Source organism: Corapipo altera, unplaced genomic scaffold, assembly GCF_003945725.1.
Source record: "Corapipo altera isolate COAL_440 unplaced genomic scaffold, ASM394572v1 61411, whole genome shotgun sequence".
In the NCBI taxonomy this organism is placed as follows: Eukaryota; Metazoa; Chordata; class Aves; order Passeriformes; family Pipridae; genus Corapipo; species Corapipo altera.
In genome coordinates, this window is record NW_020884875.1 from 8,017,425 (window position 1) to 8,305,782 (window position 288,358).

Sequence of the window (288,358 nt, forward strand, 5' to 3'; positions counted from 1 at the left end):
TGTACCCTTAGGTGTAATCCATTTATTATTGTGACATAATTGTCACTTAGTTTAAAGAATCACATCCTATGTGTGGTGGTTTGGGCTAGGCCTTCCTTGGTGACCAGTTTGTAACCAAGGAAGGGTCCAGATTTACCCAGTATTTTTACATAAGCCAGAATATAAGAAGAAAGGAGGAGAGGCCTTCGCTCTTTTTCCTTCCGGTGGCTTGGAGGTGCAGGTTCCCTGCTGTTGAGTCTGCCGTGTTGGGGAGCGAGGCCTGGTAAGGCCTTGTCGACCTTGGGAGGCGGAGGTTGCCGGCGATCCTCCCGGAGCAACTCTCGGTTGTCCCAAGGAGAGTGGTAGGATATTTTCTTTGCTAACCCTTTAGTTACTAGGTCTCGGGCTACTGATTGGGAAATATATATATATATATATTTTATTTTGGCTTTGTTCTTTTTCCCTTCCCCCTTCCCCTTCCCTTGCGAAAATTGTATATATTTTAAATTGTAATATAAGTGTAAATATATTTATATATATCACTTTAGCTGTCTCTCTCGTTTCGGGTTTTCTTAGCTGGTTGTTTTTCTCCCTCTTCTCCCTGACGTTTGGGGGGTGGAGGGGGAACTTCTGGTGGTAAGGTTTGGAGACTTGGCAGGGAGCCAGCTTCAAACCATATCACTATGTTAAACAAATAAAACGTTTACTTAATCTATTATGCATTTTTATGCAACTTTGTTGGAAAAGTAGTGACTGGCCCTTGGCTGGTATTTGGTAAGTTGTGACAGCGACGTACAAATATGACTGCATTTTACACACACAGTGAATTTCCAAGTCTGTTTGTATTTTTATAAAACATATAAAAATAACATCCATTGGTGAATGGCATAGATTTTAGGTACTAGAGAGCATAAAGACCTTTAAAATAGACGGGATTCATACATAAAATGGGCAGGTTAGTCAGTGCTGGTTTGCATGGATTAAAAGTGAATACACCTTTCTGTTACAGTAATCATTTTATTTAACAAGATCCTCGTGACATCCCAAAAATGTAGACGTCCTGAGGGACTCTGTGAAAAAGCTAGCCTTGATACCAATCTTGGCCTCCAGCAAGGGAGCAGTTTAAGCACACTCCCTCTGTCTCAGTGAGGGTGACTATGAGCCAGGTTCACCGCTAAACCCTGGAGTAAAAGGGGTTTCTCTCTGGGGTACTCACCAAGGTGCTCTGCAGAGTGCCTGCCAGAAACACCACTGGCATGACCACCTGGCCCAGGAGGCTCCCTGCGCGGCATGAGCTGAAAACCTTACGTTGACTTTCTGAGGGAGGCAGGAAAAATGGGTGGCTGACACAGGATTCTAGCTGTCATTGTGGGGACAAGTCCCACAAAGACTGTTACAGCAATAATTAATTTCCAGGTACAAATAATTATGTTTTGTATACACATACAATTCTTGTAGAGAAGTAAACAAAACAAAGCCTGTGCAGCCCATTGTTAGGCAAAATACAAAGTGAAGAAAGGCATCTTTGCATGTACTTTTCATGGTATTTTTTTATTTTTTTTATTGTTTTTGATGTTTAGAGTTCCAAAATACTGCCAAAACTAGTACAATTACATTGCATGAAGCTACTGCAGATACAGATACATTCATTATTTCTGATTATCAAAGAGAACAACTTTAATCTCAAAACATGTACCAAGTGTTGAGGAAAAATCTAGGGCACAAGAGTAAGTTTAAGCTATGAGGAAATGACAGTTTCTTCTCTATCTATGAAAGAGGATTTCTTTTCATGTATCTAAGGTGATACCCTACTTTTCAGCTTTAAAACTCAACAGTTTTCTCTTATAAAAAAAGAATAAAACTCTCAAATATTTCTCTAAAATATTAACTAGTAAGTGGACTGTCTTAAGGTTCTCTGAATCATCTGTTGGGAGGTGCCATGTCTTACAAAATTACACTGCTTCCAGATATTTTTGCTAAATGAAAGGAGAACTAGCATCCACACTTAGGAGTGGCATTTTGTCAAAATTTATCACATCAGCGATAAATGTTATCACTTCGGTCAAGTGAACATATTGCAATTTAAACATTTTAAACTTTTAAAATATTAAAGATCAATAATTTTTGAAGACCCTGAATTTTTATTTATTTCCTTAGACTGCTTAGAAATACATTCTGTAAACTCTTTTTCTATGTCTCTCACTTGTTTATGCCTTTTATATTAGTCATCACTATATCACCTCTCTATTAAACAAAATTATTGCCATAGATTGTATAACAAGGGTCCTAATTCTGCTGTACTTGCTGTGAATTATTTTTGTTCCTCTTCCAGCCCCTGTCACCATCCTTCCATGATTTTTGTCTGTTAGTGACAGAAAAATGGTATGTAACACAGAGATAAACTGTCCTCAATGACTGTGATTTCAGATTTGATAGTATTCTGAAGTCAAATCTAAATATTTCTTTCCAGAAAGAAAAAAATTGATGCTTAAGGAATGTTTAATTATGAACATGTTACTGGTTTAAACTGGAGAATGGCAACAATTCATCCTTCATCCCTCCTTATGCATGGAATTCACTGTTGTTTTTAAACATGAAACTATTGGTATGAATTGAGGGTAACTCTATTCTGGAGTGAAAATATGCTATTCAGTTTGCCAAAATTCCTGTTTATTTTTATATTAAGAGATGTATGTTCTTTTTTTTTTTAATTCTGATAGTTGCTAGCTTTAATAGTTCTTAGAGGTTGCCTGCAAATACTATCAAATTCCTGAAAAGACGGAATTAGCACACTTCAAGGATTAAGTCTGAATTTAAATATTTAGCACTTCACATAAAAGTGACCCAGTTTCAAAAATATTATCAGGAAAATTCCACATATGGCAGCAATTCTTACACTGCTTTCTATGCATGCTTATTTATATTATGAGCATTTTCCAATCTAATTCAAGAGAATTCATGAGAAATACTAGAAATACATTTCTCCACATACATCTTTTAGGAACCAGTTTAAGGCATTTCAGAAATATGCAGTCATTCAGGAAACCCGTCTTGAAAAAGCTTATGAATTCTGATTGATCCTGGGAACTAGACAATTCATTCTGATTGCAAACTCCATTTTGAATGTGATACATGGCTGATGTACTCAGTGTCATCACCATGCATCACTAACCTGTTTAGTGGTTAACTAGGAAGACTCTCATTCCAAAAAAGCATATTTGATGGTGGTCTGGCTGAACATAATAAAAATAATTTTCGTTTTGAGTAGCCAGGTTTGAGATTGGAAAATTCTCAAATGACAGGAAATATAAAACATTGCTGTTATGTTTAAAAATGACATTATTGAAGAACATCACAACACTGGAAATTACTAAGAAAGTATTTATCACATTTACAATGGATTTTGACAAGCACTACTGCCAGGGTCCTCAAAGGGGCCTCTCTGGACAATGGCTGGAACCACATCACAAAAAATGCAACAGGTTGACATTTAGAGGGACCTAGACAAGCTCGAGAAGTGGACCCATATGAACTTCATGAAGTTCAATAAGGCAGAGTGCAAGGTGCTGCACCCGGGTCAGGGCAATCCTCAGTATCAATACAGGCAGGGGATGAAGGGATAGAGAGCAGTCTTGCCAAGAAAGACTTGGGGGTGCTTTTGGGTGAAAAGTTGGATGTGACTCAGCAATGTGCACTTGCAGCCCACAAAGCCAACTGAATCCTGGGCTGCAGGTCAATGGAGGGGATTTTGCTCCTCTCCTTTGGTGTGACCCCACTCGGAATGCTGCATCCAGATGTGGAATCCTCAGCATACAAAAGACTGTCGGAGTGAGTACAGCAAAGATGACCAGAAGGATAAAGCACTTTCCTATGATGAAAAGCTGAGAGCGCTGTGGTTGTTCAACCTGGAAAAGAGAAAATTGCCAGGAGACCCTGTTGCCCCAATACTTGAAGGGGGCTTATAAGACAGATGGAGACAGACTTTCTAGAAGAGTCTATTGCAATAAAAAAAGGGTTAATGGTTTTAAACTAAAAGAGGGTAGATTCAGATTAGATATATGGAAGAATTTTTTTACAATGCAGGTGGTGAAACACTGGAACAGGTTTCCCAGAGAAGTGGTAGATGCCCCATCCCTTGGGCAAGTTGGACAGGGCTCTGAGCAACCTGACCTAATTAAGATGTCCCTATTCATTTTAGGGGAGTTAGACTAAACGACCTTTAAATGTCCCTCCCAACCCAAATACTGTATAATTCTATGAAGACAGGAGAACAGACAATGCTGCAGGCCCGCCAGAACAAGCTTTATTGTGCACAGGTCCATTGTGGAAACAGGGAGCCAAAGCCACCTGGTAAGTGCTGGAAAGAGGAGCTCTGCTTCTGAAGTGGAAAATGCTGAGCTGGCCTACAACCAGTGCGCACACTATGCACACTAGTCACTCCAGTGGTGTTCCTGGACAAAGCATGTTTGAGTCTTTGTCAAGTCCCTGTATTTCCTTAATTAATGCAAAATTGTCCAGAGAGGATAATGATGTGGACAAATGGGGTGTTACTGAAAAGACAGGTTGCTGTTTCTCAGTCACAGTTTTTCAAGGAGGGAGAAGGCTCTAAATATATATGAAATAATTACAGAGTATAGGGAGTGAAAAATGAATAGCCTATGTTGTGCCTGGTGGGCTTCACAGAAAACGGTTGGTGTGACTTCTGGACAGGGCACTTCAGGATGTCAGGATGAGGGTGAGCCTGTTGCACTTCACACTGCAACAACCTTGTAAGGTCACAGACATGAAACTAAGAGTTGAGAAGTCATACATACTGAATTTCTGATCCTATGTTTTCATCTGTTAGATGCATATCACCAATCTCCATATTTTCCAGTTTTATTACTGTTATTCCATAAATAATTTGTTCTCCTATCCAAGTGGCTTCATAAGAGTTGATAAATGTTTATACCCGACCTTAGATACTTACGATTCTTTAAAAACACTAAATAGTAAGTACAAATCTAAAAGTAGGGGATCAACATCTAATAGAATAATAGAATATTCTGAGTTGTAAGGGATCATCAAGGATCATCAGAGTCCAACTCCTGCCCTGTCAGGGCAGCCCCAAGAATCACTCCATGTGCCTGAGAGTGTTGTTAAAACACCTGTTGAACTCTGTTAGGTTTGGTGCTGTGATCACTTTCCTGGGGAGCCTGTTCCAGTGCCCAACCACCCTCTGGGTGAGGAAAACCTTTTCCTAATATCCAGCCTGAATCTCCCCTGATACAGCTTCAGGCCATTCCCTTGGGTTCTGTAACTGGTCACTAGAGAGAAAAGATCAGCACCTGCCTCTCCACTTCCTCTTGTGAGGAATTGTCATATGCTATTTTAAAGTTAATTTTTGTTTAAATACATAAGTCCAGGAAATGAGCTTATAAGGAAAATCCTATGTATGATAGTCACAATTAAAATAAAGTCAAAAAGTTGATAGCCCTGAAGTTAATTTAGTTTTGAGCCTATTTCACAGAAAATATAAAGAAAGATGTAAAAAGAAAGCTAGTTTCTTAAGGACTGTTTTAGAATATTTCCTAGAAAAGGATACAGTTTGTTTTAGGAATAAACCAGGTGTACATATAAAGAGAGAATAGTGGCAAAGATACCATTCTGGTAAGTCACTTATTTTTCATTGGGAAAAAAAAATCAAGCTTGTGATTCTTTAATCTTCAGACGACAATAGCTCTTTCCATCATCTTCCCTGCAGTGCTTTTGCATAATTTCCTCAGTGATTTTGAAAAATCTGTTCCTGAGCCAGTTGTGCAGACAAGTTACTGTCCTCTTCAGGTCACCTGTTTTGTTACTAACTGAGTTTTGGGCTAAAGGAGCTATGGCTAAGCCCAGAGTTTCTTGGGAGGGAGAAATCCCATTATTTTTCTTTCTGGTAGAAATCTACATCTTCAGCAGAGAAGTGACATAATTTAAAAATGCATTCCTGTCAATGTACTCCACAAGTGGTGAGAAAAATGAAATCCACAAAGAAAAAGCTCAGATAAGGATCAAGCTGAAGATTTATATCCACGAAAACTGAGAAAGAACATCAGAAATCGCAATCTGACAGAAATACATTTTTTAGAGAAATCTTTGAAATGTTGACAGAATTTCATTAAAAGGAAGGATCTTATCTTACCTCAGTTATATAATATGGCAATACTCAGTACAAACTGCTGAACTTTGTAAATGGTATAAAGAAGAGATAAAAATGCAGAAAACCTCACAGGTAATATCACAGCCTTGGACCAACACAGGTACCATGTTTCTCCACTAGAATTAGTGAAATTCCTTACGAAAGCACTACACTATGATATATGAGTATTTTTCTCAGCAAACGGCACTGCACTGTACTATTTCTGTTATTGACTGAGCAACAATACTAGCTTATATGGTCATTAGGATCATCAGTCTTTAACACACAGCTTTATATGTAACAACAATTCCACACCAAAAGACATATCGACTGGTAGATGAATTTCTATGGTTGTTCAATGTCACAGGTTTGAAATGAGATGTTGGAATTTTTTTCCGGGATGGGGGTGGGGGCGGAGCGAAGCCGCACACGCTGGGCAGCGCGGGGAGGCCTGGCAGTCCTTTTTTTTTTTTGGGGAGGGGAGGGGTGGAGGGGGGGGGGTGGTGGTTGGGGTTTGGTCCGCGACTGGAAAAGCAAGAGCCTGGTTTCTGGCCGCCTCGTTCTCTTTTCCTGAGAGGAAGTTTTTTCCCCACGGGACACCTCGCGGAGGACGACTGAGAGAGAGAAACCGACTCATCTCAGAGTGAGGCATTCTGCTTTCAAGACTGCCTGTGGGAAAAGGACTTGTTTTGTTTTCATTGGTGGCTGCGAGCACACGTGGCTGTGAGCGGCTTTTGAACTGCCAAGGGCAGTCCTTCATTCCCTCCCGCCCCCTGGATTGCCGCGGGTTTCTCCCCCCAGCGTAGGGATTTGGGACTTTGTTTTGTTTCTTCTGAAAGTTTTGGATTGCACCATTTATTGCTTATTCAGATTTTGTTAATAAAAAGCTCTTTCTTTTCCACAGTTCCACCTGAAGCCTCTTAATGTTCAAGTTGTAATCTTGTTAAACTAAGACATTCAGTCCTCGGGACAACCCCCCATAGAATACAGAATATGTGAAACACTGGCCTTCTGCATGTACTTGTATTTTTTTCTTATTTGATGATTTAGATTGGAGAACTCCTTATGCCTCAGGTTTCATGGGATACAAGAATTAAATTTGAACCGCAGAAACAAATTCAATAATTTGTTTTGTTTTTCCAAATACTAATTTAGGCTAGAAAGGCAAGTTTTTTCTAGCAGAAATAGGGCAGCAGAGACAACACTAGTGTTAATGGTCTTGCATTTGTCTTCATGGAGGTCTGCTGAATGTTGATGGTTTAAGAGGGAACTCTGAACAGTCCTGATGTTCTAACACCACTGAGGGTGTCTAAGTAAAAATCAACTTTATAGAGGATATTTTAATACTGAGAATATCTTAATATCATATTTTAGCCATGCCTGGTGAACACACTGTTTCCACACAGCAATAATATTCAGGCTTATCTACCAGGCAGCTTCCGGGACATGGTGGTGCTGAGCCATCCTTTTGACAAAATTTTCTTCAATCTGTCATTTTGTTGCTTATTTAAAGTAAGCTTTTCCCATAGTCTTACATTGTCATTATCACAGTCTTCCTGTGATAATCATCACTGCATGTATTTTGCAGTGATGCAAGTTTTCTTTACAAATTATTCTAATGCGAGTACTTTACACTTGTGTGCACAGGGACAGTTCACTATAAATGATTATTACAACTAAAACAGATTTCTTTGAACACACTAAAACTTCATTCAAAAAAAGCTGTTCATTGTTTACCAGGGGTCTGCTAAGTGCCATGATCACAGAGTCATTCTTTTTGACTCTTGCTTGCTCAAAACTGGAACATCAAGGGAAGATGGCTTAATAAATATGTGACAATGTATCAGATATTAACACAATGAAGTTATGCTACCATCTTTTAACTCTGGGGCACACATATTGAATACACATTCTCAGAGTGACCACAGTTGCCCTCCTAAGCCACACAAAATTAAATTCTTCGAAGATATTTACTTAAGTAATCACAGCTGAGAACAAAAAAGTTACAATTCCTATAAGGTAGCTACTGGGAATTAAACATTCTCTAAAATGTGTGGCAGCTTCATGGGTTGAATGGTAGAATGGTAGAATGAAAACCTGAATGTCCTCCATTTCATTGTTTCTCAATGTGTTGGGTTATTTCACTAATTTATTTTACTCTGAGGATGAACAATTTGTGTAAAATTCACCTCTTTATGTAAACTTATTTTAGAAGGATGTTAATATAAAGAATTTGTTAAGTTATGAAGGCAGGAAAGTTACAGGATAGGGACCTTCTTTTCACTATAACTGGGTCCTGTTGCCTTTCTATTTGTTTTGGTTTTGATAATAGTTGACCTCTGAGCAACAGAAAACAACTTGTCAGGACAGTTTCTGATATAGGGATACATGTGCTGCATATCCTAGAATTGTCTGGGTTTGCCTGATTTTCTCTGTTGTTTCTCATTTTCTTAGATGAGGTTACAACCATAGAATTAGAAATGAAAAATGATAGTTACTGTAACAACCTCTAAGTAACTTAAGTTACTTAGTGCCCCTTAAGGGCACTTCAGTGGTTTTATACATAATTATTCAGAAAGAAAACCTCCACCTCATCTGCCAGCATATGGAAAGTCAGGGATTCTTTCTTCAGATTCCTTTGTACAGGCATGCCCATGTAACCAGGAAAATCATTTAGGTGGTGGTTGAATACACAGCATTAAACTCATTGCTAAAACAGACATGAAGTTCAAATGAAATCTGTTAATCCAGGTGGAGGAGAAGGTTTAAGCAGGCAAAAAACGATTTGTCATGATTACAACAGAAATGTAAGGTCAAGGATCTGAAAGAGGTCATCTAGCCCATCCTCCTGCTCGGAGACTGGGTGTACACCATCTCTAAGAGGTACTTAATCTCTTCTTGAATCACCTTCACTGGAGAATTATGACAAACACCCTATACAATCTGATCCAGGGCTTAACTATGCTTAAACAGAAAGGTCTCTCTTTTTTCTACAGTGTACTCCAGCCTCTAGTGTACTCCAGCCTGAACCAACTGCTGCTTCTGCAATAGCAGTTTGACACGGGTTGTCTTAAGCGTGGTTATTGTATAAATCAAAGCACTATTGATTTCTCATTTGTGGATTTAACATTTTCATTTTCACATTTAATCTTGTATATATAATAATTTTTGGGAATTGTAACTTTCTTCCACATGCCCACTATATCAACAGGCTGCTTGTGCTGGACCAGTGTGCCTGCCAGGCCACCTTACACCATCCATGTACCCTGTTTTCAGCTCGTGTAAGAAGTTGTGTTTGACAAAGCTGCTCTTTGAGGTTCCTTTTTTGAGTTCACCACAATACTAGCTACATTAGTATGACTCTCTGAATAATTTCCTCTTTTCTAACAGCATGTTAAGAAGAAGAAAAATGATTTCTTTTAAAATGAAACTTGGGAAAAAAATGTCTCTTGGGTGGGCTCTTTTGGGAACTCTACACAGTACCATTGTCAGCAAGTCCAAGGGGGAAAAAAATGAAACTTGCTTATCTTTCATATGCCTTTCTGCCATTTTCCTGAATTTTCATCAGTGCTGCACTAAAAAGGAGAAATTCAGTCATATTTTTGCCAGAGGAGATAAGAAAAATAAGAAATAGTCTTTCTTAGGGAAGATGCTGGGACTCAGATGATACTTTACAGCGCTCCACAGGTATAGATCCAGAAGTTTAGTAAGCAGAAATTAATATGAATACATTTCTTTAAGCTGGAAGAAGAGAACAGCTTCAAAACATTTCCTACCTACTTTAAGTGCAAAACATAAACCCCAGCTTTTTCCCCAATATACTTTCACTATCTGTGTAGTACTTAGTACAAGTATAAAAAGCTTAAATGTATTTAAATCTATTCCAGTAGGTGGATCCAAAATATTCTAAGTATTTCTTCCTTCATGATCTTGATCTATTGAGCTTGAAAACATTTGAATTCAATTATGAACATTCAAGTGAAAAAACTTTACACTAGATTCACAGTGTATTGAATCATGCTGGTATTTCCAAACAACTCCACTCCTTTGCTCCACAGCAGCTGTCTGTGACCGTAGCTATGCCATGCCTTTCAGCCTTATCTTCTTCAGAGGTGTCTGTCCACAACTCAGCATGACAGATTTTATGCCTCCAGTTCAGAGAGACTCAGAGTTCCTGCCACCTTCTCTGAACAGAAAAAGGCTTGCCCAATCACTGATGCCTGCCAGAGCCCTTCCACACCAAAGTGCAACCTCACCCCCTTTACACAGAGATGTCTATGCCACGGAATCTATCCCAGTACAGCTCATTTCTTAAAACTGTGAAGGATTTTTATCCACATCACTTGCCATAGAATGCCTGTGGTCTTTCAGTGACTTGCCCTCCTACACACTGAATGTAAAGGAATCCTTGCTTTCAAATAATATTAAAGTAGCAGTTCAGTTGAAACTGAACCAAGTTAACATCTTTGACTGGTAAGTTACTGCAGTAATTTCTTCCAAATGTAATACTTCATTATTGTTGCTTTGGGAAACTAAGAAGCAGTAAGACATTTTTCTAGGGACTGGAAGACAGTAGGGTTATTCAATTTTATGTTTCACCATTTCTGAAACCCAGGAAAGAGGAACATAGTTTGACTATAACCCTTTAATACTGGAAAATACCATAATGGCTGTTTTACAAAACAGGGGAATTAATAACTTTTAGCTTTTCTGGTTATTACAGTAAATGGTTATAATGTCTAATTTTTATTTTTTTTTTACTTATGGACAAAAAGTTATGTTTGCTATGCTTATAACTGATAAGAGTTTGCTAAACATAAATAGCCTTTGTTAAAATACCTTTTAAAATCTTCATTCTGATAAATACATGCAACTTAATTTGTCAAATGCACAACTGATCTGAATAGTCTGCATATATAATTTCTGTCTATTTCCAAGGTGAAAGAGTAGGAAATACAGTGAGATTTGCAAGCATATAAAAGTTGATAAATCTTTTCAAATTTATTTTTTTCTCTGACATTAATGAAGATAAAAACATACATGAATCCATTTGCACACAAATTTATTAATTTTTCCAATGAATCTGTCAAATTATTAGACAAAAAATGTGTTTTAAGAAAATAATTTTATTTAGCAGTGATTTTTTAATAAAGGATCTTTTACTTTATTAGATATCTAAATTGCTAAAAGAGATTTTTTTTTTCCTAATATTTGATGCAAGTTTGTTCTACGGAAAAACATAGAAATAAAATGAACCTGACTGCACCAAATTCTGTCTCGTAGGAGGGTAGGGATCAACAGAACAGTTTTAATTATTTTGATTAAAAAAAAAAAGTCGTCTCATGATTTTTAGTTCCAAAAAGTATTCATTGTTACAGTTACAAATGTGCTCCAGATGCACAATCAGAGTACTATCGGAAACATATCTACTGTCAGAAATCTGTGCTAGTCCTTAGAAGGAACCTTGGGATTGCTGTATCATCATACTCATTTCAGTGTTTTCTGCTTGCAGGATTTGTGCAACCAAATCCACTGCATGTCTTCCTTTAGAAGAAATATCCTTTTAGCTTGAATTCAAGTCCTGACTATCTCATGATTGAGGAACTGCAAGTAGCTCTTTTTGTACTTTTTTCACCTCTGTGTTGTATGTTGAGGAACAGGCTTATTCAGGACTGAGTTCCATATCCTCTGGGCATATTATCAAGCCCAGTGTCTGTTTGAGTGTTGCCATAGTATTATGGAATGCAGTTCCAGCTAGTTGTTCAAATGTTACACTGGACATATGAAAGGGGATTAAAAAGGGGTGAAACCACAAAACAAGCATGCTGACAATCAAATTTCAACATAAAAATGTTCTGAAGAACTGTGTATTTAGACAAAAATACTTCACATGTGAATACCTGGTTTTGCTAATACCGTGTTCTAGTAATGCAGACATCTACAGACAGCTATAGAATAACTTCTGTGTTCAAGTAAAGAAACCCTTCAGTTTTTACAAGGCAGAATAGGTCTACATGATTTGCTGCAGAAGCTTTAGTGGTGGTGCAAAAATTGGATGAAAATGTTAGATTAAGCTGTAAGGTAGATGCATTCATGCTAAAATTATTTTTACAGGTAATATGACACAGGATAGTTCCTTCTGTCAGAAAAGTTACATTAGATAGCAGAAGGATGTAGGAAATGTGTGTTTATCACTCAGTGAAATTGCCTGACCAGAATGCTGTTTTTCCACAATTCCTCTGAGATTTTCTTTGAAGACTTAGAGAGGAGTGAAAAGAGAGAACAGGAAGAAGGAAGATTAAATATCTTAAATATCTTAAAATTAAAGATTAAATATCTTTAAATATATTAAACAGGAGGATGAAGATTAAATATCCACAGTACAGTTGTTCTGGGCTTACCTGTACGCAGCAAGTGGATTGGACAGAGCCACTTGGACAAGCCAAGCCAATCCTCTTTTCCTCATGTTGTTTTATGAAGCAGTTTGCTATTTAGCAGGAATTCTACATGTGTTTAATATGATCAATAGGGAACCAAAATGAAATACAACCCCATAATGCCTTATGTGCCAGGGCCATAATGTCAACACCTCTGTCTACTGCAATGAGCATATCTAGCTTTCCTATTCTTCACTACTTCCTCTATTATTTTCAACTTTTGAACTAGTGTAGTTTTTTCTGGACTGTCATTTTAACTTTAAGGACATATTATAACTAATCCAGCTAAGGTGCACAAGTAGCTATGAACACAGGGAAAAGCAAAAGATGTTACCACCACTACTACAGATGCAGAGCTGGAGTGAAGGACATGGTAAGAGATGGAGGTGTGTTTTTCCCAAAAGCACTTTGTTTCTCTCATGTCACCTGCTTTGAAAAGATTGGAATACATTCACAATCTTCTCCACTTTTTGTTTCAGATTTTCAGGAGTGCAGCTCAAACTGGAATAATGATGCAGTAAGCAAAATAACAATTTTATTTGCATAGTTGCTTTTGCCTTAGGGACAACTTTGCTCAGTAATTGCTTTTCTCCACACTTTAGGCTGAATATTCAAACCAGTCGAAGTGTACCAAAACTGGCCTATGTGGAGTGATGGTTTTCTAAGTTATCAAGGAGGTAAAGTCATATTAATAACTCAATTTTTACATTGAAATACAGTAAATTAAAATTTTTAATTAATATGATTGTGTCTGTTTGAAATACAAGCAGATGACAGTGTTTGTTGAAGACTGAAGAATCCCTTATAACAGCTGAAACATAACTGGTGCACAATAATTTTCCACTATTTTGGATTACTAATCCAACAGCAGTCAAAGTTTTGAACTGAATGCCAAAGCTTCAGTAATTGTATTATTTCTCTGTATTGCCAAAATCAGCATGTATGGACACATAAAAAGTAGACACATACCACTCTGAGAACTTTGTAAACATTATTTTAGAAGTCATGAATATGCTTTCTAAAAATGATCAGAGAAAGTCTGTGTTGGGGGCCAGTAAAACGGAATAGTCTATATAATAATATTTTCCTGTACTTCAGTTAAAAATGTGTAACTAAATTTGGGAACTCAAAGCTTTCAATCTTCTATTTAAATGCTGGATTGAATATATTTTATTAACAGAAATTGTGAAGAGACATGTATTTAGAATAATAGGTCAGAAAGACCTGGTACTCAGGAGTGCAGTTTTGGAAGCTTCTACTTATAAAAAAAAAAGCAACATATGCTTAAAAAAACCCAACCAATTAGGGATCTTTATTCCATAAGAAAGCTTCCTACAACGCTGTGTCGTATTTTAAAAATATTTTGGATTTATTTACTATTAACACTGTTCATTTTCCAGGCACACACAAGCAGTTTTCTGGACATCACTGATGTGCTCTATGAAAGCTTCCACATGTACTTTATGATAATAACAAAAAATCTCAGTTATCAAAGAGCATACAGCAAACCAATTATATATTATGAGTCTTATTTTTGTAAGTCAGCTTAAAATTTGTGTTTAAAGTTTAGGACATTCTAAAATGATTTGCTGCACTAAGGCCAAAGTGTTTCAAAGATTTCAGGGTTAACTCCAGATTTATGTGTACTTAAGACCTATTTTATTTTAGAGTAGAATCTTATTTTGTAAACACTTATGGTTGTGTATATGTTTCTAAGAGACACCTTTGTTAGCTCAGTAGAATGATTTAATAATTTCCATTAATAATATATATAAAAGTAGTCATCTATTTCTGCAGTGACGGGAGTCAAATAATTTTCCAGAAAATTATACATAATTTACCTCTCAAATTTTTCAGTTTAACATTTATGGAATACACAGAGCAAATAACATGAAAAACAATTTATTGTTTCTTATTTAACTATTTCAAATGAGGTGCTTTTCAAGTACTCTGCATTTAACCTGAGTATCTGAAAGTTTTTGTTTTTACATTACATAAAAACATCAGGGAAGGTTTAATAAAACTGATAATAAATAAGACAGTCCAGAAGAGCTCAAAGGGCCACCGTGTATAGGGTTGCAAGAGAGTGGGCTTTAGTCATAGCAATTTTCCATCCTGGCCAAAATTCAGGCCTGTAACTTTCTCTGAAAGTTCAATAACAAAAATGTTGTTCCACTTGGGTTGTTACTCAGCAAGAAAAAAAAGTTTCCATGACCACTCGTTAAAAACCAGAAGCTCATTAGACAACATAAGTTCCTGACAACAGACAGTGTTTCGGATAAGCTCAAGAGCAGCTTAGCACAATTTCTGTTTGTCAAGGCCTAACAAGCATTTCTGAGATCACAGTGTGGCCCAGGGTGGAAGTTGTACCACCACAGCTATATGTATAAAGGCTGTAGGAATTGGGAGGGCTGATTTCTTGACTCTGACTTTCCAGGTGTCATACTGATTTCAATATGAAACTGACAGTGGGGAGGCAGGGAGAAGAGGTGACACAAGTACAGTGACAGGCTGGCTGGAAGGGCATAGCTCTCAGGGAGGTGGCACTGTGTCAACTGTCATTCCAGATTACCCGCTGATGTGTGGATTGGGGGATTATTTTTACTAGACTAGTTTTTGCTGGGCAGGTATTTAGGGAGTTTGTTGTGATGCTGCTCAAGGTCACCAGAAGCTGTGCAGGAAGGACAATTTTAAACCAGGCAGCTTCATCATGCCAGGAACTGTCCTTGGAGGAGAAACCCAAGGGGTGATGTGTAATGAGGTCTGAGGTACAGGAGTCAAGATAGTGAAATGTGGAACACGAAGTGTGGTTTATTTTTATTTGAGCTGTATAAAGGCATGGGGCAGCGATGAGGCAAAGGTCATAGTATTACAGAATGTTAAGGGGTTGGAATGGACCTTAAAGATCATCTAGTCCCAATCCATCCTGCCATGGCAGGGACACCTCCCACTAGGCCAGGTTGCTCAAGGCCTTATCCAGCCAGCTTTGAAGACCGTAAGGTTTGCGGCATCATCCGCAACCTCCCTAGGCAACCTGTTCCAGTGTCTCATCACTCTCACAAAGAATTTCTTTCTATTATTTAATCTGTATTTCCCCTCTTTCAATTTGCACGCATTACTCCTTGTCCTATCACTACAGGTCCTGATCAAGAGTCCCTCTCCATCTTCCCCATAGGCTCCCTAGATGGATGGATGCTGTTGATGGGGTGGCCTTCACAGAATCACAAAACATTCTGAGTTGAAATGGTCCCACAAGAATCATCAAGTCCAACATTTAGCCCTGCACAGGACACCCCCAAGAGTCACACCACGTGCCTTTCTTGGACCCAAGCGCTGCTGGCGGGTTGGGGAGCAGGAACACTGCTCCTAAGCCGTTCTACCCGGCACATGGGCGGCGCATGATCAGACAGCAGGTAGATAAAGCTATTATATTAACAGCTGTGTGCGTGTGTCTCTAAGCTGCAGGGACAAGTCCCGGAAGTGGAGGCTGGCACAGCGGCCAGCGGCTAGGCCGCGCAGGGCGGGCGGGAACGGCGCTTCCCGGGGCTGGGGTTGGTGCGGGGTGTGCCGCGGGTGAGGAGTTGAGGAAGGAGGCCGCACAGCTCCCCCGCCCCCTCCCGCGGGCCGGAGCCGTCGTGACGCGGCGACGGCCGCGCAGGCGCAACAGCGGCCGCAGCGCCTGTTGTATCCGGCCGGCGCCTTTTCTCTCCTCCCGCCTCCTCCTCCCGCCCGCCCGTCCCACCCGCCCAGAGCCGCCGCCGCCCCTGCCCTGCGCGGCCTCTCCTCCCTCCCTTCCCTTCCCTCCCCTCCGTGTGCCCGGCCGGCAGCGCCTCTCATCTCCCCTCTTACGCCCCATGAAGCGATGGCAGCGGCCAACTTCGGCAAGATCCAGATAGGAATCTACGTGGAGATCAAGCGCAGCGATGGTGAGCGGGGCCGGGGCGGGGGTGGCGGCGGCCGCGGACCCCCCCTATCCCCTCCCCCCCCCCCCTCCAACCCCCCCATCCCGTCCGGGCGGGGCCGCGCTCGGGGGCGCGCGGGGCGGGCGCGGCCGCGCGCGCTGGGGCCCATTGTGTACGCGGGGCTGGGGCGGGGCCGCGCTCGGCGCGCGCTGCGGTTGTCAAGGGAGCGCGGGCGGGGTTGGGGGGACACGAGGACGTGCGGGGGGCCGGGGGTGGGTGTGGGTGGTGGGGGGGGGGGGGCGTTCGGGACGTGGGTGGGTGAGAGGAGAGCCGAGGAGCTTTTGGCAGGGAGGTGGGAGGGCCTTCGGGGAAGGGATGAGGTGATGGAGGGAAGGAGGAAGGGAGGAAAGGCCTTGGGTGTGAAGAGGTAATTTCTTGTCTGCTCCCCGTGCTGTGAAAAATGACACAACGGTGATGCCCTGGCAGGAATGCCTTTGGACACTTTCATCACTTGGCAGGAAGCATGATGTTATTATTTCAGATGTTCTTTGCGATTAAAATGTAAGAAGAGTGCTTGCTATTTACGCTGGTGAGTTGTCTCCGTTGGGGACCCAGTGTTCCCCATCTTGCCCAGCATCTCCTGGCAGGAGGATGTGTGGTGCTGTCTGGAAAGACACATGAATCAAGGAGGTGTGTGTGGCGGGTTTAGGGTGCTCAGTCTTCATATTTTTCTCTGGAGAGATTCAAAACCCACCTGCACGCATTCCTGTGTCACCTGCTCTCACTGGCCCTGACTTGGCAGCAGGGTTGGACATCTCCAGAGGTCCCTTCCAACCCTAACAATTCTGTGATTCTGTGTGGTAGGAGAACTGAAATGGGTGGCTGAGTCAACAGCAGGTCACTCATGACTTCAGCTCTTGGATTTGAGTGGGAATATGTCATCTATTCTCAGCCTCTGTGAGGTCTGTGAAGCCTGCTAAACTGGGGTGGGGTTCTGCTGGGATTTTCTGTAAGATTTCACCCCCCCCTCGGGTCCAGGAGGTTGCTAAAGAATAAGCAGATGTTTCTAAGGGAAGAAAGATCTGAAGGTCAAAGGCCTTGAAGTTAGTATGGCTTTGTCACGAGGCAGGAAAAAAGCAGCCAACAAGCTTTATACAGCTTGTCTTTCTTGTGTCCCATGCTGCAGTTCAACCCTACGATGAAATAATGGTTGGTGTTGGCTGGACACTGTATTATACCCAACCCCTCAATTTCTGCCTCATGGCTTGTCTGTCACGTGAAGAATCTGATCAGTCTGGCAGTTGTTTGCATAACTCCTGAGGATCTCAGTTTTTGTTTTCACAAAACCTCACAGTAGCAACTCATAAAACTGTTTTTGTGAGGTCTGTGTGAACTTCTAAGAAATGTTACTGTTTGGTTAGTATGCCTTTGGAAAATAAGGCATGAAAATGCTTTGCTGCTCTTGTTTTTTCCCCTCTATGGGGTGCACATTTTTTAATGTCAGAAGTGAATTTGGTAACTCTCGAATATAACAATACTTATTTTCATCACTCTTGGTGGTTTACATATTTTGCCGCATCACTTACACATGTGATGCAGCTCATTAAGTATATTACACATCAGTAGTATATACTAGGGGGATGCTCTCATGCCAGTTGCTCAAACTGTAGGGTTTTGAGCATTTGTGTTAAGTTGGTCCTTGTGTGAGCAAGACTGCAGATGATGGGTTCTGGTTACTGAGAGGTGTCCTTGTTTTTTGCTGGGGCTGGAGGAGATGCCCTATTCTGGCTTAGGCTACTGCAGCTATGTGTCATCCTCTTCCCATTAAACTGTAGGAGAAACTGTCCTAGGTATGTGGAAGGGAGTATTTTGCAAAAGATATGGAAAGACAGCCAGCACTAGATTGCATTGCCTTTCAGAGGGTAGTTTTCTAACCTCAGCTGTGGTTGCATAGGCGATTGAAATTGATCTTGCTGCTGCTAAACAAGAGGAGGGTCTTGCTGCCTGTGCCTCTGCCAGCTGTAGTGTTCCTGCAGACTCTCCCCTATCCAATGTGGCTAATGATTTTTTTCTGATGATGATATAATACATTGATTGATTATTTGATTCACTAAACACAGTGGAAAACTTTTGGATGTGCTAGTTTTCTGCACAATTAGTGTGTCCTAATAGCTCACAGAGAGGTCTGTGACCACAACAGTACTAGTACGTAGAAAAGGCATGGCCAGGATGACATAGAAGTCTTCACATATGATCTTCTGATTCAGTTACAGTGAGCCTTCTGTATCTACTCTATCCAGAACTGTATCCTAGGTAGAATCAGGGCTGTCTGTCATACCAGCTACCCTTGGCTGAGAAAGCACAATTAAAAAGGTTTAAGAAACTTTTGGAAAGAGGGATGTGTTTGTATGGGCTTTTGTTTTACATGTTGTCTTATCTATAGGGAATCCTTTTTGAAAACTAAATATTATTTTGAGAGGTAGGTATAGTATTCTTTAAATTTTCTTTATTTACTTATTTGCTACATCCAGAGAAGAATAAAGTTTTACTCTGTTAGTGGAGTCAATGAAAAAGTATGCATTTTTTCTATCTACCAGTTGTGTTAAACACTTTTCTGAATACAGAGTTTTATTGATTCCAGATAACTGTTCTTCTTTAAGTAAAAAGGACAGCTTAAAGAAACACACACTTTTGGTGAAACGTGAATGTTACAAGTAAGACCAGAACATTCTGGAAAGAAAAGTCATTCTGTCATTTTGACAAGTTCTAATTAGCTTTAAGTGTTTCATGAGAGATTTATTCTAGGACTGAACAGAAAATATTGTTGTACAAAAGAAAGGCATTGTTAGAAGTCATGGTCAAAAACACATGAAAACCAGTGTTTGGATAAAACCCAACATTTTCAAGCACTGACGCTGCAGAGCTGCTTGCCGTGTATGTGTGTTTTTTCTCAGTGGGTAAACATTGATATAAATGTTACCTAGAGTTGCTGATAATATTTCCACTTATAATTGGAATAACTATTTATGTTCATGTATTGTAAGAGTGTATTGAGTGGTCAGCTAGTTTGGTTTTTTTTAATAACTTCTGATACTTAAATCTCAGTAGGTTGCTTGAAATATACGTTGGTAGTCTGTCTTGAAACCGCAAAGAGCTTCTTCAGCTTAGGTTGCAAATTGCTAAGAATGGACTGCATTTCCACGTTTTAAAAATGTATTTTATCACATGGAAGCTAGGGAGGTGGGAGGGAAGCCAGAAGGCACCCACCAGACCCACTGTAATGATCCTGTCCAGAAAATGCTCCTTGTTGAAGTCTAAATATGGGCATTTGTTGACAAATTCCCTTCACTCAAATAATAATACCCTGCCGGTTTGTGTGTGAACTTAGACCTGTATCTACACCTCTTGTGCTTTATCCCATTAATGATTAATGATGACAAAGGCCTATGTAATTACTTGGAGAAAAAGTCTTTCACATTTTTTTACTCGTAAATTCAGTCTTTTGCTGAAATAAGATAAATCCCTTCTGCCCTACAGGCCTTCAGCAGGCTGATTAATGTTTTGTCTTTACTTTTTCAGTCCTGCTTTGTTCTGTCCATTGCCTCCTCAGACTGTTCCTATTCTGTCTGTCTTTGCATATCTGAAATACTACTTAGAAAGACAGAAAATGAATTATATATTTGCTCATTTTGAAAGTGGGATGGGGGGAGAGAGGAGCAAATACAGTTCTGGTCTCACTGTTTCAGAAATAATTGGAAGAGTGACTGAAGATTTAACTGAACTTTAAAGATAAAGGAAAAATGCTGTATTTTCAAGGATTAACTATCTAATGGTGTAACAAAGAAGTATCATGACTTTGTGCCCATGTTTTTCATAATACAAGAACAGGAGAGCTGTCAGTGTCTGAAAAGGAAATCTAAATCTTAAAATTGTTAAAGGAGAAGAGATTAAGTATTATCCCATGGAGCTTGTCACCAGAGGAGATTGAATCTAGAAGCATAACAGAATTTTAAGAAGAATGGTGGGAATATCGAGTTTTGCACTAAAAGCTAGGAAAGTATACACCAGCAACTGTAAACAATAATATCTGTTCTTCCCGAGTCTGTAGTTTAAATAACTTCTAACTGATGTGAGATAGGAAGAAATCTTGCCCGTGGCTGTGTTATTTTTAATTGCCTGCTTAAGAATTTTCTTCATCTGTCTCTGAAGCAGCTGGAACTGGTCACAGTCAAGGATAATCCATCCAGTTCAAAAACCTACTGGCAGCTTCTCTCTCCTTCATCTTGTCAAAACATCATGGTAGCTGTTTTCACCTTCAAGCACCAATGAGACTACATTTTTGCAACAGTCAGAGCTGTAATTTCTTCTTTAAAATCCGACTACTGTGGAACTTATGTTTCTCAGAGTTGAGAGGTCCACAGCATCCTCTCTCTTCTGGATAATCCTGTATGATGTGATCTTCAGGTACAACTCCCAATAGCAAGAACAATTTTATAGCAGGATAGAAGGTGTAATGATGCTATAAAAATTCTGTTCATATTTGGGTAATCACCCTATTTTACAAGCTCATGGGGAGAGATTTAAATGGTAATGTGCTTTTACTCTTTCCTTTGGTGACATACATCTCTTTGTTCCCTGTAATTAATACTTTTCCATTACCGCATTTAAATCATTTAAGTCAATTGCCTAATCCCTATGTTAGCCATATAGACACAATGTGTCTTTGTGCTTCCATAGTAGCCAGAACACACCCAAGGTTTGAAGTCTGCTGTTCCTGGTCCAGCATTTAGGCTTATCTGGTGTAGGTTCTGATTGTTACATCCAGAGTTTCTGGAGATTGTTCCCTCAGAAGAATTAACCAGGAGGATGTGTTAAATTTTCTGTGTCATATTTGAAATCACTTTTTAGCATTCAGCTTTTATTAAGCAGTAAGTGAATTTTCACTGTAACTCACAGATTCTCAGATATTTATGTAGGCCTTCTGTATTTTGTATAAATAGTTTTTTTGAATGACAAGAGTTGAGTCCTAATCTTCAGAGAATCTTCTCATTTTTGTTTCATAAATATGTTTAATACAGCATTACATACAGAGCTGTATGTGGCAACTGGAATCACACAGCTTGTATTGCCTGTTTTTCCCCCACGCTAATCATGTTGTGGGGGAATCTATCCTTTGTTTCCATTTAAAAGGTAAAATAATTGTTCTTTTCGCCCAATCTCTGTAATGACCTGTTGCGTTGAATTCTGTAGTAAGTGTTTAGCCATAAGATGGTGCTGACTGTGTCCGATAACCTGGAAGTGTACTTTGTTCATATCCTCAGAAGATACCATGATAAACAGTCAGTTGTGGCTTAGAACATCCATAAACCATTGATTTACTAGAAGTCAGTGAATTCATCTGCCATGTTAAATGCTCTTCTGAAGTGGAGCCCCCTTTGGAGGTAGAACAGAGGACCTGATATTTGTCTCTTGTGCCACTCTTCACCTTTCCTGGTAATTTTTCCTGGGAAACGGTGCAGCCACAAGTAGTAGTTCTCAGGGAGAGTGTTACAAAGATGATATTGCCATTGTTAAAAAGTGTTCTGCGGAGCTAATATTGCTGTATTTGTATTTGGTCATTGCTAAATATGTTCAACTTAGATTTTACATCTGTTAGACAAAAGGCAATAAAGCTGTGTGAAAAATGACATGAGATTTGCCTTTCTTGGAAAAGAGAATGAATTTTTTAAGCTATGCTTAGTTTTTTTTTTTAATGTGTGTAGTGCACTGCATCATTTACGTGAGCAGTACATGCATAAAAGACTTCTGATAACTCTACTATTACTGCCTAAATTCAGTTGTTTCATGTTGCTAGAAACCAAAGTGAATTTTAGAATTGCTTAGTTTAAAGGAGTAGGTAGGAGTTCTTGAAGACAACTCTGTATTGTGTGTCTAACCAAGACTTTTGATGACCTTTTTCAAAAATGTGAGTTAGCAGTTAGATTTAGTAATTAAGCCACTTGATCAGTTTTTTCTTTTTTTTTTTTTTTTTAATTGGGTCTTGTTTGACAACATTGAGTCTGATACTCTATTTTGACTCTTGAAAGATGAATGAGGAACTTTGTTGCTTAAAGGCTTCACTGTGGTAGTAGAGTTTTTTATTTTGCTTTAGTCATATAAATATGCTTTCAGAGTAGCGTATTGTTTTTACTAGGAGCAGGTCCTGTTGCATCAGGCATAAGTGGTTTTTGGGTTTCCCAGGCTTGTAAAGGGAACTGTTGCATGCCCTGCTGCTGGTGTAACTGACACCCTGAAAAGCTAATTGATCAATCCCAGTCAGTAAGAAAGTGACTTGCAGGTAACTTGCAGATAACAGAAATAGTCTTTTACTTTGTTTTCATTTTTATGAGTGTGGTAATGCTTTTCAGATGGGGGAATGTTACTTGCTTTCAAGTTATCAGTAATCCGATTGAAGCTTTACCAAGTGCAAGTTTGATGTTCTCATGACTCCCATCAGGCACTCACAGCTCTTGTGTAATTCCAGATATCAGAAATGTGAGTATTATCAGTTGCTTCTGTTAATTACAGGATTGTTCTGAGAGTTGCCTTCAATGGATGAACACACTGTGTGAGTGGAGAGGGATGAAGGGTGGTCTTTTTTTAAAACTTAATCTTTAGAAGCAACGTATGTAGTGTACTTGTGCCCTTGCAGAGTTTGGCTTTGGAAATTTTGTTGCACAGGGCTGCACATTTTGCAGTCACTGAAAAGTGTTACTTTTCTTGGATGACTGAACTGCAGTTCAGTTTGAGGAGTATTTCCGACTGATCTATAAAAGTGTTTGCTAGAGATGCAGGCATTGCATAGTGATGTGCTGATGAGGATCTTTGGCTCCAGGAAGATGGCACTAGAAATAAATTCAGTTTGAAAAGCACATGCACACTTAGATTTTTGAATATTCAAAATTTCTGATCCCAGTTTTGGTTGTGTTTGCTTGTACTTCTGTATTTTTATTATTTGAACTTCACAGTCGATTTTGACATTTTAGTATGACAGGAATTCAGGTGATGATGAGCGAGGTGAATATTAATCACAGTCAGGTGACTTTTAAGTTACAATTAGCTTTCATCAAACACAGAAGAATTAAAACATTGCTTAAAGTTTCCTTGTTCATTTGAACTTTTAGAACTTCGTTAAGCTAAAGTACAAGCTTTAAATTTGCACGAGAATAAAGTTGTCTCAGTTTTGACCAGGAGCAACAGTTGGCAGCTCTGTAATGAATTGAGTTATGGTAAATGTTCTCACTAAATATAATATTTAAAAAAAAGGGGGGGAAAAAAGCCTCAGCAAACAACAAACCATTATATGACATGTGGGTCATGAAAGGCAAATGGTAAAAGCATGAAATATCCCTGTGGCCAATTTGGGTCAGCTCTCCTGGCTATTCTTCTTCCCAGAACACAGAAAACTGAAAAGTCCTTGATTTAGGGTAAGCACAGATTAGCAACAACCAAAACATCAGTGTGTTATCAAAATTATTCTCTTACTAAATCCAAAACACAGCAGTGTACTGGCTACTTGGAAGAAAAATAACTATCCCAACCAAAACCATACAAGAAGATACTTGGATTGAATCTAATTTTGCTCCTAAACATCATAAATGTATTAAAATTTATACCAAACTCAGAGGGCCTGGATCTGCAAAAATATTTAACAAAGTATTCTGGAGAGTAACTTTGAGAAGCAGTTTTAAAGATTTACAGAAGCTGCCTGCATAATTGTCCTAAAGAACTCCAAGGAACTGCAAAAAGATGTCAAATTATATTTTGTTTTACAAAACTCTAAAAAAATTTATACAAGACATTGAAGTATTCCTAAAATTAATTTACAAGTTGTGAACTCATGGGACAGTGGGAATGTCATTACCAGGAACTGAATGAAAACCTTCACTTATGCCAGTAAAAGAAAAATGTGATAGAGGACAGAAAATACAGTCGTGTTATACATTAATGTCTTGTTCCCATTTGAATAAAGTTTGCATCTCTCATCGCTTAATCTTTCTTAAATATGAGAACTGGAGGGGGTTCATGTGGGCTGTGGAAGGGACCAGCGGGCATTGGAAAACCTTGCAGGAATTTTGAAAATGGGTAGATTATTGTTGTTTTCGTTTGGGCTTTTTTTTTTTACACTATGGAAGGGATATTGCTATGTGAATAGATGGCAAAATTAAGATTACTTTTTGAAAAGTGAATGAAAACTTTTTCCTTCTCTCCTTATAAGGTTTCTACTGAAGTTGAAGAACCTCATGGTTTTATAAACTTTGTGAAGTGTTTTTGTCTTTTTGGAGGTTCCTCCATCTCCTTACTTATAGTACTTACAAATAAGCTCACCACTACTGTAAGAACTAGTAGTGGATCAGATGGATGGTTCATCTAACGCAACAGCTGTTGAAGAGACTATTTAGGGAAAGCAGGTCAGCCTTGCCACTGTCCAGTCTTTGTCTTCCTACAGTATTCAAAATTATATCTAGGATATTATAAGTACAACTCTGTCTAGTCCTATTAAATAACCATTTATAGACCTATTGTATGTGAATTTATTGAATACCTTTGTTACCAAACTTAAACTGTCTCTTGCAGAAACAAGATTGAGAGGTTCTTCACTGCTTGCTACATAGAAAAGTACATTACCACTTTTATCTGTGCCTTAAGAGACTTCTCCCAGCTTTAGTGTTGCAGGATGAGGTGAATAGCTGTTGTCCCTTGTGGTTGTTAAGTGCAACCAATTCCACCCCCATTTTTTCCCTCAAAAGTGAGCAGTTACTTGCCTTAATATTGTAATTCTCTTTGTCTTCTTATTTGTCCTTCTCTTAGTTTCCTTTAATTTCACTGCATGTTTTTTGTGGTGTGAAGACTAGTGTCACAGTACTTGAGATGTGGGTGTACCTAAGATTTATTTATACTTTGAAAATAATACTTGCCTTTAAGTTTTACCAGCTTTTTTTTGTCGTTACAGCTGCATGTTTAGTCAACGATGTTTTCAGAGAACTGTGTCAACTTAAGGAGCTCTTGAGTTGTAACTTCTAGTTCCAGTTTCAGCGTCATGTACCCATAATTTAGATTTGTTTTCTCTCCGTGTGTTACCTTGTCTCTGTCTGTGTTGAAGCTCATCTGCCATCTTTTTCTGTACTCCCTTATTTTTGGGAGGGCCTTTTCAAATCATGTCATCTGACTACCCAAAAAGCTGTCTTGCCAAAGGATTAGATGGCAGATTTAGTGTAATTCAGAGTGTAACTAAACACCAAGCTGGAAGATGATGTGTAAGTTTGTAGCTAAAGTTTTAAAAGGCTTATATAATAAAAGAAAACAGTGCTTCGTTTTCCCAATGCCTCCTTTATTAGTACTTGTTTGCACGTAATCTTCTTGTATAGAGGATTAAAGTATTTTATGATTTGCGCTGTTCTGATCGTGAATTTATCTTGCACCTCATTTTAGTGTAGTGTCCTGGTAGCATGATCATTCTCAGTCCACATGTGCTAGTTCACTTCCAGACTCACATCTGAGTGAACCAGATGACCTGTCTCCTACCAGTAGCCTGAACTTCTTTGACTAGTTCTCAAGAATAGACCTGAACTGCACCATTTGTCTATCACTATTTGAACAATCCTTCTGTATTTTAGTAAGCATCATACTTTTATATTCTTGTGCCTGTCCCTGGGCTTGCAGAACATGCTCCTATTCATGCTCCTAAAAGCATCATAGTGGGAGGCTGGAATGCAGTTTTATCAATTTTGTGTAGGTCAAGGCAAATTAAGAGCTCTTGGTGCTCTAGGCATGCCATTTGGGACCACAGGGTTGCACCTGTAACAGAGATTTCAGTTGATGCCTTAAGCCCCTAATGGTTTTTTTATTTTTCTAGTATTTGTAAGACTTGTAAGTTTTATAAGTAGTGGAAGTAGGTTTTAAAAGCAGAAGCCCTTCCCTTCTTTGTCCCTTGTCCCTTTCCCTTTCCCTGTAGCACCCTTGTTTACACATTCCTTAACCCTCTTACCCCATTCTATCCTCCCTATATCACTCATAGCCCCCAATCTAATAGAAACGTTTAGTCTTTTGTCAAGGCAAGGCCTAGACAGTTGACAGAACAGCATATCTGGGCCTAAACCACAGAATACGGTCAAGAATTAGGTAACTATGTACCCTTTGTGCTCTGATGATGATGAAGGTGATGAAGTAGGTGGTCCCGAAATGCACCCCAGACCCATTTTAAGGGGGTGGACCCTGGGGCGGTCCAGAGTAAAGGCCACAGGGTGGACACATCTGGGATTGGATGGATGGTATTATAAAATGTAACCTCTCGGGCACAGGCACGCGCGTCTTGTAACATCTTAGCCTTGGCAAATAAACCCTTTTCTTATCTCACCCCTAATTAACTGCTCTGGAGATTTTTTTCAGCACCTAAATCCCACGGCAACACAGTTCATATGAAAAATGGGCTTTGGACATGTATTTTCTGATCATCTCTTACTTCCTTGTGCTATTCTTTAGTTCACTGTGAAAGTAGCCATGGAGCACACCAAATTCCTTTTGTATGAAATGTAGCTGGAGGGTACACTCAAGATGTGTATATGATGTCCGCTGAAAAAGGATGTTCACACTGTGGTGCTAGACCCTCCCAGTCCCCTCCAAAACACATGTTATGAATATCTGATCCCCAGCACCACCTGCTTTTCTGTGCTCCTGTTGCAGCACTGTGCTACTCATTGCCATAGGCAGAGCTGGGGAGCCTGGGCTGAGCACTAAAGCGCTGCACAATCAATGTACCATGAATGGTGCTGTCCGAGGGAAGTTGTGGGCGTGAAGCAACCCCATACCAGTTCTCTTAGGGTTTCTGTCCATAGTGTGGTCTGAAAAAAAGGCACAGAGGTGATCTCCAGGACTTTCTGTTACAACCTCATACTGCCTGCTGCTTGATAATGAGGAGGTTGTTCATGGATTATGCCATGGCTGAGTAAGAGTGTGGCACAGTCTACCTTGACAGCAAGTCCTAGATCCTTGTAGGAGTTTCTTCCCTTCCCCATCACAAAGAGAAAGACCATTGTGGTACTCCAACAACAAAGCCAACAGAACTGAATAAAAAGATTTTGTATCATGTCCATTTTGTGTCATGTCCATCACATCGACATCCATTTCAGAAGTGATTACAGCTCATTCTGTTTTATTTTGCTCTAAAGCAAATGGAAAAATTACAAATCTAATCAAATCATTCTAGGAACGTACAAACGTTCTAGGAACGTGCCTTGACAAAAAGAAGTAGCAAACAGTGGAGGACAAATGCTAAAGTGCTTCTAGTCTCTGTGTCCCAAACTAGCGTGCTAGAGATGGAGTAGGTAAACATGATGTTGAATTCTGGAGCTGAGTATGGGGTGACATGACCAAAGCTTGGCACTGCCAGGGCCAGTATGGGAGGGGCTTTGTGCAGCATTGTATCTCTGAATTTCAACAAACTGTTTAGTAGAGTATGAAAAATTATTTAGGTGAAGCTTAACATGAGAAAGGTAACATGTTTAAGACAGGGGACGATAACATATCTAGTAATTTTTAACTAACAGCATGGGATCAGTTTTGGGACTGTCTACCTGGTTTTTTCCATCTGTTAAAGTTATTAATTCCTGAGAAAGTAACACTGTTTTTGGGAAACTTCATTACCATGTTAGTGTGTGATTATCACCTCTGTGGAGATGTATGTCTTGAAGGAAGATGAGGAAGTACGGAATGAAACAACTGTGGTAAAAAGTGGCACAAAGTGAATGTGCTTTTGCTGTAGATTAGGACATCATAAACTGTAAATGACAGGTGTAAAACTTTGATATTCTAGCTAATCACAAAGTAGATGTGGACTACAGGGTGCAGTGCCAAGAGGAAAAGTGAGTGCCATTTCAGAATTATTGTAATTTGTCAGTGAGTGCTCCTGTGGAAAGTGATCTGGAACTTTTCCAGGATATTACACCTCCTCCTTAACAGTTTTGGAAAAGCAGATACTTCTAAAAGACTGAAACAGGTAGAGTTAGTTCTTGTATAGGTTTCTTTGTACAAGCCATAAAGAAAAGCACAGAGTACTAAATGACTGCGAACACATGCAGTCTGTAAAAATATTTGTGTATATTGACAGCCAGGTGCTAGTGCAGCTTTTTGGGTGAATAACAGAGGCACTACTTAATAACGTTAAAGTGAAATGTATTCAGTTTATTGAAAGTTTTCTAGGGGACTTATGGTTTGTGTTAGATATGACCAGACAGGTGCTTCCTTCCAAATACCTTTTTCTGTGAGTGAGTTAGTAAGTAAGTAGAGAACTTAAAAATGATAGGATGACTGGCTTGGTACAGCTGAGATAACTTGCTGGTAAATATCCACATATCAGTGCATCTGTTGGCCATCGTGGTGTGACACTTAGTTATGAATTCAGCTGCTTTAGAAACACGTCTCCTCTCTCTGACACTGACACCTCCAGAGGCAATATGCAAGTGTAACTTCTGAATGCTACAGTGGTGAGGTGCTATTGAAAACTCTTCGGGAAGCTGGTGGAATGAGTACCATTGATTTAACTGGCAATTGAAGCTTCTGAAAGCAAAGAAAGGGAAGATGTTTTACAAGGAGCTCATTAATGTAAAATAATGCCCTTTGAAATGTGCTTAAAAGAGTATTAGGTCCCCACCCTTAAAAAAACCTGGACCTACCCTGAAGGGAAGTAAAAACCAAAGTGTTCCATTGAATGGGGAAACCACAGGAAACTTGTTTTGAATATAAAGGGAAATTTTAGAGATCAGCTTGCTAAATGAAACACTAGCAGAAAAAGCCAACAAATCCCAGCATGAAAAGATTGAAGATTTGGCAATTATTAGAGAAGCAAAAACCCATGGCAGCAACATGGGGATGCAGCTCTTGATAATTTCAGAGAAACTACTTCAGTATGGACATCTAACAAGTTCAGCTAGGCTGAGCATGGTGAATTTTAGTTCAGTGATTCAGAGTGGAGAGGCTTAAATGCAGAGGGAGAGAAAAAGTTGCTTATGTCCTGTTTGCTGTATGGGGGACATTAGGTGTACTGTATTTTCAGTCTAAATATCATACACAGTTAGTTCAGTGACATGTCTGTGTGTTGCTTATTTCTTCTCTCGTCTTTCTTAGTGGACTGTCAGTAAGATCTGTGAACTTGATTTTTCTAAAACACTGGTGTTTGACTGGTACTTGTACATAAATTACATACATATCTCAGCTTGGGATATTTCTGAGTTTGGTAGCTTTCTATGCAGAGTCAAGAGTAGATTAAGTTGGATTTTAATTCAAAGCTGAAATGTATAGGCAGAAGTGGGAAACTTGATTTGGGTAATACTGCTTTATGTTATGTTCTCAAAATCCCTGTCACTTTTTATAGGTTTACAGAGATGATAAAATGTGTTTGTAACATGCATGTCATAGGAAGGTCTTGTGTATTCCTGTGATAATTTAGATAATACAGTAAAACAAGTTGGTAGCAGCTAAGGATCATTCAGAAAAATTAATATTAAAATATGTATTTAACTAGAAGTATATTTTTTATTATTTAAGAACTCACTTTAGAAATATTGTAGATATTATGCGTATCTAATGGTTCATTTGACAGTGTGATAACACTGTAACTATGGTAACAGACAAGACAATAAGGAAGGCTGGAAAACCCAAAATAAATCCCTATGATTAAAACAAAACTGGTGTAACTGTGGTAAATACAAAGAAAATAAAAGGCTACTTGTTTGTGGATAAATGAAACTTTGAAATAAAATAAAATCAAATACCTTTAGTGTTGTAGAGAAAGTAACATCAGTCAGAAGTAACTGATGGTTTTTCCTTGGGGGATTAGCAGCAGGACTCTCTGTGCAGTGCAGGGAAGACCATGACAAGTGCTGATTGTCTGAATAGGGACATCCCCACAGTTGACACTGCTGGAGACAGCAAGCCTGAAATTCTCTTTTTCTTTTGTATTTTTACATTAAGGTTTGCTAAAGGCATTATTTGGTGAGTAGAGGATTTTTTTTCACCTCTCTGAGCTCTATGAGAGCAGGAAAGCCCTTCCACCATAGTTACAAGGAATGCAACCTGTAGCACAGAAGACAATTTTCTGAACCACAGTAATTCTGGTGAGTGCTGGTTCTGGATTTGCAGCCTCATGTTTCTCATAAATGTTTTTTTTTTAATATGTAACTTGGGACTTATATTGCTTTTAATAGAGACTGAAGAAAATTGTACTTTTCACAATTTTAATTTTTGACTATCAAGTGACAGAGGGTGAAGGTCAGTCATGTCCAGGTGTTTCTAGATGAAGTAACATTCATATTAGTCCCTCATGAACTAGAATAGGAAAATCATGGCTATTTCATGAATGTGTATTATACTGTTTTAAGGGATGAATACCTTCTCTTGCAGTGGTCATCCTCAGCAAGACTATAGCAGATATGAAGTTTTAGTATATTTTTACATTCACCAACATGTACTGCTGATGCACTTAGAAAAGCTAAGTCTGATAGTCTGCTGCCTGAGCTAGTAGAACACATTTGTGCTCCTGAAGATGTGGCAAGTACAGGATTTCCTTTACTGAAGGTCTGTTAATGTTGCCATAATCTGGTTCTGCTAAAAATAGTTGCCTGAGTTTGAGCTGACAAGGCTTAAACAACTGTATGATAATCATAACGTAATGCTGCTGGGTAGGGTCCTGCTACTGGTTTTGGGGGTGGAATGAGATGGTCATAGTGGAAATTATGAACCTCTCTTCTCCATAACCCAATCCAGACCCTGAGTGTAAATTTTTAATTATTATGACTCAAAGGTATTTTTAAGACTTCACAAAACTTTTGCATGTAATGTGTGAGTACAGTGCCTTTTGCGGCGGGCAGACTTCAATTATGTGGGAGCTTTATTTCTTGATTACTTGAGAGAGCAAAAAGGTTTCAGTCACATGTCAGCCAGTGCTGTAGCCCAGACTGTAACTTGGAAAACACCAACCCGTATTTCACACTGGTAACTTATGTTTCTGAGAGGTAGTGGGAAGATGAAAAGGCTGTGCTTTTAGTATTGTTGTTGATTGCTGCCTCAAAATTTTGGTGGTTTGGAGAAGTTTTGCCGGCAGAAAATGTTCAGTTTGCTTAGAGGTAAGGATTTATGTACAACTTGCTATTTGCAATCAGTTGGCACTGCTCCCTAGGTTGGGGGTTAGTTAAAATGTTTGATTTTAACTGCCCTGGTAATTTGCTTTTGCTGCTCATCCTGAACATTTTTGTGCACCACTAACTGCCTTAATAGCTCTTACAGAAGCGGATATTTATCTGATATGTCAGCATGTCAAATCAGTATGCTTTCTGCCTTCTGTTTGTCAAATGTTCATCAGAATGACTAGGAAGAAAGCGAAGGAAGAGTTATTTTTCACTTCTGTTGATTAGAGTGAGAATATTGTATGTGTATTTAAGGTAATTTTAAAGTGTTGGCTTCGCACAGTTCTGTGTTGTATTGCTGTGTTGGCAGCAGTATTTTCTGCATGCTCTAGTTAGCAGGAGATAAGCCAGATGTCACATACTGTATGACAGAACATATTTACACAAATATTCTTTTTCAAATAACTTCTCCGTTAGTTGTGAGCCCTATAGAATATGCTGAGTTGGAAGTGACCCATCAGGATCATCGAGTCCAACTCCTGGCCCTGCACAGGACACCCAAAGAATCACACCATGTGCCTGAAAGCATTGTCCAAATGCTTCTTGGACTCAGACAGGCTTGGTGCTGTGACCAGTTCTCTAGGGATCCCTATAGCAATGGAACAACTTCCCAGAAAAAAAATTGCTTGTGATGTGAATTCTAATCATGTGAGGAGAGGCACTAGAAATTAATGGAATGCCGAGGGAATAGTTGTTGAATCAGCTTTATTTTCTTCTTTTGTTTCTGATGTGTGTAGGAAGATAAACTTCTTTGAATCACTGGTTACTTTTTCAGTGTGTCATCATGCATGTTCATTTTTACGTGGACATGCTTACATGTCACATTTTGTACCAGCTCTAGGAAGCGCACCAGAAATTAGGGACATTGCGTTGAACCACTCTGTGCAGATTGATTTGGCTCTTTTTTTGTAGCTTGGTCTTACTTTATATGCTGGACGAGATTTATGCCAGCCTAATTGGTTGCTGGCATTCCTGAATTTCCAGCTGCTGTATTCGGCTGTGTACTAGAAAAATATAATGGAATACTGTTTGCAGAGAGCAAGAAGCAATTGTAAAGATGTAAATGTGCTATCTGGCACTTCCATAACATGTAAAATTTTAGTAACACAAAGAATTTTTAGGAACAAATTGTGTGAGTACACTGCCAATTTAAACATTGTAGTGAATATTTTCTGTTTAAGATGAGAATATTTGGAAAATGGACATTTTCTTTTTTTTTGTCAGTGTTGGGGTTTTTCGTGGTTTTTATTCAGTCCTGACTTTGTTGGCCAGGCAACCGGTGAAATCTGGCACAGAGATGGAAGATTTGTTGTGATTTTTTTGTTATGACATACTGGCTTACTGTGCTTTTGAGAGAGTGGGGTATTTTCTGTTCATTCAACAGTCTGCTTTGATCTCTTTTCACTTGTTATGGCAAAAATTAAACCTTTTTTAATTATTAATTGTTCCCTATCAAAAGTAACGGCACAGAAGCAGGTAGTAGGACTTAATGTGATGGCTCTGTGACTAATACAGTGTCACAGGTTTCAGCTGTGACTAGTAATTTTCTTCAAAATTTATAAAATTTAGTAACACTGAATATTATTGTAATATTGTATAGATTGTGTTTTGGCAAACTTATATTTTTCATATATTGTTTTTCTCTTGATTCTGGATTGATAGCTGGGACAAACCTTAAAACAGCAGCAGCATATTATTCCAATGTAAGCTTGAGTTTCCACTTCCCAGAGTTTGTGTGTCCTCGTGGTCTGGTTGCAGCACGCTCCGCAGAAGAGGCAGAAGTGGCATTGCTACAGGAAGACAGCAGCTTCTGTTGCTGCTTTGCTGAAGGACCAGATAGCTCATTGAAACAGTTCTACAACAGTGTTCTTGCACAAAATTAAGTCCCTAGGGGTTATTAAATGCTGAAATACTAAGGGAGAGGTGTATTGAGGATGGCAAGAACGGTGCTCAGGGAGCACAAATGGAGGGGTTTGTTCAGACAAAGTATGGCTCAGGGAAATAAGAAGTGAATGCCAGAGGACAGGAACCAAGTGAAGCAAAAGGGGAGGCTTTTCTCTTTTAATGTTAAAAACTGCTTAACCTTCTTCGGTAGTGGAGCGAATGTTCTGCTTTGGACAAGGAGAAGCATGGAGGTTTTAAATGCATATATGATGTATGTTGCTGTTGAGGTGAATGCCACAGATATGAAGGCGGTGGTACCCAGGGCTGCCAGTTGCTCTGTGAGTTCCCTGAGTGCTGTGCTTCGCCTGGATTGCTGTCAATCTCTTCCTGCACACATTGTGTTAGATTACAGGGATTTGCTCTTACCTTCCATGATGCTTCCCCTTATTCTCTCTTCTTGCTAAATCTTAACTAGATGTGAATGTTTAAGCAGCCTTTGTAATAAAAAAAAATTAATGGAATATATTTGTTACTTGCACTGTTAGGTGAGATAATTTGGGATATCACTCAAGGTTTTTCTTTCTTTCTGTCCGTAAGTGGGCCCTAGAAGGCTTAGACTGTATAAAAACATTAATCTTTATGTTTTTGGAAAACTGTTAAATTGTGACTGAAGTGGCTAAACCAAAAGTTTGAAACAATCAGTGGAGGAGGAAACTGTGAACACACTGGAGCAGATGTGTATGGACTGTGCTATGTTTCACCCCAAGCAAGTGCCCAGCAGCGGCAGCAGCAACAGTATATGCACAACTGGTCCAGTCAGTCACTCATGCTTGGAGAGCTACCCCAGCCTTAGGGGGTGAAATGAGGAATTGCTTCTTCATACTCTACCTCATTAAAGGAGGGTGTGAGAGCAGCCATTGCATTGGACTTGTGTTCTTTAGAAACCTCAGTTCTTGGTACTCTTAGGGCAAAGCATGGATGCGAAATCAATGTGACACCTTGATCCTTTTGTGTCAGTGCATGGCTGTTCTGCTCTTCCAATTGCTTTTCTCTACTGTGCATAGGAAATAGGACGTAAAAAAATAGCAGTGCACTATATATTTTAGAAGACAAATTCTTATTCCTACTGAAAATTTGCTGGGTTTTTTGTACTTTATGGGGGCTCACTACCTTTGTGTCTTTCATGGGAGAAGTCAAAGCAAAAGCACCTTAACTCAAGCTCAGTAGCCTGTGTAAGTAGCTCTTTCTAAAATGATAGTTTGCATTATTGTTCCAGGCAGTTTAATTTTAGTTGGACTACCAACTGATTGGATGCCCATAAAAAAGGGATATCACAATACAATTTCAAAGGGCTTCAGTTCTGTGTTGAGATGTGTAATCTTGAAGCCTAGAAGGGGGACAAACCAGCCTTTGGAGAGTGCACCTCAGAGGACTTTAGCACCTGTGGGAGTCCTGTAGTATTCGACTTTTCTTCTCCAAGGAAAGAGAGTCTAAGTGGCATGGCTTTCATGTGGTGTTCTGCTTACATACCACTCAGTTTTCTGTTCATCGCCCTTTTCACTTGAGTGCTGACTGTCCCATTACAGCCTCCACTGGTGGATTAGCTCTGAGCCATTTCACAATGTGTGGCCTGGAATCACCTAATTGATCACCTAACTTTTTTCAGCCCTCTTCTTCCTACCTCTTTCTGCATGTCTCAGTGCAGGGATGAAAATAAGTTCTTGAAATTTTTTCCGCTAGTCAGTAAATGATCATCTGTGTTTGCTTTCTAGGCCGAATTCACCAAGCTATGGTAACATCCCTAAATGAAGATAATGAAAGTGTAACTGTAGAATGGATTGAAAATGGAGATACTAAAGGGAAAGAAGTAAGCTTAATTATTTAGAGCTTTTCTCTTTTAAAAAAATGTGTAATCTACATGAATATTACTTTGAATCTGTGCTGGATACAAAAATGATACATAAATCTTAATTTACTTGATGATTCTTTGGGGTTTTTTTGCACAGGAAGTGCTGAGCAAATTCTGGTTTCTCTTGTAGTAAATTTTACTTCCTGAGTTCAATGTCATAGCCTTTAAGTTGTTCTTTTCATCTATTGATTTAGAACCAGATCAGAAAGAGTGACCTTGTTATCCTCTTTTTACAAACAGAAAAATCAAATTTTTAAGAGGAAGAATGACACAGTAATACTAGCTACTTCTGTTTTAGTTTAATCACTTTATGAAATTACAACTATGTATTGGTCATTTTTAAGTCCCTTTTCTGACTGATGTGCTTTCAAATAATACGAAGACCAAAGCTTAGTCTGATTTAGCAAACAAAAACCAAGATAATTCAGATCTTAGAATTAAAAAATTGTGGGCTAAAACCACTAAATATATTTACTGTTTATTGTCAAATATAACAGGAGAAATAGAGAAATGTTTTAAGTCTAATAGACATGTTTTATGTTCTTTTACACAGATTGATTTAGAGAGCATATTTTCACTTAACCCAGATCTTGGACCTGATGAAGATATTGAACCTGGTCCAGAGACACTACCACCACCTGCTGCATCATCCAAAGTAAACAAAATCGTGAAGGTTTGTAATATCTATGCAACATGTTCATGATAGCCATACAGTAATTCTATATATGATGTCATGCTGAAATTTTTAACTTCTGTTTCTGTTGTGCTATTTGATAAGAGTGTTCCTTTCTTTTTCTTATGGTGAATAGGGATTTCTAAAATTTTTTAAGAACAGGTTTGGCAAAGGGACAGTTGGAAACTAATATTTATATAAATATATCCCAATGAAAAATATAGAAAAAGTTTTGGAGGTTGTTTTGAAACCATACATATAGTTCAATCAATCTTCACTCCTTCACTTTTCAGGGAGGGATTTGGCAGCAATCACATCTGTATTGCTCATGTCATGTTATTTTCCTTAACTGGAAAAAGTCAGATTAAATAAGAGAGATTTCTTTCTTTATAGACTCGACGAACTGTGTTCCCTTCTAAGAATGACCCTCCTACCAGAGATAATAGAGGTAAATGTTATCTCTTTCCATTTCAAGGAAGTAAAAAATATGGGAACATTTTAACCTCCTGTTCATCTAGTATTCTGTAATAGTTTTACATTTCTCATTTGGTGTGTGTGCTTGTGACGTGTAAAAGACGTGGTACATAATTCTTGGAATTATTCCTCTGTACGTCTAGGAGTTCATACTATACAAATAACATTTATATACAAGTTTAAGCAATACAGCATTATGAAAGTTAAGCCGAATGAACTGAAGGTGCAAAAATTTGAAGATAATTAATTATGCAACAGTAAATGAGGTGTGGACTTTTCATGTGAGGACTAAGCATCCTCAGCTTATTTGAATGTTTCAATACACACTAAGTAGTGCCCTTAAAATTCTTATACTTTCAATTTTTTTACTTGGTTTTGTAGCAGCCTTTGTGTGAACAGTCAAACAAAGAATACTTAGGCCCTACAGGTTTTTTTCTCACTCTACAATTAATAGCGAAAAATCACTTTTGTACTCTTCTGGCAGACTCTGTTAGAAGTGTGTAAAGGAAATGGGCCAGCTGAAGCAACTATTTATAAAACAATTTAAAGCATTCAGCTCTATCAAAGAGACTTGCATGCTCATCACTCCCACTGCATTCGCTGGGAGCAGACATCACAACATCTTCAGAAACTGGCATCTTTAGCACGTTTAGAATCAAGTTTACACATATTGAATATATCTGTATCCCTTCTGGTATAGAGTCAAAAGGGTTTGTTTCTTCCACTCACAGGTTGAGCTGCACTTTGCTGGCTTTCATTTCTATTGCTTTGCTCCTCCAGATATCATAGGCTCAGTGGGGTTGGAGCATTTTGTAACATCTAGAGAATGTGAAACAGTGGGGCTTTTTTTCTTACTAGTTTTTGTGCGTATAATCACAATATAAATGAAATTGCAACACTTTAAGCTTCAGGGCTGCATATCTCCCAGTACTCTCTTCATTGTGTGCACATAGTAAGTTGTACTAATTCTGCAGTATTAAAAAATATGCATGTGCAGCATTGGTACTTAATAATTATGTTGTGTTGGTGTATAGTGCTAGGATAAAAAAGTCTACATACCAGATGTCTTTATTAAGAGACTTTCTATGAGTGTGGCTCCTCCTAACCCCAGTAAATTGTTATGTCTGGAAAGGGGCCACATTTTATCTCATCATAACAAAGCATTTCAGAAGCAGGTGGAACTGTTACTGTTGCTCTTCCATGTCCAGATGAGCTTAGTGCTTTTTCTTTGCAGTGGTTGGTTCTGCACGTGCGCGACCTACTCAGCTTCCCGAGCAGTCTTCCTCCTCTCAACAGAATGGTACTGTTTCAGATATATCTCCAGTTCAAGCTGCAAAAAAGGAATTTGGACCCCCTTGTATGTAAACCGTGTATCAAGGACTCATTCATTCTGGGCATTAAATATACATTTTCTTGGATTATGTTGTTGTCCATAAATGATAAGTAGTCTATATGCTCAGTTGGTGGTGAGCTTCCTTGAGAAGCTTTTTCAGAGAGCTGTGGCTAAACACGTTCATTTTTGTCGTAATTGCACTACTATTTGGAATTTGTTTTTTCTTTATCTTCTTTTGACCATGGTGGTGTTGTTTTGCCTTTTTTTTCATTTGATTTGTCTGGGCTTTCTTTTGATTCAAACGAAGAGATCACATGTGTCCGTCCAAATATTTTTTGAGGGTCGTTATCCATATATTTTTGATTGTGTAATTATTTTCCATTCCCATGTCTTTTTTCTAAAAAATTTTATGAATTTTAGAAGCTATAATGCCACAATTATTCTTTATTAATAGTGATTTACTTGAAAATATAGTTGTAATTATTGATAAATTAATGTAATTGAAATGTACACTGTAAATACTAAATTCATACTTTTTCTTTAAGCACGTAGAAAATCTAACTGTGTAAAAGAGGTTGAAAAATTGCAAGAGAAGCGTGAAAAAAGAAGGTTGCAGCAGCAGGAACTTAGAGAAAAAAGGGCTCAGGTTAGTACTTTTAGCTCAGATAGGAAACATATGTCATCAAGAGAAGTTTACGAAATCGTTATGCTTTTTTCAGTCTTTAATAATTTTTATGAACTGTGATAATCTTGAAATATATTGTCATCCTGTATACAAGTTTTATAAATGTTTTGGTGTTTGGTAGCATTACTCTCATAACTACTACTTTAGATAGTTTTCCCCCTCTTTTTCTTCCTACAGAAATAATTGCTTTCAATCGCTGTCTTGCTGCATATTCTTCAAAGAGTGACTACTGATGGTAGCTATTTCTTAGGGAAAATGTATTGTTGAAAATAATCAACCTTTTGACTTTTAGAAAGGTCTGTTATTCTACAGGAGGTAATCCAACCTTATGATAAATTGTTCTTTATGATCTTTGATACTTTATAAATCTATTTGAGGCTCAGGTATGAACAGTGACTTTTCTTAAACTTTCTTTAAACTAGTCTATGCTTTTACAATTTCATCATGCAAGCAGCTTGGCAGCAAGTTGTTAAAAACTTGCGTGAAAGAAGTGAAGTTGCTAATCCTTTGTGTGTGAGGAACAACCATTTTTGGCTTTATATATTAAAATACTTTGAGGTGGTGTTACTTCTGAAATTTTCTTTTTATTGCTTCTATTTGCATCTGAGTCTTAAAATTCTGTATGAGGAAGTTGTTGTGAATGCAGCAGTAATTGACTAAGCACTGACTTCTAATGTGCAAGACCTTAAAACAGGGCTTGCAGAATATTAGGCAAATGCTTTTTCCACAATAAGCAATACTTCTTTCTGAATGTTAAAAGGAAACATTTCAGCAGGAATACGTTTTGCGAGGATTTATTGTCAGCAGTTTTTAGTTCACTGTAATCAGAGTGGATGACATCAAAGTACATTCAGCTTCTGATTACCAGGACACAGTTTTGTCTTAGGTGAGGACTGGCTGTGTCACAGGTGCAAAGAATGAGCTGGCTCCCTTTCAGCTTAGTAACTCCTATGCAGTGCTTTCTGAAAGTGCCTACACTATATCCACAAACAGCTGATTCAGAAGGAGTTTTATATCATGTGGGGGTAGCCATCAAAAACTTAGTGAGGTCTGAGCACAAACCTGGCTATGTATGGCATGAGCAGCATGTCTCAAAGCGGTGTAAAACAGGTAGTTGCAGGGAGAAGTGACAGGAAGATTGTTTAATCAGTTCTGCAGAGAACCAGCTCATCTCACAGTAGGCTGAGGCTTAGCAAGGCTTGGTGGTGCTCCTTGCATAGCCTCTTAATGTGTCCATTCATTCTGGTACTGATGGCTCCAAGTTTAAGGAAGGGAGGTCTGAGCCTGTGTCATGGTTCAGCTGTCCTGGCTGTGTTGGCCTCTTTGCTGATGGGGTGGGGTGGGGTGAGGGACAGAAAAGGCCTTTGCTGTGTAAGCACTGCTCAGCAATAAGTAAAACATCTGAGTATTATCAACCTTGTTTCGAGCACAAATCCAAAACAGAGCTGCATACCACATTCTTCTGTGGAGAAAATGAACTCTATCCTGGCCAGAATCAGCACAGCCTGAATGTAGCCTGCTGTGTATTCTTGGGATTGCATCTGTCTTTTTGGGGGTTTGGGACCATCAGAAGTGTTTTTAATGCATCCAAGTAGGAATTAACACAGGACCAGTACTAGGACCAAGCTCCTGTAACGGACTTGGATCCAACAGGGTTGTATTTAGAGCAGTTGGGTTGCCTGCGCTGTCTTCTGTGATGTGTGTTCTACCTGTGTAGTGGAATGTATATGTGCATCTGTCAAAGTGCCATATCTCAGATAAGGAAATGTTGACTGTATGTTTCTTTCGTGTGAAGGTTCTGACATAGGTGGGAGTAATTCTCTTGAGAAATGAGTCCTCAATTAAAAAGTGTTTTCTATTGCATGCCAACTAAAAACGTAGGAAGCATGTAATTCCTTTGCTTTACGGTCAGTAAATTAGCTACACCAGAACAGAAAAAGGCATTAAACGTGCATTAAACTTGCTAGAGACATTTCTGGCATTTTGGAGAAAAAAATATTGTTTCAGTTAATGTGTATTTTTCTGATAGATAAATATAGAAGATACTGAACTTAGTCCATTTTAGAAAACAGAGTATAATAGAAATTCTGTTCCTTACTTTTCCCTAGGATGTTGATGCTACAAACCCAAATTATGAAATTATGTGTATGATAAGAGATTTCAGGGGAAGCTTGGATTATAGACCACTGACAACTGCAGATCCTGTAAGTACACCAGAAACATGGAAATATTTTACCCTTCTTTGGCTTTGCTCTGTTTTTTTTTTTTATTTTATTTTTTATTTATACTTCTGTCTGTAAATTTGAAAAATAGATAATTTAATATATAATAGTATTCAATGTAACGTGGGTTTATTTTTTCAGTAATTTGATGATATTGCAAATAGTAGGCTGAGAGTTCTAGGTTACTAAATTATTGTTAATTATGTTAGTTAAGTATCTTTTTGCTATTAAATAATACCAATATGTACTAAGTAGTCAGTCAGCCTTTGTATTGTAAATTTTCCTGAGATGCTAGAGAATGTGCACACAAACCCATTAAACTTATCTGAAAAACCCTGTTTAGCATAAAGATAAATATTTGATCTTTGAATGTGATATCACCTTTGGTTTGCAGAGAAATCAGAGGAGCAGAATCCTTAAATGATGAAGATTGTCAGATGTCTGTGGAAATCAGAGATTGTGACAATTTCTGTCAATAGCATGTATACCCCGCTAAAGCTAGATTCGCTTGCAATAGTCCAAGATGTATCTGGTACTCTGTAGGGTTAGATCACTGTCTACAGGGAGTTTTGTTAATGCATAGTTCTCCTTTTTGGGTTCTTGGCTATTGTGCAGACACAAGGGGCTTTTACATGTTCAGGTGACTCACTGTCTTGGAAATTTCTCTTTAAATGATTGGCTAATTAATTCAAGAATAGAAGTAAAATATCTTAAAAATGGAGTAGTTGTATAGTTCACTGAAAAAGTTTCCTTTGCAGATCGATGAGCACAGGATTTGTGTTTGTGTACGAAAACGACCACTCAATAAAAAAGGTATGATTACTGAAGATTCTGCTGACTTATTTATCTGAAAAGCTGCTTCTGATAGTGATATTATTTGTGTTAAAGAGCTCTAGAAATACTGATCAAAGGCGAAACTGTTATACTAGACAGTATGGGTGATAGACCTAGGAAGTTCATAGAGGTGTCATAACCTGGATAGAGATGGGAAGAAAAGTAGTTTGACTATCACAGTTTTATGAATTGGGAGCTGAGGCACAGAGAGACTGCAGTTTTTTTCCGGGGACATCTAGAATGTATTTAGTTGATCTGGAAATTAGTTCTACTGTAAATTTTTCTGTATTCTTACAACTTGTTAGGATCATTGTCATTTTAATGTATCCTTCAAGTGATGTGAGTAGAGAGTTACACAGTGAAAACTTTCATACATGTTTTTGTACATGTATTTTTATACTTTCAAGTGGTCTTGAATCAGACATCAAGAGAGCTATTCAAATACTGGTGTCTTATGAATGGTAGGTGCCCAAACATGTCCCAGACATCCTCACAAGGCTAGTGGATTACAGACAACAGGAGACTTGTATACCCTGTACCTGCTGCTCAGGGCTGGGCAAACATACCTTAGAGCGTATCAAATACCACTAAAGAGAAGCTATTAGGTGCTAAAATAACTCCCTAGTGGCCATTTTTTTGATGCATAATGAGTAGTACAACTATTTGTCTTACTGCTTGCTTATCATACTGGAGTCTGTGTTCCAAAAAAACCCCAATAATCTGCTCAGGTTTCAACTCCAGTTAAATCTCAGTCTTCCTAGGAAGTTCTTTACTGTCAGTGGGAATTAAAGAACTCAAATGCTTCTGAATTGCAGCCTGTTGGAATCCAGTGCTGAAAGATGTTTCTTTCCTTCTCTGTCTCTTGTATTCTGTTTAGCTGAAGGACTCAAAAGAGCATCGCTCTGATGCTGAAACAACATGGGATGCATTTACTATTTTTGTACTGTCAGAACTATGAAAAAAATGGGAGAATTGTTTTTCCTTTCTCATAACATAAGTTGATACTCGTATATAGTTAGGTTTTGTCTTACTTTTACCCTTCACATTGCTGCTTCTATTTTTTTTTCCATTTTTACTTTTACTTTTTTCTTGTACATTTGGGACAAATGTCACCTTCTACCTGTGCTAAAGGTACAAAGGGGTACAGTAAATGAGAACAAGTTGTCTTTAGATGAGTTGGGATTCAGAAGTAGGATTTGATTTTGGGATAGTTGCATTTCTTAGGTATTAGTGATTTGGAGCTATTAAAAAAGTAGATCAGAGGTGTTTGTAGAGAATGTCTAAGTGAAAATGAGGTTGGCATGAAAGCCATTTTGCATTTCTAAGAATTAACTATGGTAAAAAATGTGTTAATTAAATAATCAATATGCAGAGGATGATAGTCTAGTACTCACATGATACAATCTTCTGAAAACACTTCATAAGAAACAGGATTTCTCATAGAATTGTAGAAAAGTGTGAAATAAGTAAAGATACTAGACTGTCATCTTATGAATAGAAAAAATAAAATAATTTGTTTTGTGAACTCAGAATTATCACCAAAAACTTTAGGTGTTCTCAGCACCAATTGTTCTGTGGATTGACTTTTCAGGAAGTAGGTGTTCAGAGTGACATTTCAAGATTTTATATCAGTGACATATATTTATAATTGTGAAGTGTATGGTGGGTTTCAGAGACACTATTTCTAATTTTCTTCAACAAGGAGTACAGGTTCTCATACCAAATAGCTGGAAGCAGGTAACTGTCCTATTCCAAACAATTGTTTAAGAAAAATTCATCTTTTGACTGGTTAAACTATAAAGTTTTTGCTGCAAAGAATTGTCCATCATAGATTTTTTTCATCACTGTTCCTTATTTTTCTCTTTTGTGATTGCTGCAGAAGAATTACATTTTACTTTATTGAAATGCAGTTGAAAGATTGTTTGTACAGTGACTGGAATGGATGTTTCTGTTGGTGTGTAGTGTAATGCAATGGTAACCATTTTACTGTTTGATTAGGATGTTAACCCATGAAAGGGTTTCTATCTGATTGTATAAAGTCACATCAAATTCTTGAACTGGATACCTTAAGAAATATTACATAGAAATGCAAATAGGACACATTATTGAATTCTGATGGTACACACAAATATTCTTTATTTTTGTGCACATTATGGATCACTAGGTTCTCTGTTTTGCTGACTCATACAACAATTAGCATTAAATTGTAGTGCTGTATAGTAATTATAACCTTGGATGTCACTGTTGAAGTCACAGTGATAGGATCATTAGCATTTACAGCTTTTTCTGCTTACAAGGTAATTTTTATAAAGGATTTTAATTTTAGAGAAATTATATATCAAAGGTGTGTGCTGTAGGTTCCAGAATGCACAAATTGTTTGTGCGTTCTGGACACAAACTGTCTGTGAGGAATGAAAGCAAAATTTTTCTTTTTGAAAGCTATGAACATATGACTGTAAGTTTCAGGATTTAGAGAAATTATAAAGATAATATTTTAAAGTAAAACAGATCATAAGGGTATTAATTTCTTTGTGTTTCCAAGTTTGACCATCTGAGCAGTATAGGACTTTCGGCATCTAGTTTCTCCACTGGGAATGTACTTGTAAAAAGTCAAAGAGTATGGCAGTAAGCTGTAAAAGAGTATAAAATCTCTGAGGAAAAAGATCTCAAATCCATTAAAAGTGTTATAGAATACATAACAAGCTACAATGATAATGCCATAATTAACGATATAGTTTTTCTAATCAGTGTTGTACAACTTCTCTTTCATTTCTAGCAACTGGTAGACTAGATATAGACTAGATGATGACTAGGCTTCCAGAATGAAATCTCTTACTTAGCAGATAACTATCAGGGCATCAGAAGCCCAAATCCATTGCAGTGTTGCTTCTTGGAGGAGCTGTGTTATCTGAGATAGGAGTGTAAACAATGGAAAAATGTAAAAAATAATGACGTGTTGTTAGTTAAATATATATTTCACTTATTTTATAGAAACTTTAATGAAAGACCTTGATGTAATAACAATTCCTAGTAAAGATGTTGTGATGGTACATGAACCAAAACAAAAGGTGGATTTAACAAGGTACCTAGAAAACCAAACTTTTCGTTTTGATTATGCCTTTGATGACACGGCTCCTAATGAAATGGTTTACAGGTATGTGTATATGCTTTTTTTTGTGTGAATCTTTTTTCTCATGTTTTTTCCATGTTAATAATTGTTGCACTTACCTTGGTCATAGACTTTATTCTTATTCTCTGTGTTACCAGAGCGTTATATTGCTACTTCCATTATTTTGCCTGTTTACTTTTGTTTTAACTCTTTATCCCTAATTCTTCACCTGCAATGTCATCTCCACTTATGTTGTCCTCATTCCTGCTCCTATTCCTCCTCCAAGCCCTGCTGGTTTCCAGGCTCTGGAAGTATTGCCTTCCTCCTCAGCTGCTGATTACTTGAGCCATGAAATGAGCTCTCCATTTGCCTCAGGGTTGTTGTCCTATGATTAGTATGTGTGCAGCACCTGAGGAACCTGAGTCACAGCTTTCAGTCTTCAGGAAACCTCGAAGAAAAGGACAACCCTAGCACCAAAGAGTTTGCAGTTTGAATATAGGATAATTAAGATATGCAAACAAAATCAGTAGAGGGTGGGGAAAGAGTACAAATAAAGTGAGAGAGTTTGTATTGGTGTATTGCCTGATACCTGAGCTAGCTTGTCTGCTGGAAGCAATCTGGCTTATGTAACATGGAAATGTGTAAGTTGCCTTGCTCAAAATGCCAAATGTTTCTGATTTAGAGAACAATGGCAACAAAGACACACATCCCCTTTCTGGTCTAAGGTAGTTGAATCTTTATTTTTTTCTTTACTCTTCTGTTGCACTTCCACTCCTGATACAGAATAATTTACCTTGTATAAGTCACTAAATGGAGTAGGTACAGTAGCAGGCAAGGTTAGACACCAGAACAGGTCATAATCTTGGTACAAAGTCTAAATACTGCGAAGCATTTTGTAGGGAATATTGATATTAAAAAGGAATTTGGTGAAGATATTTTTCCTTGTGCTTAGAAAGTGCTTCCCATAGCCTTAAAGAGTATTGACAGATGAATGTCTTAATTCCTGTTTTTAATCCACAACTAGGAAGTGAAAATTAGGATCATGATCTGATTGACAGTGTTATCCTGTCAGTGGATAACAGAAAATTCATAATAAAAGAATTCTTAAAAAGCTGTGAAAATGAAAACTTCTCTCTTATGCTTGATATAATTAGAGAAGGATGGCGAAAGGAAAATCTCATAGTCTGTTAGTTTACACTAACAAAAGACTTCTAAACAGCAAAGCTGTGTCCTTGGAGATTTCTGTCTCTGCTGGCTGAGTATTGGTAGCATCTTTCCTTTCCTTGGTGCTGAAGAGCTGTGGAAGAGCCAGCTGGCTGGTGATGTGTGAAATAATTCTCCTCCTTGACAATCCATTCTTATAATCTCCCTCCTTGCTGTTCTTTATCTGTATGAACAAAGTGTTTAAATGTGAGGGGTGGTTTCAGTATACAATGTTGTTGTATTTTTGTACTGAATTTTCTCCAGACAGTTTTTATTAGTTATGTAATACATTAATGGCAATAGAGGAAAATATTTTAAGATTATTTTATTCGTATTGAAACAGTAAATCTTTAATCTTTCTCCTTCTCCTTCGTATGGCACAATAATGATCATTACTTGAAGGGCAATCTGCTTCAAGGTCTCCTCTAATAACAGAAATAAGAGCAAGATAGGTATCATCATCTGCTCTCACCAGAACTTCAGAGTCACAGTGAGGAAAATAACATTGTGTGAAGTTGTGCCAGTTCTCTCCAATATGCTAATATTACTCTATGTCTATACTGAAAAAATGTTCTCCAGTTTGAGAACATTATTATTATTAATGTTATTATTACCACCATTATTACAATTTTCACCATTATTACTATTATTACTTTGCTTAATTTGTATTTTAAATATTTTTTAATCCACAAACTGCAACACTGAGTTGCAAGTTTTTGTTAATATTAGAAAATACTCACCAGTTTGAATGTTTTAAAGGAGAAACACTTTACATTTCTGAAAGAACAAGATTGCAAGTAAAAGTTCTAGTAAAATTAAAGATGGACTGTTTTGACATAGTAGAATTTGGAGGTTTATGATGCTTTGTAAAAACTTTTCTAAATATGTTTGTGTTTTGCCTTACTTTAAAACCGATATAATTAAGTCCCTTTTTTTATAAATAAGGAAAATAAATAATCTCAAACTCAATCAAACAGAAGTAATGGAGTATGCGTCTAAGGTGGATAGGCTTTGTGGAATTTTTTATTTTACATATAAAGACAACAAATGTCAAAATATGGGAATATCCTCTTGATAACACAGGAAGTAAATATTTAGAAGAAGCAAAACCAAAAGACTAAGGCTGATCAGGAATCATCTGGTATATTTTTGATGAAAATTCATGAGTCTGTTAGACACAGATTTTTTGCATAACCCTTGGTTACTGAATGGCTCAGTCTTGTCCATATTATTTTTGTAAGTGATCTTGTGTTTGAAAGCAAAATGAAAAAAGGATGTAACACCTCCTTGTTTCTGTAATCCGTTTTTCCTTTTTCAGTCACTTATAGGTAATTTACATGTAAACAACTGGAAAAAGTTTAAAGAGAGAGACTGTTGCAGAGAGACTCTTATCTCCATTTGTAACCCTCCATTAGTTTACTCTTTGCTTTTGGAACTTTTAATGCAATAATGGTGATAAGCAGCTGAAGTAGGAACAATAACTCCATTTTTCTTAAAGTAAAACTTAAATTCTCTAAAATAAGAAATGATAATTCAGATAATATTTTTGACACAGCAGAAAGTACCTCAGGAATTACTAGATTTTTTTCATTCAATTTGGCTATCCATTTTCATGAGCCTTTTCTCAATGTATGCATGTTCTCAAAATACTAAGATGTGCAATGTTGTGGCCACTTGTATTTCAAATTTAATCTTGGAAGTTGATTTGGGGAGAAAAAAAGCCCCTTCCGCTGAATTTTAGTATTGACAAAATTCATATCTGCTGCACTGTCCTATTTCAATGTCTTCTTATTCTGTCATCTTTAGGGAGTGCAAGACTCCATGAAGTAAATTGTGGTGTTTTGGATCATTAAACCAGGGAACTCTTTTTCCTTGGGGTTTAAAGGATGATAATATTGTTGCGATATAAATGAGAGAGACCTTGTAACTTTTCATTGTTTGGGAAATTTTAATGCCTTAGGGCTGGTAGTCTTTTAGTTCAGAAATTAATGTATAAATGTCCTTTGACTTTTCAAACTACACGACCAATTTCTGTCACTTCTGGTCTTAACGTTTTTATTATACTTTTGGTAGTGGCGTCTTAAAGTACTCCAGTTTGTTAAATACTGTTGTGTTTTGTGTTTAAGGTTTACTGCTCGACCTTTAGTGGAGACCATATTTGAAAGGGGAATGGCCACTTGTTTTGCATATGGACAAACAGGCAGTGGAAAAACTCATGTAAGTATTTCTTCTCCCTGTCAGCAATACAGTTCTTTTTACATATGGCAGACTTAGTTGAGTTCTAATAAGTAAGAAATATGTAAGTTACGGTTCTGTGATTTTTATGTGCTTTTTTATTTATTTTTAATTTAGACTATGGGTGGTGACTTTGCGGGGAAGAACCAAGATTGTTCTAAAGGCATATATGCTCTTGCAGGTAAGACTTTATTGATCAGTTGACTTTTGGCAGATTAGTTGGGATCAATACATTTTCTGCTCCCTGTCATACAAACATAACAGTTTACATATTTTGCATTACAGTGGAGCTTTGGTAACATCAAAGGTATTTCCTAGATGTGGAGCCTTTATGCAGTAGTGTAAATATAGACTACTTCAAAAAATATAATAACAGAGGATTTAAGTTTATGATTTTGGGGTCTTCTGCATCTTCCAGTGTAATGTGGTAGTTTAAACTGCATTGTTTTAGACCTAGTTACTGACCCTTTCTGTTATTCTTGCAAAATATGAGAGAAGCTGTAAAATAGACCGTTACGCATGAATGAGTGTTCACTAAAAAAAATAGATGACAAGATTTCTTTTTATTCTGGAAATGTATTCACAGCTCGTGATGTCTTTTTAATGCTAAAGAAGCCAAACTATAAGAAGTTAGAACTCCAAGTATATGCAACATTTTTTGAGATCTACAGTGGTAAGGTAAGTACCTGGTCTTTCTCTAAGGAAGGAAGAATTTCTTATTCACAAACAAGATTTTGAGCTTGTCACATAAAATATTTTTTTCCTCTTTGTACTATCAGCTATATTTAAAATAGTTCTTTACTCTTCTCTTGCAATTATGTTTTTCCATGGAATAATTTGTGTATTTTGATGCAGAATGTGAAACAGTAATGTCTTTTAAAGCTCCTCTTTGACTGTTCTGTTTTCCGCCTTCTGTAAGGTTTTTGACTTGTTGAACAGGAAGACAAAATTAAGAGTGTTAGAAGATGGTAAACAGCAAGTCCAGGTGGTGGGATTGCAGGAGCGGGAAGTCAAATGCGTTGAAGATGTTCTTAAGCTTATTGAAGTAGGCAACAGCTGCAGGTATCTTTGATATCTTACACCAGTTTTTCACTGTACATTAAAAAATCAGAACAAGATTTTTTTGGGATCTCTTCATAGTGATGCCTGCAAGTAAGGAATCTGTCTACCTTTTAAATAAAGATATTTAGAGATTCTCTGTCTCCTAAAAAGAAAAAACTGCTTTTTCAATGGATTGTGAATTGTATGCATTATGTAAGCAGCTTACTGACTTAAATTCACATGATTTAAAATCTGGAATGCTGCCAGATTCTTCATCTGTAAAAGGCCTTGATGCGTTCTGGCAGAGGTTAAGTGCGATATTTTTTCTTTTTTTTTTTAAGACTTGAGCTTCATTGTTTTTAAAATTAGCCTTGTGCATGGACTACTGCATGATCAGATAGAAGTGCCGTCAGCATTTTATGTCTAAACTCTCCGATAATCTGAAATATTTGAAGATCTGATTATTCTTGCTTTTAAAAGGGAGGTAAAATGCTACTAATCTTCCATTTCTGATTGAAGAGATGAAAAAAGAGGTATAATTGCCCTATGTATATCCAATTATTAGTGTTCTATGTCTAGTGTTCACAGGAGTGTTAAACATGCTGTCAACATGAAAACACAGGAATCTACCCTGGGAAAACTAGCATTGTGAGATTAGTGTTTAACCTGTGTGGTCCTTTGCCTATTCATATATCCTTCTCTTTTCTTCCCTCGTTTAAAGGACATCTGGCCAGACATCTGCAAATGCACACTCATCTCGAAGCCATGCAGTATTTCAGATTATTCTCAGAAGGAAAGGAAAATTGCATGGTAAATTTTCTCTGATTGATTTGGCTGGCAATGAAAGAGGAGCAGATACTTCTAGTGCAGACAGACAGACCCGACTGGAAGGTGCAGAAATTAACAAGAGCCTTTTAGCACTCAAGGTAACTTAAATGTTTCCATTGCCTTTGAGTAAGTGGAAGCCTACATATAATAGCAATAACTATTAAAATTAATGGTTTCTCAGGCTTCACTTGTCTATATTTTCTACTGATTTGACAGGTAAAGTAATATATTGGTTTTTCCTCTAAATGCCTGAAGGAACACTTTATAATTCCCAAGTAGAAACAGTGCAGAAACACTGGCCTACCAAATTGCATCTAGTTTTTGTAAACGAAGGAAACCAACAAAAACCCAACCAAAAAACCCATCTTGAACAGAAAGTCCCCAGTAGTTGAATTTTCAGACATGTCTGATATATATTTAAAATGGGAAAGCAAGTGACTTACTTTGATACTCAGGATATGAAATACTAATTGGAAATATGCTTACTGATCTGAGTATTTATTTCTTTATTTTTAATAAAAAATAAAATTACATTGACAATGTATTTATTTACTGCTGTTAATATATTCACTAGAGCAAAACAACAGCAACATGTCCAGACAGAACGAACAAATGCATTAAAATAAGTCTTGGAAGTTGAAATCCACAGCAAATTGTCTGATACTGTCACTACAGATTTTCATACATCAATCCAGGATGCATCAACAGAGCTATGAAATACCATGCACCAGCGCTGTGGTTTTGTCTAAAAAATGTGAACCCCTAAATTACTGTGCTTACTTTTTTATTCCCGTTATATATTTAGGAGAAGACTGGTATCTAACTAAAGAGAGCTCACAAAACACCACAAAATTTTGATGTATAGTATGTCATTACAAAATTGTGTGGCGTGTTGAAAAATTGGAAGCAGCAGTTCCAAAAGTGTAGCCCATTCTGATTTAGCATCAAACTAAACAATGCAGGGAACATGTTGCTGTTACTGTTCTTTCAAATGTGATTGAATGAAGCTGTTTTATTTTGTTGTGTTTTGGGTTTTGTTGTTTTTGTTGTTTTGTTGTTTTTGGCAGGGGGGTGTTGTTTTTTTTTCAGTTTACTTGTTGATTTTGTGCTGGCTAGTGCTCAGACAACATATTTTGTTAGTTTTCCTACAAGTTGTCTTTTTTATTATAGCAAAAGGTTCTGCTGCTGCTGTACTAGTGATTTTGATCAAAATTATGTGGGGAAGAGGAAATAAAAATAAATTGGGGTTTTGCAGAGATCTAGAAGTTGGTATAAGACAATAGAAGTTTCTCAATTTTATGTTAGTTTTCCATTTTCCATCTCTCCCCAAAAACATTACTCAGCTTTTTCTACTTGTATTCAGGACCCATGAAGTTATTGTCAAGTTCAAATTAAACTAGTATGTTCTGAGAAATGGTCTTTGATGCTAATCCAGTGATGTTTGTATCTGGGTATCAGTCCTGTCTTAACCTGTTCAGATTTTTAGTATGGGAAGTTGTTTGTGTAATATCTCTACATGGAAGTAATGTTGTAATTTTGTTACCTGGTTTTCTGAGCTGTCGTGAAAAGCAAAAAGCAGTTAAAAGCTCCATTAATTTAGAAGCTGGAGGTATCCTTCTGTAATCTTTTACTAATAAGGAGATAGCCCAATTCTATCAGGAGTAAGCAAACTAAAAATCATTGTAGTAAATTAAAATATCTTAATTAAACTTGTTGATTGCCTTATCAGTAATTCAACATGCACATTTGTAACTTTTTACTTTGCAATGTCACTTGTTGAAAATCTGTTACTCCTCTTCCTGTCTTACAAGCTTTTACCTTTATGCAAGTTTAATATTAATGTATAAATTAAAAATATTCAAGGAATGCATAGCCTTGCTTACCTATAAGTACTGAGTCCTATTTTAGCACTTGTATGTGAAATTTGCATGCAACAAGCTTCAGACTTTCTGTTTATCTGAGCTGTGTCCATTATGAATTGTAAAATTCAGCTGGTCATTTTTTTCAATAATCACTTTAGTTAAAGCCAATTTGCCCTTGTGTTTGTTTCATCCTGTATAATGGAACTTCTATTCCAAGCCCATTTTTAGTTCTGTTTTATGATGTTTCACAACTGCAATGCTTTCTCAGATTATCATCCAACAGTTTCTAGCCTGGCTTTTGGAAGAAGCTGTTTCTAGGAAATTTCTAAAGACCACAAGGATATATCTTCATCTGAAGGATTAGTTGAACTTCTGTAGGACTATTCATGTAACACAAAAGCCATTCCATCTCCTAGTGCAGCTAAAAGCAAAGCTCTAATTTAAAAAGCAGTTGAAGTATGGTTGTTTATAGAAATTCTGTGTGTACATGTCTTAAAAGTGCACCAAGGAAACTTTGCATCTGAAGAGGTGTCTGTAGGCAAAGTGTTAAGGCAAAGGCACAATCTGAATTAATGGTCAAAATATGATGACAAAACCACAGAAATTTAAAATGAAACTTTCTTTGCCTAGGAAGTAACTTATGATGTTAGAGCACTGAGTGGATACAAGTGATGTTTAGAGTAATACTGTCTTGGTTTGCACTGTTGTGCTTAGTTGCTGCTGTAACTTCTCTAGTAATTTCATAATATTTACATCTGTAGAGTATTGTTCACTGGAACCCAACCAATTGCAAATATTGGTGTAGCTCCATGCCCCTGCAAATAAAAGGGGAGACCTTATCTCTGTTTTTTTCACTTAAATAGTGTTTTAAAACAGAGAATGACTTCACATTTTTGAGTGTCTTCCAATGTTGAGTACATCAGTAAAAAGCCATGCATACTAGGTTTATGGCCTGTGGAAGCTTTCAGAGAGTTTGCTTTCTTTTGAGCTCTAAAGAAAGGCAGTGGTAAATTCAGAATCAAAGCTACTGCTTTTAATTGGTATAGCTAACACATGTCCCTGTCCCTGCTGCTGCTGCTGGCAGATGATGTGGGTCATTCAGGCTTTTGTAGCTGATAATCAGGAATAATTGTTAGCCTGAACATTTAACATCAACAGTGTTTTGTTTTGTTGTTGGATACAATAGATGTAAACATTTTGGATGACACTCAGTTTTTAAGCTTCTAAGTCCTTTTTAAGTTCCTTCCTCCCTGCTGAGCTTAAAGAGAGCTGGAAGCCTAACACTTACTGAATCCAAGCTTTAATGGTAAATTTTAATGATATTTTGGGGGAGAGCAACAAAATAAACATCTGTTTTCTGATTCTGAATTACATTTTTGTTATATGTACTTAACACATATTAAAGAACCTCTTTGTTCTTTCAGGAGTGCATTAGAGCCTTAGGCCGAAATAAACCTCATACACCCTTCAGAGCAAGTAAACTTACTCAGGTGCTAAGAGATTCATTCATTGGAGAAAACTCACGTACCTGTATGGTAAGTTAGTTTGGTTAACTTTTCTAACAATAACAAAGAGAAAAGGCACTGTGAATTTAGGCTTTTATGTTTAAAATTGGTCGCTTGCTACTAGCAGTGTGTTGGACTTAAATTTCTCCACTAACTGACACTGTATGTGGAGGGGGATTTCAACAGAGACATTTCTGAATGGTTGAGATAGAACATTAGGAGAAATTTCTTCATCAAAGGAGTTGTCAAGCATTGAAACAGCCTGCCCAGGAAAGTGGTCAAGTCACCATCCGTAGAAGTATCTAAAAGATATGTAGATGTATCACTTAAGGACATGGTGGTGGGCTTGGTTGGGTAAATGGTTGGATTCAATGATTTTAGAGGTCTTTTCCAACCCAAATGATTCTGTGATTTCAGATAACTTGCTCCTGTCTCACTTTTTATTGACCTTTCTTATGTCTTCCTTTAGTTTTCTAGCTAGGCAGGCAGCTAGAAACACTTCAAGCTAGAATTTTGTGTGTTTGTTTTTAATAATGTCTTAGTTATAGAAGAGTCTTTTTTGTTGATGCAGAATTTTGGAAAAGTGGTGTAGACTGGAAATACTAAGATGAGTTGTGATCTTTAAATGAGAAAGATTAAAAGTTGGTACCAAGGGCATCAGCATGTGCTTCAGGCTGTTGAGGGGGAAGTTACTGGGATAGATAGAATGAATAGCTGTAAATAAATATGTAAAAAATATATATGTGTATAATATATAAAATAAAATATAAATCAAAATTATTGAAAATATTAATTATTATTAGCTATTATAGATATATAAATACATGATTATATATACATATATAAGTAGTTGTTGAATTGTTGTAAATGTGCATTTCCATCAGTCTGAAAAACAGAATTATTCTGGCAGATGGAGGAAAGAACAGATAAAAGCACTGACATCAAGTTGTCTTATTATTCTTAATATTTCTCCTTATGAGAAAGCAAACTCTCTGCAGTGCACGCCGATTACTAGGCTTGTTTGGTTACTTTTCACTGACTCCTTGGAATTACTTAGTCTGGAAGCCAAAAAGGTCTGCAGACCACAACGTTAAAGCTGTGGTGTTAGGGCAGCCTAGTCTTCCCTTTAGCTGTTAGGTATGGCTCTAATGTGAAAATGGTGATAAGATAGCATTTATTAACCTACCTTTCTGCAGTTTTCTGGTGAAAAGACAAGATTGTTTTCTTTCCCACTGAAACATACCTAGCTGAAGGTGCCCCTGCTTACTGCAGAGGGGTTGAACTAAATGACCTTGAAGAGCATTTTCCGAACCAAATCATTCTATTATTCTATAACTTTGTAAATCCTATCCAGGATCAGAAAGCTAAATTGTGCATCTCCAGTGAGTGTATCCACACTGCTGAAGGAAGTTCAAAAAGTTAGCCTGTTGGAAGTTACCCTCTGCACTTTGAATAACTAGCATTTTTGAATATTTCATGGAAGATCTGCTTCCTTCAAAAGAAATCCAGAGACATATAGTGTCGCTGGGTACCTGTTGAAAGGCCTTGGTCTGAAGGGGGGAAGAACGACACACAAGACACATGAGGATGGTGAGACAAAGAGATGTCTGCCTGCTCAGCGCAGCTGGCAGCCTTTTATTAGGTTCTCCCACTTCTACTTTCCCACACACACAACACAAACATATTTCCACCAAAACACTGAGGAATGCTGCACCTGCACTTCAGCCACACAGCTCAAGGCTGTGTCCATGGGAACTATCTAATTAGCTCCTCTGCTCCCATGGAAAACGGCCCAACACTCTGCAACATTCCAAACCCCTCAAACTTCAGTTGTGGGGCTGTGACTTCACCCCACAATTATATAGTCAGCATAAATAAGTTTTTTTGAACTTTATTAGTCATTGCAGTTTTACTGTTCTTGTCCTTAAATTGTTTGAGAAACCATTTAGTAGGATAATTTATCGCCATTTGAAAGTTGGAATGTGACTACATAGAATAGTCTCATTTTTTAACCAGTCCTGCTCCTTGACATGCTGCGTCCTTGATGTGCTGCAGTCATTGCTGAAGTGCCAGACCCATCAACCCTCCAGGGAGGGAGTAGGAGCCTGCAGACTTCAGTGTCCCAGCAGAGCCATTGATCCCACTGTGATGGCTTATAAGCAATGTAGACACATGCGAAGCAGAAAGAATGGTAATTTCAGGTCTTAAAGATACTCCTGTTTGTAAGTACTGCAGCTTTTTCCATCCCCATTTGGAAGTCAAAATGAGGAAGTGAGTGACAAAGAGGTCAGAGTCCTCCTGTCCTACCTGGACTGGGCTTGTTGGGACATGAAGAGATGTCATATACCAAGAGTTGTGCCCTGAAAGGGGTATCCACATGGCTGACAGCACCTACAGAGGCACATCTCTATGTGCATTTAAGTATATGTACTATAGCAGCTGTACTGCTCTTTATGCTCTTTATACTCTTTAAAATGTTGAAGCAGTCTCCTAGTATTGTAGCAATTTTGTAAATAGGTAAAGCAAAAGACACGCACACAAGCAGAGGAAAACCCAGAATTCATTCACTTCCCATTGTCAGGCAGGTTCAGCTGTGCCCAGGAAAGCGGGGCTGTATCACATGTAATGATGCTTTGGGAAGACAAACACTATCACCTTAAACGTCCCTGTCTCTGGCATGCTCTGAACATTGAGCTGATGGAAGAGATGCATACATCTTTCACATTATATAAGTCAGAAAGGGTTTTAGGAATGGCTAAGTTTTTGTTAATTAGAACTCAGAACAAGAGATGAGCAATTGTGTGATCTTCTTAAATCTATGCTTGTTGTTTTCATTGGTAACTGATGTGTGTTTTCATTAGTAACTGATATGTAAACTTAGATGTTTAAACTTAAGTCTGTATGGTAGCAGGCTCTTTAGGCTTTCTAACCTGCTTCCACCACATATTTTTCCTTTCTCCCCAGAAGTTCCTCTTGGGGTGACAACTTCTGCTTTTGTACAGGAGTGTCAGCAGCAGGATGTAAGAGAAGGTTGGGATTATCTAATTCCCATCAATTTCAGTCTCCTGAGGCACTAAGAGGCATCATTCTTGTGATGCTGTGACAAATGTTATTGTGTAGAATCATGGAGGTGTTTGTCATGGGTAGAGCCTTTACTGCTCTCTTGAAAAGAGCACAGGTGGAAAAATTGGACTACTGAGAGAAACTAGGACAAATAATGTTGCCACTGTTGCCCAATCACAGTTTTTATTTTTGCTGAGTTCTGGAAAGAAGGTACTATCTTCAGAGTATCTTATTTAACTGGAAAAGGAACTCCCTTTAGATTCCAAATATATCCGATAAAAAGTTTGCTGTCAGATATTGTTTACAGATAACTTCTGATTGAGGAAGAAGTATCATAGAATCATACCATAGAACCATAGAATCAGCTGGGTTGGAAAAGACCTCAGAGATCGTCAAGTCCAACCCTTGATCCAAGACCCGTGGTTACTACACCATGGCACTAAGTGCCACATCCAGTCTCATCTTGAAAACCTCCAGGGACAGTGAATCCACCACCTCCCTGGGCAGCCCATTCCAGTGTCTGATAACTCTCTCTGTAAAAAATTTTTTCCTAATATTCAACCTAAACCTCCCCTGGCACAGCTTAAGACCATGCCCTCTTGTCCTACTGCTGGTTACCTGGGAGAAGAGACCAACGTCCACCTGGTTACAACCTCCTTTCAGGGAGTTGTAGAGAGTGATGAGGTCTCCCCTGAACCTCCTCTTCTCCAGCCTCAACAACCCCAGCTCCCTCAGCCTCTCCTCACAGGACATGTGCTCAAGTCCCTTCACCAGCCTCTTTGCTCTTCTCTGGACCTGCTCCAGCACCTCAATATCCTTCCTGAACTGAGGGGCCCAGAACTGGACACAGTACTCCAGGTGTGGCCTCACCAGCGCTGAATACAGGGGATGAATCACTTCCTTGGACCTGCTGACCACACTGTTCCTGATCCTGGCCAGAATACCATTGGCCTTCTTGGCCACCTGGGCACACTGCTGGCTCATGTTCAGCTTCCTGTCAATCCAAACTCCCAGCTCCCTCTCTGCCTGGCTGCTCTCCAGCCACTCTGTCCCCAGCCTGTAGCGCTGCATGGGGTTGTTGTGGCCAAAGTGCAGGACCCGGCACTTGGCCTTGCTGAACCTCATCCCACTGGAATCAGACCATCTCTCCAGCTTGTCCAGGTCCCTCTGAAGAGCCCTCTTACCTTCCCAGCAGATCAACATGCCCCCCCAATTTGGTGTCATCTGCAAATTTGCTGATGGTGGACTCAATCCCCTCATCCAGATCATCAGTAAAGATATTAAACAGAAATGGGCCCAACACTGATCCCTGGGGGACACCACTAGTGACCGGCTGCCAACTGGATGCAGCCCCGTTCACCACCACTCTCTGGGCCTGGCCATCCAGCCAGTTCTTAACCCATCAGAGAGTGCACCTGTCCAACCTGTATATGTCTTTACTTAGGAAAATAGTTAAATAAACTCATCTTTAATACTGTTAAGTATGATTTTTGACTATGGCCAAAATCATCATAGAGTCTCCTTGAACAGAGAACAGCCTACAGAGATATATGAAAAATAATCTAGTAACTGTTTGGAGGATATATAGTTTTACACTCTGTTGAGTTGCATATTTCCCATTTTGAGGAGTCTTTTATTTTTTAGTTAGAGTTTTGCATTTACATATTATGTTGCCAAGGTGGTGAAGTTGGAGAAATTGACTGAATTTCTGTGAATTCTTGATGTTCCTTTTATGGTTAAAGGGAATTGAAGCTTTGACTGGACATCTGTGTCCCCGAGATGCTACAGTATAAGGACAACTGTACATAGCAGACATTTTTTGTAGAAGATCACAAATGAAACTGGAGATTAAAAAAATATGCAAATTTAATTTGAGTTCATCTACCCTTTCATGTGTACAAAGTGATTTATTAACATGTGGCTTGTTTTCTCCAGATTGCTACAATTTCTCCGGGGATGGCATCATGTGAAAACACTCTAAATACATTGAGATATGCAAACAGGTATAAAAAATATTATTTCTTATAGCTATACCAACTGTTGATGACTGACTTTTGAAATAGTTGTTCCATGATGTATAATTATTGTATAATTATTTTAGCTACTTGAATAATTTGATCGTAGTTGTATTTCTTAATAAGATCCAAATTACTTATCCAGGCTCACATTTAATTTGTCACTATAGAAATTGCATTTACACCATTATCCAGAAATGCAGAGGTGGATGATGTGGATTGCAAGATACGTGGCAGATGTCACTATTAGTTTTACCCCTGCTCTGGAGGAACCATCTCCTGCATTAGTGTTTGTGATGATTCCCTGGGACGTTAGCTACAAGTTCTGTGATGTTATTTTTTTTTTTCATCCCCATGGTGGAATTGTGTACAGTTACCAGTCTCTATCATGTGTTCACATGAAATTTCATGCTTCCCAAATACAGGCAAATATCTGAGACCCCTAAACAAAAAGGCAGTAAATCCGACAGACTTTTTGATCACTGTGGAGAAATTAGCACCTCCAGAGGCAGATGCTGATGCTCTGATACCTGTACTGCTCTAAGAAAGTGTTCAGCTCTCCCCAGTGAGTTTGAAAGAAGCCCTCACCTGCTGCAGTTCTCCCATATTTAATAGAAGTGGGGTGATCAGGTCCTGTGTGTCCCTGCAGTCAGACCTTGACCCAGAGACTCCCCATGTTTTGCTGCAAAGCACAAAGGCTGCAGACAGGGGCCATCAGGTACCCTGGTTTTGCCATTTTTTACCATGTGGTGGCCTGCTTGCCCCAGTGAAAGATGGCAGATTCACGACAGCTCCTGCTTGGCTGGGCACCACAGCCAGTTGCTAGCTGGGCACAAAGGCCTGCCAGGAATGCTTACCACCAGCTCCTCTTGATATCCAAATGTCCCTGTGTCTGAGTCAAGGGAGCCAGTAGTAAACCTGCCTGGCTTGGACCAGTCTGTGTGATTTCCTTCCTGGAGAGAAGGAGGCTTCTCCTCACCTCCTTACAGTAACATAACAAAGGACTGTCCACATTCAAGACTCGTTGGAACTTTTACCCCCTTACAGAACTTGTGTTGCTGAAGTGACTCTACAAAGAGTCACTACAAAACTAATTAAACAGCTGTTTCTAGTGTACTAATTAGTTGTGCTGAAACTGTTTCCTCCCCTTGGTGTTAAAATTGTATGTTGTTACAGAGTACCTGTCCCTGTAATGTTCCTTCATGTGTTTGTATAGTTTTTTATTTTTTTCTAACAATACGTCATTTTCACAGTTTTTAGGTGCTGGGCACTACTGTGTGTGCAGTGAAGAAAGGAGGCAGAATAGAATTTGAAGTTTTGTAGCTGTAGTGGTTTGATATTTTAAAAGGAACCATTTAGTGGAATATTGAATGTAGACCAAATCTTATTAACTATACAAATGCAAATCTGGAACTACTCTTCTGAAAACACTGCTATTATGGTCCCCTGCAAATTAGCAGCACTGGTTTTGTTCAATTTTGTTAGTAATCTGAACTGTTTGCAGAAAGTTTAAATATGTTGACACACGTGTTTTAGTATAAAAATAATTTTGTAGTTAAATATTAAAGAAGTATGCTAAACAAAGAGTTGTCATTTTAACTGTGTTTATGAGAACATTTTCTTTTCATTTGCCACTGTATTTTGCTGCTGCAGAGTAAAGGAGTTTGGAATTAGTCCTTCGGACATTCCCTTCTCACAGGGTAGTGGCAGTCGCTCTGATCTCTCTCCTTCCTATGAGTATGACGACTTTTCTCCTTCAAACACCAGGTCTACTTCATTCTATACATGGAATCTTTAAGTTTTCTTTTTGGCTATGTAATTTTACAGATCAACCTTTCATTAGTCACCTTGCCATGAGTCACACATATGTTGTTTTTATTTTGGTTTGGCAGGTGATGGTTCTGCATGATATGCAATCATCTTCCCAGTATTTTGTTTATGCTCCTTAAACATCCACATTCTGTATCCAGACTTGCTAGTTTCTTTCATACATTAAAAAAAAAAAATGGTGATGTCACCTTCATATATTTAGTGGACCGAATCTAACAATTCTGTGTTTAGGGTAACTTAAATATCTCTGAAAAGTTTTGTAAATAATTATGTTATTAAAACTTTTCATCGCCCTGAAGTTAAATGAAAAATATTTTCCGTTGTAGTAAGCAAGTGCTAGTTGAAAAAAACATTTTTCCCATTAAAGAAATGAAGAATATGTTCTAAAATTTGCTATACTTTCAGACTTTTATCCATCTTTCATAAACTTGCTTTTAAATGGGATTTTTTTGACAGAAGCATTACTAATCTTTGAGCTACTTTCATGCTGCAAGAGCCTAACATTTTATTAAAATATTTTCAACATTGAAATGAATTAAAGGATCTATTTATTCTCTGAAATACTTGGTTGCAAGTTATTATTTTCTTCAGAATTTCTTGGCTGTTTTGCTTATAACAGCTAATGGGGTGCTGATCAGCTAACTCTTTTAAAGCACAATTGTGTTCACAGAAAAAGAAAAGTGGTCAGGTTTAGGGTTCTGAATGAACTTTCCTTTCAAATATCACTCCTTGTTAAGGAGTTACTGTTGACGGGTTTGAGATTTTTGCCCTCCTGTTAAGTAGTAGTAAGATTTTAATCAGGAAATGCCTCTTGCTAGAACACTGGTTGTAATCCACATGCAAGTAGTAAAACTGCGATGGTCCATCATTTTTACAAATCAGACTAACACCTTTTTGTCACTGAAAGTACATTAAATTTGTGAAGCTGACATCATCATCTTCCTTATTAAATGAATTAATTATGCATAAACATATAGAGCTTTATTTTTGGTTGTGACTCTTTTGCACAGGAGGTTACTAATTTACAACTGGAACATTTTCTCTTTGTAGGGTGAAGGAGCTGACAGTCGATCCTAGTACCTCAGGGGACATCCGTTCCATTATACACCATGCTCCCAATCAGATGGATGACTTGGAGACACAGTGGGGTGTGGGAAGCTCTCCTCAGAGAGATGATCTCAAACTGCTTTGTGAACAAAACGTGAGTAGTTTACAGTATTACATGGAAAGAGATAATGAAATACAGTGGCAGAACAAATCCAGATTAACGTGTATTTGTAGCCTGTTAGCAAGATCTTCAGGTAAATAGATCATGCCTCTTCACTTTTTCGCTTTTTTGTTCATTTGCATACAAAAGAAAAATCAAACCCAAAACCATTTCTTAAACTTTTTTTTTTAATCTTCCTTTCTGATTAGGGATTTTAATATCTTGGCAGGGTCTGCTCTAGGCTCTGGCAATCTGTATATGTGCATTTTTTTCCAGTATAGCTTCACATTTTTTTCAGCACTTAGAAGTATCTGGGACATTTGTCTTTTTTATTTAACACTCTTTGTGGTCTTGACCATTATTTTCCCTGCATGCAAACCCCATTTCAAGTGAGTTTGCCTTTCTCTGCATGTAGAAATCTGGCTACCCATCATTCTTCCTCCTGGCATCCTGATTTTCCTGGGGTGAAACCCCAGTGCACTGTTTGGGAAGAGAACTACGTGATGGTCCCAATACGTCTTCCTGTGCTGCAGGAGTGGGGAGCTGAGTGGCATCTTCCAAAGGGCATTTTCCCTCCTTGCTGATTATCAGCTCTAGTCACGGTTCCTTAATTATTCAGTAGGGATTAAAACTCGATTTGTGAAAATGCTGATGAAAAACAGAAAAGTCCTTAGTATCCTAACTTTTTTCACAAAACTCCGTTTCTCAGAGTTTTTCTCTTCACCACTTCTTTGTGGTGTCTGCAGTATTTCTCACTTCGATAACTAGCTTTTCTTCCAGTACTCTGTTTTATAAGAACATGCTAGTGATTCCTATAGCTTTCCACCAGACAGTCCTTCCAACCAGATATCCTTTCATATCACACTTGTTCATTACTCATGTGGAATGAAATCAAGCTTTAAAAAATATTTCAAAAGCACTGTATAATGAACTGTGCTGTCTTGCTAAAACATTAATTAAAGCCTACCTAGCACTTTCTTCTTTTATTGTTAACGATTCATTTCTAAAGAAGCCCTGTTTGCCCCAGTTTGTACATCCATGAGTGCATTCTTCTAATGTATGAATCACTATGTACATTTTAGATTTCTCACTTCACATTTAACTTTTTTTTCCGAAGGAATTATTTAATTTTGATTTCTGAAATGTATTGAATGTAATTGCTGTTCTCTTTTTTTGAAAACTGTTGCCTGTCTGTTGCAGCATGCACAACAAAAAGTCCTGACAGAAAACCAGAGTTTTTTGTAGGTATTAAAACCTACTAGAAATTATAATTCTTCCCTTGTGGTTTCTTCTTCCCATTCTTTCAACTTGTTATTTTTATGTGGAATACCCGATTTTCCAATATTTGCTAAGATTAGTGACTGAAAATTTTAGTGAATATTAACTAAATTGAAATCTGTAAATATTTTAAATATGTTTTGAATTTATTGCCCCTTTGCTCATTTGTGGAGATTTTCTTGTTAGAAGTATCAAATTCTATTTTTGACAGGTTTTGCCTTCTGCGTATTTCTTTCCATGTTCAGTGATGAAATGGATCACATTCAGTATGTTTCTGAAGCCACAGTTCTTTCTAGACTAACAAGACTAACTATTGTTTTTAGGAAGAGGAAGTTTCTCCACAGTTGTTTACTTTCCATGAAGCTGTGTCACAAATGGTAGAAATGGAAGAGCAAGTAGTAGAAGACCACAGGACTGTCTTCCAGGTAAAAGATGGAGCTCTACTTTTTTTTATCCTAATCTAGGAATTCAGTTTTTCCCAAAGAAAGTGCATACTCTTGAAGATGTAGGATGTCATCTGGCTGTTCTGATCTGTCAAAGATTTCTAAATTGATCTGTTATTGTAAGCCTACAGATTCCATAACCACTAACCTTTGTCCTCATGATGAAAGAGAAGCGTATCATCCCAGAAATTTAGTAAAATTTTCCTTTGCCAGGGCTGGCAATTAATAGTAACGTCTCTATCAGCTGCATTTCTGTTTGGTTGTCTCCCTCTAAGATACTGCAATACTCCGTCCAAGTATTGTATCTGAGTACCCTTTTGTGACACATCTTCCTCTGAGATCCAGATGAGACACATACATTTCAAACTGTTTGCTTCCATTTTACAGCTATGTAAAGGTTTTCATTCGCTATTTGTCAGGGTTTGTGAAAGGAATACTGCCCACGCAGTGTAGTGCTGGTCAGTGTTACAGAGTCTTTTACACTCACAAAATGAATTGTGGCAATGAGTTACTAGTTTTGAGAAGGAAATGGGAGTTGCTTCTGTTCATAACCTGAAGGGCCTTTAGGCAAGCTGGCTGTTTGCCAGAGAACAGCAGACCATTAAACCTGTATTAAACCTGTATTAAACCTCAATTTATGTATCTAGCTTAGCAGAATGTTGATGAGTGTTCATAGCATAGTAGAAAGCTGAATAACACATTTTACAACAGATGCAGAGATTGTTATTGTGAAACATTAGCCCTGAAGTAAAACATACAGAAGTGTGAAAGTCATACGCCATATGCTGTGGCTGTGTCCTAATGCTTGTGACTTCTGGAGAGACAAACTGCATTAGTTAAAGATGATATTGCCTCTGTGTGACCATCTGGCCTCCTGCTCTAGACTACTGCTCCTTCCAGTGGTCAGTGGAAGGAAACATGTCTCAGCCTCAGGTTCCTTTGTTCGCAGCATGGCTTGTTAGTTTATGCTGTGCGAGTGGCTGGGCTGCCCTGATACACAATCTACCAGCTGTACCAGTCATCTTCTGTCAGCTTTTTCCTGGAACCAACTGATACAAAACATCCTTTCCTAATAAAAATGGTTAAACTATACCAACACAAGGAAACGTGCTCTAAAGGTTTTGGGTTTTCTCTGTTTTGGATGTACAAGATTATGTTAGATGAGATGAGTCTTACCCCAATGCAAGCTCCTTCTGTCCTGAAAGCCAAAAAACAATTTTCAATTTTGCTTAGGTTGCTGAGCACAGAAGGAAAGACTTTATTTTAGTGTGTCAGGCCCACCATGCCTAGAACTGTCAGCTGCTTTCTTTTTTTAAATCAAAGCATTTCTGATGGGATCAGTTCTGATCACAGCTCTGCATAGTTCTGTAAGATTTAAGCTTCTCTTTCAATTCTTCTTTGCTGCAATCCTTTTTTCTTCCTCTTTTCTTTTTGATGATATTCAGAGTGCAAAGATGCCTGAGAAAGAGCCTTTACTGCAGTCCTGTGAGTGGAGTTAGATCATTCAATTACTGAGTTTAAAATAGATCTTCTTCTAAACAGCTTTTCTCAAAACTGGGCAAAATTATCTTGGCTTCTTGTCTGTAGTCATGACTCTAGGACTATAGTCAGTGGTAACCAGCTGATACTTAAAATTGAAGCTTGACTTCAAAGTTTGAAACTTGCCTAAGGGGACACAACCATGACATAAAGTTCTGCTTTTTCTTAGCTTTACAACCACCTAATGTTTTGAATTTGAAGAGTAATGGCGTAGCTGGGGTTTACCTGTTGCTGGTATGACCACTGGAATTAAAAAATAAGGTAGAAGAGATACAGTTTTGCTGAATTAGGAATAAGATTTCATTTTAGTATTTAAATCTGTTATATTGAGGTGACTAGACAGTAAACGTATGGTAATTTTGATAAAAAGTTGTGGTGGCTCTTTGTCTTGAACACTTGTCTTGAAACTTTGCTGATGTATTTTTTTTGATTTTTTTAAACTTTTATCTAGGAGTCTATTAGATGGTTGGAAGTTGAAAAACTACTTCTTGACATGACAGAAGAAGTTGACTATGATGTGGATTCTTATGCTACCCAACTTGAAGCAATTCTAGAGCAAAAAATTGATATTCTGACTGAACTTAGAGGTAAATTGCTTTTAATCACTTTTCTGTACATTATTAGCATATGCCATGGAGACTTGCAGTAATAATGGGGAGGAAAAAAAAGAGTGTAAATATATTCAACGGTCTTTTTTACCCACTTGTGCTGCTCTGCAGTGTCCTTTGGAAGGAACATTTATTCTGCTGCCTGAGAACAGGTTCACATCTGTGCTCAGATCATCCTAACATAAAGGAAGAGTTTGTGCTTTACCTCCAGGAAGTATAAACTCAATCCTGCAATTTTTTTTTTTCCTTTTTTTCCAAAACACTGAAGGAAGGTAAGAAAATCTAAACCAACTGTATGAAAAAACCCAGAAGGCAATGCAATGAGGAAAAAGTAGTAGGAACTCCCAGTTCCGGCTCTGTTGCATTCTGTAGTGTAGCAGGGAGCCTGCTGTCATTTTTTTAAGACTGTGCTTACGAGTGGCATCAAGCTCTTGAGTATCTTGGTTGGTAGTTTACCTTTTTTTTTCAACAGTCTTTCTGCCAGAATTTTGTCAGCTTATCTTTGTTGAAAGAAAAATTGCAGATTTATTACTTTACTTGGTGCCCAAAATTTACTCTTCCACATATCTTCTAAAATCAGCTTGTCATCTTGGTACCTCATGGAGATGAGTTTTTCGTTTCCATTTTTTGTTAACTGTTTGGACTCTAGGAGAAATGCTATACTGGTAAAAGCTTAAGGGTGGGGTTTGGGGCTGAGGGGAGGGTTTTTTGATGTGGTAGAAAACTGTAAGTTAAAATCTTACTTTTTATTCAGTCTATCTGCTGTAAATTAGAAAAGTGCATCAAGCAAATCAGATGTGACCTGTTTGCCTCGTAAGCATGCCAGTTATGCTTTAGCTAGGAATTGGGGGTTCCTTTTCTTTTTATGGATGATGGCTTCCTTTTCAGAAGACAGTTTGAGACACCAGCAGTGAAAAAACACAGTTTAGGTGACTTCCTGTTCTTCAAAAACTTACTAGATATTGTTTTTGAAACAAGGTACTGGAGGTAAAATGCTATCTAAGAGATCCTTGCATCTTTACAGGAAGCATGATGTATGTGTAGTTTTACAGGAAGGAACACCTGTTAAGTCAAAAATTCTGTCTTGGCATCTTCTGTGTTCTGCTCATGGCGCATAATGATCACTGAATTGTTTGGCTTTTACTTCTGTCACTGTGGGACTGACATCTTTATGTTGTCCTTCTTCCCACTCTTGGGCTTATTACTGGAGAATGGAAGGGAACAGGAACAGAAGTATGAGGATGCCACACTTCCTTTCTCAGGTTTCTCCCATTCTTATTAGTTATGATGAAATAAATGAATTATGCATTTAACTGTTTACAGTTGAATAAGTTCCAAAATTTATTCACAAATGCTTTTCACATTCATAGGAAAACAGGGGGACTAGAAATTAAATGTACAGAAGAGGCTGATTGTACGCTGAATAAGATTTTGTATGCCTCCAAGGTTAGTTTGGAAGGTGCTGGGAAGGAAAAGTAAACATGTAGTATCTCCCTACATTCTGTAAGATAGAAGGAGGATGTAAGTGTGAACAGTTTGCATTCTGGGCATGCAGTTGTGCAGTTTACAAACCTATCCTGCCTAAAGACAGGGGTAGCATCCAAGAAGGGACTAAGTTGCTAAGCAACTTGTTTGTCTGGTGAGTATTGAATTTAAGTTTGTAATTCGTAGCATCAGCTATTTTCGTAAAGGAATGTTCTTTGTTGTGCACGAGGGCTGGGATGTGGAGGATGAGGGTTTAGTTTCCAGATCTGTTCGGCACAGGCACATCAGTATTCATTCTCTTCTGTTTTCATTAAAGACAAAGTGAAATCGTTCCGGGCAGCTCTTCAAGAGGAGGAACAGGCCAGTAAACAGATCAACCCGAAAAGACCACGTGCCCTTTGAAATGGGCCTTTGCTGCTAGAGGAATCCATGAACCTGTACTGCTGTAGCACACATTTGTTACGAAACCCAGTGGCCAGGGGGAACTCAACTACTTGAAAGTGTAAAAGCGTTAGAAATGTCTGTGGAAATGTCCTGTTTCTTATTCACCTGAATGACATTTTCAGTTTTATGTGAAATGCTCCTATGATGTCTACAAAATGCTTCTAGACCAGACAGCACATCCATGCAGGGTTCAGATCTGTGAAGCACTTTGTTTTTAATATTTCATTTATTCAAATAGTGAAATTTGTTTGGAGATACTTGCCATGTTTTTCATAATGAAGTAAAACTGTGGCCATTAAAGTCACAGCACTTCCTTCTGACCATGTTGTCTTATTACAAAGTCTAGCTGTGCAGTTCTAAAATTGTGGCATGCATGCACACACTAGTGGTTTTATATAACTTCTCTTCTACAGACAGCTGTGCTTACCTCCTCCCATTCTGTGCCTTGATGAAGGCTACTTAACCCTGGACATCCTTTCTGAAGCACAGCCTTAAAAAACTACATTCCTTATTCGTCAATATAAATTACTTCAGTGTGTGTACATTTTTGATGTTTTAATACTTATTTTTTGGTGGCTAGTTTCATTTCACAGGATGTGCCATATCATTTGAACAGGAACTGCAAGCTGTTAGGAGTGGACAAACATCTGGACATTCCATTTTCCTTGTACAAATCTGGAATCTTGATTTATAAGAATACCATAAAGAATGGTTATATAATTCTAACATTTTATCTGTAATAATAAAAAAAAAACCAAACAAAAAAACCAACAAACCAACAAAACCCCACAAAAATATAAATTAGTTGATGTGTAATAAAGGCTAATGTTTAAGTACTAAGGAGAGTTGTACCTTAGGATAATGCAGATATATGGTATGTGGTGATAATGCTGTGTATGGATAGTTTAACTGTCAAACTTTGGGGATAAATACATCCATACTGGCCTTTCACATACTGTTTTAAAAACTTGGCTTTTGATGCATGACAAACTTACATGTACATTAACCGTAGTCTGCAGGTAGTTTGAGTAGTTCTGTTGCTTTAAGAAGTAGCTAATACCTATTTTTCCCTTTGTACAGTGCCAGCAGCTGAAAAGTGGGGTGAAATTGCATCATTTGATGATTTTGCACAATACCTCTACCTAGCGCTAATAGAAATCCTGCAAGTACCTGAATTCTCACAAATGGCGCCATGTATATCAGCACTTTTTAGATGGTGGCACTCCAGTTATTTTTGCAAGTCAGTATCCAAAAAACATTGACCTTTCATGTAAGAACTTGTCAAATGAAGAACTGTAGATCTCTCTAGGAGTTCTCCCTGTTTCCAAGAGTTCCTATCAGCAGACTTTCCCTTGGAACTGTTTAAGAATTACTTTTGGAATACAAGCCTGTTTGTTTGTGCCAGGCGTGGGGGGAAATAAAGGGAAGGCAATGAAAAGAGAGTTAAATGAGCCAGAATTTCTTGTAGTGTTTAATGTTTGTATCTCCCATAGAAAGGTAGGCTATGGGGAAGCTCTTGTTGCATCATGGTTAAAAATAAAAAGTTCTCCTGTGTGTAAACATTAAAACTGAAACAATGTAGATTTTACATAATGTGTTTAATAAATTAAGCTATTAAATGAATTACATCTGATAATTTTTGTTATTGTTTCAGAAGGGTTTAAATTTGTCAGCACATTGGTTACATTTTTGAAAAGAATACTTACTCTGAATTCAGAGTGAGTATTTACTTCCGCAGCCAACTCTTCTTCACAGGTTTGTCATATAGGAGGAAGTTCCCCAGAGCACTATCCTAACTTTAGTTTTGCATCAGGTCTTAAAAGAAGCATCGCACCTTTCTCAACATTTAAGAATGTCGTTCATCACAGTTAAAAGAAACCACGAAAAGGCAGGCAGTAGCTTTTGTTAGCAGGCAGATTATTGCATAATACCAGAGGGTTCCTTTGAAACTGCTCCTACAGAATTCTAGAAAGCCTCTGAAAATTGAGACATCCTACATGAGTAACAGTGGCTTCCATACTATTCGTCCATAGAGCCACAACCAGGCTGTGGCTTCCTGCTGGTACCAAAGGGGACAGGAAGGACAGAATTCACTTTCAGCAGCTTTTTACTAAGCTGCGTAATTACATGTGTCCTGTCAGGCAGCACATGCAAGCAGAAACTGTGTCTACAGCCAGTCTTTGTGCCAGAGCCTTATGCGTGATCTATACAGATACTGAAGCATTGAGAATTGAGGTAACCTGATATGGCTGGCTGGGCACCTGACTTCCTGTAGCCCATAGTCACGATGGACTGGAATTACTTTTAAAAGCACTTAAGCAAGCTTATCCTCAATTCCTGTCCTGTAAAATGAAAGCATTTATGAAGTGTGACACAAGCCTCCAGCATTTGTTCCTTCTGTATTAGTCTGAGCATATTCCTTGTGGCTACTTACCCGACTCACAATTTGGTTCTGCATGCAGTGAAGCAGCATGAGAATTTTAATTTATTTAATTTTATTTAATAATTAACTGTGAAATAAATGAGCAACTCAGTCTTTAAGGTCAACAGCTCAGGATGCCTGAAAATTCAAGTCTATTTCTGAATCAGTGACTTCTAAAGAACTGAGAGGGGATGTCAATGGTGGAGCTAGTTGGACTCAAGAGATCTTTTCTATCCCTAAAGATTCAGTGATGTGTATAAATGAAGTTTATCTTACAGGTTTTGCTAATTCGCCTCTTTTCCATTTAAGTGTTGTCTTATGGAAAGATATACTACACTATACCTGAAAAAAATAACATGGTATTTAATACACAGGGTGATGCTTTCACCCCTGCATCCTGCTACAGTTAATAGTTGATGTTTTTGACAGCTGTGCTGCAGAGTTTATGCAAACTTCCTTGGAAGAGCTCTGCCTTGTCCTTAACAACTCATGTATATATATAACTCAAACTATATTAAAGACACTTCAGTACCTTTTTGTGAGGACACAGGGATGCATTGGTCTAAGTCTCACTGAAAGCTCTGATCTGTGCTAAAACTCCTCCTTGCCTTGAAGGGTGAAATAGTTATCTTACAAAAATAACTACTTGAATTTACACTTGGCCAAAAAAACCCTTTTTCTATGCTTATGAGATGTGGCCTTTCTGTAGTTTTCTTCTAGTTACTGCAGTGGGGTAAGAGAGGGTAAAGGTGTTTACACTGGTGGTTTCAGGTACCTCAATAATGTTTCTTTAAGTGATACCAAGTCCACAAGATAAATGCTCTTGTTCCTGAGAAACAGTTACTGGGATTTCTCAAAGAGAGGCAGATTACTAACAGACTTGGAATATGGGTATTTACCAGAGGACAACTGGAAGAGACAGGCATTTCAAATCAAGAGTTTAAATACACTTTAAAACAAACAAACAAACAAAGGGAATGATCACAACTCCACTTTTGTTGTCCAGACGAGGGTTGTACTGTCGAGTATTATGCAAGAATATACTGAGATGAAGTCCACAATCAGAGAACATAGATTTCAATTGTGGCAGCCTCGATCCAGTTTTGGGTATATTTAGAAATGCACTGTCACGAGGAAGTCCAGCACCTTGCTTCAGTTGTGAAAGAATGCACTGCTTTTAAAATACAGGCAGCACAGCTTGCCTGCTGTCTGTGATAAAATCGCATCTAACATTTTAATAAGAGTCCAAGCGTAAGAGCTTGTCCCACTGCAGTCGCTCTGGTTTAGGTAAGACTTTGGTGACAAAAAGCAACACCTGCCATTCTTCTAGTAGAATCTATGAGAAATGGATGCCTTCTGAATTGAAGCCATGCAGCAATCTGAAAGAGTGAAACACTTATGTTACATAGCTACAAATTTATACTTCAGCTTAAGGCATTTTTAAGATGTGCTGGCTGACAAAGAAAACAGTATGAAAGCAGCCATCACTGGTCAACTGGAATAAAAAATTGCTACTAACTACAGTTATGTTAGATCATACCAGGTTTACTATGATTCTTTAAAAGCAGTAGCGGTCTTAATTATTACACTGAGAAACAGCTATGAATTTTTACCTCTAATTAGGAGAGGAGTCATGGTGCCACTTAAATTAACTGTCCAGAAGTAAAAGCAGCAGTTAATTATTCATATTTCAAATTATGCTATAGACTATGGCCTAATCCTCAAGGCAAAAACAGGCTGTGTAAGACTCCAGGAAAATTCTAATAATAGTTACATTACTAAAGCCATTTTTAAAGGAGCTATGGAAGGGTCTAGTACACAAACACCAGAAATCAGGTTCTTCAGCTAACTGCTTCTCAATGTTGTAACCGGCATTTAAAATACATATAGGGTTTAAGTGTTCATATTCAGGACTGGAAGCCAGGACCGTCTGGTACTGAGGGGGAAACTACTGTTCCTGTGCAACTCAACACTGATTTGAGCTACACAGGTACAGGTGCAGATAGAATTTAAAGCAGCCTAAAAGCAAAGTATAAAGAGAAAAAAAAAGATACCGAATGAAATCATCTATATCCATTGAACGGGCTCGTTTTTCAGAGTAACCTGTATCTTTTAGGACTGTCTGTATTTTCTCTGCAATTTTGAAGTTTTCAGGTATTTCCTGTCAATGGAAAATAGGATAAAAATTATATTCTACTCGTAGCTCAAAAAAGGTTCATTTAAATTACTATGTTTTCCTGCTCTTAGAATAGTTCTTATTTCAAGTGATAAAAAGTTGTACTTTTTCTTGTATGAATTATTGTATTATTCTGTTGTATCTGAATTTTTATATCTCAGCTCATTCACTATAAATGAATCACAACAGTACTGCAAGACACAAAAAGTTTTATTAGATTAGTAAAAGACCTTGAGACATAAACAGAAAATATTTTAATGGCATACTCGATTTTAAGTTTTTTCACTATAAATTAGTGACCCTTTTAGATTTTTCACTAAGAAAAGAGGCAAGTTCCTTCCTCCCTCAAACTCTCTTGGAAAAACCTTTAACATGTTACACTTTTCAATATTAATTTTTTACTCTTCTAAAAGACAGTATGTAGGTCACAGTACACAGAAATAGAATATATTAAAAAGGAACTTACTGTATTATGTAAGGAACAATGAATTCGGTAATTATGATCCAGCAACTGCTCTACAGCACTTGACCTAAAAGAAATACAAGTTTAGAATGGAAACTAAACTATAACTACATTTTTTATATAAATGTATAATTTTTTACTATAAAAAATTGTAACAACTATACAGAGCTGTTCTTTTTAAACAGCTGCCTAGAAATGGTTAACTGGATGGGCTCTCAAATTTTGAAAAGATTTGATAGAAGTTACTTACTTAAAAGCTGCAGAAAGTGTCTTGTTTTTCCTAACAAAGGCTATCCTTACCAGACCATCCCACTCCTGAAATTAAAAATTTCAGAATTTACAGAAAGGAACATATAGCTACTACCAACAAGAATAGTCACTACTGACAACTTCAAAACCATACTGAAAATCTTTCATGAAAATGAATTTCTAAGCAATACAAAACCATTCCTGTCTTGGACAAAGCAATACAAACGGAGGAGAAAATACTTCACCCACAAAAACCTCTGAACTGTACTCTTTTGTGCCTAGGTACTATTAGTCAGATCCTATGTGCTGAGAAAGCAGATATTTGAAGAAAATCTGGCTAACCTTGGGCAAGGCTGAAGTGGCCTTTAAGTGTTTTAAAAATTAAGAATGCTATCCCGTAACATCTGTCTTCTGAGATTATACACACTTGTCTGAATATAAGACTTCTCACAGATACTCCTTTGACCAAAACCTACAAAGTCATCAGCTGTAAGGGTCTCTGGGAGATATTATCTATGATGAAAGGGACATTATCTGCAGTACTCCAACTGATCTTGATTTTACCAGAATTACTGTACACAAAGCTGTACCCAAACTGATGGTTGCACGTTGTTAATGTGCTAACACAAGCCTAAACAACAGACTATGTATTTTAGAAACTCCAGTAAACAGCTGGTATTTCATAGTAAAATCAGCACATAGAACTGAGTAGTATTATCTCTAATATGTTATGTTGAGTATACAATGGTCACCTGGAAGTTGATAGGTGGTGGTGGGTTCTTTGGCTCTATTCTTACAACACTGGATTCAACTTTGGGAGGAGGCCTGAAGTTGTTCTTTCCAACCTGTTGGTCAAGAGCAGTGAGGCAGCTGTGTGAATAAGCAGCAAATCCTCACATCCCTTGAAACACCATTCTGTCTTTGACAGCTCTGTTACCTAATGCAGAATGACATACCTTCATCAGGTGGTCCACTCGAGCTAATAACTGAGTATTAATGGAGAGTCTGCAGTACAGTTTAGTTCCTGGTTTTGCAACCAAACGAAGTGCAAATTCCCTTTGAAACATAAGTATTGCACACCTGAGAATAACAGGTTATCAGAAAATTAATTCTAAATAATTAATTTTTTTGTCAAAAGACAACTAACACACTTAAAAAACACACAGTTTGCCTCAGCACTTACAAGTAGTAAAAGTTTATCATAAACAAACTCTGCTCTAATTTGTCAAAGTGCTCTGAAAAACCCCAAGTCATCAGAAAACTTGGTGAAGGCATCTAAGTCTCCTCAAAGATGTAGCAGAATTTAATATTAACAGTGCTAAATGGATCAGGATCAAAGACATAGGCTGGTCTCAGAGTTGCTTGCCTGTAACAAATCATTTTGAATAACTCCTTGGTTATTCAAACTCTCCAAAAATTGACCAGTAATGTCACCAACATTAGTGCTTCAGTGACTGAAATCAAGAACTGCAGACATACTGAATAACACACAGAAATACCTGGGCAATTAGACTTTTAGACCAGACAATAGGCAGTAACTTCGATTTGATCCAACCCTTTCCACACTATCTTTTTTAGATAGGAAGGCATTTGAAATGCTACGATGCCCTACTTATCCCTGGAATGATAACTAGGTATAATATTAAAGAGATGTAATTTCTGTTTTCATCAAGCTGGACTAGACGCCAAGACTAAATCTCCTTATCTTAATATATCGACATAAACTAATTTCCAGGCACTAACAGGTTTATATTACAGAAGAATTTTGGTGTGGCTCTGATCCATCAAACTGCTATTTTAAGAACGAAAAAAAATTTGATCTGGAAATATTTTTAAAACTATTTTGTTTTCCTAAGAGGCAATACAGAGCTCCACTCTTCCACATACCTGAAAAAAGGTCTATGAAGCAATAACTTGAAAACAAAAGGTGAAGAAATCTGAGGAAAAGAGTAATAGAGTTAGTATAATTTCTGGGAAATTATCATTTAAAAAGAAAAAAAGTTCTACCATATTGTTTAGCCCATACCTGGTAAGGCAAGTTAGCCACACACGCATTAAAGAATGGTAAGTCTGTTTTCAAGACATCTCCAACCTTGATTTCAAGTTTGTTTGCCAGACACCTGTGGGAAAAAATACATTGTAATTATCCTCAGAGAAGCATGTTGCTAAGGTTTTGTCAAAGCAGCTCCACTGCTTCAAGTGCTCACTATTTCCACAGTTGATACTTACGTGCCCTGGACTCTCTTCTGAAGTTCACCAACAAGTCTAGGGTCAATTTCACATGCAATAACCTGAAAAAAGCATATATTTGCAACTTTATGCAACATCTCCTAACTAGGATTAAAATTTTAATCATAAAAAACCCCAACCCTGTATCTATTGCCGTAGGTTTAAATAATTCTTAAAAATTCCCTATTACCCTATGCACCTTCCTCCCTCTCCGAATATGAGCAAACTTTGTGGCATAAATGGATAACAGCAATGTAGTTTGATAAAACAACAAAAGATTTACACAGACAACTAAAACCTCATTGGGATTATGCAAATGTTAAGAAAAATATCCACGGAGCGATTCTACTAATTTGAATCCAGTGTATAAAGACCACAGTCTAAGCCACAATGTGGTCAGTGGTAAGAGGCGTGCGTGGGGGGGGAATTCCCACTTACTTTTTTTACTTTCTCCAACATCTTTACTGTCAGGTTGCCAGTTCCCGGGCCCACTTCCAGAACGACATCCGTGCGGCGCAGAGCAGCCTAAGGACAAACAGCATTTCGGGTGCTTGCCTAGAACGGATTCCTTGCAACCATTTGACTTCAGAACAAAAGATTAAGTGTTTTTACGTAGCAAAAAGCTTAAACTGGGTATCAGGAGAGCGTGAGAGTCGTTTAAAAAAGAAGGAGCGGAAATTAGGGAGAACAGGAATGTCCCAACGCTGACTTATGTTGGCCAGGCTCAGAAAAGCCAGCAAGCAGCCACGTTAAAAAAAAAAAAAATCACACAGAAAAAGAGGTAGCGTGATGGCAACAATCGCGGTTCAGGGGTAATAATCGCGGATCAGCGGAGCCCGGGAAGGGCCGGAGCCAGGACCGCGCGTTCCCGGAGATCCTGGCCAGGCCCGGCTCTCGGGACAGCCGCCGCCTCCCACCTTCTCGATGATGCTGTTGACGACGAGGGGGTTCTTCAGGATGTGCTGCCCGGCCCCGGTATTGAAGAGGATACCTAGGGCAGAGACCGCCGTGTTACCGCGGGTGCTCGGCCTCCCCGCTCCCGGCATCCCTCCGGCCCGGCCCGCACTCACCGCCGGCGCGGCCCTCCTGGCGGTCCGAGCGCTTCCCGGCCCGCGCCTTGGGCATGTCGGCAGGTCCACCGGGATCCCTCGGGAAGCGCCAGGCTCGGCTCCGACCGTCCCGGGACCGCGCTCCACGTGCCGCCGCCGCCCCCGACTGGCCTCGCGTGCACCCGCCGCGCCGGACAGCGCCCCCTGGCGGCCCGGCGGCCCCCCCCCTCCATCCTCCCGCGAAAAGGGGCTCCTGCCACGTGTGATGTCCCCACCCTTAAGGGGGAAGGGAGCACCCCAAATTCGTAAATGCTCGTGGTGAGAGGGAAAAGTCAGAACGTTCGCAAAAGCTTGCTAAGTTTTGTAAGTGAACTACACACCGCATGGAAATCAGTGTGTTAAGTCCCTTACTATCTAAGCACACTAGAGTGGGATTTGGATAAAGGGGTAGGATGAAAAAGGAAGAAAGAAAAGATGAATTAAAGAGGGGCAGGGAGAGAGAGAGGAAGGGAGGAGGAAGGGAAGGGAAGGGAAGGGAAGGGAAGGGAAGGGAAGGGAAGGGAAGGGAAGGGAAGGGAAGGGAAGGGAAGGGAAGGGAAGGGAAGCACAGTCCGTTCTTTCAGACTTTTTTGGAAAGGGGTCAGAGGGATTCGAGGGGATGGTCTTGTCCCCCCTACTAGATCGACCTTTGGGCGATAGTGCATGGCCGCTTCTGTGCTGGTGCTTTTGTTTGTTGTGTCTCCGTGGACTAGACCAAGGATGTTTGTCCCAGAAAAGTGCTGCTGCTCTACCCCTGCATGGCGCCTTCTCCAGCCAGAGCTTGTTCTTTCTCAAGGCATGTTATTACCAACAGCCCTTGATTGGCTCCACAGCCACCCCGTCTATCGGTTTTTGGGACAAACACATTAGCCCCATATCCTCCTGGATCCTACACCCCAGCGGGAGGCAGGGCCCGTGCACAGGACAGACCCAGCCGGGGCAGCTCCTGGGGAAAGGCCCAGTGTGACACGAAATGGTATGTGTGTTGGATGAATGCCCGGTTTCTCGGCAGTCCTGCCTGGCATGGCTGGACTGCCGAGAGTGAAGGGACGAGGGAAAGGGAGGTAATCAAGGAGAGACATGCTGCGGGCAGCTGTGGGTGCGCAGAGGGCAGGGAAGGCTGCGGGAGGACAGAGAGTAAAGGGAACCCCCAGAACGAAACACTGTTTTCCAGAGAGTATCTCCAGCAGCATTACGTTGTTCTGTAGGAACAGCTGGAATGGTTCCTTCTGTCACCATCCAGCACGTGCTGTCTAGTGCAAACCTTGGGAAAGATTTTGCAGGGCGACCCTTGCCGATTTCTGCCGACAAGACAACGGGGCACTTCAACCCCCGGCCTTTGCGTGGCACAAAGCGCCTGTGCGGCGCTGCAGTGGTTTGAAGCCACTGGAACACCAGGAGCACGGACGGGACAGTGGCTGTGGTACCAGGGCGGGCCGGCTTAGGGCTTGCTGCTCCCCGAAGCAAACAAAAATCGAGTCACTTCAAGTTAAACCCGCTAGCAAGAAATACACTTTATTTTTCATATTTTTTAATATTTTTAAATGTCTTATACATATTTTTGTAGCACTATGCATTGGCATTAATATCATGCATTTCCGCCCTCACGCCCTTCCCCGCGCCGCTGCAGCCGCCCAAGAACGCCCACAAAGCACGTCTGCGAAGCGATTCTAAGCTCCCGGTATCCCTCGGTTTATCCAGCTGCGCGTCCAACCCCCGGAAAGCGCTCGCGACCCAGGAACGCTCCTGGGCGAATGACGCCTCCTCCGCATGAGGCCTCACCCCGCCCCTCCCGCCGTGTGACGGCGCAGTGCGGGAAGGGCCTGCCCCGCGTCGCCGGGTAGTGACGTCAGGGCGGCGCGCCGGGGCGAGGGTTGGTGGCGCCGCCGTGGAGGTTCTCGGTTCGTGCGAGGCCGGGAAGGGACCAGTAGAGAGGGAAAAGCGGTTCGGCTTCCAGCATGGAGCCGCGGCTGTTTCGCGGCGGGCGGTACTGCTCCTCCGCACCAGCCCCGGCTTTTGCTCCCTCGGCCTCCCGTTGGCGCTGCCCGAGCCGCTGCGGCTCCGGCGCAGAGTGTCCGCCGCGGTGCCCGCTCCACTGCACTGCCCCCGGGGATGGGCAGCGCGGCCTTCCTTACCATCTGTGCTGGCACTGGCAAAGGGTCTGCTCGGAGCTGGGAAGAAATAACTGTTACCTAATTCCAGGGAACTCTTTCCCGCTTTCTGCTTGAAACAGTTTTCGGTCGTGGTAGAATTAACGAGAAGGCATCGAAGGGATATGAGCATTAAACTGCGTGATTTACTGTCAAAACTTGTTTTTTTTCGGGAAAGAGCGTGTACTGGCCTTTATTAAAAGTGGTTGTTTTCCTGTTGCAGGCTAAAAAACAGCAGGTTTTGTGCAGAGCAGAGTCTTCTCTTAATCAGACGCAGGCTGAGTTCAGCAGTGGTGAGTTGTTTCTCCAGTTTGTTACCTTAGGAGACAACAGTGTGTGTAAAATATTTGAACGTGGCCCTAAATGCAGTACTGATGCTGCTTCCCACTTATGCTTCTGTTAGCTTTGCTTCCCATGTCTCAGATAAAGTCAAGTCTATAATGTGTCTGACGTGGCTTTCAAATTAGCATCCATAATGTATTAGAACTACTCAAGTTTTTACAAATAGCATGTTCCCTCTGGATTTTGGTTTCCTGAAACTTCATTGCAACAATTTTTTCATTGCTCTCTGTTTTTCTTGTCTCATTCTTTCCTTGTACTGTTCTACAGAGGAGCATTTACTATCATATGCATAAATGACATAGTAAAGGTTTTCGCCACCCATGCTTTATGTATAAAATTTTGCAACTGTATCATCAGAAGTAGAATTTAACTGTAGTTAAACTGGAGTGTCTTAAACCCGTTCCAGAGCATGAGGCAGACTGAAACTTGTATTTCCATCTCAGTTGTTGTGCACTAGTTTGTTCTATGTGTTCTGCAGTGTCTTTTTGAAAGTCTGTTAAAATGAGGTGAATTAGGAAGAAGTCAACAGAATGAGATTGACCTTGTTATATTGGTCATCCTATAAACTTACTATTAAAAATATTCCTCCGTTGTCTCTATATCCATTTGGCTTTTTCTGTGTCATCAATACTGAACCCTGTGACAGTCTCTTCTGATTTAGTCCTTGAAATTATCCCACTCATTTGTTTACTGCCTGGTTTTTCTGTTGGGTATTTTTGGTCGCTTTGGTGACTGTTTAACCTGAAAGGCCATTCTTCTCCTCAGAATTTTTAATATGAACTGACTTACTTCCCTTAACATTATTGTCAGCCTTGCTCACTGCTGTCCTTTATTCCTGTGTTCCTTGTTGTTCTTTTATTTTTTGTGTCTTCTGCATGCTTTTTCAGGCTTAGGTTTTAATTTCAGTGTTAAATTTCTGTAAAAATGAAGTTTTGGAAGTTCTATTCCTCTATTTCTGTCAGTAGCAGTATGGGAAAAAAAGACCTCTAACTCTTTCCTGCTGAGACATTTTTAATTTGTTTTCTTTGCTGTGATTTAAATTGGGCAAATTAAAGGTAGCCTTGTTAATTTACATAAAGAAAAATCAATATGTTGGTTTTGGAAAATCATGGTAATGCCTAACATTAGTCATTGTGGTGATTTTGGTGATTATTGTAGTTGTTAGTGGCTTTAAGTAGTACCTTTAATAATCAAGATACTACTAGTTCTTTTGGGTTCACTGTTCAGTAGAAGTATAACATGGCATGATTGATACAGGTACTGCAATGTTAGAAAAGAGATTCATGGAAGAGTTGGTAGAAGGCTGGAGAGATCAGTGTAACTGCCAGCTTTTCCTGAAGCTGTCAGTATTCTAGCTAATGTGTTGTATCAGTATCATTGTGAACTCCAGCATTCCTATTACTTGTTTCAGAAGGTGTTCTTGTGGCTTTTCAGCACAAGAACTTTGTTTTTCCTGTTTTTCTTAAAACAAATGTGCTGTAAAAGACAGTAGTAAGTTTCTAATTGAACCTTCCAAGCTACAGTATGTAGCTTTATTGTTGTTTATTAGTTGTGTAATCTACTGACAAGAAGCAGAAAGTCATCTCGGTAAGTGCCTTTCTAGTTTTAAGTGTCTATGAAGTCTTCCCTTAGCTTCCACTTCATTAAAAAAGTCCTCAACCTCTCCTCATAGTTAATTGGCTTTAGATCCCAGACAGTAGTTGCTCTGGCCTTTCCCTGGTTTCTTCCTATTCGAACTGACGAAAGGGAGAACTGTGAGAAACCGACTGGAGACTGTTCTAGAAGCAGTCTCAGACACTGACTAAAAGAGGATAACAACATCTCTAGAATCACTTGTGCTCTTAAAGCATCCCAGAAAATGTTTGTACTATGATCGGTGAGAACACGCTGTGTTTTATGTGATACATGTGCTGCTTTGTCTCCTTCTGATTTCATAAAATCATAACTGAATACATTCTTGTGCCTTATTACAGTGTGAGAGACTTGATTAAATTCCTAACAAATGAGAACAAGAAGTACACAGAATTAGTTGTTTGGTTATGAGTGAGTTGTTATACTGCATTCTCTGAAGTCCAAAAAAAGTGAAGTAGGGAGGTATTTAATGATTAAATTCTTCATTTTGTTCCTTTACAGATGTATAACAGTCCTTGATTTCTTTTCACAAATGATGTAATTTTAAAATTAGGATGTGTTTTAGTGTGATGGGAAAAGTACCTGGATACTCTTTTGCCTGTATCAAAAGCATTGACTGCTCAGGAAAAAACAGTAAACTAGCCTAGCTAGTATAAAACTAGAACATTTAAGAGACTTGGAATATTCTTGAAAGCAAGGTACATTTGCAGATACTTCCTTAGAACGGGAATCAAAGAATGAAGAGTAGAACAGAAGTATGTCTTGGATTTTTGCCAGTAAAAGGAATTGTAGTTTAGAAGTAAGAATGGAAGTGTGGGTGGTAAGGATGAGGAACTGGTATTGGTACCTGTGGTTTCTGAAGACACTAGCTCATTGTGCCGAGGGGTGGCATTTGATGTGTCTTGCTTATGTTCTAGATGTAACTGAGTTTGGTTTTCTTCCTGTTAACTGAGTCTTGAGAGTATGCTGTTGTCTAGTTCAGTATCACCATATTCAGTGGGATCTTGGAGAGCTGCTTTTTCTTATTGTGTGTGATTAGTCTCTTTTTCCTCAGACAAGAACAAATTCTAACATGGCAATAGAGTCATGCTTGGTTTGCAGGTGACATTACTGGACACTTTCTAGTGGAAGGGGTTTCCTTTCCTTCCACCCCAACCCTATATGTGCAATTGGGTTGTCGTAGCAATGGGTGTGAACCACAGAAGAGCAGCAGAAAGCAATCTACATTCCTGAAACTGCTCCATGTTTATTGTGAAGACATGGTCTGACATTAGTAAGTAAAGATGGGAGGCGCTACCCTTACCCTGGAATTCTGGGTGTTGTGGCACGAAGTGCAGATCCTGCCTACCTTCTGAGAATGTGTTCCTTATAAGATTGGCAGACTCTGCCAGCATTTCTATGCATACCTCATGGCTCTGAAGGCATCCAAAAGATAATGGCTATTTAATACTCACCTCTTCAGTTTCATCTCTAGGGCAGTCTTGTAGAAACAGCTCAACAGTGAGTGAAGTTGTAGAATTCCCCAGCAAGCTGTGGAGAAAGTCCATGTCCCTGTGAATTAACCGGTCTGTGGTGTACCCCATGTCCCTTTGCCTTTTCTGTGCAATAGCGAAGTCTGATTTGTAAGAGGTGAAGATTATCTCTATCCCATAATACTAAAGGCAGTATTCATGGGCCTTTGCCATTCTGTGGGGTCTGAGAGCATCTGTATGTCCTCTGTATAAATTATGATCTGGAGAGACCCTGATGCATCAGTTAAAAAAAAAGAGGGTCACAACAAATTAAGCTTGGAGAGATCTGGGTTTAATCTCCTGAAGCACATCTGCGTCTCTCTGCAGAAAAAGATTTCACACATGTATCTGTACACAGCTGTAATTAGAACTGTGTTTTGAGAGGATCCCATTAACACGAGGTGTGAGCTGATGCCCTCATTGAGTCAATAATTTTTGCAGAGGGCATGCAGATAATAAGTTTCCAATAGAAATCCTACTATTGGGAAGCTAAAGCAAGGAGGGACTTTGTCAGAGTTGAAATTGCATGCTGGGACCTGACCCTGTAATGGCTTGACATTGTTGGAAGTTCCGTACTCCTCCCTCCTCCTGTAATGTCCTCCTCCCTCCTCCTCCCTCCTCTGGTAATGTCCTCTGGTGTTTGTTTGTGGAACACTCTGCTCAGATGTCTTAACTTCTTGGCTTGTTTGGGTTTTTTTGTTGTGTGTGCCCCTCTGCCTTTTGTGGGTAATTATGGCTCAGTCATAATGTGTAAGTTTGCTTTAAGTTTAATTCACTTAGGAGAAGGAGAGTGAAATAAAAGCTATGTATATCTGTTCTGCCCGCTTTCTTATACCTAACACATTAGCCTGTCAGGCAATGTGGTGTGAAAATGATAGGATCATTTTGCTTGACCCAAACCAAAACTGCATTTTTTCACTCCTTCCAGCTTCAGGTACTTAAGGGGTGCAGGAAGAAGCAGAGTCATACTATTTATTTTGGTGACCATACTTCTTTGTATTAGCATAACTTTGTAGCTAGCTTAAACAGCAAATTTGAGTTTGATAAGTAAAGTTAAGTTCAGTAAGGATTGATTCAAAATAGGTTTTTTTAGATTTTTTTTTTTTTAAAGAAAATAATTGTACAAATAAGACTAGTGACTTACTAGAAGAAAACAAACTGTTTAGGGGAATCTTTGAGGTGTAAAGGCCGTGGACAGCTCTTTGTTCTGACTATAGGTTTGCAATCAACTTTGGAAAATCCCAGCTCTAGTGAATCATTGTTGCCATTTGTGCATCTTGCCTTTTGTATTTTTTACGTATTCATTCATGTTTTTCCAGTTAATTTTTTGCCATCCAAATCATACAGAATATATCACTTCCTTAAATATTTTACAGTATTTATAAACCTTATCTAAAAGATCCCCCATCTTTAGGGGGTTCTTCTTTTTTTAATTTGATTTTGCATGTGACACCCTCATCCAATGTTGTATGAGGGCTGTTGTTTGTATGGCCAAAGAGCATCTGGGCAAATTCATGGAAGCCTAATCTCTTGAGTGCTAATAAATTGTCTGCCTCTTACTAGGAAATCCTTGAACCAAGGTTTTCTGGATGATGAGAAAGCATTAGGTAGAAATGTCCTGACCTGGGTATCTCCTATGGTTTTGACAGAGAAAGAACATGGGGTTGGTTAATGGAATTTTCGTTCTGACCCACTAAACTTATCTTGTTTTTTCTTTAGTTTTTTTTTTGAGCAGCAATAGGTGCTCTGGTTTTTACATGCAGATACAAACCTTTTCAAGAATGAGAAGCATTAATAAAAAAAGAAGCTTTGCGAATATTTCTCTTTGATTTTTGTTGTTGTTGTTTGTTATTTACAACTACCAGCTAAGCATTTTGAAATAAGAAAATGGAAAAAAGCCTCCTGTTTTTTGTGTTCGCACTTTACTAATTTCAACTGTCTTCTGGTGAGAACTGTTCTAGATGAAGTTTATAAATTTTTAGTAGAAGCAAAAGCCTTTAAGTTTTTCTTCCCCCTTCTTAAATATATTATCCCAGAGGTGCTACCACTATTGCTGATGGGCTCGGTCTTGGCCAGCTCCATCTTGGAGCCAGCTGGCGTTGGCTCTGTGAGGCATGGGGGAAGCTTCTTGCAGCTTCTCACAGAAGCCACCCCTGTAGCCTCCCCCCCCCCCACTACCAAAACCTGGCCACAAGTGGTTAAAGCAGAAAGATTAAAAGACTCATCGTATGCAAAGTAGAAAGCAGAGAGGGAGTCACTTGTTCTTTTCAATTATTGCTGTAGAGAGAGATGTGATTTTGTGGTTCATTGGTTGGAAAGTATACTTTCTTTAACCTTAGGACCCTCAATTTTTAGCCAGTTTTTGTTGAGCATGATTGGAGACTTACATATTGAGAGTTCTTAAGGTTTTTTAGGTTTTTTTAATTGTACAAGACTGTTGATGGTATAAAAGGCCTTTAATATTGTTGCTAGTTTTTGTTAAGATGATTTTCTCAAAGGATGAAAGTTTTAAACCAGTATCAGAATAAAATTTGATTTCTCGAACTTTTTTACTGTTGCTGTAACAATTTTAATCTCTTTTTCCTGAAGATGGAAAAATGAACTTTTTTTCACATTAAACAAAAGCCAGTTAGAGAGCCATTAAGGCTGGAAAAGACCTCAAAGATTGAGTCCAACCTTTGACTGATCACCACCTTGTCAACTAGATCATAGCGAGTGCCACATCCAGTTGTTTCTTGAACAGCTCCTGGGATGGTGACTCCTCCACTTCCCTAAGCAGCCCATTCCAATGCTTAACAACCCTTTCTGTGAAAAATTCTTCCCAATGTCCAACCTGAACCTCCTCTGGCACAACTTGAGGCCATTTCCTCTTGTCCTGTTTGAAGAGAAACTGTTCTTGGTTGTTGATTTAGAAAGCTTAAGTATATGAATGTTGCCTAAAATTTACTCTTAAAAGAAACCTCTGAGACTCAATTTGTGAGTTTTAGCAGCCAGACATTCTTTAATGCGGTCACAGCATGCTGTGTGCCCTGGGAATCAGCTCCCAAAATGCGCACAGGAGTATCTGCACTACAGCTCATATGTCCACATTACATGATTATTCACTTTTCGTAAATAATTATGTATTCATGACATTTCCCAACACTTATTAGCATATATACATATCCTTATAAGATCTCTGAGAGGCTTCACTGAGGGTCTCTAGTGGTTGTCTGTGTCTGGAACCCCCCCAAAGTTCTAAGGGACTGCCTATGAACTTCTTTAAGACAATACACCTGGTTATAGAGTAACTTGGTTTTGCTTGGCTGGCTGCCTCAGTTCCCTTCTTCATTGTTTCTTTGCTTTGCTTGGTTAGTCCTTTTAAATCACTTGGCTCAGCTACATGTAGTTTCTGGGATACATTCTACTACCAAAACCATTAGTTCTTGGTATATCTGAAAACTCAGATAGCATGAATATTTAGCATGTATGTGTGTTACAAAAGTTTGGGTAGGTTGTAAGCAGATTTTTTTTATGGACACAAAACAAGTTTTATTTGGCAGAGTTCATAGTTAATATGTTAGTTAAATATGCGTCTTTTTCTTCTAATGTTGTTTCTGTGGTCATTATAAATGTAATCTCTGTCATTTGGAGAACACTGTTTTGCTTTGTCTTCATAGAGTACAAAGATGTATGAGGATGTATTTATATTGGAAGTTAGGCAATAGGCATTCATAGTTCAGCTGATTAGCATTTTTATGCTAAATACATAAGGAAGTCAAATATATCAAGAAAAATTCAGTTTCATTTACGACTAATTGTGAAGCTTAATTCTTTATTTTTTAATTGATAGGAATGGTTTTGATGAATTTGAGTTATCATAGTATTTATCTGAAGTGGATCATTTTATCTCCTGAAGGAAAAAGAAAATACAGAAGTGTTAATAATCTGCATCTTTTCCTCTTTCAGACAGCCCCATGGTTTACTCTGCCTACAGCTGAAGTCATCTCTAGTTGTGGTTTTGCTCTCCGTTGCTGTGCTTCACAGGAGAGGTAACTGTTTTAAAATCAAAATATTTCCTGTAATTCCTCAAATCTAGTAAATGTGCTTGTAATGATAGATTTAATGCTTGCTTTTTCTGCTGAGAGATTTTTGAAAGGAAAATAGTTTAATCACTGTACCTTGAAACTGCCTCTGAGTGGGTGTAATGCTATCTTTACACAGTGTAGTCTAACGAAAAGTTAGTGTGGGGTGTTCAGAAAATATGAATGGAAGACACCTGTCTATATTTGGCTGTCTTTTTTTCCTTAAGTGTTTTTCCTCTCTTTTTGAACATTCTCAGATTTTCATGGATCTCAACAGTGCTAGCACTGTTGTTTTACGAGTCTTGACCCAAGCTACTAGCCAAGATACTGCAGTGTTGAAGCCAGCTGAGGAACAACTGAAGCAGTGGGAGACACAGCCAGGTTTTTATTCAGTCTTGTTGGTAAGATACAGTGGAAAAGTGCTATTAAGTAAACTTTAAATAACGACAATAATGGAGAAGTCGCCTGAAGGCTGGGTTCTGACTAGAATAAGAAATTACCTTGTATTCTGCAGTGCAACAGACTTCTGAGAGCTGTGTCATTAAAGAGTATAATAATTGTCTGATTCTGTTTATTACTACTCTTTTATTCCCTGCTCAACCAGACAAGATTAGCAGCACATTTGCCTTGCATGTTGTTTGTTTAATAAATTAAGTACTAGGGCAAGTGATAAACATATTTTTAATCTCTAAATATTAATGTTTAAAACAGCATTTCACTTACCTGTCTAATGCATTTCGTTTATGTACACCCATACATATAGAGATATGTATACTTATATATGTACCAGAGCATTTGTTGATACAGTTTCTGTCCTGTTTGTGGTGTGTTGTGCAGTTTTTAACTTAATTTTTTTTTAACAGAATATCTTTACAAATCATAGCTTGGATGTGAATGTAAGGTGGTTAGCTGTGCTGTACTTTAAAAATGGAATTGATCGCTATTGGAGACGGGTGGCACCACAGTAAGTTCTGTGTTTCTCCTTTTAACCTTCTACAGCTGGCTTTGTAATGGTTGCTAAACTGGAAAACAGCAGATCCTTAGTTCATAGAAATTACTTTAGAATTTACAGTGAAACTGATAAGATGCTTCAACTTTAGGACTTGCTAATAAACCATTTTGTCTTTATATTGCTTCTTATGATTGTTCATGACTTACTTTTGAAAACTGAGTTATAAGGCTGTTTCATAGATACCAGGTTTGAAGTGATGCATTGTGTTACGTTAACACCTGACTTTCTGATGGTAGATAATATGAAACATAGTAAATCTCTTGGAGAATGACAGAGACATTTTGTTTCATTTAAGCTGATTCATACTGCAGATGTCCATGGGAAAGAAGCAGTAGCTGTGATGCTAGCAATTTCTGGTCTTCATGTTTTTTTTTTCTGATATGTGGGTTCTGATAAAGCATGATGAAAAATTCTCCAGAGAAGATCAGAAATACAAGCAGTATTCATGAGCACCACATCATTTACTTAAAAATTACAAAAAGTGCCATTTTAATATGTAATACCTACAGAATTAGGTACTTCTCAGTGTTTTGTCTATACTTCTTTTTTTCTTTTAAAAATAAGTATAATTTCAAGAAGAGTTTCAATTCCAGAACTCATAAAGACCTGCAGGTGTTCACTCTCTGAAGTGTTCAGTATCTCTTAAATGCTGGTAATATAGATGGGACATCACTGTCAGGTTCAGGGTATTGAATTGGAATTATCTGTCCTGTTTTTATAGATTGTGAATTTAAGCTAGTGCACAAAGTGTGGCACAAAGCATAATTTTCAGTTCTTTGCTTGAAATAGTTTAATGTATTTTGTAAGCTCTTCCAAAGATCTACCGAAAGAGAGAGAAGTTATAAAATGCTGTATCCACAGCATACTTTAAATAGTGTAGTACTCCTTCATTATTATGTAAAACACTAGAGTATTTCTATGCGTGGATTAGTATACAATTGAAAATCACCTACAAGCATTTGGATTCTCTTTTATGTGAAAGGAAAATACCATCTTTTTCGTGGAAGATGGCATGTATCTTTGACGTTTCTGGCTAATGAGATGCTGGTTACAGTACTGGTACTTAGTAAGCATTATCCCAAGAAAATAATTATTGTTTCAATTTGTTAATATTTTTAGATACTAGTAGCATTTCTGGTGAAAAAAATCATGATTTATTTCCTGCAGAAGTAGTGACTACAATTTTACTGTTTGAACTGAGGTAAAAATTAAGTAACAGTCTTTCAATGTAGTTTCCCTGCAGCTTTAAGTTAAATGTTATTTAAAAAATAAAAAAAATTACTGTCTATTATTAAAGATTCCATGTGGTGAATCTATATTGAATTTACAATACAATTCTATTTTATCCCTGTTTCTAATTTTTCTGCCACTTTTTTGCATTTTTTATATGCAATTAAAGTATAAAAAAAATTCAAAAAATTATTGGCTGCTGTTAAAGATTCCATGAGGTAAATACATACTGAGTTTTCACTCTGTCGAACGGTTTCTTCATTTCCAATTTTCTTTTTAAATTTCTTTTATGTGACATCCTGTCAGCACTCACCCAGATGACTTTTCTCATAGCAGAGTATGTTGAGGGTATTTTGAGAAATACCAGTTTAAGCTGTAACTTCTCAGTTGATTGTTTTGTGATCAAATCATATTTTGGATGTCATGAAGGATTCATTGCATTCTTGTTCTTGCAAATTCATGTCTTTCATCTTGTGTCTCTCATCAGCAGCTGTGCCCTCTCCATCGATAGTAGTACATCAAAGCATGTTTTGATCTACAGATCAGACTTAAAACAGCATTTTCCAGTGGGAGTGATTTTGGAGATGAGCTTGTGAACTTTCTCCCTCCTGTTTTTTCAGGCAGCTTTACAGATAACCATGAGCCTAGGCTTATCATTAGCCTCTTTTCAGGCACAGTTTGGCCTTTTTTTTGAAACTTATCGTCAACCTCCTCAAAAGGTTGTGTCACTTGATGATTTTGTATGTGTTTTTATTTTCTTCAGAAATGGCTTTTCTTGAATTCAAATGTTGAACACGTTTTCGATATTACAGATAATTGCTTTTAAATCCTGTTTCTTGTGGACCTTGTTCTTTTATTTGAGTACCACGTTAACAACTTTAATAATACTTTTCAAATTCATTTTTTTATTTGAGTGGTAACTATAAATAACTCCTCATAAGCCAGAAATCCAAAATAACTTTTTAAATATTTGGATACCTGTTTGCCCATACCGAAAACACAGAAGAACATCAGTGAAACTTTGAAATTGCAGACTGTGAAGGACTGTGGCATAAATACTTAGAAGTTCATGTCTAGATGAACTTGTTTTAATTTTTGGGCTGGTGTAATTCAGTGTTGAAGGGAAATAACTCTCTTAGGGATACACATTCCTCCTAACTGCTCGCCTGCCGAAAACTTTTATGTATGGAATTGTGGGACTGTCTTGCAATGGGAAGATGAGGACAGTGGTGCCAGTGGCGATGACTGTGATTCCTGCAGGGGCTGAGGATGCCACTGGGGCGATTGGGAGTGTCCCTGTTCTCCGGCAGGTGTCACTGTTGTATTTAGGCAGTAAATTCCTCCAGCCACGGTCCGAGAACCCTTAGAGATCCCGTCACACAGTGCCGTGTACCACTTGCATCAGCACCTAATTTCTAAAATTTTTTTTTCATTACTGTTTTCCAACTTTAATTCTCACAAGTGTCTGTATTTGAGGCATTCATCCTCATTAATCTGTTTATTTTCCTGCCTTTGTTTTGTTTGCCATGGCAAAAGCCTAATTACAGCATTTTTATTTACAGTAAATAGTGAACTGAATTCTGCTGCTCTTAGACTATGCATATGATAAGTTCAATGTAATTATAATTATGAAAAAGTAATTAAGGCAAGGGGTCTCATGAGCTCACAAAGAAGGTATCTGAAATAATGCAGTAGAACAGGGTTTTTTTTTCTTTACAAACCAGGTTCTATTGTTTCTGAAAGGGAGGTATTGTACAAGCTACATTTAATTGAGAATAGAATTCTTAATTATATTAGTAAGAGATTTAAGTTTTAGAAAGGACTTAGAGTATGTCTGTATGTGTGGAAATTATATACTGCACTTTCATATTATAAAAAAGGACCACAAAAATTTATTTTCATGAAATGTAATCTAGTGGGTTTAGATTAATAAATTGAAGAGTTACCTACAGAAAAACTTATTGTTGCAGAAATCCTTGTAAATTTTACCCAAAATATTTTTAGGCATAACTTAATTTTATTGAGAAAAATCTTAAAAACCTAAGTCTTGATTAAAAAAAAATTAAATTTAAATGTGGTTCCTGAATGCTGTAAATTACGTGTGACAATAAGACTTAATGTACAGTTCTGAGTCACCAGTGAAACAATGACTTCCCCCCCTTGTCTACTGTACTTTGAATGATAAGTCTTTGATCTAGGAAATAGAGAGTACTTGTGTTATGTGCAGGGCCTGGGGCAGGAAGAGAATACTGTAATATTTCTGCAAACATTTGACCCCATGATAAATCCTACTTCTGGTTTTTTTTATTATTTTGAGATTAATATCTAGTATTTGTCTAGATTAGTGTAAAAGCTATGCTTTAGGGAGCTTTAGGCATCATTTTATATCTCAGTATGTAAAACTAGTAGGTTTGTATTTGTGCCTGAGGTCAGAAAACAGGAAGTGGTTGTGTTGGTATGTTTAATCTTCTTAATTTTCAGCCATTAGTCTTCACTGAGATGTGATGTTTGCATTCATGCTTCTGAATCATTGCAATATTAGATGGAACTGTTTCATTTAAACAAGCTTGGGTGATAGCTTAAAGGCTTTTTATGAAGAAGAAACAGCACTATAGATGCTATCACTGAATTAAAACATGTTGGGGTTTTCTTGTTCTTTTTTTTTTCCTGCTAGTATAATCTATAAATACTAGTAAAGCATTTTCAAAACCACTGTGTTGTGTTTTCTACCTAGAAATTATAAGAAAATTGCATGAGTCATGAAGTCTGAATTAGTAGAGGAATGATATGATAATGTAACTTGTAGTCTTAAACTGAAAGAAGTCTCTAAAAATGAAGTATTAAGATGCCACAAAGTTGCACTTGAATGCAAATTAACCTTTACAGCTTAGAATTTGTCTTTCTTCCTGTTTTCCCCTGCATTTTTTGGAGAATGTGTCAACATACTTTTCACCCAAAGCTATAGTTTTCAAAGGGTCCATACTTTTAAGTATAAATATATAACTTGTTTGTAATAGAAAAGAACTATTGCTTTTGCAAGAAGAGCTTTCATCTGATAAGGTGATTGCCTTATTCTGGGCATTTCTTGGTTATGGGCAAATTCATGTTCAAATTATCAGTCCTGGCAGTAATAAGTGTATAATAATTGTCAAATAGCAATCAGTTTGTAATTTGTACAGTTTTATGTTTTTCCGTTATATGTCTGTGTATCTTACTCTGTCAGCTCTCTCTTTTGCCATCTGTCTTTACAAAGGTTACCTCAGGTCTCAAAACCTGAGGTTAAAAGGTATCATAAGTATTTGTTTCACTGTTCCCTCTCTTTTAAAGATAGTTGAGATAGTGGAAAAACAATGAATGTTCTTTTGATAGTTTTGATACTATTTTCAGTAGTTACATATGAATTAATAGTAGTTTTTAATATCAGTAATATTCTGATAAATATATCCTGACAGTGCTCTCTCTGAAGAAGAAAAAACTACATTGCGTGCTGGACTTATCACCAACTTTAATGAGCCAGTGAATCAGGTTAGTGGTGAATGTTTACTACTCCCCCAGCAAATGGTTTTATTGGTATATGGCTTGGTTTTTTCCTTTATGAAGTGTTTAATTATAATAATAAATTTGCAGTTTTCATATTGTCTTTCAAACAGATCTTTATGTTGAAGTGATATCTTTTTCCATATGTCATAATTCATAAAATTGTAGAATTACTTTGGTTGGAAACATGTTTTGTCTTTTTGGTGGTTTTTTTTGTTGTTGCAGCGACAGTTTATGTTGTCTCTTACCTAAACAGCAAGGTTTATGCAACTGTTTTGATGAAATGGTTCTAGGAATGGATGTAGCTCAAAAATAACCTTTCCTTGAATGGTTTTTCGTTTTTTTCAGCTGTATCTGTTCTCTGACCTGGCTTCCAGTATGGCCATACAAGGAAGTGTGGTGGTTGTGGTGGTGTAGCAGGAATGAGCTGTTGAGATTGCTGCAGGATAAACCCACCTAAGCAGTATTGCTGTTACATGTCTAGTTACAGCATTAATGCATTGAAATAAGCATAATAAAGTTTCAGTATGGTAGTTTCTTGTCTAAAGTGACTAATTATAAGCTTCTATTTTGATTAGAATAAGAATTTATTATTATATTGAGTCTAGAACTCATGTTAGGGACTCAGAATATGCCTATACTAGATGAATCAATCTTCCTTCTGCTAACTTTTTCTTTATCATGTAAGTATGAGATTCTACAAGGAAGTATTTGCTAGTATTTTGAGCTAGATCTTAAAGAACTTTTTCAAGAAAATACAGAAATGATTGGCATAAGCTAAAGGTTAAAAAGAACATAAACTTCTGCTCTGCAGGTGGTTCAGTTTTAACGTTTCAGGATTCCTTGATGAGATTAATGTAATTTCTAGGATTAGAGCAATTTATCAAAATTAGGGTAATTTAGACTTTGTAGAAGACCCTTGTGCAATGATAATTTTGACTAGAATTAAAAGTTTTAATAGCAAATGTGTTTTTTTAAAAAAGAAGGTATATAGAAAGTATTTTAAAATTTGTAGTCCAGGTATAGTTTCAATGTAAAAAGTATGACTGAATATTATTTGTTTCTTTATTTCAACCAAAAAGAACTATGAAACATGTCAAGTCAGACCATAGAGTGTGTATTTATGCTTCTACTAAGTAGTATATAACTTAACAAATGTTTCATTTTTAAGAGTTTACATGTCTTTTACAGATGTGAATAGGTAAATTAGGTATAAAAAAGTAGTATTAACTATGTTGTTCATAAAATAATTCAAACTTTGTATCACTTTTTCCATACCTTTATTAATCTTTAATCAGTTTACCTGCTAAGACAACAGGATATTTTGTAGTTATAAATTCCACTGCTGCTGAGCAGTTCTGCAGTTCTGAGACTATAGTTGCAGCTAAGATTAGAACCTTTTTAAATGACATTTTAAAGACTAGTGGCTTCATGTTTTTGTTTGTGTGTTCTTTATGATATTTTTTGAGATGTCATTCTTTAAGGTGTGGAGGATTTTGTTTTATGCCAGCAGCCTAAATAATTACCCAAACAATGTGTGGAATATTACAGAGTCCATCTCCCCTTCTTTCTTCTAGTTCCCCAATCTATAGATATCCTGGGGTTTCCTTTCAGATGAACCTTTCATTTAGTCCCCGGCCTGCTTGATATCTCTGAGTTTTGATATCCTGTGTTCTTGATGAGTGCTCTTTTCCAGCTGCAGATAGTTCATAGCATGGTTGCTCTCTGCTTGTGCTTTTTGCATCACTGAAGACAGAGAAATTATGACTCTTGCATCTATACAGAGAAGAACAAGACAAAAATGTGAGAAATAGACATAGTATTGAGATGTGATGATACAAGTTGACTTCCAGGAGAGGTGGAGAAGAAAAAGAGAACATACCATATGTTGAGAGCCTAATTTCCATGCTCTCTGAATATATTTGCCATATGGAGACAACAGAGGAGCAAAATAGTCCTTCAAATGTACAACAGCAGAATCTTTTTTTTTCTTTTTTTTTTTTTTTTAACTTAAAAAGCCAATCCTCAAGGAAAAAGTACTCTTGGCCTCCCTGGAGAGGTTGCTTCTTGTATGACATACTGAGAGGAGTTTATTTGCTCCCCACTCCCAATTGAAATAATTTGTTCTGATAATCAGTAAGACTCCCAGCTCTTCCTTGTGAGTGTTGATGTCATTTTCCTTAAGCAATTCTCTGTAAGCAGGTTGGTAGGAGCGAATATAGTAGAAAGCTTTGTGAGGTGATGAGGCTCTGGATTAAACAGATGAGGAAGCAGTAGAGGAGGGCACAGCTATTTCCCCTTAGACCTGCAAATTGCTTGGATTCCTTCTGGTAGCTGGAAGTGTGATGGTATAGTAATGGTGTGTTGAAGGTGAGAGCATCTGCTTCACTAGTACAGTCAAGGATCCTTTCAGTAGAAATGGGATAAGAATAGGGAAAACAAGTTTGTGAAATTTCTGAATATTTGAGATGGGGTTTTGAGGAACCATACAAAATTTAGTGAGGAGTGTTTAGGGGAAGGGAGTTGCAAAATCAGCAAAATGTGGAATAGACAAAAAGAGGGCATAAGATGGGCTAGTCGGGTGTAAACCATGGATGGTCTTTATCTGTGTCTGAACAAACCCTGTGCCTAATCCTCAACTGCCTGTCCTGTCTTCTGATTGCATCCACTACCTGTCTCGCTGTGTAATCTCAGTGTGTTCATCACATATGTGGACTGCAAGGATGAGGTGCCAGCTACTGGCAGAACTCATGAGAATACGATTTTGGGCCAGCAACCAAAGTCAGATGGTGGGAGTGGTGCAGGTGCCCCTGGCGTGTGATGTGAGGATCTGGAGCAAGAGAATCTCAGCTTCAACTAGTGGGATGGGACCATGGCTTACCATGCCTGGCAGTGGGAATGACTCTGTCTAAAATCTAAACTCAGGCAGAGCAGAATTAGGGGTAATGTGTATTTAGCAGTCTGTGTTCACAGAAAGTGATAGAAAAGATTGCTAAGTAAAAAGTGGTTCCCAAATATCTGTTTCTTCGTTTATGTGATTTCTAGAACAAATAAATTTACTGATCTTTATATAAAATTTAAACAAGATATCAAGTTTAGCATTTTATGTAAATAAAATAAAATACTTTTAGTCCACATTTATTTGCATTCATCAAACTTAAAAATAGATTGAGAAAAGCACATAAAAATCCATGCTACTTTTTTGATTCAGGTTTTAATTTTCTGTTAATTTCTGCATTGTACATTTCCTAAATGCTCTTTGACTTTGTGTTATCTGTTTTTTTGTTTTGCTTTTTTGCAGATAGCTACTCAGATCTCTGTACTGATTGCTAAAGTTGCCAGGGTGGACTGCCCAAGGCAATGGCCGGAACTTATACCCACTCTTGTAGAATCTGTGAAGGTGCAGGATGATCTTCAACAGCACAGAGCACTGCTTACCTTTTATCATGTTACGAAGACCCTGTCATCCAAGCGGCTTGCTGCAGATAGAAAACTTTTCTATGATGTAAATAATCCTTGCCTCCTCCTGGGCTTAGCTGACAGGGCATTAATGGCATGTCAGTGGGCTTGAATGCCTGCCCTTGAAACAGAAATGCTGGTTGTATTATGAAATAATTGAAAGTTAGTTTCTAGGTGAAATGTTTTTGGAATATTTATTAATTTTTCATGCAGGTGGAGTGTTCTTATCTTGATTTGTGTAAAGAAGCAGAGTTTCATCTACAGAACAATATCTGCATATCAACCTTATCATGCCATACAGCAGATCTTACTTTATGTGAATTTATGGTGTTTTTTGGAAGTGTGCTCTGGATTTATAATTCATTATAGTCTTTAAAAAATACTGGGTTGTAGACTTCCATACTACTGTGTTTTTGGTTTTGTCATCAGTGGGAATATGTTTGCGGTTTTTCCAGACCAACTCTCTGGGTTAATGAAAAGGCAAGATGGCAATGCAAATGCCAAATCCTGTCTCATGCAGCTTACATTCTCCCTTGTAAGAATCCAGTGATTAAAACACAGATTTAACTTCTGTTGTAGGCTATGCATTTCCAAACATTTGGAGTTAGGTAACAATGTAGTACAGTTAACTGAATGTAGTGAGTTAAACATCTTTTCCAAAGATGTTACATTTGCATTTTCAAAATTTTATTTTATTCCTCCATTTTAAAGAGTTTCTAAAGCAAAAAAATTAAGACTATTTATGGAGGTTTACCTATTTATCCATGTAGAAAAAAGTTCTGTCTGTGTAATCATGAAGGTGAAATTTTAATTACCAGGAGTCCAAGGCATTGAGGACTGACTCCTGTAAATAGGACCTTTACTAACTTTTACTCAAGGCAAAAGAATCAAATAAACAGGTCATGTGCTTTTTATTCCATTGATGGGATATAGCAGACTGAGTGCGAACTTTCTTAATTATGAAGCTGTCAAGTGCTACCATAACTGAGAAATTCTTTATCTTCTGTTTATAATTCCGATATCTTTATCAGGCAAGCACTGTTTAGGAACTGTAACATAAATTAAGTTTGAGATTTATTTTCAACAAAATAAAGTTAGTTTTGTTGTAGGCATTGTTCAAGACTGTTTTTATTAGAGAGGGGTGTGTAACTGCTATGTCCCAGAGTAAACTGATTCAGATATTAACTATGCTGTAAGACAGACAGTTTAAGTCTTATGGGAGAAGAGCTGAGGAGGAAAGCGGCTCGTTTTTTGAACTTTCATACCGTATTATACACCAGCAGTTGTATTTAATGAAAACCAGGTAAGAAAGTAGCCTTAAATAGTTATCTTTAACGTTAGAGTCATAGACCCAAGTACTCAGGGAAACCACTGGGTCTTTCAAAACATCTTGAAATTAGGACAAGGTATTTTTCTGGAAAACATTTTTGGATCAGTACAACTCAGTAAACAAAGCAGCAAATTAAACATTGTGGCCTGTGATATAGAAGAAGATGGATTAAATAATTTAATGGTAGGCATTGGCCTTTAAAATTTAGAGATTTATTTTGCTATGACAAAATTCAGGAAATACATTCTTGATCTTTCTTCCTTTTGCAGCTTACATCAAGTATTTATAGCTTTGCATGTTCCTTGTGGAATCATCATACAGATACATTCCTACAGCAGATTTGTGTGGGGAATGAAGCTGCAGCTGCAAATTCACTAGAAAGGACCTTGTTGTCATTGAAAGGTAATAATATAGAATGATATTATATATAGAGAATCAAATAACTTTCTTCACAGTGAATGAGTAGGAGTTCTTTCTTTGGTCAATAGTTCACATTCTCTAACAAAGCCAAGCCCACTGGGAAAAACAGTAATCTTGGTTTATTTTACCTGTACCTTTAGCAAGGCAGAAGGAGGATTTCTCATATGGAAGGGGGAGACACTAGTCTTACATGCACCACTTCTCAGTATGCACCCTTCCAATGTGCTTGTTGTAAGAAGTCAAAGTCTAGGAGGTGAGAAAGTGGAGGGTGTAACAGGATGCTTTTTTACGTGTGTTGTAATTTGGGCTTGCATGTCTTTAAGCACTTACTTGGTGAAACTAAGCTACGAGTTTAATTCCATTAAGTTCACCTTGTGTCCAGTGAAGAGCTAACCTTAGAAGTTTATCTTTAGTTTGATGCTCAGATGCCTATCTGTGGAGTAAATACATATCCTGACTGTACTTTTGTGGCTTTGAAGAATTGAGATGTCCATGTGCCTTGCTTGCAATGTAGACAATACTTGTCTTGAATTGTTTCACAAAGTGCAGCATGCAGCTTTTCTATATTGCTGACAATACAGAACTGAGAGAATTATAAGATGGCTTGCTTGACTGTACTTGGCCCTTTTTCTACTGTAGAATCATTCAGAGATTGAATACTTATAGTTTTTACAGAATTCTTCTTGATTCAGTAATTCTTGGAGTTCTCTTCATTGTTTTACACAATATACTGAATTTTAAAGTAATTTCAACAAGGTTAAGTTAGATATGGATGAGGCACCCAGGGACCTAAAATTAAGTGTAATTTTTAAAATGTAGACTTGGAAGAAAGTCACAGCAACTGGAATTGTAATTGTGGTCTGTTAAAACAAGAGCTGATAAATAGCTATGAAAGTAATTTTTTTTTTTTCCTAGTGCTTCGGAAACTAACAGTTCATGGCTTTGTAGAACCTCATTGGAATGCAGAGGTGATGGTAAGTGACATGTATATATTTCTAGTTCTAGATTAGAAATCTTTTGTGATGATTTCAGATGTTAGAGCTATGTTTGAAAATTGTTGAAAGACACACATTTTTGTCGTGTAAAGGAAGATCAAGCAATGTGCTCTCAAAGTTGTCCTTAGTCAAAGCTGTCAGATCTTAGGTAGATCCTAAACACTGTGACACTAATGGCATGATGTTTAAAAGAAAAAAGGTACCCCTTCCAATTTACACATCACATGATGGTGACACCGCTGTTTCTCACTGGAAGATGTTTTACATATACTCTCCCCCCCACCTCATGTAGAAGCATGTTTTCGTTTGGTGGTGAATGTGATGCCATATTTGTTCTATCGCATCCATCTATTGATGGAATTTTTTTGATTGAGATAAAAGCCTGTGGTATGCAGCCCATGGAGAGGGGAGGGTCAGAGAAAGAAACTCAGGCACCTTCCTTAACCCTGTTCAGCTGGATGAATTGAGTACCTGCGTCCTATGTCCTAAGCTAGGAGGCTGAGAACAGGATAGGACTGGATAAGCATATTTTAAAGCATATGTCTACAGTTACCTATCCCTTCTTCTACTAGAGATGCTGTTTGTGTAGTATTTATAAGGTCAGTTTGGATCATCTATGAAGTCTGCTTCCTATCTAATTATTAATTTCACGAGGAAATTGTTTGTCCAGAATAATGAAATAGGTTAAAAGTGATGAGGTTGAGTCTGAGCTGGTACCATATCTGAACTTAATTCAGTTTGACACAACTTTGTTTTTATAATACAGGGCAAACCAAGCTTCATCCTTAAAAGACATGTATACTTTCATTTTTCAGGGTTTTCTACATGCTGTATTTGAACGGCTGAAACAGTTTCTGGAGTGTAGTAAGTATCTGGATATTTTTTGTTGTATTTGTTGTTAAACATTGGAAGCTGGATGAAAACAATGCAGTTTAGAGCACTATCAATAGAGCATTTAGGTGCAAGATACGTTTTTATAAGTGCAAAGCTGTTACTTTAAATCTTGCTGAAACTATCAAAGAAGAATTCGGTAAAAGTGTCTTTTGTTATAAGCAGACTAAAATCCCACCAAAATTATGTTTGGTGTCATAATGCTAATTGGAGAAAAATCTTAAGTCATGGATTGACAAGGTATCTATATTAAAATATGGAGCTGCTACTAAAACCCAAATCATCTTGAGTTTTCCTCTTTGGAAGAGTTCTATGTTGTTTCTTTTTCCAGTACTTATATATTTTGGTATATGTCAAATGGGAAATAAAAACCATATTCAAATCTTAGTTGTTTGTAACTGAAAAAGTAGTACTTTGAGATGGGCAACCACAGGTTAACACAGTTGACAGAATCAGAAGCGTAATTGGCAGGTGTTAGTGCTTTTGCAGGGAAGTTACCTGAAGCAAGCAAAAAGGAGATGTTTGACAGTGTTACATCTGAACTCTCTCCACCTTCCTTGTCCATACACTTGTAATAGATCTGATGTGAACCGTTCAGTCCTTTGAAGCCTGCCAAACCATTATTTTAGGATTGAACAACACTTTTTCCAAGAACAGATGTCTAAACTGAGTAGAAAGAATTTTTTTGATATAAGTTATGTATAATTTTAATATTTTCAATTTTGATGAGGTTCCTTGGCTTAGGAGCCTGTACTTAGGTAAGGAGGGGCTGATCTGGACTTAGAGCCTATTTCTAGAAGAGATGGAAACAACCACTGTTTGCCCCTTTTGCTATACTGTAATCAGGTTCTTTCTGGCCCTTCCTTCATTTTTTACAAGATAGGTGCCTAGTTTTAGTCGACTGAATTGAAGACAATCCCATCCTGAAGTTCGGTGGTTATTGTAGTCTCCTAGAATATGAGGATCCATGGGGTTTGAGTGTTCTAAGGCAAGAACTGAACTGAACCTTCCCATTTCCACTTTGCTAAGCATTAGGTTGTTTTGCAAAAGCAGGTACAACTACCTTACAGGATTAGTGTTTACATGTATTATGCCATGGGTTTTGCCTGTATGACTTCATTATGGCACTTTCTGTTTTTTTCTTTTTTTTCCCCCTAAAATCTCTATCTATTTTTTTTTTTTGTTTTGTTCCTTTTTTGTCTTTTAATTTAGAGTGTTTTCTAGTGTCCATAATAAATTATTCTTTAAAGTGGAGTTTTTACAAAAATGCATAATGTTATGCAATAAGGATACAGAATAGGTTTATTAAAAGGACGTTTTCATATTTTTAGTACTGATTTACTTTTTTCTTGTACTAGCATTTGCTTCATTGCATTCATTGCTATCATTAAATATTCTGTAATGATGTCCCAATTGTTGTAGCCTGATCAAGTACAGTGAATTTCACTGCAGCTGAGAGAAATGGTTAAAGTTTATTTTTTTTTTCCTGGTGCTCATTACCTTGAATTTGACTTTGAATATATTCTGCCATAGAACTTTTTTCTGGCTGACATAATGCATGAACTACAGTAAAAATAAGTTCTTTTCCAGTGTTAATTTTCTAAAACTTAGCTACCCAGAAAGAAAAGGAAAGTCTGAAAAATGATAGTTGTTAAATGTCTGATTTACCAGGTAGAAGTATAAGAGCAGAAAACATATGCAGGGATCGTCTAGAAAAGACTATAATTCTGTTCACTAAAGTGGTAAGTAAATTCTCCTTTCAGTTACTGAATATTTTATAGTTCTGGAGGGGCAGTCCCCATTGAGATATATATGTGCCTTGAAGTGAATACATTTCAGATCTTTTAAAGAAATGGAAGGTACTGCAACTTAAAACTTCTTTGTTATGAAATGTATTTTTGAAGAAAAGGGTGTCTGTTTACTCATGCTGATGTAGATTGCAACCATGGAAGAATACGTTTCCTTAGCTCAAACAAAATGAAGTGCATTCCATAAGTAAATTATTTAGCTAGGATTTTGCTCAAAGAAGCATTCTGGAAGTTTTGCTAAAACAATGGTAAGGTTACTGAGGAATAAAGAAGAGAAACTTTTCTTTCTGTGTTTTGTAAGTAGTTAGATCGTTACTTCTACAACCCTGTTAGTTCTGTAGAATTACTGACCACTCTTAATTTTATCAAAAGAAACTTAACAAAAAACTCTCTTACCCCTCTGCGACTTTTGTATTGCATAATACATTTGGAGTTGTCAGCTAACTCTGTGTTCATTAAATGCATATATTATTGGAAGGTAATTTTAGCATTGTCACTTGCTCTGTTTTTTGTTTTGAAGTTAAAAACCTACAGGGTTCCCATTGTTTTCAGATTCTATTTAGGGGCCATGGATGTATTTTAAATATTCAGTCTAATTATCAGAAGGGGAAGGCACCCATCAGCTTCACCAAAATTGATCTGAAGATGCTATGACCCAATATTTTTGGTCTTTGTCATACTACTTACATTGCAAAAGTGCATCTTTTTTTGCAGATCTGAAGAGAAAATACACTTGATTAATAGATACTCTACCGCGTAGAAATTTGGATGCAAGAATTTTTGCAATAGTAAAAGAGATTAAAGCAATCCACCAGTGCATTTTAAATGGGGAGTTGGAAAAGCTAAGTTGAGAAAGCTTATACTGCAGTGAAGAAGGAGGAAAAAAAAAGTCTTATTCCACATGCCTCTTTCTACTTAAAACAGTTCTAATAAGGATGAATTATCTGCTGAAATGTTCACCATTTCAAGTATGCCTAATGTATTTTATTTACTTCTAGCAATCTGGTCTAGTTGAAAATGAGTTTGTTCCTCAGACTTAAGAAAGAAGTGATTTTGAATTGAAGTCAAGAATCTTGGTGTTAAATAATGCTTCATTAACCATTGGTACTGATCTCTTTCTAATCTCCTGTCTGTGTTCAGTTTTCTATAATTTTACATAAGTTGACACTTGTTTTTGATAACTAGTTTACTAAAGCATTTAATAAGACTTACACAGAAAGTGTTTTGATTTCTCTTTCTTGCTTTTCTACTTCTTTTTTTAGCTTTTGGACTTCCTAGATCAACATCCTTTTTCGTTCACTGCTTTGATTCAGAGATCATTGGAGTTCTCTGTGAGCTATGTTTTCACAGAAGCTGGTGAAGGAATTGTATTTGAGCAGTTTATTGTACAATGCATGAATCTCATTAAGATGATTGTAAAAAATTATGCATATAAGCCATCCAAAAATATTGAAGGTACTGCTGCTATTTACTAAAACCACTTTTTGTGTCTTGAGAAACATTTTGCTAGCTATTCCCAACAGTATAATTCCTTTATGAATATCTTAATAATTAGTAAGGCTTCGGTCTCTTTTAAAGTATTAATTTATATAGATGGTGACTTGCCAAAGAAAATTTAAATACAAAAGGATCATGAATATCTTTTCTTTTTTGATTGTTTTAGTTTTCATTGAACTAATTTTAAAAAGTATCGTGGTATAGAATTTGGTTTATTTTCATCAACTGGTTTGTTGCATCTTTCCTTTGGGATATGTTTGATAAAATTATGCATTTGCTGTAGTTAACTAATACCAGCACTCTGAAATACAGAAACACAGTGGATTTGAGATGCAGTTGAATATAAAACAGTTTATATATTCTGTTTTGTAGGACTGTGTTTCATTTTGAAAATTCATACACTGCTGAATGTACAAATTAAGAAACCACCACAATCTTCCACATGAACTTGACATGTCGCAATGACTTGATAAAAATTAGCATTCTCTTTCTAAATCTGAAAAAAAAAGGTTCCAGGAGCGTGTCAGAAAAGATTACACAAATCCAGTGTTTAAAATTCTTCAAAATATTGATGTATTTCAGAGTTACTCCATAATTTTACAGTACCCTAAGTCTATTGATTATTAACAGTAATTTTTGCTTGCAAAAGTACATAGTGAACTTTGAGTTTCAAAATGTAGTCACTTGAAACAAGAGGAATATAGCAAATTTTAGTGAAAATTTGACTTTTTGAGAATGGTGTGATTACAAAAAAATGTAAACCAGAAAATTTATTTTTCTTAATTTGACTGACATATAGTGTTTGTGTTGGTTGTACAGCATGCAGTATTTGTCTTTATTGCTGGTTTCTTTAACCAATACTAACTCCTAAAAGTCCCAGGTGATTTCTAAGATTGTATTTGGATAAACTTTCTGAATAGGTATAAATGGAACTTTCTTAGAGTTCTGTGTGCTTTTAAATTCAGTAATGCTAAAAAAAAATGTAAGTGCCCAAGGCAGGAGGTAAACAGTTTTTCTTCTCATCTACCTAATAACTGAAAAACATAAATACCGTATGAAGTCCTGACAACCCTTCAGTCTAATTGTGCTGTCAGAGAACTCTCTTAAAAGTAGATTAATTTGGGAGTTCAACTTGATTCTAAAAAAGTACCACCTGAAAGTGTGTTAAAGTCTGTCATGAAAATAATTTTTTTTCTCAGAGGATAAAAATGTTTTATTTACTGATTTCTTTCTAGTTTTACTAGACTAGTGTTTGATCATTAAACCACTTAATTGTAATTTGGAGTTTTCTGTTTTATTTCAGACAGCAGTCCTGAAACTCTTGAAGCGCATAAGATAAAGACAGCTTTTTTCACATACCCAACACTAATGGAAATATGTAGGAGATTAGTCACTCACTATTTCTTGCTGACAAAGGAAGAATTGACTATGTGGGAAGAGGATCCAGAAAGCTTCAGTAAGACATATGGTGTATTGTTGGTTGCAGTTTTATTAGATATTGGTATAAATGTTTCATATCAGCATTGTCTCTACAAGTTGCCTACTGCAAATATTGAGCATTTTATTCCTGCAGTCTTCTTATATGGGCAAACATTCCCTCTAGAGATTTCTTTCATAACAACAGATTTATCAGTACTCTATGATACCCTCATATACAAACACCAAACTTTATTTGAACCATAGTTGAAATAATACCTTTTTCTTTCTTTGTGAAATAATAGCTGTAGAAGAGACAGGAGGAGATTCTTGGAAGTACAGTCTCAGAGTAAGTGTTTCAATTTGAAAGAAAACCATTAAACATTCCTGAATGCATTTCTTGATAGTCTTGTAACCAAGAGAGGTGATACCTGCTCAAAAGATGGTGGTTTTTAAAAAGAATCTTAAGGAAATTTCTTTAGAATTAGTAAAAATTAACTTTACTCCTTTATCACTGTTCAAACATGCTGAAACACACTGGGAACTATGCACTTGATATTTTAGGAGGGAGAGAAAAGGAGTTGGCTTCAGCATTTGTATTATGTAGTATCTGATGGTGATTAAAGCCAGTAGACATTGTCTCTTCTTTGAACTGATGTTATCAGTTATCAGTCACTTATGACTTTATTAATACACATGATGAATGAAGACAGTTTCAGACGATATATATATTTAAATATATTTAAGTATATTTAATTAGTTATTAGTTATTATTAATTAGTTATTAGTTAATTTAGTTCAGATCAGAAGTATGTTGTTATAATGAATCTCCCAGTTATCAATGCTGTGATTTGCTTTGCAGAGTGATCTCAAAGTTTATTTGCTGGATTACTTTAATTTTAAAACTGAAACCCCCAACCTTGTGCATATAGTGTGTTCCAGCTGTAAATGGGTATTTAGTCCATATCACTCAGCTAGAGTGACATACCGACAATATGATCACTGGCTACTCAACACCAGCTGTTTCACTCCACAGATTCGTTGTTCTTCTGCTACAGAATTGACTTTAACTCTGTTTCATAGAGTTAAACATAATGTATAGTAGGAAGAATGGTGTTTTGTATAATGCTAATTTTGTTACAGTATATCATGTTTTAAATTATGACCTTTAGTGCGAGATATTCAGTACTTGAAATTTTAGCATAAAATGTTTTTGCGTTGCCTTTAATAGATTCTAAACCACATGTTTTAATTTTTCAGCCATGCACAGAAGTTCTTTTTATTGATATTTTCCATGAATATAATCAGATCCTTACCCCAGTGCTTTTAGAAATGGTTCACAGTCTACAAGGTAAGTTCTTTAAAAAATAAAGGAACTGTAAAATGTAGAATTCTTTACATTTACTTTTGTGAACAGTTAAACAATTTTACCTTGTAATATCTAATTTTATATAGTGCGTTCAATCTGTATTTTTGAAAGGACATGTTAATATTTTAGAATTATTTCTAAACCTACAATAAGGAAAATGCAGTGTGTGTCTAGGAGGAGGAAATCCTAAGGACTTTTTACTTTTCATCATAACTGTTTTAGATGACTGACAAAGATTGGGACGTTTCTGCTTTCGTGAGGTTCCAGGCTTTCTTGAGAGTGGTCCATGAGCTTAATGAATTGTGTAGGTTGTTTTTTGTCAGGAACTTCCTGTTCAGATGTTGCAAGGCAGTTCATGCCGTGTCTCTGCCAAAATCCTGGGGGAAAAAGAAACTTTTAAAGAAAAAGTTTATGCTGTTATTTTGGAGAGTCTAGAGGACTTTCCAAATCTGAATAATCTGCTTTAGGTATTTGTTTTCTGTATGAAGACTGAAGTATTCATAGCTGAGGAACGTTTCACATTTTCTTTCTGTTTTACTGTTTGCCCCCAAATTAAGTTTTATAATGGCTAGGAAAGATAATAAGTGGGAATAGCTTTTTTTTTTCCCCTGTAATTTCAGCTTAGGTTATTTCCCCAGGTTGTATCTTAGCTGACTTACAATATTTTATATTTAATCTGACCAGGATGGATCATTACATTCTATTTAAATAAATAGCCATTTTCCGAGGATGGTTTCTGACTTCACAAAATCTCTTCATAAAATACTTTGTATACATAGGTTTTGAGATGGCTTGCTGTGCTGTGATACTGGGAATAGTAAAAAGTTCCTTACAACAGAGTTGACAGTTAATGTGTTTTCCAAAAATTACAGGCATATCAATAGTATTAATACTACCATGCTAAAAGGTACACCTCTTTTTTTTTCTCTTCTGAGGCCCCTATAAACCACTTCTGCATGTTTTCAACTTGAGATTAGCCGTTGAAGTACTAGATGATAAGTATTCATTAATTCTTAAAATTTTGGAAAATCTTAACTTACATGCTGTACATTTACATGCACACATATATACACATATATACACACATATATATATATATATTGACATATATATATAAATACACACACACACAGATATATATAAAGTACATGGAACTGCATCTAGGACCCTGTTGGAAATATTACTATGTAGTTGACAGTCATCTGCAATTTGCAGGTGTTGAATCTGTTTGTTTTAAATACATGCTTCTGACTTAAATGTATGTTGGTACTAGAAAGGTTAATCTCCAAAGTAGTAAGTCAAAAATAGGGTGTCAAAGCAGAGATTTGATTCTAGTATATTAACTAAAGCAAACATCAAAACTGAAATGACTGAAATTGTAAATGAAAGAAAAGCAGCAAAACAGTCTTAATTCATGGCTTACTTACATAGAGCATATAAGTGCAAAGTTGCTTGCCTTCCTTGTTTTAGTGACTTTTTTCTTTATTTTAACTTTGGCTTGTAGGATCTACCAACATAGAAGATACCAATGCTATACTGATCAAAGATGCTGGTAAATTTTTCTTTACCTTTGAAGTAACAGAGCCACTTTTGTGTATATGTTTGAGTTCTTAAAAATTGCATGAAGAATTTAAAGATTTTTTAAAAACATTTGGAAAGTGGGACATAAATCCTGATTCTCCTTTCAGCTGATGTCAGTCTACACTTTTCAAAATGCTTATGCAAAGATATGGTGCTCTTTGGCTTTTTTGTGGAAAAAACACTTAGACAATCTCTTTACTGTCCTGTCCTTTCTACTCTGCAACTAAATAACCTTCAGTGCCTCCATGGAGATACTCTGTTCATTTTACAAGTAAGGAGATTTTATGGCAAAAGAACAAAATTGTTTCTGATGGAATCTAACATCCTTGGTGTTAGAATAAGATCCTCATTGTTCTTTCAGCTTCTGACTATTTTCAAAACTCTGAACTTTCTTCTGTAATGTCTTTCTTGTACTGAAATTTCCTCCAGAGTTCCCTTCACTGTGGTCTGATAAAGCTTTCTAAAGAAAAATATGCTTTAGTTTGGGGTTTTTTATTATGCTCGGGTTATCAAAAATGCAGTTTGATTCTCAAATTATTAGTATTAAAAAATGAACATTTAAGCAAACAATAAGCATAACTATTGTTTTTCCCCAGTGTATAATGCGGTTGGACTCGCTGCTTATGAACTATTTGATAGTGTCGATTTTGATCAGTGGTTTAAAAATCAACTATTAGCAGAACTACAAGTTTCTCATGACAGGTAAACATCTTGGGTTTTTATGCCTTAATCATTTAAATACGAACTTTTGATACAAATCTGATAATATATAATGTCTAATAATTGCAGAGTTGAAAAATATTCAACCTTTAAACATATCCACTAAATGAGCAGAGGTGTGAAAATACATACAGATAACTGTTACAGTAATTGAAGTGACATAGTTCTTAACACTTTATGTTTAAATTACTATATGGTGGATACTTCCAGGCTCTGGAAAAGTACATTAAGTCTGTCCTCTTGCATATATTTGACTTGACTAAACCTTCTCAGGACAACCACTTGCTCATTTAAAGAAAGATATTTAGGCCTCTGGAGAGTTCTTCAGTCAACAAAGTCCAACTGAAATCTGTGGAAATAATCTCTGTAAAACTATAGTTTAGCCAAAATAGTGATTTTTTTCTTCTGTTATTTTAAATACAAGCCTTCTGTAACTCGCTTCAGTTAATTTTGCCAACAATAAAGAGGGGAAGTAAGGATTTGGGTTATGTTGTGAAGTATGAATAATTACAGGCTGGTTCTACATGAAGATTTTTATACAGTCCATCTGCTGTGGTTTTTCTTTCTAACCAGGGTCCCCTTCACTTGGATGGCCTTCACATGAGTACTTTTTTAGTTTAGTGGATGTCACAGGGTATTTTGAAAGATCAGTGTTAGCATCTCAGTACAGGCTGAGCTGGCCCTCTTTAAAACTGTCTAGAAGACAGAGTTCCTCCTGTTCCTCAAACTGTCACTCTTTCTCCAGGGGAGAGGACAGTGACCACTACTGTTCAGTGCTGATTCGCCCTTTGAATAAGTATGCCCTGTTTGTCTTAACAGAGTCATTAACAGTGACCCTAACGTCCTTTGAAGACTGTTGCTATGTTTTCTTCTACATTTACGATTCATCTTACCAGACGTAATTTTTATCTGAAACATCAACTAATTTGTTTTCTTATACACTTAGGAGCTACTATAAATTGTAAATGATTTCTACAGTGAGTTGTTAGTCAACTTTTTTATTTCCAAATGCCAGTTATAAAAACTTTATTTACAGATAGAGTTCAGTTTCATGTAAAATGGAAGATCTTGTTAAATTTACAGATATTAAAATGCTTTTCATAACAATATACTTTAAAAAAAATTAACTGCTTACTTATGCCTGTGTCACAGAATAATTGCCACAGTTGTGTACCTTCTGTCTCCTAATGTTTTTATTCTTTTTCTCATTAGACTATTTTTTTAACTAAGATTTTAACCTCACCTGGCTGTCTCCAATTGGTCAAGTACTCTAATGTTTTGGCTAAATGTCAGAAGAGCAGGAAAAAATGAGAGATCTTTTGTATAAGATTGATCATTTGCTGCTATGCCCCACCATTAGCAATCTCCAAATAAAACTACCATGCTATTTGCAATACATGCTGGCTTTGGCATTTTTATGTTATTCACTCATATAGCATAAGTAAAACTGACCAAAGTGTTCTGTTGTTGATACAATTGTATTGCAGTCAGGAAGACACCCATTTGGTTGGCATTTGTTGTATCCCAGGATGAAATTCCTGTGGAGACAGAAGCTTGCAGTAGAAATTGTCCAGAAGTTTGAAGCCTTGTTTACTTGAACTGCTTCTATTGCTTTCAACGTTGGAGACCACCATGACAATAAGGGAGACAGTGTTAGTGGTTTGAATGGAGTTCTACTTTAATAACCGCTTCAGGAATACATGTGCAGTTCAGATAAAGTGAGTTGGAGGGTATGATCTAATCTCCCTCAGGGTTTAGCATGGTTGCTCACAAATTGGTTGATGTTTGGGAACAAAAATTTTTGTGTTGTCAGCATTGAGCATGGAGTGTGTGGTGTTTTGTTTTCATTGAATTTTCCATTATCTGTTGATAGTAAACCTGCCAACCATGACCATATCAGTAGAAGAAATATGGGATGAATATAAAAGTATTCTTAAGGATTTTTAGAAACATTGCATTGCCAAATTTGTCACTTGCCACGATACTTAGTTTTGTACTGATTGAAGAGAAACTTTTCCATAGTATGAAAGTAGTTTGCTGCATACAATTTTTTTTGCAACAATTCACTTGTAAAACAAAATCTCCTACTGAGAGAGAAAGTATCGATGTGACACTTAGTAATTTAGTATCAAGCAAAATACTTTTGACTTGAATATCTGATGCTGTCCAGACTCCTTAAAGATACTGTTCTATGGCTATTGCAACAGAAGCTGCCTCATTTTGGAATATGATCACTTTTCTCATGTGAGCTTTAGGTCCACCAGGCTCAGTAGCGGACCTATGCTTAGCCAGCGTATGTGCTCTTCTTCTAAAAACTAATGTTCTAAGAGGTGAGCTTTTCCCAGAAGTGGTGTACGTAGAAAAATTGAGCATGTATGAGCAGAAGAATTTTTAGGAACTTCAGTAATTACAAAAACCCAAACTCCAAAAGAATCCACAAAAAAGTAAACCAAACCAAAAATCCCAAACCAAATAAAACCAAAACCCACCCACCCCCCCAAAAAATAAAAAGCATACTGTCTTTACTAGGGAGAGAGAGAGAAAGAATATAGAGATGCAAGTAGGGTGTATGAACTTAACAATAGATAACACCAGAGCTGAAAATCCTTGCTGGCAGCAGACAGTTACGTACTTACATCATTAAAAAATTTTTTTTATATGATTGTGTTTTCAAAACCATCCAACTCGAATCTCAAGAAAATTACTTAGGGTTTTTTTAATCTTCTGATTTTTACAAGGTTAAGTGTAAAAAGTGCCATTCTAAAAGTAGCAAAAATTGTATCATCAGATTCTTGAACAAATAGAAGGTGTTAGTAAGGCAGTGTCTTGTGTAAGTTATGCTTCAGCATGCATTATTCATTGCCACTCAGTAAATATCAAGCAGCACTGGACTGTTACTCCTCATTAGTTCTGTGTTCCTGTCTAATGAACTGCTATGTACATTCTGCTTCCATAACTTTCAGTTTCTCTGAAGACGGTCTTTGTTTATAATCTCGTGGTTATGGGAATTTTTAATAAAACACATTTATTAAATGTAGAGAAGCTTCAGTAACTCCCAGTTTAAACTGCTTCTTGATGGCTTACAAGGTAGAAGGTCATCAAATGAAAAATACATTTATGATAACAATAATTTGTTAGTTAAAATCCTCTGAATAGGGTTCATCTTCCTTAACTTTATACATCTGCAAGTTAAACGTATAAATCTGAGTTACGTGATCACCAGAGAAAAATAGCAGCTCTGTAAAATGCTTTTCTCAATCACTGTTGTTCTGATTTGTTCTCACCATTGACTCTAAAGCTGTTTGATTTGCGCCCTTGTTGTGACAGTAGTGCAAGATTAGGTAATGTCAGTTCTTAGAATAGTTTTAGTCTGGTGACACGAACTACTTTGACAGTTGCTGTAATGCAGTCCTTAAGTTTGCATTTTTAAATTGCATTGACCTATAATTTTTGAGCACAGAAAGAATACCAAAGAAATTGCTGGAAGCTATGGTCAAAGCAGTAGATGCCATGATGGCAGTAATAAATGTAACTTTTTTTTTCTTTTTTTTTTTTTGACTGGTGTACTATGTGCAGAATAAACTGTGTCTCTAGTGAGACATTCAAGATTCAGTCATTTAGGATGAAAATTAACCTTTTCAGGCTAAGCTGGTGTCTCCTGTGCCTCCTTCTGAAGAATTTTGCTGAAAAAGATTTCTGTACTAACAGGTCTTGACAAACTGAATCTCTTAATTGTTTTGGATAATAACATTTTCATCATAATCTTTGGATTTCTTTTTCATCAAAGTATTCTGTAACATCAAATGTAATGAGGTAACAAATGTGATTTTTTTTCTCCTACTTTTAAAGGTATAAACCAATACGCCGACGAGTAATATGGCTGATTGGACAGTGGATTTCTGTAAAATTCAAATCAGACTTGAGACCTGTTTTATATGAAGCAATTCGTAACTTACTTCAAGACCGTGACTTAGTGGTAAGTATAAATAACTGTTTTGGATTAAACATTTGTTTTGTAAAACATAAATACCATACCTTGTGTAAACTTGATTGAAAATTTCATAATATCATGTTAAAGTCTGTTGTGTCTTTCAAAAGCTAAACCATTGGGAAGATTTGGTGATGTTTAATTGTGGAGATGTTGAACAGTAATGTCAAAAACATTAAACAAGTACTGAAGATGTTCATTAAGTGATGACTTTGGTGGGAAAATGAACTGCAAGAGCAGCAGTCTCTTTAAAAAGAAAGTTGTGAAATGTCCTTTTATAATTTATAAACAAATGGAGACTTTGTGTAGATAAACCAGGGTTATTCTATGACTAGTCCTTGCAGTATACAGTACTGATTGAGTGCACCCTCAGCAAGTTCACAGATGACACCAAGGTGGGCAGGCCTGTTGGCCACCTGGAGGGTAGGAAGGCTCTGCAGAGGATCTGGACAGGCTAGATCAATGGACTGAGGCCAGTGGTATGAGGTTCAAGGAGACCAAGTGCTGAGTTCTGCATTTGGGTCACAATAACCCCAAGCAGCGCTACAGGCTGGGGGAGGAGTGGCTGGAAAGCTGCCCAGTGGAAAAGGACCTGGGGATACCAGTCAACAACAGCTGAATGTGAGCGAGCAGTGAGCCTAGTGGCCAAGAAGGCCAGTGGCCTCTTGGCTTGGATCAAAAATACTGTGGCCAGCAGGACCAGGGCAATGACTGTCTCTCTGTACTGGGCACTGGTGAGGCTGCACCTTGAGTCCTGTGTCGAGTTCTGGGCCCCTTACTACAACAAAGACATTGAAGTGCTGAAGCATGTCCAGAGAAGGGCAAGGAAGCTGGTGAAGGATGTAGAGAGTAAGTCATCTGAGAAGTGGCTGAGGGAGCTGGGGTTGTTTGTCTGGGAAAAAATGAGGCTCAGGGGAGACTTTATCAGATAGTTCTTTACAACTATGTGAAAGGAGGTTGTAACCAGGTGGGGGTTGACCTCTTCTCCCAGGCAACTAGTAGTGTCAGGAGAAGAGAAAATATGCCTCAAGCTGCAGCAGGGGAGGTTCGGGAATTTCTTCACAGAAAGGGTTGTCAGGCATTGGAACAGGTGGAGTCACCATGCCTGGAAATGTTCAAGTGATGTGTGGATATGGCAGTTAGGGACATGGTTTAATGATAGTGGTGCTAGTTTGACGATTGGACTAGATGATCTTGGAGGTCTTTTTCATACGTAATGATTCTGTGATTCTGTGATTCTATGGATATTTAAGCATTAAAGTTATCTGCTAGCAAGGTATGATAAATGCAATTGGTTGCTATCCTGCTTGAGTACAAATCTTTTGGTTTAAGCTACAACTTCAGTTTACTGGCAGGGGAGATTGAGTTGAGAAGCTTGTTTTGCTATTGTTTATTTTTTTATTTTTAAACAAACAGAGCTAGCAGCTCACAAAAAAAACCCCCAAATAATCTTAGCTAGTTTAGTAGATACATATCAGTTGGTAATTGGCAGTCATAACAGTTATTTCTGTGATTCCAGATAGCTTTAGCAGAGCAGGATGTGTTTCTGTGTCAACTGTTTTTAGTTAATGCATTTTAAGATCTACCAGGAAGAACAATCTAACTTGTTGAGTTTATTTGATTCTGTGCTTCTTTATTTACAACAAACCATGAGATAATTCCAAGTTAAACTCCGCCTCTGTTACTAGAGTTTTTATTACAGGCCGGATAGAATTAAACAAGAACATATCTTACTTGTCCTTAATGAACGTTTTGCCTGAGTGGTTTCTCCAATTTCTACCACTTTAGCAATGCCAAATACAATGTAAAGTATACTAAAATGAAAGCAAAAGAAAATGAATTTAACTAACTGCATTTCTTAGAGGATGACAGAACACAGAGAATTATTCAAATGCCAAAACATCAACGGATTTGATATTATCAGGTATTAGGTTGATAATCAAAATGTTTAATGGACATATGCATTGTGCTTTTGACTTTTGCCTTTCAGGTCCGTATTGAGACAGCGACAACACTGAAGTTAAATATCCTTTTATTTGCAAAGATGTTTGATTATTTCTTAATTCAGAGTTACTAGAAAATAAGCAATTTTAAACTTATTACCAAATTCGTCACATTATAATTTTTGTGTATCCATGAAATACTTGCTTATTTGAGTTTTGTATCCATCTGCAATCTGTATTATTTTTCCTTAATGATTGTTCACCTGTAGATGACTTTGAGTTCAGAACTGACCAGTTCTTACCGGTAAGAGCATTTATATATTCTGGAGAGTAGATAAATCCATAGAGAAAAGCAGGAAAAAATATATCCCAATTTCATTTTAAACTACATTATTTAGTAACTGGGAGTGTGTGTGTGTGGGGTGTATATGTATGTATTATTTTTTCAGTCTTCATAGACCAAAATTTTAACTTATACTACTGCTGTTAAGGTTGCTAATGTGCTATACAATGACATACAATTCAGAACATTTTAATATTACAGCAATCGCAACTTCATAGCAGTGTGTTTAATACTGTATATACTATGTGTTAACGGACAGTAAGTTTCTTTTTGCTAAGACAGTATTAATACTGTGTCTCCACACGAATGTGGCTTTCCTGTGTGCCTGTTTCACACTACTTTCCAACCTGCTATTTCATAAAAATACTAATTACAAATGTTTGCTTAAAATAGTGCCCAAAAAGCACAGACTTTCTCATTCTCCTATATTTGGTCATTACTGTTGTCATGAAATAAATAATTATAAATACAGCAAAGATTTACTTTGATCACTCAAATTTAGAAGGTGTTTCTCATTTGATTATGATTTCCATGTAGATTTTGACTCTCTTGAGAACAAATAAAACAAAAATGCAGAGTGCATTTAGACTGTAAATATTGGAATTGTTTTAAGATGTCTTTTTCAACTCAATATTTCAATTTATCTACTGACCCAAAGCTTTGCTTTGACACTAACAAAGTGCTCCTGGAGAGACAGCCTATTTTACCTGTGAAGTCATGTTTACACTTACCAAAGTGTGAAAATGGTGTATAGTCAAACTGATCATGTTTGAACTGTTATGTAAGAGTATATCTGAATTTTTTTACCTTGCTTAGGCAATGATTGCCTAATGTGCATTTTTCAAAATGAAAGAGTAACATTTTGCACATATTCAAAGTGTTTTTCAAAGTTTATGGATGTCTTAGAGTTGTAAGCATACATTGGAAAATTATCAATTCATGTCACTAATTGTATTTTTGATGGTCTAATCTGTAGTTCTTTATTTTTCTTTTAGTATCTGGAATCCATGTTTACACTGCTCTTTCAGCTACTACAGGAAGTAACACAATGTGACACAAAAATGCATGTTCTTCATGTTCTGTCTTGCGTGATTGAAAGAGTCAATATGCAGGTATTTCTTTTTATATACTTCAGTGTTAGCTTTGTCGTAAGAACACAGGGGAAGACTTGGTGTGAAAGAAAATGGAAAAAAAAAGTTAATAGACTTGTTATTGTTGTCATAGCTGCCTGCATTGTCTGCATTCCTCTTTTCTCTTTTCAATTCTCATTTACCTTTTGGGTAAAATGTTCTGCTCAGTTACTACTTTTCTTTAGTTACTATGTATTTTTTGTACTGACTCATCTTTTTTAGTACAGAAGGGTTTTAACAGCTTGTCTTATGGTCTTTCTTGCAATTTTTGTTTTTTATTTGTGATTTAGTCTTAATTGTCTCATCATAGATCTGTATTTGTGATTTATTCCAGTTGTCTCATCATAGATCTGAACTAATATTTTATTTAATCTTATGTGTTAAAGGAGACATTTGGGGAACAAAATGCTTTGCACTCCTAGGCATGGTGCAGTTAAATTTGTAGTTTCTCATTGGTGCTGATAATGGGTCACAGTTGCCTGTACACCACTCTCCTTAACTTCCTGAAAAGTTTCAAATTCAAATTATGTTAATGTTAAAGTATGTTCTTCAGTTTATACGTAAAGAAATCGAAGATGGTTTTGCAGAATTAAAGAATCAATAGTTGATTCACCAATATTAAGGAGAGAGATAATGTGTGTTTTTGAGCTTATCTCCTCTTTCTACAAATAGTCCTATCTGAGAGCCAAATGAAGCTTTCGTAATTGTCCCTTGTAGAGGAAGTCAACATGACAGTAGGTTTCCCAGATTTCTCTGCATTTCAGATCAGCTAGAGATGCAGCATTAAAAAGAAGTTGAGAAAGAACCCTTGAATCTGTTTAGGTTAATTTATAATTAAATACTTTAGAAGACAAATAGATTAACTCTTTAGTATTGAAGAGCATAGTAGAAAAAAATAGAAATAATAGAAAATAACAGAAAAAATGTACGTTAGGACAGATCTCTGGAAGTTATGAAGTCTAACCCCTGCTCAAAGGACAGATGACTTCAGAGGTTATTCAGCTTTTTTTTTGGGACTGTTCCTGTTCTTAGAAAATTCTAAGGAATTTTGTTTAGGAATCTGTCTCAGAGAAGAATATATTACTTTGAAAATATCACTGCTTATCAAATTGTAAGTATTTTTTGTGTTCCATTTACTACTTAAACCTGGTTACTGTGCACAAATATCACTGTAAGAAATTTGTTCTTTTTGAACTACTCTGCAGTCAGAAGTTAGTTCAGTCACAGAGTAAAAAATATGGTGTTGTAGAAAGAGGAAAGAGGAGTAAATTAGAGCAAACTCGGTATTTTTACTCTGACAAAAGCAGCTGTTATATTTTTTGAGAAACTATTTATGAGGATAGATTAATAGACTCATTTACACATTAAGAAACCAATTTGTGTTCTGAACTTCAGATACGACCATATGTAGGATGTTTGGTTCAGTATTTACCACTCCTTTGGAAGCAGAGTGAGGAGCACAACATGCTACGATGTGCCATTCTAACCACCCTAATCCATCTCATCCAGGTAAGGAATCAGTCATGTCAATGTTGTCAGTGTCTCCTACAGTTCTTTCTTAATAATAAAACAATACATGGTTACTGCAAAATCCATGCTGTTAACTAGTTCTTTAACACAGACTGTATGCCATCCTGTCTTCTCCAACCCTTCCTGCATCTCAAGAAAGTTATAGTAGGACTAGCAAAGATCAAGAGAAGTGCTCTGAGGATGTAGGACAGTGTCTGTACAGGAATGGAATTAATATGCAGGCAGTCTTGAACTTGGGGAAATGCATGATTAAGAGGATGGTATCATACAGGTTAACAGTGGCGAGAAAGTGGAAAGGGAATGACTAAATGTTACAGTGAAAGGAGAAATAAGGGTTTCTTTAAAAGCGGAGTAAGTTTAAAAAAGAGGAAATATATTTTTACCATAAACAAATTGTGAAAATTCTTAGGTTTGGCCTCTGTGGAGCCTAAAAATATAGGTATTTTTGTATAAAAAAGGTATTTCTCTTTGTATTAGGCAAATTTATGGAAGGTTCTGTTAAGGTAAATTTGTTTAAATAAGTAAATGGAGAAAGAAACCTTAACTTAGAAACATCAAATAATTTTGAATTAACCATTTTCAAAATATAGGAATTATGCAAATTCAACATTCCACTAGCCTCAGTTCTTCTTAAGTAGTAATATTACAATGTATTGTTATGCTGTTCAATAATTGGCAGTTCCCAGTTTAAGAATTCTGTTCCTTTTAGGATCAGTTCTAATTTATTATTAGTTTGACAGTAGTTCTATTTAGCTTATTTTTTAAAATTGGGTTTTCTTTATAAGTGATTGCTAAGAAATTCTTTACTCTGCATTCTTGGGAAGAAATCTTTACATATGACTCATGGATCATTTAAAAAATAAATTACTGTCATTGATCTGTGAATCTTTGTGTAGCTGAGAAAACAAACCCTTCTCTTGATTCTTAGAATATGTCAAATGATTTCATGTGCGGTAAGGGCAAAGAGTAGTTCTTGTCTTGATCTGTAAAACATTCAGCATTTAGTCATGTAGTATTTGTTAGACTTGTGACTCTTCCAAGAAAGAGAATGACCAGTGAATGTTTTAGGAATGTGTATTGTTTCTCTTAGAGTCAAACAGTATGCAAATTATTGATAAGAGAATTGTTTTCAAACAGCATATAATTTTCTCAAAACATGTTGAGAGAAAGCTTACGAGTATCAGAGTATTTTGTTGTTTGTTGTATGAAATGAATGCAAGTTCAACCTTTGATTTCTTGAATGCACGTTTACTTGTGAACATAACAGCATTGCAGATCTTTTCCAGTGCTATTCTTTATGCTTGGTTTGAGGTTTTTGACATATTTTACATTTCTTATTTATTTTCATAGGGACTGGGAGCAGACAGCAAAAATCTCTATCCTTTTCTACTTCCAGTTATTCAGCTAAGTACAGATGTTTCTCAGCCTCCACACGTCTATCTTCTGGAAGATGGTTTAGAGCTGTGGTAAGAATTTTTTCTATCAGTTTGTAATTTTAAACCAATTATTTTTGTATCCACAGAAGAAAAAATTGTAAAAAACTTTGAATATTAAAATTTATATGCTCTTGTTACCTTACCTTGACTTCATTTATGTTATACTTTTTCTCAGAAGACATGAGAGTAGGAAGTTAATAAAAGAAACACAGTTAAATAGCTGAGTACGTAATTAATTTTCAGACATTTGATAGTGAAGATACAGTTCTGTAATGATAATGAACAGGAAAACAAAAAGTCTAGACTCACTGCAATGTGCATGCTAAACTAACAATTTGATATGCTTGACTTCAGGAGAACAGTGACCCAGTGGTTCTCAAAGGTGGTTGCAGGAAGAGATGTCAAGTTTACAAGGATAAAGTGTGGAAGTTACCTTTTAGATCTCAGGCTGTTTAGTGACTGAACATAAAACAAGAAGTGATGTTCTGATCAGTTTACTGTGAGCCTGATTTATTTGTTTCTGGTGCAGCTGACGCTATAGGAGGAGGAAACTCTTACCCGGACTGAATTCAGCACCTATTTCTCCTGAAGAATAGGAATACATAGTTTATCTTAAAATAGTAAGGGATTCCTTTGATCTAAATTGTTGATGAACATTTGAATTATAAATACTTAAGCTACAGGTGATCTGTTCTATGTGCAGCAAAACTGAGATTTTTAGTGCTGGTGGCAACAAGTCAAAGTGCAAGAGCTTCTCAAAATTTAGGACAGAGGGGTTTTTAGTGTATGAGTTCAGAACTTTTATATCTTCTTATTAATACTGATCTTGAGGTTACTATTCTGATGTCCGTGCAGAAGAATGATATTTTAAGATGTCCTAGAGCATCAGAGGAATTTGGGTGGTGCTGGCAGAGACAGCTGGGACTCTAATGGCTTCTTGAATAAAGAGAAGGAGAACAGCTAAGATATTTTACCTAATCACACATGTTATTTAAATACAGTAATCCCACGCCTAAGATCTAGGAACAAAATAGAATTTGTTTCTGTGGCTTTAAATGCAAGTTTAATTTGTTGCTACCATTTTCAAACCTCAGGAGTTTTAAACAACCACCACAGCTTCTTCTTTGATGTGTAGAGCACTACACATGTTGTCCTTGCGCTGTAGATATTCCTCTCTACCCACCTTCTCTGAGTTCCCAGGCTGGATACTGAGACATTCTCGCTGCTGCATTTCAGACCTTATATTGTCATTGTAAAAAGACAGTAACATGTTTTTCTTTGTTTTCCTATCTTGGCAAGAACCATGCCTATACTGATGGTTGTGTTGTAAGCACTATTGCTGTGCTTGAAGTATGCTTCCAGTAATTGTTACATGTTGTTGATTGTATAGATGGTTACTGGAAGTTAGTGTGTGTACATCTGTCAAAATGATTGCTCAATGTTTTTCATAAATAATCTAAAATATTTTGCTTAATCTATTCGTAGGTTAGTGACACTGGAGAATAGTCCATGTCTTACACCGGAGCTCCTGAGAATATTTCAGAACATGTCTTCCCTCCTTGGTAAGTCTTTTACTAATAGAATTTTCAGGGGTTTTTTTGCTATTGCTTGTTTGTGTATTAAGTAATGCTGATGTGGCTGCAAGTACTAAGGGAACTTGCAAAATTGTAATTATCAAAAATTGAGAAACAGGTTTTATTATCCGACTTTGTCATCTTTGGTACTTATTGTCTCTTTACTCTGTTTCTCTATTTTTAGTAAATTAAAGGTACTTGTACCCAAAAGATAAGACAAATTTCGGTTTATAATTTTAGTTTATAATTTCAGAGATTATTCTAAGAAGTTCGTGAAATTTAACACCGAATGTGCTGAGTTTTATTGATATTAACTATATTGAACACTTGCCTGTTCTACCTACAACCAGAATGCAATTACTAGCTTTCCATAATTCAGTTAATAACAATGTGGGATGTTTTCAAACTCTTAATATGTCTGTAAGCATTTTGGTCAAGCAGTACTGAAATTAAAAACAGTAATTTTGCCTGACTTGTTAACAAACTGTAAACTTAGTAATGAGAATTAAGACTCTGTGCTTAGGAAATACTGATATTTCAGGTGCTTTTGCTTCATAATTAAAGGGAGTATAAAAATTTTGTTCTTTAATTTTATTGTGTTAATAGGTTTGTGTTTAATTAATCTTTAGCTGTGCTTTTATAGGTTGTGTAGCTAATATAGCAAATGAATTAATTTCTTCAGAGCAATGTGTTCACAGAATTACAAAAGTTATCTTTTTGATAGTTGTTTTCAGCTTATACTTTATTCTAACTAAAGGTTAATAGACTGTGATAGGTAGGTGTAAGATGATGTCTTCTGTTATTTCTCTTTGTATACAAGATCTCTAATGATAAAACTGCTCTGTTTAGTAGTGGTTTTAGTATTTAACTCCAGAGCTACCTGTTAGAATCTGTAGCGGCGATACTTTCCAGGGCAGAGATAAGTAGGAATGGAAACCTTGGCATACTCTTCTCACAAAAGGGGGAGGCATTTGGGAATATTCTATGCTTGTAATTATTTTCTTATTTCATGAATGAATCCTGGAGAAAAGTGATGCTTTCTTTTGAAAAAAATACATCCTCAAGAAAATGTTACTTGTTTTGAAAACTGAAAGCTGTTGTATGATGCTAGTAGAGCAAGTAGTAGTTAAGCTAGGTAGGATTTCATTAGGGTGATGCTTCAAACGTTCTTATGTCAGACATTCTTTTTTCTTCAGGGATGAGGATGAGTGGCAAAAATACACCAGCTGATGTGTAATTATAGAAGGATGTTTATGGATTTCATCATATAGACTTCTAGTACTAATTTAGTACCTGAGCATTTTTCTGAGAAACTTGTTTTCTGAGTGTTGTGTTTGTCAAAAATTTTGATTGCTGTTAGCCAAAATGATGCACATTTTGCAAGAAATTGGAAACCATTCTGGTTTCCAATTTCTCTTAGCCTGCATATTCTATATGTTTACATCAGGAGAATCTGACTGGACAGCCTTGACAGAACACAGCCATAGTATTGTGATGCTTTAAATAGAGCTGGAGTTTTGGATTAGTACTAACCTTGCTTTAAAACACGGTAGTTACAAAAACAGTACAGTACTGCTGTCCACTACCCCGCAAGCAGCTACTTTATTCATTCATTACACTTGAAAACGAGGTTCTTCACTTATATCAAGTGCAACAGCACAGTTAAAAGTGCAGCATCTTGCAAAAGAAAATGTACTGATCAATGATGGTCAACTGTGCTAGTAATTTAAATAAGTGTTCAGTCTTAGTTCTGTAGCAGAGTTTCTCCAGCATACAAGTAGCACAGTTCACCTGAAACTTCCAGCACTTAGGGTCTGGCTCTTCCTGTCCTTCTTAGCACGATGATGTGGCTGTCAGGACAAAGTGTTTCAACTGGGAAGTCAAAATTACCAAGTCTTGTGTGCCTTAACTGTCTGAGATAAGGCAAAAAAGATAAACTGGTTCTCAATTCAGTCTGCAGTTACCCAAGTGAGAGCCGAAGGACAGGTAAGGTGAAGGGAATTTCTGAACAGATAACTGCCTTGCTTATGTCTAGGGCAGGGTGGAGAACTAGCAAAGTGCTCCAGAAAATCATTTTCTTGAAATTACAGTGTAAGGAATATGAACCTCCTGACCTTTAGTTTCTGAAATTATTTTTACTGAATGGAGTTACTCTAACATACAGGTAATGTAACTGTTTTTCTGGTATGTTTGCCTGCTACATCAGCATGTAAGTAATTTAGAAAAGGTGTCAGATGTCAACATGGTTGAACTAGAAAAATCTGGAAGTCAGGGAGAGAAGTAGTTCCTACATGAGATTTTTGAACTGAAAGAGGAAAAATATAGAACTGTTTTTAATTTTACTTTTTTAACTAGTCTGAAAATAATAGGTAGTTGTTCCATTCAAGATACAATTGTCCTTCTGAAAAGAACTTTTCACACCCATTTCAGGATACTACTGCTGTTGGAACTGAACGTCAGAGGAATTATACAAGTCAGTTAGATTTGCCTTCAGGAGTAGAACGTTGCATTTCCATGAAGGCTTGATTTCACTTAACCTTCAAAGATTATGATGCTATCACTGATATACAAGGATAGTTCACAGCATAATTGTCATATTTGGTTTTCATATCAGCAGTACTGCTACTGTTTAAATTCTATTGAAATATAATTGCTCTAAAGAGGAGTTGCAGAGGCTCTTTAGTCCATGTCTTGCAATGAATTGCATGATGTGGAATGGAAAAATACATTAGTTCTCTGAGGATTGGATGCATTTCTACACTGAGGATGCTTAAAATGAATCTGATACAATTTCAGGTTGAAAATATGGTCAAAGTCTAGACATACCTGTTTCAAGAAGCATCAGGTTTAATGTGCCTGTGCTGTATTTGTAAAGGTAGTGGCAAAAAGCGGATTACTGGACCTTGACGAAGTCCTCTGATCCCTAACAAAACCCAAAGGAGCACATTAATTAAGAAAAATATGTGTTTAATTCAGGAAAACTTGGCAAGAGAATTGATGCGCAATTAGCTTTTAAATATAGACAGTTGAACATGATATTTTCTAGAAAAATGCTTTTACTAAACATTGAGCTTTATGCACAGATGAATGGCTGAAATTCTGTCATTTCCATTACGTGAGTCTTACCTGGTTTTGCCCTCTGATCTGAAATATGATTTTTGCTACACATACTTTCTACCTTTATATCAGTTATCAAAGAATCGCAGAATGGAAAGTTATGGAAAACTTAATAGCACTTCATGTTTATGTGTCCATTTACTTAGAATTTGAATATTTGGATCAGTGTCTGAAACTTTAAATGTCTAGTAAGAAAAAAAACCACAAACAGCAGACCTCTAAGGAGGTCTGCCATGTATAATGCTAATAATTTGATACTAGAGCTAATTCATAGATATGTTGGAATATTTTGATGAGGATAGTGGATGGATAGATGAAAAATTAAACCTTTTCAAGTCAAGATAGGTAAATATTCAAAATAAGTGATAACAAGACATACCCTATCCATGCACTGACATATGAAATTAGTCACAAATGCAAAGCTGTCCCATGGCCATGACAAATAGAGGAACATTAATATTCTATTTAATGGATGGAAAAAAAAGAAAAACTGCTGAAACTCCCTAGAACTTTACAGATGGTTTTAAGACAATTTAGCAAGCCCTTTGAGGTGTTTTTGGTCTTTTGTCTTGTTTTTAGATGATGATGGCCATGGACTTTCTGCACTGGTATCAACGTCCATGTGAAACTTTGAAACCTTTTGTTTTGCCATGAGTTCTGCACATAGATGTTCTGGTGTGATTTTTTTTTTTTTGAAAACAGTCATAAAGATAGTGCCTGAAGACATGTCTTTTTTCTCTCTTCAAACTGCTGCTCTGTATCTTCTCTTCTGTGTATCTGTCTCTTAAATGGGTATGATTTCCTTACTGAAAGGTGTGCCTTACACTCAAGATGTGCCCTAAAGGTCAGTAGGTTTCAGCTCAGTGCCGTTTGACATGGCATCTGGCTCAGAAGAGCAGAACTGCAATCTTTGTTTCATTGCTTCTGCTCAGCATTTACTGACTCAAATGTGAGAGAGATTATTTACCAGTAATTGTAGGTCTCTTAAATATGTGTTTCATTTGTGCTCTCTTTAATGTCTTCTTAACCCACTATCACATCCAAAACTTGACCTTTTCTTTATAATTTGTTTTTATTAATAGTGGCTTTTGAGGTCACAGGATTTCTTTTGCTTCCATTTGAGTACATGAGAGCTGTTGTCATCCCACTTCTATATTGTCTCTGGTGGGGAGAGAGAACCTTATTGGTACTGGATCTAAGATAACTTTTTTCTGCTTGTTGAAGTCTGGCACTGTAAGCTGTGAGAAGAAAGAGACTTTTAGAAGCCAATCATTTTGGTTGTACTTCAGTTTGGTGATCAGGTTGTGAATTGTGATTTCTATTTTTTCCAGAGCTGAGTTCCGAAAACCTCAAAAATTGCTTTAAGATCATCAATGCTTATATTTTCTTATCATCATCTGAATTTTTACAGGTATGTTATCATTATGTAAAAATTCATATTGTCTTCTCAGTTCCCTACTGACAAACTGTTTTTTCTCTCATCTTGGAAAATATCATACACACGTTTATACTCTTACTCATGTATATACAAACATACTACTGTTCTATTGTTAGGTCTTTATGGTGCATGGTGGACACTCAAATCAGATTTGAGAAAGAAGATTATTTAGAATTAGTGCTTTATGGATTGATTTAGTGCTTTGGTATCTGAAAAGTGAGGTAGTAACAGTTACTCTAATTATCCTACTAGATTAAAATTATGGTAATGAATTCTAACAAGAGTTGAACTAGAAATATTATGCCTTGTTCTCATACTTTCTTCGTTAGAAAATTCTTTGAGATTTAAAAAATCCTGCAATGTTAAAAACCCAACAAAATACTTAGATTAGATTTTAATTAGTTCAGGAATGATGAGCATTTTAGCAGATGGGATCTTTGAAGAGAAGCTGAGTCTTCATAAAACGTGTTTGCATAATACCTTCTTTTTCATTTTATTTCAGATGTATGCTACTGACTTATGCCGGTCATTTTGTGAACTTCTGAAGGACATAACTACTGAAGGTCAAGTTCAAGTTTTAAAGGTGCAGTATAATAAAAATAATACCCCGATACTCAGCTCTGTACATGTAATGTTTTCAAGTAGGATGAATGTAGAATATGTAGGAGAAAACAACATATTTAGCAAACTTTGATACTGGAGTCACTGGTGTTTTAAACTACTTATTTAAAGTCTGTGCATGTGTAATAGGTCTTAGAGCAAGCTTTCCTGTCTATATTGAATGTTGTATGTATGTGATCTCAGTGAAATTCCTTTGTATAGCATACTTGCATATGTACCATGACATAGTGTTCAAACAGTCTTTGCCTTTGACATGAGTGGCAATTGTAATGGTCAGAATTGAGTTGCTAGAGTTTTTTCAAAGTACTAAAAAATCCCTTATATTCACACAAACTTCAAATGGTATCATGAAAGAAATGCGGAATTTATAAACTTTACAAATATTAAGAATGATACTTTGAATGTGTCTTTTGAAGAATTTCAGGAAGTAAATTTGGAATATGGAGTGAAAGATAGTTTCACTGAAAGATTAGTAGCAGTAATGTATTACTACTTCTGTTTCCAGTGGGTGCATGACAGGGGGCTCTGTGTTGCTTATAAAAACTTGGACTTAAATTCAGATAACTGTAAATGCAATGGAGGGAATAAATTGGATCCCATCTGCCTCTTTCGTGGGTCATACAACAGCTTGCAGGGTCCTAGGACAGAAAATAACAGAAGTTGATAGACCTCCCTGTTTGTATTTTCTGCTATGAGGAGCTTAAGGACTTTAGTTCTGAAATTTAAAATGTCACGTTCAGTCTATCAGTAATATTTAGAGTCTATAGGTGGGCAAATGTTTTATGCAGGAGCTTTTAGTCAGATCTCTAAAATGGAATGATGGAATCATTTATTCACTTGAGTCCCAGAATGGCATTGCATTATCTGCAAAGTTTGTGTAGTATACTTGGAACATCTTCCTACTATGCCGTGTTGATTCCAGAGGGATAACTGAGCTATACTCCTTGCAAATATTTTTACAAAAAGTAGAACATTTTATCAGGCTTCACTATGCTGACTTGTTACGTAAAAAACCTCTAAGATAAATATTGGGAACAGAAGCACCCAGGGCTATTCTCTGAAATAGTTTCCTACAAGCAGCTTTGGCTGGATTGAAAAGAGACTTTAGAAATATAAATCAATAAGGTTGAAAAATACTAATTTGGACTGATAAGACAATTTATTGCAAGATTACGGAGGCTTGATGTGACTTGGTTTTTTTAATTATCTGAGATGGACAGTATAAAGTTTGAAAAGATTGTGCAAGGAACATGACTTAGCCAAAACTTCCAGTACCCAGAAAGATGAGTGATGGAAAAGTTACGTTTGCCTCTGTATATAATATACCTCTTTTATACTTTAGTATATTAAAGGTCTGCAAAATTGAGAGCCACTGTAAAAGGTCAGATGCTTAATATCTCTCTCAAGGCAAGAAATAGAGGGTATTAAATGAAGCTAGTAGGAACAAAGTTCAAAAAGCAGAAACAATATTTAGGGGGGATTGGACAAGAGCACTTGTGGAAGTTCCTCTGAGATGGAAGTAAGTGGAGACTAAGAGTGTTTGAGGGAGGTACCTTTACTGTACCTTTATATGCTTTATACACATAAAGTGTGTGTATATATGTGTGTGGTCTCTGTCTTTATTAGAAGTGGATGTGAGCAGCTATCAGCCCCTTATTTTCACAACCTCTTCCCTTCTTCATCTTACTACAAGGGGAGAACCCAAACATCTGGGCAAAATTAAAACTGAAGAACACAAGATTAAAAATTACTTTAGGGAACAGCTCAGTGGGCGGTGGAGGTGGAAGTTAGAGTACCCGGGGTACCCAGAATAGCACCTCTGAGAGCACATCTGCAAAGAGATGGTAGGTCCTTATCAGTGGTTCTTGAAAAAAGCGATGAGACAAATGTATGGAAATGAGCCTTCGATCTGCTGCTTTTCCTGGAACCTTAACAAGGTCCTTCCTTCCAACCACCTCATCAGCTTTGCCAGGGCCGTGGGGAGGCTCACAAGATACTTAGAAGGGTGGATTTCATTGGCATCTCAATTTTCATCAGGTCCATTTATGCAGATTCAGGTTTGCAGAGTACTTTACTAGAATATACCTTCAGCAGTCCTGGAGTTAGCTGGTATTTATTGAAAAACATCCTGCAAGCACTTTATATAGGTACACCAGTATACGTGGCACTAAAGCTTCAGTTAAGATTTATGAATGTACTTTACTAATTGTCTAATTTGCTTTTTTCCTTAAGGTTGTAGAAAATGTCCTAAAAGTAAACCCTGTATTGGGTCCCCAAATGTTTCAACCCCTTCTGCCATCAGTATTCAGGGGGATTATAGATGGGGAGGTAAGAATTACTTTAACTACTCTCTACTTTTCCTTTTTGAACATGAAAGGCCGTTATCTGGGTCAGTTTTTTCATATTGATGTTGTATTTTCTCTTGTTTTAAGAGCATATGATAGATTTTTGACAACTATATTAAAAGTCTGTAAAAGTAACGTAGTAGCACAAGATATAAACCAACATATCCATCACTTGTTTTGTCATGTAGTGTTTATTTTAATAAAATAGAACAAATTTTATTCTGTGGTTCGACTGTTCCTTCACTATTAACACTTAAAAGCTGCTGTAACCTATACCTAGTTTAATCCCTTGAAGATGTTGGAGTTTTTGTTGGGGTCTTTTTTTAAAGACACACACTACTCCTTCTTAAATGTGCCTGAACCAGAGAAAAACAAACTGGACAAGGAGAAGATTGAGTTGACCTTCTTTTTCTAATTGACATATCTAATATGAAGAGCTGAAGAATGTGTAAGACAGAAGATTTTTTTAAGATTTCATTGGCTTAGGTGTCTTTATTTCTCCATTTTCTCTCTTTGTCTTCAACAAACTGCCATGTTGGATGAAAAAGAGAAAAATCCAATATGCTTTAACTGTGTTGAATTTGCAGTAGTAGCAGGAGAAAAATTGAAGTATTTTAATCAGCAGAATCAGTGGGTGGAATTCTTCATGCTTTTTGACTTTTTTAGTCAAAACCTTTGCTTTTTTCCAGAATTGAAGACTTTCAAATATCAGTATTTGGCTCCCATTATTATTGAGTTAAATAAGATTTCCAGATTTAAGCCAAGTAATACTATGTAGCAGTGTACTTTTTGCTGTACCAAGCACAAAGATAGAGAGTGGATTATTAAAATGTCTTCTGATTTAAGAGTAATAAATTCATTGTACCCTATTGAAAATATATTAATCTGGGTTAGCTGTTATATTGTTACAGTTATGTAACAATACAGTTATATTGTTACAGGCTGAATTTAGTACAAAACTCTGTAGCTTCTTTTAAAAGTAATAACAAAAGATAATTAATGAACTTATTAATTTATCCAGTTAATTTTGAAACACCTGCAAATTATAGGCAAATGTATTATAGCTTCTCTCTGAAATAAGTAACAACTTCAGAAATACTAAGCATTTCCTAATGTTACTGAAATTGTAAGCAGTAATTTTGAACCCTAATCAACTTCAAAAGTAATTTTTTAGCAGTATAATATACTGTTTGTTCCTTAAGATACAGGTTTTTAAATTTAAAGTAAAATCACTTTGCAAGCTGACTCAGCTGTTTGGAATTGAGAAATCCTGGTAAAGATTGTTTACCGAGTCTTCTGAGGGGCTCTTAAATTACAATTTATAATTTAAAATTTAATAAAAGATATAAGGGATGCATGCAAATATATTCCATGTATTGCTGCTTTGTGTCAAATATTTTTCTTTTAGTTAAAGTAAGCACCCTTTATTTTGGTTTATTTTTGTTACAGAGATACCCAGTGGTGATGTCTACTTATCTGGGGATCATGGGTAGAGTTCTACTACAAAATGCAAGGTTTTTTTCATTACTTCTGAGCCAGATGGCATGTGAATTGGGTCAGGAGGTGAGGTTTATTGTCCTTTTGGGGTTTTTGTGTCTTGGTATTTGAGCTGTATTGTATTGGGAAGCCTTGCTTTCTTTTGATTGAAAGGAGCTTTTCCTTCTGTCTTCCGTGGTTGTTCCTCCACACTTTACCTTGAAAAGGGGCCCTTGCCCCTTCTTTGGTCCTTTCCCTGAACATCCTGAAACAATTTTTACATATTCCCACAATTACCTTAAAGCATCCCACACTTTTCCATGTAAACCCCTTTAGTGTGCATGCTCTTGGAGGGCAAGAGTTTCTCCTTGTGCTGTCTTGATGGGTCTTGCACCGTGGATAATGGTTTAATCATTCTCCCCTGAGTTTTTGGGTTGTCAGGTTCAATGTGCTACAGTTTCACTGATGAGATTACTGAGGTTCTTTTGCTATGAGTGTTCTGTGTCTTTAAGTGGAATTTTAGTAATTTTCTTATCCTTGAGTGTAATACGGTTTTCAAAAGGTAAAAGCAAGTATTTTTTTTTTTTTTAAATTTTATCGCCACTGTAGGTAAAACAGAGTAAGTTCACATGCTTTGTATGTATTAAACTGTTAGGGGAAAACTGTTTGAGTAATTTACTACTCTGAATCAGTGCCCTGTCCGTGAATTAAGTGCATTTCTAACTCGTAGGTTACAATTAATGTATGGGGGTTCAGGGCCTGGAAGCACTGTCATAGAAAATTTAAAAAATAACTGTTGTTTGCTATTTCTGTAAGCTATATATAGCTGTGTGGTGTATTATGTATACATAACTTTATTCCAAGACTGAACAATGTATTCAGTTGGTAGAAAAATTACAAGGAAATATTTTCTGAATAGGCTGACACACTCCATAAATAAAAACAAATGTTCGGTTTCCCATTGCAGTTGGACCATATTCTTGGTAACATGATTGAAATGTGGGTTGATCGGATGGATAACATCACTCAACCAGAAAGAAGAAAACTTTCTGCTTTGGCATTGCTTTCTCTTCTGCCGTCATTGAATGGGTAAGCAAATATATAGTGTGTTAAATAAGAATGCTTCAAAGGCCCTTGAGATAGTTTTTAAACTATTTCAAAATTCTACAGCTATATATTCCAATATAAGGAGTTTTATTTACTCTTTTTTTCCCAAGAGAAACTTAAAAAGAATTTCCATGCTACATTATGTTACCCTTTTATTTGACTTCATAGCATTATAGTAACCTTTCTTCTATTTCATAGAAAGTGTGCTTTAGTAAAAGGGAGAAACCAGCACTGCAGATTTTATTGTCCATTCTCATATTAACATTAAACTATCTACTTCTCTCCTCTATGGTTAAGTAGTTGATTTAGTTGGCATGTTAGTATTTGGGTGTCCCTTACAGAGAACAATAGTCAGTTTTCTTTCCTGTTGTAGGTGACCTGAGCTTTCATCCTGGTTTTCCCCTTTTTAACATTTAATGGAAGAGTTGCTGTGAAAGACTGTGAAATAGTTTTTGCGCTATAGATTTCTATAGCAAGAAGCTTTTACGATTGTCCTTTCAGTACCCATCGTCATTGCTGAATATACATACAAAATGAAAGTTTTAAATGAAAATGCTGAATAGTGTTACACTGATTCCTAACTTGTCACTACTAGAATTCATGTATAACATGTTTAGGTGAGAGTTCAGTCCACAGTTACCTTCAGATTACTCTTATCTGTTTGACACTCAGGAAGACAAGACTGCATGAGTTTACGTTTAGTCTGCTGGATTTCCTGAAAAGTCTCAAGTATTGTCCATTGGGAATTTAGATGTTGCTCACAAATCCTAAAGCTATGTTAATATCTATAAAGCTGTATAATATGTAGTCTCTACCTAAAAAAAATCAGGGAACTCTTAATGTGTAAAACTTAAAAACTTCATTGTTTTTAATATGTACAGACGCTTCCCTTTTTTGTCCTAGATCAGCAGGATAACCATGTAGCTGAAGCTGAATCAAGCAGCTGCTTTATAAGAAAGGGGCTTTTTTCCCATTAAATGTGACAATGTTATGTTGCTTATGAGTATATTGGAAATGTCTTTAAAGAGGTTTTAGCTAAAATTTAAGATGCTGAACTACGTCTGTCTTCCTGTGAAGTTTCTTTTAAAGGGAGGAAGGAAAAAAGGAATTTCTTTAGATAACCATGTTATTTTGAACTACTTTCAAGTGCTCCAGATTTCCTGCTGTAAAAGCCAATTGTTTCTGACAGTCCTTAACATAATAAAACTTTTTGCACATGACAGCTTTATTTTTCAGATACTCAAATCATTTAAGTAAGCTGCTTCTCAAATAAAAAGCCTCTCTTTAGTGGACATGTTTATGTCAAAACTATGAAAATTTCACTTATGCAGTTGATAGACTGCTAAACATACCTTCAGACAATGTGTGAAACTGATTCTGTCAAGTGATTGTTTCTTTTACTAGAATAGTGTGAGTCACTCTGGTTTTGCCACATCACAGAGATTATATTACACATGCTTGCTGCATCCTACATCTGAAACTTCTGTTAAAAGCAAGTTTTGAAAAGCAAGCTTCTTCTGTAAGTCCATTTGCAGAGTTAAAGCAAAAACGTTCTAAATATAATATAGTGTTTAAACAAAATGTTTTGTTTAATATAAACAATGTTTTCAAAAAAACTAAAGCAATTTTTTCCTTTTGGAATGCCTCAGTAACCAGATTCCTGATTAGATATTGCTTTGGATAGCCAAAGTAATTTCAAGATTTCTTAACTGCAGAGACAGAACAGAACTTTGCCTTCTGAGAATGGCTGATAGGCTGTCTCGGAAGGCCAAGGTGAGGGTGAGATTCTTGCTTCATCTTGCTGCTGTATGATGGTCAGGGTTGGTACCAGTAGTAAGCTCAGATTTTCAAGATTCTACTGTAAGGGAAACAGGCATCTGTGCTGTGTCTAGCACTGTTTGAGGATTTTTTTCCTTTTGCCAGTTGCTTCCTCTAACTTACAGGCGAAGCATCAGTTTATTTTAGAGAGGAATGGGAGGGAGTAGACAAAAGTACTGGGGAAAAATGAAGATAGCACGTATTGTCATCCTTCCATCTGAGTTGTTTTATGGATAAAATGTTGTGGAAAGTATTAAACAGCGACCTTTTTTATTCTCCCTCTAAACTCTATAGTATTACTTCATTGCTTTTAGGCACTTCTCTAATTAGTGATCATGTTTATAATTATACATATGTGGACCTCGAACTTTCTGCATTTTAGGGGAAGATAAAACTTTCGTCTTTATTCACTTAAAACCAGTATGCCAAATAATTTCCTGTTTCAAACACAGCACCTTTGACAGTATCGTGAGTGGAGGATTTTAGAGCAGATAAGACGGGATTCACTGCACAGCAGTTGTTCACAGTGGTTCTTGGGCCATTTAGTTGGACTAAGCAGGTGACAATTTATTAGCCATACTGTAACTTTCTTGTCTAGGTGATATAATCCGGTGATACAGAGATACATGTTTTTGTTATCAACAGTGTTTCATTTTAGTCTGGTGTGTATATAGTCCTTCCATCTAGCATCCTGTTTATCTTCCTACAGCTGCACATCATGTTAGTGTTTAGAAGTTCATATTAAAAAAAGAACAATGCTGCTTTCCTGATTAGTTCTTGCAGCACCTTTTCACATAGCAGTAATTTCCTGGTATTACTTAGGGATTTTGCATAAATTTAAACACTATATAATTATCTGCATTTGCTATCCAAGTCTACTCAATCAATGTTAGCAATTTTTGTGTCTTATAGATACATGCATCAGCATTATTTTCTGTGCTTTGTCTTCTTGCTTCCTGTCACTCATATCTGTCCACATGCATTTTAATTCATTTATTAAAAGCTCTTCATAAAATAAGTTTAAGACCTTTGTCTTTAACCTGCTGTATATAGCAGTAGGGTCCAGTAACAAGATTTAGGCAGTAAGGACTTAGGATGCACTTGTGGAGTTGCAGTGTCTCTCAAGTTCAGTTTTATGGAGGACAGTTGTATCTGAGCTACAGTGTGAGACGTGAGAGATGACAGCAACCCGGGTGAGTAAAATAACAAATGTTGTGATTTCCTGTCTAGTTCAGTCCTATTCCAGCTTGTCTACAGTCTGAATGGCTTGTTTGTGAACCTACAGCTTCAAGAGTACTCTTCAAGATGTAGTTGAGTTTTATTAGATATTCCTGTGATTCCTAAAGTAGTGCCCACTGAACATAATCAGGAGTAGTAGTGTACTTCTTATTTAGTGGAAAAGGTGTGGACCCCCACCACTATGTAGGGTTCTACATTTTGACATACACATCTTCAACATTCTTTGAATTTCCTGAGACCAAACTGGCTAAAATTGTACCGTGTCCCTTTCTCGTACAGATAGATACATATGGAAGTAATCGGTTTGCTTGCTGCATTTCTGTCACTTTGTATAATGTCAACATTACAGTGTTTTGGAATGTCATTCCTTGTGCTATTGAAAGCTTTTAATGATTTATTTAGCAAAGTAGTTTTCTTTTTTATTCCTATAATTGTTCTCTGTGTATTTTAGTAGAACATGAACCATACTGAAAGATGCTTAAGAGTGATAGGAATATTTATTCTCTAGTATGGAAGTGGAAAACAGAATATGGGAAGATTATAATGTCAGTGATTAGCAGAGTTTGGCGTGGTACCTAACCATAACACAGGTAGCATTTGACACTATCTTGAAAGCTAAGCACTCTCCTTTTGCAAGTGAATGTTATTTGTGCTATGTCTGTCATTCTTGAATGGGAGGCTGCCAAGTTTGCTTTTACTCCAAGTAAGTGCTTTCCAAAACAGTCCACTAATTTTGGTCCTTGAGGACAGGCTCATTTTTGGTGGTCTTACCACTGTAGAGTGGAACCTCTAGTGGAGCCACTCTACAGTAGAGGAGACTTTGCTGAACTTGAAATATGAAGTATTTTAATTTCTCTTCTTTCTTCATTTTGATTTGTAGTACATGAGTAGTGGCAGTTTTAATTTTGCCCCCCTAAGTCAAATATGCTTATCTATTGTGAGGAAAGGGTTAAGAGGTTTTCCAGGTTTCTCTGCTCATTTCTAATCATTGTGTAAATGAATGTCTGCTTTTTCTCACTGTACGTCAAGTCTGAAATGTCAGCCAGAATGAGTTCTGTCAATTAGATAATTGGCATTTTGTGAGTATAAGTACTTACAGTATGTAATTATAAATCTTCATTAGGTTATTATAGAAGTTTTGCTTCTGTCATTTGTTAAAATTACTTAGAAATTTTAATTTTCCTCTCAAGAAGTCGTCTATATGTAATGTTAGGAAATGACAAGAAAGTGCCTAATAAAATGTCTTGTTCTCCTCAGGGTAGTTATGCCCTCATTTATAAAGTCAGAATTCCTTACGTAACTACTTGTACATCCTCCTTTCTTTATAGAAATGATACTCAGGAGCCATTTCCCTGTTTTCCCCTCCATTTTTTTAATCCCTCTAGTCAAAGGTGTGCTCACCCACACCTTTAATAGACTATTAGCATTTAAAGGAGCTCTTTAAATTATGATTTTGCAGTTGTCATCAGTGTTTGGCCTTGGATTTGTTTAGCTTGCCTGACAGGTAACAGTGCAGTTTTAATGATAAGTGTGAAAAATGTGACTTTGGTCGTAGTTTAACTATCAGAGACTGCATAATTCCGAAGGTTACATGGAGTACTGCCACTTCCTTAATTGCATGTCCCGTTACAGCATTGGCAAAAGGATGCACTCATTAAACTTTTCTTGTTCTCAATATCTGTAATTTTCCTCCTGCACCTGATTGGTAGTATGGACTGGTCCCGTACATATTATCTTTTCCCCTAAGACCCATAAACCTTGATTTCAAGGAAAAATATACCAAGTGACGGCAAGGAATTATGTCACTAATTGAGCTGAACTGCTGCAGAGAACAAACTGAAGTCATAAGGGTTCGGTTGCTGCTGCTATCTTGTTTTGTTTGTGACCTGTATAAAGAATTTCAGAAATCTTTCCTAAAACTCTTCTAAATACAGCTTACCTTAAAATTGACCATTTTCATTATATAAAAGACAGTAGTAGTTGATAACAGACTGACTAGCTTTCTTCAAACTCTTTGTAATGTGAGCTTTACATGTTTGCAAATTGGTTATTGAATAAGTAGTGACTGAAGTATAGCATGTTATTAAAAATGTATAAAAATCACAGGATTTTAACAAAGTTTAAAAAAAAGAGATTTGCAGCTGGTTTTGCAGCTGAACTTGTTTTGAGCTGTTTTGGTACATCTGCTTATCTTTCTGCCCTATACTCTGTGAAATTTGAGACTGCCGTAGAGTAGCTGAGATTTTTGTGACTTCTTTTAGCAGAACCAGACTATTATGGTAAGATACCAAAAGTGATGAATACCACAACTCATGTCACTACAAGAGCTTCTGCACATAAGTAGTGTCTTGAAAAATAATGTTTAATGTTCATACAATTTAGTGAGAAAGTAAAAGTTTAAAACAGAACATCAGGTTTTGATATTACAAAAAGTGCCTAAGTGTAAAGAATGTTTGTATTTTTAAAGCAAAGCTTTTGTATTTTGTGTGTGAGTATTATCTGTAGTAGTTCTTAGGAACTGTTGAAATTTTCTCTTTTTGTTAAATATTTGGAAGCTACCAGCTGCTAATGCCAAGTGTATGCCCATCCTGTCTCCTAAACTAGCAGGCTGAGTATTGCTTTGCAATTGGATTTAGTTTTGAATCAATTTCTAGAAAGTGAATTATTTATTCTACTTGAAATTTGGGAAAGTGCTTTGTGTTCTTCAAGCCTTTTGGTTTGAATTAAATTCATATTGAGTACATTTCTTATTGCTTTGATAGTTTGAACAGAGTTTACAAAATATTGCAGTGAATAGCAAAGGCTAAAGTGATAACTGTAGTTATTGCCGGCATATCACATCTGTGGATTTCATTGATGGCCAATGTTTTTATATTACTGTTTTGTTCATTTACCTACTGGTTGCTCCATAGAAGACTTTATTTTCTGAATGAAGAAATTCATTCGAACACTTTCTCAAAGTCAGCTCTTAGTTTCACAAAACCTTTCTGTCATATTATTTTACTAGAGTCTAAAGTCAAATAAGAATTATGGAATGGAAACTTGTTTCCTTTTCCTCAGTGGGAAAAATAATTCTGTATTTTTCACTCTGTGGAACAGAGAAATTTTCAGTAACTAAAGCAGCAAATCAAGATTTTTACTTAAATAAATATAATGTACTAGAGGGAATCTGCAATATTTGAGACAATCAGAATTGTTTAGATGAACTAGATGATAAATAGAAAAAAAAGAATTTTGGGATCTGAGAAGTTAGTAACAGCCTAGTTACTGGCTGTTAGTTAAATGTTGATGTGTATGCTACCCAAGCAGTAGGTTAGGACCTGAATTACTTTGATTTTTGGTCATATCTGGAGACAATGTGGGCAGAAGGAAGTAGGTATTTGAAAACAAAACAAGAAATTTTATAATAGCACACCTGTGGAGAATAAAGGTAGAAGGAAGGAAGACCTACAAGGAGGTACTTGCTAAATTACACAGTGGGAGAGCAACAGATAGTTTCACTGTTAAAAGCTTAAAGGAGTAATTACAGTGCTAAAAATTGATTGTCCTTGTTTGTGAACTTTAACATAATTTTCTAGTGCTTATGAGAATGAAAGCACTCTTCAGAAGTTGACTTTAGACTCTGTTTTTGAACTTGTTGCATGTTTTCTGCTATACATAAAAGGGATTCACATGACTGTTTTATGGTAGCTTATATGCTAACATAAATTACATTAACTTTAATCTAACATTTGGAAAGACTGAACTGGGTACAGTGCTTGTATTTTCTTTCAATTACTTCGACCTGTTGTTTTATGCACAGTTTGACAAATTGCTGTTACTCAGACTTCGTGCTTGTAGTGACAAGGGGTCCTTGTTGAACTAGGTTTTAATGTTAAAAAGCAATGACATTAGTAACTTTATCAATGTTAGCATGTTAAGTTAAAATTCACTTGAGGATTCAAAAATAATTTTCTATCACATAAAGCTGTATTCAGGTACAAACTTAGTATGTCTCTCACTAGAGAACAAAATTTGCAATGAATAAAATATATCACTATGAGAGCTGCCTGAATTTGTTGGAAATAAATGCTTGGGGCTTCCTACTTTATTTCTTTAGTTTTCAATTAGTAATGAATTTTACTGTTTAAGTACAAGGCAGTTTGAGAAACATTGATCCAAATTACCTATGTATCCCAGTCTTTTTTATGGTTTTGCCCAAAATGGTGTAATTTATCTGGCCACTACTCTACTAGTTTCTCTAAATTTTTATGCTATCTGATACCCTGTAGAGCTTCATCAGTTCCCTTAGTTTTCAACATATGTTGCTTCTGACATTTTGCAAAAAGTGAGATCTATTAAGTTTTGCCTTGTAAAACTTTTTTTTTAAAATTTGGCTTACTTCCCTGAGCCTTAAGGGGTTGTTTCACATAGCACATCTTGGAAGAAATATTTTTATTCTAAAATATAAATATCAACATAAATAAACTATAGGTAGTGAAGCCTCCCTACCTGTCTTAGGTAGAAGATAATTTGCTCTTTGAAGTCACTTTTCATTTTTGGTCAATCTGTGACTTTCCCCTCATGTGGCTGTATTTGGTCTGGTTAATCTTTTTCAATTACTCGTAGTGTTCTGTCCTCCATATCCAGGATAATTCACCAGTCTTCCTGTGAACAGTCAAAACTATGTAGTGCTTTCCCTTTAAGCAGATGACATGCCATTTTATTTTACTTTAAATCATCATGGCTGGGCTTTGCGAACGAAGATTTGGGATTTCAGCAGGGTCAGCTTGGAGAGTCTTTAAATCAACAATCATGTTAAATATGTGAAAAAATTAAAGTGTGAAAGTAAATAGTTAAATCTAAAGAACAGTTAGTTTCCTATTTATTTATTGGTCTCAGGGAAAAAAGAGCCAAATGCAGATCTAATTCTGTGTTGTAACTGATACAGGCTTTGCCTAAAATGGCCCATGGACCGATTTTACTGGTCGTACTGGTTTCTTATTTTAGATAAGATATTTGGAAGAAAACTTCTTCAAAAGCATGTTCTTGTGTGTTCAGTTTCCTTTTCTCATGTGTTTCATGCATTTCAGCTTGGATTATATAGCCAAAGACATTTGGGTTATATTTCACCCTTTAGGTCTACTCATGATTCCTGTGTGAGATCATTGTAGCTGAACTGACTTTATTCTCCTGCTGTTGTACCTCTTCCTAGGCTATGGCTACTAATGGGCTTTGTCCTCTTTGTTTTGCTGAACAGAAGATCTTGTTGCAGTAAATTCGTGGATTTAGTTACATTGCTATTTGTGGACTTAATCTCTGCTTTCCTGCTTTGATGATGTGACTGGATTTCACAAGTATTTTGATGCCGTGATGGATAAACTGAGGATGTAATCTCCAGTCCTCAGGCAAGGGGGATATTTATGGCCCATGTTTGCACTAGGTGTTTATCTGCACAAGGGACACTGCAGGAAACAAAAGTTGTGGACCAAAGGTGTGGCTCTCAGAACCATAGTCCTTTGTGGATAAATTGCTTTAAAAATGGTGACCCAAAATGAGATTTAACAAAGTGCTTGGGTCAAGTCTGAAATACATAGCAGTTTTTAGCACCACATCATGTGGTTCCCATCTCTAAGATTTCCTGGTTTCCTGGAATTGCTGGCAGGCTGTGCCTTGCCAGAGTAGGGGGGCACTGGGGCTGTTCCCTCCAGACTGTCGACTTCTCCCTCTTGGCTGGGCCACTGGAATGTGTGTGCATGTGCGTGATGGATGTAATTTGGCTCTGTAGAGAGATAGAGAACAGTGGAACAGTGTAAGTGTTGCTGTTGATTTAAAAAAAAAATTCAGATTTTGGCTAAAAGATAAAAAAGTTACAGGTAATGCAATAGTGCTGTTAACAAATAATTATGCTTTATTCTGAAAGTTATACCTGACTAAGATAAAACTCTTTTGAGCTCTCCTAGTTAAATCAGTAAATTAAAAATTAGTACAAAACAAAAAGCAGCAGTTACATACTAAGATAGTTCTTGGTTTTCTAGAAAAAAAATCATTAAGATTTCCTTTCCAACAATACTTCTGAAGCACAGATAAAATGGCTTCCTGTCCCATGGTTTCCTGTATCCATGACAACCTGACTTTAAGCACTTCTTTCTTAGTTTCCTGAGCAAACTGTTGCAAGTCCTGGGTCAAAATGTGAGTGATACAGTATGCAGCAATAACGCCTTTACAAAGGTTTCACAGATGAGTACAGTCAATCAGCTTATACTACAATGAACTGCAAACGGCAAAATAATGGAAATAATGAATTTCAGATTTGGGGTAAGGAATTGTTTATATCTGTTTTGACTGTAACTGAGCTTTATAAAGACAAAATTTAAATTATAAATGAGCTACTAGTGAAAGGAAACTTGTTTACAGTCAGCATTTCTATTTGAATGCTTTTAAAACATTTCTTAGTCATTTCTGATTATAAAAAGTAGTTAATAAATAGTATTTTTAATTTAATAGAAGCTCTTATTTTGGCAGCCTAGATGCTTTTATGCTGCAATCAATTAAATGTTTTCTGGCTAGGTTGGCAGTACATTTATTTAATTGTTCATTTACTTTGAAATTTTTTTCAGTGTAGTGAAATTTTTTTCAGACTTAGTAAGTTTAAGTTTTAAACTCCTTGTTTGTCATGAAAGGACAATGTGTAAAATACCAGTCTTGAGACTGGTAATATTTTAAAGACTGTACACATAGATTTAATTACTTAATAATAATTAATATTTATACAGTTAATATATTTGAATTAATGATATTCATGTACTTTTTTTTATCTCTACTAGCGAAGTCAGAGATGAGTAAGAAGGCCAATGACAGGGATATGTGTGTTCTGCAAAGTTCTCCACCCTGCCCAGGAGCATTCCTGTATATACTTAACTGGGTTTTTTTGTTGCTGCTTCAGAAGGAGGCTTTTGGCTGTCCATCTGCTTGTCAGCTCTGCACAGGGAGACAAGTTAGCTGTTGTAATGCAGGGCTTTCGAGCATCCCTTGGAACTTACCAAAAACGACAATTCTTGTGTACCTCAGTGGAAATAATATATCACGTGTGACTCCGAATGAACTAAGAGGGTTTCAGAAGCTTGCTGCACTCCACATGGATAACTCCAGTATTCTGTATGTACACCCAAAAGCTTTTGTGGAGCTCCCCAAACTGTGCCACTTGCATCTCAATAACAATAATATTAAACGCCTGGATCCAGGAATCTTTGAAGGCCTTTCCAATCTTCATTGTTTATACCTTCAGAATAATCAAATAGCTTTTCTTCCCAGAGGATTATTTAGTGATCTTTTTTCTGTTAGATATTTATCACTTCAAAGAAATCGTCTCAGTGTCCTTGGAAGTGGGACTTTCTTGGGTATGATGAGTCTCCAAACACTAAACCTAGCCAATAATAAGATTTCATGGATATCAGATTCAGCATTTCATCATCTTGAAAACCTTGCGTATTTGTTTCTTGAAGGTAACAGCTTAAAACTTGTGCCATCGAATGCTATTGGAAAGCTCAAAAATCTTGAAAGACTTTCATTGTCTCACAATCCTATTGGATCAATACAGTCTTTTGCATTTAAAGGACTTAATAAGCTTAGATATCTGTCTTTGAAAAATGTCAGGCTAAAATGTATTGCTGTAAATGGATTTTTTGGATTAAACAACCTTAGCCAGTTAATCTTAAGTTATAATGATTTAGAAAATATAAATTCCAGCACTTTTACTGTATTAAACAATTTAATGTATCTGCAGCTAGACAGAAATAAAATAGCCAGTATTGGTGATGGTACCTTTGAAAAAATGGGACAGTCACTTAAAATACTCAGTTTAGCATTTAATAATATTACAGAGTTACAACCTGAAGTGCTCAAGCCTTTAGTATCTCTAACTCACCTACAGGTAAATTCTAATCCTTGGAACTGCAGCTGCAAAATGCTTCGGTTACTTAATTGGCTGGCATTGTCTCCCATTTCTGTAAGAATTCATTGTCAGAATCCGCAGAGTATGCGTGGTAGACCTTTGCATTACATTAAGGGGACTTGGTTTTCAAACTGCATTAGCCCTACTGCCAGCCCAGAGACTGCTTGGAGTCTGGGATCTGTGGGTGTCCATCACAGCGCTACCATGTTGCTGATGGCGTGGCAAAAAGGAAAGAGTCAGAAACTTGAGCAGTTTGTCAATGCAGAAACTAAATATGTTGCTTTCTGGGAAGGAACTACAGCTACATTAGCTACCCCTTTGCCCTATGAAGGAAATGCTGTTGAAATTCCATCACAGGCAACTACAGTATTATCAACATTACCAGTGCAAATTCCCACACAGATTATATCTACTAACAGAACTGTAGAAGAACAAGATTTATTTCCGAAAGATGTTGCTCCTGTGTCATTAAAAACATCCCTGATTTGTGCACAAAAGGTTGAAAAGCTGAATCAGGCTTTTGACATTTTATTAGCCTTTTTCATTCTGGCTTGTGCTGTAATCCTGTTCTTAACTTGTAAAATTATTCAGTTTAGGCAGAAACTAAAGGTGCTGGAAAATTCAGGGGAAAAGAGAATAGAATATTATGGCTTTTATCAGCCTGGCAGATATAACATAACTGACCCAGTGCAGTCTCTAACTCAGAAATCAGTGGTACATTCAGAACTGGACCAAATTAGGCTACTCAAACGAACAGCATCAGAAAGTCAGGCACAGGTAATACTGTTTGAACATTCAGCATTGTAATTTATCTCAGTTTATTTGGTGTTAACTTTACTGTGATATGAAAGGTCAAGAAATCAAGAACTCAATTTTTTAAAAATACCTTCACTGATTAAAAGCAACTGCTTGATATGATTGTGGAAAATGGCACAATTTGAGTTCTGCATTTTTTTTTGCTTCCTGAATGTTTTGAAATTTATTATTTTATTATGTGTCATTTTAATCTGACACATAAGTTTATAATCCTCTGTCCCTGTTTTTAGGAATCTTTTACCTAAAGGTGAAGTATACATGCAGTATAAAGTACATTTTTATTTAATTTAATTTGCAATACTTAGTATGTTCCTACAGAAATTCCATAGCTAACTTCAAGCTTGAAGCAAGCAAAACATCAGTTCTTAGTAGGATCACAAAGCTAAAGAGTCTTGGGGAATGAGAAAATAAATAGTGCTTTATGTATGTAATGCAGTTTTTACCCTGCCTCCTATTAATAAGCACAGTGGGAAAAAAAGTGAGCATATTTACTACTGGAATGTTCCAACTCTCGAGGAAGAGAATAATTTAAAACTAGACAAATTTTATTAATACCTATAACATATTTTAACATACAAAATTGTGTATTCAGTCTGTGTAATAAATATATTAAAGTGACTTTTTTGTTAGTGTGTATCTGTATTATTTTACTAAATACCCCAAACTGGAGTTAAGGGAACCCAAGTTTCTCTTGAATTGAAAAATTGAACAAGTTTATTATGTCTAAGGTTATAGAACTGGTTAATTACTTTCAATAAAAGATACTTTGTCATCTATGTAGTAATAGTTTGAGGGACTTTTTGGCTAGATAAGAGGTACAAATTGAAGAAATACGCTACACTGTAAATACATGATGCTAAATTAATTGCTAATTTATTTACATTTTTGGAAGTGTCAGGTCAAAATACATGGTCCTAGTGAAGGCTTCATCTTAAAAATACGTATATTTTCCTATTTAATTTTCACTGATTTTAACACTTTTTTTCTATTTCAAATATTGATGTTCTGATATTATCAGGTTATGTCTACTGTACGGTAGCTTTATTTTCAACTAATAGGACTTTTGTAGATACTGTTTGTCTTCTACAGGCCTATGCTTTAGAGAGTCCAACTATGTGGCTTTTAAGTTACACAGTTTACAGTTAAATCACTTCATTCAAGGAAAAGTGGGGAACAATGCTTTGATAGTCTCTCCTCCATGGTGTCGATATAAACTGTGTAGAGGTATGTTACTCTTCCAGGCTCCAGCCTGGAGACTCTGGCATTCTAGATGAGCTAGAGCTGCCCTGAGGGTTCTTCTTCTATCCCGCCTGCTTCCTGCTGGTGTAACTCATGTGCTTGGCTGGGTTGTGCAGCTTCCTGTTATTGTGTTTGTCCGTCTGCAGTTCTTTTCCAGGAGTGAAAATACAGAAAGTATATAAACCTTGACTGCACTGAGAGGGTGTGAATGTGCAGATGTGTCTTCACTGTTGCTTGTTATGTGTCTCAATTGAATGTAATGAAATACCAGGTTAATATATTGTAATACTGTATTTTACTGTAATTTACTGTATCAAATCAAGTTTACTGTAATAGATCAAATACTTATAAGGAACACTCAATTCAACTACTTGAACAAAAGTTTAAACTGTTTTGGGTTGCTTAAGTAGAGAAAATAATTTTCTACTTGTAGATCAGATGTTAGGTGTAATGGACAAACGCTTTTAAGCAGGGAAAACACTGGCTGTAATTTATATTGGGTTTTTTTTCAGGGACTAATCCACTTCAGTCCCTTCCTTTTTAATCCGTTTTTGTTACGTTCTGTCTCTCCTACATAATTCCTTGTGATAAATATTAAATTTGTTTTCATTTAGGAACAGCTGCACAACTGGTGAGTAGTAGGTTCACAGTTGCACAGTCGTAAATTCAGCAGTTTTGTGTCCTGTATTTCTAAATTTTCAGTTTTATATAGATGTCTTCAGAAATAATGGACTTGAAATTTGGTGGAAACTAGTTAGGTTTTCCTTGCTAGAAATGCTTCCATGCCTTGGTTACAGAGGAGTTTTGGGAGTGGGAAAAGATTGAGACTGATCATACCTAATTCTCAAGGAAATCTGGCAGGGAGCAGCGCTGTTATTTTAGACTCTGTTGTCCACAGCTGCTCTCTGCAGAAAACCACCAGAGATTGCCTCTGAAGGTGCATCCTTTTCACTGACAAGCTGCTTTAGGAGTTGTTTGCCAGATATGAGTCTCACCATCTGTAGCGATGGAGTATGAAAGGAAACCAGTGCTGTCACAGCTGTTTGTGCAAGCAGGGAGTTGGAGCAGTTGGAAGCCAGCCTTTCTAGTGGAGAAATCCTCTAAAATCCAGTTTGGCAACACAGGGATTAGACTAACAAGGAACTAAGAAATTCATTATGCAATTGTGAGGGAAATGCCTTTCTTTTGCAGTTAGTATCTTTTGTATTTAAATGTTCACACCAGGAAACAGATCCTTTCATGTACACATGTGGTTCATATGTCTGTTAAAATCATTAGAGAATACATTAGAAGACTTAGTTGAGCTATATTAGGTGAATCTGCACCCATGAAACAAAATGGTGTTTCATGGAGATCATGTTCGTGAGTCATAGGGCTCCCCTGGAAATGTTGTCTTAGCTGCTACTTTATTGCTGTTGGAGCTCCTAGTACTGTGCAGCTCCTAAGGGGGGGTGTGGTGTACTAATAATTTATGTTGCTCACAGTATGTGCAAAGTAATCTCCGTTCGTCCCTCTCTACTTCTTTCCTTAGCTAATGAGGTAGGAATAAAGAATTAATTAATCTTTCTCAAATCCGTACACTAGTAAAGATATGAAATTAAACTGTTTATTGCTTCCCCTGGTGAATATAGAAAAGCAGAAATTATGTTGTTTTTCTTTTAATCTCTAAAAAAGTATGTTTTCCCATACAGAATTTTTTTTTCCTTTCTGAGGGAGATGCATAGGAGACATGGGGTCCATTTTATTTAAACACCACTAAATTCCATCATGACATATGTTTTAAGCTGATGATAAAGCTTTATCTACAGTATTTGTCTGTGTAATTGAAATAAAAATTGTGAATTTTTACATAAAACCTCAGAATAATAAAAAAGTTGAATACAGAGCTGAGTGTATTAGAAATTATAAACAGAATGAGAAAAAATGAAAACTTTTTTCCAGAACAGATGTGGTCTGGTTTTTCCTTTGCAAAGCTTTTATTCTTTTATCTAAAAAATTATGCAAACTTTGAAATAAAAGGTTTGAGATTATTCAGGTAGACACTGCCCTAAATGGTAAATTTTATTTTCATTATAGGCAAGGTGCATTATATTAACAGGCAGCATAAAATATCCTTTCTGTAATTAAAAAAATAATGTATTCATTATATCTCTGAAACTGGGTTCTGGAGTGCTTTAAGTCCTGATTGTGGGCCATTTATTTTTGCTGCATACCAAATGAGGTTTTGTCCTAATTACTTAGGAAGACTAGGTTGATATAAAACCAGGTATAACTTGATGATGATGTTTGTTTCATTGATGATCTCAATTATATGCAATTCAAGGGGGAAACTGCTTAAACGGTTCCATCCTTAAGGTATAAGATTTTAGTATGGACAGTATTAACTGCTCTGTTTTGAAATTTCATCTAAAAACAGTGTCTCTGTCTTTTCTGTATCTACTCGTATGACTTTTTAATGTGTTTCTTGAAACAAGCAGGCTAATTTTAGTCTCTTTGAAAAGGTACTACACTGAGTTGCTTGGCTTGCTTTGTCATCTATGAAAATAAGGCCTGATGCATTTTATATTGCTGCTGAACTTTAACTGAGGTTTGTTTTTTTAAAGCATTAGTCTTTGCTATCTTTATTTTTCACCAGCATGTATCTTGTATTCTAAAAATAGTTCCATTGTTTAATGGTTTCATACTAGGTAAACATCTCAGTGAGTCTTTGGTAGAAAGAAAATGCATGCCCCATGTAAAGGAAAAAAAGAAGGAAGGGAAGAAAAGAGAAGGTGTTATCTTTACTTATAGTAAAGATAAGGCAAATTACCTTATTTTGAAAGGTCTTGTACATTCTTTAGCTTTGTTTTTCTCAAAAAAGAAAAATTCTCATGAACCTTTACTAAAATAAGAAGTAAAGTATAATTTCTCATGTGTGCCATTTCTTTACTTTCCAAGTAAAGAAATTAGTGATTTCTTTATGTCCTTTCAAGGCCAATTATCAAAGACAGTCTTTTGGGTCTTCAACCACTATACTCTATTTATTCTGGAACTTTCATAGATCCTTGGGAACACAGTTTACTGAAATGGGCTTCCCTGTGTGCTCCTTCTGCCAATCTGCAAGCATGGAAAAAACTCATGGAGTTAATGACCACTATGCCTACAGTATTTATTTACATGTTGGATAATTAAAGTAACCTCCCTGAATATGTTGACCATAATTAGCCCTGCAGCTGATCAAAAGACTGTGCCTTCATTGAGTTAAAAACCTTTTTTTTCTTCTCCCAGTATAAAATTTTCTTGGCAGCTAGGGATTCTTCATCAAGTTGGTTGAAGAAGGATTGAGAGTAGCCCTGCAGAGAAGGACTTGGGGGTAAAGGTTGATGAAAAACTCAACATGAGCAGGAAGTGTGTGCTTGCAGCACAGAAAACCAACAAAATCGTGGCCTGCATCAAAAGCAGTGTGGTCAGCAGGTCAAGGGAGGTGATTCTCCCTCTACTCTGATCTCATGAGACCCCACGCAAACATAATAAGGATATGGAACTGTTGGAGCAAGTCCAGAGCAGGGCCATGAAGTTGGTAAGAAAACTGGAGCAGCTTCCCTACGAAGACGGGCTGAGAAAGCTGGGGCTGTTCAGCCTGGAGAAGGTTGCATGGACACCTCATAGCAACCTTTCAGTATCTGAAGGGGGCCTACAGGGAAACCAGAGAGGGACTCTTCATTAGGAACTGTACTAACAGAACAAAGGAGAATGGTTTCAAACTGAGAGTCGGTTTAGATTAGATGTTAGGAAGAAATTCTTTACTGTGAGAGTGGGGAGACACAGGCACAGGTTGCTCAGAGCAGTTGTGGATGCCCCATCCCTGGAATTGTTCAAGACCATGTTGGATGGGGCTTTGAGCAACTTGGTCTAGTGGAAGGTGAGTTGGAACTAGATGATCTTTAAGGTCCCTTCCAACCCAAACCATTCTATGATTCATGAAGCTTGGAAGGAAGAAGTAATACAGGTAGTGTACAGCAACCTGTATTATAATTTAAATAGTGTGTATGAACAGGGCATAGTTTACTTTTCCAGGGTGCAAAGTGTTCACAGTTGTCCTCACTTGAATGCCCTTTGTCCTCTATTGTCATAAATCTGAGGATAGCCGTTACCCTTTTTGTGTTGGAAAATGTTAATCACATAAATGGCATTTTCCTAGAGATGCGTTTCAAACAAAAGGATGAGGCAGAAGAGTTTTAATGGGAGGTGTGTAGGTAGGAAGGAACCTTTTACTCTGTGAGGAAATCTGCTCTGTCTCTGAGGGCTTGTTATGCAGGCTGCTGAGTAGGCAGCGTTCACTTTATCAGTAGTGCTGTGAGGTGGGTAGGCTGTTTGTTTGCTGTTTGCTTGCTGTCTGCAGAACTTCACAGAGAATTCTCACGTGTAGTGCTTTGCTGTTCTGAATGTGATGGGGAAGCTTTTGGGCAAGGGAGAAAGTATCTTTTTAAAATACATAGCTGACAAATAATGAAAATTGTGTCAGTTTTCATTTTGTGGAATTCAGGAGTTTCAAGTTTGATTATACAAAATACAGTTCAGATCCTGGCATTTGGCAGTAGCTGAATAAAAAAAAGCGAACAAAAATAATTCATTGGAAACAAAATGATCGTGAGTTGAATCGTAATTTTATCAAAATAAATATAAAAGAGATATTTTCTGTGCTTAGTATTCTAACTTGATAAACTTTTTTTCAAAGCATCTATTGCTGTATAAACTCAGTCATATATGTAAAATTTTGTTGTATGTCTGATAAGAAGTTTTTCAAATGCAGTAACTATTGTACAAGGGGCTACAGTTTATCTGTGTCTTCAGTTTTCATCCCAAATAAGAAAAGGAAATGAAAAAATATTAAGAAATAGATTCATCTGTGATCAGCTACAATCAAACTACAATACATGAACTTAGTATTCAGTGCTCATAAATAAATGGAATGTGTCTGCTTCTGCCTATTGGGTGGTGGCGGCAGCAACATCTTTTGGGGATAATTAAGGCTGAAATTGCAAACAGGAAGCAATAAAGTGCTTCAGTCAATGGCAGTCCCAGGAAGAGAGTTATAGTTTACCATAACCAGTTAGGCCCTTTCTCTTTTTTTGCTGTATGTAGGTGGAAGTTTTTCCGTTTTCCCAGGATGAACATCTTTTCACTTGCAGTGTTTCTCAACTCCGTCACAGAGTAGGAATCCAGGCACCAAGCTCCCCCAATCCCACATCTCTGACATTAGATCCACAGTAGCAGTAAATTGAGTGAAAGCAGAAGTTAGCTACTTTCCATTAACTAGGAGTTGGTGGCACCTGCTTTATCCATCCTGGGAAGATCATGTTTTGATGCCCCTGCCCTACAGACAAATCAATTCTCAAGGCAGGGGCAAGTGTAGACGTGTTTAGTGTAATTTTGGGCATTATGGGAGTATCTAATCTGGCCTTCAGGTCACACTGGGTAAAGGTGCTCAAGTCCTGAGTAATATCTACCAACCCTTTGCATTTGTGTTAATAGCCTGGTATTTCAAATGGCAGGAAGCGCCCATGTTCAGGCAGAGAAATCCTACCACACCTTTCTCTACAGTCAGGGAAGTGACATTCGCACAGAACTGGCTGCAGGGATTTTACACCCTTTCTGGGGAGTCAGCTGCCTAGTAGGGTGAAGAAACACACGTAAGTAAGGGAATATACCATTTTTACAAGCTGCCACTGCTCAAGGATTTGTGTGTAGGTTTATGCATTGAATAGTGATGCCAGAAATGGTGTTGGGAGTAGAAGCCAGTACTCCTGATCTTCCTGATAGCAGGGGCATGCCCTTCTCACTCAGTTCTTGACTCCTATGCTAATGTGTATTTTCTTTTATTAATTTACAATTATTTCTAAGTTTTCAACAGTGGCACATCAGGTTTTATTATATTTAAGAATGTTTCTTACATATTTTGAAGCCATTTTGTAATTAAAAAAATACTGAATTAATTGTGTGATAGCATGCTCAGCTAAGCAGTAAGCAGAGAAAATACCTCTTGGTAAATGTGTTCTACAGTTATTGAGCAAATTTCACGTGTAGTTCCTTTAGCTAAGTAATTTTCCTGTTCTTTTCCAATGTTATCCAAGATAAATTTTGGTCTTTTACAGTGTTATCCAAGATAAATTTTGGTCTTTAACAGTGTTATCCAAGATAAATTTTGGTCTTTTACAGTGTTATCCAAGATAAATTTTGTGGTATCATCAACATTTCAGTGGAAGGACTACATGATGTTATGACTGAAGATTCTGAAACAGGAACATACAAAGAGTAAGTGGAAAATCTAATTTTTTTAACAGTGGCAGTACTGTTTTATATGAAGTGTTTTGATTTGAAAAGATCTGTAGGCAGTTAAGACATGCTTGTAATAGTTCTATTTTCTCAAGAGTGAATGTTTTAGTAAGACAGGAAATTTTTGGTCTTGAGAGAAGATAATTGCAGTGGGGGAAGGAGGGCTTAAAATGACGGTATAATTTCATATTGTTCACTAAGTTATCTAATAAATGATGTCTTAAAATGTTCATATGCTTAGATTTGCTTTTTGCTTACTTGACTGTTATATCTAAAATTGCAATACAACAAGTTTGTGTGTTGATAGGGTAGTAGCTCAGAGTTTCTTTGAGTGTGACATCAGCCTCATATGAGTGTACCTAGTATGCAATACTTCACAGCTTAGAGAACTTGAAAACCTATCCCACCAAGAGAGTTCTCTCCCTTTAGTTGTTCCACTTAACACATGGCTGCTACAGGACATCTCTCAAAAGACAGTTTCCAGAGCTGGGAGCAAGGGTTTGCTTGGCAGGAAGGTGGGTGTTGGGGGTGCCTAGAGTGCACTTCAACCTAGCACCACTCATTCATCTCCTAATGACTCCCAGATTACCTATGATAGGCAATCAAAGCTAAAAAAATAAAAAAAGCCAGTGAATAGTAAGATATTTTTTGGACTGAGATCTTAATGTTGTTTTTTCTCTGTAATGATTACAGAGTTTTAGATTGATTGAGAGTTGTAAGACATTAAAAAAAGGTGCTCTGCAGGATGTTCTTACAGATACTATATGCTAATAACAGTATTTACTGGATGCTCTGATGCTAAGACTCAGAACATTTTCTAACTCTCAGATAATTACCTGGTCATGGAACAGACTGACTCTGAACTAATTAATTGATTGCTTAAGGGAGCGTTGGTTGGCGCTGAACCCAGGTGGCACAGAGCAGCCAGATGCAATCTATTAAGTTTTTCTCTGCATAACACAGGTGGTATGTACACAAGTGTGCATGAGACTGGTCCACACTCATGCCGAGCCTGAACTGTGCCCTAGAATTGCTTGCTAAAGTACTTCCCACTGAACTCAGTAAAGAAGATGTAACTCCAAAGTCTGGGAATGTGCACCATATCTGGCAATGTGTTTTGTTTACTGTTGGAGACAATATTACAGAGTCGCTTGTATTTCTAAACATATTACTTTGCCAGCACTTGTTGAAAAGAGTTCTCATAGAGAAATAAATAAAACCATGTCCTAATTCATTTTGTATTTTAAGTCTGAAGGCTTGTAGAACTTGTCACTACTCTTCCAAACTCTGGATGTTTTTTTTACTTTATAAAATATAGCTGCACTGAACCAAGGACATACTTATATTGACAGGTACTGAATGAGCTGTTTGAAAGATTCTGGCACTTGTGTATTGTATTTTGACATCATCTGAAAGTCAAGTGATAGCATGCATCTGAAATTATGTGCTCTGTTGTGGCTCTCCAGGTTAGAGAAGCATGATTTAAGCCAGAACTGGTTCAGTGTACTGAAAATGTGTACTCCACTGACTATCATATTAGCCAATTACTGTAGCACAGAAAGTAAAACAGCGTGCATGTTTAGCATAGGGAAAATCAAGGCTGAAGCAATACAAAACTGCAGCCACTAGAGGATGAAGAGGAAAATTTTCCACAGGGAAATTGTACAGATTAATTGACAGTGGTGGTTTAAACATCTTAACCTGGCCATGAATATGTTTAAACAGGAATTCTGAAGAAACTGTTGTAGTTAGAGCAATAAGATTTCGGAAGAGATAAAGATCTCACCACTTTTTAGATTGAATTTTATTTGGGTTATGAAAAAGTTTACACAGTGCCCTGGCTTACAATACAGAGTTTTCCTAGCGCTCATGTTTTGCATTGTAGTGGTAATTGTAAGAAAGCATTACAGACCTCAGATTATCTGGGAAGAGGAGCATTCCATTGCTCTAATCTTGTCTCACCAACGCTCACATTTTCGCCGATTTTATCATCATCTCTTCTTTTATTCTCCCTCTTCTTGTGTTTTGAATTACTCTTTGTGGTACCTAAAATTTATCAAGGTCTGAAAAAGTTAATTGAATTTTGTATGTTTTGGCAGTTGCAATTTTTGTCTCCTTCTTCTTTAATAAACTGAGTTGAAAGAAGCCATATGTAAGCAGAGGAGACATGCAATTTGCTGTATTATTTTGAAATAACTAATCCCTTTATTAGAAATGGCTTCTGTGTTAGCATCACTCTCTACAACTACTTGAAAGGAGGTTGTAGCCAGGTAGGGGTTGTTCTCTTTTCCCAGGCAGCTATCAGCAAGACAAGAGGGCATGGTCTCAAGTTGTGCCAGGGGAGGTTTAGGTTAGATATTAGAAAGAATTTCTTTACAGAGAGGGTGATCAGATATTGGAATGGGCTGCCCAGGGAAGTAGTGGATTCTCCATCCCTGGAGGTTTTTAAAAAGAGACTGGATGTGGCACTTAGCACAATGGTCTAGCAACCGTAGTGGTAGTGGATCAAGAGTTGGACTTCATGATCTCGGAGGTCCCTTCCAACCCAGCTGATTCTATGATTCTATGATTTGACCCTGCTTACCATACTGTTTAGCAAGTGTTTCATACAGCTCTAAACACATGTTATTAGAAAACTAAATATATAAGCATAATAAATCTTAATATTTTCATATAAAATCATATAAGAATCACATAAAATCACGTTTTTTTCATTTTAATAACTTTAAAATACATTATTCATCTTAGCTGAAGGGGCATTTTACCTGCTAGTGAAATGTAGCAATTAAAAACACACAGTAGTGCAGGATTGAAAGTGAGCAATAATGTGCATCTGTCTTGGTGCTTTGTAGTGTGTGAATTCTGTGTCCTTCATGTATTAAAACATCCCTAATACACAGTGGCAAGTTGTCACCTGAGTGGTTTTTAAATCCTTTTGGTTTTTAAGGCAGATTTTCTGGGAAAAAATTTGGTAAAATGGTGGAATATTTGTGAATTCTTTCAGTGTGGAGCATGCGAAGAGAATGGAAGACATGCTTGTTATAGGATAGCTTTCATCAATGTCTTTGTAAAAGAGCATTCAAACTGTTTTAAGAGACAGAAAAACCTCTGACATTTAAACTATTTTTTTCTCCATATTTTCTGGTTTTACACTTACTACAAAAATCATAGTTAAAATAAGGTGGTTGCTTTTGTATATTGCCAGTTGAGCATGAAGCAAAACAAAAAATAAATTTAAAACCTTTGCTTTACCTACCTAGAAACAGTAAATGTCTGCAGAAGCTAGCTCATTTCTGTTCACCTAAAACATTATTGTTCAGTGTCTTCTAGATTTTAGTGTAGAACCAATAGCAGTGCCCTTATTAGTTTTCAGGTCTTCATATTAAAGATCTTACAGAAAACCATGAACGCTGTGGGAAATCTTTGCTAGCTTTGTATATGTGCCACTTTGACTTTCATGCTGATAGGATAGAGTGGTTGTATAGCACTTTCTTGAAAAGAATGGAAAATTCTGGTTAGGAACAGTAGGTTTTTCTGTATTAATTCTTTTTCAAAACCATGTAGTCTGTTTTCTATATACAGGAATGCATTTTAGAACCACATCTTAAGCTAAAATGTGGAAAATAGCTGAAATTGTTACATGGATTGAGGTGACAGAGAACATGCATTCAGGCTTCATCAGATTCACTGTTTTCAGAAAAAAATTACTTGTTAACAGATCATCTGACTTTCAGCAAACTCTCTCATATCTATTTTGTATTTTTAGAAGAGCTTTAAAGTAATTTTTAATGGTAATGCATATTAAAACTGCTCTTATTCCCTTCTTAGCTGCATGTTAATGTCTCATTTTGAAGAGCCCAAAGCTACAGATGATGAGGAACCTCCTACAGAACAAGACAAAAGGAAAAAAATGGTAAGTTTTCGATTTTTTTATTCAGTTGTAGACCTGATTATGTGCTTCACTAAATTCTTTTTGGCTTTGGTTCATCTATTCTTCTTGGAAAATTCATCTGTTGAATCAAAAGAGGATGATTTGATGACAAACCTTGCAGCCACAACACTTATGCTTCTGCTTTCCTTTTGCATCTTGGAGACTGTTGTCAAAATAAACATTGTCTGTTCACAAAATCTGGACTTCACAATACTCAGACAATATAAAAAGAATTTATTAAAAAAACCAGAACTAAACCTTACTGAAATGTCATGGCAGGCGGAATTTCTCATATTTAATGCAATTATGTGCTTGCATAGAACCTTTTTCTAGTGTAAAGAACTCTTACTCAAAAGTCATGGTTTCTTAGTAAGCTTTTCTTTTAAAATGCTAGTATATAAGGAATATATTTACAAAAGCAATATAATATATTCCTTTAAAAAATTACACAAAACCAAGCAAACTCTAGTTGTTATGAATGTCTGTAATAAATTCTTTCTGAATCCCAACTGTAGCTCAGTATATGGCTTTGCAGATGGTGCAGAAATTGAGACTTGACACTTGGCTATTTATTTCAGAATTTATACAGGTCATTTGGTAGGTCACTAGTAGCAGAAGTGTCAAATAATAATCATGACTTTGAAAGCACAGCTAGCATTTGATTTGAAAAACTGGATTTAAAACAAAACATTAGCAGCTTGTATCTGGACTTAGAGATTAAATCTCATAAAACTGGAATCATGAAAGATGAATGGGATTCTCTCCTTCAAAATAATAATGTTTTTCAATTTTAAGACCATTAATATGAGGAAAAGAGATCAACTTGCATGGTTCATGCTAAATATCACTTCCTGATGTTTGCACAGGATCTAGATACTTTGATCTATCTCTTTGTCCTGCCCTTGCTACCTTTCTTTATATTACACATAGTTAATAATTACTAGAGAATTTTTGCTGGAACAGTACTTTATAAGTTTATAATAATTTTATAATAATTTTATGTGATTGACATTTCCAAATACTGCTATATTTTTGTCTCATTGCAAACATATTGAGGAACACGTAAATAGGTAGAGAGTGATTCGTGTCCTTACATCACGCATAATGTATTGGCCTAAGGTGACTTATTTTTACATGCCCTTAATGTACGTTTTTAAGAACTTCAGTATCATTGTTGAAATAAGGGAGTTAAAATTTTTCAACACCCTATTTGAAACTATGGACAGGAAAAATGAAGTAAGGTATCCTCCCATAAAGATCTATTTTATTTAAACTTGAAGAATTTGTGTAGGTTCATGTTTCAGATGATGCTTATATGTAAGCAGAGAAGGCTTGGGAGGTTTTTTTGCTTTACCTTCATATTGGAAGAAACTAGATCAATTGTGCTTTTACATCTTCTGGAAAATAAATAACTTATTTATAATAAGTTAAATGGTCATCTTTTATGTGATAACATGGTTCACTGAAGTAATACTTTTTACTCCATTGTTTGGAGTATAATTTCTCCTTAGACATTTAATCTACAAATTACCAACAGATTTAATGTGAGTCTCACTGACATCTCTTAAAAACTTGAATAGTAAAGAATACATTCCCTTCTTAAATTATTTTCTAGTCTTTCCTAGAGCATCACAGTTACAAGATAGTAACCATCATCGCAAACATGTATGATTTTTGCCCAGCATTCTGGCTGCCTCTTTAGTATTAAAGTATTCATACTTAAGCTGAAGAGAATTTCTGAAATTCTGGAAATCTTTTCAACAATTTAATTCATATATCACCAACACACTTTTTAAAGTTTTATTAGACTTTTATTACCTGTTCTTCCATGTTAATGCCATTCCATTTACTTGTGTTATCACTTGTGGTAATTGGATCACTGTTCCAGTACAAAGTAGTGTATAACTGCTTATTGGAAATGGTGTGATTTTTGACTGTGGTGTTGCCTAAAGATGTTGAGGAATGAGATCCACTTAACAAATACCGGTTCAAACAACTGTTAATTCTGCAGAATGCTGTTTGGTGCTGGCAAGTAGAGCTTGGAGAGATGGGATATGGTTGTTCTGTGAAACCTCAGAACTGTTTGTCTGCTTCAGACCTCTGTTTACAAGCACTGAGGTGGAAGATTAATTTCTTCAGTACAGCCCCAAGGTGGTCAGCCACATCCAGTTTCAAGATCAATTTCTAAAGTAACGAGGTCCAAAAGCTAGTCAAACTCAGGTTTTCATTGTGCAGAATAAAGCACATTTCAGTAATGTGTAGCTACTGGCCAAACTTCTGTTTCCTGTCTGTAGCTGTTTTGACTAAGAAGCTGTGGGAATTTGCTAGGATTTTTTTTAAACTGGAAAACAGATATGTTTTACTCTTATCAGAATCAGGCACATTTCAATTAAAAAAAAGCACACATGTAGAAACTTATGTTGATATATATAGTCCCTGACCAACTATGCTTACTGTTCTTCCAAACTTATGCTTTTGTTTGCTTATTCAGTGAAGACGGCAGTTGGCTGTCTAATGTTGTTGACAAACTCATTATATCAAACTATTTCATTTATTTTGTTACCTTTGAATACAAGTTCAAGAAAAGTAGAATGAAAGAAAATCGAGTTAATTGTTGTTGCAGGAAACGCTTTAATTTATTTGATATACTTTTGATGTGACTATCTGAATGAAAACAAATTAAGGTATTAACTCCTTAATTAAATCTGAAGACTCTTAAGTCCCATTTGGCTTACAGATACTAGATGATGCTTCCAACAGCAAACATTAATCATACTACCGAAGTCCCTACTGGCTTAGAGTGCTGCTGCTTTAAATGATGAGGGATGGATTTATGTTTGTTGCAATAAACTAAGCAGGATTTTTGCATTGGACTTTGATGGCCAGATTTTGGTATCAGGGGGACCATGTTTATGTGCAGTCTCTCAGTTGTCCTGGAGAACAGATGTTGGTAAATACGCAGCAGAAGTGTTCCTTATCATGGGAAGGCTACATACAACTTGACTAAGTTCTCTGAAGTTTTATGGAAAAGAAAATGTGGAATTATAATATTTATTTGAGTAACATATTCCTGAACTCCCAACGCTGTGCGAGTCTGGCAGCTCCATTAGGAATAAAAGATATTAACTTTGAATTATGCAATATATTAAGTTTAGTCATCTTCTTCACTTAGATTGTTTTTTCAAGATTAATTACTTTTCCATATTATTGCTGAGATGATTCAGAGGATTGTTTGGAAACCCATCATCACCAGCCATGAGGCGTCCTGGGGAGTTGGGACATCTAAGAAATACTAGAGAGCATCTCTATAATATTATTATAAGAGATGCTACAGAAAGCTCAGACTTGACATTCCAGCAAATTTCATAAATAAGCAAGAATTCAAACCCTTTGTTTTCAAAACAATACAGCATTTTTGTTCAGACTTTGAAGATCACCACCGGGGTACTAGAAGAGCATTACACACATACTTGCATTCTAGTAGCTTTTTAAAATTGGAAAAAAATTTGGACTTGAGGCTCATTAGTGAACATTGACATACGAGAAGACAGAAGTTTACTTACTGTTGACTTAAGTCTGGAGTTTTTTTCTTTTCTTTTTTTTTTTTTAAGATATCTGGAAAATAAACTTTGTAATATGAAATTGCTGATTAAATCAATTTTTCTTAGCAGAAGAGAAAGAAAACTTGATATTTTGTTGATATTAAAGTTGATATTTTAAGGCAATTTGTTCTGGCTTCCTATTCAGAGTACTTTAAATTAAACAAGAATTTATGGTAGGGTTGCACAAGTCATACAGTTAACTAAATGCATAAATTAATCAGTTTGTAGGTTAAAAGGTTGTAAAAGAAAGGCTTTTTGGCATCACTTCCCAAGGCGACTTTGTCATTCATTTAGTTGCTGCTGTGTCAGGCTTACAAGGATGAGAACACTTGTATATGGCAGTTTTAATACCTGTTTTTCTATCCAAAATTCCCTGGAGTAATTTTATACATGACTATTCAGAGCTATGAACTTACTGAAACTAACTAATTGTAAATGCATTATATGTCCCAAATTGCAGTTGTTGGTGAACAAATGCAAATTGTTCAGAAACTGATAGATTCTTTGCTTGGTAAGACAGTCTTTTTTTTTCCCTGTAGACTTGTGTTAGTGCTATTAAAACAAGGATGTCCCTAACATTGTCAAGTCTTGATTAGATTAGCTATGATTTAGAAATTTCATTAGAAAAGTCTTTTATATTTTCGAGATTCAAGTTATGTTTACTGAAAAAAAATACTACAGAATACTAAACTATTACTACAATTACTTCCCTTTTCAAAAGACTGTAATGTTAAGAATAGGTAATAAAATGATCATATCTTACCTTTGAAATGTGAAATAGCTGTATAGTACAAAATGGTGAAGGATTGAAGACTGAAAAGCCAATATCAGGAATACTGAGGGAATGTTTAAGAGACTTAAAATATCAAAGGTGCACTGACCATAATAAGAAAGAAGAACTTGTAAGCAGTGATAGAAGAGGCCAAAAACCAGCCTGCTTTTTTACTGGAGTTGTTTATAAGAAATAAGACTTAACTTCTCTTTTGTAGTAATTACAGTGGTTTTGGAAGTTTTAATATATTTTATATTTATGTGGCCACTTCACTCAGTATCTTCCCATTTTAGGTGTAATGTTAAGTAAGTAATCTTAAGGTTTAATTTCTTCTACTCCATATTAACACTCAAATATTTCTTTTTTTTAATCATGCCAAAAGAGCTGTTGTGCAAGTTTAATATGCCTTATTTCTTTAGAAATAACACTGTAGCAAGGTATTATAGGCTCATAAGTCTCCTATTTCAGTGGACTTTGAGATCTGGCATTATATTTTGTTTCCTGACCTTCCAGCATAAACGATAGTGTTGTTTGGTTTTGACACTTGAGATGAACAGATCATAGATCTGCATTAATTAACCATTGATTTTAACATCCTACTTCTTTAGAATGTATCAAGCTCTACCTCCTACCCCCTGGTAGACTGAAGGACAAATGCTGCCACACATCCTGCTGACCCTGAAATTAACAATACATCCTCTGTCAATATAACCCCTTATTTTACCTTTTTACTTTCATTAAGAAGCAGTTAACATGTGGAAAAGAGTGACAAATACTCTGTCCCTCTCTGCCCAAAAGAAAATTGTATAATCTGATGAGGACTGATGAGGTTTATAGGGTACTACCACTGAGGTGTGTCTATTCTTTATGTATATGGACAGTTTATTTTAACTGTTGTTAAACTAGTCTAAACTAGTTTGACTTCTTCTGTGTTCTGTTTTCTTACTAGTAAAATAAAACTGACTGTAGTTCATGCCATCACGAAAGTGCTTGTTGTGGTAATATCTGATGTGATTTTTAGGAGTTATAGAAAACTCATTTAGTAACTAATAAAGCAGCTTTGAATTGTTTTATCTTATAGAAGCATGAAATCTTAGAGCAAAATATAAGACTCTCATGGTTTGACACTGCTTCAAATAGTTTAAAACTGATATTTGCCTTGGTATTAATTATATTGATCATTTTTCAGAAATTTTTTGTTTCTCAGTTAAGTACAAAGAAAAAAAAAGCAGATTTCTTTCCTGAGCTGAAGTTATAACAGAAATTAGTAAGTCACAGAATATTTTTTAATGCATTATTATGTATTTTTCTCTTACATGTTTTCCACAGCTTGCACTGAAGGACCCTGTACACACTGTGTCATTGCAGCAGTTCATCTATGAGAAGCTAAAGGCGCAGCAGGAATTAGTGGGAGAACAAGGTTTTCAGGCCCTTATGGAAACTGTGGATACAGAAATAGTTGCCCAGCTACAAGAATTTTTACAAGGCTTCTAAACAAGCAGAAAAAAGATTTTGTATGTCAAATTTTTCTTTCAAAAAAAAAAAAGAAAACTTCCATCTTGTATGGAAGAGCCTAATGGAAGGTGAAAATGACTTGTGTTAAAAAATAAAAATAAGTTTCTGCTGTTGCTATTAAACCATGCTCCTTTGTTGTTTTTTTTTTAATAATATACTAAGGGTTTTATCATTAAACTAACATTTCTATGATTCCTAACATGGTCTATGCTGTCCTAGGTAGTACCTTTTTTTTTTGGTACCATTACTGACCTTTTTTTTCACAAAGCTATGTCATAAAGGCAGAGATCTGCAGGAACTTACTAATGTGTATTAATGGGAAGAGTCTGTTATTTCAACACTATAATTCAGTATCAGGAACTGCTTCTTTTCATATTGTATACCTATAACTTTCTCCCCTTTCTGTTAGTCTTTCTTGACTGTATGTTCAACCATACAAGCAGAAAGAGTTACGAAAACAGTAAGACTGTGAGCAGAAATATTCCTTTTTGAGAGAAAGATAATTCCCATTTGAATTGTCTCAGAGAAAAAGAAACTTAGATTGTATTTGATGAGTTGCTAGAGATCATTAGTGTATATCGCTCTCTGAAGATGTGGCTTTTCATTTTTGTTACCAAATACTTTATTTTTCGTAAGAAAAAAATTCTTCAGTTCCTTCTATTTCAGTTCTAGTTGTCATAACACAGAGAAGCTCACCATAGGTAGATGAGTAATATATTCCAATTAATTTGTGGCTGTACCTGAACTACCTAAAGTTGCCACATTCAGTATCTTTATTATTTGCATGTTTTCATCAGAGGCATGTCATCAGGATACTTCAGAATTGTTGCTGAAAAGTTTAGGCCCCAAGGGTCACAGTTGAAATAATTCTTTGCAAACATAAGGCTTTCTTTTAATTATTTATTAGTTACCTGCAGCAATCACAGGGTAAAGCTGCTCCTTTCTGTATGCCTCTGTCTTTTGTACCTTACAGATGGAAGAGGGAAGAGAAGGCTCATTTCCATTTTCAGAATTTTTCCTTTTAAGGACTGATCTTCCACCTTCAAAGCTGAAATGAACTTTGTTTGCTTTACTAAGGGATGATTCAGCTATTAAGTCAGATTTTTTTTTTCAGGGGGTTTAGCTGTTTAAAAAGACCTACAAGTTTTGATAATCTTACCAGATAACCAGATGCTTTTAAAAATCTGACCCTTTGGGGAGTAATCATTTTCAAAACCTTCCCTCTGATTGCAGAGGAAGCCTGGCCTTTCTCTCCTCTTTTGGCCTTAGTGTCAGAGGCTGGTGAGGCTCTCACATTTCTGAATGCAAAACCTCCTCTATTCCCTGCTGCCAGCATCTGTCAGCAGAAGTTGTGCGGTAACTCTTTGTTTTCTGCTTTTTACTTTGGCATAGGGAGGTTTGCTAGAAGAATTATTACAATTTGTCTGTATGTGATCTGCATGTCATTTCCTCAATCATCCACCAACACCAAGTCTGATAATTAAAGAGTTTCATCTGGTTACACTTGGTACTTGCAAGGGAAGGGACTCAATGTGCTGATGGTCTCTTTCAGATGTGAACCACATTTACCAGAACCTGGGGCATTTCACTAAATTTGCATTTGTTGCACAGTTAATCTGCAGAGCCCCTGAGCTTTTGGATCGGTGTAAAACTAGTGCTGATCTGGTAGGCCTCACATAGCATGACTGTGTGGCGTACATAAAAACGTCATGTCAGGGAGCAGTACTTTTCTGTCACCACTCAGCAAAGTCACTTGCTTGGTGCTGAATAGCGGTCCCTGATGTCTCAGAGAAAGGCAGGTGCTCCGTGCTGTAGTCCAGCCCTGGCCTAAAGGCTGCTCTCTACTGTGTGGCCAGGCCACCAAGCTCCCTGTGCTGCCTCCTGCAGGCAACTGAGCCAGATCTGCCTTCTTGTGTCATTCTCTGGGCAATTCCAGTCCTCATTACCTCATGTGGTGGAGTGTTAACTGCAGTTTATTTCAGTGCATGATAACTAATGTTGGTAGAGACCCTGTCAAGAATGATGGGCATAATTTTGGCTAATAACAGCATGATAACATTGTAACTAACTTTCTGAGTAGTCTCTGAGTAACTGCATATGTTCATTTCATATGCATTAGGGAACAAGTTAAATTTGTTACTAAGTGTTTAGCTTTTCATTTTGGAAGATTTTACTCCAAGGCTTGGACTATAAATGAAAACATCATCATCATAACTGTTTGTATGACAACCACTGTCAGTGAACACACTGCAAAACAAGTGGCCATCTGCACTCAGCAGCTATCTAGTAGTCAAAGTGGAGAAATTTCACCTTGAAATAGCAGAAAACCCCTATATACTATCCTTATATATTAAATCCTTATATATAGGGTTAAAGTTTCACTGGAAGATTGTGGAGTAGGACTGCAGCAAGCTATAGCCCTTTATGATGTTTTTGAAATTTCTAACTTTAGTCTCCAGGGGAAGAAGCAAAACCGAATACAACAAATGGTCTGACATCGAAACAGTAAAATACAGTTTCTGAAATTCTCATGAAGGAGGATCTTTGGTTGTGTTGCCCTTTAGGCTTTGATTTTCAAGACAAAAAGTAATTTAAATTGGGAATTTTTTTTTCCTGTAACACAATTAAACTCCTCAGGGTTATGGATGTTATCAGTTTAGCTTGGCAATGACTAAGATGAAGACAAATGTGTTCTGTCACTCATAAGAGTTAAACAAGGACTAATTCTCCTGCCTCCATCTTCATTGATAGCTTTGCTGTATCAATGATGGCCATTTTTAGGCCTTTGGTGTAACAGAAGTGTTAATAATCCATGTGATCTCATTGCATTCTGTTAAATTTTTTTCAGCTTTAAAAAGTAGATTTATCCATGCTATAACTTATTCCAATTAGATAGTTTGGTGTTTGTCCCATACGAAATACAACTTTACTTCTACAAGTCAGATAATGTGTGGGCAGGGCAGTGGCCTTATGTTTTCACAATGCTCTCTGCCTTGCTTGGAGGGAACCATGGCCTCCTGCCTTACCTTCAATGAAGTGACGGAGGGGTTTGTGTCATTTGCGAGCAAGTCCAAGGGCCAGGCTGTTTGGTGAAAATCTCAGCCCTTGCCATGGCCCAGGAGGGTGCAGAGGGAGTGCAGGGTTTAGTGTGTGTCTGTAGGTGCTGCCGCACCAAATGCAGTCCTGACAGGCCTCGTGGATGGGGCTGCTGGAGGGAACCCCACTTCTTGCCAGGAAAGTGAGTCCTTGTGGCACTGCTGATGGATTGGCAGGAGTTGTTCTGCCCACTGTGCTTTGACTGAGAAGGGGTTCCATGATTCCAGGGAAACAGACACCATGCAGGCCATTCATTTTTAGTTCTTTCTCCTCAGGGTCTTTGCAGAGGCAAATAACCCATATGCTTTTTCCAATGTATTTCCCCTAAGTTACTGAGACTATTTTAGATGGGGCTCTGAGTACTCTTGTCTAGTGGACAGTGTCTCTACCTATACCAGAGGGGTTGGAACTATGGTGGTCTTTAAGGTCCCTTCCAAGCCAAACCGTTCTGTGATTCCATGATTCTAAGCCTAGGAGAATATGCAGGAGGGAAACTCAGCTCCTGTTGGCCCAAACAGGTGTTCAGACATTTTCTTGCAGGGTACCAGGAATGACAGCCAAAGTCCAAAGTGGACTCTCAGCTTGTAACTGCAAATTGTGACAGATGGACTCATTTCTCTGATGGTTCAGCAATGATAAAATCACTTCTTTAGATCATATTAACACACATACAAGTTTTACAGTTAATATCATTCAATAATGTTTAGTATGCTTAACTTTTTTTCTGTTTGTTCCAAACCATTGTAATGCTCTAAATTGCAGTTCATGGTATTTGAACTGCTGAACATGCCACATCTTCATTTAGCAAAAGCAGCAGCTTTGTAACTAAGGTGCACATTTTGAAGGTTCTCCAAACTCTTGTTTTGGTTCGACGCTGATTATTCAAAAAATAAATGATTACTAATTTTAAAATGTTCACCATTTCCATCTCACTGCTAGCTGTGATTATTAATGATGACTAATTATCAGTTAAATAGATTTGATTACTTCTGTAGAAACATTTCATAAAGTGCAATAACTTGTTCGTACCAGACTTTGATGACTCTGGGGAAAATGAAATCAAATTAAGTGGAACCAACCCCATCTAAAATTTTATTGCGTGTTCATAAGAAGTGCTTAAAAATGTTACATTCTTTGTTCCCCACACTGGCTAGGCAGCATTTTGTTAGGCTGAGTGTATGCTAGTGCACTGACTAGTTTATATACTGTATGCTTAAAAATACTGATCATGAAGGAGTTGTTTTCAATTTTACACTGAATGGATGACCAGTTTTGGTCTAAAATGAATTGAAAAGAAGCAAAAGCGAAGTTGCTGCAAACAAGCAAATTCTGCCTGCAATACATAAATGTAACTAGAGCATGCCTCTTAGAAGTTGGTTATACAGAATAAAACCACATCCCACATGAAGGTATGTGTCATTTCTGAAATAAGCAGTGGATGTCGGCAGGTGGCAAAGCATCTCACCTGGGCTGGAGTTGTGCAAGTAGTTGACTTTTTCATTCTCTTTCTGAAGAAGGGAAATTGGTGGGTTGACAGAAAGTTTAATTGACCTAAGGTCCAATGCTGTATTTCTCTCTCTAGATTTCTTAACGTGCTTTTAATAAAATAAAAACCAATTTTGAAGTCAAGCTGTCATGTCTAAACCTATGTAAAGCCTAGAATATTCACAATGAATATTCCTAAGTAAATCAATTTGCCAAACTTGCATATTGTTTCAGGTAAGAAAGTAGTTGTCAATTTTTAGATTAACCTCTGGAAAGCTTATCAAATTCTATAATGTAGTGTAGTGCTAATAAGGAGACACGATGTTTGAAATGACGACAAAATTTAGTCATAGTTGACTGTGATTGCAGGTTGTCATTCCTTCCCACAGGAATTTTAACTGCTCCCTAGCAAGAAAGATTATTAAAGCAGCATTTAAAAACAGACAAAAAAATGTTTAAATGAAGCAAATGTTTAACCCAACAGTTACACTTGTTTTTCCAATATTCGCATCAGCAAAATCTTAGGTGTTAATCAGGGAAAGTAACAGAACGCTGTGGGGCCTCTTTGATGGTTGGTGGTTGTGGTTTGAACTAAGAATAAATTATTTTGGAAACCGACTGAATCCATCATAACAGCATAGACAAATATCCATTAACTTACCATGCCGTGAAAATTTAAATTACTGATAGGTAAATCCTGAACAGAAAAAGTGCAAAGCTGGATATTTTGTTCATTGCAGTGTTTAAAAAATAAACCGTGAGTCATTTCTGAAGTTGTTTCAAGTATTTTAAACCAAGTTGTCTTTATTTTAATGGGGAAAATAAAGCTATTTATTTATTTTTATAATTTGGTTTTGTTTGTTTTTTTTTTTTTAAAGTAAATTGACAAAAGTATCTTACAGATATTTTTATAGGATACTGAGAGAAACTAGAAATTCTCGTAAATCTGGATTGTGGGAATGACTCCAGACTCACTATCTGAGTTTGCAAGGGAATAGAGGCCTAAAAACAAACCTTCATTTTGATGCTTCACTAACCCAACTTTAAACATTAGGCAGGTGTGGAAGGAAGCTTACAGACATAAACAACATGAAGCAAAACGTTTTCATCTTTGTCAGCGCTGAAATGCTCTGCCCTGTGTTTTCCCACACTCTATACTACAAGGAGTTGCTTTTTGTTTTACTGCATCTGCCTGCTGGTGAAGTCCTAGGTGACTGGAAAAAGGCAAACAGGGTAGAAAGGAGGGCCCTGAGAAATACCAACCTGCCAGCCTCCCCTCTGTGCCTGGGAAGATCACGGAACAGATCCTCCTAAAAGTTCTGCTAATGCACATGCAGGACAGGGAGCTGATTCAAGGCAGTCAGTACAGCTTCACCAAAGGGTGAAAAGGTCTCTGCACAGCTTGGAGCAGGACAATTTTAACTGCCTGCTTACAGAAAGCAGGTGAGTACAAGATACCCCTGGTAGGAGTTGAAGGGAAAAGGACTGCCTTAGGAAGGAAGAGGACAGAAAAAGTGTGTTCAGGAGAAAAAATATAATTGAAAAGAAAAAGAGAAAGGTGATGAGAGTTGACATGGTAACAGAGACAAAAATTGAATGATATCAAACCATAAAAATAATAAATATAAATGGATGAAACCAGGAAAAACATAGGCAACAGTGTCAGACTAAAGTTCTATTTGCTGTGCATGCAGTCACTTATGTTTCTGTGACTCTTACCAGGATTATTATATTTTTCAGAGCTCCCCAGTGAAGTAAGCGCTTGAAGCTTGCATCTGGGTACATTCAAGTTTGCCAGAACTTCTCCTGTTTTGGAGAAATAAGCTATTTGGTGCTTACAGTCATATTTTTACAGCAGCAATAGAAGTCATGGCATATTGAGTTACCATTTGGCAGAGTTGGTATGCTGTTGGTGTAAGTTTCCTCCTGTTTTAAATAGGAAGTGCAATGCATTTACTTAAACCACTATGAACTCACACTAAAGGTGGACAGAACCAAACTTCAGAGCTTAACAGCAGCAAGTCAGTGGTAACTCACCAAGTGACAATAACAGAATCGTTTTTGATCATTTTTACATGCCCCAAATATAGATGTAAAGCATTAGTGCAGGCATCACCAGTGAAAAATGTGGCTTTGAAGTTTTGATTTAAAAAAACAAACCAGCAAACTCAAAAAGGATATTTGCCTCCCCTTCAGAGAGTGTTTTTTTTGTGTAATCTTCTCTCTGCAGTTGTCAGTCTACCAAATACTAAATTCACTCAAAGTTACTTTAACACTTCTTTCAATGAAAATTATATTGAAATCTGTATTACTTCCCATTGCTCACAGTTATGTTTCCACTTCAAAATCAATAAAATCTTACTGCAATAAAATCCTAAGCAATCTTAAGTTCAGGGAAGTACAAGGGACTTTGTGTGCAGCTTCAGATTAAATTGAAGTTCTAACTCAACTTCATTTTGTTGTAAATTTGGATATAGTAACTAATACAAGCCATAGTGCCCATAAATAGGACACAGTCAAGCCTCTAGAGACACAATTTGAAGTGAAAAGGCTGTGACAGTAATAAGCTAACATACACTCTTACTGTAAGAGACTGTTAGGAACTGTAGTAGAGGCAAATGATACCTAACCCAGGGCATCCATTCCTCTCCAGTCTTTTATGATGTGAAATGACAAAGCATGGGTCAGGAATGGACAAATTATATGTGCTTGGGGTAAGAGATGGGAGGATTTGATTTTTTCCCCCCGTTGAGTGTTTTAGGGGTCACATACAGTAGAATAGTCATAGTTTACTGCCTGGATATTTTCACTATTAGAGAACATACTGAGAAATGGTACAGAGATGTTGGTTATACCAAGCAGAGCTTTAGCATGGTTTTAGGGCTGCAAATCAAAGCTGGCTGTCCTTCCTTCTTCAGAGGTGCTTAGTGTGCTGTGCTTCCAGGACTTGATTTCTGGGGTTCTGCTACCTCTGTGCCAATGTTGGACACAGTCTGCTGCTTTGTGCTTCCTCAGAAACTGGCTTACGTGAACAGACTCTGCAAGAGCCAACTCAGCTCTAGTGAAGTCCACATTGAGCCAAAACTGATGATCTTTGTTGCACCAGAGCTGGGTTTGCTACAGATATCCTTGTGTTATTGCATCTAGCATTCCCAAGTTAAGCAGAGTGACCAGAAACAACATGTTCTGCATGTGTAGGTTCAAACAGGGCCTGTTAGCAAGGACTCTTCATAATAGTGATGTAGCAGTCATGCTTATCTGTCTGAATTAGCCTGTAATTTATATTTTATGCTCAAATTAGTTAATATTTGTGCTAATAAACATTGTCAGACCAAGTTCAATCAACAGCATGGCAATCATTAAGGTTGGAAAAGGCCTCCAAGTTCATCAAGTTCATGAACCTAGTATCACCATCATGACACTACTAAGCCATGTCCCCAGGTGCCACACTCACATGTTTTTTGAACACTTCCAGGGACACTAACACCACCACTTCCCCAGGCAGCCTGTTGCAGTGCTTGACCAAACTTTCTGTGATGAAATTTTTCCTAATACCTAATCTAAACCTCCCCTGGTGCAACTTGAGGATGTTTCCTCTTGTCCTACTACTTGTTTCCTGGGAGAAGAGTCTGACACCCACCTCACTACAGCCTCCATCAGGTAGTTGTAGGGGGTGATAAGGTCTCCCCGAGCCTCCCTTCTCCAGACTAAACAATTCCATCAGCCACCTCATCAGATTTTTGCTTTATATCACATTAAACTGACAAGCAAAAATGAACTCAGGTGTGCTAACTCAAGAGTTATTAAATGATGTGTCACTAACGGTCTCTACCAAAAACACCAGAAGCACTAAAGCACATTCCTCTCTTGGTTATATTGCTATAATTTGGAGAAGAATGTAAATTACAAACAGTGTGTCTGAGTTAGGGGGTGGCATATGCATTTGTCCTGGATTTAACTAGTTGCCGTACAATTTGCTTGAAATATATGTTTATCTAGTGACACCATGCATAGGCAGAGAACAACCTCTCTTGTGACAGGAGAGCCTCAGTTGAATAAAATTTCCTGCACAGGAACCTGGAGAAAAGAAGAACGAAAGCAATATAAATGAGATAATGGCAATTTTAGTTGGTTTTTAGTGGTAGGAGGAGGAGGTATGATCTTGTATTGAGGATAATTACAACAGATGATAGTACAGTCCTAACCGTGTGATAAAGTTTTGTATCCATGTAACTGATGAATGAAAAGACACAACTAGTGTCTTCAGTTACATGGATACAAAAGACACAAGCTCTCTTTTGGGGTGGAATGTTTCTGAATACAAAATAACAATTTTATCTGAGAGGTTATGGCATTGGATGTTGAGGAAGGAGGAAAGGGAAATAAAATCTTGTATGCTTTAGCAGGCTTTACCAGAACTTGTTATTTAACTCCACAGCTGAATATGGTCAATTCCATTAACCCAAAGAATTACCAATCCATCATATCATGTGTTCCACTGCACTACTGCTGTGGCGCTTCTGTAGTAATATATAGCCTGTTGGAAGAGCTGAAGTTTTGCTAATTAAACAGACAAACATCACCAGTCCCTGAAAAACAGCAATATTAGAAACCTATACATCCTTTCTTCTAACTAATACTTTGTGTCATAAATTAGTAATTTTTTCATATATGGGAAAAGTACATGACTAAAAATTGTCTCATGAAGGTTTCATTGGTAGAGGATTGTGTTGGTTCTATTATTTATAAGTAGTAAAACAACTACTTCTTCTGGAATTAATTTTTGAAAAAGGTGAGTAGTATGCAGACTGTATTGCAGAATATATGTACTTAGCTGGGGGGAAGGGGGAGTTTGTTTGTTTGGGGGTTTTTTGGTGTTTTGGTTTTTGTGTGTTTTTTTAAATTTACTTTTATTGAGGTCAGATATGTTAGTTGATATAATGTCAACTGCTGAGATTGTATTTTTCTTTTGTTTTAAGGTTTCTGCAAGTGGTTTTAATTCCTTTTCTTTCTGTAGTGTTGTAATGCCTTCAGGAATTGTTACAAAAGGCAGGTTCTGTGATTCACATGAAGTATCATAGTTTTGGTTTTTAATTTCAGACAAGTACCAAGGCACTCAATTTTAGATTTGTCTCTCTTTCAAGACTAAATTATGTGAGTTCCATGTATTTCCTTGGACTACAGTTATATCCATGTGGGGGTTCCACAGGTCTCTATCTTGGGCCCTGTGCTCTTCAATGTCTTCATAAATGACTTGGACACAGGACTGGAAGGGATACTAAGCGAATGTGCAGATGACACAAAACTGGGAGGAGCTGTTGACTCCCTTGAAGGCAGGGAGCCCCTGCAGAGCGACCTCAACAAGTTGGAGGACTGGGCAATCACCAACCCTATGAAGTTCAACAAGGGAAAGTGCTAGATTCTGCACCTAAATTGGGCAACCCGGGATGTTTGTACAGCCTAGTGAATGAGGTGCTGGAAAGCCATGCTGTGGAAAGGGACCTGGTTGTCATTGTCAAGGGCAATTGAATAAAAGTCAGCAGTGCCCTGGCAGCCAGGAAGGCCAACCATGTCCTGGGGGGCATCAGTCAAAGCATCACCAGCTGGTCAAGGAAGGGGATTGTCCCGCTCTGCTCTGCACTGGTGCAGCCTCACCTTGAATATTGTGTGCAGTTTGGGGCACCACAATATAAGAAAGATATTAAGCTGTTAGAGAGTGTCCCAAGGAGGATAACAAAGAAGGTGAAGGGCCTTTAGGGGAAGCCATATGAGGAGCAGCTGAGGTCACTTGATGTGTTCAGCCTGGAGAAGAGGAGACTGAGGGGAGACCTCATTGCAGTCTACAACTTCCTCATGAGTGGAAGAGGAACGGCAGGCACTGATCTCTTCTCTGTGGTGACCAGTGACAGGGCCTGAGGGAATGGCCTGAAGTTTTGTGAGGGGATATTTAGGCTGGATATTAGAAAAAGGTTCCTCACCCAGAGGATGGTTGGGCACTGGTACAGGCTTCCCAGGGAAGTGGTCACAGCACCAAGGCTGACAGAGTTCAAGAAGCATTTGGATAATACTCTGATGCCCCTGGACTCTTGAGGATGGTCCTGTGCAGGGCTAAGGGTTGAACTTGATGATCCTTGTGGGTCCCTTCCAGCTCAGCACATTCTATGATTCTGTGGTTCTGTGATACATAAAAAAGGAGCTCATAAAAAAACCTGCAAAGGGACTTTTAATATGGACAGGTAGTGATAGAACAAGGACTAATGGCTTTAAACTGAAAGAGGACAGGTTGTGATTAGGTGTCAGAAATAAGGCTTGTCACATATGCAAGCCAGGAGTGGACATCTGCCATTGTTAAACATCTGACTGTAAAATTCTAATATGTTAACAGTTAAACTCAATGTATTTACATATGGCAAATAACATAAGCTCACAAATGGTACTGACCTGGCGTCACCTAACACAGTAAATGTTATAAGTCACCTAAACTGATGTGACCAGCCATAGAGTGTATATAACAAATTGCATTTACATGCAGAGTGCTGGAACATCTAGAATGAATTAAATTCAGGTCTGTGACTCTAAGCAACAGGGAGTAAATGGAACAATAACCCCTATTTGCATCTTAATTTCAATTGTTTAGAATGGATAAAGTTGAGAGGGCATCTGCTAACTTTTTTCTTCTATCCTACCCTCTCCTATGACTTGTAGTCTGCCTTGAAAGACGATGAGTTTAATTTAAAGACAGTGAGAGACATTCACTGGTGACTAGGCGGCAGTAAGAGTTTGCTGCTAACTCTTCTCTGGAGTTACTACCCTGTGGCTGAGGGTGGTTGTGCACTCCTATGAGCTGATCAACTCTGTTGTCTAATTTTACCTATCCATTAAAGCATCTGGGCAATCAAGGGCACTTCTGGTAGAGATAGCTACCACTAGGTTAATCAGCAATAACTGTCACAACTCTAAAACCCTGGATATTTGATTTAAACCTTGTTCAATGCAAATAGAAATTCTCCTACCTGGGTGACTGCTGCTTCTCTGCGTGCAAATATTTATCTTTGAAAGTTCCACTTATTCTATTCATTCTTTCAGACAAAGGCAATACCTTATTCAGGTCTTGTTCAAAACCATGTTTGGTTCCAATGCAAACTTTTTCAGATAATTAAACTTCACAGGACTGCAACCCATGATAAAAGCCAGCTGGAAAATGAGATAATTAAATAAATATTTAGTAGTCTACTAGAATGTGAGAAAATGGCCATGAGAAACTTCAGATTCTGTCATAGATGAGTGATACATAATTTATGGTTTTAACAAAAATATAAATTCTCTTCCTATATCTCAAAAGGGCAGACTGGTATTTTCAGGTCTGATTAAGTAAGAACATTTTGAAGAGGGTTTTAGAAGTAGAGAGATAGAAGATGGCAGATGGGGTTTCTAAAACAGGGAATTACTTGGTTTAAAGTCTGGAAGAGGTACATGAGGGTAAAAAATGTAAATTAGTTTGCTAAGTTTATAGAATAGCCTTCTATAGTAATGTTATGGCAGATGACATGTACAAACTAGTTATCTAAGAAGCCTGTTAAGAGCTCAATATTACCTTTAGTTCAGCTTATACAAAAACTTACGTTTATGGTACGAAAAAAGTCATTTAAAAAAGAAAGTTATAAACTCTTGAAGCATTGAAAGGCCTGTTTTCACATGAAAGTTGTCAAATCCACAGAATCACAAAATGGTTTGGGTTGAAAAGGACTTTAAAGATTATCTAGTTCCAACTGCCCTGCCATGGCAAGGAACCTTCCACTAGACAGGGTTGCTCAAAGCTCCATCCAACCTGGCCTTGAACACTTCCAGGGATGGGGCATCCACAGCTTCTCTGGGTAACCTGTTCCAGTGCCTCACCACTCCCACAGTAAAGAGTTTCTTATGTCTAATCTAAAGCTACCCTCTTTCATCTTAAGGATGGCCTTCAGACCATTACTCCTCATCCTGTCACTTGCCCCTGTGCCCTTGTGTAAAGTCACTTTCCAGCATTCTTGCAGGTGCCCTTTAGGTATTGGTTGCTGGCTGTCTCGGATCCCCTCCTCATCTTGCATGTACCATAGGTGATTTCTTTCCTAAAATGCACTGTTTCCATTAAGAATCCAAAGTTAACCTTTGTTACAGTCTGCTCAGGGACTGCAATGTGGTTCTTTTAGATGATTACTTCGAAGGAGAGATTAAGGCACTCAAGTCCAAATGTTGTCTCAGACAACTTGCTTTATATGTAACAATAAGTAAAAGGGGAAAAGGGGGGGGGGGGGGCGCTGGGAGGAGAAGAAGGAGAGGGAGAGGTAAGGAGAAGGAAAGACTACAGAAGTAAAGTGCAAAAAGGTTACCACCACCAGTGAGAGAACCGGGTGTAGTCAGTCTCAGGCAGTCAGGGATGGGCCGCTGGGGAGAAGCAGGCGGTGCGCAAACTGGGACCAAGACAGACAGGAGATGAAGGCAGGTGGGACAAGCAGGACGGAGCCAGGCAGGACGGAGCCAGGCAGAACGGCACAAGGAGTGGGGCCAGCAGCCAGCACGGAACCCTGGGCAACACCGACCAGACTGGACCGTCAGACAACGCTGGACGCTGCCTTAAATACCCCCTGGTGGGTGCTCATTGGCCAGCTTGGCTCTGGGCAGATCTTTCCAAGGTGTCGATTAGTGAAACTGCAGGTACCCAGGCAGGCTGGCTCTGTCAAGGTGGGAAAATGTAACAACTTTCTGTTGGAAACTCTCCAGGGGTTCCAGCAGGCAGTCTAAAATGTCCCCCTAGGTCGATGAAGACAGCCCTGCAAAGAGCTAAAGTCAGTGTCCGCCATTTTGTTTGGTCGCTGGACTCTGGAGAGGGGGCTCCTCCAAACCTGCAAAACTTCATGTACCTTAGCCGATGGAAAAAGCTCCATTAAAGTGGTTAATCGCTGCTCATGCAACTTTAAATGGCTTCGAAGAAGCCTTGCCCAAGGCGCTTAATTGCAGCATTAACACCTCTGGTGCCTCTGTGGAGAGGCTAATTACCAATTGATTACTGCACCGGTCAAAGTAAAAACAAAGCAGCGAGTTAGAGATGGAACAATCCCTTACAACCTTTTAAAGGGAATGTAATTAAAACAGTGTAAATTAACATTTCACTTTTAAGCTAAGAAAGTGTGGCATTATCTTTCTAAATTAGGAATTAAGCTCTGCAATAGTTGCTGTTAAGCAGCTATGCAGTGGCAGTGGACAAATATTTGAGAATTCATCTGATTCTTGAAAGAAGTAAGATTTGCCCCTGGTTAATCCAGGATATAAATGCTTTAACATACCTATTTCTCTGCTGAATACTCATGGTTTGAAATTTATTATACTACAATCCTTTAATTCTCTTTGGCTGTGTTTAACAAACAAGGTAAGCAACAAAGAAATCAACCAAACAAGAATAAAATCCTTTGTAATTACTAGTGAGAGGATTCCTGTATATGCATTACACCAGTTCTGGGATGAGACTCCTAATTCAGCACACATTAAACACTTAAATGATTTTGCAACAGTGTAGAACCCTGTGCAATATTCAAAATAATTACTGCATTACAGAAGTGCTCAGATACAACGAGAGTGAGTTAATTAGAAGTGCAAAAGCGAAAATACACAGTATCTGCAGAGCTTTTTTCCCATAACATTTTATACTGGTATTATCCTAGTACAAACACCAGAGGAACAGTAAAAGCATCACACCGACTCTGCACTTTATAGGGTGACCTCTAATGCTATTTTATGGCAGCCTAGAGAAGGGGAGTTGTGATGGTGGTGGTTTAACACAATCTCAGTTGAGTACAGCAGTATTGCTGGCATTGCTCCCCAAAAAATCTTCTAAACTACGGACTTAGATGATGGACAGGAAGTAAATAGGGGAGGATACAGCTCACTGCCATGTAGTCAAACAACAACAGGATGAAAATTCTCTTTTGATGCCCTGGTGAGCAGATGCAATGTCCACGGTGGCTCAGAGGTAGCCTTTAGCACCAACTCCCTTCTACCACAGTTCCTGATGGTCTCCAGTACTGGTGCCTGCTGGCTCCTTTCTCTGTACAATGCACAGGACATTTGCCTCGCAATTAACACATACTTCGTACTGAAGGTCTGAGTGTTGTGAGTGATGAGGTCAGGAGAGGAATTTTTTGTCATATTTTAAAATCTTGTCGCTTCATGATCCACCTTTGCATCCTATCACTTGCCACATACAGCTCTGAAGAAACAAAGCACTCTTTTTCACATGCCAATTAATTTACTTGATCCCATGGATCTCTACATGCAGCAGGGATTGTGGGTGGATAATATTTTCCAGATTGCATACATTAACGAGGAACAGGAAAGAAGATCAGCCTTTCTAGAAACTTTAATTTTTCTGACTTCTCAAGGATTTTCAGAATAGGAGACTGAGAAGCTGGAGATTTCTGGCTGTATTAATAATTACAGGCATACAAACCTCTTTGGTCCCTTGCAATGGCATTGGCCTTGAGGCTGCTCCTGGCAGTGTTACTGCTGTGAGCTGTTTATCACTACAGAGTGCAGTAGCAGGTATAGAGTCCTCTTCAGACGAAGTCACACAGTAAAGGGATGGTTGTTCTCAAGGAGCTGAGGTATAACTGAGTGTTACGAGTTCCAGAAAGCAAGTTTATTTTTCTGGTTTTGAATAAAGAGGGTGTTTTTGTAGAGAATAGAGATGCACAGTAACATGCAAATTCAACTTTAAGTAGAGAGTGCTTTTAATCATTGCAGGTACTTTTATATATTGCTTAATCCTTTTTATTTTTCTTTCTTAGAATTTGTGTGTGACAAGAGTAAAAACTATGAAGTTATCTGCTGAGGAGTGCTACAGATAAATAGCATACCATATATGTAAGATATTACTTGAAAACCACATTGCATTACTGTTGTGTTTCTGCAAAAGCAGTGCTTGGGGAGAAAACCAACTAAAATGAATGCTGGTCTGTGCTCTAAGCTGCACCTGTGCATGTATTGGGATGGAGTGTTTTTATGGGTTGAAATGATGTACTAAAAAAGATGTGTTTTGATTTTGCTGCTGCTGTGAAGTTCTCTGCCTTGGTACCCTGATGTAATAGAAATAGAAGTCTTCAATATTTTCCATAAGGAAACTGAAGATACAGAATCTGGGAACAAGGTGGTTTTATTTCTAAGATGAAACTATCTTTTTGTCACTATAGAAGCCAAAAGCTTCATGACCTAAACTAACCATCAGATCGGGTCAGGAAGATATTGTTTTCTTTTATGGTACAGCATCGTCCTCTGGAGAGGGATGTAGAAGTGTCCTGCCTTCTACTGAAGCACCTGACATAAGTCACTCCAGGGGAAAAAAGTGTGTGAGGAAGTCTTAGGTGACCTATTCTACAAGAAAGGCTTAAAAAGTATTTTCTACCAACAAAAATGCCATTTCAGCTTTAAGGAGTACACTTTTTAAATACTTGAGGAGAATCTTGTAATTTTACAACAGTATATTCAGAGAAAATGTTTTATTGACAGTACTGAAGATCAATCCTGATGGGAAATTAAAGACTCTATTATGTTTCCATGAAAGACTATACAATTTTATTTAGTTTCTATAAGAACAGGTCTAGGTTTTAACTACTTTTACACTGACAATTACAGAACTTGTTAGCCGTATGTTAGCTCTTCAAATTTGAGCTAAACTGCCTGTTTCAACTGTAGAAATAATTGGTGTATCTAAGTTGCATTAGGGTTGAGATTATTTAACAATTATTTACCAGTACTCTTCTAACTTTTCTAAGTTAAAATATTTCTAGCAAGATATGTTTTATGTGCTCGTCTGGTTTTACTGTATAGCTACAAAATGGAGGGAGTAATGAGTCACCAGCCTGAGGCATACTTGTTTTTCAGCCTTAAACGGGTCTTTCTTTTGTATGCAGAGGTAACTTATCAATAAACAAGTGCTTTGTCAGAGGCAAGGTTCCCTATAACCCTTTCTAATTTGAAAACCTATGACTGGCAAGCTTCTAGTAGATACTATGCTCTTTGCCTCATTAGTGAAATTACATGTTGTCTTTTACATTGAAGTAAATGATGGGGAATCTAATCTTCAGGAGATGACGCATTGTGAAAGTTAAAACAGATAATTAGATTTCCACTTCCCTTTTTGCCACTGGCTTACTGGGTCACTTGGGCAAACTTTGTCTAACACGTTAAGTGGCTGCTGAAAGTAATGCCACATGAATCTAACTTACTGTGTGCTTGTTTACATGCCTTACTCTTTCCTTAGAGGTATTTCCCAAGTCTACTGAGTAAATATTAGGTGTCCATATAAAAGCATTTCCTGCATGTTTTGCACAAACAATGCTAGTGAGCTATTTTGCTAAGGCTTGCCTTACAACAAAAAACCTTCAACTGCTGTACAGAAGGGCTACTGCAGGTCCTGAATCTTGTTGGGATGTCATGCAGAGAAATGCTAGTGAGGGTGTGTCTCTACTGTGCATTGCATCTTTTTTGTGTACTGAAGAAAGTATATGAGAGTACTTTGTGCTGAAGGACTCTTGAGTTTCTTAACTATCTTCATACCTGGCGAGAGAAGGATTCTCAGATAACTTCAATGTCAAGATGTCTTGAGTATGTGAATATTTGTACAGAGTAATGGTATGGATTTTTTCATAGATAAATCCCTGATAAAGTTCTGCTGTTTTCATTGAAGGCTGTAAGTCTTCAGAGGGAAGGCGTTAAAAAAGGTATTTCTCCTCCATTTTTATCTGAATGTTATATAATTTTTTCTTCACTTTGATATAAAGCAATGGGATGATATCTCCTTCTGCACTGACCCACTGCTATTTTCATTGTGATATAGGGTGGGAGCAGACCTACACTGAAAATAGCAGTGGATCAGTGCAGGAGACATCATCCTGCAGCAACAGGATTTAATCTCTAGCCTAGAACAAGTGGGTTGTTCTTTTCCCTAAAGAGACACATGCTTTTATGGCTGGAACACATTGTGAGATCAAAAAAAAAAAAGAAAAAAATAAAACCTACATGAAGAAATCTCATGGACTGAAAGAAAAATCTGTTCCTGCAATTGGCATCTGTGAAACATAAACACCTTCTGAGGTCATGCAGCCAAGGATAAATTGCTTAAAATAGCTAACAAGGAAGCAAAACCCACAGTAAAAATCTTCAGTTTACTTCCTCTTCCTGGGTTGAGATGAATCTTAATTTTTCTCTGACTGAGAAACTTTTATGGATTACAGTCACTTGGGCACTGTTGGGTGCCCAAGTTGTATATGTAATATTTCAGAAATATTTGCTACATATTTTCCCTTTTATCTCCTGTAACTCTGTTGCAGAAGACTGATAGAAGAGATCAACTTGCTCATTCACTGCAGAACATTTAAAATGTGCCAGAGTTTCCTCACAAAAGGATTGAGCAGCCGAGACTACCAATGAGGAAAATAATGCTGATTGTGAAACTGTGAAAAACAGCTGGCTGATATGCCTAGCAGAAGCATATTTTTTCGAACAAATTACAAAGATTTCCTTAGTCTCCTTTTATTATGGAAAAAAAATGCTCAGAAGCTTTTCCTGAATATTTATATTCACACAGAGGGTACTGGAATCTGATATCCTGAAGTGGAGATCTGTTTTATTTCATTTTCCTCTTTTTATTGTGGGAAAGGTTTCTCTGGTATCTGTGACGCTATAGCAGCATTGCTTACCTCCACTTGGGCTGGCTGACACTGCAGGGTGTGTTCCTGTCTGTAGGTACTCTCCATCATGTTCCTGATGCAGGAACTGTAACAGCACTTGCTGTGCCCACCAGCCCCTCTGGATGTGTTGCAGTCACATGTGCCCCACTGATGAATCCCTGTGGCTGCTGTACTATTTTTTTATCCTCTTACTATCTGCTTTCTGAGCTCCCCATGATTTTCCACCATAAGGTACAGATGTGTGCGTCGTTTTCTTGTACTGTTCCAGAAGCCTTCATTCATTTCTTGGCCCCTGTTTCACCTAGGTCATTTTATGCAGTGTTTGTATGATATTGGCAAAATGCCACTCTGTCTGCAGGACAGTGGTTTTCTGCCATACTTAGAAATAATTTTGGGAGGCAGAAAAAGACACCTAAGATTTCAAGTTTAATTTAAATGTCTTTCTAGTTAATAAAACAGGGACTTGAAGGTACTGGTCCTGATCTTTGTGAGTACTTCTAACTCATAGACTCATTTGTCTTTTATTCCACTACTGGAGTAACTTACAAATGGTTTCACCATTTCGGTTTTCTCTTGTAAATCGCACTGCACAAGAACCCGTAGGCAGACTACACAGATCTCTGCTACAGGCAAAACCAGTTGTACTTTAAAATCAGAAACACTGCTACTCATAGCCTAACTACTGTTTGAAAGCCTAAAGGACCCTAAATGATTTAATTCCAGGCTCACTGGATGGCAGAGTGAGAAAACAATTTCTCTAGAGCATTACCTCTCCTACTTTTTAAGTTAAACTTATTATATATATTATGTATATGATATATATAAATATTTAACCCCTTGAAGGGAAACAAGATGGAGAAAACTGAGTCAGTTTGTAGTATCGTACCTTTTCAACATTTATTGCAGGCATCACTTGCCTGCTCTTAAGAGCTGCTGTTGCCGTGTTTATAGTCTTGAAGTGTTTCTGTCATGATTTTATGTTATGCTCTAACTTAATAATGAATGATATTTTTTGCTTAAGTTTAGCAATGAATGTGTTCTTACCAGTTACCTAATAACCAGTTGTACTCCTCTAATGTGTCTCTCTGCTGATGAAAAACAGAATCTAACTTTGTGCCTGTTTAAAATTTTCTAAGCTTTTCTACGTCCTACAGTCAGTCTTTTTTTCCTATTGGTGATTTTTTTTTTAATAATGATTATTCATTTGATTAAATTAAAGATTATTATTTTCTTTTCTTCCTAAGATTTTAGCTAATCAGGTAGGCTGTAACTTCTGGCTTTTATGCCTAATAAAAGATCTTTACTTTGAAAGACTTTAAACTGCCGTGCATGACTGCTTCCCATTCTCTTCCTAATCATGTCATCATGGCTAGGTTTTGTGAACGAAGATTTGGGAAGGGCTCTACCCACATTTGATACAAGCACGCTGGTGGCTAAAAAGGTCAATGCGAGATAGACAGGTCCAGTTGCAAAAGGCACAGCAAAAAGACTCCTTAGATGGTATCGGCAAGACATGATTCTTTTTGCGTTGTCTTTTCTCCTCGAGGGTGATCCTACGTGCACTCTCGTGCAGCAGCATTATAGATAGTGTGTCTCCAGACCTCCTGATTGGAAGCCAGAGTAGACCAGTGGTGAAGACGTTGTTTCAGGGAGTCCTTGTATCTTCTCTTCGGGGCTCCTCTCTTGCGGCAACCAGTGGCAAGTTCACCATAAAGCAAGATCTTAGGGAGGCGGTGGTCCTTCATCCTGGAGACGTGTCCTGCCCAACGTAGCTGTGTTCTAGAGCAATATGGCCTCAATACTCGTAACTGCTACCTGTTCTAGAACTGACATAGTAGTCACATAATCTGACCAGTGGATGTTTAGGATTGTACGGAGACAGCGTTGATGGAAGCATTCTAAGAGTCGCAGGTGGTGGCAGTAAATGACTCATGATCTCTTCCTAATAATCCCTTTATAATACTCAGTAAGGTTCATTTCAGCTCATAGTCTTCATCATTGCTTTAGACTTACAGTCAAGCGTGTGCATGTATCTGAAGAATAAGAATTGCAATGCAACACATAAGAAGCAGCACCCTGTTAAAGGGCCACTCCAACTGTGCCCCATTTTTCACAGCAGTTGCAATCCCAAGATCATCCATAGGGAATGAGTCTAACACAAAGATAAGGCTAAAGAGTAAGTTTGATTCTCCAGTTACTGTCTTTACTGAAACTGGTTGTGTTGAACACAGAGTGTGAAGCATAAGGCTGCCTGTGTAGTTTTTATGCTCTACTCTGTGTGCTGCCATAGCACCAGACTGAAATGATTTGGCACAAAGAACTCCAGAATGCAACATTTCTCCTTAGAAAAAAATCAAGAGGAACAGGAATAATTTTCAGTATAGATTCCAGGAGATGGGCATAACTGACCATGAGCCAGATGACACACAGATTATAGATTTCTTTAAAATGCTGCTGCACTATTCTGCATACCTTTCCCGGTCTGGTGTTCTGAAGTGCATTATTTTTATTTTCTGCTTTCTGGTTTTCGGAGATAAAAAGTGTAACAATTACTGCTATTACAAATAAAAAAAAAAATATTTTGTGCATCTATGTGCTCCACTTGTGCTCCACTTGTGCTGCACTGCTCCTGAAGAAGCATAATTGCCTCTGAATAAGGTCTTATGTGGTGGTTTTTTTCCACACACATTCAGGATTCAACCGTGCAAAAAATTACTCAAACTGGTCATATGATTTACAGCTTTTATCTGCCTCCGCGAAATGATGATGCCTCATACTGAACTGTTATCCTTTGTGTTGTGGAGAGAGCGATCCACTTTATCCATAAGAAAGAAGCAACAATATTGATCAATATTGATCTAAAGTAGTGAGTTAACAGAGTACAATGGCAAATGTGACAGTGGGTTAACAAGATTTGGTGGCAAGGCTTGATTATTTACTGCATAGAGGACAGAGTCAGACAGAACTGTGAGGGAGATTCTCCCATTGGGTCATGGTGTCTAGAAAATTTCCCCTTGCATACCAAATATCTTCTCAGAGAGGAGTTTAGGTGTGGCTTGATCCAGATGTAATCTCAAACTTGGTCAACAGTTTATGTCCTAAAAGATTATATGTGCACAATCAATCCTTTGTATCACTCACCTGAGATTTCAAAGGTTAGCATATGGTTAATCACTTACTGAGAATTTGCTGCCACAGGGAATCTCTCAACCACGAGCAATAATCCTGAGAGATGTTCCTTCACAAGGGAGATCCTGACTTTCAACCAACTGTGTGCAGGAGAGCTCAGCAGGCCTATGTGGAGGTCTCTGAAAAGTACACTGAATGTTAGACTCCAACTAATGTAGGAATTTACTAACATAACACTAACATAACTTCTCTGAGTTTTGCCAGAAAGACTTGCATTTGCAATTTATACTATGAGGTTTCATTTTATACCAAGTTCAGCTAGTTCCAGTTGTGCATCTTCAATGAATGCTTTTTGCATGTGTCTGGGAAAGAGCTCACCAGTAGCTAAATCTCTCAGAGGATGATCTTTGAAATTCAGAGGAGACTTGTCAGGGCTAATGCTCCCTTTTCTGTAAGATTCATTCACATTCAGCCAGTTTTACGTTATAGTCTTTGAAACTTATAATCTCTCTCAGTTGAATAGATTCTCCCTATAGCATTGTACAAAATGCCGGAGTTGAGTCCTTGGAGAGATAAATAAAAAATTATAGTATTGCAAACCTCTAAATAAAAAATTATAGTATTGCAAACCTCTTAACATTAATAGAATTGAGAAATATGCTTCAGTAAATCACAGAGGCACACAGATATTATACCTAATTATCGCAATATCACTCTGAATTCCTATTTTACAGTGCAAAGTGATTGGTGAATAACATATTTTGCATTTTTTTAATACCTAAACAGATCCTTCTTAGTCAAATGGTAAAATACAAAACTAGTAATAATAGAAACCAGGAGGTTTTTTTCTTTTATGTAAAGAAGTAATTTAGCCAAACAACTTTAATTTTCCAGTTATAGTGAATCTATAATTTTTTATATTGTAAAAGGAAGTGTTTGTATGGGACTCCAAGACTCCTTTACCAGAGTGCAATTTTCTTTTTGGTGAATGCTGAGTACTATGAAGTTCTAATAAAATGTGTTTCTAATAAACACCACATATTCCTTTAACAAAATATCATGATAGTTAAAGTTAGTTGTGCATGGTCTGCTTAGTTTCTTAAGAAAAACAGAATGTCATTTCACTACAGAGAAAGAATTTTATGAGCACTCAATGGTCACTGCAGTTACATATTTGACAGAAAGTCCAATTCTGTTGTTCTCACATGAAAATCATCATTTTGATCTCAGTAACGAGATGGAGCAGTCTGTTATTGTGGGTCTTTCTGAAATTGTTCCTCTGCTGCTCCTAGGGTGTAGAAACTCTAAATGCTTGGTATTAAAATTATCTGGATAGGTCAGGGAATAGTTTATTTGTCAGTATTTGTCTAGATTCTGAATAAAGTTGCAAATCTTGCTGCTGGCTCTTAATGATGCTCAATGTTAGTTTTTTGTACTGTGCTGAAGTTGCAAAGACACTGTTTGTTTTAAAGCATGTTTTAAATTTCCATGTAGAGGTATACGGTCCAATAAAAGGACATGTTATTTCAGGCAACAAAAAAGGGACCTTCTTCCCTTTTGATGGGAATGATTTCACAGATTTAATTTTTCTTTCCTCTCCCCCATTTCTTTCTCAGCTTTAACTGTGACTTTCAGCTGGAAGATTGCATCCTAACCTTAATTCTTTAATAAGAAGTGTAAAAATCAGAGCCTCTCACTGACTCTAGTGCAAGTGAGAAACCCTAGTTTTGGGGTATTCAACAACAGAATAGATGATGTGAAACATAATTGCTGTAAATCTGTTTGCAAAAGCAGAATCTGGAAGATTCTGCTTCCAGAATCACCAGGATTTTTCCAGAATCACCATATCACCAGGATTTTTCTAGTGATATGGTTACGTAAGAAGACATTTCCCTGGGCAGGAATAGTCTCTAGAAATTTTTCCATGTTTTCTTGATACCCTTCCTAGGTAAATGTAAATTTATGGATGCTGTTGCTTATGAACTTGCTCACCCATTGTTTTAAATCAACTAATCATATTTGTATCATACTTGGCTTATCCAGTTACAATGGGTAATTGTGGAAGGTCTCCAGTGCTTAATACTGAGAGCTAGATTGTCAGACTCCTGAGTCCAGCGGAGGCAGGGTACGTTAAGTACCTGAAAGGCCACCCTGTCAATCTTTCCTTCAGATATTCAGATGGGTTTTGTGACACTGTCAAACAAACATGAGCTTTCGCTGGGGGAAAATAATTTTTTGTCTTTGATAAATAATTTACAGTAAGGAAAAAAATAACCTTAACAAGTCTGGTTCATTCTCTCTGGTTTGGTCGTTGGGTTGGTTTTTTTGTTTGGTTGGTTTTGTCTTTTTTTCCAACAGGGAAAAAAGCATTTGCCAGTACCTATTTACACACAGCTTTTGGAAGTGAAGAAATAATTTATCTGTTTGTACCTCATTCACTCTTATTTAAGAGTTCTTATTCTAAAGAAGTCACAATAGAAGGATAAGAGAAGACAGAGGTTGGACTGATTTGCTGGGAATGAAGCATGCAGCAGAATTAGTGTAACTTTTTCATATCAGTATTCATACTGCAGGGGTAAGCACGGTAAATTGTTACCTGTTATTAATAAATGCAGAAGTTGCACAATCAATATGTTCATGTCACAGAAAAAGAATGCATTTGTATTGAAAATTAAAAATATTTGCATACATGGAGGATCATTTAATATAAATAGATTTAATATTTATGCAAATACACTTCAAATGCTGTTGGTGATATGTGATAAATAACTTCAGTACAAAAAAACCTTTTTGTTTTGTAGCAACTCTAAGGAAAGAAAAGACTTTTCACAGTTTTTTATGTTTCCTCTAAGATTATAGGATGTTGACTATGTTAATAAGCCAAGAGCAAACAAAATTAAATGTTTGTTCAAAAAAATCCTTTTAGGGAAGATTGTGTACTGTAGCCAAATTCAGACCTTCAGTTTCTGCCTCAGTTCATGCCTGTGGCTCCTAGAGGAACCTATATTCTTTTCTGCTGGGTAGTCAGGTTCTTTTTTTTCTTTTTTTTTTTTTTCCCTATAGTTTCCAGAGGCCAGAGGGTAAACACAAAAATAAAGAATAAAGCAGACTGAAAACTCACTTTTAAGTTAAAGAAAAAAGGAGAATTTCAAGCTAGAATAGTTGAGGGGAGCTAAAAATATGAAATATCTGTAAAAAATCAAACCAGAGGGCAAGGACCAAGGATAACCATGCTAGATGGGCATGGAGTAGTGTGTAACCAAGAGATGGATTTTCAAACTGCTCCCATCTCACCAAACTGGGGGGAGAAGATTACTGTTCTGTATTTTAATACTAGAGGTGTTACACCAGTGAAGGCTACCCTGAATGAAGGGATGGATTCTGGAAGGAAATTCTGTCCTTCTCAGTTGTATGTGCTTGGAAAAATAACAGAAATGACTGCCCCTCTAGATGTTGTTTCTCTGTTACTCCTTTTATAGCGTGCATAAACTCAAGATGCCAATAAGAGTGTCAGTAATGAAAATTGCACATTTCTTGTGACTATATAAATGAAGTATTGACAAAAGCTGCAAGGAAAGAGGAAGGAGAGAAGATAATGGAGTGGAAAGGAGGGAGAAATAAAATAGTGTTCTTGACTACTAACTATTTGCACACTGGTGGAAAGCTAGGACCACGTGCTACCTATGTGGCCCTTGCTTTTCATTTCTCATGACAGACCAGAATGGATATTTGGTTAAGTTTGCATTTCTATTAGCTCTTTCTTTCTTTAGAAAAAAGTTGATGAAGCCAAGTGGACTGTAATTTTTTGCCATTATATGATTTTTATTATGGTTAAAGTAATAATACTGCCTCGTGCTGTGCTTACAGAATAATGAAACTCTTTCATTACACATATTTTTGTAAAGAAAGAGAAACACGAGTTACTTTTAGTACACTTTACACTAATGCATAAGACTAGCTCACTCTAGCTCTGTAACTATTTTTTTTTTTTTTTTAGTAAGTACTGCTGTGAACAAACATGGATGCATCACCATAAACTACTTTTGTCCTCATGACTGGGAACCTTTTCTTGTCGTTATTTCTGCCATTTAGTGCCATTAACAGAGCAGAGACTTCTGGCAAACCGTGATGTTCAGCAGAGATGCATTGGCTTGTGGAAACTCTTTGTACTTTATAAAGATTTTAGTGTTGTAGTATTTGAACTAGGGAAAATTCTACCCATGAGAACTGTTCTGAGTCACACTCCTCACCATGAAAGGAAATTAAAAAATATCTTGCTGTTATTGATTTCAGACACTGTTGTTCTCTTGCTGCTAGAATGAGGCATAATTGTCTTGGAATTTGCTGATTTTGTTGGTCAGTCTTGACTTTGTGTGAGTGCTGTCAGCAGCAAAACAGTTTTGTTTGGGCTTTTTTCTCTGCCACTTGTTTAGGATGCATGTGGACTTTGCACTAGAAGCCTGTAGTGCCTTATAGTGTGGGTAAGGTTGAAATGATGCTCCCATTTCAAACAATTTATGATAAAAGTGCTTATAGAATTCCAGGAGAAAACACAGGTCCATGTGAATGTACTGAATATACTCACCTGGATATGTGATACAAATAGTTACCATAAATCACTACATTCTAAACTTCATGCCATGTGTCTCAAGGGGAGAAACATTCAAAAAATTTCTTGTGAACCAAACAGAAGAATTGCTGAACTGGAAAGCTGTTGGTTGTCCAAGTTTCCCGAGTGTATGATCTTCTCTGTTTAGCATGGAAGTGTGTCCTGAAAATAGCTGGCTCAGACCACTGCCCTGTGAAATCGCTGGCATCACCTTTGTATCCTAACAGATAGCCTTTGCAATATACTCCTCTTTGCTACAGGACCTCCCCAGTTCTACTGTCCGTGGGTTGTACACAGCAGTATGGATGCACTTTTTTGCAGTCATTATGTCAATTCTGTAACATAGTCTAAATAATATTTAACAAACACAGTAACTCTATTGAGGAAGAATGTTAGGTGTGGCGCTTTTTTTTGACTTTTTTTGTTTGTTTGTTTTTTGGGTTTTTTTTGGGTTTTTTGTTTTTTTTGGGTTTTTTTTGTTTTTGAGTCTGTGTCCAGTGACCTGTGTGATTTGTGACAGAAACTTTGATCAGGAGTAGGAAAGTATGGCAGTTCACTTGGAGATAGAGCCTACTGAAAATACATTTCCTCTGCTGGATTTCTGTGTTTTTGATATATTTACACCCTTTGGGTTTTTACATGCTCTGCTTGTGTATTTTTAGAAGTTCTTTGAATCAGTGTATAGCTCTTCAAAAATATAATGAGAATAATTTGCCTTTTGGTACCTAGTCAGAATAAAAAGAGCGGTGAAGAAAAAAGTATTAAAAGCTACATTTAGACATATATTCCCCACTTAGCTCCACAAAGGTGAATGTTTTCCCTTCAGTTGCTATGAAATTTTGACCAAGTTTACATTGAGCAGAAACTGAACAATTGCATTCATAGAGAAATGGAACAATTCTTTGGGGTCATAAACAACACAAGAAATTTTTTTGGGGTTGTTTTTTTCTGGTCAAGATTTATTTTCTCTGAGGTTAACATCAGTGCAGTCTAACAAGTGAAAAAGCACAGATCATCCCTGTGTTGAAATGTTCAGGTACCTTGAGCATTACCTCTAAGCGTAACTCTGCCCCTGCTCTGCAGCTGTTACCTTCTGCTGTAGTTGAGTCTCATTTGAGCACATCTGCACAATTTTCAATCATCAGTACATTCATCCGAAATGAAAGACATAGGGAACACAACACAAAGCATAGATTTTACAGGAGGTCAAATTCTGCAATCTTTGTGATTCAGCAAGGTAGGTTCTTGTATCACCTAGAGAACTCTTCCAGAGTTAATTATCTTGTGACAGTTATGCCTATATACAGCAACTTTCATCTGTTTTTATGTGTAATGAAATGATTGAAAGCAATACCTGAGGAAGGGACTAAAGATGTTTCTTTTGCTCTTCTTTTGTACTTATAAGGAATTCACAAGCAAAAAAGCAATATACTTTAACTCTATGTGTCTGCATTTATGCAGTACTTACAGTCAGAATACCTTTATTTGTCTGGGAAATATTTGTAGAAGCAACTGTAATTATGGAGTCAAGAGAAAATATTAATGCAATCAGAGTACTAGTCTTGTGGCTCCATCATGTCCATAATCCTTGTATCATGTTGGTATTGAGGTTAAGGAGAGTTAGGCATGGGAAATGGCATGGAGAGCCCTCTCTTGCAAGGTGAGGTTCGTTATACCAGCCATCCCAACCCTGTGCTTTTGCCCTCACTTTTGATTGTGATTAGGGATTCAGAAAGTAAATGTATGAGGTTTCGATATATAAAGGAAATGTTTGTGTATTTCTGCAGAAAACATATTAACAGAAGAAAAGGAATGATCTATTAAAAAATTGTAGCAGTTTGGAAAGAGACCATAGCAAATGACGCTTAGGGGAGGAAAGAAACAGGCAAACCATGGTGTAACCAAATCACAATATTTAGTCACATCCAAAGGAAGTAAATTGGAAAGAAAGATTTTTTTTTCTAATATAGATGGACGTTATAGTATTAAATGAAGTGTGAAAACTCCGGGATCCATTGAAACAGAGAAAACCTTATGGCTGCGTGTTAGGGATTCAAATCCTTTCTGATGTGGAGAGCAGCACGGGTAAGGCACATGGTGACTGAAGATGTAGCATATGGGTGTAATCAGGAGATGCAGTGATATATAATATGGAACAGGCATAAGTAATGGTAAGAAGAAGAAATAAACAGCTGTAATAAACATGAGGGTCCATTGGATGTCTCCGTTGTTCTGTTTCAATGAAACGTATTCTCTGTCTCACAGATTCAGCATGGTAATTCTGCTATATGGATTTAGGATGTTCAGAGTTCTCAGCAAATAACTTATTTTATGGGGCAATGCCAGTGAACACTACACTCAAAACTGTCCAAATGACTGCTATAGGATATTCAGTTTTGATCAGTGAGATGTTAGGATCCTGGGTGCCCATCAAACCTCAATGATTCTGGGTAATAAGTATAATAATAACATTAGAATTTAATTAAAACTAAAAGTTGGTACATTTCTAAAGAAATGTTATCTTGTAGTGAAGAAAAATTTGATAAAAAAAGGTCTCAGCTGTTTAACTAATTTGAAATTTTTGTTCTCAAGAGTCTGGCTTCCAGTGAATAAGTTGTTCATGCAAAAAAAAAAAAATGTTTGGTCAGTTCCCCAAATACAGAACTCCAGAGGGATTTTCTAGTGTGTTTCAGGGAAGTATTTGAAAGAAAATCAGAAATTCATCTGCCATAGGGTTTACTGATGCTTCTGCCAGAAATACCAGTGAATGATTTTTTCTTTTGCCTTAGTACTATGAATAGGATACACTTTTGATAATGTACTAGTGAGGTGGACTGCTCTGGCTGAGGGAAGAACAACCACTGCTGCCTGTATCTTTGCTGCGGAAAAGGCAAGAGGAGAAGGGAGTAAAAATCAAGTTTAATTTGTCTAGGCTATGTTAGAAATTGGATCTTCAGTTTGTAATCCTATATTGTTGCTTATTTTTATAGTTTCACTGATTTATTTTCTATTCTAAGTGCAGTTCGTAGTAGTCTCTGCTTTTGTATGTTTTAGAAGGAAGCATCAGAGCTTTTTCAAATAGGAACTTGCTGTAAACACTTGGGACTCGTTTCAGAAAGACTCTTGCTGTGCGAGGTGAGAACAGTTGGAATTTGGGAGTCACTCATTTGGAAGCTGCACCTGTGCCTTTGGGATATGCTCTAACCCTTCCTTTGATTTGTCCCCCTCCTAGATTTATTTTTCATTCTCAAGACACATTGAAATACTACAGGTACAAACAAGCATTTGAGAACCTGCAAAGATGAGAGAAAGAGAAAAATTCTCATAATATGTGTGAGAGCAGCGTAAGTTGGGTTGCACTTAATTTTATAGATGAACACTGTATTTTTAAATTTAAATGGCCCAGAGCTTAAAATAGGTGTCTGATCTATTACAGTAAAATGAAATCAGTAATCCTTTTGAAAGACTTGCATCTAAATTGCAATTTGCTTCATCTGTAGCTCTTCCTTCCATTTTTTTTTCTTTTAAACAAGAGTTCCATTTGTTTTTTTAAACAAAAGACTTTTTTCCACAGTTGGGGGGAACTAAAAAATTAAAGAGAGAACCGAGCAATTCTAATCCCCTTTTGTCCATTTGTTCTCATTATAGAGAGGGAACTGCTTTTGAACCTCATAAAATGTTTATCCAGTAGCTTTACAATTGATGCAAATGATGTGCTTGGAGCCTGAAGTCATTAGCCTGGCCTGGGTAAGCAACACTGTGGTAAGCATATATATTTAAACAACACTGAATTACAGAAACATCAACAAAAAAACTATTAAAAGCTTGTGGACAGCAATTTATTGAAAGCAAATTTAACTGTAATTTCTATAGCAGAAAACCATATAAGGAATATTTTGCAGCACTTCTATTACTCTCACATCCATGGCAGTCTGTTTAAAGAGACTGGGGGCATTTGAATCCTATTGAAATTAAAGAGGAATTGTCAGTTTAAGAGTTTACTTGAAAATCTCAGTATTCTTTAATAGATACCAAAATCCAGAAGGAAATTACTAAAGGGAAAATGCTTATCTTTTTTGAGAAAGAAGAGAGTTTGCAGAAGACACTGTTCTAAATAATTAATCTGTCTCTCCTCTTTGTCTGCAATTTCTTCCGTAAGAAATGTCAACTTTGTCAACTAAGTGGGAGTTCTTGTTAAGTAGCTGATAGTTTTAAAATATAAAGAGGGTTTATAACAGTGTTCAGCATGCCAGCCCTGTGCTGTAGGGGTAACTGCTGACAGTGCCAACTCCAAAGGACGGAATTTGTTCGGGCAGTGGCTTCGTGTAACCTCTAGAAAGAGCTGCAAGTTCTTCTGAAATCCCTGATCTTTTGGTTATAAAAATGTCTCTGTACAGGCTGGGTGCTTAGCTATAAATCAAAATAACTTTAAAAACCCAACCGAACTCCAAAAAACCACCAAAAGTAGACTACAAAAAAACTATAGATTGTAAATATAGCAATAGATTTGCAATTACAGATTGTAAATTAAGGTGGCTAGGTTCTTGAAGCCATCCACTGTATGGTTTTGATAGAGAAATAAAAGGTAGGTTATATTTTACTTGCAAGCCATTTGCTGTTTTTTCAAAAACTTGTAAAGAAAGGGTAGGACTGCCATGCTTCCATTAAGAAATCTGGGCAGAAAAGTAAGTGTAAGCCACTGTACATTCAAGAGTCTAAGTCAAATGCATCCTGAACCTTCCTAGAAATGAGCAGTTGGTGTGTGTCCTTTTTTCTTTCTCACAGACTTTCTGTTAGGAAGGTTCTTATGCCCGATTTTACTCCAGTAGAAACCAGAGAAATGTAAATGCATTCTGCCTTCTGCACTAACCTCTGTTGTCAGGCTTTATGCAGCTCAGAGCACAGGGAGGTATTTGGAGGAACCAAAATGAGAGATAAACCAAACTCTCAATTTAAACATTAAGATGATGTATCAGTGGGCACTACTACCACCCTCCCAACCAGTCAAGCAGTTTTTGATGTATTTTCCTTTCACCTTTTATTGCCCATATTTTTGATCATGTGAACTAAATGACTCTAAGTCCAGACAGATTGCAGTCACTTTAGTGACTTTAGTGTTTCCAACACTTAACATAGATTTTATGGGATTTAAGTTAATTTCCTGTGCTTAAAACTGTTCACATTAACAGAGCCTTGGAAGAGCTTTATAAGAACCTTTTAAGAGCACTCGATATACTGTTGCCTGTTTGTCTCTGTACATCTCTTCTAACAACTAAATACATTTCTATAACCCTCTGAGAAATAGAAAACTGTTTTTACTGAAATTCTGAGGGCAAGTAGAGATAAAAAAAATCCAGTTTTCCTGTCTTATCTGGATATAAGTCTTTAGCAACACAGGATAGAATAGTTTGTGCTTCCTATTATTTCTGTGGATGAAGTCAGCCTTTTGTCTATAAAGTACCACACAGTTGCCATAACAGGAAAGCACTAATTATAAAGGTAATATACATTTCAAAGGAAGTATGGATTACAGCCAGTTGTCTTAACAAGCACAGAGAGAAAGAAAATCCTCTAATGCTGAAACAACACTGCTGATTCAATACTGAATAAAGAAGAGATGAACAGGAAATTTGCATATGAACCCTATTTGAGAAGGTAGATGAACAAATTTCTACTTTACATTGCAAATAATTTTTTAATAAAATAAAGAAGTAATGGATTTCATAATGCATATGAATTCTGCCAAAATGTCATTGTAACATGGAGGAATAAGTGAATGATGCTGAGAGAAGATGAAAGAGAAATATTACCATAACTTATTGCCTAAATAATGATTTTTATCTTCCCCTTCAAAGCCATCAGAACTTCTCGTAAGGACCCAGAGGGCATGTTGTCTTCATTTCCAAGCTACCATCAAATCTGTGTCTTTCTCTCAGTGTCTTTCTCCCAGATATTTCAGGAAATATATCTGATATATCAGATATATCAGAAAAAGAAATTATTTCTTTCTAGCTGTTTGGGTGGTTTTTTTGTTGGTTTTTTTTTTTTCTGGCCTGAGGTGAAATCAATCACTTTGTTTATTCTGTGGAACTTCACTGATGGCAGACCAGGACTGTGCCTTTGCTTCCAAATACGAACCTCATATTGCTTGGCTGTGGTGGTTACCATGGAAATAGTATTATGCAACATCTCCTTTTCTTCTCATGGCAGAGAGTTAAAATCCAGGTTTCTGGAGTTCAGAAAGAGAACAAAATTGACATAGAATAGTTGGATAATAGTGGATAACTGTGTTAAGTAGCTGGGGGTTTATTCTGCCAGAGGTTTGGGGTTTTTTTCAACAGAAAACAACTAATTTCTCTGGGAGCTGGAGTTATTCATCTTTAAAATTAAAACTATGATTTGTTACCATATGGCCTGAAGTCTTACCGCAGTAAGAAGTGACACTTTCGGATGTGTCAGTGGGTTTTATCTCAGTTTCTTTCACCCATTTCCAAAATCAGCCAGGTGCTCCTGATGCAGCAGCTAAGTCATCTCTGAAATTATGGTGGTGTGGTTTGAACTGTATCACTTACTCTCCTAGCTGCTTCAAGACATGCCAAATGACAAGATGCTGGAGTCTGAAGACTCTATAGCTGAGGAAAATGATTTTCTAATGAAGTATACATTTTCATTATTGTTGGGAAAAAAGAGATCTGGAAATTAAGGAAGACAGTGCTCCACAAGGTAGGATGCAGGAGACTGAACCATCTTTGTCTGCCTTGAGTTAAGCAGGAAGGGAGAGGGATGATTTTTAGTGCTCTGGTTATGCTAGCTTGAACAATATTTTTTCATTGACATGTGAATAACACTGCTATCTAAGGTGCTTGGAAATACAATTGACCATTGTGGTGACACTTTCTGAAGGCCTGGGAGACAAATGGGAACTAGATGTGTAGTTTTCTGTACATTTAAAAACCCCAAACTATTCTTGTTATGATTCAGTTGAACTCTAGATCTTAACTTGGTTATGCAATTCATGCAGCTAGATAAGCCAGACTCTGGTTTCAGGTGCTCAGAACTAAAACTGAAACCATCCCTACAAGTGACTGATTTAGACCTTAATGGCAGCGCTATTACAAAGCAAATTTAAAGCTAATGAAATTGCAGCACTAAGGAGCAGAAAATCATTAAATTAACAAGAGCTCCAAAAAATCTAAATTTTTATGGCTACTGAAAAAAATAGAGAAAAAAAATCAGTCCTTGAATGACCCAGGGCTCAGTATTTCTTCAAGAGAAGAGCATCATATCTTTATGGAACAATGTGCTTTTGAAGAACTCAGAAATAGGTTTCTTTATCATAAAAACATAATGTGCAAATACTTATATCACTCTAGTTAGTATTCATTTCTAAGACACATTCCCATGCATTTCTGTATTAAGGCAAAAAATAATCTTGATATCATCTAGCAAATGTTTTGTTCCAATATTCAAGTATGCCTTAGAAATACAGAAAAAAGAAAGTATTATGAAGCAGGTTTATTTAATTAAAAAAAAAAAGAGGAAGAAGAAAGAATACTATATGCAATAGAACAGCAGATTCCTAAGAACCTGACCTTCTTGGAAATAAAGAAATGATTCCTTAAATAGGACCACTTTGATGAAATCTCTGAAAGAAACAGTTGCATGATAAAAGCATCCTCTGTTTGTGTTTACCTCTGTCTTGGGTCTGATTTTTAGAACTATCGAATACCACTAGTGAAATCTGGTAGGTGCAGTTCAATTTACTTGAACTTGCAGATGATCTGAGATTTCAGAACTGCAGGGTATAGTCTGCAGGGTGTAGTTCCTGTTGACTATGATTTGAAAAAAAACAAGGAGAATAGCTTAAAGTTTCACAGAGTGATATAGATTTGCTGTAGAACTAAAAGAGTGGAAAACTCTAAAAGGGTTTAGTAGATACCAGTATTACCCAAGACCTTTAACTCTTTAGGTTATTCTTTTTCTATTTCTTTCCAATTCAGATTTTGCTGTTATGTAAACTAGATTTTCAGGAATTACATAATAACTCTTCAATTTCAGTTGTAAAGAGGCTCATTGATTTTTACAAACTCAGTCTGAGTCTTGATTTTTATTCAAAGGATAAGAATTATCAAGAGTCTTGGTGCGATTTCTTTGCTCCCTCGCAAAGCTGTGGACTTACAAAAAGTAATGTATTTCAACTAAATTATTCATGAAGTCAATCTCTCTCTTCAATGCACTAATCACTAACTTTCTGACAAGGGGCTAGTTGACACCAAAGAACTATTAAAAAACAAAAAATCAGGCCTTGTGGTAAGAAGGTTTTTGTTATATTATCTGGTTGACATATCTGGACAAAATTGTGGCATCTCAGGAGTTTATCTTTTAATCTGCAGTTGTCATTCCTTCTTTGTTCTCTTTGATGCTAATATCTGTGACCCTGGCATAACTTTTTCATTGATTCTTAGGGAATTTTTTTGCCTATTGTTATAATAAAGTATGGACAGTCATGAATTTTAATTCTAACCAAAGACTCATCATCATTGCCAGGCTTCATGAACGAAGATTTAAGGAGGGCTCTACCCACGTTTGTTACAAGCGCACTGGTGGCTAAAAAGGCCGATATGAGATAGGCATGTCCAGCTGCAAAAGGCACAGCAGAAAGACTCCTTAGGTGGTAAATTCTGCAAGACACGATTCTTTCTGCGTTGTCTTTTCTCCTCAAGGGTGATCCTGTGCGTGTTCTCAAAGGCATCAGCAGTGTTATAGATGATGTGTCTCCAGGCCTCCCGATTGGAGACCAGAGTAGACCAGTTATGGTGATCAATATGGCCAAGGCTGAGACGTTGGTTCAGGGAGTCCTTGTATCTTCTCTTCAGGGCTGCTCTCATGTAACAGCCAGTGGCAAGTTCACCATAAAGCAAGATCTTAGGGAGGCGGTGGTCCTTCATCCTTGAGACATGCCCTGCCCAGCGCAGCTGTGTTCTCAGCAACATGGCCTCAATACTTGTGACTGCTACTTCAGTAGCAGATGCTCTCATCATCTGCTACTTCAGTAGTTGTTCTCAGTAACATGGCCTCAATACTTGTGACTGCTACTTCTAGAACAGATGTATTGGTCACGTAATCTTACCAGTGGATGTTTAGGATTGTATGGAGGCAGCATTGATGGAAGCATTCTAGGAGTCACAGGTGGTGGCGGTAGATGACCCGTGATTCAGATCCACATAAGAAAGTAGACAGCACTATGGCTCTGTAAACACTGATCTTGGTACTTTTCTTCAAGTGTTTATTTCTCCAAACTCTTTTATGAAGCTTTCCAAAAGCACTATATGCCTTTGTTAACCTGTTGTCTATCTCTCCGTCAATCTTACCATCCGAGGAGATGAGGCTACCTAGGTAGTTAAACTGCTGGACTGATCTGAACACTGATTTGCCAACGGTGATATGGGGATAATGGAAGACTTCCTGAGGTGCCGGTTGATAGAGAATTTCTGTCTTCCTCAAGCTGACTTCCAACCCAAAGAGCTCAGCAGCATCTGCGAAGCAGTTTTCTCAACATCAAGAGAGTCACAGGCAAAACCTGCCCCACTTTTAGTGTGGTAATTCACTGACTGCCTCTGTAGATGAACAAAACTTGCCTTACCACTTGGAATACCAAGTACTATGAGTGAGGAGGAACTTTTGAAACTGTGTTTAATTTGCTATATTTCTACACATTTCTACGTCAGAAGACATTAGTAGGTTAACAATTCTCACTGTCCTTACCCTTGAGAAACGACGACTTTGCCTTATGTCATCTATTCCATTTCCTTTCTCTGAAGTATGCTCTAAATACTATTCCTAATCTCTTAAATGTCTAATATGTCTTATATGTCCTATATGTCTTACATGTCTTATCCAAAATCCCCTTGAAACCAGTAGCTTTTACATGGCACTATTGAATGAAGTTGTTTAGTCATGCTTCAAAAGGACTATGTTCTTGAAAATTGTTGAAATCAATCAGGGTCACATGTTGACATACTTAGGCTCCTACATCTAAGGACATTGAAATATCTTTTATGTCTAAATGGAATTTCAGCCCATGCATCACTTAGATCCTTTTGATAGTGGTGACTAACAAGTTTTCCTGAGTTTTTCAGGTTTTGCTGTCAACTAACCAGAAAAGTGAATAGTAAGCTGTTTCAGAATGCATCATTATTTTTCTGCTCTAGCCTTTTTTTTTCTACTTATTCTTCACATATTATTCATACATAGCCTAATGTCTTGTTTCCTCCTTCAGTTGGCATGAATATTTCCACATCATTAAGGATCTTATAACTGCATCAGGCAGGGATATGTGAAGAAAATAGAAATGAGATAGAATATAAATTGTTTCTGCGACTGTCACAGAGCAGAATGTGAAGAAACTGGCCTGATATGACTGTGAATTTGAGGCAGGAACAGAACAAACTAAATTCATAGAGTCACAGAGTCACAGAATATTCTAAATTGGAAGGGACTCACAAGGATCATTGTGTCCAACTCGACTTGCTTAGTAACCTTGCTGAAGTATGTCTATGCAGAGGCAAATTATACTCAGTATCCCATCTGGATAATACTGGATATAAACTATCCAGAAATATGACTCCAGATTTTAATTTTTAGCCATAATCCATTTTTTAGCCATATTCCATTTGAAGTATATTTTTATCTAAAATATATTCTTGAAAATTCACTATAAGGCTGTAACTCCACATTTACTACTCATTTGTATCTATGATCATTTTCCTTTTGCAGTCATTTCATTTCTCTCTGGCACCAAAATATATGGAACAATTTTCAGAATGCCAGTTTTACCCTTTCAAGGGAGGAGACAAAAAAGCTCAGTAAAATTTCCTCAGAGCTTCTTTGTCTAGTCATTCAGTTTCTAGAGTGTGTTAAATATTGCATTGCAGTAACTACTCATGTTTGTAACTCAGGTTGTGACAGTATGTGCTCCTGAACATTTTTCATTTGGTTTGAATCTTTAAAAGATATTTTTTGATTGTATTCCTTCTCTACACAAGAGGAACAAAACCCATTTGCTTTGCATTTCTTTAGGCATGCTTCTGAACTTTGGAAATGTCTATTTCAGGACTCCATAGAAGTGCATTTTTAATTGCTTCTTGTGCTTTACCTTCATATTACCATTTTAATTTTTCTGATTTTAGAGATTTTTAGGTGCTTAGATTTATGGAGAAAAATAAAGATCTGTTGAAATAGCCCTGAAGTACATATTTCTCAATACTTTTCTGATAAAATGGATCACAGTCAAATTTAACTTTTGAAATAGAATAACTGCTAGCTTGTTTCCAGGAAATTGTTTGGTTTTAGATGCAAGTGTAATGCTAACTGACAATTTATGTTCCAAACAAAACCATTTCAGACCTCCAAATTTAGCAGTTAATATCTGTCAAGACAGAGAAAATTAAGACTTTTTCAAATTCCTGTGATATGTTATATTTTGCAAAAGCGGGGGGTGGACAGTTGTGATGGGGGGAAACAGTTTTCCCCCTGCAGTTGTAAAATGGTAAAACCCTAGGGGGTGGTGACCCTTGAAGTTTTGAGGTTTTACCCAATGAGCACTTCTGCAAAATATAAAGATATCACAACCAGAACCGAAGAGAAAGTAGTTGTAGCTGTTGTTAAAGAAATAGCCATGTTCTGAAGCCACGAGCTGAAGGGGCAAGAGCCCCTCTGGGGGGCCACGGCCCCCCAGCCGCCGGCTGGGGTCACAGAAACCCAGAAACAGTGTTAAACTGGACTGAGGTCTGTGATTGAGAAGCTAGAAGTTTTTTTCTCCACCATGAGCAGCAGTAAGAGATACTGAAAGCAGCGGCAGACCAGCACTGACCGGAGAAACCGTGGCAGAGAGCCAGCAGAAGATAAGAAGCAGCAAACAGGCATTGCAACTGAGGAAGTGAGACAGAGTTGTCTGAAGAGAGAGCCAAGAGAGAGAGAGCCAGCAGCAGAGAATTAGGCTCTACAGACAGAGAGATAAAGTTGGGGTAAGAACTGAAATAAAACCCCATACCCCTCTGAGACCTCCGAGAAAGGAGGAAGATGGTGGACTCTTACTTGAAAGAGTCTTAAAGTGCTACAGCACTGCAGAAAGGAACTGAAAAGCTCCAAGAAGGAATGCGGAGGAGGTGACCTTGCTCCCCCCACTTGCTGCTTAAGACAGGGCACAGAGCTCTGCAGGGGAACTTGAATCCCCTGAAGATAAGGACCGTCACGAAGACCCCTGAGCTTCGTGATATGACCATGGTGAGATGACCTTGTCCGGGTGAACGTAGCCCATGGAAGAAGACCCTCACTTGAAGACAAGTGGCCAAGGGGGCTTGGATACCCCCTCGTGTGTACTGGCAGAGATCCAGCTACAGCTGCTGCATGAGAAGAAGATAAGCTGCTACCATAGAGACATTGCTGCTCTGACAGTAGAAAGGGATCTTTTCCTTCTTCTCTCCTGAACTTTTATTTGGAGGGGAGAAGAGATTTGATCTGTTGTAAATACTTATGTCATGGTAGAGATAATTAAGATTATATATAATGTATTGTAGTATTTATTTGTATAGTCACTGTAATATATATTCCCTTTCCCCCATTTTGAGTCTCGTGTGGTGTCTGGAAAACCCATCTCACATTGGGTTGAGATGTGGGAGGGTGCTAGGACTAGGGAATTGGATTTTGGAGCTCTCAAACCATGACATGTACCATGATTTTTTTTATTTCCTTTTAAATTTATTCGCTATGCACTTAATCCCTATTATTAAATCAGTTACACACCCTACAAAAACCTGTTGATTTTTTTCAGGTCTTCCTCTGAAATCCTGTGAGCTTCAGGTTTTCTTTTCTGGATACTTTTATATTGATTAAACTTTTCCATGGAGTTGAAGATATGGTGCTCTATACCAGATGAAAACATTTTGAACATATTAGCAATACTCATGCAAATCGGTTTTGCTTTCTTTTCACCTTGAGTAAATGCGTTGCTGCTGCCCATATCCATGGCAACAGCTGGTCTCAAATATTTTTTTCTTGAACCCAAGGGAAAATATAAGCATTCCTTTAATGACAAAAATCTGGCCCTTAGTATTTAACTGAGATCACCAGTGGATCTGTGAAGGACCAGTTGTGCTCTTCTGTTGCAGACACAGAAGTACATGAGTTAGAGTCTCACTGCAGACCCCATTAGTTATGTGATACTGAAGAATGTGCTAGATCATCTGGCAAATCCTATCAAAATGACCTCCAGTCCAAGCAAATACTCCAATAAACAGCTTTTTGTTCTCTTCAGGGCAGAGGCAAAGTATTAGACACTCTCAGTAACCGATCTGCATGCTTTTATATGACAGTCAGCAAGCCATCATTTAAAGCTTTACTAGAAATATATATATATTTACGTGGAATATACAACAATCTTCATAAAGCTCCATATTACATATTAAGAAATGTGATCTACATTCAACAATAGTAGAAAACAGTAGAAATAGAAAACAGCATTGGACTTTTCATTACAATAAGACTGGAAATCTGGTAAATACATTTTAGACCCAGGCTTAGCTAGGAGTCTAGGAATAAGATGCTGTTTGAATTAGTAGATGGTGAAAAGTAACTTGAATCTCGAAAGATTGTTTATTTCTATATTTGAAATTAAAAAGTGTGAAGAAAGTAAAAAGAATATAGCTCCTTGACGGCTCATTCTGTGGCTGAGAAAAAATCAAACCAAATCTTAAAGTACGTCCCATTATCCCTTCCTTTATTCCTGGCTCAAGTTCACCTCCAGTTTCTCTGTCTCCTCCCTCACAGTGGCACAATGGTATGGGCAATGGGGGCTGTGGTCAGTTTGCCACATATTTTCTTTGCTGCTCCTTCCTCCTCACATGCTTTCCATGCTTCTACATGGAGTACCTCCTATGGGAGACAGGTCTCCACATAATTCTCTAATATGAGACCTTCCCATGTCCTGCAGTTCTCCATGAACTGCTCCAGTTTGGGTATCTTACATGGAGTGCAGTCCTTCAGTCGCAGGCTGCTCCAGTGTGGGTTCCCCCCAGAGTCACAAGTCCTGCCAGCAAACCTGCTCCAGCATGGGTTCCTCTCTCCATGGGGCCATGGATCTAGCCAGGATCCTGCTGCAACATGGACTTTCCACAGGGTCACAGCCTCCTTCAGGCATCCCCCTGCTCCAATGTGGGGTCCTCCATAGGCTGCAGGTGGATCTCTGCTCCGCCGTGGTCGTCTATTGGCTGCATGAGGACAACCTTCTTTGCCATGACCTTCACCAGAGTCTGCAGTGCCTGGAGCACTTCTTCACTGGATTTGGTGACTGCAGAGTTGTTGCTCTCACATATTCTCACTCCCCTCTCCTGGCAGCAGTTGCAGGTTCTTTTCCCACCCTTCTTAAAAACGGCGTCCCAGAGGCACTGCCACTGCCACCGATGGGCTCAGCCTTGGCCATCTGCAGGAACCGGTTGGAACTCACTCCGTTCAACATGGGATCAGCTTCTGGAATCTTCTCACAGAATTCACTGCCGTAGTCCTTTTGCTACCAAAGACTTGCCACATAAATCCAATATAATATGTTTATGTACCCTTCAGAGATGAAGAAAAAGAAATATCCTGTTTCTGTGGTGCTTTTTTTAACTTGTTGTATGCAAGAGTTACAGCCATATCTAATGCTGAAGGAATAAGGTGATATCCTGTAGCCTGGTATTCAGGCTTAGTCACCCAGTTGTACCAAGGAATTACTCAGATGAAGCACACAGATGCAGAGATGGTATTTCAGAAGGAATTTATTAAATTCAGGAGAAGGTTTCATAGGAGTGAAGCATATCATTTGGTCTTTGATTGAAGCTGAAGTCATTGAGCTGTAGATGAACAAAAGAGAGATAATAGTGTTTAATGGGAGACTTGAAATGCTTTGGAAATTAACTCTTTAAATTATGTTTTGATTTGTAGATTATAGTTACATTATAATTTAAATACTCACAATATAATGATCATGGCAGAAGGTGATCCAGTTGCACATGTTTTCTGACAACACCCAAAACCAACCTGTTTTCGGACAGTGGCATTAAAACCTGGAACTTCTCCTCCTATTCTCCATTACTTCTCACTTGTTTATCAGGATAGTTTGCTTTGAATCAGAAGGGAACACTGAGATAAAATGTTGCGCTTAGGAGTACTTTTTAGTCAGCTTCAGGCAGTTCAAAGCCACTAACGAAAAAAAAAGAGCAGTCTGGAAAAAAATACACATAACTGCCACATGAAAGAAGAACAGATTGCCTGATTTAGGTTCTATTTCATTCTGTTTGTAAAGCAACTGGAAAGTAATCAGTGAAATGGGAGACAAATTTCAGTCCCACAAGGTCTGCTGTTCAACCAGAAAGCAAACATAGGCATGTATGTATTGTGCAATTTTGGTACTCTTTCTGCTGTGTGATCATATTTATGTATTTACTGCCAATCACAAAAACTTCCATTTGCAAGGAGGCTCCTGCAGGAGTGCGTTGTGCTTCATATTATGTAAAATAATATCTGTTGTCATCAGTGAGCATTTTTTTGATTAATCGCAACAGCTCTTCCTGAAACATACAATTATACTAAAATAAAACACATCAGATGATAATATAATACAACGTGCTACATTATTACAAACTATTCCTGCAAACTTACTGTCTGTTTTGGCACGAGATCAAACATGACTTTTTTCCTGTCTTTTTAATAACGGGGATTATTTGAAAATCTGTGAATCCTGTACATTGCAAATCTAATACCCTGAATTTTTGTACAGTTATTGACGGTGAGGGTGGCCTGTTTTTCAAATTAAGTTCTTTATTGCTGAAATATTTGCCCCCCTCCCTGAAAGTAATGCATTATTATAACATATTTCATCTGATGTTTCACTATCTTACCCATCTTGAAGGAGAATTTCTGAGTTTAAAGGAATAATTTTCAGGAAAATATCTTACCACTAAAAATAGCTCTGCTATCAAAATAAGCTGGCATTAAATTCACTAAATAAAATTAGCAAGGCCCCAGGAACTTTCAGAGAAATGATTCAAGATAAAATACTCTTATGTGAACAGTCATCAGCAACACAGAGAGAAAAATAAATTTAGCATTCATCATGACTGATGTGCTGTGCCCTGTCTGTATTGAAAAAAAAAAATTCAAGTTTGGCAGCAGTAGCAGCATTTTTCTGAATAATGTGGGATGTACTGATGTTGCTCGGTAGTGCAGAATGACAGAAAAGGACCTGACTAATACATGACTGTAATGTAGCATATTATTTTGTGTCCTGCTGCAGCTGTACTGCAGGTTATTTTCTCTATGTACCTAGAGATTATTCTGTTGATCCTATAAAACTGCAAAATGGGAGGATGGATTAATAATGTGGTGGAGATTTGATAGAAGCTCACCTCTTGTTTCTTAGAGTACTTCTTAGGAATGGTTATTCTAAACTCCCAATTTTACTCATAAATTATAATTTCACCCATAAATAAATTTCCTTATTTCACATAAATATAATTACAACTGCAGAATGATCTTCACTGGATGACTTCAGAAAAGGCAGGAAATTTCAGCAATGGATAGCTCAAGCTCTAAATTTCTGTTTTGCACAGACATCCTTGAAGAAAAAGAGAAATATTCCCATTAAATGTATTATCATTACAGGTGGGCTTTTGTCCAACAAATTTTAAAAGTGGGTTGCAGGTGTAAACGTGAGGTTATATGAAGAGAAGCAATTAAATTTTTCAAATGTGCAAAGTTTAATAAAACTGACACCAGATAGTAGTGTAACTAAAATTATTCAACAGGTCTGAAAATTTTATTCCTAATATTTTCTGCTTGTGTAGAGATAAATATAGCAATGAACGCTTGCAGCAATTTTTTTTCCCACGCTATCCAACTGTGTTATTTTTGTGTAGCCTGATAGAGGTACACAAGAGACTTGTAATGTTTATTGATGATAAATGAATTCCTGCTACTCACTCTAGGTATTTGGACTTTCACTGCTGGTCTGCAAAGGTTCGAGGCACAGTTTGTATGTGATGCTACAAACTTGTGGAGGAAATTCTGTTGGAGGTATCTAGCAAAAGCCATGCTCCAAAGAGGGTGAAATTCAGCCTTACTAGGTAGCTCAGGGTGGTGGTGGCTCAGTCTCCTTAAGCATAGCAGCCTTGTGAATGAACAGATGGAAACCACATCTTTTGAGGGAACAGTAACATTAGCCTAAACCAGATTTCTGTGAATAAACGTTTTCCTCTGTGGTGATGGTGTCCCGTAGATTGTAACAGTTCTTTCCATGCCTAAATGGCAGATCAACAGGTGGGTATTCTCTCTCAGAGCTAAATGTAGATAATGAGACAACACTGCAGAGAGCCCAGTGTCTTCAGGCATGCAGATATGAGCAGAGCAGATGTTGCCCATATTGATAAGAAAAGAAGAAAGTCCTAATATTTACCACAAAACTCACTTAAATCTCCTTAATGATTTGAGGATAAATCTCCTAAAAAAGATGTTTTTAACTGAGATAGAATCATATTCAAAACAAGAAGATCAAGTAAGCTCTCTTATCAGATAGGAAAAAATAAATTACTTTTCACATATTGAAAGCTTTGATACTTCAGTGTTTTTATTTGAAAATTACTTCTCTCATTTTGTGTAGAACACAATTTTCATCACAGTAGCTTGTAAAATTGCTGGAAAATTATCATTTTCCCTTTTAAGTTGTCACTTTTCCCAAAAGAGTTTAATTAGCTGTTTGATCCAGTCATTCATTCTCACCTCTAGTGTGTCAATTCAAAACTCTTAACCTATCTTTATATCAGCTATAAGCTCTGGGAAGTAACAAATACACGTCAATATATGAAGTTGTTTTGGCAGTGCAGGCAGAGTAAGCACTAGTCCTTGAATTTTGCAGAGAAAAAGGAACTTCATGTGTGATAAGCAAGAGTAATATTCTGTGTAGTCTTGTAATGCACAATTCTGAATTATTTTCTCCCGGCTCACCAGTTGTGCAGATTTGTTCCTAGCTTCAACTAGATAAGGGTTTAATAACATTCATCTAGCATAACCATGTCTAAGAATAAAGAGTGTGCTTTTGTGCGATAGCTTGCTATATTGTTAAGTAAAAATGCCTATTCTGAAACAGAGAACTCAAGGACTGCCTGGAAAGCCTGTATCCCTAAGTAATAGAGGGGAAAACTAACCTTTCTGGTTCTGAGTACACTCAGTTTCCAGGGGTGATCTGGGTATGAAGAGCACACTCAGACCTCTTCAACCTCATCCGGAGTTATGTGAGATTCTTCAGAACTATGCACTGATATGGGAACCTGCCTGCTTGTGTTAGTAGATACTCTACTTTCCAAACTTATCAAGTAAAAAGGTGAACAGTTCATCTCCTTGTGTCTTTCTCATTTTGTGTATTTACTTTTCCATACCTGTGATATGCATGATGTTTTCTCTTGTGCTTTCAGTTACTGTATACTCCAGTAGGTTACAACAGGGCCCTCTGAGACCCTCACTGGGTTCACATATAGAGTTCATACTTTAGAGCAGCACAGTTACACCCCCTGTGCCCTGCCTTACCGCAAGTTATGGTCCTTGGAAATCCCTGTTCATCTGGAAGCTCTGTTGAATCTCAGCTATTACTTTGTAGATGAAGGGAAGGGGGAAAATGTCTTTTTACTCTTGATCAGCTTAGCAGCAGGAGAGGAGTCTGTCTTTGTTCCTCTTTCTGCTGCCTAAGCAGTCAGAGGCTTTCAGCAGGGAAGGTGAGACAGGGAGTGAGATTTGTATAACAGGATCTGAAAGGTGTCTCTCAAAACTTCTCTCCTAAGTGAAAAGACTCCTACTGTTTTGTACTGCACTGTTTTGCCACTGGATTTCTCCTGTAGCCTTTAAGCAGAACTGAGATGCACTGCAGGATCAGAGCTTGAATCTGCTTATTTAAATTCCTTTTCTTTGATTTCAATATGTATTTGGTCTCAAATGTGAAGTCTGTTGGCCCTTGCAGCTAGTACCATTTGCACATCTTAAACTGTCAATGAGTAGTTACTGTGGTGCTGTGCATATTAGAAATTTTGGTAAAAGGTAAGCAGGCAGCCTGCAAAAATGCACTGGGCTGTGAGGGATGTTTTGGAGCAGAAGTCATCACCTCTTCAGTGGTGCCACAGGTCTATTATGGTGACTAGTGAAGAGACATGGCCTCTTCCAAACCAAAAAGGGACAGTGAAGATCTGATATGACTTTACTGTCAGATTAATGCGCCTACTGTTATCTTACTTCTGTGTGACTACTATTTTAAACGGAAAATCATATCATTAAATGATATGGAGTTGTATATTTATATGCGGACATATATGCACAAACATGAATATAAATGTTCTGCTGTTAGGACCCTGTGAATTAACTGCATATGCACCATGCAAATACCTGTGTAATTTCCCTGTCTATTCTGCCTCTTCCCACACTGTGGAATAAATTTTCACCTGTGTTACATTAGCATGTATAAATGACTGTTCCACTATCTTCCAGCGCTTTGTATGTCAACATACTAATTTAATTTTTCTTTGTTCTACCTGCAGAAAACCATGGACTTTCTTGTGTTTGCTCAGCTAGGAAGAGTCCTGTATCAGTTGCTTCTATTACCTTTTCCCCCTTTTTCTACGTTGTTCCTCTTCCTCTTGTGGAACAAAATCTTTGTACAGAAAACTGATTTGGCTCATTTTTGTGACTGAACTTCTGGGCACAACTTTAGTACAAATGCTCCATAATAGTGCTGAAGTGTTTCCTTTCTCTAAAAGTGCTGCTCAGAGAAGCTTGAAGATACCAGAGAAACTTCTTCTAGTGTGGGGTAACTGCAGACTGAATGTGACCATCACCATCTACTAGAATGAGAATATAAAATATTAAGTAGTAACGAGGTCACAAATAGCACTGAATTTGTTTGACCTATTTTTTTTAAAGCTAAGTAAATGATGTTTTCAGTTTATCCTAAGTCAGTTAATTCATAGTTTATGTGTTCATTTCACATTCAGTAAGGAGGAAGATGTCTAACCTGTTTATCCAAAGTCATAGATGTCTGTGTGTCAAGTACGAAAGAACTGATGGCTGGAAGAGAAGGTTTGATTTGCTGTGCATCCTTAAGTGAGAGCCTGAAGAAAGTAAGCTATAGGAGGTAGAGAGATGACATCACAAGGTTGTAGAAAATGGGAAGAAATTGGGATGATGTATCAAAGTACTGTTTCAAAAGAGATAAGAGGGCGAATGCTTTCTATGACAAAAACACCCATGAAATTCCAATGCTGTCTTTGTCTTGTTCAGACAATTAATTTCCATTAATAATTTTTAAAGTATGTATTAACTTTGCAGCTTGGACTTTGGAGATCTCAGACAATGTCATTAGTATTGCGTGACTCTGGGCACTCCGCTCTACAGATGCTTTGGACGCCAGTCTCTTCCAATTATCTTTTATGGTTTTTCTGGCAATGTTTTCTTGTTCTGTAGCCATCTTTCTCCATCTTTCTGAATCTACTTTTTCTGATTAAACCACTAATTCATAATGATTTTTACTCTTCCCGTCAAATTTGTATGTTTGCTCTGAAAGCTTCATTGGCTTTGGTGATTCACTGAAATTAGGATCTTTTCTGTTAATTGTTTTTATTTTTTTCTGTAGCTTCACTCCAGTAGGTGTATGGTGCACATTACTGCACTGCTGGTTGAGGCACAGCATTCATAAACTGAAATCTGTTTCATAGTTTGTGCATAGAATATTCAAACTATCACAGTATGGAGTAGTATAATGCACTTTTTGCTATGTAATCATTGGAGTTTGATAGTCCATTTTTCTTCATGCAAGGCAGGTCTTGTGATATTAATCTTTTATTTTGAAAATTGGAGAAATTGCTTAAGAATAAAATATTGCCCACCAGGTTTACAGAACTGGAAACTGGCAAGGCTATGCGTAAAGTCTCATATGATATTGTAACAAAGAGGGTCTTGAAAAAGAGATGCAAAAGTTAAATTAGGAAGAATAAGTACACAAGTTAAAAGACAAAATATTTAAAGAGAGCTGTCTAGGGGAGAATTCAAATGAGCATTGCTGGTTATATATCCTGGTTTGTGTCCAGAGAGCCTTGAAAGGTGACACCAAGGTGAGAGCCCTGCTAAAACAGGAAAAGGAACAGGATTAGATGACCAATAAGCTTCATATACTGGAGAGCTCACATGAAGAAGATGAAATTCAGAGAGGACGACTGCAATGTGTGGTACTGAAAGACAAAAAATTAATTTTGCAGGTGTAGAACTGAGAATAACTGGGTAGAGAGGAGTACAGCAGAAAAGTGCCTGTGGAGGGCCCCATACAATATTATCCTGGAAACCGGGAATCCTTATTTCAAAAAGCTTCCCAGGTTTTGAGGAGCACACTCCAAGAAAAATATGGGCAAACAGGCTGGTTTGGAAAAAAACTGTTGAAAAGGGACATGAATAAAAGCACATGAACACCAGTGACAGAAGACACTTTCCTGTGAAACGCAGGGGGATTTGGAAACCTACTCTACCTGGCTCCTCTACCCCTGGCTTTTAATCTTACGCCTAAAAAAGTAGAATAATCAACCACTGGAAGTCCCGTGACACCTTTTGACCGGAAATGCCACAGAAAAGATCTATAGGAGACTGTTTGGCATTGTTTAGAGTGAAAGAAGAATCTTTTCAGCCTCAGCTCCTGGGACTGAACAACTCTCCCACCCCTGTGTCCCTCAGCAGCTGCCAAGCCCCTGGGTTGGACACTGTGGAGGAGACCAGGTTTTACCTCTTCTGTTCTGGAGGAGGCTGCTTTATTTTCTTGGTACTGTTTTCTCCTTTTCTGACATGCTGACCTTTGCTACAGTTTTGGTCACCACAGCAGTATCAGAGGTGTTTGGCTTTGTACACGCAACGGGTGATAAGAAAAAGGACAGGGTTGTTGTGGCAGTAGTGGTCAAGTCGACTAAAACACACTTGCAATTTGTGAGTAGGTAGCAGCTAACAACCCAGACCTAAGACTCCATTTCTTCTTACTTTCTACAAAGGCCAGAAGTCATTGCAGCTTGTGATACTGGATTGCAAAGTCAGTAACAGAGCCGGAATGCAGAGGTTGCTCTTCTGAATATCAACACGGATGGCCAGAGCACCTTTCTTTGTAGAATCTCTGAAGCAAGCTATAAATGTGAAAAAAACCTCATCTTTTCTGCCCATTGAGTAGCACTGTGTTATTTGGTGTAATCTTTAGCTCAAATACATCTAGAAACATCTAGGTAATCACTAGAATTTAAGATTAAACAAGAGGAAGCTTTTCAATATTAAACATCGCTTTTTCTGAAATTGTTTTCTCTGAGATTTACCTGCTAGAGGAGGAAAGAAATCACTTTTTCTCCTGTTCCTACAGGATATGATATTTTCATACTCTGTTTCAATAAAATAATTCAAATTATTCCTACAACACACGACAATTCTGATCACTCTGAAAGGTTTTTAATTTCATTTAATCTTCAAAAATATTTTCAACTGGAACCCTGATCTTGATCTAAAAGTAACAGCAGTCTAGGAAAAGTTAACATGATGTCTCTCACTTGATACTTTTCTCAGGAGAAAGGTTGACTGAGAAAGAACACCATTTTATGGCACAAGGAGGCTTTCTTCCATACAGAAAGAACCAGTTTACCTGCTCTCCTACACTGTTGAACAACTACCTCTTCTGGCATGGCTTCTCTCTCAATGAGAGAAAATTTTCACATGAAAAATCTTTGAGAAGCCTTGATTTTTTCAAAAATAATCTCACTTCTTCTGTAACCCAGTGATCACGTTCAATTTCATGATTTTTATGCTTTTATTGATAGTACCCAGAATGTTTTTATCGGCATTTTTTCTGAGCAAGTGTTGAGACTGTTTATTTTTAACTGATATATCCCGGGGATGATAAATTATTTCCTCTGGATAAAGTGAAAATAAGTTATATTACACGTCTCTTATAGTTTAAAACTTCTCTTAAACAAGAAAGTAATTGGTTCTTTTATTATTTTTGTTTGTTTGTTTTTTCTCAAGCATGTGCTAATGGACTGCTGAGTGCTTAGCATACTTTAAAATACTTTAGCTTTGTCATATCCTTTACTCCTTATGATTTTGTCAACTAATAACTTTTCTCCATACGGTACTGATTCTGATAGGTTTTAATTTCCAGAATAAGAACAATAATTAATTGCAGAATGAGTGGAAAAAGAGACTATGGGATTCTCTCAGTGTAAATAAACAAGTAGGAAGGATTGCAGAATTAAGAACAAAAGAACTGTCTGTCTGTGGACAGAGTCATGCAAAATTCTGAGCGCCAGTGTCAAACCAGTTATTGATAAAGATGAGATCAGGATGGCATCCAACAGGTGCAGTCAAGTGCTTATAAGAATTTTCTTTATTGCTATTGGTTTCAACTTTTAGTGTGGGAGGAAGTGCAGGGGTTTTTTCTAATTTCCTCTAAATATAATTTTTTATTTTTTTCTTAACTTCTGCGGTGAGTGACAACAGAATTGTTCCATTTGTGATTTTTTTCCACTCTGAATTAGTCTACATTACTCTCCAATAAATTAAAGGCTGAGATTTTTGTCATCTTACTAATTGCTTTTCTTGCTGCAGTTGCTTTCCAGTCTCTTGGCAAGGACATAAGCACAAATTCAGTCATTCTCAAAGGGTCAAATTAAAGTCTGTGAACACTGGGTGGGTGGTTAAAAATGTTTGATTATTGTTTGCTTTATCTAATCAAGGCTTTCTGTAGAGGTTCAGATTTATTACTCTTCCCTTAATGAGGGAATATTTTTCTCTTCATTTACTACTTTGTTTTTAAAATTCAGGTAAACCTTCCTTATATTCACTCATGTAGTGTTACACTGGAAATGGTCTGAAATCCCTAGAACATCATTATATCAGTCACTATATCACAACTCAGTATAGAGACTGAATATCAAATCTTAAGCTGGGTTAAGTTTTGGGCCGATGCTCTGCAGCACTTGTGGCCTGTCTGGTGGCCTTTCACTGCTGGGTCTGATGCTTTCTACTGTCCTCTCTACCAGTGGGCAATCACCCCTCTCTTCATTAGCTCATCCGCCAAGCACCTCCTTGGACCCTGAGTCTGATCTAGCTTATACCAAACATATATGTATATACAAACATCCCCTTTACTGTTTCCTGCCTGCGAGCACCATTCTCCATTTTGCCTCTTCTTTTGGGATTTCAGGAGGTGGCTCCAAAGGCAAGACAGTTGCTTCAGTACAGTATTTGAAATGATGACCCTTCTGGCTCCAGTTTGCCTGGATCTGATGTGTCTCTACTGGTTGTATGTCCACACCCTGAACAGACCACTTTCAGGTGGTTAAGAACTGACTATTGGCGATTTTCAATCAAATGTTTGATCCAGAAGATTCCCATAGGCCACATAATCTCAACTTCAATAGCATGATAATGATTTTTTACCCACATGAACTTATTCTTACCTCACTGTTGATGAACAATTTATATATTTTTTAAATTGGTTAGAATTTTATAGGACATTATGAAAAGAAGCAATGCACTAGGTATGAAATAATTTGACAAACTCAGCACAATATACCTCAGATTTGGGAAATAGGTATCCAGCCCATTTAAATTCCCTCTTGCAATGCTGGCCTTCCTTTCTGTTCTGACCTCATTGAAGCGTGGCAATGAAACTGAAATTAACTGCATTTCCTACAGTCTCTATCATCAGCAAAATGGCATAGAAAATTACAGGCTGGATAAAGTGATTTTTTTGGGCATAACCTGATTATTATAACATTCATGGCACTAAGAAAATACTCTAGCTCTTTTAAGCTATTCTTTTTAGTTCTGTATTGCCAGAAAAACAGAACACCGAAATTCTGCTTCTTTTCCTAGTTAGTAGAATAATGAGAACTATGTTTCTGTGGCCCTGTTAGGTAGGATGTGTGTCTTTGATAGAGACACATTTTGCATTCAGATGCTACCGAATGTTCCCAACTAACATTCTTTGAACTGTTGTAGTAACTCATCTGTATTCCATAAAGCAATATTTGTGGCTGGAGAAAGCCTAAATGAATGATAATGCCTTGGCACTTGTAACTTTACCTTTCGGGAAATTAGAGGCTCTTAAGGGATGCTGGATAAAGTTGGAAAACACCAACTCTCTATAGCGTGCCATCAAATCTGGGGAGATCACTCTGTTTTTGGCTGGGAACCTATTGTCCAGAATGAAATTTTTGTGCCTTATGTGAAGCATCAAACGTTGTTGTTCCCAGAAGAAACCAGCAATATCATGTTTGCCTTTGCTAAAGAACAAGTATTCAACAGAGTGGATGAAAAGCTGTGACTTAGTGCTGCACATTACACTGTACACTGTACTTAAGGGAGGAAGAAAAAAATAATTGTTTATTTTTGTTTATTTTTGTTTATTTTCAAACCATTTTCCTGAGAAGGTAAAAGAGTATCTAAGGGAAATGAAAAAGTTTTGTTACACAAGTAGAAACAACTTGGAATCATGAAGCTGGGCTTTGCAACCAAACAATATGTAGAAAATACCAAAAATGCTTTTACTTTCTATGCAAGAAATATATATATAATTGTCTACTGTAAATTTCACGAGTTTGTTGTGTGCTGTTGGGAACTAGGCGAACTACAATCAGACCTTCGTGATGCAGTCATCATCACTTTCTATAAGAAGAAAGGAATTAAATCAGATTGCTCAAATTACCGTAGTATTACTCTGTTCTCCATTGCTGGCAAAATCCTGGCAAGAATACTTTTGAACAGACTGATACCCGCTATAGCAGGAGAACTTCTACCTGAAAGCCAATGTGGTTTCAGAGCCAACAGAAGCACCACAGACATGGTATTTGTTCTCAGACAACTGCAGGAGAAGTGCAGGGAACAGAATAACGGTCTCTATGTAACCTTCATTGATCTCACCAAAGCTTTCTGCGAGCAGAAAAGGTCTGTGGCAGATTTTGGAACGTTTAAGATGTCCCCCCAAGTTCCTTAAAATGATCATCTTACTTCATGAGGATCAGCATGGCCAAGTCAGATATGGCAATGAACTTTTTGAGCCCTTTCTAATAACCAGTGGTGTGAAACAAGGTTGTGTTCTTACACCAAGCCTACTCACAGTCTTTTTCAGCATGATGCTCTCGAGGAGAAAAGACAATGCAGAAAGAATCATGTCTCGCTGATACCACCTAAGGAGTCTTTCTGCTGTACCTTTTGCAACTGGACTTGTCTATCTTGCATTGGCCTATTTAGCCACCAGTGCGCTTGTATCAAATGTGGGTAGAGTCTCTCCCAAATCTTCATTCATGAAGCCTGGCCATGATGATGATGATGATGATGACCATAAATGCTTTCTGGTTTTTTTCAAAACATACAAAAAATAGCTAAATAGATAAGCAAATAAGAAATAAAAACAGGAACCAAAATGCTTTTTTCAAATTCTGATTCCTGTGACTTCTTGTAAAAGGGAGCTCCAGGAGTACTTGAGAAGGATGTGTGGGGTGTGTTGTTTGCAATGCAGAACATGTTGTTTGCATATGGCTGCATATTCCGTATACTTATTTTTTTCAAATATCAGATACTAAATGGACTGTGGTAACTTCTCCAACACTGATACTACCACCATTTTCCACTGGAGCCACCTTTTCCCTATCAGCACTTCAAATGCCTTCAAATTGCAGCTCCTTTAGCCGTGCTTTGGGGGTACAGTAATTAGTATAATGAACAGTTGTTCCTGACAAAGACTTCAGACTCCTGATGTGATATAAAACTGTATTAAATAATGATTGATTTTAATGATACGCTTTAAGAAGCTATATCATTAATTATATATAATATATATAATATATATAATATATATTTATATATAATATATAATATATAATCTATAATAATATTTATATTTATCAATATAAATATTTAATTTTTCTTTATTACTCTTCAATATTCCCTTGTTATCCTGTTTCATGGAAGTGATTTGCAAGCAACAGAGTGGAGCTGGAGTAGTTCTCTAAGTGTAAATATCAGTATTTGTACCTCTTCTGGAAGTTTGTACTCAGAAATATTATTTTGTTCTTCCAGACAACTGGCTCTTCAGGCAGATGACCTCTGCATCTCACACCTTGCCTATCAGAATATTTGAAGGATTTAAGAACCAGATGACTCAATGAAATATAACATAGTGCTCCAAAGAGGTAAGTTCTATTTGATCTAGATCTGAACAGGGTATGCTCTGGTAAGGGGATGCAAAGTGAGATCACTGCTATTGCAGCATGAGACAACATAGTGTCCTGTTACTCAAAGGGAAAGAGTGTGCATATCTCTAGCTTTTTGAGTTTGCTTGCTGAAGAGCACAACTGTTGAAATCTGTATAGTGAACAGTGTGGTCAACAGCTGTTTAAGTGCTGTGACAAGATAAGTGAATATTTTTCAAATTCCTATTTCAGCCTTTGCAACATCAATCCTTCTGCTTCAGAAAATTAGGGTCTTGGTACCTGTACGGTAAGCATGGTATTGAGCAGTTAACACAAAACAGAGCATTGATGAGGGTTTATATGCACTGCAAGATTCTCCTACATAAATGCAATTCCTTCATAAATGATACAAAAATGGTGACGAAAACTTTTGCAAACCCTAAGTAATTAGTTACCAAAGTACCCTTGGGAGACAGGAGGAATAAGTCAGGTGAGTTAATCCAGGAGGCTTTATAATGAGGCAGAATAACTAGATCAATGGCACGTGAAATCATCTGTGTCACGATAGCCAGCTTGTGCAAATTTATTCTCTTAGTTTGAATAAATGAAGACCCCTGAAGAAACAGCAACGTGGGGTGAGTACTTGCTAATAAAGTCATGCAACACCTGCAACAGGAGACCAAACAATATCTGCTGGTGGAAGGAAAACCTGTGCAAGTGTTTTCATTGTCGTCACTGCCTGTGAAGTTAGGCACCACTGCAGCCTTACCTGCACATTCAGCACCACCGCAACCTTGCAGGCATTTTCCTCTCTTTTCATATCCTCACAAAGTAGCATAGCATCACAGGTATACCACTGTTTTCTGGGCTATTGCTGTTAATATCCCTGCCACTGCTGAAGAATTTTTTCAGCTATTTCGGTCTGTTAGAACTTGGGCTGGGCAATACAGACCATTTAAAAAAAAAAAAAAAAAAAGGAAGGAAAAACTAAACCCTTTTGATTAAAAAGTCTGAAACAAGTAATAAAATATTTAATTTGAAGTCAAAAAAGTAAACGTTTTGTCAAGCCCCACAAGAGTTTTATTCTATTCCTCATGAAAGAGCCAAGTGTTTTTCCATTGTTTAGACACTACCTAGGGCCGTAAAGCTACTCTCAGGAGGGTTTTTTGGCTATTCCTGATTGTCTCCCATTTCTGACTGCTCCAGAGGATGCCTTGCCCGGAGTGCCAGGCAGGCAGACATCCAAACTCAGACTGTGCATATCCTCTGAAACCTGCCTGCTGAGTATCTTCCTTGAAATCCAGTGTGCCCTGCCCATGCCTGAATGCTTTTCTTAAGACTTCCCTTGAGCTTTGTTTGTACAGCTCCCTGCAGTCAGGTTTGCTGCAGCCTGTGATTCCCTCTTCCCATGGCTTGCCAGAGAATAGAGCCTCCCCAGTAGGGAAAGTGCCTTTTGGCATTAGTTGGGCAGAAGTTCACATCTCATTGCCCTGAATGAAGCAACTTTTAATGACCTTGTCCTCGGGGTTTCTGGAAGACTTAGGTAAAGACACTGACTCTAATTTGCACACCTCTGGTACTACAGATTTCATGTGAAATTTATAATCAAGTTTTTATCACAATAAGGATAATGAAATATTTTAAACAGATTGCTTAAGAAAAGCCTCTGCCTTAAAAAAAAAAAAAAAATAAGCAAAAGTATAATCAAATATGCAAATTATGTCTGTGTGGGATATTTTTGCATTAGACCAGTATTTCCACTCTTGGGGAGTGGAATTATGCATCATAAATATGTATAAGTAGATTTTCTTAATTCAGGTCTGTTATGGAATTTACAGATGTCATTAACATATTGAAAATTACCATAAACCAGGAAATTATCAACTGAATATATATAAATGGTGATTAAATATATACATTTGCTCTCTAAACTCTAGAAAGGAGATAAGTTACAGATAAGTTGAAATTGTTAGAAAATAAGACAGTAATTTAGGGTTCCACTAGAGACTTACACGGTTGCCTGTTGAGAAATTCTACAACCACCAGCAAGCTGTGGCATTTTGCAGACATGATCTCTGTAGCTGGACTCCTACCTGTGTGAGTTTGGGCTTGCTTTGGTTAGGGTAGGATCTTGCTTCTTGCTGGTAAGTTTTGGAGAAGAGGGAAGGTGCCAAGCCTCATTTAAGACCAAGAGAAGCTAAGAATGCTGCAGAAACCTACGTGAGAAGTCAATACATTTTGTGCCAAGTAAAAATAAATTTGGTTTTAGTGAGGAACATATTACTTCTAATATTCAAAGCGAGACAGCTTCACTGAACTAGCCAAATACGTCCTTCGGGGTTATATTTGGCAGGTAGCAGAGCTCTAGCTATGGTACTGCTCTGTACCTGGGACCAAGGGACTCCAGGAGCAATGCTGCCCCACTGCAGGTTCCTTTAGTGTAATCCGGCAGACATGGCCTTGTCTCTTGTATGGGAAAGAAAATATTGGAGACACCTGGGTTTTGGTTGCTTATGAGACTCTTCTAATTCCCAGTGATGTGACAGGATAATCCTTCCTCTGTATGCAGAGGAATTCAGAAGAGAAATAAACCCTTTACTGAGAGCATGTGGACCATTTGGATCACTTTGAAAGACAGTGATGGAAATAACTGCAAAGCCAATTGCTGCTCCTAAGTGCCTTTTGGAAAGATGACCAAGTACTGAAAATCAGCACCAAATGCTTCATCTTTGCAGAAAGACTCAGAGGGAGTTACACAAGTGATTGGTGAATAACACTGCCAAGAGAATTTTGTCAGTCTTTGACTGATTTACATCAGCAACATCAATTTTAATCTTGCTTTTCATTTTTTGTTTAAGTGGTTGCTTTCAAAAGTTGCTTCGTGTTGATTGATAGCTATAGAGTTGTATTGATTGCAAGTTAAATACTGCCTTTAAATAACTGTAGCAATTTTTGGTAAACAAAATTTAAAGAGAATGATTATATACTTTATAATAACTGCAGTAATTTCTGTTAAGCATGAGCTTATACAGAATCATTATATATTTAATTCATCAAATATTTATTAGAATTTTAAATTTTCACAGTTTAATTGTGTTAAAAATGAGAAATGGAATATTTAATTTTTACATTATTGGAGGCTTATTTAATGTCTGCTTACATTTAGGCTGATGTTGGATATGCCTTAAAATGCCCTGAAAAATTTTAAAATAACTCTTAGAATGTCAGGAAAAATATCTTAAATACGACAGAGAAAAAAAAATGTAAGTTTATGGAAATGAATGTAGCATGTAAAACTGGTAGGCATATTAAATTAAAAAAATCTATAGTTAGCTGACAAATGTTACTGATTACTTCTGGCTACCATGTGATCTCTTCAGAGATCATTTTTTTAAAAATGATGATATTTCTTTGTTTCTTTCATTTTTAGTCAAAAGTAGCAGCGTTTGCTTTTCAGTACTCTCAATCTCTGGTGAGCTAGATCAAACATCTCACTAGAAGCATTTTAAATTTTTAAAATAATTGCAAGAACTGCAGGAAAAACATACCTGGTTTTTGTGCAGTGTACATGTACACAAAGACTAAAACTATTTGCCTGGAGAGGATGTGTTCTTGTACTTGCCCAATATGTATAGGAGGTATAAATTGCAGAGCACCCAGCTTGGTGTAGACTTGTTCTCTTACAACCAAAAGACTATTTCTGTCTGTGTGAACTTCTTGATCAGCTTGGGATTCATTCCTGTGAAGGAGGCGCTTCTTTCAATGTTTCGTGGATTAGTGTTGCTCCCACCTCTTCCACCATACAGAAAATTTGCTTTAGGCTAGACTCAAAAGGGTTGTGGGCTCAGTACTAAGATTTCTGGGAGAATTCTAAGTCTGCCTGGTTGAGATATTTGGAATAAAACATTGTGTTCTCCCCATAGCTTGATCTGGAGGCTCTGTAGGACAGACTGCCTATAAAACTGTCCTAGCTCTCCCACTTTCCCTTCCATGAAGAAGGCAGGCAATGTCTCCTGGAGTCTTCAAAGGAGAAAAAGAGAAGGTGAAGATTTTGCCCTAGCCTGTGTACCAAGTTGTGCAGAGGTATTAAGGCTACCCCAGGAGATCTCAGATGATAAGCACATGTGCTGACTTGTGTGCAAAAGGATTTCACACACTGAACATCTCCAGTGACTTGACAACACATCTGTAAAATTTTTTCTACATCTGTATGTTTCTGTTGAATAAAGCTGAGCACTTCGAAAAACTATAATTTCTAATTCTTAGTTTCAGTTCAGGAGTCTAGTTTACTTTAGCCTTGAACAGCAAATACCACAACTTCTGAAGAGTTCTCCTTGATCTGTGGAATTTTGTTGTGATTGATGTGACTACAGAATGATACTTAACTATTCCTACCTCAGTACTCCATAGCCCTCCAGCACTTGCCCATGTACGATTCTTCTTTGAGTGGATAATTTGAGACTGAAAATAAGGCAAAGGGTTTGATACACCTACATCTTTATTGCCTTCAATTTTACTTTCTGGTTGAACCTTTCTATAGTGTTTCTTGTGTTATTTTTGTTTGAGGTTTGATGTTTTGTTTTGTTTTTTTTTAATTCTGCATTACAGCAGCAGTCTTGTAATTTGTTCTATCTATGAAATGAATTTCGATATGTACCAGAGATTTTGTGTTAGTCTGTAGCACAATACAATTTAAACTGGAAAGGCTGAACGTTATTATTTTCGTAAATCCTTCTCACTCCTCCTCTCCCTGAATCAACTTCAGTATCATATTCATGAATCTTGTCTTTAGACTTGAAATAAGTGCTTCAGAACATACTCTTTTATAGAGAGGAGGCAATGTTTCCACTTTGCAGAATTTCTTATGTACAGAGATGATCAGGACTATTAGGAGGAATCCACTAAGATTTCCTACAGAACTCTCTGTGTAGATCTAGGTTATAAAAAATAGTACAGAAAAATATAATTGTCATATACTCATTCAAATATACTTTATAACATATATATACACAGGGGAAATTACTTTTCTCTCTGTGGTTAAAAAAATAGTTACACTTTCTCTTTGCAGAAATAATGCCCTTTAAAATTTGCCTGTACTTGGGAATGATATGATACATTACATACTTTCTGTACTGTAATATATAGACTACTAAATATTCCTGAACAAATTCAATAATTTGTGTAGTATTATATTGCTTTAATTGTGTGAGGCTTAACTTGAATTCTTATTGACATGTAGTGAATAAAAATAAAGCTTTATTTCAAAACTCATTAACAGAATCCCATTCCATCTTTCTCAGGAAGGACAGGTTTGAGCGAGCTCAGCTACATTTATTCATAACATATAAATGGATTTACTGACATCTTGATATTTGTTAATGCATATTTTAATATTGGAGAGTGCTGATTCATTTTGTGCCCAGTTCAGTGTTCTTTTCTGAGGATTGTCCGATGAGCTTCTTCTCTTTTTTTTTTTTTAATATGGAATTCTGTATCTCTTCAAGAACATCGGCACATCTCTCTTGGTAACAGTCAACCTCTGGAGTGTTTGGTACCTTATACAATCCTGATAAAATGGTTCTGCATGAAAAAATAAAGCTATGGCTTTTTTTAAAATGTTGACATTTCCCTCTTGTGACATCACCAATAATTAATTGGATTACAACTATTATTTAATTGTTGTTTTATATATTGTTTAAAGCTGATAATTTCAGATTATAGCTAGTGCTGCAATTCTGAAATGTTTCTGTTCTCTCACATTATAAACCAAAGCCAAATTGCTCATTCATGTGGCAAAACCTGTAGAAGGTTTATCAGGAGAGGAAATCAACAAAGTGTTTTTCAGGACTCATAGGAGATTTCTACTGTGTCCAGGAAAACAGCAAGGTAGAATCATATAATCATAGAATGTCTTGGGTTGGAAGGGATCTAAAAGATCGTCTAGTTCCAGCTCTTCTGGCATGGGCAGAGATAGAGAACATATTGCTGAAAGTTCCATCAGTAGTGGATGGCTGCAATTAGGTCACCCCAAAGCCTTCTCTTCTCCAGGCTGAACAGCCGTAGTTCTCTCAGCATTTTCTTGCTGGAGAACCATTCATCCCCTGACAGTTTTTCTGGCCCTCCTCTGGTCTCCAACGGGTCACTGTCCTTCCTGTGCTGGAATCCCCAGAGCTGGATGCAGCACTCCAGGTGGAGTCTCACTGCAACAGAATAGAGAAGCAGAATCACTTTCCTTGAGCTGCTGGTCGCACTGCTTTTGATGCAGCCCAGGATACAACTGGCTTTCTGGGTTGCAAGTGCACATTACTGGGTCATATCCAGTATTTCAACCACCTCAAGTCTTTCTCTGCAGGGCTGTTCTCAATCTGTTCATCCCCCAGCCTGTATTGATACCACAGGTTGCCCCAGCCCAGCTGCAGAACTTTGCACTTGGTCTATTAAACCACATGAGATTCCTGTGGACCCCCTTCTAGAGCCTGTCCAGGTCCCACATCACTCATCTTGGGGTCATCCGCGAAGTTGCTGAGGGTACACTTGATCCCTTCATCTATATCATTAATGAAGACATTAAATAAAACTGGTCCCAGTATGGACCCTGGAAAGACGCTCCTTGTCATTAATGTCTGTCAGGACTCTGAACCATTGACCATTATCATCTTCATGCAATCATCCAACCACTTTCCTAATCCAACAGCTCACCCATTGAATGCTCCATTCTCCACTTTAGAGTGGGGATTGTGTCAAAGGCTTTACAGAGTCCAACTAGATGACATCTGTAGCCCTTCACTTGCACACTGATGGAGTCACTCCATCATTGAAGGCCAGAAGTTTGGTCTTGGTGAAGCCGTGATGGCTGTCCCAAATCACCTCTCTATCCTCCATGTGCCCTAGCACAGCTTCTAAGAGGATCTGTTCCATGATCGTGTCAAGCACAGAGGTGAGGCTAACAGGTCAGTAGTTCCTGTGTTCCTCCTTTCTACCCTTTTTAAAGATGGGTACAATGTTTCTCCTTTTCTAGTTGCCTGGGAATTCTGACTGCATAACGTTTCCAATATCAGGAAGAGTGACTTGATAGCCAGTTCTCTCAGGATTCTGGGATGCATTTCATCAGGTCTCACAGACATATGTACATTCAAGTCATGCACCTAATCTTTACTTAAAGTGAGAGGGACTTCTGTCCCTCAGTCCGCATCCTGTTTCCATCCAATCCTGAGGTGTGGGAATAGGCTGCCACTGCAGACTGAGGCAAAAAATTATTGAGTACCTCAGCCTCTTCCTCAATTTTTATTGGGCAGTACACATTCTTTCACATTCCTTTTCTGTATAACATACCTATAGAAGCCCTTCCTGTGACTCCTTGCATCCCTTGCCAGGACCAGTTCCAGCTTCGATAGTTAGATTGATGTTGACTAGTTTCATTTATCTACAGACTGGATCTAGAACTAACTGCATCTAAAACAAAATCATTAAGGATTGTGCAGAACATAAGATTTGCTTTACCTTCATCCTAAGAAATATGTGAAAATGTTTTGCAAAATGAACTTTTTACCCTTAAAGGAATTTGTGCTTTTAAAAAAAATGCCTTTCAGTTGCAAAGGTATTATGTTTTGAACAGCTGCGAGATGCAGTGCTTATTAGAGAGCAGAGTAATTAATTGCCACCATAGCTCCAGTCCAAGCTAACTGCTATTTTGTTTTACTGTAATGTGACTTCTAATTAAATTCTCTTGTCTCCCTACCTAAACAGATTTAGTCTTGGTATCACCATTGAAAACAAATATATTCTATACCTATTTTGCAGTCTACTGATCTGGTTCATATTTTTAATGGAGATTTCCCTATTCACATGGGAATAACTGAGGTCTGCAGTGGAAAAGGAGAACATTTTGTATGGGTTATGTAGGATCCAGACTGCTTTTTCTAAAATTGATAGCCCATTTTTAGTAAAAAATATGGATGCACCTGATTTGAATATAAATGCTTGTAACATGTAACCTAATTTCTTTATAGGTTGTAGTGGAATAAAAAATTAGATAAAAATATAGTCTACCATATTTATAGAATTGAAAAGGTACTAATGTGGAAAAATAAAATTTGATATTTAAATTATAATATCACCCACTGGTATTTTAGAAAAGAAAATATTGATAGCTGGTTTTGGTTTTCACTGTTGTGTTCATATTGTGTCCACATTTCCTCTTTGCTACTTTGTTTTAAACCCTAAAATCTTCTACTGGTTCACACCTTCCAGAAATATACCTGGAGATCAGAGATTATTGCTGAACATTTTCCAGAAGAGGTATTCAAATGGAAGACAAATTGGAGTCATCTTTACCCTTTCTAAAGTACACTTATCCTTTGTACTGCTCTGCCAAGCTGTGAAAAAGGCTTTCAAATCTTGGAGATTTTAAACTTTCACTTGCTTGCAGTTCTGCATATTTATGAGTGTCATACACCTTTTTCAGCTTTTAAAATGCTTTAGAGCAATTTGCAATTAAAAAGATGGTATCTAAGACTTCAAATGAATATATTCTTGCAGTGAGAAAGATACTATTTTGGTCTCTAATCTTACTTCTTCATTTTTAAGCCAAAATGTTATTAGCTCCTTTATGCGTAACTGACTCAGCAGCAATTCTGTGCTCATATTTTAAATAATCAGCAGTCTACTTTTATTAATTTGTCAAAAATTAAAAATGTGGGAAAAGATCTGAGAAATATTTACCATAACAGTAAAGGTTTTGCTTTAAATAATTAATAACTTATTATGACTCATAGTTGGGGCAAACAGCCAGAGGAACTTAGTTTTCATTTATTTTTTTTATCCTCAGATAAATTAATTAAAAGCCCCAATATGTAGCTAACACATAAATCGGTATCAGCAGGAATCAATGAGTTGAATGCCTGTCAGATGCTGGGTATTTCTTCTTGTCAGGCTGATGAAGGTGTGGCAATGTCCCTCTTCTCCAGCCATAGCCTGGAAGCTGAATGGGCTATAGGACCACTTTTCCTGCAGATGGTACCCAGTGACCCACTAAACAATTTCACTTGAATTTTCTTTTAAGGCTGTATCTGAAAGGTGTGTGGTGGCCTGTTAGACATATTGAAGCATAACAATGATCCTAACAGTTTTATTTTCAGGACAAAATGATTTTCAATGAGGTCTAATCTGTGTTTCTTTTTATGACATTCAAGATGACAGGGATTTCTTTTTCTAAATTAACGGGTTCTGTTGATGTTGCCCAGTGATTTCCTCTTTCTGGATATTACACATAATTCCATATCAAATGTAGAAGTCATCAGGAATTTGGACTAAATCATTGTTAGATGTCTCTTCCAATAGAACCAATCCATTAGAAATTGAATCAAGTTTTTACTTAGCAAGTAAAAAATTAGTCCTGTAGAGTCAGAATCAATTCTTACTTTTATATATGTATTTTTTGTCTTTTCAGACACCATAGAAGAGTGTTAGTAAAATAAGTTGTTGCTCATCTAAAACTTACATATATGTTTTAAACAGTTAAATTTTGCTACAAGTGGAAAACACAGTTTTGATTCAGCTGTTCTGTTACTAGCAAGAGCCAAAGAAATGGAAAATATTAAGCTTGACAGTGTAGGTATAGCTCACATCAGCAGGTCTTGACATAGTCAGGGATGAGTTGATCATATTTTTTTTTTAATGTCAGGGATTCACCCTATTCTTCTAGAAAAGCAATGCAAATCATTGCTCTATAGTGTTTATTATAGATGGATTTGCTACACAGGCCATGGGTCTTCTCTTGTCCTAGAGAATCATTATGTACATTGTATTGAAAATTGCATCATTTGTGGACATCAAATTTTAACTCTGAATAAATATGAATTGCTCTTTTCTGAAATTTGTATCCATAAAATCAACAATTATGAGTGTAAGGTCAGCATATTACAAAATTATAAGATCCTAATTCTTACTACCATGTGTGCCAAATTTTTAATGTAGCGCTGAATTCCTTCTCTAATCTTTGCTCTACTTTCCTAATTACTTATCTAATATTCAACATAAAGTCTGGGTATCAGATATTACCTGTGGCAGTACAATAAGGCATGATGGATTGTTCCACATACTGTGAGAAAGAAAACAACAAAGAAAGATAGTACATAAAATGTTATTGAGCTTGTAGAAATGTTGGAAGCTGTATTTTTCTGTGTTACTGAGGACTAACACAGCCTTACAGTAATCTACATGCAGATGCAATTTTGTAGTACTGAGCAAATTTGTGCATACAAGATAAATGAGGGTTCTGTCTAAAAGAGTAAACTGACTGGTAGATGAGAAATGCTTTCAATGCCTGTTGGCAAATTGAACACTGTTCTTGCAAGAGAACCCTTTAACCTTGATAATGTTTCACCATCAGCTGGTTTATATTCCTTGTTCTTTTTACTCTGAGATGTGAAAGGATCTGCCAGCATTGCCTCATGCTGTGTGTGGCATCTACTGAAGATCAACTCTCTACAGAACTAAAAAGGAAGCTGAGTCAGACAGAAGTTCCTCATTTCACATGAACAAGGCTAAGCAGATTATTTCAAGGCCACCTGCCGACACAGTCTTTTAGTTGCCCACCGAACTGTGTGTCTTTTATGCTACTTACCTCATTTTCTTTTTTTCACCCTCTCCTGTCTGGGGATTAATCTGCCCACTATTGCCATTGTGCCAGAAAATAAAAGAACGTATATTTCCCAGCCAGTTCAGATAGAGGGTAACAAATGTGGATCAGGTGGTGACAATTGCAAAGACCTTTTCTCAAGAAGCTGACTAAGGCCTGAGGATCAGCCCTGCTTGTCATCTTGGGTCTTTGCCTTATCCTTCTTTCTCCATATTCTCTGTTATTTTTTAGCCCCTAATGCTTTGTGGACCAGATGGGTAAGCAACGAAGTGGACCTGCTATGGAATGGGTGAAACCAAGTGCATCATGCTGAGATTGTCACACTCATCACCCTTTCATATTCCTGTTTTGTTCTTGGGTTTATCAGCACTACATTAGAATCAGTTGAAGAGTACCGACATTTTGTTAAAATCAGGGAGAGTTTCTAATGTGTTCACTTTGGCCTCAGAGGCATAATTTGGGGGATCTTTCTGGTAATCAGGAGGAGCAGTCTGAGTAAAGTGGGCAGGAAGTCAGTTTGGAAGTAAGCAGAAAGAAAAACAAAAGAAATCATAGAGTAATTCCGTGAGGAACAAAAGGTAAAAAATGTAGAACCAGCTATAAAGTAACTGGAGCAATGACAGGGCATAATGTAATGCAAGATGGATCATGAAAGAATATTAGTTTCTAAACTCTTTCTAATACCTTAGTCACCACAATAGTATTAATAGAAGAAGACAAGAAAACATTTTTCTTAATTTTCATTGCTTCACATATTTGTTTTTTCAGCCACAGGTTGTGCCTCTCCATCTCTTTCTTTCATTCACTCATGTCTTGCTTTCTCTCCCATTTTATGTTGTGTCACATTTTGATAGGCACTAAACATAAGCAACTTGCATGAGTTTCACTGTATCTGTCTATTACTCAGCAAGAACCAATCTGAAGTTCATTGACAGTACCATTAAGTTAGGCAAGGGGCTGGATCCTACCCAGAGCTCAGCAGCTTTCAGAGCCTGTGATAAACTGTTTTAATTAAGTGCTGTAGTCGTGTTAACATCTGTGCACGTCTCATTTAAACTTACCAAAACATCTTTTTATAGCTCTCTATATATCTTTCACACATGTGGTGCTGTGGGATTTGCTGATTGATTAGTGGTTCTAATCATCTAAGAGTCTCCTAAAGCATTAATGGAGAAAGGTTTCATGGAAGTCATGACTGTTAATACACAGACTATATAAGAATTGCTAGTGGCATTGGGAAAATGCTACAAGATATAAAATCCTGTGAAAAGAGAGTAAGGAAGTTACTTTTAATGAATATAGGCTAGTCTTATGGGCTTTGATAGGGATGGTATATGAATATCTGCATCAGCATGTGTATGTGTAACAGAGAATTCAAACTCTGTATTAATTCTCTATTTGCCAAAGTTTGGACAGAGCCTCCTCATGAGCACTCATCTGTCAATATTTTGCTGAAACAAATGCATTAGGCTGTCTTGCAGAACAGGCTCTCACCAAGCTGAGCATGTGGTCATGCTCCACGACAGGACCTTAGTCCTGGAAATTCTGAAGGGCAGATATGTCATCTCTGAGGTATTTGAGATCATAGTGCTGCCAATATGTTTGCCATTTGAGGATGGTCAGCAGAAAATATGACAATAGGTTTGTAACTTATCTGTATATAAATGTATAAGAATTTTCTGAGAGCAAAAAAGACCAGAAAAATGTTGCTGAAAATACCTGACACACTGAAAATTTGATTCTCGGCATTGTTTTTGCAACAGTTTTCCCTCAAAATGATGAGGAATAATGAAAACAACATTAAATGTCTGTAACCAATTTTACTTAAATATAGCACCTTCTGTGGTTGTGAAGGTGATTAGTAAGTCCAGTCCCAGCTTTATTTTCACAGATCTGCCATAACTGGAACTGACGGTTGTAAATATGCCACTCCCCAGATCTCAGTAACCCTTTCTTCAGCATTAAACTGTAGAAATTCCATGCCATCTGGCAGGTGAATTATCCTGTGGCAATGGAAGAAAATCAAATAGTGAAAAAAAAATAAATTAACAAAGACCTAGAGAAGGCCATCCACTAGGAGACAGAGGAATAGGAGGAAAGTTTGTGGGGTTTTGAAAATAATAAAGTTGAAAAAAATACTGTATGACAGGCTGTGTACAGACTTGTGTTATAGTAGCACTTCTAGTGGCTGTAGTGCTGTGCATGAAGACCTCCTCCAGAAGTCTTTATACATTCATAATGTTCACAGCTCCTGATGAGACCTCTAGGAGAATAGTGACATCTGGCCAAGCCAGCCTGGGAGGTGCAGTCGCACAAGATCAGCACGGCAGCCTGGTGAGTGAGCTCCACTGCCAGGGCAAATTGCAAGGCTCATCGAGAAGAGAAATGAAAATAGTAGGTTTCACATATGGCAAGATGGAGAGGCAGTGGGAGGGCTCAATGGGAGACCTTGCTGGCCCTCTTTACAGACCAGTTTTGGTAGTGTCTCTTACTCTTCCATTTTCTATCCATAACCACTTAAATGTCTGAATGTTTTCAGCTTATTCATTTCTCAGAAAGGTTAAAGCTGTTCTGACAAAGCAATTCCTGTCCCAGTTTCTGCTAGGCCTCACTTAATTTTCTTTCACAAAATGAAAATGAAGTTTTAGCTGGAAAATATTTTGGAGGGTATTGCTAGTTAGAACACAAATTTTCGAAGAATGGGAACAAGTCTGGGCCTTACTAGTTTAGTGGGGGTTGCTGGAAAATCAGAAAAGAAAATGTTGTACAATACCTCTCACCTTAAACTTCACTTCGAATTGCAGACTAGAGCAACCATTTTGCACTACTTCCATTTCAAATACACTAGTAGATGCCCCAAGAAACTTTCAGGGACTAAATATTTCTGTAGCATCAAATGAGTTGTGTGAAAATTATGTATCTGATTTGCTCAGTGAAAAAAGATAGAAAGAACCCTTAGTATTTGTTATGAAAATATTGAAAATAAATTATACGAGATTTTTGTATAGTTATCAATAAGAAACATTCCAACATCAAAGGCACAAAACACTCATAAATGTATGCAAATAGTCACATTAAAAATAGTATATACTCTCACTGATTTTTTTTAACAAAAGTCTAATTGCCTTAAAAATTAAAGGAATATGATCAAAATATAATAATGCATAAAATTTTAGCAAGGTATACAAATAAGGTAGTTAAAAAAACAATCTTCGTATCTGATAACTCTTTGCATATTACATTCAACAATCTCAACACATCTATGAGCATGGATTTAACAAGTCCATTTTATTAGCTGTCCTAAAATGCCATTTTATGTAGTTGAAGCTCAAATAGACCATGGACAAATGTTGTTTTCTATTGTCTTGTGTGATACTGTCTCTGTTCAGGACTACATAAGACACTATCTATGCTTGAAAAACAGCACACTTGGATAATTTACTAATATGATTGTTTTGCCCACGGTAATGCCTTTGCAGCATTTCATCATCAACTGACAATAACAGTGGGAGGTGAATTTGATCATTTTGTTTTCAAGGTGGCCTACAAAGTCCACAGAAGACATTCATGACAGCATCAGTGGGAGGTTTTACTTCCCATTTAGGCACAACCCTTTGCAGTACCACTAATATTCCAGTGACATTAAAAGCCTGAGCTATGTTGAAAGTTCAAAGTGAATTAAAGACCTCGTATGTCTCTAATCATGAAATCTACTCTCAAAGAATAATTTAATCCTTAAATTAATAATCCCTCAGTGATATTTAATGTGAAGCCTTTAGGTACCAAAAATAATGGGAATATAAATTTGCCTTACAGGGGGATCCTGGAATATTCTCTCAGTGTTTATAGTAAAAATGTGAAGGCTGTAAGTGAAATTAGTTAACTGAAAACATGCCATTAAGAGGTACATTAGAATTTAAAATCAATTGTGACAACTGCATTAAGTAAAGATTAACTTTCCCATGGAAATGAACTCGTGTCAATCAAGTTGCCCTGCAACTGTAATTGTCATGTAGGGTACCCTTTCCACTACAGAACTGTTGTATTTTGTTATTTGTAATCTTTAGTAAGGGGATGTTTCAGTACAATCCTTTCACATTCCACTTTAAGTATTGTTCTACTTTGTATGCTGAATATGTTCATTAACAAAATGGAAAAAGAAGAAAACATACTATTCTCACAACTCTGCTAAGTACAGATAAAAGTATGCTTAACAGCTTCCAGTCCTATTATATGGATATATATTCCACAACATTTATTCTGTTCATATAGGTCCTTTCTGCTTGTGCTGTTCTGTTTACTTCTGAGAATGGATAATTCATTTTGCTTTCATCCATCCCAGATGAATAGGTGTTGTAAATAGCAGACTTGGTGTCACAAAAACACTAAAAGAAAGCAGGATGTGGAACATGCTCATCAGAGCCACTGCATTCACCTCACTCAGCCACCACATAAATATCATACAGTATAGTGGAAGCGGAGGAGCAGCCAGCAGCCCCCCACCAGCTGTGCAGTTGTAAGATGGCCCATGGGGTTTGTGTAAGCATGCTGAAAGGTTTTGTGCCTTTAGAAAATCATGAATTAAAAGCAGCAGAGAGGGAGGGTGCTCTGTAGCCCTTACATTCATCCTTTCCTGCACCCTCAGCTCGTTTTAAATGTGTACTGCATCTCCCAGCTCATTCCACCAGCCACAGAAATACTCCAGACACTAATGGATTCAAATTTCCTGGCTTTTCCTTTCTTGGCCAGCCTTGCTATCTGCAAGCATAAACTCCTGCTAAATATTAGATGAGAAGGGAAAAAGGCAGAGGAAGGTAGGAGGGAAGAAAAACCTGGCTCTTGTCGGCTGTTGCCCCCACTCCTGCACCCTAGTGGAGAGACATCAAAGTGAAGGTGCTGGGCAGGGGGGATACTGTTGTCTTGTGGAGGAGCAGTAAAGTTGAATTCAACATTTCTGAGGAACAATGAAGCTCAGGCATGGGCAAGGATTGATAATCCTCCTCTGGCCGGTTCTGAACACCTCTTTGGATATTCACAGCCTCCCCTGATCTCCTGCTGCCCCCCAGGTAATCTTCGATTCCATAATACCCCACCTTGACTCCCTCATAGCCTGCTCAGAGCCTGTATCTTACCTTCACATCTGGAGTTGCCTCTAACAATCTGCGGTGTGTGGAGGCTTGAAGCAATGTGAGAGAGAACTAGATAGGTATAAAAACAACTAAAGGGAAGCCAAAATACCTGTTTTGACAATAACTGAGAAAGCAAATTTTAAAGGATTCATTTGGGATTAGTGGGCTATGCTTTAAATAGCTGTTGTCACACCAGGAATGAAATGTTGGAAGTGAGCATGTACTTGATAATTTCCTGCTATATGCTCACACAGGATATTAAAAAAAACATGCACCAAAGTATTTTGTCTGAATTGCAGCATATGGAGAGTTATCCCTTTTTTTTCTTTAAGTGTGAATGAAGGAAAGATGAGATGCTGAGTTAGCTGCAGAAAATGAAAATAGCTGAGATATAGAGAATGTCTCATAAAAATGGGCAGACAGACAGACATACTTCATTAGCTTGATTTTTATCAGATAGATGATCAAAATGGTTTGGGATTTTTTTTGTTTTGTTTTTGGCTTTGTTTTGTTTTTCTCAAAGCAGATATTTTTAACAGCTATATATTAACAAACCTCATTGTATGGCCAGAATGCTCTTCCTATTCCTCAATATTTTCTATTCTGTGAGATTATTTGCCCAGGTGGCCGAGAAGGCCAATGGGATCTTGTCCTGTATCAAAAATAGCGTGGCCAGCAGGACCAGGGAAGTGATCCTTCCCCTGTACTCTGCGTTGGTGAGGCCACACCTTGAGTACTGTGTTCGGTTCTGGGCCCCTCAGTTCAGAAAGGATATTGAGGTGCTGGAGCGGGTCCAGAGTAGAGCAACAAGGCTGGTGAAGGGACTGGAACGTAAGTCCTATGGGGAGAGGCTGAGGGAGCTGGGGTAGTTTAGCCTGGAGAAGAGGAGGCTCAGAGGTGACCTCATCACCGTCTATAACTACCTGAAGGGAAGTTCTAGCCAGGTGGGGGTTGGTCTCTTCTCTCAGGCACTCAGCAATAGGACAAGGGGGCACGGGCTTAAGCTCCGCCAGGGGAAATTAAAGTTGGATATCAGGAGAAAATTCTTTACAGAGAGAGTAATCAGGCATTGGAATGGGCTGCCCAGAGAGGTGGTGGATCCACCATCCCTGGAGATTTTTAAACGCAGATTGGACGTGGCACTGAGTGCCATGATCTAGCAAATGGACTGGATTTGGACCAAGGGTTGGACTCGATGATCTCGGAGGTCTTTTCCAACCCAATCGATTCTATGATTCTATGATTCTATGAGTAACATCAAAATCACAATATCCTTAAAGGATCTGTCTTGAATTAAACCATAGATTCCCAGTATGATTTTTTGGCAAGAAAGAGACTTTTATCAATGTTGGAAACCAAGCTCTTCCACTAAAATGAGGATACCACACAATAAAATTTGGGATTCAAAAAATATAATGGAGAAAAAATAAGATGAAGTCAAGAAAACATGTGGGTTTCTTTATTGTTTTATTTGGTGATTCCTGACCATCTAAGGAAAGGTTCTGTCTGCTGTTGGCATGAAGGAGGGTCTGCAGTGGTTGAGGGCCAACTCATCTCTCAGCCTGGAAGCTTCTTTGGGAAGCAATGTCCAGAGAACACATGCACATGAATGGAGACCCGGGATAGGCTGCTAGTGGACAAAGATTTGAATGTAGTTGAAGATTTGTGTTTTGTGTTCCCTAAACATGTTGTTATTGTTCAGTAAATAATTGATATCTTCACGCAAATGGAATGAGGTTTCTCCATCCACAGTTTTCTGGAATTCCAATAAGGATGCATTTGCCTACCTGGTCAGGTGCTGTAGGTCCTCCTGTTGCTCTGATGCAGGCAACAGAGGTTTTCAAATCAGTGGGGAGATTATCCAAGTAGTATCTTTAAGACAGCTGGAGAGGTCAAGGCAAGAACTGAAGAATGGCAAGGAACTAACCGAATGCAAGTTGTTCAGTTCAGAACAAGGCCTTAGCAGTAGAGATACAAATAGGAGGAACAGTCTTAGGGTGCTGCGTACAGGTAGGACAGATGAATGGGGGGGGGCTGATGAGTCTAATGACACAAGCCTATGGTTACAGGGTCACCTGAAAATACTTCCCAGACTTCTGCTTGTCGCAGCTGCATCAAAACTCCAAGCTGCAGTAATAAATACATCTTTGCCCTGGTTCTAATAGGAAAGAAACATTGTTATGCTAGAAAAAACCACATCATTTTGTTATGATGTGGTTCTTAAAATTATTAGAGAGATGCCTCTGCCCAAATTAAGTTGCAAATGAGACCATATGCCAAAGTCAGTAGTATGGATTTTTATTTAACAGTAAATGTGAGGTAGAGAGACAGAAAGAATAGGAAAAAGAGAACTGGGTGGAAAAAAATGAGATTCAGAGAGACAGATTTAGTATAAGAAATATCACAACTCTGTGGATTCTAAATGCATCCCATTGATCCTCTTCTTGATGAAGTGATGGTTGCATTCTGGATCCATCAAGAGAAGTCCAACATGGTATGGGAAGAAGTCCACGGAGTTGAGGAAAGTTCCAGGGGGTTTTTTTATGCTTAAACTAGGTAGAAACATCCCCAATGTTTTACAATGTGTTTACCCCCGGGAGTTTTACAATGGATGATGCATGTTGATACTGGATCACGAAATGCATGATAATACTGGATCACTGGACATTTCACAAGTCTTTGATGCCTTCTAAGATGTTACAGTTGCCTGCTATATCAGTGCGGTTGAGTCCATTATGGCCCATTATGACCCATCAGCAGAGATGAATACCTTGAGCCCTTTTGTGAATTGTTCTGGTAGTTCCCCAGCGCAGAGTTACTACTACTGAGTCATCTGTGTAAGAAACACTACCCCAATTCGCAGCATTTGCCTCTTTCCTTGCCTTGTTCAACACCCAGATTGTATTCTGATGTGGCAGGTTTGCACACTCTCAGGGCCTGGGGGGTTACTTTGCACATCACTAGCTTGCACCTTGATTGTCTGAGCTGTTAGCACTCCAGTCTCTCACACTTGTGGATAGATTCTTCTCCTGGGATAATTGGACAGTAGTACAATCTTTATTTTATCTCAAGTTCCCATCACAGTCCAAATTAATAAGCACATTCGGGGAAGGAACTACTTCACTGAGCAGTTGCTTCTTTGCATAATTTGCTACAGTGGACAAAAGTCTTTCAGTGATTTTAACAATGTTTAAGCCAATGACCATTTCCATCTCTCACACATTTTCAAAAGAAATGTTTAATATCTTTGTCAGTGATGGACAGTGGGATTGATGCACCCTCATCAAGTTCACTGATGACACCAAGCTCTATGATGCAGTTGACACACTGGAGGAAAGGGATGCCATCCAGAGAGACCTTGACAGGCTTGAGAGGTAGGCCCATGCAAACCGTATGAGTTCAACAAAGTGAAGTGCAAAGTCCTACACCTGGGTCAGGGCAATCCCAGGCATACCTACGGGTGATTGAGAGCAGTCCTGTGGAGAAGGATGTGGGGATGATGGTAGATGAAAAACTCAATATGAGCTGGCAGTGTGAGCTCACAGCCCAGAAAGCCAACGAAATCTGGGCTGCATCAAAAGGAGTGTGACCAGCAGGTCCAGAGAGGTGATTCTCCCCCTCTACTCTGCTCTTGTGAGACCCCAGTTGGAGTACTGTGTATAGCTGTGATGTCTTCAACATAAGAAGGATATGGAACGAGTCCAGAGGAGGTTGATAAGAGGACTGGAGCATCCCCCCTATGACGAAAACAGTCTGAGAAAGTTGAAGCTGTTCAGCCGGAAGAAGATAAGGCTGTGTGGAGACCTCATAGCAACATTCCAATATCTGGAGGGGATCTACAATGAAGTCAGAAAGGAGCTCTTTCTTAGGAACTGTAGTGATAGGAGAAAGAGGGAGAATGCATACAAATTGAAAGAGGGGAAATTTAGGTTAAATATTAAGAAGAAATTTTTTACTGTGAGGGCCTGGCAGTGTTCAAGGCCAAACTGGATAAGACCTTGAGCAACCTGATCTAGAGGCAGATATTCCTGCCTGTGGCAGAGGTGGTTGGGACTAGATGATCTTTAAAGTTCATTCCAACCCCTTAAATTCTGTGATTCTATGATTCTATGAAGAACACAGCTTTGACTAGTGGGGAGACTAGAGCTGTGTGGTGCCCTGGTACAGTGTAACAAGAAACAGTGGAGGCTGCAACAAAGGAAGGTGAGAAAAGTGATTAATAAACATGAATCTTGAAAACATGGTGTCACTAATTAGATTAGCCATGTAAAAATGAACAAATCCTAATGTTAAACTTTGCAGCAGCTTGTGACAACTCAGTGCATTTTTTAAAATATATTTCAATTTTAAGCACTCTTCTGTCCTACCTTTCCCCTCTTCCTACTTTAATCTGCTTCCTCCTCTTTGCTACTGAGGTAACTGGGAGTGTCCTGGTGCTGGCAAGTGTGACATACTGTATTAATTATTGGCAAGTGGGAAGTGCTCTGGCAAGTGTGAGCTACTGGATTAATTATTGGCTCAGACCAATTCAAGTGTGTGTGTGTTGGGGGGGAAGAGACAGGTCGAATTTCATGAAAGTGAGGTGATGCCCTTATACCTCAGCCCCTTGGAGTCTCTTTGGGCAGCCTCAGGGCAGCTGTCAGTCAAAAGCAGCTCAGGACCACCGCCTATAACCCACCCCGTTGAGCCCTTAACCCGGGCTCAGAATGGCTGGCACACTGGGAGCACTGCCCCACAGCGCACCTCAGAGGTCTAGAATGGCCAGTGGGCTGGAAGTCATACTTGTTGGCAGGCCAAAGCAAACAAAAACAGCAAAATGTGCTCTTCATGTTGTTTGAATTCTGCCATCTGGACATGTGGAAGCCAGATTTGCATAGGACTCCAAGTGGTAGCTATATTTCTCTCTTTTTCACTATTTACTTCTTCTCCAAATCTCCTTTCTTAATATTTCGGGTAACTTAGCTGGATGGTTTGGATTTTGTGGAGTCATATTGGGTTAACAGGTGTGAAGTCAATGCTTTGTGAAATGCTCTATTTTGGTTGGACATTACCTTTTAAACTCTTGCTAAGTTCTCTTGTTTTCTAAAATTTACCAGGAAAAGTACTTCCTGAGAAAACGTGTGCAGTACTTCTCACTTGCTCTCTCTCTTAAGGTATTAAAAGAACTGAAGGCTCTTTTAGTAAATTTGGTGGGCAAATTTTTGGAGCTCTATGTATTTTTAAAGTAAAACACCTTCAATGGGCTCGAAGTTCAGAGCCTGAGGTCTTAGAGTAAGTTCCCTTCAAAGGAAATTTTTGCCAATTGACAGAATAGCTGAAAGGCTGCATAACTTCTTGGAGGTGGAAAGAGGAACAGGGAAGCATAACTAAAATCTTGAGAGCAAACTGGTTCAAAACTACACTTGCACTGCCAGTTCCCTAGCATTCCTGTGCAAAAACACATATTGTTTTAAATTAACTTCAAAACAAATTCATTTGGAAGACTTAAAGATTCCAGTCATGTTTTAGGTCAACTAGTGTGAGGTAGTAATAACAATTTTGCAGCAGTATTCTGTTTTGTTTGTGTCAGTTTGGAGACTATGCACTCAGCCATTAATTAGAGACTAGTTTAATAGGAAAAGCCATCCACCATCCACTAGGATTATTTTAACAGCCTATCTTGTCATGTAAAAAGTGCAAAACCTACAGTTTTCTCACTTGTTTCACATCACTACTTACTTAGCAGATATTTAGGGAGGTCACTGTTGTGTTTCTCCTACCTCAAGCTGCCATTGATAATTAAGCAAAAAAAGGAAGAAAAATTACATAACCTTAGCATATTCTCATTTTGCTTGATGAAAAAAGTTCATTAGTACAGTTTCTTCTGTTCCTGGCCTACTGACAATGGAAAAGTCCTTGGCTGCCTCCATACCGGCAAGCAGAACAGTTACAGCCTGTTACAGAGCTAGCAGCATCCAAAGGGGAGAATTGCCAACATGAGCAACTTCCCAGCCTTACTGCTCCTTGGTCTGCTGCTTCACACCCACAATAAAACAACCTGTGCACACATCGGTATATCCCATACCTCACATCACCTCTTGTATTTGGTGAAGGATCTGGGCTCAGTTTCAGTCTGGCAAATCGACTGAGGACATGTAAGACTGTCCATCTCTGTCTGACATACGAAAGGGATTATGAACAAAAGTACCCACCCATTTTGCCTTTTTTAGCAAACCTGATCTGTTTTTACTGCTTTATGTTGCTGTCCCTCACTGCAAAATTTAAAGCAGTGTTGTTTGAAAATTTGAGTAAATAAAGGGGTCCTAATGCATCAAAGTTCACCCTAAATTCTGCTCCTGTGAACAGTTTATTATGACTGCTTCCAGACTGGTAGAAAAATAGCTGGAACTACATTGTTTATTGCTGTATTAGGAAAACAAGATTATTGCCATCTAGTCTAGGGAAGACTCTGGGCATTTTGGTTTTTGTGAATCTTTAGAGCAACCAGTGAAGGATGATACTTCTAATTATGGAATGAGGAGAAAAGTATAAAGAAGAAAATATGGTCAGAAAGCATTTGTTTGTCTGAGATAATTCCAAATATTCATTAGTAAGGGGGAGGAGTCCAGCACATCAAAAGTTTCACCTTTAGTGGGCTGCTCCCGAGACCAGGGAACAGAATGAGACACTGCAAATCATGTAGCTGCACTCACTTAGGGACCATCTGTAGATGAGTAAAATACTTATTATGGTTTGATCAGAAACACTGTGGCCATGCATAACATAAGAACTTGCACAGCATGCAATCTAATCACTACTGTGAGAGGCAGAGTCAATTAATTTGAGATTAAAGTAATGCTCACATGGTTATTGAGCTTCCAATTGACTTCAAGTGCAGACGCGTGCTACAAAAGACAACAGATCTAGCTCATGCTACCCATGCTGCATGTTTACCTGTTTCCATCCCCATGAGCCTGCTTCTATCATCCTTTAAACTTTTATATCTCTTTGAAAAATGTCTCCCTACAAACTTCAGTTTTGACAAGTAAATGAAAATATTACATCTTAAATGAAGTTGCACTATTTAACTGAAATGTGATATAAAATCTTCTGGAGAGAAACAGCTGCATCTCTCTAAAGAGTGCTCATTTTTTGTGCTCATTTTACTCCATTTTTGCATAGATTTTCAAATTTCCTGCTGCTAAGTGATTTGATGCTAATGTAAAAGGTTAGGTGCAATTGCACCTGAATTAGACCTGCAATCACAGCGGTACACCAGTTATAACTAAGGTTAATTTTGTTTTGGAAAATTAAAATCATGAAATGTAATTTCTTCACTGGTTTTCTAGTAGCAGTAGTGCCTGTTGATTGTCTTTGTCTACAAATTTTCAGTCATAACTATTCTAAGACCAAGTATCTGTTCCTAAGTAGACAATCTTAATCTGAAAGTGCTTCAGGCTGAACAACCTTCTTTGTTCTAATTTATAATGATATTGCCAGTCTTCTGCGTATCTTTTAAATTTCAAGCAGCATGTGTTTACACTGGCACATGCCCTAACATTGACAAAACAAGAAAATCTATATTGAAGTACACATTTTCTTGCTTTTTAAAAATGTTCCTTTCCAAACTGAAGCAGTTATCTGACTCCCAGATTTTTTTTTTCACTTTGTCAGCTATAGTTGCATATATTATTAGACATACTGGAACAGCGTTCTTTTTCTAATCCTACTTTTCTTTTGCACTGATAATATATGAAGGCTGAGTGGTGCACAGATCCATGCTTTCATCATGTTTTGAATCTTAATTCAGGAAAACATCCATACAGCCTCCTACATTCAAGCTTACTGTTGCAAATTGACCAGATTAAGCTTTTGACACGGAGGTATATCTCTTTCCTGTTCACTTTCTCAAGACAGGAGCATGTGCTCAGATGCTTTTTTAATCAGAAATATACTTACACAGTCATTGTTGGTGGAAACGCATGTTTCTGCTGGCCACAGCAAATGCAGGTAGATCAAAATGCTTTAAGTCCTGAAGAATTGGTCGTATGTAACTTTTCTTTCTGCATATCTCAGCTTAGGGACTGTAATATTAGCAAGATTTGCATGTCATTAGTGCTGCTAATTTGAAAATTTCACCTGCTGCTGTAGCCATTTCATTTTAGACTCACAGGCTGCCTGCCAGTGATCAAGCTGTGACTTCAGTGACCCACTAGAACATCGCTTAGGAGACATGGTGGCCCAAAGCGTTAGAAATTAGATATGTACAGAATATGGGTATCATTAAGGGTAAAATAAGAAAAAATTTTCCTCAGAAGTGCTAAATATGTGATATACACACCACCACAATATAAGAATCCCTATGAACTGCATAATTTGGGAAGTTCAGCAATGTTACAGTTGCCTGTTTTCCCTTTATTAATTAACATGTTTGTTACCTACTGTGTTGCTTAAAGATCTTATTTTCTTGCTGCTGTTTGATCATAGTGATCTTCTGTGGCTGTATTATAACCACCTAAGGTATAAGTGTCATTGTTGCATGTTTCTCATTTTTACCACAAAATGTTTTTATCATTAGGAGTTTTTTAAATGTATGTTAAGAGTAGAAGAATAAATGGATGGATTATAATTTCTGTCATGTACTACTAGTTTGATCTGTGTTCAAAGAGATACAAAATGATTGGTACAAGTGTATAGAAATAATTCACCCATTCACATGTGAGAACCCCTGAGGATGGAGATTCCACCACCTCCCTTTCCACCTTGAGAGTCTGCATGTTTGGTGTGAAGTTTTCCTATTATTGAAGTTATCTCAAACCCCCTTTCCTTTTTTGGGATTGAATCAATATTTTTGAAAGACAGACTGATGCTCAACATTTCTATCTCTTTACTGATGTCTTTGATGTATGCGAGGATAGAAATGAGTAGCAGCTGCACAGCGCAGTCCAGCAAAGGACTTGTGTCACATACAGTTTTGAACAAGAACTTCTGAATTTATGTGTCACAGACTGCATCCAAAACACTGATGAGAAAACCAGTGTTTTGATCTCCAGAGTAATTCTTATAGTTTTAGAACTGAGCTAGCAAGTGAAGATGGTTGCTGAGAGGTGAAAGACACAGTTTTTAACTAACTTTGGCTCCTCCCCCCCAAAAAAGAAACACCTACACTGGCCAATGTTTATTTTGATTCCATTGTAAAAGGACTGCAACATCCAACAGCTACCTATCCTGTACATTTCTATTCTTTTTAATATGTTTGCAATTTTAAGTTAAATTTTGTTGATATTTTCGCTTGAAATAAAAAGAAGAATGTAATTTGTATTTCATAAACCCAATGAGGAGAATAAAAGGAATAGGCAGAAAGAACAGCATAAGATTTAAAATAAAAGAGTTATCCCTGTGGGTTAAGGGAAACGAATAAATATAAGAAATGAGAAATAGAAAGGTCCAAGCCCTCAGCTGACACAAATGGCTGCTGATACCAGAAGAAACTGTGCCACCTGACACTATATGGAGTCCAGTGTTACAGAAGAGTGTGAAATAAAAGGCACAAGCAATTGCTTTTGAAAAAGTAATTTGTAAGCTAAAATCATTGAGATAGGCAAAGCAAAGTACTGTGGCTTAAAAAAGTGACATATTTCTGGTAATATTTCTTCTTTGTGGGGATTTACTAAACATAGTCCTTAAGAAAAGAAATAGAATAAAACTGAAGAATTTAAACAAGTGAGTTTGAACTCAGCTTTCAGGGATTTTAAGAAAATATTATACAAACCAATCAGTCTTTCCTAATTTTCTCTGACAGATCTGGTAGATTGTGTTGTATTATTACTCAGAAAAGACAAAAGAAGGGGGAAATCATGGTGAGATGTACCACATTTCCAGGAGTCCAGAGAGCCAATTTTTTTGAGAAAAATTCTGTTATAACGCTGATCTCAGCTAAAAAACATTCTCCTCTGTCACATCACCATCCTCTCTTTTTCTCTCTTTTCTCTGTCCTTCCACTCTCTGTGCTTCCCAAATCAGTGTTTCTGTTTATTGATAGAATTCTCCTAAGATAAATTTTTAAATATTCTTAAATAAGAGTGGTACCATGACTTACAGTACCCATCTACCTGCTCTTATTTTTGATTTCTTTTCTTTTTTTTTTTTCCTGAAATGCTTTTCTTGTAGATTAATATTAAGGAGGGGAAATCCCTTCTCATCAAGAATACAATTTGAACCTAATCTTAAAAATATGCCTTTGCATCATCAGATAAGCTACTAAGTGAACATGCATGTTTCAGAAGAATTAGGAATTTTTCATAGAAGTGTCATGGCTAGGCTTCGCAAACGAAGATTTGGGAAGGCTCTATCCACATTTGTTACAGGCACGCTGGTGGCTTATGAGGCCAATACGTGACAGACATATCCAATTGCAGAAAGCACAACAGAAAGACTCCTTAGATGGTGTATTCTGCAAGACACGATTCTTTCTACGTTGCCTTTTCTCCTCAAGGGTGATCCTGCATGCTTTCTCAAAGGCATCAGCAACGTTATAGATGGTGTGTCTCCAGGCCTCCTGATTGGAGGCCAGAGTAGACCAGTTATGATGATCAATATGGCCAAGGCTGAGATGTTGTTTCAGGGAGTCCTTGTATCTTTTTTTTGCAACTCCTCTCTTGCGGCAGCCAGCGGCAAGTTCACCATAAAGCAGGATCTTAGGGAGGCGGTGGTCCTTCGTCCTGGAGACGTGCCCTACCCATTGCAGCTGTGTTCTCATTAACATGGCCTCAATACTTGTGACTGCTGCTTGCTCAAGAACAGATGTATTGGTCACATAATCTGACCAGTGGATGTTTAGGACTGTACGGAGGCAGCGTTGATGGAAGCGTTCTAGGAGTCTCAGGTGGTGGCGGTAGGCAACCCATCGACCCATGATTCGGAACCGTATAAGAGAGTAGACAGCACTATGGCTCTGTAAACACTGATCTTTGTGCTTTTGTTCAAGTGTTTATTATGCCATACTCTTTCATGGAGTTTTCCAAAAGCACTATATGCCTTTGCTAACCTGTTGTCTATCTCTCCATCAATCTTACCATCCCAGGAGATGAGGCTACCTAGGTAATTAAACTACTGGACTGATTTGAGCTCTGATTGACCAGTGGTGATGTGGGGGTGATGGGGGCCTTCCTGAGGTGCAGGTTGATGGAGGACCTCTGTCTTCTTTAAACTGACTTCCAACCCAAAGAGCTCAGCAGCATCTGCAAAGCAGGATGTTAAATGCTGCAGGGCTGCTTCTGTGTGGGCAACAAGGGCGGCGTCATCAGCATAAAGCAGCTCCCGGACAAGATGGTTTAAGGTCTTGGTGTGGGCCTTCAGGAGCCTTAGGTTGAATAGACTTCCATCAGTACGGTATCGAATGTAGATACCGTCCTGATCATCGAGGTCTGCTGTGGCCCTTTGGAGCATCATGCTAAAGAAGACTGTGAATAGGGAAGGAGTGAGAACCCAGCCTTGTTTCACACCATTCTTAATTCAAAAGGACTCAGAAAGTGTGTTGCCATATCTGACTTGGCCATGCTGATCCTCATGGAGTGAGATGATCATTTTAAGGAACTTGGAGGGACATCCTAAATATTCCAAAATCTGCCACAGACCTTTTCTGCTCACAGTATCAAAAGCCTTGGTGTCATAGAAGTAATAAGAAGGAAAGACATATGCTATTACTTTACTGACTCATATACCATATTTTCTATCTATTTTATTAGCATTAACAATGACATTATTTTCTCACATTTTTAAACAGGACGGGATTAAATTTACAGAATGACACTGTGTAGATAATCTTGTTAAAGGCTGTGAATTGATAGAAAACTGGCAACGTGAGTACATTAATAATGTGTTCAGGGAAATTTAGTCTGCATGATTAATTTAGACAGCTTTTAATCTAAAGATCACACTCAGCTGATAGCTACTAAGTATGCAGATCACTAAGCTGACCAATTAGGCTCTGTGTATTCTAGTAAACTCTTCTCCTTCTGAGTCAAGTAGGTTCTAGAATTTGTTTCAGTGGAAGACATGCTGGGTCTAAGATCCCTAAACCTTTTGAGCTGAGGCAAAATGGAGTGCAGTAGGGTGCTCAATTTTTTCCTACCTGGAAATCAACACAAAAAATCAATTTAAATTACTTGAATTTAAAAAAGAAACAAAGAAAAAGATACCTGAAATTAACATAAAAAAATTTCAGGAAACCTTAGAAAGCTTTTTCGGAAAAAGCTTTTTTCTTCATACTAATCCCCTCTTCCATATCTACCATCCTTTTCCTTTTCTATCTGTCTTAAAGACTGCTGCTACCTAGAACTCTGAATTGTCTTGTGGGTGAGAAAGTAAAAAGACTATAAACTAGAAAATCTTTATTTGGTAGTCAGTGACCAGGTGTGCCACTGTTCTTTTTGGATTCAACTGAGAAGTTACTGGAGCACCTGCAGCTCTGCTCCTGTTTTCTGAGCACTGACCTTGCTGTACAACTCCTAGGCTTTCCAGGGTGCTGAAATTAGAGCATTGTAAAGGTTCGTGGCATATTTTAGTGTGATGTGAAACATTAAGGTAGTGATGTTCCCCTTTTCAACTGTAAGGCATTTCTCACGGCACTGCTCGTGTCAGCACCAGGTAAGAAAAAAGGAGGGTGGTGGTTTGGAAACAGCACGAATCAGTACTGTGCTGTGCTGGGTGTCGGTGTGGTCTGCTGTTTAAAGCAGACTGTGGGCAATGTTCCTGGGCAGTGACTGTTGGTGTCAATCACTGCAATGCACTCTTATTAAGGCCAAGTTTTCAAAATTAGCACAACTATTGCTACTTTGCAGTAGATGATAATCTGTCCTGGTGTCTTTAGTGGCTTGAACTGCTTCTCTCATTTGCTTTGGTGGCTAGAGATTAATCAGAAAGGAAGACTGATGTGAGTGCTAGTTCCACATGCTTTGTTCCTCAGCCATGTTTAGTGTAACAGTGTAACCTGCTCCTGACGCTGTTCAAGGTGCAGACTGGAGAGACAAGTGTTACCTCCTCCCATTGAGGAAGTAGGTTCTGATACGCAGCAGGTGGTGAATAAGTAAACACCACAAGAAAAGCTCTTACATAAATTTGTTGATAGTCTCTGATGAATGACACAAATATTTGAAGCTTTCAGAGATGCTGATTTTTATTTAAATCTCCACAGCTCAGTGTGTGTTATTGATTTCATACTTTATATAGTTATGGTAATAAATCCTGACTCAGCTATTAATAAAATGAAAAAAAAAAAGAAGATGCAACAATTGATTTTGGATAATTAAAAGATCCTTGTTGAGCTGGCGCCATTATTTGAAAACTTATTGCACAGACCTGACACACACATGCAGGGAGAGTTTATCAATACTTTTCAAATCAGGTTCATCCTGGCATCTGGTCCTTGAGCCTTGAACTTGGTTATCTGCTTAGCTCACTTTGTGAAATTGTCTAAATTCCTCATGCAGTGTGCACTCAGTCCTCAGGGAGTACCACAACTGTGACTTTTCGACAGTAGAAATACACAAGACTAGGAGCATGTTAGAGGGAGCAGCTCTCTACCACCCAGTCACAAAGGTCCATTAGCCCTACCTTCACATCAGTCACAAATTGGTTCACATATGGGTCCCCTTTGCATCTAGGACCATGCTCCCAGGCACTGGAACACCAGAGGGATCACATCAACTCTGCTGGAGAAAGTATTTACTTTAACACACTTGTGGAGCTCTGTGCTTCCAGCTAATGATTTGGAGTCTGAAAACTGCAGCACCAAAGTAGAGCTACAAATCCTGATGGAGCCAGGCTACTTTTTAATCCACCCTTGTAGGTGTCTCAGTACTCAAGTCTGAGCAGAGATGATTATTTAGGTTACATGTGAGAGTTGTGTGGCCCCCGTACCTCACTGAAAGCCATCAGTGGGGTGATGGCAACTCTTTGCTGATGTTGCAATTGACTTGAGAGCAGGGCATGGAGGATGAATATTTCCTCATATGCAAATGATACTGATTAAGTGTGCTCAAAAGCACCTGTCTGTTCTGCATTTACAACTTGGATAATGTAAAAGGAATTTTATTCAAACACATTTCTCTGATATTTTTTTCATTTATACAGTGAGATATACTGAAAAAAGTTGGGTTTTTTTAATGTGGCTAAGAGGAATTAGGGGTTATGCTGATACTTAAATTTGATTTAAAATACATTTATAGTAAATCACTTGAAAGTTATTGTGGAGTATTTTACTGGTATTACCTATGTGACATTATTTTTTAATATTCTCTGATGAACAAAGAAAATTTTGTAACTTAAGAGTCATGATTATGCATAAGGTGGCTTTAAAGGCCAATTGGTAACTTTTGAATATTAACTTCTAAACTATTCAAATTATCTGTCTGCTGCAATTTTTCTTGCAGACCTCTACTCTCCTCATAAAGCTTTATACAGGAATCATTTGTGAGAAAACTTAATGTCCACAATCATATGAAAATGATATTACAAATTAGAGTTTGGGTCATTGACATTCCAGATTTTTCATCTGAAAAAAATCTGTTTCAATCAATTTAAATTTCTCAAGTATACTGTAAGTGCACAGACTAATTAAGATTCTGAAGGTATCTCTCTAATAATTTAAAGAATGGGATCTCATAACATGAACAAAGTAAGTACTACAAGCATTGGAGGGCTTTGTAATTTCACTGAGGTTGTTGTTTAGAAAGCAGTACGTGGAATATTAATAGGACTATGTCTGTGCTGCTCCTCTGTGTATCTGTGAAGATGCAGAACTTAGAAAAATCCATTTTCAATAAAGTATTTAATTTAAAAATCTCCGTGACAAAATGGGTCATTCCTACTAATGCCAGAGCAACACCAGTTTTCCGGAGGTCAGATGAGTTCAATTAGCTTTTCTAATTATGTATGTAAGGCTTAATGCAGAAAGAATGTAAGCTGTTTTTTAAAGTTTTAGGCATCCACTCATAGACTGCAGCCTTGTATTGCTTGCCTACAACTCAGAAATGTCGTAGAAATCTGTTTTGAAATGGGATCCATATGCCTTCCATTAGATGTTGCAAAAAACCATATGTTCACAGGGTTTAGAAAATGTCTGTTTATTGATGATTTTGAAGCAAGTTCATAGAGATTCAGTATTTTTGCTTCCCACCAAATTCAAGAAATAAATAAGGACAAACCTCAGGGTCTTCCCTCAAAGTGTCTTGAGTGTATGCCCCTGCTGGAGCCTATAGGAAGCCCAGGGGTGCCCCACCTGGCTTTGGTGGAGAGTACTGTTTGGTTTTTGCTGGGGAAAGGAGCACACAGCACTGATAAGACTGTGTGTACATTTCTCTGGTAAGTCTGCTTTTTCCTCATGTTTCATCGCAAGCTTTCCTTTGCTACTAGTGCAACCCACATCAGTGTATCAGTTTCTAAATTCTACTGCTCTATTTTCTGTCTGGAAAGACAGGCTTTGGTCTCTTCCTGGTGATGTCTTGCATGATATAAGAATGGTCAGCACAAAGCTGGTGGCAGTGTTTGGTGTGGCAGGAGGTACGAGAGCATAGGTTTAAGGGAAGTGGGATGAGGCCATACTCCTGCCACTGGGGCCTTCTGACAAGGACTGAGAGATGGTCTTGGTGTAACTTGTTCGTACTTTATTGCAGCATATTGCCTGGCCAGACTAATTAGTTCTGTGCTTACTGATTGTAAGTGTAATGTGCTCAGTCTCCCTGAAAAAATAACTCAATCACCAGGTCATCCACTCAATTAGCAGGTCATCCAAAGACCATTGCACCACAGACCAGAAAAAAAATTATTTATTGCTCCTTAATCTGAAGTGCGTAAATCATTGCACTGATTTGACTGCACTTTTTAATAAACTTATTTTTAAGCATGTCAATAACTATTTGTGACTCCAGTCATTTTAGATATCTAGTTTCTGTAGCAAACATAATTTTTCTTGATGTGTGCTGGCACATTTTGCTGACATTTCATAATATAAGAGGGTTATTTTTTTGTTTTGACAAGACTTCAAAAGGTAACTCACTTTAGATACATGTTAATCCTTTGCTAAACCTCAGCTTGACACATCCTTTCCCAATTTAAGTGTTGCAATACCTACAACTATTGACAAACAGGGAAGTGTGGCATTTATAAACATCTTCAACAACAAAGCTTATTTAATAAGGGTCTCAGTTTATTGAGACTGAAGTGTTTTGCTAAGGAGAATGAGTTACGAGGTAGGCCAAACTTCTCTCTCTAAGCAATTGTAAATCTGAAAGTAAGAGGCTCCAATAGAGGAAGTATGGAGAAAGAAACATAACAGCCCTTTATTAAAGGATATATGTGTATTGTCAGAAAAACAAAAGGAACACAAAAGCAATGAAACAATAATCCTATACTGAAAAAAAGTCCTCTTCAAAAAGGAAACAGTTCCATACTTCCCATCCTTTGGCGCAATTCTAACCACAATTGGCAGGGGGTGCTGTTGGATCATTGGAGGTGCAGAGCCTGTAGTTGCTTGCTGGTACTCAGCAGGGGCTCTGTTGGGCTCTGGCAGTTGCCACGTGAGGCCTCGATTCACGGGAGAAGCCGAAAATGGAGGTCTTCCCCCCCACACCGAGAAGGGGAAGGGGGAAAGGGGGAAAAAGGCTCTTCCCATGAAACTCATGTTGTCTGCAGCTGGCTGTGGCCGGAAATTCCCCCTTTTCATCGATGAACACACGCTGCTCCCAACATGGGAGCGGAGGAGGGAGAAGGCGACCTCCTCCTCAGAAAGTTCCTCTGCAGGTGAGTCAAGCCTCTCCAATGAAGTCCGAGCAGGTCCAGGCTGGGGACAGAACAGGACACAGGAAAACAGAGGCAAGACAGGGCCAGAAAACAGCCAGATGATCAGGCCGAAAACAGAGTGAACCTCTGACCCCTCAAACACACACCTTGCCTAAGTTAAGGCAAAAGTGAAGTGACCCTGTTTCTGAGGAGAGAAGAAAAAAACTCATCAGCCCTCCCCACAGCCTTAGGAGGGCCATCAGCTTGGAATGCAGGTCTGCTAGTTAGTTCTTTAGTATGTGTCAATTTCCGTAGGCAAACCTCTTCTCCCTCTCTCATTCAACATCTTTCTTTTACAGCAATGCAGGGGAAAGAGTAATTCCCTGCTTTGTTTTTTAAAACAAGTAAACCTATTACAATAAACTTCTGTGTCTGGATCCCAGGAGGTGATAAAACTTATCAATACAGTAATAATAAAGCAGAAAAATACTAACACTTACTCATAGATCTCCACAGCAATTGATTAGGAATTGTTAGGGAATGGAGAACTTCTAGTTCTTAAAAAGTTTGTGCTGCAATTAACAAGACTTTTTATGTTAAAATTGGAATTCAAAAGGAAAAAAAAGTATCTTATTGCAATAAAGATCAATTTTCCCCTAGTCATATGTTTTAATGTAGTTTTAATGTACACATTAAATCTATGAACTATTTAATGATGAAAATGTCAGGAAGATTTTGCTTTGATATAGCCCATAGAATGGAAAAGTGTCTTAAATTTCTTTGACAGACTGATGTCCATGTAGTTTTCAGGCTTATATATTTCCTTTACTTGATAATAAGATTTATAAGTATAGTTCTTTTGTATGACTGTGAAATTGCTGCATTGCAACAGCATTATTAGTAAAGTATGTTTGTAAAATTTAGTGCATTCTGGAATTTTAAGTCAGATTCACCTATTAATTTTCAAATATGAGCTGTTCAACATCGTGTCAGCAAATTCAGTCTTTTTCTAAGGAAGATTTTATTTTGAACCACTTTGGTTTAAAATCAGATATTTCAGGCTAATTTTCCTCTGCCATCTTTTGTACCTTTATAATGTTGTTATTTCGATCTTATCTGTTATAAGAGCATATAGTTAACATTTCACAATAAAGACAGCATTATTAGCACAAAACATTTCTATAAGCTCATTTCTATGTTTCTAATAAAGCATTTTTCAGAGTTGTTTGAGTAACATTATTAGGAATTTTGCTCCATCCCGCTAATTAATGTTTCCTGAAGAAGTGAAATTCTCTGCAATATTTTCTTAATTATAGCACTGCAAAGGAAGATATCAGGGAGATAAAAATACCCCATTTAAGGAAAGAATCATAATGTAACTGAGCTGATCAAGGAAATCCTCTGCTGATCTAAATTTGCCTAAGATCCTAATGGCATGGAGACAACCTCCTGAGATTAGAAGTAGCAACATCTTTCCTCTCCTGCTCTTCCATGTTTCTGATAGCCTTTGGGCATCCTGTCCCATCCCAGGGCACTCCCTATGATCTTCTGGATCTGCCACTGTCTTGGCTGCCAAAATGGGATTAAGACAAATGTTTTTGTGGCCATGGGACCAAGTGTTCAGGCCCTGTGTACATAGTGGTTCTGGCAGATGTGCAATAAATTCAATGTCACAAAATTTGTGGCAGAAGCACTTTCCAACAGCTTCTTTAAGTTGCACTGCAGGAAGTGTTAGGCCTCAAAACAAAGGGAAAGCCTTTTTGTAATTTTTTTTTTTTAATTGATTTGTTGATTTTTTTTCCTATATGTTTCAATGTTCTCTAGCAAAAGAATATGCATGTCAGAAACAGTAAATTAAATTTTGCATCAGAATAAGCTCTGTCTGTATTTCATTATCAGTTGATCAACTTCTCTGTTTTTGGAGATCTCAGTCTGAAATACTTGGTTATCTTTAACATTTGAAGCATATATAATCAGTAAGTACTTTCACAAACATAATAATGGAGACACTGAAGCCCTAACAATAAAGAAAAATTTTCTGAATAGCCTTACATTTCATTAGCATGCTCAAAAATGCCATAACTTCTTTTTAACTCTTGATCATTAAATATGCAGTCTCAGCAAGACTGCTTTCTCAGGTGATTTGCAGTATTAGGTGTCAAGATATGTTAACAGAGCAGTTCAATTTGTACAATAGCTAATTATTGCCATGCAACTTTTTTCGCTTAGGTAAGAGAGCATGTCTCCTGTAAAGAAAGAAAGAGGTAAATTTGAATACCAAATTATTAAAAGGTACTCTTTCCTGATAAAGTCGAGTGTTTTCTATTGTAATGACCTAATTAGCTAATAAATTGTCTCTTGAGTGAAACTGAGTATTTCCTGGAAGCTGGGGAATACAACTGAACATTTAGACTGCGACAAATAATAGTGTCATTTTATTAGGTTCATATGTGTAAAAATGTCTTTTAAATAATTTCTCTTCGCAGATATAATGGGAGTATTTTTTGATCTGTTAAACTGGGGTTTCAGTCTTCTGTAGTTCATACTCCTCAGCGTGTTTACAGCTACTTTTGCCCACAAACTTTTGCACATATGTCAAAAACATAGAAGAAAAATAAAAATTTTAATTAACTGGTAGAAAAAGATGGAAAAATCTTTGCATTGAAGAGAAAACTCTAATAGAACTGGAGAAAACCCCATTTTGTCTGTACTGCTGTTTCTTTAAGGACATAAAGCAAAGTATACAATGCATATTGATAGAATGGTCATTATTTTTAAAGGTAGAATAGTATATAGCCTTGAGAAATACAGTGGTGTGAAAGACCAGTAGATGTCTGCCAGAAAGTCTGTCTGATGTCAGAGAAGTTTTCCAGCTAAGAACCTTGCAGGCTTTTTGTCAGGGTTTACGTAGCTGGACCATTCCGTTATGATGCAGTCCTCTCTCATTTCAGCTCCATAATGAAATAGGTTGTTGATGGACTTTGGACAAGATTGACTGACTGGCCGGAATATTGTGAAATATTCTTCATTGGAAGTCTTTTCGAAAATCTTGGGATAACAATTGTGAGAAATGTGATAAATGACTTACTGAAGATCCTTGAGCTCTTTACCTTTGATTAGGTAATTAGATACAGTTACCATATCAAATAAATTTTTCTACTGACACCTTGCAAATAGCACTGTAATGCTTTCTTGAAGTGGCAGGGCAGGAAGCTAAGCAGTAGTTTATCATGTGAAAACATCAACTATGAAACTACACAAGCCGTGCAATTGCATGATTGTACAGATTTGATTTTTCAGTGACCAAAGTTTTTGCACCTGCTTTGAAAATTCAGAACCTGTTGCAAAATCCACCTGTGGATCCATAGCTGGTGATGGGAAGGAGAGAGGAAGGAATAGCTAAGATTGTTCCATGGGATTTCTATCCGAAGCTCGGAAGCTAAGTTTATGGGACTATGCCACTGATAATTGATATGCAGTGCTTCAAGAAGAAAAATTAAAGGCTTCCAGACCTCAGTGAAGCAAGCTTTCAGACTGCTTCAACTAGGTTGCATCTGAATATACAGGCAAATCCATAGTAAAATATTCCCATGTGTGCCTTTTTTTTTTAATGGGATAATTTATTAGAGTAAGAGAAAATATAGTTCCAGCCTTATATAATACGTTACGAGATCACTGAAACCTCTTCAGTTGTGTTTTGCAGGATATATGCCAATTAGTGTGAGTAGAATATATAGGTTTCTCTTACTTCAACTCTGAGTTGTTTTTGTAGCAAGTAAGGTTTCACCAACATTTTTGAATTCAAACCATGTCCTCCTGCAAATGCTATCAGAAGGGAAAGACAGAGTAAAAGTCTATTTCTAGTATAGATCTACATGTTTCTCTAAGAGACAGTAGCACGAGAGAAGACTCTATATCTACTCACAAGATGGGAAATGACTGGTTTTATTTTTCGCAATTTGCCACTTCAGTGTTTAATGGCAGTTTGACACGATTGGAATACAGGATCTGACAGCATCTGGAGGGAACATGTTTTTTGAAATACACTACATAAAAAATACTGTTGCACTGTCATTACTGAAAAATGGGGCACGTACTAATTATTCTATCCCAGTCACAGCACAGTGATATTGCTATTAGGGAAGGGGAGAAAGTGCACACACAGCTCCCTGGATGACTGGACTAAAGCATCCCTGCCCAGATTTCATCAAGTTCAGTCAAATTTCACTGGAGCTGAATAGGAACCACTGCACAAAATTCCCTCAACATAGAGGATATTTTTCTAAAAATTATCTCAGATTATCACAGGATTTACATAGGCATACTCTAGGTGCAGTCATTTTTGTGTTGCAGTCTGTCACTGATTTATTTAGTCTTACATTGAGTCTAAATCACGTTAGTACTTCAGAAGAATGCCAGAATGCCATTATGCAGACTACAAGAATATGCGATGTCCTTAATTAAAATAAACAGATGTGGGCATAGTTGTAGCACACGATTCTCCAGGAGACTCTCCTGGCCGTTTTCTCCCTCAGGGCTACTTGCAGTGGATGCTTAAGTATGCAGTTTCTCCAGCTGTTTTAAGCACTTCAGCTTCAATACTCAGGTTTTCATTGACTGTTGTCCTGTGTTGGCACAATTTCCAGGACAGATGGAAGCAGCTGAAAGGAGAAGAAAAGGATATGACTCTTTCTGTACAGTAAAGCACAGAGATAGTGTGCAATAAAAAATTAATATACACTAAGCAACCTTGGCATGTTTCCAGAGAAGAAAAAGTTCTATCCCTAAGTGGGAATGTTGCCAGGCAGATGATTGGCATCTGTGTCCTCTTCTGCTTCAGGTACTCTGGTATGCTAGAAGTATGAAACAATAAAATCTGAATCTTTAGCATGAGTGAAAGCATGAAGAAATGGAGATATTTTAAAGAAGCAATAGGAAGACCCATCAGTGAAGTCAGTGGAGACCTGCTGAACTGAGGAGAAATCACTAAAAGTGCTGGAAAATCTAATGACCAGTACTGGTGTTTTCAGTGTTGCAAACTTCTGTCACTTGGGACAGCTTGTCCATACAAACATAAGACATGAGAAAGAATTTGGGTTAGTTTCTTTGCCTTTTAAAAATTTGCTTCTGTTTTACTCCTAGAAGCACAGGAACTGATTATCAGGCAAATTTGCTTCCTTTTTTCCTTTTACTTCATTATATCTATAGGAAGATGAACCCAATGCTGTCAACCTGACCACAGCCAACTCCCACCATGAACAGAACTGTGACTGGAGCTGAAGCAGAACATAGCTCTTTTCTCCAGTCTTAGTGGTACCCACGCAGATGCAGTCAAATGTCAATGACATGCATAGTTGATGCCCATTTAGTTACACAAGTGAACTTTTAAAGAACTCTGTTATAAACTTGTAAAAATGCATAGACTGCATCTTGGATTTTCTGCAAATTCACGTTGGCTTTGACAGATCTTCTTTTAACTTCAGAAGTACAATGAAAAAATCATTTGGAGGGACTGAAATGTGAAGATAGTTAAAATTAAATCTTTTTGAAGAAGAAAGAACCATTTAGTAAAACACAATTTTCACAAGACCACATTTCATGGTAGTAATATTTTATCTCTACTTCCAGATATCAGCTGAGGAGTTAGCTGACATAAAACTATAAGGTACATCTGAACCTCTGTCTCTTGTTCATACAACATGTCTTGATTTCTATGTTGGGAGATTCTAAAGGTGTCTTCCTTGTCTCACCATCATCTGCGGTCTGCAAAGACATTTTCCAAGTGTCTGAATAGATTAATATAAATTCAGTGATGTCAGTGAGCAGACCCCTAAGTACTGTACAAGTCTTCGGAATCTTGTGGTGTGCCAAACCCCTTTGCAAATGACCAAAGTATTCGCCTTTACACTGGGCTGCTTATAATTCAGTGGAGGTGCCCTTGAATCTTTCTCACGTCCCACATCTTCCCTGAATGTCTTTTTTTTTTTAATGGAAAGTGAGTCAGAATCATTATAACAGTTTTTTGTCATGAAGAAATTTTATGAGCACTTATTCTCTGTAATTCCTACTTTATTGCAAATATGTTATTATTCACTGTACAACCAACCTGATAAATTTTTCTCTCTTTTTCACAGACTACACAATTGTATCTCACTAATGCACAGCAAAACATGTTTGCTTCTCAGATGTATGGATCTACTAATGTTGTTTTATGAATATCTTCCATTATTTTATAACATTAAAATATTTATTTTCTTTTATATTTGCTTAGTTGGTTATTTACTTATGGCTATTCTGGTTTTCCCATCTATCTAGGTAGTTTTTAAAGCAATCCTCAAATTTCTTGCAGTTGCTCTCCAAACTTATGTACAATTGCTGGGTAACAGGACAGAATTCCTGTCAGAGCTCCTCTCCATTCTCATGCACCCTTCAGTGAAAGACAGTAAAAGAGAACCATATATCACACTGATAAATCCTTTTGAGATTCAAATCAGGAAAAAAAAAAGCCAAGAAATCAAATATTGAAATGTCTCAGACAAGTAAAAGAAGAATAAACATGGTATTTTAAAATTACCTATGCATTCCTTTTCCATTACTCTTATATATTGCCTTGTGAGTGGAGTTCTGCATCTTCTTTGCAGTAATGCAAAAAAAATATTACTTACAGTAATTACTAGAATTGCTGGCTCTCATTGTCGCTGACTGCTGAAATGTTGATATGCCACTAGTGGGTTCCTGATGGTGCTTTCAACTAGACTGTCCAAGAAAAAAGTTTCAGTGGTTTATATTTTCTGTTTAAAGTCCATTCTCATGATATGTCAAACATATTTTGTGCACTCTTGCGCCCCATCAATCACCCTACCTTTTCAGTACTCATTCAAATCAAGATTTTAATCTTTTAACGTTCAGTTGTAACTTCCCCGCAAAAAACATCATCACAAATGGCACTACCAGTGTTGCTATTAAAAGATCCTCCAGAGATAAATGATTTATTGTGTTTTGCCCCTCAGATGCCTTTCTTTCAGAAGTGACAGACAATTCCAGGCAGTTGAAAGACTTATTTGCTCAGGCTTCTCTTTCCTAGGCTTTTTAGGCTGTTGCATTTATACCAACCAAAGGGCTGCAATGATTACATCAGTTGTATTCTGAAATAGGTCTCCAGTGCTTATCACTTGGTTACATCTGATGTGCAATTTTTGGTGTAGAAATGCATTCTTTGCCTTGTTGTTTGGTGGCTGACAGCAGTTAGAGATTCAATCAGGTCTACCTGAACTGGGATGTGCATTTGGTCTTGATTTTTTTACTTCCCAGCTGAACAGGACATGGAAGGCTACAGCAATTACAGGAGGTGCTGGTCTAAGTAAGAAGGCAGCATTATGGACCAGAGTAAAACCAGGATGGCATATGTGATTTTAGGACATCATATCCTTCGATTGTGATATTCTCACAGAAAGGCTGCTCTCCGTCATATCCTCAGTTCCTCAGATTTGAACCACCACTGTGTTAGAGCTGATCTGGCATACTACTCCATATTTCACAATTATTATTATTTTCAATTAAATTTAATATTTGGACTGATTTTACACTAATTGTAATGAAACTAAACATTTCCATTTATTCCATAGGTTTTGGCAAATTTCTGTCATCTTTCTTGTCCATATGTGATATATTTACATTAATAAAACAGTTAGTTTTCCTTGGATCATTTTCAGCAATACCAATTTGGTTTAGGAAGATGCCAACAATTCTGTCTTCTTTTCTCCTTCAACTCCTTAGCCTGAACAATCATTTTTGTCTTTGCTAATGTGAGCTCTCTTTCAATGTTCTTTTAAGCTCTTGGTGTCTCTGTTGAGTTGAGGACAGTACTTTAATGATATTTTGTGAATGATTTTTTTTTGTCTTACAGATCTTTAGGTTTCAAGACTAATGACTCCTGCTGTACGTGCTTTATTCTTTCCTTCTCTGCTGAACATGATAGGCAGGAACACAATTACAACAGGAAAATGACTTGCAAGGTAAATGCTGGTTTTATATTTTGGAAGTAATTTATCAAGGTAGTAGTGTAGCAATGGTCAAATGGAGTGTGGTAAAACCTCCTTGCCTATTCCTTTCAGGCTTTTCTGTGCTGAATAATGGAGAGGGCATGCCTGTAGTAGAGGTAAATTGGTCTCTTTTATGATTTGAGACTACCACAATTTTGTGTGACAACCTCTAGACACCCTGCTTCTTATCTCTTGCCTGGGTTTGGTCTTTTGTTCTGCTAAACCTTAATGTGTGTCCCAACTGAGCTCTTTAACTTTTTCAAGACCTTACTGGGAGGTAGATCCTGCCGTCAGGTGCTGAGACCGGAGTGTTCAACCCATCCCACCAGCAGTCAGGCACTTGGTGGTTTGTGCCCAGATGTCAAGCCAGGGTCAGAAGAGTACAGAGGACAAAGGACACCAGCTGACTAGTCTTCCTCATGTCTCTGGGTTTTTCTCTTGGGGATCATGTGCAGATTCGTATGTGCATTTTTGCACTGTGTTGGTGCTGACAATGATATTTTCACTTTTTTTTTTAATGCATTTGAGATACTAGAGACTATATCCTTGGTATGCAAGAGAATATATCCTGAGATATAGCTAAACTGCTGGTTTGGAAGCCCCACCCTACCATCTTTCAGAATCTGATGGTAGCCTTACACTTGTGGTTCTGCTGCAGTGATTACTTTTTTTGCAACGGCCCCAGAAAATTCAGAAAGATGCATCCTGTTATTCTGAACAGATGGCCCCGTTACTTAGTTTGTGCTTAGAGATCACAAAATCACAAAATCATTTAGGTTGGAAAAGACCTCTGAGATCATCCAGTCCAACCTTTGATCACTACCTTGTCAACTGGGCTGTGGCACTGAGTACCATGTCCAGTCATTTCTTGAACACCTCTGGGGATTGGTGACTTCATTACGTCCCTGGGTAGTTCAAAGCTTGGCAACCCCTTCTATGAAGAAATTCTTCCTGATATGCAAGCTGAACCTCCCCTAGCAGAATTTGAGGCCATTTCCTCTCATCCTGTTACTACTGCCTGGGAGAAGAGACCAATCCCCACTTGGCTACAGCCTCCTTTCAGGTAGTTGCAGAGAATGATAAGGTCTTCCATGTGTCTTGTTTTCCAGGATAAACAACCTCAGATCCCTCAGCTACTCCTCATATGACTTGCTCTCTAGACCCTAGCTCCAGTGCTCTTCTCTGTGGAGGACCAAGAATCAGAATGGGAATGGCTTCAGGAGTGGAAAAGGATATACAGCAGTTGAAAGGACTTTGTTACACAGACTTTACAGTTCTTATGTGTTTATAAATATGTTCATTGTATGATTCCCTGAGATTTGTAATGCCCGGGCTTGCCCGGACATGCTTCGTGGTGCTTGTACCCTGCTTTCCTGCTTCTCCCTCTGATTGGCTGAAAAGGCTGCAGAGAAGAGAGAGCTACCATTCTTCTTTTCCTTCTGCGGTTCCTCCCCAGTTCCTCCCTCTTCGCCTGAGTCCCTATCCCTTTTTGTTTCCTTGGTTGTCGGTCTCATGCTCCATCCCATTTTCTGGTGCATTCCATACCAGAGCTCATGAAACTCTTGTGCACCCCCATTAAAGTAGCATTGCATTGCAAACCTCAAACCTCGTTGGACCCCTTTGTGCAGTGCCGCAGCCTTTCTCCCCTCCCCCACGGACCGTAGCACTTCTCTGGACTTACTCCAGCACCTCTGTGACTTTACTGTAGTGAGAGGCCCAGAACTGGACACCATACTTGAGGTGCAGCCTCACCAGTGCCGCATACAGAGGGAAAATCACTGCCCTGGTCATGCTGGCCACACTATTGCTGATCCAAGCCAGGATGCCCTTGGCCTTCTTGGACACCTAGGCACACTGCTGGCTCATGTTCAGCCACTATCTATCAGCACCCCCAGGTCCTTTTCTGACAGGTAGTTTTCCAGCCACTCTTCCCCCAGTCTGTAGCACTGCCTAGGGTTATTGCCACTCTAGGGCAGGACCTGGCACTTGGCCTTATGAAACCTCATACAATTGACTTCATCCCGTCTAACCAGCCTGTTCAAATCCCTCTGCAGAGTCTTCCTACCGCTGCGTAGAAGAGGACAAGTGAGGCCAGACCTAACATAGTTCAAGAAACAAAAGCAGCAAAAGCAGCAATCTTCAAGACCAGGGACAAGCTGCTCAATCCCAGTGTGGCACAAGAGGTGTGCTGTCATGGATCACTTCAGATTGGAACTAACCATCTCCTCTTTGTTTCTACTTTCTGAGTTCTGGGATCAATCTCTTTTTACTAGAAGCCACATTACAATAGATACTAATTTATAATATAATAAACTATAAAGAGCAATATATTATTTATGAATAATATCTAAAATCAGACAATATGCAAGCAACCTCATACCAAAATTCAAGTCACCTTTGAGAATATCTGAGATCAGTAATTACAAACATCTATGCAGATTATTAGCATAAAAATTGCTAAGTGACTCTCTGACCCGAAATAACTGGAGTTGTCCTACCCCATACAATATGCAGCATCTCTAAAAACATGCTGAATCTGATAAGTAATTGCCACTGTCTTGGTCTCCTCAAAAGATATTCTGCTACTTCATGACTTCCTAATCAGACTAATTCTTGTGGTATTCTGTGGCACAACATCTAGTCTTTCTGCAGCATTCATGACCAACAAATTTCTTCTAGGTATCCTGCCTGAAGTAGGAAAAATATGTGTTTCTAGACTGAAAAGCAACAACCAGCTAGCCTTACTATTCTGACAATCTACTTCTTTTCTATGTGTTTGAAAAATAAATTACACTTAGATGCCAGATTTAATTAGGATATTAAGTTCTTCAATGCATTGAGTGTGTGTATGAGCTTCTGTGACTGAAGGGCTGCATCCCCTCCATGAACAAGAGTTAATTCAAGTGCTGCATCATGTGCTGGCTGCCCTGACAGTGTCACTGCAGAGTCTTTTTAGGTTGAGATGAATTTGTTTTGATAGCTGTCATGGTTTGAGATTCCCAAAATCCAATTCCCTAGTCCAAGCCCCCCTCCCACATCTCAGCTCAATGTGAGATGTTTTGTTTTCAGACAAACACACCAGACTCAAAATGGGGGGAAAGGGAATATATTACAATGACTGTACAAATAAATACTACAATACACTATATACAATCTTAGCTATCTCTACCATGACATAAGTATTTACAATGGATCAAATCTCTTCTCCCCTCCAAATAAAAGTCCAGAAGGGAAGAAGGAAAGATCCTTCTTCAGAGCAACATTCTCCCTAGGGTAGCAGCTTATCTTCTATCTTCCATGCAGCAGTTGTAACTGGATTGTTGTAGCTGGATCTCTTTTCAATACACACAAGGGGGTCTCCTTTCACCTCTCTTGGCTCTCCTTCGACTCCAAGTGAAGGCCTCACCTGTGGACTGCCAGCAGGGACAAAACTCGCTTCACCACAGGCGTATCACAAAGTGCAGGGGTATCTTCATGAAAGTCCCTTCCTCAGGGGATTCACCCCTGAGTCAGAACATCTTGGGCAGCTTTCAGTTGAAAGCCTTTGCCTCAGGAGTTCTACCAGAGCTCCTGTGCTCTGTCTCAGGCTGCCAACTTGGCAGCAGCGGCGGAGGGGGAATGGCCAAGGTCACCCCCCTCTGCATTCCTTCTCTGGCCTGATCCAGCTTTCCAGGACACTTTGAGCTTTTCAGCTCCTCTCTCCAGTGCTGTAGCACTCCAAGGCTCTTTCAAGTAACAGTCCATCATCTTCCTCCTTTCCAGGAGGGGTCTCAAAGGAGTCTGGGGTCTTTATTCAGTTCTTACCCCAACTCTGTCTCTGTGCTGCTATCTCTCTCTCGGCTCTCCTTCCAGGAGTTCTCTCTGCGGTGCTGCATGCCTTTGTTTCTGCTTGGTCTTATCTTTCCTGGCTCTCTGCCACCTTCTCCAGACGGTGTTACTCTGCCACCACTTTTCAGTATCTATTGCTGCGGCTCATAGTGGAGAAACATCTCCCAGCTCAGCTACAGACACTTAGCCCAGTCTAACACTGTTCCAAGTCTCTGCAGTCCCCCCCCCAACCAGGGGCTGGGGGGCCCCAGAGGCCCTGAAAGGCTCCGAGCCCCCTTCCTCGTGGCATTCACAACATGGCTACCTTCTTCTACCAAAAAACTACAACTACCTTCTCTTCTGTTCTGGTTGTGATATGTTTATATTTTGCAGAAGCGTTCATTGGGTAAAACTTCAAAACTTCAGTGGTCACCACCCCTTGGCGTTTTACCATTTTATAACTGCAGGGGGAAAAACTGTTTCCCCCCACGACAATAGCATAAATGAAAAGATAAATACACACAAGTGTGTGTGGGGCATTAGTTCAAAAGCTAATAGCAGGAATCTCTTCTACTCAGTTGTCTCAGCCTTATGACACCAAACTATTCCTGAAAGTTGGAATATTATTTTCTCTGGCCGTTGCTTGAGGACTTATTTTCTTAATGGTTGATTGTTGCTGACAACAGCGTATGAAGCATTTTTTCTGTCTGAAGATTTTAGAAGTCTAAAGTATTTTTGCTGGATCTCTGGGATAAATAAAAGAAGATTTTCCCCTAAATAAGGTTGTTGAGTTTTACAAACTCCCTTGTGTTTGAAAATATATTAGCAAGAAAAATTTGTTTTAGTGATCAAAGGATCACTGAAATGTATAGAGAAGAATTAACATACAAAGGAAGAAAAATCTCTTGTTTCCTTAAACAGTATATCACAGTTTTTGTTTCATTGGTAAATGATGAATTCTTCAGGGAATAAGGTAGACAGAGTGCACAAAATACATATCATCATCATTGCCACAAGAGAAAGTCCAAAAGGTATCCAAGGAGAAAAATACAGTCCTTATTTTAATTCTTGTTTTATTGACATTCTAGGGATGTATATATTAACATTGTGGTATATATTGTACTTCTTTTCTTCCTAGGCAGCAGTCTTTATTGTGTTTCAATTCTTCTTTGATGTCTCTGTCAGCAAGCTGAAATGGTGGGGCAATGGTTCTTCATCCTTCTGGCTGTTTTCCCTATTACAAAAATTTCTAAATGAAAAAACCTTTGCTGCACTTGGTATTTTTATTATCTCTAGACTTTCTTCTCATCAAAACAAGAATAATACAAACCACTGTCCAAGTTTCTATGTAAAATATGATTAGGTATCACTGGTAAAATTTACATCTAGTTTTTTTCTTCTATATGCCACCTCAGATAGAGTAGATGAGTATCTCTTGTCAGAAAATGTCACTTGTGAAAACTTTGTTTGAATTACTAGCTTCACTTCAAAGACATTGCTCTTTTGACAGTACAATAATGACAAACAAACCAGAAGAACAAAGGATGCCTGTAATGGGGTGTTCAAGAAAGTCCTCTGTGGAATTTTTATGTTCCAGCTGCCTGTAAATAGATAATAAATAAAGTTCCAGGGCTGATCTTGCCATATATAATTTATTACAAAGTCCTTTGTTGTTTCTATGATAGATTGTAAGCTTTAATTATTTTTCTTTCATTTTAAAGAATAATCCTATAAATTTGAGACAATGTTATGTAGCTTATACTACTGAATAGAATGTCATAACATTTGCAGAAAACACACACATAATCATAGATGAGTTCCTTTGAATATAAAGGCAGGTCAAATTGAATGGACTTATTTATATTTTCAAGCCTTCTTTTGCTTTCATATTACAGATTCAAAGCCTGACTTTGATGTTTGTAAGTGAGATGGACTGCTGTATTGTTTAGACCTGTTTGGCTCTAACAAGTCAGTCCAAGGACTATTAAAAATAAATTAATATCTCTTTCAACCTCATCACAGAGCAAGATCCCAGACATGGATCTCAGGAGGAGACTTTTTTGACTTGCTTGCAGGTCTCCAGAGTTTGGTTGGTTGGTTATTTTTTGAATTGTTTTTCTTCTTTGGGTTGTATTGAACAGTGTTCAACTTCTTGATTAACAGCTGAACATTTAAGAAAAGTCCAAGTTTTTTTTTTTTTATAATATTGTTCCACACCAGTAAACCAGTTCCTTTTAAGTCTAAAGCTGCTTAAAAAGGATATTTTAATCTGTTTGCTCCACTCATGTATCAGTTTGTTAGCCACTACAGTATTGTAACTCTTGACAGAATCCCTTATAAGCAAGTGTTGTTGTTAATGTTTTTACTAGGAGTTAGTTTAAGATAGCCTGTTCAGGCTTGTGAATTTGGGTTATTTTTCATTCATTATCACAGAGGAGGCCTAAATTCCGTATATGGGTAATGAAAGGGATGGTTTTATCCCTCTGCTTTTCATACACAAACAGAAACTCCTTTATTTCTTGTATATGTAAGATACAACCAAGTATGTTTGCAATCAGAAGTGCACTTACAAGGTTGAGATAAACAGAGAGCTTAAAATAATTTAGGACAGTGGCACAGCATATGAGCCACATTTCCAATGCACACAATACATCTACCCTAACATACACCAGAGGACAGTCTTAGCACTGCTTTTATGAGAAACTCTTCAGAGAAAATAAGGGTTGTCCCACATACAAGGTAATATTTCATCTTTATATTATTCATTCTGTTCTGGGTAAAAAGAATCATCTTTCTTTTCCCTGGTCTGTTTATATTTCAGTGATGTGATTACCTTAAAGTGAACATACATACCCTTGGGTTTTCTGGTTTGCAGAACTAATTCACAGTGTTCAATAGATTCAATAGTCATAAACTCTGTTAGAAACATGATAGATATTAAAAGAGATTAATTTTGCTGACTTTTTTAAATATGTCCCAATCAGCATTGTCTCTTAGTGCAAACATATTTGAATTTAAAGTTTTTCATTCTGCAATTTCTTGGTGATACAAAGGAAGGCATAGTGTTTTACAGTGCCTTGAAAAGAATACAGTAATTAATTTCCTCCAGGTGGAACAACTAAAAAAATTATCTTATTTCCTCCTGATGTCTTCTTTCCAGAAGTTATCAGTAATACTTCTAACGCTATTATTGAGGAAAGCAGAGAATGTAACACTGGCTCTATTGATGAAATCCACTGTAGAAGAGCAAATAACAATTTTAGATATTAGACTTGAGGTTCACAGAAGCATAATTGCAGATGAATAAATGAAAATTTTTAAGACTGCTTTCCATCAGTCAGACAAGTTAAAAACAGGAAACAGATGCAGATTACCCACACTATTATATTTACTTACAACAACTGTCTCATTTAAAAAGTTCAATTATTTCAATTCTGCCTAATCTGCACTGTATCACTCTGACAGAGAAGACTAGGAACATTGTGAAGATGACTTACGTCAACTCATACATTGTTCAATGGTATAATGGTTGTCTTCTTATATTTCTCCCCTCCCAACATGTGTTGTGCCCTCCAGTTCTTTCCTTCACACACTCCCTTCCCTCCAGTCCTGAATAAAAAATCTGCCCCTTCAGGCAAATGTAAAATTCCCTCACAAACTCAGTAAAACCTCAGAAGTCTATTCAGTTTTCCTGCTGGCTAGTTCAGTACTTCAGGGCTGAATGGCTGCCAGAGCTGGCATGAGATCCATAACAAGAGTGTATGACCAGACAAAAGGCAAGATGAAAACCGAGGAGATGGTATTTCCTTACTTTGGCAGCTCTGAAGCATTAATTTCTATCATTGCATCTCCCCAAACCAAGCCATCAGAGAATTTCTACATTTTCTGGAAAAATGGTGTGAGGGGAAAGAGAACTGGCAGTTCCTCCAGTGAACAGCAAGGAGTCAGGCATGCCAACCTCCCAGCTGCAATGAGGGAAAATAGGTTAATATGATTAAACCCTTCACTCTTCATTGACCTCAAACCCAAGAGAATTCTACAAAAGGAAGTAGTTCAGGGTACTAGATGATTATAAAATATAAAGATGAAACTGTAGAAGCAAAATCAGAAAGACTGAAATGAAGAATAAGGTAAAACTTGCAAGGAATGTCATGTGTAGGAAAAAGCATCTATAAGCGATGCTGTCAATAAAAGGCAGAGCCAGCAAAGAGTTGTTCTGCTGTTCATCAAATCCAGTGAACTTTTGACAGATAACACTGAGAATGTTAAAAGGTTAGCTATGGCATAACACACATTGATAGCCAGTGGAAAAGCTAATAGCTCACCCGCTAGTAATGAAATGTTTACACAGTGGCTGGGCTTGATGAAATACTGAGATGCTTAAGGAGCTAATCAATGAAGTCACAGGCCTTTTCATGCTTATCTTTGAGCGTTTACAGGGAGCATACTGCATTACTAGAAAAGGCAATAACGGGCCTTTCTTTGAAGGAAAAGAAACTTCCTTCAAAGAAAGTTACTGAATGGTAGGCTTAGCTTCAGCTCCTGAAAAAGTACCAGAGCAAATAGGTTGTTTATTTGTAGATAACTAAAATTTAGTAGGAAGATGAGCAACACACATCTTCCATAAGATGGCTTTCTCTAGAACAAACTATGAAACCATCTAATTTCTTACTTTGCCAGAGCAAAAATCTTTGATGTCAGAGGGGAAATAATAAGTGTCAGTTATTTTAACATCTTTAGTGTTTCTATTATTCTCATTATAAAACACTCTTTTTGTAGGTCTTTAAGAAGGGATTGAACTGCTCTCTGTCAGAGATGTTTTAGGTATAGTCAATCCTGTCCTCAGGCCGGAGGTTAGGGCTGGTGAAATCCAGTCCAGCTCATCTGAATCTCTGCTAAGTTATAAGGAGGTAGGAAATAATATCAACAATTAGGCCTTAAATGAAATCAGTTTGAATACATTTGATATGATTACAAGATACTTATGCTATCCAAATATGCTATTCAAATATACAACACTATGAGCAGTATTTCCTATTAACGTAACTATAATGAAACAGTGTTAACTAGGGCCATACTATAAAAGAGCTACTAGTTACTGGGGGATTTGTCTTGCTTTACTGCAAGTCTAGGGCTGTATCAACTTGAGTCCAAACATCAGTAGCCTAATGAGTTGCAAAAGCTTTTCCTCTTTCTCAAAAGAGACATCTAAGAAATACAAATGTAAAAGTCCCTTTGTATATGTGTGTAATATCAGCTCTCCTGAATATTTAGGAAAGTTAGAAGAATGATATAGATAAAGCAGCTTCCTCACAGGCAGGACATGTTGTCCTGTAACCTGACTCTTCTGAGAAGGCTCCTTTGCCAAGGCAGGGAAGAGGACAAATAAATAACTCTTGAATGAAGAAATGCTCTGTACTAGTGATGATGGGCAGATAGGCTGACCAAGAGCAGCCTGGAGCCTGAAATTAGCCATTGCCAAGTCAGAGAAGCAGAGACAAACTCCTAAGTATCTAGAGTTCTCTTACATTAAACTTATTTTCTGAGTGCTATATGTCCTAGGAAAAAAAGCACCACACTTAGTGTTAAGTATACCATTTTGTGACCATTGCTCCATAAGCTGCTCAGGAAGCAGTTTACAGAAACCAAGAAGCAAAGGTTGGAATGATGGGGAAAGTAATTTCAATCTCCTCCTAGGAAATGATTATATCAAGGAACGTATTTTCTCTAAGAAGTGAAGACACATGTCTGCTTTGTGGAAGGGACACACTCACACTGAACATTTACTATGAGAAACGTGCCCCAAAATGCACTCTGCAGATACCCCCCTGCTCAGGGCCCACAGCAGCACACTGCAGACCTCTGTTCATGAGTACAGATTTTTCCTGGAAGAAAAACCTAGATGAACAGGGCATTGGAATGCTGCCGTGTCTCCTTCTGGCATGGATTACATGGACCAGGAATACTGGGGTCACTTCCAGCCCAAACAGACCAGAGAAATCCTGAAGGTGCAGTTTTGCAAAGCTTTGCAATGGTCACCCAGAATGTCTGCAATTCCTGACAATTCTCTGTCTCACAGCTCTAAATTGCTACAGCTATAGCAAAACATTTCAAAGTGTTTTGCTATCTCTCAACACTATCAACCTGAATTAGTATTACTTGCAATAGCCTTTTTCCCTTTTGTTTTCTCTCTTTTGGGACACCACATCTTTTCATCTTAGTTATTTCCAAAACTTATAGCAGATAAAGCCCTTGATGATTAAAACTCTTCTAAAATCTATCTGAGCCTCAAATTTTCCAGTCAATGTTTTATCTCCCAAGAGTCACTATAATGTGGCCTGGCTGTTTTCTCTCTGATGAAATTCGTGTCTTTCTGTAAAGTGGTTAAATCTTACTATGACAAGAGGAGGAATTATAAGGTTACTAGAACTCTATATGAGCATTATTTAGTATGGTATTGATTGAGAAATAATTCCCAAAGAATCATGGAAGGTATTTATTAAAACTTCTGAAGATGCCTGCAGGTTTTATGCCACTTGTTTAAACAAATAAATAGAACTTCCAGATAGAGATCTGGTGCAAATTAACTGCACTAGCAACATGTACAGTCCTTGCTGAGAAATGATGTCTTGTGTTAACTACGTTGAAAACTTTCTCTATGTATAAGGTAATCTTGCCCTCTAGTTTGCTTTCACCCTTTCAAGATGCTTTGTCATACATGACTTCTTCTGAGACTGACCTTTACTTCTCTATGTCACTCAGCATAAAGTCTTATTTGGTAATAATGAATTGTTTTATTTGATAGGATGTAAGAAGGACTTAATTTAAAATAAAAGGAGGAAAACAGTTTGTCAGAGACATGGAAACATCAGAAAGGACTAGAAAAGTTTGAAGAAATTCTAGAAGGAATTTGGGCAGGAGTTTTCTCACGGGTAGATGCTTAATTACATCAGAAGATTGGAATATAGACATTTAGTAAAACTGGGCATGGTTTGGAAGTCGAGAGCACAGTGAAATTTCATCTCCAGGGTAATGGAAATTACTTGCCTGAAGAGAAGGAGAAAATAGAACAGGTGTTCTAACAAATGACAGCTTGCTGCTGAGTTGCCTTTTGCGACTTAGCTGGCAGAAATATCAAGTGTTCAAAGGCACCAGTTCTTTTGCAGGATATATAGCACATGAGACATCAGCATTTCTACTTCCAAGGTGGAGGATTATTTTTTCAAAATTTAGCCTGTACACTTAGAAATATTCATATTTTTACTTTTGGCTATAAGTGTGAGTGCAACAGGAAAAATATTTAGAACTCTGTGTTCCTTCTGTCTGGAGAGAGATAGGCACTTCCCTTTGTCTCATTTCTTGGGCAGAGTTTGCACAAGGATAGCAGTTTTATCATATGTGACTATATTGACAATATCTGTATATCAATGACAGATACTCTGCTATATTAAAGTTTTTAGTATCTGTTCTTGGCACATGATTAAGTCCATTGCTGAGTAATACACACAGCTAGCTTGTTTGGTTTAACATTTCCTTATACCCTTATTAAACAGTGACCATGTAAGTTCTCAGCATGCAACTGTGGGGGCCCTGTGGATCCAAGTACCATTCCAGATGTCCACCCTGGGATTTCTTGATGGTATTGCAGATGCGGAAGAGTCCATCAGCAAATGTTTGCAGTCTTAAAATCTTAATATCCTCCTGAGTGAATCTAAATGGCTGGGAGGAAGGGTGAATGGAATTAGCTAAGGGAGACTGCAGAGATGTGGAAGGTGTGACCCTCCCACAACTTCAATGCCTGTGTCACTGCCAGCAACATTTCACATGACAGCAGTGAGATCAATGACATTGACATCAGAGTATGAACTTTCGTTCCCTCCCTCTCATATTCCTACTTTTTAAGTTCGTGGGAAGAGGACTGGCACCCAGATAGGGCAGATACAGGTGGACCTCTGATCTGAGATGGCTTGTCTGATGCTTGAGTGACAACAGGAACTCATTTGGTGATGCTGTCATCAGCATAGTCCTTGAACTGTAATTTTATTGATCTTATTAAACCTATAAAAGATACATCTTTCACTTCTTTAGGCTTATAGCTATATCTGCCATTGCTTCCCAGATAAGAACAGCACCTGTCTTTGTATATATAGAAGAACAACAAACTTCTAAAATATTGGCCTGCCTGTTAAGAGGTGAGGTGAATTAGTTACTGAAAAGGCAGAGATTCTCAACACTTTCTTCATCTTTGTCTTTACTATGATGCCTCAGAGCTTTTTGATTTTTAATTTTTATATATTTTAGAAGTAGTTTTGTAGTGAATGTAGATTTTAACGTATCTGTATTATATCCCTTACCCTTAGCACAGTAGTTTACACATATACTCAACCCTATTACCCCCTTTCATATCTAAGTTTCTAAATTCCTTTAACTTCTTGTGGTAGTTAGGGCTAGGCCTTCCTTGGTGACCGGTTTGTAACCAAGGAATGGTCCAGATTTACCCAGTATTCCCTACGATTTTTACGTAAGCCAGACTATAAGAAGAAAGGAGGAGAGGCCTTCGTTCTGTTTCCTTCCAGCAGCTTGGAGGCGCAGGTTCCCCGCTGTTGAGTCTGCCGTGTTGGGGAGCGAGGCCTGGTAAGGCCTTGTCGACCTTGGGAGGCAGAGGTTGCCGGCGATCGTCCCGGAGCGACTCTCGGTTGTCCCAAGGAGAGTGATGGGATATTTCTTTGCTAACTCTTTAGTTACTAGATCTTGGGCTACTGATTGGGATGTATATATATATGTTTTATTTTGGTTTTGTTCCTTTTCCCTTCCCCCTTCCCTTTCCCTTGTGAAATTGTATATAATTGTAACATAAGTGTAAATATATTTATATGTATTGCTTTAGCTCTCTCTCTCTTGTTTAGGGTTTTCTTAGTTGTTTTTTACTCCTTCTTCTCCCTGAGGTTTTGGGGAGGGGGGGACGGGGGACTTCTTGTGGTAAGGTTTGGAGACTTGGCAGGGAGCCAGCTTCAAACTATATCACTTGTTTAGACTTCCCTCAAGGTAGGCCTTCTTTCTGTTTAAGAACATTTGCACCCTAGCTTGAACAACAAGATACGTCATAGTCAAAGCATCCTTGAAAACTCAGAACTTTGGAGGAGTTCCAGGGACTGGACGTGCTGTGACGAAGAGGAAGATGGGGAAGAGGGGGTCCCAGAAGCCCCTGCCTCAATTTCCAGAGGGGCATGCCAGGGGGAGGATCTGGGGGTGGATAGATATGGGATTGGTTAGAATAATACCTTAAATTGTGGAACCTCTTGGACACGCTGTGCATCATGTGTATTCCCTGGGCCTCAGGCCTGAAATTAAAGGACCTACTCTCTTTATCTTATCTCCTGCACTAAATTGTTCTGGAGTCCGTTTTTCTGCGGTCTCTTAAGGCAACATCTGCACCGGCCCCAGGTGCTGAGAACAAAAATCCATGCTGATGCAAACAGAGCTGCTGTCAATGAAGATAGAGTTGATGTATGAGCTGTACAGGAACTTGACCCCTACAATATGATGAGCCCTGATATCCCCCCAGGGGTATTAAGAGAGCTGGCTGATGTCATCTTGAGGCCACTCTCCATACTCTTCAAGAAGATGTGGATATTGGGGAATATCCAATAAGACCAGAGCAAGGTTAATGGTACCCCTATCTACAAGAAGTGTTATTATCGGATTATTGAGATTATTAGAGAGATGCTTCTGCCCAAATTATGGTGCAAACAAGACCATATGCTGAAGTCAATAGTAAGAATCTTATTTAACAATAAATGAGGGGTTCAAGGAAGGAGAGAAATACAGGGGAAATGGGTGGGGGTGGGGGAAAGAGAAAGAGAGTAACAGAGAAACAGATTAAGTAGAAAAAAGGTATCGCCACTCCATAGATTTTGATGACATCCCATTGATCCTCAGCTTCTGGTCTTCTTGGTGGTTACACACTGTATCTACCAAGTGGCGGTGGGAAAGAGTTCACAAAAATGCTGTTTCATGGGGTTTATATTGTGCAAAGGCTAGGTAGAAATGCCAACTGTACCTCCCCTGGATGATGTAATACTGGATCATGGGACATTTCATGTGACACCTTCTAAGGTGTTGCAGCTCTCGGCATAGTTGAATCAATCATGGCACATTATGGGCCATGTGTAAATGTCTTTGATGTTCCCCGGAGGGGTATTCACAGCTGAGTCACCATGTAAGGGAAGACTATCCTACCTCACAGGATTTGCCGATTATCAGCCTCTTCCCTTATCTGGAAATCCAATTTGTAACTTCACGTATGCACACCCTTCTGCAACTGGGAGGCCACTCTGTGCGTCACTAGCAATCTACGATAGTTGGACAATATTGCCACCCTATCTTATTTAAAGATCCTAATTAGTGGGCATATTCAGAGAGGGGTGCACTTCAGTGAAAGAAATTCACAATGAGAACGATTGGCTGCCAGAATAATCTCCCCAGGGAAATGGTGGGAAGTTAGTTGTCTCACTGGATCTGAGATAACTACACAGAAGTCTCTCACAGGTAGAAGTAACAGATAATGTGGCAATGAAAGATACACTATTGAGCATAAGAAAATGGAACAATAGTGGGGGGAAAAGGAAGGGTGAGGAGGAGAGAAAGTATTTAATCGCATGGCCATTTGTAATCATTGGTGTATTAAATGTAAGGGACACTCAATGAAATTATCCAAGAATATTTTTTTTTGACAACTGGTAATGAGATAAGCAAGCCATCGAGCAGTGGCAGTAATTCAAAATAATGGAAACATATTTGCTTTTCCTGTCCTACTTTCTTCTCCCTAGAGCATGCCACTTGTTTTCATTTTCAGTGAAAAATTAGAAAATAGAAGACAACTCAAGTGCCGTCTTAGGAGAGCAAGACCCTCCCGAACCAGGCTTGTTTATTATTATCAAGGTTTGACATGACACTGGTCTCTGTGTAGACCAAAAAACCCAAAAACCAAATTTTTCTTCTAGTTAAAAATAATGGAAATAAGCAGAAGCCACCAGCATGTTAATTGTAAAATCTTGATTAGTAAGTCCTCTTTTTACTAGCTGCAAATCAACCAGAAAAGCATTGATTTATACAAATGGCAAAGAGAATTAAAGGAATGACTATTATTGGGGGGAAATACTGTGAAAATATGGCAATAGGTAACAGCAAAGTATGAGTTTCAAGGCTGTTTAAAAATTAATGTATTTTAAAACATATAGATAAGAGTCAGTATCAATGCACACCCTGGCTCTGTGCACTGCTGTTGAAAGATGAACACAATACTTTTTCTGTTTTTATGAAAAAATTAAACCCAGACTTTTGACACTCTATAAACACATCTTTTAAGATTCAATGTTAATGATGAAAATGTTAGGAAATAGGAATAGGAAAAATACTATTTTGGCAGAAGGAAAAGCAAAGCATATATGAATGAATTAAATACTTCATTTGTTGAATACTAGCCATAAAGGTCCAAAAAGTGAAAGTACTATCCAGCAATCTAACATCCTGCTTTTGAAAAATCTCAAATGACTCATTTAACTGTGTCTCTGCATTACTTACATGAGAGGAGTACTACATCTATCCTTTTTTTGGCATTTCTAGCCAAAAGAAACACAGTAACACTTGTATCTGGTTTTCTCATGGATATATATATTCTATATAGGCCCATGGAATAATTCATCCCAAAGCTACTGGGATAAAGTGAGTACAAAACACAGAATGCAGAACTGTCTTTATGTATTTTATTCAGGTTTTTTTTCTTATCTTTTCTGGTTCCCTGAGATTTCTCAATAATTTTTCATCCTCTGGGATTTTACTAGGCTTTGAAGATGTGGATTGTGATACAATGAGAATCTTCACCTTCCTTACTAAGTAAAAAGCATTAATATGATTTCAGCGTATGAATGAACTTACAAATGAAAGCTGACATGCCCCTACAGTGCAAAGAAATATCAGGTGGAAAGAAAAGCTCCATCCTCTTATGAATTTTTTCCTTCATTTATTCAAGGGTTAGAAGAGGGAGAAGAGCAGTGCCCTGTTTCTCTGCTTTAAATTTGCCCAACATGTACGCCCCCAAAATACAGAAACAGGGTATCCTGTTTGTTGTTTCAGTTTGCTGACAGCAGAGCTGAATTGGGCTTCTGTCTTCCTAGGAGGATTTTCTTGATCCTTGCTACTTTAGAAGTAATACACAGTTTTTCCTTTCATGACATGAAGTTTGATTTCACCATGTGGACAGATGCCATAGGAAAAAATAACATGATCTAAGACACATCAAAACTTCAATATATGTTCTTCTGTAGTTGAACTCCCTCTGGGCTGACGTAACAGTTCATGGTTGTTTAACAGTTCTTTAATTGAGTAGAAAATAACACAGTCTAATCTATTTGCTGGAGGTTGAAGGCAAAGAAATTCACACTGGGAAAAAAAGCTAACATTTGTAAAGGAATACATAGCTAAATAGTGAAATGTTTCATCAAGGCATGTGATGGACACTGTCTGCCAACCTCTTTATATCAAGATGGGGCCATTTTCCAGGTCATGTGATACTGAGGTTCTGACTCAATGCTCATCATAATTTTATACTCCAAGAGCTCTAAATCTACAGAATTATATATCTTATAATTGTCAAAATTACATATTAGCAAATATATCTTTAGCAAATTAGCAGATTTATTTTTAATATTCTCTGAAGCATTTGGAAGGATTCTAATTGTCCATGGTGAAAGGAATTTACAAAAAATTTGTCAGTTAACTTTAGGTTCTTAACCAGATATTTGAGAATTTTTTTTTGTCTTGCCATGAAAATGCATCAGTTTGCTTGATTCTTTGTATTAAAATATGTGTAGTATTTAAACATCTATAGTTTTGATTTGTTGTTTATTATCAAAACAAATGTATTTCTTTACTATTAGATTAGCAGTGTTTGCTACTGAGCTCAGTGAATTGTCACACTCTTGGGTTGTGAGCACCTCTCAGTTGAGGAGGTAGTGAAAAACCTGATCCTTTAACTGTAGGAGTACTGATGAGGCCTGGTCTGAATGACTGAAATAAAAAATGAAATAAAACAGCTTCCCTGGCATATCATCCTTTTCAGCATTAGGAGATAAGAGATTCTCCTTTCCCAGTCTGAGCTGAAAACACAGCAGCTGTCTCATATGGGTAACACACTACCCAAATACCCCAAACCCCTCTCAGAATGTGAACTGAGGCCCGAGCAACACCACTGCTGACTCCTTTTGAAGATAAAACACGTATCCTCTTCTGATTATGTGAATGTGCCTGTAAGCTATTTTATGAAATAATTAGTTGAAGTTTCCTAGTTTTAAGAGTAGGGCAGAGCAGGGAATAAAGAAGTTGTGGTTAATTTAATTCTCCAAATATCTGCAAGAGATTGCTTTTTCACTGGAAATTTCTATCAAGGTAGCATCTGGCAAGTTTCCCTTTCAAAAAATATTGTTAACAATATTTTCAGCTAATAAAAAGGAAATAGTTGTTAGGAATGGTACAGTGTAAACTATAGTTCTACTGAAATGAGGAAAACAATTACATCTACTGAGGAGATAACATGTTTTAGAGTTAGGAAGATCAAGAAGAAGACAACAAAAGAGCTCTATTATGTTTGCACCTCACAATCTAAGCTTAGAGTAACACTGTATGTAGAGTTGTATACACTTCAGAGGAAGATAAGACTAAGATAGGAAAAGTTAATGTTATACAGATAAAGTCAGATTTTAAAAGTAGAAGGTACTAAAACAATGGACTGAATTATCAGCAAGAATCAATAGAGTTTTCTAGTTTTCTGCTTTATGCTCTTGATGATTAAGCACCTTACTAGATGTATATTTTTAGTCATTTGCAGCTTTTTGTTTTGTTGGGGTTTGTGGTGTTGTTTTGGTTTTTTTGTGGTTTGTTTTTGTTTTTGTTTTTTTGTTTGCTTTTTTGATTGTTTTTTTCTACATATATCACCTTTAAAGCCATCACTGATTTTTTTGTCTGTCTGGAGAATAAGAATAGATGAGAGAATCTGTCACTAAATGAGACAGGATATGAGTAGGGATTCACAGAGTGCCTGAAGGAATTAAATGGGAAGAAGGGTAGAGTGTCATTGTGCTTTCAGAAGCAGTACCTCAGAGAAAGGAGTGCAGAGCCTTTGTTCCAAAGGCTGACAGATTTCAATTAAATTAGTTTCCAGAAAATGCAATGCATAATAATTACAGATTTACCAACAGTGGACTATAAGTTTTTTCTGAAGAATTATGCAAAATATTTAAAAATGCTTCTTTCAAGGAGAGAGATGTTAGTAATTCTGCTGATTTCTCATCACAAAGTGTCTCTGATATTCTCATAAGGGACATTCTCATGTGGGATATTTTCATGAGGGCTGAGCTTCTGACCAGAAAAAGAAAACTAAGACTTCTGGTAAATACTCAGAACTTTCTGAATGTTTGTTTCTTCATGTGGATCCATTAGCTGGCATTTATGAGTAAGGGCAGGGAAGAAAAATGAGACCTGTTGCTGGAATAGAGAAATTTGGGGTTTTAAAAATAGATTTTCTTTCTTTGAGGACAGTCTGCATTACTATGAAAACTAGAAGTCATGAATTTCGGTGACAGCATTTGGTAAAAGAAAGGAAAAAGAAAAAAAGAAAAAAAGCTGTCAACAGTCCAATAGCCTGCTAACTAAGACAGTTACCTGAGAAAATAATGTGCAAAAGAGCCTTGTTCAATGCCCTTTCTCTACCTAATCTGCTTCAAGGAATTTTACTCCTAACTGACAGTTCCTGAGTTAATTTATTCTGTCACTTGCTACTGTGAGTTCCCTGCAATAAATCCCCTACACCAAGGCAGGGTAGTCCTAACAGGAGGTCCCTTACTCCTCTGTGATTTGCAAAACCACATCCAAGTCCCAGTCAAGAAGCAACCAAGTTGCAACCAGGGATTCCATGGACACCAACTGACAACATTACTGTCAAATCCTGAGTATTTACATGAGATGTTTCCTTTGGGTTAACCAAGTGTTTTTTCCTAAAGGACTCCAGGTGAGTTCTAGGATCCATGGCCAGGTGAAACAGCCCTGGCCTCCCTGCTGCTCATAGAGGAGCAGTCCATCAAATACCAGGATTCACCTGCTCCCTTACTGGGCTGCTTTACCGCAATAGTCAGAGGATGAGGCACAGAAACTAACTAACAAATGCCTATATGTACATGTAGGCATTTTGAATAAAGTACGGTACCAGGTATAAAACCAGTCCTCTACAGCCAGCCTTCTGCCTTGTTTTGGTTCACAAAATTCTCAGTCATTTCTCCAGGGAATCTGTCCTGGGTAAAGACTGAAGTTATTGAAGCTAGATAGTGCTAGAATGGCAGAACACTTATGAATTTAGTTACAGTTTCCATTACTGCCTTCAAGAGTACCCCAATCAGTAGTTATGTATGTTGGTTTGCTTGGGTAGGGAGAAACTCTCTCCTGACTCATCCAGTAACTCTGTCCTTGTAATGCAGAAGGGTGTGAGAAGGTGGAGAAAAAAAGGTTGGTGCCACAAGAACTTTTTTTTGGGAGCAAGAGCCAGACTGCATGTTTTGTGTGTCTAGGTGAAGGGACAGCTGAATACAAACCCTCCCACTGTGCCCTGTTGTGGTCCCTGGGCTCTACCTGCTGCCTTCGCTCTTCTGCCAGCTCTGGAGCAGGACATCCACATCAACAAGGTGCAGGCTGTGAGTCCCCTCAGTAATGGAGCTTGTAGTCATAAAACAAGCATCCTGTCTGCTTCCTAAACACTGCAGTGGGTTTGTCATTTCACATATCAGGAGAAGCACACATCTTCCCCCCCCCCCCCCACCCCCAAAAACCCCCCTCTTTTTACAGTGGCTTGTTTTGCATCAGCAGATATTGGCTTGGTGTTGAAAAAGCTGCCGAGGCACTCTGCTTACTTCTTATTAATACTTTCAATTGCTGCTTATAACATAAAGTTGCCGAGCCAGAGAGCCCCGGGAAAATGCAGTGTTCTAATGGCAAGGTCCAGAATAGACAGTCTGCTGGGGCAATTCTTCAGCATGGACTTCAAGGAACAGTACACACATTGTACAGGGAACAACTTATTTTAGGACATATTAGCCTAGAACTTATAAACTCAAAGGAGTAGGTAGAGCTTGCCTGAGTCAATGTAAATCATGCAAGAGGTGAAGCATTTTTCCCTGTATGAGGAGCAAATACAACTTTCTCACTGAACACACTTCTCAGCAGTAGTGCAAAAACCAATTCAGACTCACTGCGGTAGCTCTTGTGTGGCACTTGTGTCTCCTTCATCTGAGGAACAAACCTCTGACCTCCCTATTCCCTTCCTGATGGAGTCATGCACCCCTGTACCCTCATAAACAAGAGGCTATGAATCCCTAAAATCCCTCCTCTGTCCTTTTGTGAGATCCAGTGGTATTTCCTGCACTCTGGAGATGTTCCTGAGTCACTTTCTGTCCCAGAAAGTGCTCTCATATATTTATGTGTAGCATTTCAGATGGATACCTATAGTACAACAGCTCTATTCACTCTCATGTTGTACAATTTCAAGCAAGAAGCACTTAGAAAAAATGCTGCCCAAAACCTTCATAAAACTAAGAGCAAAGTGATTGCTTAGTTTCATACACAGTACTGAATCTTAGGACTGAAATAACAACATCATAATATATAATATGTTAGTGACACATATATACAGAAAATAAAATTCTGTATACACAGCAGATGTACATCACTGGAGTCCCCTGTGTATATCAGATCTGCACAGATTTTCTTGGTTAGGATCAGTCTTCCTGGCAGTAGAGGGAGCAGCCAGGAACATTAAAGGTATAGCTGTTCTCAGACTGCATGTTCTTGTATTTGTATGGAGCAAGTAGATTTTTACCATAAAAAGCAACTTTAATAATGTGGTAATGACTTTTAAATCCTTGGCCTCTGTTTCCTTCAAGAGGATTTTGTCTGATAATTTCTAGACAATGTCTATTTTGTATGTATATGTATGTATTTTATATATACACATAAATACAAAGATATATAATGGTTTCCCAAAAATACAGGAATAAAGCTTGAAAATAGCTGTGTAATTTCTCAAACAGTATATTTTTTTCTTAAGATTGCACAGAACTAAAATACTACAACTCTGCTGGATCTTAACCATGATTTTCTGAAGAGAATGGCTTTTCTTCCTCTCCTTTTTCCTAGACAGTGAAGCGAGCAGCTCCCCTTCACACTCTAACTGTGATGAGTTTTTTGCCATAGTCTCACAGAAATTTAGTCTGTGCTATGTCACAGTTGCTGCAGTCTGTGACCACCTCCTTTGACACGCTGTACAAAATGTGCAGTTCTTTGACCATATCTTATAATAAATAAACTAAATTCGTCCTGGAAAATGAGTAGTCAAGACTTACAGTCATCTTCCTTCTGGCTGGAATATTAAACAGTGAATGTGTCATTAGAATGAGATTGTTCCAGTGATATTTGAGTGTAATTTGTTTTCAGACTCTTTCTCCTATGTGCATGTGTGCCTAGACACAGTGATTAGATAGTTTAGGAAAAAAAAATCTCTATATGTTGATTTAATTTTAACACAGTACTTGAATTTTTGATCTTATTACAATTCAAGAAGTTGTGTTTTCATAGGCTTTTATCACTGTTTTTTTGGTCTGCATCTGGGTGTGGAGCCTCTTGTTCTAGTGAGTAGTTTATTTCATCACTGAACTTATCACACAAAATAGCTGTCAATAAAATGGCTACACATAATGAAAAGGAGAACACACTTTTTTCTTTTTACATGAAAATTATATCTCTTTTAAAGCAAAGTCACAAACTTCTTTAGCTAAATTATAAATTAGGGTGGGTTTTTTCCATAGAGCATTTGATAGATTCCTACTAAAATAATTTTAAAGACTTACAGACTTAAGTTTCCTGATACCTCATATTTGCATGGCATCTTAGAGAAACAGGTGATTAGATAACAAAACTTAGTAGTTTCCTTCATAAAAGAAATGAGAGAGAGAAAAGATCTCTTACAAAAAATCCACCATCAAGTGCCAGAAACCTTTCATTTTGGTATGTTGTGGTGGGAACAAAAAAAGTTTTCCCCCTGAAGTTATAAAATGGTAACCCCTCAGGGAGTGGTTACCCTTGGGTTTGAGCCAATGAGCGCTTCTGCAAAATATAAACATATCACCCAGACCAGAAAAGAAGGGAGTTGTAGTAGTTGTTGTTGGAGAAGTGGTCATGTTCTGAGGCCATGAAGAGAAGGGACAGGAGCCCCGTTGGGGGCTGGCCCCCCCCCAGCCAGGGGCTGGGGGGCTACAGGGCCTTGGAACAGTGTTAGACTGGGCTAAGTATCTGTAGCTAAGAGCTGGGGGATGTTTCTCCACTGTAAGGAGCAGCAGGAGACACTGAGAGCAGCGGCAGAGCAGCAGTGGATGGAGAACAGCGGTAAAGAGCCAGAAGATAAGGAGCAGCAAACAGGCATGGCAGCCAAGCACGAAGACGCAGAGTTGTCTGAAAGAGAAAGAGAGCCAGCAGCAGAGAGAGAACTAAACTCTACAGAGACAGAGTTTGGGTAAGAACTGAAAACCAAAACCTCCAAACTCCTTTTGAGATCCCTCCTAAAGTGGAGGGGATGGACTCCTACTGGATGGAAGTGTAAAATGCAGCATGCACTGCAGAGAGGAGTTGAGAAGCTCAAGGCATCCTGGAGCTGGACCGGGACGACCAAAAGGAATGTGGAGGATGGCTTCATCCCCTCACTGCTGCTAAACTAAGCTAGCAGCCTGAGATCAGAGCACAGGAGCTCTGTAAGGGAACTTGAATCCCCTGAGGATAGGGACCATCACAAAGGCTCCTGTACTTCGTGATATGACGTGGTGAAGTGACCTTTGTCCCGGTGAACACAGCCTACGGAAGAGGAAGACCCTTGCTTGGAGTCAAAGGGTTGAGAGGGGCTTGGAGATCCCCCTCGTGTGTAATGAGAAGTGATCCAGCTACAGCTGCTGCATGGAAGAGGGAGAGAGAGAAAGACTGATGCCCTAGAGACACTGCTGCTCTGAGAGTGGAAAGGATCTCTTCCTTCTTCCCTCCTGGACTTTTATTTGGAGGAAGAAGAGATTTGATCCATTGTAAATATTGCTTTATCATAGAAGAGATAGTTGAGATTGTGTATGTAATGTATTATAATATTTATTTATAAAGTCATTGTAATATAATCCCTTCCCCCCATTTTAAGTCTTGTGTGGTGTCTGGAAAACCTGTCTCACACTGGGCTGAGATGTGGGAGGGGGGCTAGGACTTGGGAATTGGATTTCGGGGCTCTCAAACCATTACATATGTTCAAGTCCAAAGACTACAGACATTAATTTTGTTTGGATTAAAACACATTTTCCAGCATTTATTTTGTGAATGAAATTCTTAAAATATAGGCAATACATAAGTCATTGAAAATGGCTTGAATGAGGTTAAATTCTGCACAGCAAAGCTGGACAGAGAGTGGAATACAAGAAATCTGCACGTACTCCTAACTATTATATCAAAATGTCATCTTAGGTTTTTTGTAAAGCCTCTGACAGTTATTATACTTGTCAACTCTGTCTTCTAATCTTGGTGTTGCATTTGTCTTCTTCCCAGCCAAAACTTAAAGAAGCTTGTAATTTTTGCCCTCTTTGGTCTTAAAGAGTGGTTGCCATTGACAAGAAATTTTTACACATAAAACTCAAGGATTTTATGATTATCCCATCCAAGTCAGTGAGACTTCCACACCAAGCAAAGTCTTGCATTTTTCTGCCCCCAAAGTACTGCTTCATTACCAGGGTTTCCAACAGGAGAATGAGGTCTACAGTGATTGATGAGGTAGGGAGAGGGGAGATTTCTCTTGCCAAACATATACACACTTTCGACTGTTACACCAGGTGCATGGCACTATAGTTATACACTCTGTGGATGGTCTAGTTATATGCCTGCTGAGGCAGCGGTGGCAGCCTGCACAGAGTGTCAAGAATAGGGTTGTGTAGGAGACTTTGTTGTGGTCTATATGAGTGCTAATGAAATAGGAATAAGAAGAGATAGTCTCTAATTCAAGCTGTAATAGACTATTAAACTTAATGAGAGGATAGTCTGAGATAATAATAAAACACCTATGACCAGCATGAATATTGATGAATAGTTGAGGAAACAGTGCATGAAAGAGGGGCTGCTGATGAATTGCAGGTACAGATGGATACACAAGAGAAGGAATAAGATTTCTTCCTGTCTCCATCTAAACCAAAACAGAAGCGGGTTGTGACACTGAAATATTAATAGGAGAGTTATTTGAATTGGGGACTGGACTATAGAGGATGAAAAAGGGAAGAAGAGAAAGAAGTTTGGGATGACACTTTCTGTAGGGATGAAGATATAAATATTGGGAATCATTCAAAAATTCTAGAACTGACCTTAAAAAAAATAGTTGGAATATGGTGAAGAGTAGTTTCTATAAGTCCTGTTCTACTACACATCAAAAAATAACAGTCAAATCCAAGACTAAATAGAAAAGTTCTGTGACAATATTAGGAATCTAGGAAGATGGTAAACAATGTTTAGTTTTCAAATGGCTACTGATAGAATAAACACTTAAGAAGGAATGAAAAAAATAAAATCAGAATAAATGGGAATGAACAAGTACACTAACCAAGGAACAACACTTTTTGTGTCACTTCCTGATACATTCATGTGAAAAAAAGTTTAGATCCAAAGAAGGCAAATAGTTAAAAACATAAGTAAGAACCACAGAATGTTTTTAGAAAACCCTTCATTTTTAAACAGAAGAGTAGTAATGGTCTTGTAGAAATACTGGCCCACATGGCGACTGACATGCTGAAAGAGAGTCAAAAATGTAACAGTATGGGAAACTTCCGTCTTCATGAAGTGTCTGCTTTTATAGCAAGAAAAAAAATTATGTGTGTAGACAGTAGAACTGATTACTTCTTGGAAACCTATCTAGTCAGAAACTTACATAAGAAGAAAAAATCCTGATCAGTGAACAGGATCTGGACCAGAACATAATTATAAAAAGGGCACTCAATAACAGTGCCCAGAAGGTACAACAGACTTAGAAACATGAAATATAGAATCTTTCTAATATGTTTGACTCTGAAAAAAGAGTAAAGATATAGAAGACAGATTTTGAGGTACAATTAGATAAGGAAGTACGTTAAAACCAACTACTAAAACAGCTTTTCAAATGCATCGGAAACAAGACCTCTGAATGAGGGTCAAAACCTGATGCAGTTAAACACGTGAAAAGAAGAAGCAGTAGCAGAAAAGGAAATAAATTATTTATGTTAGTGTCAATATGGAAGAGCACAAGGCAAGTTCTGTATCTGAACTACTGTTTATGAGTGAAACTCTGAGATATATCCTTTAAACCATCTTTTAAATAATTTATGATTACTTACTCATAAAGGTATCACTAGCACAACCAAAGAACCATTTAGTCACTCAGGAGGTGTCCTAAGGTGATTGCACTAAACGGTTAAAACATGGTTCAACTATTTCACACTAGAGGAATGGAAAGTGACAAATATGAAAGGAATTTTTAAAAATAGCTTCAGGAAATATTTAAAAACTGTAGAAAACTACTTGCCTGATCAAGTGCTAGACACTGAAATAAATAGAATTAGCAGACACAGGGCTAAATCCAATGTATTGGGAAGAATCAGCATAACTACTGAAGTTATTTAAAGGTGGTCTTGGATGTGTTGATAATGTTGATCTGGTTGACATTGTGTGTTTGTGTCTCCAGAACAGTTTTGAATGGGAATCTTATAAAATCTTCAAAAAGAAACTAGCCATAAAAGGACAATAAGAAGTCTGTCTCATTAATTGGTAACTGTCTGGTAATATAATGAATATTAGTGGAAACTCATAAGGTCTTATGCTGGGAAAAAGCAGTGTGTGTAACTAAATGAAACTTTTGAAATCTGTAAACAGTGTAGAAGTATATAACGAACTCTGAACACTTCTTCTCTAGCACACACATAAACGTACTTCCTTTGAATCTTACTTAGTGCTTGACATTTCACTGATGTCTGTTTATAGTTGTGGGAAGAAAGGTCTGCCTTTACCATTAACTGCAAAAGCAGTACTGGGGATGAAGAGGCTGATGTTTTTGCAGAGATGAAGCCACGCATGTGTAGTCACTGAGTAAAGGAAAGCAGGGTGGTGTTTCTGCTGCTCCACTATAACATAGTGTCTTCCTTGCTAGCCTGAATGCTATGAAAAAGCTACGAAAGACAGACTTTAACAGTTGTATAAGGGATAGTTACAGTATAGCAGTTTTCCTTTGCAGAGTAATAACAAAATAATACCGTCCAACAATTAAACCATTGTCACACAAGGAAATGATTGGAAGACCATTGCCCTCAGCTTAGTAGAAATCGTCTTCTTTTGAGACAAGTTTTAATTTGTTTTCTTGTCTGTTTTCTTTGTTATATATGATATTTAAGAACTTTTTCATCATTCATATATTAAATGGGATGAGTATGTAACACCTCAACACACATCTTCTGTGTGTGTGGCCTGATCTGTCTGTAGACATCAGGGCTTAAAAAAGAACAGGAAATATAGTGAGTTCTTCTGACCCAAACTTCTTCACAAATCTTTTTTGCACACCTTCCTTTATCCGGGGCAGCTGAACTTCCTTCTAGGTAATTCAATTTTCTAGGCAAAAGAGCAATAGTTTTAAGTGCTTCAGAGACTGCTAGTATACCTAATCTAGTTTTCATGCATGTTGTAGTAGTGATGTTCTTATCTGTGTTTTTAAAGAATCCAAAATTTATCTTTTTCCATTTGTTCTTAAAAAAAAAAAAAAAAAAAAAAGTGTTTTCTGACCTGTGGTTGGGACCTTGCTACACAATATTTACCCATAAGAAAAGCAGTACTCTTATGCTTTTTCTTATGAAAACTTTATTAATATAAGATCATATTTCAAAGCAGATGAATACTGCAAGATTTGTTCAATGGGCCCAATAACATTAGAAACACCCATAAATTGTCTAATAATTTTAAACCAAAATTGCCTGGAAGCTATGTTTTTCAAGATTTTCTAAAGGAAAAATATTTTTTACTTTTAGTGGGATGCACTTCTCCTAACACTAGATGTCTTCTTATGAGGCAGGTGTTAAGATCACAATATAGTTGATGGGAATTTTGTCTTAACAATCAGTACAGTATAACATATTCTTCTCATCCTCTTGCAAATCTCTACGTATAGCCATATACATCACCTCCCAGACTCTATCGACAGTGAAGAGATCATAAACACCTAACTAGATGTAAGTACACCAAAGTTATGAGAAATTAACCCCATCTTGGGTTTAATTTACTTTTTATTTTTTGTAACCAAAAAAGTTCTTGTTGGCAGAATGAAAAAAAGTGTGATTTTCCTGTACTCGCACCTTAATTCAAATGCCAGTGTGAGAAGCTACCAAGTGAAATAAAGTGAATTAAGCTGTCTAGCAATAGAAGAAATATTATATAGATCCAATACTGCCAAAACCACACAAATGCATGTTTGTTGGGTTGTCATGTCATGTTCAGGACCAGATGATGCATTAATGTAGTATGCAAGGAGAGAAATAGGATCTTGTGTGGTACGTGAATATATTTTCAAAATATATACAGACATATAAGGCAAGTAACAGGCTCCTAAGCCTGTTGGAGACCATGTTTTCTGTTTGAAAATTGTGTCATATGATTTTGTAAATACTACAGGGAATCTACCTTTGATACATAAAATTGTTGTAATTCCAGTTCATAGTTTCTAATTAGATTCATCCATCTGGCAATATTTGTTTAAAACTTTTAAATATGTCCCATCATTAGATACAAACAGAATAGTATTTTTAAGCTATTAATGTTTAATTGACAAGTTCACTGTCAATAAAAGTGTATTAAATACTCTAAAAGGAGCAGATGAAATAAAAAACAACTCCTAAAAAATATTGATACTAACTAAAATAGGTTGACTGCATGTAGCAGTTGTACTAATAAGTAAATGCAACTAACTGAGCAACACAACCCATAAAGCACAGCTCCTGAAAACAACATCCACAGTGGATACAGTGTGCCAAAGCTAACATTTTATCAATACACTTTATAATAGAAAAGTTCTTTAAAAAATGATAGAGTTAAAAAATGAAGAATATATTATCTTCCCATTAGCTACTTTTTTACACTAATGTTGTAAAGAAGACACCCTTTCCCTTAAGCAAACATGAAAAGAGAAAAGGTATTCTGGCTTAAATATTTCAGCATTAAATTATTTGAGACACATAAACTGAGCTTGAAAGTGGAAAATTAGCAAACTGAAGCCAGCAGATTAATCAGACAAAGAACAGTAATATAGAGAATTAAAAAGGTTAATATCTTCCAGAGATAAATTCTTCAAAGTGAGGATTTGATTATGGGAATGAGAAGTGTGAATGTCAGGGTGACTACTAGTTTGGAAAGATTTAGGCCAGTATTAAACCTTCATGTGGAAATGAAAACTAAGAATATTTATGCTAAAGAGAAAAGACCTGGAGCAGGCCCTAAGACATCTGCTTGTAAAGGTTTTCCTACTATATTGCAAGCAAAGATTCTGTAGTTAATTCTTAAAGGACTACAAACCCTTCCCCTGAAATTCTAGATTGAGCTTCATGGACATTATTATATTGGATTGCATAGTGTTCTGCTGGTCAGGTATGGGAAAATCTGAGGTTCTACTTTTAAGCATCACCAGTGAGACACAATCATGCATTCTTATCTCAAAGCAATGCATTAAGATTCTGGTTGTCACCATACCTGCATTCCACCACTCCAAGCTTCACTGTGTTTTGAGAGACTACTCTGAAAGTTGAGAGAATTAGTCTGTTGCTCTCTGTGAATGATGAATGATAAAAACCTATTCTGCATTACATGGTAAAAACTATAATGAAGAATCTCCCTGCAAATGGAGACTATCTGCACTGCAGTTTTTCACATGCTCTCATAACATTCTTATTACTTGGATCTGATGTACTTGTATCATTGATGGAAACTTTTTTCCCATGGAACTTTTATAAATGAAAGAGAATCAACAAAGAAGCCTTATTTGCCACTCTTAGTTTATTCTGAGGTAAAATATGTTGACTAGAGATATTTTAAACCCTGTATCCTTTTATAAACAGATACATAAGCACAGACTTAAATACACAACAGGAATGTGATAGTTTGAGTGTGAAACCAAAGGAAAAAAGGATGTTAAAGTTCTGTATAGAAATCTTATATTTGCAAATGCAAATGGACTTTTAGGAGTACAAATTAGTCAGACACATGCAGAAGAGGTGAGGTGCACATTACAGCCCTGAACACACAGGTATAAGACCTCCCTAAAAAAATGAGCCTATAGATTTTCTCATAATGCACCTTTAGCTGCCTCTGTAGTGTATATGTGTCATGTGACAGTGCCTTGGCAATTTCAATCTTTGTCTCCTCTTCTCTCTATTTCAAAACTAAACCAAACAGTCTCCCCCCAGTTCTGTAGACCTCTCATAGAGAAGAAAAGATATCTTCTCCTCCTGAGAGCTTTATGTGTTAGACAGCTTAACGCTTGTCCATTGCAACTAGCCCAAACTGTAGGCTGAAATGACACGGATATTTGCTTTTCTACTTATTAAATATCGATGTAGCTTTCTTAACCAGTGCAGGCAGAACTATTTGCGCTAAAGCAGTTAGAGAAGGAACTGTGAAATCTCTCTTTGATGCCTGGAAATCTAAAAGGCAGACAATAATTTCATAGCAGACCATGCTGTAGAGAGGCAAGAACCTGAGCAGAGTCTGTGCAGGGAAGGGGGAATTGCTGTGACTGGTGTCAGGACCCAAGGGTCTGAACTGCTTGACACACACACTCTCTCCCTGGGGAATGAAGATATTTTCCTTGTGTTTAAATACTTTTACTCCATGAAGCAGTAGAGACCAGAGCACGTGCACAGTCAGTAGTGCGGCACTCTGTTACCTGTCTTCATCCTTGCATTGCCTTGCAGTAAGACTTCAACATGTGACATGGCCCTGTGGCCCTGGAATGAAGGAGAGCAAGCTGACTTTGCAGCACTGGGAATGACAGGTACATGGCAGCATGAAGGTTGCAGGTATTTTGGCACTAGGTGTCAAGCAAAACAATGCCAGCACATGAGGCACTCCCAGACCCATGGGCATTGGCCAAACTATGGAATTGTGCATAGAATTAGTCTATCTTTAGCCCATACACTGATGGATTGTTTTTTGAAAGAAGAAAGGTGCTTAATACTGCTAGAAGCATAGGACAGCTTAGGAGACTCGGTATATAGGGATCATTCCACAAAACAAAGGGACAGTAACTAAGAAAAGAAATATTTGAGATTAAATGACAGAAAAAGTGTACCGAATGACAGAAAAAGTGAACTGCAAGGGAAATCCCACCACAATCTTTCTAACTACAAGGGTAGTCAAATTCAGATATGGCTTGCCTGGGATAGTAAAAAGTTGTTCAGACAAAATAAATGTTTTAGGTAAAGCTGATCTGCACAGGGGTTTGAAGTAGGCTGTGTAATCTGTAACGCAGTTCAGTAAGGCTTAGTAACCCACTATGAGTGTCCTCAGTGGGAGGACTATCCCATTACGTATAACACTTAAATAAAGGCAAGCTCTCTTATAAAGCTCCTATGACCATATTTGAATTAAAAATGGTTTTCATGGCCTTCCTCACTATCAAAAAAAATGGCATTTATGGGTGTACCTCAGGAGTGGGAAAGAAAGCTACCTCATGGTCTTGTGAAATAGGTAATGAGTATTTGTAGCCTGGTTTCACAGAAAGTCAAGATGCTGAGAAGGCACAGTAGAGTTCAACATTGGTGCTGACATGATGAATATTTCAATCCTTACCATTTCAGATTAGCAGTATATGAGATCGTTTTCCTTTGGTGTGTTATTTTCATCAGATATATTCTTATTGTGTCATTAAATAATTATACTCACAGTCTTCATGGGGACTGAGGCTGTAAGTTTAATGTAAAATTAATCTACCAGATAAAGAATATTTCACATTCACATACTCTGGGGAAGAAAACGGAGCCTGTCATCATAGTGGGCTGTAGCATCTGTAGTAGGCAGCTGTCTTATTGCAGTCACCAAAAAGACCACACAGCTGTTGTCCTGAGACTTTCTTTTATAAAAATCAGAACAAATAAAGGGATAAACTGGAAGGAAATCAGATGAATTTTGTTTCAAATGCAATCCATTACCCACGTGTGGTAGACTAGAAAAACATTGAGCAGGAAGCCAAACTTGAAACCATTCTGAGCAGAGGAGGGATATGCTGTGCTGTCTCAGGCAATGGAGCACATGAACATCACCAGCTTCTGCAGAGGAAGGTGCAAGATACTGTGAAGGTGCAAGAGAGAGGCGAAGCAGTTTCGTAAGGATGGGTGATACACGTGATACAACTTTTTATTTCACACAATCTGAAGACTGTTTAATTACCAGAAGATTTAGGTATTTGTCATGGTTTGAGATAGCCCCAAAATCCAATTCTCTAGCTCCATCCCCCCTCCCACATCTCAACCTAATGTGAGATGGGTTTTTCCAGACAAAACACAACCAGACTCAGAATGGGGGAAAGGGAATATATTACAATGACTGTACAAATAAATACTATAACATATTATACACACGATCACAACTATCTCTACCATGACATATAGTATTTACAATGGATCAGATCTCTTCTCCCCTCCAAATAAAAGTCCAGGAGGGAAAGAAGGACAGATCCCTTCCAGTCCCTCAGGGCAGCAGCTTCTTCTAAGGCAGCAGGTTCTCCTCATCTCATGCATGCAGCAGCTGATAGCTGGATCTCTGCCAGCACTCACGAGGGGGGTATCCCCCTCGGCCCCTTGACGCAGGCAAAGGGGTCTTCCATGGGCTTCGTAACCCCAGACAAGGCCGTTTCACCACGTCATATCACGAAGACGCAGGGGGTCTTCGTGATGGTCTGGTATCTCCAGGAGATTCAAGCTCCTTGGAGGGCCTCTGTGCCCTGTCTCAGGCTGCGAGCTTCTTTGTAGCTTGCAGCAAGGGAGGGCCCCCAAGGCCAACCTCCCACACCGTCCTGGCTCAGCTCTCAGGACGACTGAACTTCTCAGCTCCTCTCTGCAAGTGCTGTAGCACTCCAAGGCTCTTTCAAGTAAGAGTCCATCATCTTCCTCCTTCCAGGAGGTCTCAAAGGAGTTTGGGGGGTCTGGTATCAGTTCCTACCCCCAGAACTCCGTAGCTCTGCTGCTAGCTTCTGCTGCTTCCTCCGGTTCAGTTCTTATCTGTCCTGGCTCTTAGCCATAACCTCTGGACGCTGCCGCCGCTTCTGCTCTGTCTCTGCTCACTCACGATGGAAAACATCTCCCAGCTTACAACTACAGGTACCTAGCCCAGCTTTATGCTGTTCCAGGTCCCTGCAGCTCCCCAGCCCGGGGCTGGGAGGCCTCAGAGGCCCCAAGGGGCTCAGAGCCCCTCTCCTCGTGGCTCCTACAACATGGCCACTTCTTCTACAACCCCAAACTACAACTCTTCTCTTCCGGTGCTTGTGATATGTTTACATTTCTGCAGGAGTGCCCATTGGACAGAACTTCAAAACTTCCAGGGGTTTCCACCCCTGGGGGTTACCACTTTTCTTAGCCTCTGGGGGAAAACAAGGTTCAAACCACTACAGTATTTTATCTCCAACTACCTTCCTCTCAGTCCTTCTCTTCTGTGTTACTCCTCCTCTTTTCTGCAGCACCAGATATTCTTTTTACATCTCCAAATGTCTTTGTGAGGAATCACCTCTGAGTTGTAACTTGACAATCACAGTGTCAGTGTTGTCATAGTCTCCACTTCAACTAGTTAGGACGTATAACAAAAACAATTTGACTGTCTTCTGCTCATAAAAGTATCCAATTACTGTGTTTTAGTTGCAGAGACATTGCAGTTATGTGAGAAAACTCAGAGAAGAGCTCTTCTTTTTTTAAATATTCATGAATCCCAAAAGGTAGAATTTTAGAAAAATATTTTCTGTGAATAGGAAAATTAAACAGAAATGTTATTTCATATTCATTACATCCTTTAGAAAGAATGTGGCAGTGTAAACAATGCAAACAAAGACTTCTAGAAATTTGATGCTTCCCATTTTATGGATTAAGATGAAATGGTATCTTGACCAGACTTTTCACATATAGTTGCTTTTCTTTCAGTGTCTGCTCTTGAATCATTGTAGCCCATTGTCTGGCAACAGGTTTTATTAATTAATATTTGGGACAAAATAACAGTAAAGGAATATAACCTAATAACTTATAAATAAACTATAATAATTTTTGCAACCATATTATATAAAAAATTAAAATAAAGTAAAATAAAATAATAAAAAAGTTCTAATCAGTTTTCCAAGGAATTTCTGTCCCAAAAGGAATTAAACTTATGAAGAAAATATACCATATGTGTCATCTTGTGATTAAGGTTCCCAGTGTAATGAAGTTGCATATAATATTTTGTACATAGGGACAAAACTACTCGTCTGGGTATGTTCTTCCAATGAGACTCTTGGTTTTCCTCTTATAAAAGGTGATGGATGTGGCTTGCAAGATGCAGGGATTCCTAATGAAAAATTTAAGGGGTTCTCTTCACCTGTGTTTTCATTTCTTAGGGAATACTAACTCCAAGGGGTCCTTTCCTCTTTGTAACCCCTCTATCCTGGCTTTTCCCCCTCCCCTCATCCTTGGTTTCCTGAAGTGCATATAGTTTCTCTCTATTTGTAGAATTACTGATAAATTTGATCAGTACACTTGTACTGCCATTCTCTATGCGCATTCCATAGTTTAAATTCCTTTAGAGTATTCCACATTTCTAGGCACTTATCACTCATGATACAACAGGGAGAACCAATGCCAGAAAACCATGATTAGCCTTCAAATAACTTGTAACAAGGTAGGGAATTATTCCAAGAGACATTTTCCACTTCCACAAATTTCATTCAAAGAGTAACAGTTCAATCAAAACTAAACTTTTGTGACTTGGATCACTGACCCAGCTGGGTTAGGGACACAGAAATCTTCACTAGAGCTCTTGCTGCTTCTCTTGCAGACTTGACCTCCTGCAGGTGCTGTGGCAAATCCTCCCTCATATGCAAACTTCTGCTTCTGCTTCTGGATACCAAATGCCAACTTTTGACCCTAATTCAAAGCCTATTGAAACTGGAGGAAAGACTTTTGTTTCAAGAAGTGTGGATTTCTGTTTCATTTCATGGACTTCAACAAAAGCACAGAGAGTTCTATTAGGCCCATGAAAGTGAGGTGGAGCCTCATAATGCACTACCAAAGCTAACCCACCTACACAGTAATCAAACCAGCTCAAATTGGTGCCAGCATCAGCAGGTGTATTTTCAAATACTTTTTGCCTCTGAAAGCATACAAATATGTCATTAGGAAAAAAAATAAAACCTCATCAGTGGTAGAGTTTAAAACAGACAAACTCAAACACCTGCTAAGTTATTTACATTCATTAACATTCAAAATTCATTTCAGTAGAGGTGGGGCACCTGCAAAATTCACTTTGCAGAAAAGGATTAAATTCCTTAAGTCACTTTCTTTCAGGTTTTCCTAATTTTTCTAAACAGTTTCCACCTTACAGTTTTTCTTTCTTTCTTTTTTTTTTTTTTACATGAAAAAAATCTAGCATGGTGATGATAGGGAGAAACTCTTAGGAAACTCCATGAATAACAGTTTGATAAGCAATTGAAGTTTGCAAATAGCAAAGTCCATTCCTAGGTTTCTTTACATGTGATTGATAATAGAAAATCAGAGAAAATTTGGCAGTCAAAATGAGGGGCAACATTGCCTCTCCAGCCATTTCTTTCTTCGTGCATTTAGAGGTAAGAAAGTGTTCTCAACTATTTCAACACAAATACTAACTTCTTGACAAATACATTATTCTAAATCAGACCTTTGCCCAGAAATAAAGATATTTCAGTTGTTGCTTTTTAACGTGACTCACTGCAGAAGGATAAGTAAACTTCTCTTCTGATTTAATGTATTTTTTCAAGTATGATAACACAACATTATCAAGAAAAACTGTGCCATCATTAATTCAACATATCAAGGAATTCTAAATATGCTAACACTTTGCCAAATCTCATGGGAATTTATGCAAAATCCTGCTAGACATCATAAAATGTACTTGAATGTCATGGTGATTCATACTCCATAGGTGTTGAGAAAGGTGGAACATTCTCAGCTTTTAAATGGATATTTGTATGGCCTAAACTTAATATTTTGTTAGCTATCCCAGCTTTATCATGAGACAGATTTCAAGAGCTGTTTTTGCCCTTAGACTGATCAGGAAACATTAAAAAAGACAGCTCAGGGTAAGGATACCTAGTGTCACTTTGGAATTGCTGGCTGAGTATGACAGGATATTGGTTGTACCACAACTTGAGCTGTGCTGTTAATGTAATAGGATAAAATATGTTTTGGAAAAGACTAAAATCTCTTGAACTCCTACATCGAAAGAAAAAAGCCCAATTCTTTCATTTTGCCCTCAAGCTGAAAATGAAGACAGACATGCTAGTAAAATGTTACACTTTTTACACATTGGTATCATAGAGTCTGAGCCATCTTGAATTATCTCAGCTGCCTGATATTATCATGTGCCTTGTGAAGGCTGAATTCTCTCTCTTTAACCCTCAGATCCCCTAGTTATGCAGCTGAACAAAAGTCATAACTTTCAGAGAAGAAAGTTTCTAGCTTTCACATACAAAGAAAACACTGAATGTAGGAACTTTGTTCTTACACATAATGGTAAACCAATATCTAAGTATAACCTTCATCATGAAAAGACCTACTTACAAATTATTGTTTAGGCAATTATTTAGGCATGTAAAATTTAGCAGCAAATTTCTTGCTGATCACTGTTGGTATATTTGTTTCCTATTTTCCATTTGTTTTCACTATCTTTGAATACTCAGTCACATGAAAATTTAGTTTAGTGAATGTTTCAGTTTTGGCCCAACATAGTTACCTCTGGGTCCATCTCATAAATCCATCTATATACAGAGAGAACTTTAACAGTGCCTGTTATTTCTGATGCCAGCTGAAATAGCTGAGTATTGCTAACTCCAGTACTTCAGAAAGTCTCACAGGCTGTCATCAGAACTAAAGATCTCTATTTAAGTTTTTGAACACCTTTGTACTCTTATACCTGGTAGATATGGAAAACAACCTATTTTTTAATTTTTTTTTTTTTTGCCAATCATCTCAAGTAAAGAAAGTGATTTTTGGTAATATTGCACTCCCAAATCTGCCTATCACCACAACTACCTCATCTACTCCTCC

The 288,358-nt window shown here is 37.6% G+C and overlaps 4 protein-coding genes across 10 annotated transcripts; 3 read left to right on the plus strand and 1 right to left on the minus strand.

Moving 5' to 3' along the window:
* The first annotated feature begins 16,315 nt into the window (after positions 1–16,315).
* KIF2A (kinesin family member 2A) lies at positions 16,316–69,031 on the plus strand. 3 transcript variants are annotated; one of them, XM_027635092.1, is made up of 21 exons: positions 16,316–16,505; positions 35,356–35,450; positions 36,046–36,165; positions 36,559–36,613; positions 37,874–37,996; positions 38,518–38,618; positions 40,766–40,861; positions 41,638–41,692; positions 44,705–44,867; positions 48,152–48,242; positions 48,378–48,441; positions 48,847–48,938; positions 49,180–49,322; positions 50,023–50,227; positions 53,416–53,526; positions 58,495–58,562; positions 60,228–60,341; positions 61,455–61,605; positions 63,213–63,314; positions 65,323–65,458; positions 67,281–69,031. In XM_027635092.1, exons 1-21 carry the CDS (start codon positions 16,442–16,444, stop codon positions 67,364–67,366), a joined length of 2,235 nt encoding a protein of 744 aa, XP_027490893.1. In that variant the 5' UTR covers positions 16,316–16,441; the 3' UTR covers positions 67,367–69,031. The 3 variants fall into 3 exon arrangements, with proteins under 3 accessions (XP_027490893.1, XP_027490894.1, XP_027490895.1); XM_027635093.1 differs by lacking the exon at positions 60,228–60,341; XM_027635094.1 differs by lacking the exon at positions 60,228–60,341 and having other exon boundaries at positions 37,874–37,939.
* Positions 69,032–70,807: 1,776 nt separating this feature from the next.
* On the minus strand, positions 70,808–76,180 carry DIMT1 (DIM1 dimethyladenosine transferase 1 homolog). Its single transcript, XM_027635099.1, has 12 exons — positions 76,018–76,180; positions 75,865–75,938; positions 75,386–75,472; positions 74,948–75,009; positions 74,745–74,838; positions 74,606–74,655; positions 73,675–73,798; positions 73,471–73,563; positions 72,720–72,784; positions 72,473–72,536; positions 71,885–71,991; positions 70,808–71,209 (listed from the first exon to the last, which is right to left on the minus strand). Exons 1-12 carry the CDS (start codon positions 76,070–76,072, stop codon positions 71,167–71,169), a joined length of 918 nt encoding a protein of 305 aa, XP_027490900.1. The 5' UTR covers positions 76,073–76,180; the 3' UTR covers positions 70,808–71,166.
* A 1,697-nt stretch (positions 76,181–77,877) lies between these two features.
* Positions 77,878–162,952, plus strand: IPO11 (importin 11). 3 transcript variants are annotated; one of them, XM_027635090.1, is made up of 32 exons: positions 77,878–77,936; positions 78,409–78,478; positions 85,619–85,701; positions 85,992–86,135; positions 86,598–86,698; positions 91,429–91,501; positions 94,815–95,018; positions 96,572–96,704; positions 97,638–97,696; positions 98,533–98,581; positions 100,280–100,350; positions 101,679–101,871; positions 103,217–103,369; positions 103,635–103,678; positions 104,590–104,680; positions 106,203–106,250; positions 106,876–106,981; positions 110,849–110,975; positions 112,978–113,011; positions 113,194–113,234; positions 114,269–114,385; positions 115,799–115,912; positions 117,284–117,399; positions 118,855–118,931; positions 123,392–123,471; positions 124,001–124,081; positions 126,352–126,447; positions 127,914–128,027; positions 128,908–129,029; positions 148,291–148,386; positions 152,262–152,320; positions 158,042–158,155. In XM_027635090.1, the coding sequence occupies exons 4-31, from the start codon at positions 85,998–86,000 to the stop codon at positions 152,278–152,280; spliced, it is 2,697 nt and encodes an 898-aa protein (XP_027490891.1). In that variant the 5' UTR covers positions 77,878–77,936; positions 78,409–78,478; positions 85,619–85,701; positions 85,992–85,997; the 3' UTR covers positions 152,281–152,320; positions 158,042–158,155. The 3 variants fall into 3 exon arrangements, with proteins under 3 accessions (XP_027490891.1, XP_027490892.1, XP_027490890.1); XM_027635089.1 differs by having other exon boundaries at positions 77,885–77,936; positions 152,236–152,320; positions 158,042–162,952; XM_027635091.1 differs by lacking the exons at positions 148,291–148,386; positions 152,262–152,320; positions 158,042–158,155 and adding an exon at positions 130,697–130,805.
* LRRC70 (leucine rich repeat containing 70) lies at positions 130,721–141,772 on the plus strand. 3 transcript variants are annotated; one of them, XM_027635096.1, is made up of 4 exons: positions 134,573–137,374; positions 137,681–137,682; positions 138,239–138,401; positions 138,911–141,772. In XM_027635096.1, exons 3-4 carry the CDS (start codon positions 138,353–138,355, stop codon positions 140,842–140,844), a joined length of 1,983 nt encoding a protein of 660 aa, XP_027490897.1. In that variant the 5' UTR covers positions 134,573–137,374; positions 137,681–137,682; positions 138,239–138,352; the 3' UTR covers positions 140,845–141,772. The 3 variants fall into 3 exon arrangements, with proteins under 3 accessions (XP_027490898.1, XP_027490897.1, XP_027490896.1); XM_027635097.1 differs by lacking the exons at positions 134,573–137,374; positions 137,681–137,682; positions 138,239–138,401 and adding an exon at positions 130,721–130,820; XM_027635095.1 differs by having other exon boundaries at positions 134,573–138,401.
* Positions 162,953–288,358: the final 125,406 nt, after the last annotated feature.

Excerpts from the sequence above, each read along its gene's own strand:
- IPO11 (XM_027635089.1), top strand. The coding sequence starts at position 85,998 with ATGGATCTCAACAGTGCTAGCACTGTTGTTTTACGAGTCTTGACCCAA. Across the intron at positions 86,136-86,597 it reads GTTTTTATTCAGTCTTGTTG|AATATCTTTACAAATCATAG; the intron begins GTAAGATACAGT and ends TTTTTTTAACAG. Across the intron at positions 103,370-103,634 it reads AGAGGATCCAGAAAGCTTCA|CTGTAGAAGAGACAGGAGGA; the intron begins GTAAGACATATG and ends GTGAAATAATAG.
- KIF2A (XM_027635092.1), top strand. The coding sequence starts at position 16,442 with ATGGCAGCGGCCAACTTCGGCAAGATCCAGATAGGAATCTACGTGGAG. Across the intron at positions 16,506-35,355 it reads GGAGATCAAGCGCAGCGATG|GCCGAATTCACCAAGCTATG; the intron begins GTGAGCGGGGCC and ends TTTGCTTTCTAG. Across the intron at positions 36,614-37,873 it reads TCCTACCAGAGATAATAGAG|TGGTTGGTTCTGCACGTGCG; the intron begins GTAAATGTTATC and ends TTTTCTTTGCAG.
- LRRC70 (XM_027635095.1), top strand. The coding sequence starts at position 138,353 with ATGAACTGCAAACGGCAAAATAATGGAAATAATGAATTTCAGATTTGG. Across the intron at positions 138,402-138,910 it reads TAATGAATTTCAGATTTGGG|CGAAGTCAGAGATGAGTAAG; the intron begins GTAAGGAATTGT and ends TATCTCTACTAG.
- DIMT1 (XM_027635099.1), bottom strand. The coding sequence starts at position 76,072 with ATGCCCAAGGCGCGGGCCGGGAAGCGCTCGGACCGCCAGGAGGGCCGC. Across the intron at positions 75,473-75,864 it reads TCAACAGCATCATCGAGAAG|GCTGCTCTGCGCCGCACGGA; the intron begins GTGGGAGGCGGC and ends GTTTGTCCTTAG. Across the intron at positions 73,564-73,674 it reads GAGTGGACCACCTGATGAAG|GTTGGAAAGAACAACTTCAG; the intron begins GTATGTCATTCT and ends CTTGACCAACAG.